This window comes from Coffea eugenioides, chromosome 4, assembly GCF_003713205.1.
Source record: "Coffea eugenioides isolate CCC68of chromosome 4, Ceug_1.0, whole genome shotgun sequence".
Taxonomy (NCBI): Eukaryota; Viridiplantae; Streptophyta; class Magnoliopsida; order Gentianales; family Rubiaceae; genus Coffea; species Coffea eugenioides.
Genome location: NC_040038.1, coordinates 1,760,293 through 2,009,182, shown reverse-complemented (window position 1 = coordinate 2,009,182; position 248,890 = coordinate 1,760,293). Strand labels below are relative to the sequence as shown.

General features: G+C 36.4%; 29 protein-coding genes and 1 pseudogene across 41 annotated transcripts; 12 read left to right on the top strand and 18 right to left on the bottom strand.

Annotated features, from left to right (window-relative positions):
• Window positions 1–446: 446 nt before the first annotated feature.
• On the bottom strand, window positions 447–1,391 carry LOC113768649. Its single transcript, XM_027313090.1, has 2 exons — window positions 954–1,391; window positions 447–831 (listed from the first exon to the last, which is right to left on the bottom strand). The coding sequence occupies exons 1-2, from the start codon at window positions 1,259–1,261 to the stop codon at window positions 528–530; spliced, it is 612 nt and encodes a 203-aa protein (XP_027168891.1). The 5' UTR covers window positions 1,262–1,391; the 3' UTR covers window positions 447–527.
• A 1,984-nt stretch (window positions 1,392–3,375) lies between these two features.
• Window positions 3,376–8,474, bottom strand: LOC113768314 (ribosomal L1 domain-containing protein CG13096-like). 2 transcript variants are annotated; one of them, XM_027312613.1, is made up of 9 exons: window positions 8,251–8,474; window positions 6,925–7,022; window positions 6,050–6,179; window positions 5,789–5,911; window positions 5,592–5,645; window positions 4,658–4,704; window positions 4,336–4,434; window positions 4,087–4,141; window positions 3,376–3,958 (listed from the first exon to the last, which is right to left on the bottom strand). In XM_027312613.1, the coding sequence occupies exons 2-9, from the start codon at window positions 6,991–6,993 to the stop codon at window positions 3,942–3,944; spliced, it is 594 nt and encodes a 197-aa protein (XP_027168414.1). In that variant the 5' UTR covers window positions 6,994–7,022; window positions 8,251–8,474; the 3' UTR covers window positions 3,376–3,941. The 2 variants fall into 2 exon arrangements, with proteins under 2 accessions (XP_027168414.1, XP_027168415.1); XM_027312614.1 differs by having other exon boundaries at window positions 6,925–7,018.
• A 1,607-nt stretch (window positions 8,475–10,081) lies between these two features.
• LOC113767764 (acid phosphatase 1-like) lies at window positions 10,082–12,074 on the bottom strand. The gene is made up of 3 exons (XM_027311948.1): window positions 11,489–12,074; window positions 10,788–10,997; window positions 10,082–10,498 (listed from the first exon to the last, which is right to left on the bottom strand). Exons 1-3 carry the CDS (start codon window positions 11,935–11,937, stop codon window positions 10,324–10,326), a joined length of 834 nt encoding a protein of 277 aa, XP_027167749.1. The 5' UTR covers window positions 11,938–12,074; the 3' UTR covers window positions 10,082–10,323.
• Window positions 12,075–17,389: 5,315 nt separating this feature from the next.
• LOC113768461 (DNA repair protein RadA) lies at window positions 17,390–26,729 on the top strand. 2 transcript variants are annotated; one of them, XM_027312823.1, is made up of 15 exons: window positions 17,390–18,218; window positions 18,912–18,967; window positions 19,286–19,344; window positions 19,483–19,554; window positions 20,085–20,168; window positions 20,347–20,454; window positions 20,803–20,865; window positions 21,756–21,836; window positions 22,525–22,590; window positions 22,797–22,952; window positions 23,900–23,977; window positions 24,858–24,896; window positions 25,361–25,443; window positions 25,858–25,930; window positions 26,291–26,729. In XM_027312823.1, the coding sequence occupies exons 1-15, from the start codon at window positions 17,464–17,466 to the stop codon at window positions 26,471–26,473; spliced, it is 1,956 nt and encodes a 651-aa protein (XP_027168624.1). In that variant the 5' UTR covers window positions 17,390–17,463; the 3' UTR covers window positions 26,474–26,729. The 2 variants fall into 2 exon arrangements, with proteins under 2 accessions (XP_027168624.1, XP_027168625.1); XM_027312824.1 differs by lacking the exons at window positions 24,858–24,896; window positions 25,361–25,443; window positions 25,858–25,930; window positions 26,291–26,729 and adding an exon at window positions 24,077–24,205.
• An 807-nt stretch (window positions 26,730–27,536) lies between these two features.
• Window positions 27,537–31,071, top strand: LOC113768142 (protein CHUP1, chloroplastic). 2 transcript variants are annotated; one of them, XM_027312390.1, is made up of 5 exons: window positions 27,537–27,797; window positions 27,938–28,161; window positions 28,258–28,379; window positions 28,955–29,710; window positions 29,798–31,071. In XM_027312390.1, exons 2-5 carry the CDS (start codon window positions 28,011–28,013, stop codon window positions 30,722–30,724), a joined length of 1,956 nt encoding a protein of 651 aa, XP_027168191.1. In that variant the 5' UTR covers window positions 27,537–27,797; window positions 27,938–28,010; the 3' UTR covers window positions 30,725–31,071. The 2 variants fall into 2 exon arrangements, with proteins under 2 accessions (XP_027168191.1, XP_027168190.1); XM_027312389.1 differs by having other exon boundaries at window positions 27,898–28,161.
• A 2,039-nt stretch (window positions 31,072–33,110) lies between these two features.
• LOC113768859 (polyadenylate-binding protein 6-like) lies at window positions 33,111–38,001 on the top strand. The gene is made up of 8 exons (XM_027313366.1): window positions 33,111–33,356; window positions 34,471–34,780; window positions 35,650–35,906; window positions 36,003–36,299; window positions 36,376–36,653; window positions 36,779–36,841; window positions 37,120–37,482; window positions 37,752–38,001. Exons 1-8 carry the CDS (start codon window positions 33,125–33,127, stop codon window positions 37,860–37,862), a joined length of 1,911 nt encoding a protein of 636 aa, XP_027169167.1. The 5' UTR covers window positions 33,111–33,124; the 3' UTR covers window positions 37,863–38,001.
• A 456-nt stretch (window positions 38,002–38,457) lies between these two features.
• Window positions 38,458–44,545, bottom strand: LOC113767859. Its single transcript, XM_027312062.1, has 11 exons — window positions 44,257–44,545; window positions 43,733–43,863; window positions 43,330–43,563; window positions 42,951–43,206; window positions 42,409–42,600; window positions 42,145–42,233; window positions 40,021–40,288; window positions 39,670–39,800; window positions 39,303–39,536; window positions 38,953–39,211; window positions 38,458–38,866 (listed from the first exon to the last, which is right to left on the bottom strand). Exons 1-11 carry the CDS (start codon window positions 44,507–44,509, stop codon window positions 38,670–38,672), a joined length of 2,244 nt encoding a protein of 747 aa, XP_027167863.1. The 5' UTR covers window positions 44,510–44,545; the 3' UTR covers window positions 38,458–38,669.
• Window positions 44,546–49,648: 5,103 nt separating this feature from the next.
• Window positions 49,649–52,940, bottom strand: LOC113768335 (inositol oxygenase 1-like). The gene is made up of 11 exons (XM_027312647.1): window positions 52,723–52,940; window positions 52,214–52,319; window positions 51,552–51,633; window positions 51,055–51,259; window positions 50,859–50,918; window positions 50,725–50,777; window positions 50,518–50,640; window positions 50,370–50,439; window positions 50,190–50,268; window positions 49,845–49,926; window positions 49,649–49,708 (listed from the first exon to the last, which is right to left on the bottom strand). The coding sequence occupies exons 1-11, from the start codon at window positions 52,751–52,753 to the stop codon at window positions 49,682–49,684; spliced, it is 918 nt and encodes a 305-aa protein (XP_027168448.1). The 5' UTR covers window positions 52,754–52,940; the 3' UTR covers window positions 49,649–49,681.
• A 4,589-nt stretch (window positions 52,941–57,529) lies between these two features.
• Window positions 57,530–58,456, top strand: LOC113767858. The gene has a single exon (XM_027312061.1). It carries the CDS (start codon window positions 57,530–57,532, stop codon window positions 58,454–58,456), a length of 927 nt encoding a protein of 308 aa, XP_027167862.1.
• A 3,719-nt stretch (window positions 58,457–62,175) lies between these two features.
• On the bottom strand, window positions 62,176–64,531 carry LOC113769500 (transcription factor bHLH87). 4 transcript variants are annotated; one of them, XM_027313959.1, is made up of 2 exons: window positions 63,973–64,531; window positions 62,176–63,878 (listed from the first exon to the last, which is right to left on the bottom strand). In XM_027313959.1, the coding sequence occupies exon 2, from the start codon at window positions 63,768–63,770 to the stop codon at window positions 62,421–62,423; it is 1,350 nt and encodes a 449-aa protein (XP_027169760.1). In that variant the 5' UTR covers window positions 63,771–63,878; window positions 63,973–64,531; the 3' UTR covers window positions 62,176–62,420. The 4 variants fall into 4 exon arrangements, with proteins under 4 accessions (XP_027169760.1, XP_027169761.1, XP_027169759.1 ...); XM_027313960.1 differs by having other exon boundaries at window positions 62,176–63,827; XM_027313958.1 differs by having other exon boundaries at window positions 62,176–64,185; window positions 64,324–64,531.
• Window positions 64,532–68,715: 4,184 nt separating this feature from the next.
• Window positions 68,716–78,456, bottom strand: LOC113767500 (annotated as a pseudogene).
• Window positions 78,457–82,270: 3,814 nt separating this feature from the next.
• LOC113767749 (protein EARLY FLOWERING 3) lies at window positions 82,271–87,411 on the top strand. The gene is made up of 4 exons (XM_027311928.1): window positions 82,271–83,085; window positions 84,251–85,248; window positions 85,875–85,926; window positions 86,062–87,411. Exons 1-4 carry the CDS (start codon window positions 82,861–82,863, stop codon window positions 87,058–87,060), a joined length of 2,274 nt encoding a protein of 757 aa, XP_027167729.1. The 5' UTR covers window positions 82,271–82,860; the 3' UTR covers window positions 87,061–87,411.
• Window positions 86,997–93,012, bottom strand: LOC113767750 (uncharacterized RNA methyltransferase CT0009). The gene is made up of 10 exons (XM_027311929.1): window positions 92,535–93,012; window positions 91,917–92,159; window positions 91,155–91,316; window positions 90,820–90,929; window positions 89,807–89,915; window positions 89,217–89,372; window positions 88,953–89,068; window positions 88,702–88,868; window positions 87,918–88,048; window positions 86,997–87,831 (listed from the first exon to the last, which is right to left on the bottom strand). Exons 1-10 carry the CDS (start codon window positions 92,985–92,987, stop codon window positions 87,721–87,723), a joined length of 1,758 nt encoding a protein of 585 aa, XP_027167730.1. The 5' UTR covers window positions 92,988–93,012; the 3' UTR covers window positions 86,997–87,720.
• Window positions 93,013–96,160: 3,148 nt separating this feature from the next.
• LOC113768176 lies at window positions 96,161–100,091 on the top strand. The gene is made up of 2 exons (XM_027312433.1): window positions 96,161–97,378; window positions 99,186–100,091. The coding sequence occupies exons 1-2, from the start codon at window positions 96,848–96,850 to the stop codon at window positions 99,822–99,824; spliced, it is 1,170 nt and encodes a 389-aa protein (XP_027168234.1). The 5' UTR covers window positions 96,161–96,847; the 3' UTR covers window positions 99,825–100,091.
• A 347-nt stretch (window positions 100,092–100,438) lies between these two features.
• Window positions 100,439–105,175, bottom strand: LOC113767958 (IAA-amino acid hydrolase ILR1-like 4). The gene is made up of 5 exons (XM_027312164.1): window positions 104,559–105,175; window positions 104,279–104,404; window positions 102,701–103,015; window positions 101,936–102,064; window positions 100,439–101,280 (listed from the first exon to the last, which is right to left on the bottom strand). Exons 1-5 carry the CDS (start codon window positions 104,907–104,909, stop codon window positions 100,873–100,875), a joined length of 1,329 nt encoding a protein of 442 aa, XP_027167965.1. The 5' UTR covers window positions 104,910–105,175; the 3' UTR covers window positions 100,439–100,872.
• A 3,497-nt stretch (window positions 105,176–108,672) lies between these two features.
• On the top strand, window positions 108,673–109,858 carry LOC113768129 (jacalin-related lectin 19). The gene is made up of 3 exons (XM_027312374.1): window positions 108,673–108,808; window positions 108,930–109,154; window positions 109,318–109,858. The coding sequence occupies exons 1-3, from the start codon at window positions 108,806–108,808 to the stop codon at window positions 109,696–109,698; spliced, it is 609 nt and encodes a 202-aa protein (XP_027168175.1). The 5' UTR covers window positions 108,673–108,805; the 3' UTR covers window positions 109,699–109,858.
• Window positions 109,859–109,973: 115 nt separating this feature from the next.
• On the bottom strand, window positions 109,974–115,844 carry LOC113768128 (RWD domain-containing protein 1). Its single transcript, XM_027312373.1, has 11 exons — window positions 115,711–115,844; window positions 113,993–114,058; window positions 113,818–113,885; window positions 113,570–113,600; window positions 113,373–113,442; window positions 112,743–112,800; window positions 111,941–112,069; window positions 111,534–111,625; window positions 111,335–111,419; window positions 110,489–110,564; window positions 109,974–110,394 (listed from the first exon to the last, which is right to left on the bottom strand). The coding sequence occupies exons 1-11, from the start codon at window positions 115,715–115,717 to the stop codon at window positions 110,315–110,317; spliced, it is 762 nt and encodes a 253-aa protein (XP_027168174.1). The 5' UTR covers window positions 115,718–115,844; the 3' UTR covers window positions 109,974–110,314.
• A 359-nt stretch (window positions 115,845–116,203) lies between these two features.
• Window positions 116,204–120,975, top strand: LOC113768621 (uncharacterized protein At1g51745-like). The gene is made up of 4 exons (XM_027313056.1): window positions 116,204–116,288; window positions 116,797–117,150; window positions 117,743–118,665; window positions 119,476–120,975. Exons 2-4 carry the CDS (start codon window positions 116,960–116,962, stop codon window positions 120,579–120,581), a joined length of 2,220 nt encoding a protein of 739 aa, XP_027168857.1. The 5' UTR covers window positions 116,204–116,288; window positions 116,797–116,959; the 3' UTR covers window positions 120,582–120,975.
• An 8,445-nt stretch (window positions 120,976–129,420) lies between these two features.
• On the top strand, window positions 129,421–131,545 carry LOC113768100 (60S ribosomal protein L28-1-like). 2 transcript variants are annotated; one of them, XM_027312337.1, is made up of 4 exons: window positions 129,421–129,524; window positions 129,633–129,789; window positions 130,269–130,432; window positions 131,150–131,545. In XM_027312337.1, exons 2-4 carry the CDS (start codon window positions 129,642–129,644, stop codon window positions 131,267–131,269), a joined length of 432 nt encoding a protein of 143 aa, XP_027168138.1. In that variant the 5' UTR covers window positions 129,421–129,524; window positions 129,633–129,641; the 3' UTR covers window positions 131,270–131,545. The 2 variants fall into 2 exon arrangements, with proteins under 2 accessions (XP_027168138.1, XP_027168139.1); XM_027312338.1 differs by having other exon boundaries at window positions 129,427–129,524; window positions 129,628–129,789.
• Window positions 131,546–144,416: 12,871 nt separating this feature from the next.
• On the top strand, window positions 144,417–145,174 carry LOC113768816. Its single transcript, XM_027313313.1, has one exon. It carries the CDS (start codon window positions 144,578–144,580, stop codon window positions 144,854–144,856), a length of 279 nt encoding a protein of 92 aa, XP_027169114.1. The 5' UTR covers window positions 144,417–144,577; the 3' UTR covers window positions 144,857–145,174.
• Window positions 145,175–145,337: 163 nt separating this feature from the next.
• Window positions 145,338–152,282, bottom strand: LOC113768815 (anoctamin-like protein At1g73020). Its single transcript, XM_027313312.1, has 16 exons — window positions 151,306–152,282; window positions 150,792–150,861; window positions 150,550–150,665; window positions 150,041–150,164; window positions 149,865–149,965; window positions 149,630–149,721; window positions 149,446–149,550; window positions 149,067–149,336; window positions 147,477–147,609; window positions 147,281–147,394; window positions 147,121–147,191; window positions 146,910–147,031; window positions 146,362–146,444; window positions 146,163–146,270; window positions 145,868–146,026; window positions 145,338–145,786 (listed from the first exon to the last, which is right to left on the bottom strand). Exons 1-16 carry the CDS (start codon window positions 151,501–151,503, stop codon window positions 145,658–145,660), a joined length of 1,995 nt encoding a protein of 664 aa, XP_027169113.1. The 5' UTR covers window positions 151,504–152,282; the 3' UTR covers window positions 145,338–145,657.
• Window positions 152,283–154,011: 1,729 nt separating this feature from the next.
• LOC113767597 (ESCRT-related protein CHMP1B) lies at window positions 154,012–155,141 on the top strand. Its single transcript, XM_027311746.1, has one exon. It carries the CDS (start codon window positions 154,218–154,220, stop codon window positions 154,827–154,829), a length of 612 nt encoding a protein of 203 aa, XP_027167547.1. The 5' UTR covers window positions 154,012–154,217; the 3' UTR covers window positions 154,830–155,141.
• Window positions 155,142–156,319: 1,178 nt separating this feature from the next.
• LOC113768742 (NADP-specific glutamate dehydrogenase) lies at window positions 156,320–165,825 on the bottom strand. 4 transcript variants are annotated; one of them, XM_027313207.1, is made up of 17 exons: window positions 165,573–165,825; window positions 165,393–165,471; window positions 164,203–164,798; window positions 163,358–163,487; window positions 163,059–163,260; window positions 162,417–162,503; window positions 162,267–162,326; window positions 162,086–162,172; window positions 161,311–161,382; window positions 161,155–161,210; window positions 160,321–160,406; window positions 159,177–159,267; window positions 158,939–159,096; window positions 158,705–158,796; window positions 158,345–158,419; window positions 157,293–157,398; window positions 156,320–156,859 (listed from the first exon to the last, which is right to left on the bottom strand). In XM_027313207.1, exons 3-16 carry the CDS (start codon window positions 164,756–164,758, stop codon window positions 157,321–157,323), a joined length of 1,830 nt encoding a protein of 609 aa, XP_027169008.1. In that variant the 5' UTR covers window positions 164,759–164,798; window positions 165,393–165,471; window positions 165,573–165,825; the 3' UTR covers window positions 156,320–156,859; window positions 157,293–157,320. The 4 variants fall into 4 exon arrangements, with proteins under 4 accessions (XP_027169008.1, XP_027169005.1, XP_027169007.1 ...); XM_027313204.1 differs by having other exon boundaries at window positions 157,325–157,398; XM_027313206.1 differs by lacking the exon at window positions 165,393–165,471 and having other exon boundaries at window positions 157,325–157,398; window positions 164,203–164,802.
• A 1,891-nt stretch (window positions 165,826–167,716) lies between these two features.
• Window positions 167,717–170,424, bottom strand: LOC113768180 (40S ribosomal protein S15a-5-like). The gene is made up of 3 exons (XM_027312437.1): window positions 170,108–170,424; window positions 169,222–169,382; window positions 167,717–168,188 (listed from the first exon to the last, which is right to left on the bottom strand). The coding sequence occupies exons 1-3, from the start codon at window positions 170,235–170,237 to the stop codon at window positions 168,090–168,092; spliced, it is 390 nt and encodes a 129-aa protein (XP_027168238.1). The 5' UTR covers window positions 170,238–170,424; the 3' UTR covers window positions 167,717–168,089.
• A 950-nt stretch (window positions 170,425–171,374) lies between these two features.
• On the bottom strand, window positions 171,375–183,232 carry LOC113767380 (dentin sialophosphoprotein). The gene is made up of 12 exons (XM_027311448.1): window positions 182,752–183,232; window positions 179,629–179,855; window positions 179,460–179,527; window positions 177,949–178,008; window positions 177,421–177,770; window positions 177,144–177,212; window positions 176,979–177,067; window positions 173,470–175,656; window positions 173,286–173,363; window positions 173,057–173,168; window positions 172,157–172,207; window positions 171,375–172,047 (listed from the first exon to the last, which is right to left on the bottom strand). The coding sequence occupies exons 1-12, from the start codon at window positions 183,157–183,159 to the stop codon at window positions 171,997–171,999; spliced, it is 3,750 nt and encodes a 1,249-aa protein (XP_027167249.1). The 5' UTR covers window positions 183,160–183,232; the 3' UTR covers window positions 171,375–171,996.
• Window positions 183,233–185,762: 2,530 nt separating this feature from the next.
• Window positions 185,763–193,706, top strand: LOC113767690 (ubiquitin carboxyl-terminal hydrolase 6-like). The gene is made up of 18 exons (XM_027311864.1): window positions 185,763–185,912; window positions 187,007–187,152; window positions 187,367–187,402; window positions 187,498–187,605; window positions 187,773–187,873; window positions 187,984–188,110; window positions 189,263–189,322; window positions 189,575–189,642; window positions 189,871–189,921; window positions 190,682–190,790; window positions 191,723–191,811; window positions 191,972–192,041; window positions 192,155–192,235; window positions 192,372–192,464; window positions 192,592–192,640; window positions 193,117–193,224; window positions 193,300–193,374; window positions 193,454–193,706. The coding sequence occupies exons 1-18, from the start codon at window positions 185,897–185,899 to the stop codon at window positions 193,507–193,509; spliced, it is 1,443 nt and encodes a 480-aa protein (XP_027167665.1). The 5' UTR covers window positions 185,763–185,896; the 3' UTR covers window positions 193,510–193,706.
• Window positions 193,707–194,335: 629 nt separating this feature from the next.
• On the bottom strand, window positions 194,336–195,925 carry LOC113767301 (probable pectate lyase 16). Its single transcript, XM_027311346.1, has 4 exons — window positions 195,662–195,925; window positions 194,891–195,246; window positions 194,655–194,790; window positions 194,336–194,563 (listed from the first exon to the last, which is right to left on the bottom strand). Exons 1-4 carry the CDS (start codon window positions 195,908–195,910, stop codon window positions 194,336–194,338), a joined length of 969 nt encoding a protein of 322 aa, XP_027167147.1. The 5' UTR covers window positions 195,911–195,925.
• Window positions 195,926–202,764: 6,839 nt separating this feature from the next.
• LOC113768254 (dof zinc finger protein DOF3.1-like) lies at window positions 202,765–204,393 on the bottom strand. 2 transcript variants are annotated; one of them, XM_027312530.1, is made up of 2 exons: window positions 203,890–204,393; window positions 202,765–203,816 (listed from the first exon to the last, which is right to left on the bottom strand). In XM_027312530.1, the coding sequence occupies exon 2, from the start codon at window positions 203,811–203,813 to the stop codon at window positions 203,085–203,087; it is 729 nt and encodes a 242-aa protein (XP_027168331.1). In that variant the 5' UTR covers window positions 203,814–203,816; window positions 203,890–204,393; the 3' UTR covers window positions 202,765–203,084. The 2 variants fall into 2 exon arrangements, with proteins under 2 accessions (XP_027168331.1, XP_027168332.1); XM_027312531.1 differs by having other exon boundaries at window positions 203,905–204,393.
• Window positions 204,394–209,741: 5,348 nt separating this feature from the next.
• Window positions 209,742–210,864, bottom strand: LOC113769456 (NADH-quinone oxidoreductase subunit B-like). The gene is made up of 2 exons (XM_027313902.1): window positions 210,434–210,864; window positions 209,742–210,279 (listed from the first exon to the last, which is right to left on the bottom strand). The coding sequence occupies exons 1-2, from the start codon at window positions 210,820–210,822 to the stop codon at window positions 210,045–210,047; spliced, it is 624 nt and encodes a 207-aa protein (XP_027169703.1). The 5' UTR covers window positions 210,823–210,864; the 3' UTR covers window positions 209,742–210,044.
• An 11,349-nt stretch (window positions 210,865–222,213) lies between these two features.
• On the bottom strand, window positions 222,214–231,391 carry LOC113768002 (serine/threonine protein phosphatase 2A 55 kDa regulatory subunit B beta isoform-like). Of its 2 annotated transcripts, none has more exons than XM_027312212.1 (14): window positions 230,868–231,391; window positions 228,307–228,410; window positions 228,086–228,184; window positions 227,634–227,753; window positions 226,861–227,070; window positions 226,385–226,476; window positions 225,581–225,699; window positions 224,572–224,695; window positions 224,237–224,360; window positions 223,638–223,706; window positions 223,451–223,542; window positions 223,279–223,356; window positions 223,108–223,178; window positions 222,214–222,997 (listed from the first exon to the last, which is right to left on the bottom strand). In XM_027312212.1, the coding sequence occupies exons 1-14, from the start codon at window positions 230,986–230,988 to the stop codon at window positions 222,861–222,863; spliced, it is 1,560 nt and encodes a 519-aa protein (XP_027168013.1). In that variant the 5' UTR covers window positions 230,989–231,391; the 3' UTR covers window positions 222,214–222,860. The 2 variants fall into 2 exon arrangements, with proteins under 2 accessions (XP_027168013.1, XP_027168014.1); XM_027312213.1 differs by having other exon boundaries at window positions 226,864–227,070.
• Between the last annotated feature and the right edge of the window lie 17,499 nt (window positions 231,392–248,890).

Sequence of the window (248,890 nt, the reverse complement as noted above, 5' to 3'; positions counted from 1 at the left end):
AACAGCCATTTTATATGTACGTGGTGGTGTTAATGAATTTTGGTTTTTAGGCCAAAAAAAACCAAATGAACATGAGAAATGGGAGATCGGTAGTATTTAGTATGCATAAAATAATTATGACTGACATTTCACATACTTCTCCCACATGAACATGAACAAATAATTTTCGGTTTACAGAAAATAATAAAGAAAAAAAGACCTCCATGTTGTGTTTTATGATGGTTTGCGAATATCTCTGAAACAGTTTCACAAGCTTTTACTATATGAAAAATATGCAAGCACCAGGCAGAAAAGCATCTTTGTTGGAAAATAATTGGGAGTTGAAACGATCTAAAGTAAAAAGGGAACTGACTTAACGAAACAAAAACAGGCTAGGATGTACTCTGTGAATAGCTAATTAATGAAAATTCGTAGTACACAACATTTCTCTCTTAATATCCTTGTAATTTTAGTAGTAGTTTTATTCTAATTTTTCCTACCAAAAACTCAAAGCTTTACGCTTTTCTATTGGAAAAAAAAAAAATTGTTCACATCCCATCACCCAAGCTCTTTTTCAAAGGTTTCTGTGGAAGCCTGCAGCTGCCATTAATGAAACCTCCCCTTCTACTCGGAAAAGATGATGAAAGTGAGCCCCTCGGTGTTTTCTTGGAAATAATGGGCTTAGGAAGAGTGAATGTTCTGTAGGCATCCAAGCCACCTTCAAAATTCTTGCTTCCCTTGTGTTTCCTTCTACAAGGAGCCTCTTTCTTTGCCAAATCTTCTATGCTTGTAACCCTTGCCAAACACGTAAAAGACTCAGATTTCCCTCGGTAAAAGTTAGATAGTCCCCTCCTGTTATGAGAAGAGAAAAAATACTTTAGCTCAATTCAAGAAACTGCAAATCTATCCACAAAAAAAAAAAAAAGATAAGATAAGAAGACAAATAGTTTTTTAATTTTATCATAACAGCTTACTTGATAGGCAATTGTTCCATGAGCTCGGACAAGTCATATAAAGCTCCACTAGAATTTGAGGATGAGGAATGTGTAGCTGATGACGATGCATCATCCCTTGTATCGTTCGAGGAACACGATCCATCTGAAATAGTCGAAGCTTCAATGACGGAGGATGCTAATGATGATGATGATGATGATGCAGCGTCAACATTAATCCAGCAATTCTCATGATCTTCATCGATTATCCAGGGATCTTCATTCTTCAAATGACCATTATTATATTGAGACCATAGATCTTGAAGCTTTTGATTTTTCCCTTCTCCCATACTTGAAATGAACAAGAACGAATATACAACCACAAAGAGAAACAAGGCGAAGAAAAGAAACTCCTACAAATCCTTCAACTTTCAATCAATTTGGAAAAGTATATTTTGGGACCAACCTATGGAATCATCATGCTCACACTACATATATATATATATATATACACACACACACACACATAACTTTTATGGATTAGTTTAGTAGTCCATACAGAATTCATCATGACAGCTTGGAAGATAGAATTTTGGTGATATGAGGATAGGATAAAGACACATCCAAAAGAACGAGAGTTGACATGTGAAGCTTATTTTTGGTTTGGTTGTTAGATAAACTACAAGTCATGTATCCCAGAGTCCTACAACTTGGTTGGGAATATTCCTCTTTTTTTTTTTTTTTTTGGTTTCCAAGTGTTTCTTGATGGATAGACTCGAGCGTGTCTGGATTACACGTTATTTTCATCTTATTTGAACATACTATTGATTTACTTGCATCATCGACACATTTTCAATTATCTTTTTATCTCATATATATTATATAAAAAATATGCTACAATATTTTTTTTCACAAAATTATCTCAAATAATTTACTAACCAAACACACTCTATAATTTGTTGGGAAGCATGCACTCAAAAGTTAGCATATCCTATGTGCATTTAGTGAACATACAAAATAACAAATAATTAATATACAACTACTATATAAATGTTGCCACTAGATTTTAGGTCCAACTACTTAAAAAGATAATAATAATGTATCTAACTATTATATGTCGGGTACAAAACTTTCTACTTACGCTTTTTAAAAAATAAAAAGAGGAATAAGTAGGGTGGAATGGAAGTTGATGAAATTTGCGGTGAAGTTATTGGACCGCTTTCTATGTTAATATAATCAATAGTAAACATGATGGATTACCAGAAGGATTTCGCTATCGTTGCCTTATCTGCAGATTCGACATTATCTTCTCGTATATACGACGGTTTCAAAATGATATGAATCCTTGACTTGTAGAATTGTGTCTTGTCGTCGAAAGCGGATAAGCTCTGCTTCTAGTTCTACGTACGAAACCCCATCCACTCCATTTCCCTAGCTAGCCCCCCCAACACCAGCACCAACACCAATCCCCAAAAAGAACACTACTACTAATCTTCTTCTATGAATAAATTATCATAGGTAGTACGTAGTAGCAGTAGTGGTCTTGCACAGTACAAGTAATTGTTCGTTCGAGAAGCCTGCAGGGACGAAAAGTATTATTATTATGATCATGAAATACTATGGTGCAAAATTAATATTCCGAAGTCGAATACAAAGGACCTTTGACCGGAAGACTTTGGAATATTTTCTGGCATACCAACCAGGAGAAAAAACCAACCTCTTCCTCTGTTTCTGTTAAATTCTTGTGCCTGCCTTAACTATTAGTATTAGTCGATTCAACTTTTTCTTCCTTTGATGGCGTCAACAGATTTCTCTCAGTTTATCATTTTAAAGAAAAGACAGCACACAGCTTGTGGTAATGTATATCCACCTTGATAAGGCTTGGCAAATCAAACAGGTGGATTATCAATAATTTATGTATCTAACATGTGGATTATCAAAAAAAAAAACAGGTACAAGGTAATCAAATCTTGGATGGGGCTTGTGGAAAGTGCAAGCATGCATGCCTGTTGTTCAACTTCATATGATGAAACGTCCAGTTTCTTTTCTTGCGGCTTTAAAACTCATCCTTTTACCCACTAACATGAACATAAATCAAAGAATATTCCATCATCCAAGTTTCCTAGTTTGGGGACAGTCGGCGTTTAGAGTTTAGACCTTGGAAGTTACAAATTCATGGCGGCTGAAACATATTTAGTAGTATGTTATTTCTGGTCTTTTTCATCTTATCAAATAATAATCATAATGTTTGGACAGAAAAATCGCGAGCTACGCAGTGATGACATTTTGAATTTTCATTTGACCATCTGAATAATTGACTTTCATTGCAGGATAAAGAAGGAAACAACACCCCCAAAATAATAATCATAATAATAATAATAATAATACAGGCAGCCTTAGGGGGCCTATTTTCTACGTAGTAAAATTGGTTACCGTCGGTAAGGGGTAGGATCAGAATTATGAATATTTAAGAGATAAATAGTTCATGCCTTCACATTACAATTTTCTATTATTTTCTTCATCGATACAATAGATTTTATACTATAACTATTCTTACTCCACACTAAGGGAAAGGAAACACCTAAAGAGGTGGGGAATCCAGTGAATCACCACCTATCTAGACGGGTGTTGCAGAAAAGTCTGGATATTAGAATGTAAGCCAAGGAATCAAATCCCTTGACTTACACCCATGTAGAGGTTTAAAATTCTCTTTCGTTACCGATTATTACAACTTTCGATTTCAACATGCAATTTTATGCTATAACACCAAAAAAAGGTAAAAAAAAAAATGAAGCAAAGCTCCAGCTGTCACTCCCCGTTCCCAGAACTTGCAACCACAAGAAAACCATTATCTTCTATGGTATAAACTGTCACCACCACAAAATGGAAACGTCGAATCTTGACAGAGTAAAATCCATTTTGTGAATCTCCAAGAGCCTCTGATTCTGGCTTTATGCAAAATGGTAAAAGGATGTTTCTTTGTTGGTGCCAACTAAAGGAGTCCAGATAGCACGTTTACGAATACATCATCTAAAGTTCTGGTTCATCTGCGACGCAACGCAACGGATTCAGTAGCATTAGCTTTCGTAATTAAACCGCAACCATAAACCTCTATTGTTGGTATACAATAGTGGAAGTGAAAAAAGAAAGATCATGACAAAGACAAAGTCCGTACCATCATTATCGTCACCCATGTTAAAGTCGTCTTCATCATCATCAAAATCAATGTTCTGCAACAATTTTTTCAGTTTTAGCGCATCTACACCGAATATAAGCTTTATATGATATTTGCAATGGATAGGTGAAGTCAAAGCATGAGGTCTAGAACGATTTGCATTGCCAACAGTTGATCCCTCCCCACATCTTCCGGCAGGGCCCTTATTGAACCTGAGACAGAAATACAGTCTCAAATTGTTACAAATACCTGATTATAATCACCATCATCACTATACTCCTCTTCATCCTCTTCAAGGTTTTCATCTCCTTCCTCCTCTTCATCCTCCTTCCCATTTAATTCTTGTACCTATTGCGTTCAAGGTGAATAGAAACAGAATAATCGGGACAACCAACTAGGACAAGTGAAGAAAATGAGTAGAAAAATGTGTTCATCTGCTCAAGAATGCTTCTCACTTCTATTGTGCTACTGAATAAAGAAATTGCTTTCTTTTGTTTCTGCTATTCGGTGTTTGAAACAGCTCTACCAAAAGAGAGAAAGCAGTGCTCAATACAAACAGTAGCATTCTTACCTGATGCTTCTGCTCAAGCTTTTCAAAGACATCCAACTTCTGCATGTCTGCCACATGAAAATCACTGTCAGTATGGAACAAAAAGTTAAGACTCTACAAAAGCCAAACAAATGAGCAGCTTTACAGCAAATTTAAAGTCCTTGAAGCGTCACTGTGGTGTTTAACAATCTAGCACAATCTGCTTCATGGGAAACAAGGTTTCAATATTTCCCAAATTCTGGTTTTGTCCCCAAGTTTAAACAGAAAAAATTATCCTAGGAATCAATTACTGGTTCCCAGACCAAACCAGTAAAAGTAAACAAGTAGTATAATATAAGCTTCTTTTTTAGTACATAAATGATTAAGCTTCAAAACCAAGTAAATGAAAATCATTAAGTTGCCAAGCCTACTGATTGAAAATAACTCCAAAAGCACACTGGGTCCAAATCTAATTTGCAATCCTGTGACTATTCAATACTGCCATGAGAGAGACTGAAAACTGTTGCCAAAAGGATGGTAATGAAACTGAAGAAGGAGAACATTCCATTGCTCATGAAGCCAACCAAAAAAGTGGTAGCTCACAGAACTATTTCTCAATTTTTATGGCATAAAATATTTATAGATGAAAAGCCAGAACCACCAAGGAGAAATTCAGAACAAAGAAGCAGTCAACTATCAACTATTTCTCAATTATCAAATTCACCAGGTAAAAATACGAAAACAAATGGCCATCAAGGGATTTCAAATGACAATCCTTAATCATATGAAAAATATAAACCAAAACCATCTCAGAGCCGACCACAGCTAAATTTAAAAAAAAAATTTTAACATTTGATTGACATAAACAAAATGAAACACTGACAGATCAACTTCATTTAAAAGTTAAAAAGCTTAAAGATTAAAAAAATACATTTAAGCATGATGAAAGAAGCAACAAAGTGTATTCTCATATCACCTGCTTTAGGGTTCCATCTCACTCTTTTGATACCATGCTTCTCCTTCTTCTCATCTTCTCATCCATCAGCACACCAAAAAATAATAAGGTAGAAGGCAAAGGAAAAGGAGAAGGTCGAACAATAAGAAATGATACTTACCGTGAATGATGAGTTTACAACCATTTTTAGATCTCCAGAATTGACAAGAATCACAAACCTTTAGCTAGTTCAGCAGGAACATAATCAGGCTCCATTCTTATGAAGTGGGAGAGTGGCTGCTTTGAACTTGCTTTTTTAGACTTCCTGTCTGCATGCTTTTCTATTTCGATTCTTTGACTTTCTACCAGCACAAGTTCAGGAAGAAACAAGACACTTATATCAATCAGTTGACACAGTTCTAGCATCAGACTTATTTCTTCTCGCATTCTGCTACTCCAAAAACAAAAGTAAGGCAGTGTTCAAGCATATGAGTACTTACTCTTTGCACCTCCACTTTCATCTTCAACATAATAAGGAGAAGAGTTCCAGTATCTCTGAAATTTACTAAACCACACGGCGAAGGATGGATCAACTTTCACACTTTCTGCAGTTCCTAGTTCCTCAATTTCCTACAATTGTGCAATGAAATAACTTAAGCACAACATACAACCCAACTGACAAATACATTAGAGTTATTACAGAAACTAAGTATAAACAGTAACAAGATACTCTCATAGGGAACCCATACAATAGCAGTTCAATAGGGTCAAAACAACCTTTGCCTAACCGCCATTGATTAAACTGAAATTTTACATTACTACCATACAATGGCTATGAAATATCATTCTATGGATGATTTTGATGATTTGCATTTACGGAGTTTAGCTCTAAGTTTTTATTCAAAGAAAAAGGCGACATGAGACCCCTAAGTTCATAGTAGTTGAAAAGATTTAAGACATGTTTGGAAGTTTACAGCATTTGACAAAATCCAAAACTTCCCTTGAAGACCTGAAAATCCAGTTTTTTCTCAATACAACCAAATATGAAAAATCTTCAGGTAATTTAGATTTTGGTTCAACTACTTTGTGAGATAAATGCAAGTATATGTAGAGATTGGTTGATCACCGTTTCTGAAATGCCTTTTTCTTATCTTTCAAATGCTTACAATTCTCTGCCCTACCACAAGACTAAACAGGCTAAATCTATTTTCAATCAGTTCAGATTCGTACCATTAAAAAGAAATTATTCACAACCAAGAAATTGCAAAAGAAAAAAATAACTAGTGCAAGCTTTGACTATTAGGAAGGTGACAAAGCAACTTACAGGAAAGGAAAAGTCACCATAACAAGAGGCAATAAATTTAGTTTTAGTTACCAGAAAGAGATCAAAATTTTCTTGCTTAGCAGCACGAAATCCACCACGTCCTCGCCCTCTGAATGCCATGTAACAAAATGTTCTTCTTTGCTAGCTTCCTAACCAAAGTTAGGCCAAAAAGATTCATCACTGTCTCCAACAAACTGAGTACAAATAGGGAAACATGCAAGGTACTGACCAGTGTTGTTTTAACTTTTCTAAAATGCAACAGGTGGACCAACATGGTTAATCATAACTACCAATAGCAAAATCTAGTTTACCACAGCTTAATTAGAAAAATAAAAAACAATGACTGATAAAAGCAGTACTCCAATATATACAACTGCAGAAGACAAAGTTCATCTAAACCACCAATGGAGTCCCATTTTCTTTCAAAGTTCCACCCAAAGACTGAAACCCTTTCCAACTAAAAGTCAAAAGTGTATTCGAGTCACATATTCAATACTCAGCATGTACCTAACCCACTATTTACTGCAGAAATAAGTACAAAGAAGAATGCGTAAAATCAGGGGTTCGACCTTTTTTTCTCTGCAATCTTTGTTTATCAATTAAAATAGATGAAGAAGCAAGACATAATCTACTTTATCTATAAACCCCCATATATACTCCAGTAAAAGAGAAAATTTTGATGACAACTTACCCGTTACTGCTTAATTGTAGCCTTGAATAAACATATGGAGCTCCTTGATTATTAAGTTTTTCTACTACAGGAGCCTGGCTGTGCCTTGCACAGCCTAGGCCCACCTAAAATCTTAACTAAACTATATGAGAATAACATTTCTCCTGGAAAATTAACAACAATGTTGGGCCGAACTGAGCATATTTTCCCATTCTTTTTTATCATATAGGTCGACATTCTTCTTTCAGGTTCCTGTCACACGCATGCTGCTGATTTAGTGGGCAGAACCATATGAACATAAACCCCTATTTTTACCCTAACCATTTCAAAAGACATTATTATTTCCTACCTACTGCTCGAGCTCACTTATTATTGTAGTATCATCAGTTTTAATCCACGTACATGCTGATATATGATCCCTGATTTACTTCAAAACTTAACTACACATCGTCATGCAACGCTTCCAAAACCAAATACTAACTCTATTTACAAATAAATGATAATATCAGAACATACATAAAAAAGAAACCATGATAAAAAAAAAAAAGCCAAATGAAATTTTAGTGATTTTCAAGCAGTAAGTTTTAACATAACAGATTAGTGGGGAAAAATATATAACACACAAAGGAAACACTCTAAACCTAAAGAAAAGATGAATTTCACCATGAAACAGGGATAAAAACACAAAATAAAGAAAAGAGGCATACCAGAGAAAAAAGCCAATATCAACAGCAAAGAAACAGGCCTCCTCTGTAGTCTTCTTAAGCTAAATGAACCATCATGATTCTTGGAAATAAACAAAGAAGCAAAGTTCAGACGTAACCTTGATGTCTAGGATGATCAAGGACTTAGGATTGAGGACGTCCAATGAATGAAGAAGAGTGAAAGCTGTTGTCTGAATATATTCAGCGGACTAAAACTAGATGTGGCTTTTCACCCTTGTGTGTGTGCGTGTGTGTGTGTGTGTGAAAGAAGGCGCCATACAATACATGGGCTGAATTCGCATGTGAGACTCTCAGTTTTTCAAAGCCTGATCCGATCCTAGGGCTGGCTGTCCATTAGCCGACTCCAACGAAATCATCCAAATCTGTTTGCGGTTTTGGGCCCAAAAGAATCAGGCCCATAAGATTGTCTAGTATAGCATGCCCTTTTTTTTTACTTTAATTTACTTTAAAAAAAAAAAAAGGGTCATGAGAGGTGGGAGGCTGGAACTATTTCTATTTCCTGTTTTAATAAAGAAGTCAATCCATCCACTAGAAGATTATTGGCAAAGCTATTTTTGGCTGTTCCATCAAGCAAGAGTTACTTAGAATGGGTGGCAATGAACTCGAAATTCCTACTGGAATATTTATTTGAAAGGTAGAAAGAAAGTTAGTAAAAAAAAAAAATACGTACAAGTATTTTGTATTTTTGTTATTGATCATTTCTACCATTTCTACCATTTCTACTCAATGTTTGGATAAGAGTTTATTTGGATGATTTATTTGAGATATTTACCGTAGCACTTTTTGTGATGTGATGTATGTGAGATAAAAAGGTGATTGGGAAGATAAAAAGGTGATTGGGATTTGTGAAAACAAATTAAACAAACCAAATTTGGCTTGTCCAAACAAACAGTTGAATTGTTTCTATAAGGATTATTATGATCCCATTTCAGAAAACTGGAATCCCCTTTCTACAAGGCAAATTTTGGATACTATTATGTTTTTTTCTTTTAGGCTAGTTTGATACTCTTATGTTAGTTTTGACTAATAATTGATTACTAAAGTAGACTCCATCAATTTCAACTATCAATTTCAAATGGTTGGTAAACAAATCTTCTTGCAGATATATGCAGTGCAGGGTGCATGCGCAAATAATTGGTGGTGTTCTTTATAGGGTTGATTACAGTAGGCATGAAAAGTCCAAATTACTCATCATTTTGCTTTCTTTTATTATTTCCATACTGCCCCAATCTTCAATTATTCTATATGTTAGATTGCCAAATCTTCTAAGAGATTTATAAACAATAATTCACCTTTTGGAAGTTTGACGATGCTATACGAATACCACATATCGTCAAACGAATGTATACCACCTAGTAATAAGTTTCCGGAAAAATAACAAGATTAATTGTCTACCTCATGAAGGAAACACTATACAAAATAAAAATTATGCAGTACCTCCCATCACTTGCCGCTAGCTAATACGTGGCTTCTCAAAAATTCAAATGGATGTATAGTGTACTTGTCTATCCCAATAGTAATTCAATTCTCATCGATATCTCATGATCTAGTTGGATCGTTCATCAGATAGATCAGTGTAAAAGTAGGAGTAGGAATGGTGAAGTGTAAAAAATGCCGATTTAGGGAGAGAGAGAGCAGCGTCTCCCTCATTCATCTCATGTTAAATGCCGATTTCAGCTGAATGATGTATGTTTTCTTTTAATTCAATGATGATTTTGGCTCAAGGTTTTTTTTTTTAAGCATGGCATTTGCTCAAGCCAAAATCCCGCTCCGATGAAGAAGAGACAAAGATAAAATAGAGCGAGAAGAGAACTAGTAAAAGAAAGGACTTTTTTATTTAGGAATAGTCTAAGAAAGTTGTCAAGGAGATTGCACAGTACAGAGATAATTAAGGGGAGAGGATGCTGGTTGCTGCCGACATAGACCTCATTACTCATTAGATAGACTTTGAGCTGAAGTGACACAACTCCAAAATCGCGCGATGAGCTGGTTGGTGCACCGTGCACAACACAACTTATTAATTCGTGAAAAAATCAGAAAGATTTTCCGTTTTTCTCAACCGATGAAATACATCGGATCCGGTACTTTGAAGGTCCTGTCGCCAACATTTGTCCCCAGCAAATCGCTCCACTGATCTCCAATGTTCCCAACAATTCTGTACCCTGCTTCCACTAGCTCCGTTCTCTTGTTGGATTTGTACACCACTGCTGAACCCGTGTCATTCTCTCCCCTACAAAATTAATTAAATAAATTAATTTTCTTTCTTAACTAGTAGTACTCTTATATAATATGATGCATAGTATATCACTTTTGCAACTTAAAAAAGGCTCGTATGCAAAATTGTATATATTAACGGTGGAAACGTATACACTGTCAGTGTACAGAAGATTAATCCATTAAATAAATTGTATCTGTATCTGTGAAAACAATATAAAATCCTAATGAAAAAGAATTCTTACTTAATTCAAATGCAAGCAATTAATTATCAGGTTCAATAAGAGAGGGGGGCACGTCTTTACTTTAGTATAAGCTTTTCCCATTTGCGATAACCGACATTCTTGAGATTGGAAATCCTCACTTCTCTGTATACTTCTTTTGTTCCTGATATGAAGACGGGCTTGATCCCCAAAGACAGCAGTGTCTTGTACAAACGAAGAACTCCAGGCACTGCAGGTGCTACTCCCTCAGCCACCCAAGCATTAAACTTTGTATCGTTGTATGGTATTGCCCTGAAAAGAGATCCAAAAAATAAAACATCCATACTCATCAGACTAGTATTTACAATTCAGAACGTCAAATCCTCAATGCTTTAATCTTAGTAATGCCCATTTCCACTATAAGCTACAGGATCTTGGCACCTCCACTATTAATGTCCCTAGCGGTGGTTTTTGAGTCATACACTTTTTAAAAAAAAAAAAACCAAAAAAGGGTCTAGTGCATGACATAGACCTTTTTTGTCTAGAACGCGGCAGATTCCTTATTATACTTCTGTAATGTTGACTTGCAGAATTGGGGTGATAATGGAAATGGATCGGCCGTCTTTAAGTCGCTGTCAGAAATATATGAAACACCTTGACAAGAGATACGATGAGGGTAGCATTTCATGAGAGAAAGTAACCTTCATAGTATATTCATATAAAGTTTTATGCAGTTAATGACAGTGCAAAAACACGTCCGTAGGATTGCGGATTGATGGTCATAAGATCCTATGTTTTCTTACCCAAATTGAACATCGGAACGTGCATAGTACGGAGCATTGGAGAGAGAAGTCTCGTCTATGTCGAAGACCCAAATTTCCTTGCCATCACCAGCAAGAGTGAGGTTTTTAGCATATGCAATAGCAATATCAGCCACAGCATCGCAATCCTCACGATATTGCTTGCCCAGCATGTAATGACCTACATAGTTTTCGCAGGATTCAGGAACCAACTTCCAATTACGCAGGTTGTAGGTTTCCACGGCCAGGCGCCAGCTTAGGCAGTTGATTTGTGGGACGTTATGGCCAGCAGCTCCAGATTTTGGCCTGAGAAGATGGATTGGACTGGTTATGCATTCTGCATGGGAGGTTTGGTCATCAGTTAGGAGACGAAGGGGGTTCCGGAAACATGTTGCATGAGAAGTTGCTGCTAGAGCAACAAGGAGAAAAAGCACTGCCGAAATATTTTTCATCTTCTTCTTTTGTTTCTAGGGTGCCTGGTCCTGGAGGGGAAGCTCAGAAATGATGGGATATTTATACAAGATCAGGTTGGTTATGCAGAGGCAAGTCTACAGCCCAGTGCAAGCCGGAGCAGGAGTGGATGAGCCTCGGGTGGTGACCATTTTACTAGTCTCAGAATACTGATATGACGGATATATTAGTAATTTCAGTGGTCCAGATTGTGAATATATAATTAAAACGTTGTCGCACGTTGTGAAATACGAAATAAAGCAACGGGGGTCCGCATCTCTCTCTCTCTCTCGTTCTTTTAGTCGTTTCTTTGTTGATTAAAGGGCAAAATACACTTTAACCCCATAATTTAGCAATTTTTCACATAATTCTCCCAATAGTTTCAAAAGTTATATATAATTCCCTCATAGTTTAAATTAAAGTGTCAAAATGACAAAAAATGATCATTTGTAACAGAACCTATAAAAATATCAAAATTTATCCTTACTTAAAAACTAAAATAGCTAAAGTGACCCAGATATATAAACATAATATGCATGATTCTCCAATCCTGTATAGTTTTATATTTTATCATATAACCTTTTTTTAGTTTTCAAAATATATACGTAACCATCCGGTGGTTAATAAATAATTTTCAATTTTATATATCAGTACTTTTGATATTTTAGTTGACTACTTTATGAAATGTAAATTTCTCATTTTGACACTTTAATCCAAATTACGAGAACATTATGTATAGCTTTTAAAATCATATAAAAATTATATGATAAAGCGTTAAATTATGGGAGTAAAGTGTATTTTGCCCTTGATTAAACGCTAGTGCGTGCAGATTCCTACTGGCAGCAACGATTAATTTCTTCATTTGGGAATTGAATGACCGTTGAGTGGTTTAGAAGTACTTAATGGTAGCATAAGGCCAGGGTTAGTTTCGAATGTTTGACGTCAAACTTGTGCGTGCTTTTGCTAGTTTGCGCGTGGTTAGACAACTAATTTGGAATATGTTAAAGATTTTTTGAGAAAGTGAAATAAATTTCTAAACAATATTGACCAAAAAGTTCTTCTCAGAAGCTTAAAAACATATTACTAAAAACTAAATTGCATGTTGGCATAAAAAAAAATTCACATAGATCAGAAGCTGCTTATTTGATATATACAAACATATGCAGAAAAGAAAAGAATAAAAGCACAAACAAAAGGCTCGCTAGTCACTTATACAACAAACTCAAAAGGCTTTTCCCTTCACCTTCGCACACCCCTTCAAAAGGCAATGCATAGTGGTGCTTCAAGCGATTAAAGACAACAAAACCAAAGTAAATGAAACCTTTAAAATTGCAACTACTATATTATGCTAAGGTGGAACTTTCTATTTTTTTTAAAGTAAATCGTATATATACTGATAGTGTTTATATTATCACAATTGGATACATAACACAACGAGGAATATTTTAAGATATTTTCTTGGGAATAAAATGAGAAACTAGAAAGGAAAGAGGAAAACCCAAAATTAAAAGAATTGAAAGACTAAAAAAATATATTTTAGGAAAGTGATTTGAATTTTTTTTTTTAATCATTTAAGGAGAAGATAGATATCTGCAATTTCTCTTTTTTAATTTCAATCATTAAGGTGAAGATTTTTGTGGGAAAGAGAAAATGAAATAAAAGAAAGGAAAACAAGGTAAATGAAAATTCAAAATAATGCAAGGGTAATTTTGTCCTAAATGGGGTTAAGTGAGCAAAATTAAAGGTTAGGGGGTAAACTGAGAAATAGGGTATTCTTTAAGGGGATAAAATGTGATTAACTCATTATAATATGCCGGACAAGTCACAGGTGCATTTCATGATGTGGTCGCAGTAAAAGTAACAGTAAATTTACCATAAACAAAGAAAAGAAAGAACTATTGGCTCCCATGACCACAGATGAGGAAGATGGAGATTCATTATTGATTTCTGTCCACCGTAATTTGTCGACGTCTTGAACATTGGTTATAATGCGCTAATGGAGCAACCGGTCGACAACCACGACGCCTGGACAACAGCAAATTATTCACATAGTCACTGAATTTTTTGAATAATTAAGATTTGATCACTCAATTATTAATAATATATTTTTATCCATTAAAATATCAAATTTACAAATTTAGGATCATTTCGTTTGATTTCACTATTAACTCTATAAGATCTAAAGATCTGCACGATTTACGAGACGTATCATTAATCTAAAGATCTGCATGATTTATGAGACATATTAGATCTGCACGATTTACGAGACATATCATTAATCTAAAGATCTGCACGATTTATGAGACATATTAGATCTGCACGATTTATGAGACATATCATTAATCGAAAGATCACGATTTATGAGACATATCATTAATAGTTAGATCTGATAGAGTTAATAGTGAAATTAGACGAATGGATCCAAAATTTATACTTTTAATAATTCAGTGGCTAAAATGTAACTTATTCATACTTTATCTATAACTTTATTAAATTAATTTTTATATATATTAACGAAGTGTATACACAATAATAGTGGGATAAGACGGAAAAAATTATTTATTCAGCTAGTTCTTATAATACTGAGTTTGTACCGTCTGCATGCATCGTGGCGTCAATTTTGCCATTTACTACAATTTTGCATTATTGAAATTTGAAACCATCTCTTTCCCCCATGATTCGTATCTATTCTCTGAAAGCTCCATAAACATCGTGAATCGCGATCCTCCAGCTCATCCCACTTCATTAGGACAAAAAACTAAGGCCTACACTTGAATAGACCCAACTGGTGCCACAACGGCCTATTGAGGCTAATTCATTACCCGAGAAATATAAAGGCTGTGATTTTAAGAAAGTAAGGAAGTTATTTTCCTTCTTCAGTGTAAGTTATTTGTGGCCTGTTTGGAACCTAATTTTTTGGGAGTTTATCTAAAACTTTACTGTAATGCACGGTAGAAGTTTTTGAAAAAATTTTGTAGAAATTTTTTGTAAGGAGAAAAATTTTGTAGAAGTTTTTATAGAGTTAAAAACTTTTTTTTCTTTTTTTTTCTCTTTCTCTTTCTCTTTCTTCTTCTTCTTCTTCTTCCCCCTTCCCCGTTACCTCTGCCTCCAGCAGTGCCACCTCCCGCCACCCCCTCTGCCCGCCTTCCCCCTCCCCCCGCCATCCCCTCACCCCGCCTCCCCCTGCTTTCCGCCATCCCCTCTTCCCCCGCCACCCCCTCACCTCGCTTCCTTCTGCCCTTCCTCTGCCACCCCCTCCCCTGCAACTTCCAAACAGGCCCACCTTTCCCCTCTACCCCGCCACCCTCACTGCCCCGCCACCCCTCGCCACCTTTCCCCTCCCCCGTCACCCCCTTGGCCTCTTCCCCCTCCCCTATTCCCCTTCCCGTTTACCACCCCCCAATCCCGCCACCCGTCAATTTTTTTTTTTGGGCAAATCCCCCCTTTCCCTCTGTCCTTCCCTTTGCCCGCCACCCTCCCTCGGTGCGATCTGGTCTCGCGACCAGATCGGCCAGAGGGGAAGGGGAAGGGGGGTGGGGAAGAAGGGGGGGAGACGCAGAGAGAAAAAAAAAACTTGCCGGGGAAGAGGGAGAAAGGAAAAAAAAAATCGGCACCGGAAAAGGTGATCGGCGCTGGAACCGGCGGCGGAGGTGGTGGCCGGTGACGGAGCAGTTGACGGAGGTAGTGGTGGGGGAGGAAGAAGAAGAAAAGGGGAAGGGAGTTTTTTTTTGTGTTTTGGATATTTTAAGTGTGTAGGTTAAAAAACTTTAATAAGTTTTTTGGGTTCCTGTAGCACAAGTTATTAAAAAACTAGTATAATAAAAACTTGGTAAAAACTTGGACTTCCAAACAAGCCCAAAGATTCCGACAAATATCACCACCATCTACAATTGCCAGGATGGGCCAAACCCACATTGTTGGAGCTGGGGAAACCCATATTTGCCAAATATTAAACAGAAAAAAAAGAGTTTGCCTTGGCAACCAAAATGACATAAGTAAAAAGAAAAAAAAAAAGGTAATCTGCTGCTGCTCTTCGTTTATTGAATGAAGTTAGCAAAATCCTTAGCCGCTTCATCTGCGGTACTTATTGCATGGGCTGCTGTTTTGAGACTTGACATCATCCAAACCACACCAAGGTTATTTGATTTTTTTGTTTTTTTTTTTGATAATTTTGTGGGCTGGGCTTTAAAAGAATCATATCAACCAAGAATGAGCCCACTTTACCTGAAACAGCGACGTCCAGGCGCATTTTATTCGGGTTTTCTTCACGCCCATTCAGGCCGTCCGTTGAAAGATGCGTCCTTTCACGCCTTTTAGGTGAAAACCTAAAAGGCGTACTCCTTTGAGCTGGTGGCCTCATTCAGTGCCAGTATTCCGTTTTCTCTCAATCTGGCGGAAATTACTAGGCCTTTGGATTAGCTGTTTTTTTGAGATGTTTTTGAAATATTTTATTATAACAATGTATATGAAAAACTTTTACTATAGATATTTTTTTGTGATGTTTTCGACGAGATTTTTGAAATATATTTTTGGGTAACTTTAAAAAATAAAATATTTTTATGGGATCTTTTAAAAATTAATACTAGCACCCACAATCACCGCCGCCACCGTCCCTACCCACCACCACCACCCCCTTCCTCTTCCTCCTCCTCCCTCTCCTTTCCTCTTCCTCCTCTCTCTTTCTCCTCTACCTAGCCCCTGCCCTTCCTTCCCTCTCGATCTGGTCTTGACAAGATCGAGGCCTCTGGTATCCAAATCGCGACCCGAAAACTGTGACCCTTTTGTTGCAACTAGAGGCCTCGATCTAAGGATGGGGGAAAGGAGAGGGAAGGAGGAAGGAGTAGGAGGAGGAAGAGGGAGGGGGCGGTGGTGGTGGTGATAGGTGAAAAATGTTGTAAAATTTATTTATTAATTTTTGTGTATATTTGTGAATTATTTTTGATATAATGTATGAATCATATGTTTTTTAAGTTATTTTTTATTTATGCATTATTATAATATTATATTTTAAAAATAGTTCAATCCAAACGGAACCACAACATTTGGCAGGGTGACTTGGTAAAACAATCATGTGCTATTCAAATGGAGAAGAGCTTATTTTTTAACTATAGATGTTATGGGGGTGTGATTAGCATTGCAAAGTGGATTAATTACACTGTATACACTAATATAGGCATAAGTCCCTGTCTTATATGTAAGGATTAAAGCTTAAAATTCAAATTGATATTCTTTAAAAAAATTAAATTAATATTAATTGTCATGCATTTATATTTATTTGCACTTAGCAGTGTCATTGCAGATTATCTTGAGCAATTGAGAGATGACATGTGGAGTTTGGAGATATGACATTTTTGTTTTAAGAGCCATTTGATAAATTGGAAAATCCATTTTTGATGTTAGTGGTCAGTCCGTCAAAATTCAGGAACACTTGCTTATTCGAAATTCCCGGGGCTTGTCTTCTCTCCTCCCATCCACCAAAACCCTGCACCTCTTAAACCCCTTCCCCTAATCTTTCATTTCCAGAATACATGCAAGTTGCAGACATGCGAGCACTCAGAAAAGTCTTCTCCAGCAGAAATCACCTCTGCAATCTATCATCCCGCAAATCCTCTTCACATTCCTCTTTTGTTTCTTTCAAACCTCTCCAAAACCCTGCACTTTCCCGCCAATTCCACTCCTCGCTCCGCCTCAAATCCTCCGATGAACCCATCTCCAGCATCGATGCTTCGACTGCCTGGACTGCCGGTTCAAATTTCTCGTCTAATGACTTCCCTTCAACCTCAAATACTCCGTATAATGATCCTAATGTGGAGGCGTTTTACGACCCCGTGTCCGGCCGTGTGAGGACAAGGACAACGAGAGTATTTAGTAGTAGTGCCCTCGAGAAAAATTCCGAGTCGGGTAGCGAAAGTGAAAGTTATGGGAAGAATGGTGGTAATTTATCGAGTTGCGACTTCCAGGATGCTGGGGGAACTAGGGTTTATGGGGAGATTATAGGGACTGGTGGTAAGAAGAAAGGGAAGAGTAAAACTGTTTGGGTGTGCTCCGAGTGTGGGTATTCATCTGGGCAGTGGTGGGGTTACTGTCAGTCGTGCCAGAAGGCAGGTACCATGAAGCAGTTTTCTCCAGGAGTAGAGAGTAACGGTACAGGGAAAGTTAGCGGATTTGAATTCTCGGAGAATGTGGCGCGGGCGTGGCTACCACAAAATTCTGCTGATACAGTGCCTATTAGGTTGGTCGATGTGAATAGGGGGGTCAGCCCATTGGATTGGCGAATTCCTTTGTAAGTCGGGGTGATTATTTATGTTGCATTGTAATTGTATGATCTACTCTTGTAGTGATTTGGTTGATTCTTGTGGCTGCCTTTTTTTGTTGTGCTCGTAGAATAAAACTTGACTGAAGAATGATTAGGATTGCGGCAGTGAGCTTTGCATGGAATTATGGTTCCTTTGAATTTAATCATATGGTGGATAAGCTTTGATTAGCAATCAAAGAATATCTAGGAATCCTTGATCACGTGAGTTGCAATACTAACATTTTGAAGGGTGCTGGAAATAGTAATTTCTTGCAAAGTGAGCTTGAATTGTGCTAGAGAACTATGTTTTGGTAGCACCATCAGTGCTAGATGACAAATTACAGGTCATAAATGAATGATTAAATTTTATGTTGCTTGTATATTCTACACTCTTGCTGCTGGAATTTGTATCTCTGAAAATTGCAGATTAAAAATGCTTACACAACCTATAACCTTAGCTTCTGCATTACATAATGGTGATCGAAAAGTCCATATGATCTGGTTACTCTATCATGGACCACATGAAGTCAATTATGGTATTAGCTGCATTAAATTGTCTGAGAGAGATGAATCCTCATAAATATGTGGCTGGAAAATGTGATCTACAATATTGTTTCGGCTTCTCCTTTTTGTTATTTTTTTCCCTCTCAACAACTGTTACTCATCATGACAAATATTTAGGTCTGGATTGTTTGGAGCTGAAGTTGGAAGGGTTCTTGGTGGAGGTCTTGTGCCAGGTTTGCTGCCTTTGTATTTCTTTCTTATTTGGTTGATTGCTTGTCTCTTTTGAATCCATAAAGAGTCTTTCTTGTCCCAATTTTCCTTGTTAACAGGTACTTCTATAATTTTGGTGTCAAATGGATGTGTTAGCATCATCATTGGTGCAATTTGAACTAGTTCCATTAGTTTAGGTTTCTTGCCCTCAGTCAGACAGGATTTTACTTTCCAAATACTTGTTGATTGTTGAACTGTTGATATTCCATTACCTCTACAAGTCAAGACACATTTTTTAATTGAAGCTTTCAAACTTTTGCACTGACATTTTCCCGTTTCAGGTTCTTTAGTTTTAGTTGGGGGTGATCCTGGTGTTGGGAAGAGCACACTTTTGTTACAGGTACGGAATTTCTTTAAGAGTTGGTTATGCATAGATGATGAATTCATGTTTTTAATTGATCCTCTGGAATTTGTTCACTGCTGTTTTCTGCTTGCTTGTAATCTTTGCTGACATTGAAGTTTATTTTGTCAATTGAAGACTGCTGCGATAATTGCAGAAGGGCATGCAATGGGTGGAACAGCTCCAGTTGTTTATGTGTCTGGTGAAGAGGTTAGTGTTTTTTCCATCTGGTAGGTTTGTATTTGATTGCATACTGCAGAGCAATGTCATGCTGGCATGACTGCTTGTATTCCAGTTAGAAATTTGGGAGTTCTATTATCGATCTTTTGGTTAATGAAATAAACAGAGATACTAGTTATTCTTGTCTTTTCTTCTTTTCATTTTCAAATCAGTAAGAAAGATTTCTTTCTTTTGGGTTTTTTTGATAAACATTCAGGCATTCTAAATGAACTGTATAGATTTGAAACTAACAAGTTCTCTGGCAAAAGGATTTTAATCTCTTTCCTGTCAAATAATTTGTGTTTACTTTGGAGTGCGGAGAAACGCATTGTTTATTATCTCAATTTTCTGATAGGCTACAAGTCTAGTTCTTTTCTTGTACATTTTGGTATTCATTTTGTTATATTTCATCAAAATGCACATATCAGCATGGTGATTTAGCTAATCCTTCTTCTTCTACCTTTTCTTTTTCTACTTTTTTCATAAACTCACTGCTGATTTTAAATTTCTATTCACGGCAGAGCATTGAGCAAATTGGCAACAGAGCTGATCGTATGAAAATTGGGGCAACAGAACTTTTCTTATACTCAAGTACAGATATCAAGGTGCATTCTTCTTGGATATCTTATTTGCTGCCAGTCATTTTGCACCTGTCTTTATGTAGGTTTCATTCAAGAAAAAATCTTGTGATTTACCTGTTGTTAATCATTGATTTGGCCTTTCTAAATGTTGAATTTTATTACCACCTGTCATATTAAGCCCTTCTTCTTCCCCTTCTTTCAGGACATTTTGGACAAGGCTCGACCTCTCTCCCCTCGCGCTTTAGTTATTGATTCTATTCAGACAGTTTATCTACAAGGAGTGACTGGAAGTGCGGGAAGCATCAGTCAGGTTCAGTACTGTCTGGATGCTTTAGTTAGTCATGTCAAGTAGTAATGAACTGTTCATATGCAGTTCAAATATTTTGGATGGAATTAACTATAAAGGTATCTGAAATCCAAACTTTCTTTTCTATATTCAAAGTAAAAGTTGTCATTATAGATTGACTTTTGATTTGGATGTTGGTTCTACTTTATAATGGAAATATATGGAACATTTGTTCTTTCTTGTTATCCCTGCGTTCCTTATTTTTCATGTTTCAGTTATTAATTTTCTTTAATGGCACCCTGGAGGAGCGGGGTGGCAAAGCCTTAGCTGATTCATCTGTTATGTTTGCTGATAAAATGTTATTTATGGCAGGTAAGAGAGTGCACTTCCGCTTTGCTACGTTTTGCTAAGACAACAAATGTCCCTGTTCTTTTGGTGAGTACGTGTTAGGAAAAATACTACTAAGAGAGCACCATAGCTGATGGTATCCATAATGTTATTCTTTGTTATTCAAATTAAAAAAATCTAGATTAGTGCCTCTTTTTGTCTTTTTCATTTTGTTTTTGATCTTGCAACTTTAGAGATGTGGTTGCACTTCTTTTGTGTTGTATTGCCTTCTGCAGTGCAATTTCTCTATCATCTCTTACTCTTTCATTTGGGATTTGTTTTGTAAATATTAACTTGTTGATGTAGTGCAGTTGAAATTAGAAAATGCCCATCAATTTCCCATTCAGTCTTTTTTTGGTATGGCTCTAATTGTAAAAGTTATCTTGGTCACCATGTAATTCATAAATTAAATTGAGGCAAAAATCTTTTCATTCTTTTTGTTTTTTCAAAATTAATTTTTAAATGATTCATATTGCTAAATGGTGTTTGTTTTGAATAATCATTTTTGTGATATTAGTCCAAAACTTGTAATGCATCTTTGGAATGTTTTGTATTCCAGCACTTCGACTGGCATCTAGAAGTTTGTCCAAGATGTTTTTTTGCTATCAATGAGAACTTCTCAATACATGAGCAAGCAAAACAATGTATGTTCTACGATACTGTGCTTAATCTTTAGGATTAACATTGGATATTCCTTGTCTGAAACAGAGCCTGTGAACATACCGGAATGATTCTTTTGTTGACCATATTAAGAATCGGTGGCTTTGGTTTGATAGGTTGTGATGGTCCCTTGTAAAAATTTTGCCTTACCTGCATGAGCATTGTTTTGCTTTTATATAGCTAAAACAAAATCTGTATACCATAAGTAGTAGTTCTTTTTTGAGAAATTTTCACTTTGATATGGATAATAGTCTGTCATTGTCTTCTTAATCTTTCAGGCTGGACATGTGACTAAATCTGGTGACATAGCTGGACCTCGTGTCTTGGAACATATTGTTGATGTTGTACTGTATATGGAAGTAGGTACACTTTAGCATTCTCTTTCTCGGTTATTGAGTCTTGCTTATAGTTATTGTCAGTCTTGCTTATATGTGCTGGTTTCCTAGTCAACATCTTTTGCTCATTGGAAGTGACTAATAAATATTTTTTTTCCAGATAAAAGATTTCATTTTATCTGATGGTCGAAAGTTGTTTTTATTCCTAGAATGTGTGATTTAATTCTATATTTGTAGCCAAATTAAAGTATGACTGAAAGAGGAGCTGACCCATGTCTTTATTCAATGTTGGAAATTCTCTTGATGGTCTTGATGATTGAAAAATGATTTTTCGACTAAATTAGGTAATGAATTCTGCTGCTGTTAATTGCAAGTATTTTGTTCTTTGTAAAAGTATGCATAGATTAAGGAACTTGTGCATGGTTGGGAGATCTATGTCGTCATGTGCATTTGCTTGCATATTTCTTTTGTTTGAAAATGGATCTGTGTCCGTAAATACTTTTTGGTAAAAACAGCAAGTTTCTGTCTGGTTTTATAAAGGTTTTAGTTGCTCTTGCTCCAGTGATCTTTCTTCATTTTTTACTAGCCCCTTGTCTTTTTCTTTTTTCCCATTTCCTGACTATTATTTTGTGCATCTCCTGCCTTTTGCTTGGAAGTAATTAGCAGTTCTTTTTCCATGTGACTTCTGCTTAACAATGAATAACAATTTCAGGGGGAGAAATTTTCATCTCATCGATTGCTTCGATCTGTGAAGAATCGTTTTGGAACCACAGATGAGGTGACTAATGGTTTCATTATTGATCTACATTTACTAATGAATAATCATCACTATATGAATTTTTCTCAACTACCTTGCCAATTATCTCCTTTTCTTTTATATACTAATAATCAATATTAAAATTGTTCTTGTAGAATCTTGTAACTTTTACCTGGAAAATGTTTGTCATTTATTTTGGCTTAAACACTATTTATTTCTGCTGTCAGCTTGGAGTTTTCGAAATGTCACACTCAGGATTACAGGCTGTTTCAAACCCCAGTGAGATGTTTCTAAGTGAGGAGTACTCAGATTCGGAGATTCTAGCAGGGTTGGCTGTTGCTGTAATTATGGATGGTTCACGCGCTTTTCTCATTGAAATTCAGGTACTCTGTAATCTTCTTTTAGTCTAGTTAATGTTGATTTTTTACTTAGGCATCATATACCCCTGAATCTTAAACTCTTTTTCCCCCAAACGAGCATTATAGTTCTATCATCTTATTGGTCTCAATCTATATATATGGTTTGTGATTGTAAGGATAAGTATTCACCCTGCTAACTGCAACGGAACTTGTTGGGTTGTCACTTCACTTCAGTTGCCTGATAACTGAAACTGCTAAAATAGACATAAATGGGAATTATTTATGAGCCTTTGTTTGCCAAAATGGCCATGACTATTAGGTGGTCTATTATAGCCGATAATTTGTTCTGAGTTGTACTTTTACTAGTTCTCTTGCTAAAATTAGTTTGAAGTAATTGTCATCTCACCAATTAACAGAGAGGAATATAGTTCTATGTTACATAATAAAGCTTAAGCACCCTTGTCGCTGAATCAATTCCCATCAGCCATTCACATTCCTTGGTTATCCTTGTATAAATGTGGAATGTATGCTTAATCCACTTGAATGAACATGAGCCTTTTTTCTCTCCAACACTTAGTCTCCAAAATAAGTACCCCTCTCAATCTCCTCGGTGATTTTCCCTGAAAAAACCACTCCCACTTTCAACCCCTTTATCTTAATTCAAGCACAAGAAAAGTTGTAGGGCTTCATATTAGATTAGATATTGTTAGAAGTTTGTCATCTGTCACCAAAATGCAATTCAATGTTGAAGATGTTATATAAAATGTTACCTTGTTTATGGAATACATACTCAAGAGATTGGTTCACATCCCTTATAAGCCTCTGTGTCATACCTTAGATACACATTTGCCTTCATCATTTCTGAGTTTAAGAAAATGCACATTGTAGAGCCCTCCTTTGAGAGGGGCAAGAAACTTTATGGTCATTTAGAACTTCTGTCACCGTTCTCTCATGATTATTTCATTTTGCAGGCATTATGCATAGCTGGCTCTCCAATTGCAAGACAAGTGAATGGTGTTCAAGCGAGCAGAGCCGACATGATCATTTCAGTGAGTTATTCTTTTGTTGCCTTGAGCTTGCATTTTTGAGGAGGATCTGATGTTTGGAGTTCACGTTTGAACATGGGGTTTATAGAGTTATTCTTGCAGATATATAACTGAAACTGTTATTAGAATATTCTCGTGGTTGAAAACGTCCCGAGGCAATGTCTTTTCCTGCATGGTGCAACTTTCTCATCACTGAACTTTTTTGGTCCTTGATGGTTCTCATACTTTATTGGTGACAGGTGCTTGAAGAATTTTGAGCTTTCTTAGTTTTACAGTTCATTCAGCAGTAGCTTCATATCCATGAAATTTGACTACCATCATCATTTTGCCATCAAAACACTTGTATTCCTTTTGTGAGGATCGAGAAAGATGGTTTTATACATCAGTGTTTAGATTGCGAGGAGTATGCATAAGCTTCAAATAATACTCCCTCCGCTCCACTATTATTGTCATAGTTCACCTTTTTCCATGTCCCAAAATTTGAGTCCCACTGCAATTTTTTCTTTAACATTCCATATGTACCCTCAAAAGAGATATTGATAAAATAAAAATCAAGTATGATGGAACTCACAAAAGCAATAAATAGGCATCCAAATAATCGGTGCATGGGGGGCAGCAGAAGTTTTGGTGGCCATAAATAGGTGCGTGTTTGCCAACAGCCTGAAAATGGCTTTCAATTTGTATGGACCCACGGAATCTTTTTACAACAAGGTAGACAGCAATTAAGCTTTGGTATTGGTCAAAGGGGGCACAGTTGGAAAAAGATGTCTCACATTGAAATTGATGTCTCCCATTGAAATCTACCAGGAATACTCTTTATATCAATTTTATCTTCGTGTGCTGAAGCAAGGAAATGAGCTGACCCTTACCTATTGTATTGTAGGTTCTTATGAAGCAAGCTGGACTGAAGCTACAAGAGAATGTAATTGTCACCCTTTTGTTTATTAATTTCAACAAATGAATATCTTGAAGGCTGTTGCAGTTTCTTATTTCTGATAGAAAAGAACATTGTGACAAGTAAGTGTAGATGATTATGTGGACAATGAAATAAAATGTGCCCTCAAAACATTTTTCTTCATTGTTAGATGAATATTAGCTTAAACAAAAACAACTGGGCATTCATAATATGATCATATCTTCTTAAGAATAAGTTATTTTCTGTGAAGCATGTAGAAATTCTCATGATTGAAAGATTTAATCTGTATTGTGGTCATTCATCTTTTTGGAATTGGACAATGTCCTGATAAATGGCCTAAGATGTTTGTCAATGACCTTAATCGATAGCTCATAGTTTGTACATTTGGTTGTTTATCAATTTTTCAAAATTGTGTATGTTAGTCTGCTGACTTTTTGCAAGAGATCCTGAACTTGTTTACTTTGTTGTAGGGCATTTTTCTTAATGTTGTTAGTGGTGTTAGCTTGTCTGAGACTGCTGGAGATCTTTCAGTAGCGGCTGCAATTTGCAGCAGGTATGCCTTTAATTTTGTTGATCTCTAATACGTATTGCTCTAGCTATGTTTGATCCTATTTGCTGTTAAAGGAATGGTGGTGCACAGTTTATGTCCCATCATTTTGTTGCACAAGTCATCATAGTCTATTCTGTTACTGAAGTTGTGACGCTATGTGGGTCTAGGTTGAGCAAATCTTGTTAGGTTGAGTCTCAATTAGATGGCCTTGGAATCATGGAATTTTTTTTTGGTTTTGTTGGGGGTGGGGGGAGAGAAATGGTTCTTTGCTGCTTCTACAATGTTGAGTGATTGACTTAACGCATACTTGGTTCTGGAATGATTTCTGTGTTCCCTCTTGCCATGTGGTACTGCTTCTCCCATCTTGTATAATGTGATGTAAAGGTTTGCTCAATTAAGCTTCTTATGCCCTTCCAGTTTCTTGGAGTTTCCCATTCCCCGTGGTGTAGCATTCATTGGAGAAATTGGCCTTGGTGGGGAACTTCGTATGGTATGTATACTGATGTGACTCTAATTTCTAAGTTATGATCTTTCTTTTCCTGTAGTGTATGAAAAATAGCCTTTTGTTGCTGTTTGGGTGATGATTTTAAAACTCTGATGAGTTAGTAAAACCAGTATTTGAGTGGTCAAATGGTACAAGCAATTGTGCCTATTTCTGATAAGTTTAACTATTGAATAATGCATTTTGGTCTGCTTCTTTAGGTGACACTTTTTTTTACTAGTTGTAACCTATGCTTCAGTTGAAAGCAAAAGTATTCTATTTGTGCTGTCTGTCTATTGAGTCCTTATTGATGGTGTCTTGCCCATCTGTTCAGTTGAAACATCAGACGTGTGCTCTTGGTAACTGCAGGTACCAGGAATGGAGAAAAGGGCATCTACACTGGCAAAGCTGGGTTACAAGAAGTGTGTTGTCCCGGAATTGGCTGAGAAATTTTTGTCGACCTTGGATCTCGAGGGAATGCAGATATTGGCTTGTAGGGATCTAAAGGAGATGATTAACACGGTATTTTCGAAAAGGTTGAGACAGAGCTAGAGGAAAATTCTGTACGCATAATTTGTAAATCGGGTTTATGTTGTTGGCGCAGAGCAAGAACCCGCTTTCCATTGGGAACTGTGCTGCTGCATTAATCTGATGCTTCTGATGTTTATTGTATATAGTAGTAAAAGCGTATTGATGACTGACTGATGGTGGAGTTGAAACTTGAAAGTAGGTGGTGGTTTGGTTGGTTCATGAGAAAAGATTTGCTTTTATTTCAGAATGATGTGGAAGTTCTGCTTCTTCATCCGTCCACGCGTTTGTTTGTTGTTCTCAGCTTTGTAGTTTGTACCTAACTACTGCGTCCGTCCTTGGGCTTCTGATCTTTAAAGAAAAAACTATTTAATTTGGTGTCTTGTGTGGAAATGTTTCCTTCTTCAAGAAAAAGATGATTGATGTAAAAGTAAAAGGGTTCCGTAAAGCTAATACCTTCTGTAACAATTAACATGGAATAATTCGATCCGGAGCGGAGCTTCCTGGAAGATTGGAGAAGAAAGGGACCAGACCTCGGGAGCGTTCAAGGAGAGAGAGGCTAATAGCCAGCCACTAGTCAGTCAGTCTTTAGGACTTGACAAAGCTAATCCAATACCAACGGTAATCATTATTGCTCCCCTTAACCACATTTACATCTACTTTTCTTTTTTTATTTCTCAAAAAATGAAGAAAGGAAGCATTATATTTCTTCTGCGTTTATGATAGACTAAAAGCAAAATATTTTGGAATAAAAAATCCAATATCATCATGTACCCCCTTCTCCTCTTGATAGTTGATACCCTCTCTCCCTCCATATTTACATGCAAGGTAAATATACATAAAATAATTAAACCCGCCCAAGCTTTTTCAATCTTACTCCTGCATTCAATATAATACTGTAGTTAGTTATAACAATAATAATTTAGTACTAACTTTTTTGCAAAGGGAAATAGTACTGAATTCGACGTAAGACAAAAACTCCACTCCAGGCGTGGCCGGTTTCTTAGTCAATGGGTCAAAATCAATATCCAATATCCAATTACAAAAAAAAGTAGGCTGCATGTTACACGCCACGCCGAGCCAGAAACAGGTCACATATGGAAGAGAAGAGACAAAAATCAAAGCCACATAGTTCAACGAGGAACCCTCCAACATAGGAAAGTGTAGGAAACTCCACCCAACAGGCCAACTCGACAATCCCCATCAAAAATAAACTTAGAATTACTACTCTGCAAGTCCAATTTTCTAAGTTGATTCTCTCTTTTTTTCCCCTGTTGCTTTGATTCCTTTTTGGATGGTGGCCTCCCAAGACTTCATCAATCAAGAGTTCTTTCCTTCTTCTTCATCAGTAAGTCCCCCTGACCATCTTCCCTGTCTCTTTCCTGGAAGCGTTTATTCATTAGTTTCTGATTGTATGTTTCCGTATTGATGATATGTTTTATGAAAAGGGTCGTGTGAAATCGTCTTCAATTTGTTTGGGTGGTTTAGATGGATGATGAAGAAGAAGGGGACGCATGAACCGGTAAATTACTGAGGATCAAAGCTGGTTTTTGTGTTATATATGATGACGAGGGAGAAGAGGGATATAAGGCCTGTACTCTTCAAACTTGGGGTGGCTCTGGCTTTCTCTGTTGGCAGCATTCTCTTTTCTATTTTGAGAACCAAAACGGTTAAGCCCTCTGGATCCCCACCTTCACAGCCTTCTCATCCAGGTTTAGCCCTCTTTTCCTTGTTGCACTTCTGTTTTGTTAATTTCTCTCTTGCTTTGTGTTCTTGAATCAATATGATGGATGTGTGGTTGAATCCAGAACATCCGAATCAGGTTGACTCTGTTGAGGAAAGGATTGAGCTGAAGAATGACGAGGATGATCATGTCTTGCTTAGAGCAACCAGTTCTTGTAATTTTGCCTTAGCTTCTTCTGAGAGAGATGTAAGATGACTGGACTTTTGTTTTAAATTTCTGGGTCCTTTTTCTTTGTTCCTAATTCTCCTTTATGGTAATTGACTGGATTTAGAAACAGTTATTTGTCAACCTCATGAAGATAGTACTATAGTTGTGGTCTGCTTTTTGTTTTTTGCCCCAATAACGATTTGAATGAGGTTGAATAGATTGTTGTGATTAAGAGTTGTGGCATGAGATGGAATTTAATGTGTTTTATCACGGAAGCTGTGATATTATCCTCTGTAAATGTTATATTTAAGATTCTGCTATATTTGATAACCAGTGTATCTCTAAGTCAAGGATTTGAGAGATATGATCTTGATAGGGTAATTTTGATTGTCAGTTTATTACAAACAGAATGTGTGATTTTAAGTACGCATAAGTTTATGTCATATGATTGCCAGATAGAGATACAAGTCCTCAATCTTTCCCTTTGTGGTTTTATGTCCGGGAGAGACAGCATTTCCTTCAGTGTTATGGAGCTGGTGATTTAGAAGAGTGTATTTAGGCTTTAACTATTAAAAGCAGTTAGTGGTAACTTTTGTTTGCACTTTATGCTGCAGGAGCCATCGTTGTTGTCAAAAACCTCTAGTGGTAATTTATCCAGTAACTGTTCTCCTTGCAAGAGATCTAATGGGGATAAAGACGTGTACCTCTTGCCAGAATTCAATGATCTCGTCATGGAATTTGATTTGGCTGCCATGAAGGCTACCTTTTCTCCCCACAAGGATGTAGAAATGCTAACAAATAGTTGTGTTCAAAAGCTGGACCATGAGCAAGAACTTAACAGCCTGAGGAACATGGTTAAAACTCTCAAAGAGAGGGAGAGATCACTTGAGATTCAACTGCTGGAGTATTACGGCCTTAAGGAGCAAGAGACTGCTGTCATGGAGCTCCATAACCGACTCAAGATAAACAATATGGAGGCCAAGCTTTTCAATCTTAAAATCGAGTCCTTGCAGGCAGATAAGAGGAGGCTTGAGGAACAAGTGGCTGATTATGCAAGAGTTGTGTCGGAACTCGAAGCTGCAAAAACAAAGATAAAGCTACTCAAGAAGAAACTAAGATCTGAAGCTCAGCACAACAGAGAACACATCCTAGCGTTGCAAGAAAGAGTTGTAAAGCTACAGGACCAGGAAAAGAAGGCTCTTTGTACGGACCCAGACCTCCAGTTGAAACTTCAACAACTGAAGGATTACGAGGAGGAGGCAGAGGAACTAAGGAAGTCTAATCACATTCTGCGGCAAGAAAATTCTGCGTTAGCTCAAAAGTTGGAATATGTGCAGACCCTCGCTGTTTCTGTTTTGGATGGCGAAAAGGTTATTTGTCTTCTTCCAGCTCTTCTACCTTCCCTGTTACTTCTTAGTGCATTTTCATTTATGTGTATCTACTTTCTCATGCAACAGGTGGAAGCATTGAAGAGTGAAAGTAACCGCTTAAGACAAGAAAATGAAGATAAGGCTAGGGAAATTGAGCAACTCCAAGCAGCTCGTTGCTCTGATATTGAAGAACTAGTCTATCTCAGATGGATAAATGCTTGCTTACGCTATGAGCTGAGAAACTACCAGCCTGACCCTGATAAAACTGTTGCTAGGGATCTAAGCAAATCCTTAAGTCCCAAGTCCGAGGAGAAAGCCAAGCAGCTAATACTTGAATATGCAAGGAAAGAAGGCACGGGTGAGAAAGGGATAAGTATAGCAGATTTTGATTCTGACCGGTGGTCATCCTCCCAAGCTTCCTATCTTACAGAATCTGGTGAAAATGATGATCTTTCTGTTGAATGTTCATCAACCAACAAGACAAACACTTCAAGCAAAACAAAAATATTTGGTAAGCTTATGCAACTGCTAAGGGGAAAGGGGAGTAGCCATCTTAGACGGAGTTCATCACTAGAGTCAGCTCCATCCATGGAGTATATGGCGGGTAAGAGTTCTAGTATTTCTCCAGTGTGCAATGCTGGGGTTTCACCAGGGACAGCTTCTGGTGATGATGGCCTCAATGCCAGATCAAGAACTTCATCGCAGAGCTCATCTAGACTTTCTCTGGATCTCCAAAGATTTCCGTATCTTCAAGGATCAAAGAGTGGTAAAGGAGAAGAAAGCAGCAACTTAGAATGTATCCAGAGAAATAGCAGTGATGGATCATCCTGTGTTTATAGAGTGATGAATCCTATTTCAGAAGACGTTACTAATTTAAGCAAAGAAAATCAATATCAACATCAACAAAGTTCTACAGATGCTAAGAAATCTGAATTGTTAAAATATGCTGACGCTTTGAAGGGCTCCAGGCGGAAACCAACCGTCAGGAAGAGATCGGTATCATGTACGCTTTGAAAGGCTCTCAACCGAAACAGGTTTTGGAGGAGGCCAGCATGATTTAGTCTCTATTGAAATGTAAACAGAAGCTTGTAGATGAAAGTAATTTTTGGAGCATAGCCTTGTTCTGCATCCCATTTTGCCACCTTAATTCTCCTACTTTTCTTGCCTTCGGCCTTGTATTACATGGGTAATGAAGTGGGCTATCCAATATGGTCCATGAGTTGCCGCAGCCCTGTATATTTGATGTAGGATTTCTAGTCACTGTAACAAGTTCCCTGTGTACATATGGAACTAGAATGAAAACTTTTGTGCAGCTAAAGAAATATAGTCAAGAATTTGCCTTTCCTAGTATTTTTTTTTTTAATCGTTCCATGGATCTATCTATGTTATTTCCGGTATTTGTTAGGGAGAAATGCAAGCATTCTGGAGTTAGATGGTTGCTATCTGGTTAGTCTCATCCTGATTGAAGTTTGGAGGCGATGCAAAATAATACTAGCAACTTGTGCCTCTTTCCACGGACGCAGGAACTAGGACATGAAAGTGTGGTTGTGAATTAGGCCAAACTAGAAGAAACTTGCATTTCACGTACGACTCTTCTGAGGATCCTAATTACATATTTCGTTTTTTATCCAGAATTGAAGTGTGGCATTATTAATCCCTCAGAAATTCGTCAAAACATTCATACACTGTCCTTTTTATTCTTTTGAACCATTAGTAAAAACTACTGCTATCATCTTACATATACCTCATAGTAGGGCTACTAGAAATTCAAATTGCTCACTAGCAACTCAGTCAATGGATCGAAATTGAACTCGAGTCGAGCTCGAGCAGTTCGTTTGTGAATTTGAGTTGAGTACGAGTCTTAGAGAAAGATGCTCGAGTGCTCAACAAATTTATTCGTGTAATTAAGTTTTTTAATTAAAAATAATATGTGTGAAATTACACTAATAAATATGAAAGTTGCAAAAATTATCATTGAAAAATTGAGCTCGATCTCGACATGACTCGCAAAGGTTCTTGACCTTGGGCATGGTATTGCCTGCATTGGACTCGACTCGAACAGAAGTAACAACAGTAAGGTTAGCCGAACACGAATAGTAGCAACTCCAAATTACTTTCATGAGTGCTATACTAAGGGAGCACATGAAAATCAAATATAAATACATATTACAAAGAAAGTTAATTCAAACTAGAGGCACAAGTTCTTGTTGGTATAAAAGCATTTATGCAGGATCAGTGATAGTATAAAAACAAAAAAAGGACTAAAAAATACGATATGATCATCTTTTTAGCTTTTGTTTGCCGTATAAATTGTAGCATGTCATTCGGTGTAAAATTTTTTTGAAAAAAAAATATTAAGTGTAATGTCGAAAGCGGGATCTCTGCATCCGTCTTGCTCATGGGTCACGTGATCAGTCAGACCTGCTCAACAACTGGAGAGACTGCTGCATTCGGCCGAACGACCAGGGCAAGACGCCGCCGTTTAGATCTGTTTTGACGCGGAACGACCTTCCAGGTGTAAATCTGCGTGGGCGAGTAGGCCAGTTGAGTACACATCACCCGCGTATCTTCCGTACACAAAAATGCCCGTACGGACCAGAATCTTGACAGTTACAACTGACTTTCTCTCCCTCTCCCTCGCTTTTTTCTCTCTCCAGTCTCCACTCCACACAGTCCGTTACGTACAAAAAAATTTGCTTCTACATCCAACTTGACTTGATAAAAATGGAGATTGATCAAAATCATACCCTTTTCAATTTTAAATTTGTACTTTTCATGCATTATTAGCTAGCTCGTATTATTAAAATTGAAACTGTCATAACGCGTCCATTGTTAAAACTTATTTAATTGATTCAACTAGTAAGAACAGATTACTTTTTCAAAAAAAAATTATATTTCGTTGTGGACATAAGAGCTGTGTTTTATGAACAATTTGTAAGAATCTTAGTAAAACGATCTATGATTTCAAAAGCATTCTCTGATTTATAGTGGCGATCAAAGTCGAATTCATCTAAATTTTTTATTTTTATTATAAAAAAATTAAACAAGATAATTGCAAAATGAACATTTGATCCCAAAGGGAAATGATAATAAAAGTGGAATGGAATTGCATGGTCCCCGGGAGAATCAAACCGAACCGGTATATTTTCGAACGGGTTACAAGAAATTAATTAACGGAACTTAAAAGCCAGATTGGTTTCCACCCGGCTCTAGTCACCGCCTTAACCCAGTCCCAGAACCTGTGCCTCGACTCTCTCTGTCCTCTTGTTCTCTCAGTTCAAACATTTTCAGCATTGGATTCTCTCTCTTTAAATCTCAACTTCCGTTTTAAGTACTACAAGCGGTAGTAAATGCTTCTTTCTCTCTCTGAACAATCTGGGAGGGAGGGCTTTTTCTTCACAATCAACAACAACAATGGCGACAGCAGCAGCCGTGTCCATGGACCATGCACCACCACCAGGGCCGTCTACTACGCTGCAAAGAGCATCTCTCTACGTCGGAGATCTCCATCCGGACGTGATCGAGGCGGATTTGATACAAGTTTTTCGGACGATGGGCGCATTGGACTCAGTTCGAGTTTGCAGAGACAGAGTGTCTCGCAAGTCTCTTTGCTACGCCTACGTCAATTTCCTCAACACTTCGGATGGTAATTTCCTCATTTCAGCTTGATAAACTTTCCATCATTTTTTCATTCCTTTTTTCTTTGCTTTGCTTCTCTTGGTTCAGTATTTTTTTTTTCGTTTCTTATTTGTTACGTCTTCATGCTGACCAATTTCTTGATCAAATGGAAACTATTATTGTTTTTTCTTTTTTCTTTTAAGGTAATCAAATGGAAACTTAATGGATGAATTTGAGTTCCGATAAAGTTGTATGATGTTTGCTCTGCTATATCTCCGTTTCTCCATTTTTCCCCCTCCCCCTTTGGTGTCGGAAAATGGGTTTCCCGGTTTGATTCTTGTAAATATGGGGGAAGAATTGTGAATGTCCCTAATTTTTTTAGTCGTGCAGGGCTTTGAGTAACTCATTTATTCGCTCTGTCTAGTTTTTTTTTTTAAAAAAAATTTGGGGGATGATTTCTTGAAGAACTTGGAGTTTTATTTAGTAATGATGTTTTCCCCTGCAATTGTCTTCTTTATTAATGACGTCATTATTCTTATTATTATATTTTTTTGGGTGGGGGAGGTGGGTTGGGATTTGTAATATGCATTTAGGTTTATTCTGGTTACTTCACAGTGGCTTTCGAGGATTATTTATGGGATACTACTATTTGTGGATGGGGAACAGTTTTGAACTGGTTTCCTAAATGGTTATGGACGTGATTCTGTTGGCTTCAATTTCCAGTACTTTATGTTGTGATGCTGTTCTTATTTTTCGTATATAGCTTGTAGGGTGGTTTTTGTGACTTTGTTCTGCTTCCTTGAAACACATATTTATTGCTTTCCACTTGTACTGTGGAAAAGAAAAGAGACTTATGGGAATATTGCAACTGGGAGATTATAACTTCGATGTTCTTCCGTGATTTGATTTCTTGATGACTGAGCATCTGTTAATCTTCAAGCCTTTTCAGTTTCTTAGCATGGCAATTCCTCCCTAGTCCCTACTTTGGGGATTTTGTATCTTTGAGGTTTCTCTGTATGTTTGCTGAGGGACAGAGTACATGTGGTTTCTTGAGTTCCATTTAATTTGTGTCATCTGTAGCTCTTTACTTGATCATTTTCAGAGCATTGCCTATTATGACAGCTCATTTTCTGTTTAATCAGCATCTAGAGCTCTGGCCAGCCTTAACCATAGAAAATTGAGGGGAAAAAGTATGAGGATCATGTGGTGTCAGAGGGATCCTCTTGCAAGAAAGAATGGGGTAGCTAATCTGTATGTGAAGAATCTTGATCCTTCAGTTAACAATGCTCACTTGGAAGGGTTGTTTGGCAAATATGGGACAATACTTTCTTGCAAAGTTGCCGAGGAAAATGGGAAGAGTAAAGGCTTTGGGTTTGTTCAGTTTGACTCTGAGGATGCAGCCACAACTGCTCTTAATGCTCTCAATGACACCATGTTTGAAGGGAAGAAATTGTAAGTGGTTTTTTTGTTTTGCTTCACTCTTGTTCATTTCACTGCAGCTACTCATTTTACCATGTGGCACCCTTTTCCCCTTTATTGAATGTTTTCCTTCAAGCTGCTGAATCACTATTTTTCCCCTTTCCCCCTTGTTCCCCACCCCCCTTCTCTCTTTCTCTGTGGTGGGCTCAGCTTGAGGGAGAACTATGGTTCACTCAACTGTCAGGTGTGTGTCTGACTAGATGCAAATGCACAGAGCATGTTGCATATGAAGCGGATACTATGACCAGAGGATATCTTTGTCATGAATATCTTAGTTTTATAACTCTGTATTACCTCGGATATTTGACAAATTAGATATGATTCTGCTGTGGTTATTAACTTCTAATGTCAACTAATTTTGACTTCGAACCTAATGGAATGCTGCAGTGACTGAGAATTAATAAACACAGCCATGGTGTTTATGTAGATGCATGAAATGTTTGGGAGAGTTTCAAATGAACCGATGAATAAATACTTTATGATATGAAGACATGTCCTCTGCTGCTTTGTCCTTTATCTGCTTGACATATGCTCTTCAACAAATCAAGGAGAATTTTAGATCCTGCCATCAACACATTCCTTAATTAAAACTAGAATTTGAGCAAATGCTACACATGTTATACCTAATAATTACTTAATTCAGTAGAATTAGATCCATAGAGTTTCTTTTAGCCCCAGTTTTGTTTTTCTAGATATATGTTCTCTTCAAAGTTTGTCTCTACATCATTCAGTACTTGAATGGCTTTCACAAAAGCTCCCCCGCAGATACATTCTTTCAGCTTATGATTGCATTGGAATTATCATTATCACATTAAGGATTTAATTCTTTGTTCTTGCTTCAGATGTGTATGCAAATTTATTAGGAAGAGTGAGAGAAATGATGCTTCTGAGAAAACATTCGCAAATTTATATTTCAAAAATCTTGATGAGAATGTTACCGTGGATTTCCTCAAAGAAAAGTTTTCAGAACATGGGACAGTCTGCAACATTGTGATTATGAAGGATGATGAGGGGAAGTCAAGAGGTTTTGGATTTGTGAAATTCAGTTTGCATGAAGAGGCTAAGAAGGCAGTCGAATGCCTCAATGGTGCTCTTCTTGGTAAATTTCCAACATCTTCTCCTAGTGCCTTAGTTGTTGTTCTTACTGTTGCAAAGTTGAGAGATTTTTTGACTGTGAAATGCTTATAATGCTCAGGTTCCAAGAATCTGTACGTGGGAAGGGCTCAAAAGAAAGCAGAGAGGGAACAGATCTTGAAGCAAGCACATGAGTTTATGCTCGACAATAATTATGCAAAGTCCAAGGCTTCAAACCTCTTTGTGAAGAATCTCAGTTTATCATTTGATGACCTGGAACTGGAAGAACTTTTCAGTGATTATGGCAAAGTTACTTCAGCCAAGGTGATGTATAATGAAGATGGTGCCAGCAGAGGATTTGGTTTTGTATGTTTTTCTTGTCCAGAAGAAGCAAAGAGGGCTTTGGAATCACTAAATGGTAAAGATTCTCCCGTTTCTATTGCCTTTCTCCATGTATAGCTAAGATTTCTGATGTCTGCTTTGGCTTTTGATAGGAACTACTGTCCGAGGTATGGTTCTGTATGTGGCCTTGGCTCACCGTAGAAAAGAACATCCTACGCAGTTGCAGAGCATCGACACTAAACAGTCATTCCAAACTCCTCACTGGAACATCCATGTCCCTCAATATTATCCTTTATATTACAATGTCCCTCCAGTTCCCATCCCACACTTCCGCCCTTTCCAGCCAAGGCTGTACCAAGCCTTCTGCAGATCTCTCAGCGGATTTTTCCCCTTTGACGACCAAAGACTTCAGGGAAAGTTCTGTACCCATGTAAGTAAATTTGACCGTTTAGTTCTCTCCTTAAGAAAATTCCACTGTTAATTTTCTGCATTGTTGTTAGCCTCTCTTTGCTACCTTTCCAAATTTGCTCCCCATTTCTAATTCTTGAAAAGCAGTTGCAGGTTCCACTTCAACAGTCGCAGCAGGAGCCCATCAAAGGCATGGCTCACCAGTATCATGTAAGTTTCTTATCCTTAGCTTTATCTTCTTTGCTTGTACAAAAGAACGATTTTACTCTGACTCAAAGGACGTTGATGGATACAGTCAGTGCACTATTGCTTAACTAAATAAAGTAAATCCGGTAATTTGACTTAGGTTTTTCTTGTTTTGCAAACTTTTATTTTCTCATACATCAGAACAACTTTTTTGGTTCCTTCAGTAGTGCAAAAATTTTCTTGGTTATTTAAAGATTTCAGAATGGCCTTTATACTCAGTTCACCTTGTATTTGCTTTGCAGCCTAAAAAGTTTAGTACTGCTTATGGTTCAACGCAACCCCTGAATATTGGTTCTGTGAAGCAGCAAAAACCATCAAGTAAACTGGGAAATAAAACTGTCTATGGTCCTCTTGAGACTTCTACGACAGGGCCAGGATCTGTAAATTCTCCTATTATTGATTCTAAACATGACCCAGAATTTGGTGCTTTGAAGCAGAAGAAACCCTCATGTAAACTGGGAAAGAAGAGTACCTGTGCTGACAATGGAACTTCTGCCAGAGGATTTGGATCTGGATCTGTAAGTTCTGCTGCTAGAACATCATCACAATGGGTATACAAGAAAAACTGTAGGACAATGCTACAACCTTTGGACAAGAATAGTCAGGTATCTGGATTTGAAAAAGAAAATTTCCCTCAGAAATTCATTTAATGCAGATCTTCTATCCACGACAATTTGGATAAATCGCTTAGGTTGTCTTGGCAAATATGCAACTCGAAAGCCAGCTTTCTTCCCCTTTCTGCTTATCTATTCTTTTGCTATCCCCACTGAAAAACTTGCGTAAATGATTGGCAATGTAAGTTTCAGAATGAGGATGTATCATTTTGCTATTTGGTAGTTGCTATTTCAGTGATGCTTCTTCTTTTTCTCATCAGCCTGGACATACTGCTGAGAAACCCGAAGTATTTGTGAATACGAATGTGCAGGAGCTACCAGAGTCCCAAAATCCAAATGATGAAGGCAAATTCTGGGAGCGTCTCACATAGCAACACCAGTATTCTGCCAGCTGCTCAGAGCTAAACTGACCGATGTTGGTGTTAAAACATTTCTAGCATCAGATAACTCTACTCTTTCTAGTGAAGAATTGTGTATATCCTAAGGACTGCAGCACTGGTTGTGCGAGCTTGGAGTCTTCATTGAAACTCATTGTTACGTATTATCATACTCTCAAAATGATTCTTGTTTTGCTTTACATAAACTTTCCCTTACTACAACCAACTCATTGACGGATAATTTTGGAGCTGATCTTCTGATTTTTGACTTTCAGTGGCCGTTCTTATTTTGTAAATTCTAATGCACATTTCTATATTTTACTAAGGTCTTGAGATGTTGAGACCAATAATTCTTGACCAGTGTGCCTTGATTTCGTTTTTCACAAACCAAGGACCAACCAAATATGTCTTTTATTTTTTTTGCCGAACACGATAGATTCTATTCTACACCCACTACTTTATACTAAGGGGAAGGGGGACCTAAAAAGGTCAAGAGAAATCCAGAAAGAACTGAACCACCGATCCAGGAAAGCAAAATGTTCCGGTACAAGTGTCTTGTATCTCCGGATAACAACCATATCAGGAAGGCTTTATCAAAATTAAGGCACGTACTTGGAATATAGAGACGTTATTGAAGTACAGCAGAATCCATTGGCAATCGGAATACAGAAAAAGTGGGAAAAAAAATTTTATGATAGGCCTAGCTCTTACAGATGCACCCTTTTTTCTTTCTGTTTTTTTTCCCCGTCCTTTTTCTTTGGTAGAGTTCGCAAATGCACCTAGTGAAAGAAAAGTTGGAACTCATCCTATCAGGCTGATGCCTTGTAAGAGTACTGAATCGGCAAGAAGCTGATTAGCTGCCTCAGAAGGATGTACCCCATCCCAAAATACATATTGGGTTGCGTTGCTACAGCTTCGTGATGATCTTGAACGGCACAAGAATACAGTTTTCCCAACTGTCCCTGTTCTGCAACAACTTCTGGTTGCTTCTTTAAAACCTGTAAAAAGGAATAATGTGAAAATTGAATCATGAAAATGGCGCCTAATTCAGGTCTTCTCTGCAGAAACTTTGAAGGTTGAATACCATAATCTGAAGGAGATTTGACAGCGTCGTAGAGGGGCTTGAAAATGTCGAAGACAGCTAATTTGAGGTCCGGAAGCCGCTTCTGAAGCTGGATTGCGGTGGAGTTGAGCTTTTGATTGAATCCTTGGGCATCAGTGTTGAGATGAGCAACGCATCCACTCTGGCGGGTGGACCCAAATAAAGTTCTGGCTGCTGGGAGGCAACCCAGTGGCGGTAGTGAAGTCACTCCAATTCTCCTGGCTCCTAACCCATACAATTCCTGTTTTTTCAACCAGAACAACTTTGGATTTAACATCCCATTATTTTATTTTCTTTGGGCAAAAAGTAAAAATTGCAAGTAGAGCAATTACCTTGACGAAGTTGGAGAGTATGCCGACCAGGTAGGAAGAGTACTGAGCAGGGGTGTAGACTTTGTTAAGTGCAGGATGGAAGTAATAATTTTGTAAAAAGTCACCGCTACCAGTGCCCAAAATATACAGAGCATCCCCGATGATCGATGCTGCTTTTTTGGTGCCTGCTGATTTTTCTAGCTTGCTTTTATACTCCTTGAAATATTGGAATTGCCGCCGCAATGATATAGCTTGCTGGACCAAAATACAGATGGAAAAAGGAAAAAAAAAATGTAAATTGACTGAAACAAGATTGGCTTTGCCCTTTATTGGTCCAAAAGATGTTTCTCTGCTGCATAGCCTGCGTATTAAACGGGTTAAATCTTACATTTATGGAGGCAGTTTTTTCATCGTAGCCAGATCCAGCAGAACCAAAGTTGGCTCCAATGAGAAGGCTCTTCCCTGATGCATGGGGGCTAAGATATGCTGGCGGATAGAGAGTAAAGCCCAGAGTATCAGCTGGAAAAAAAATTAAAGAATTGAGAATAATCACTATTTACAGGTCGCAAATTGAGTTCAAAAATGTTGCTGACTAATGTTATGCCTGAATAAATCCGAAAGTCCTTGAAAAATAAACCCTGTCGTGTTAGAAATACAAACATTTAAAGCTGTAATCTATTTATAGGCCATTCAACACAAGGACCTGATGTACGAGTTGGATTCTTGAACTGTAACTTGCCTGTAAAATCAGTAACTAGCTTTCCGTTGCAGAACCTTCCAGTGGCTTGATGACTAGCAAAATCCCTCCCATAAGGTGCAAAATTGGCTTTGAAAAAGGTTGATAGGTGGTTGTTATTCCCGACATCCACGTCCGAGTCGCCAAAAATTATCAGTGCGGGAACAAGGGGTTGGGCAACTACAATCATGGCGGAGGCCAATGATGCAAATATGAAAGCTAATGCTTCTTTTGTTTTGACGCCCATTTTCTTGAAAAGGTTTGTCTTGAACTAGAAGGCTTCATCTAATTGTGCAGGTCGACAATTGAGACCAAATAAGAGGAGAAAAGAGAGGGTGCCCCAGTTCACTTAATGCTGCTGCATTGAGGAGGGAAGATGAGAGGTTGGGCAGCACTGAATGGTGCCTAAGAATTGACATATATACATATATAGAGAGAGAGAGATATCTACATATGGATTTAATGTCTTCGCTAATGAATGAAAATTGTGTGTATGATGTAAGAAAAATAAAATTTGAAATTTTTTTTTGAAATTCTTGACATCCAAACACACCCACTGACTTGAATGGACATAAGTGCAACAGTACCTACCATTTTTGAAGTTGCAATCCTTCTTTAATTTTGAAAAGGTACTTTTACCTCTTCTTATCGTGGTTTGACGTTTTATCACATGATCCTCTTATAATTTAAAAATCTATACATAATTTTTCATGATTTGGGTTAAAGTGTCACCATTAATTTTTTCATTACAATTAATTGGCAAAATTAAAAAGTCAAAATTAAATTGATAAACTTGCTCTTTCTCTATTTTTCTTTCTTTTTTTTTTCTTTTGGGAAGAACAGGGATGATTTTACAAAATATATTTAGGCCTGCTAAATCTGCAAATACAAAAAGGAAGAAAGAAAAATAAAAAAATAAAAAAGAAATAGAAAATACCACTAGACATTTGGAGTCACTAAGGTTGTGTTTGGATTGTATTTTTCGTGATTTTTCATGGAAAAATTACTGTAGCGATTTGATGTATGTGAGGGAAAAAGGTAATAGGGAAATGTGATCACGGAAAGCGACGTAATTTTTCGACGGAAACCAGCAATCCAAACAAGGCGTAAAATTTTGGTTTAAAAATGTATAATTATATTTGCAACCATTACGGATTTGGTTTAAAACCTCCAATGATATTTGCAGTCATTAGAGATTTTCTTATTTATCTATTTTTAATTCTCTTTATTCTTTTTTGCATTTGGAAAAAAGTAGTGAAGGGTGAATTTGTCAATTTTTTAGTTTGTCATGAGGGATTTATATATAGGTTTTTAAATTATAGGGGAGTTATATAATAAAATACCAAATGAGGAGGGTAAAAGGTAATTTAGTCTTTTGAAAATTCTCCAACATTGCAGGTTTCTTTCCTTGGACTGCTGCGGCCAAGAAAGAGTATCAGACAGAGTCAAAATGTAACAGTACTGGACAATAAACATTACCACCCAACTGCTCTAATCAAATGCAGCCAAGATCATTTTGGTGGTGTGAAATTGCACCCTTGCAATAATACAGAAGGCACTATCGATGGAGGTCATTTGGACCATGGCCTTGGTAAAGTTGGTATGATCGAATTCGTTTGGGTTATGCATGTTTGTCAAACTCTAGTGGAGTAGTGGTGATCAGAGAATTGCATGAAAAGGTGTTTCAGCACCCAAGACTTCAAACTTATCTTTAATGTTTCATTTGTTAACAGGGAATCGAAGGAACTTTTTCACTCTTATGGAGAAGTTATGTCAGCCCTGTGATGAATAACGAAGATGTACTTGTTAGCAAAGTATTTGGTTTTTGCAACTTCATTTCTTTCGCATCATTTATCAAAGCTTCATCCGCCGGTGTAAGAGAATCAATTATACTGTTAACCAATCTACTCTTGTTAGTTTGTCATTACCTTGTCTTTGCTACAAATCTTTCCACGGTTGTTCCCCATTTTTCAATTTCTTGAAAAGCTGCTGCACGGACTTCCACTTTTTTTTTTTTTTTTTTTTGTAAGTGTGAGGTTTCGAACTTGGACTTCTTACTTACACTTTCTCCCCTCTTACCATCCAATTCATCCCTCCCCTTTCACGTACTTCCACTTAAACAGTCACAGAAGGAGTTAATCGAGGACATGGCATGCCGCTTATGATGAAAATTTCTTTATCTTTGTAAGTTTTTGCCATGACTACTGTTTTTATAGCTGCACAAAACAACATGCATACACTTGAAATATAGCAGAATCCTTTGTTGTACACACAGATAAATGGAGGGAAAAAAAAAACTGTTACAAGCTTGTTACCTTTTTGAAATGCAAATATATATATATATATGTATATATATATTCAACGTAGGTGGAAAACTTGGATTTCATCAGCCTATGAGGCTGATGCCTTGAGCGATCAACCCATCGGCAAGAATCTGATTCGCAGCCTGAGATGGATGTACGCTGTCCCAAAACACATATTGGGTTGCGTTGCTACAGGTTCCTGGTGACTTCGGATTGCACAAGAATATCGTTGTCTCAACTGTCCCTGTTCCGCAGCAACCTCTGGTTGCTTCTTTGAAACCTACGAAAGAACAATCAAAAGTACAAAACTTATTAATTGAGGAATTCTTTTCTTTTTTCCCCTGCAGTGAAGAAAGTTGATGGACCATCTCTAGTTGACTCTGTCCAGTGAAGTTATTGTGATTGATTCTTATATCTTTTGGCATAAACTCGGACAATTTTGGTGATATAAATTGGGACAATTTTGGTGTAATCATGAATTAGTTGTACGAGTGCACGAAATTTTTGTTTACTCCAAAATTGTACCCCTTTTACACCGACTATTGGAAGAATTGCAGAACCAGGCATAACTGGACAGAAATTCAACCGGAGAGGCCTCGGATCCGAAAGTTGTTTTATGGGTTCACATACCATAATTGGAAGGGGATTTGACCACGTCGTACAGGGGATTGAAAATGTCGAAGACGGCTAGCTTGAGGTCTGGAAACTGTTTCTGGAGCTGGGCTGCGGCGGAGTTGATCTTCTTATTGAATTGTTGGGCATCGGTGTTGAGATTAGCAACGCACCCAGGCTGGTGAAATCCAAATAAAGTTCTGGCTGCTGGAAGACACCCCAGTGGCGGCAATGAAGTCACTCCAATTCTCCTGGCTCCTAACCCATACAAATTCTTTTTTTTTTTTTTTTTTTTGAAGAGTTAATTAAGACTGAAACCAGAAGTTGAATGACAAGACCAAAGCTTTTTTTTTTTTTTTACAGAATAATGTTGAAAACAAGAATATCAAGTATGTACCTTCACGAAGTTTGAGAATATGCCAACAAGGTAGGAAGAATACTGATCGGGGGTGTAGACTTTGTTCAGCAAGGGATTGAAGTAATAATTTTGTAAGAAGTCACTGCTACCAGCACCCAAAATATATAGTGCACCCCCGGTGATGGATGCTGCTTGACTGGTGCCTGCTACTTGTTCTAGCTTGCTTCTATACTCTTTGAAATACTGCAATTGCTGGGACAGTGGTATAGCATGCTGTACCAAAACATACAGGTATGGAGAAAAAATTTTAGTGTCAAATGACTGGAAACATACCACTTGGCTTTGCCATGCATCATTAAAATTATTTAATTTTCCTGCATGTTATGCAGGTTGTTGGACCCAGATGCAGTAATGACTGGGTGGTGCATTAGATAGCTCGTACGTTTAAGTAGGCTGTTTTGTCATCATATCCAGATGCAGCAGAAGCAAAGTTGGCTCCAATGAGAAGGTTCTTCCCCGATGCCTGAGGGCTAAGATATGCTGGCGGATAAGTTGTAAACCCCAAAGTATCGGCTGCCAAGAGAAACAGGATGGAGAATAATCAGTACGAATACCATATTAATTCTAGTACTGTTACAGAAAATTATATTGCAGGAGACCTTAAAAATGATACTTATACCACACGTGCATCAAAGTTTCTACAGCCTAAGCACTTGGTAATCATATTTACTTATAGACCAGCACTAAGGGTACAAACGAATCTAATTAAACTGAACATTTCAGTATTCAAACTTGTTTAATTATTTTAACGAGCAACTCGAACGAGCTTATGAATATTGTCCAACATAAAATATTGTTTAAGTTTGACTTGACCAGTTGTCGAACCAAACTCAAACAAGCTCTTGATTCGATACATAAAAAACTTTCCAAATTAACGTTGGAATTGGATTCTTGAACTATACTTGCCTGTAATATCAGTAGCAAGCTTTCCATTGCAGAACCTTCCGGTGGGTTGGTGGTTAATAAAATCCCTTCCATAAGGTGGATAATTAGCTTTGAAAAGGGTGAGAAGGTAGTTGTTATTTCCGACATCCACAGCCGAATCTCCAAATGTGATCAAAGCCGGAACAAGGGGTTGGGCATTTGCGCTGATGGCAAAGGCCAATATTGCCAAAGATGCAAAAAGAAAAGCCATGGCTTCTTTCTTCTTGATGTCCATTTTCTTGAGAAGCTATCAGCTTTAAACTCCAAGATTTCAGCTAATTTTGGAGGTGAACAATAAAAGCTAGAAGTATTTAAGGTGAAGAGGAAAAGGATGGCCAATTCAAATTAAATGTTGCATTGAAGAAGGGAAGATGAAAGTTGAGTGGGTTTTAATGGTGCCTGCGAAGTGGTTGCGGCATTATTTAGCGCATTCATGGCATGCATGATACCGGTGTCCCCTAACGAACTTTCATTTCAGCTCATATCATATCTGCATAGATATTTCCCCTTGTGCCTCTCGTTTTCTATAATTTACTGGTGATGCAGTTCCTTTGAATGGCAAAAAGAAAAAAGAAGGACGTTGACTTGTCATCACCATAACTCTCCCATGTTACCAATCTGGTGCTAGAATAAAGACTTGGCATTAAAACTAGGTTGCCTCCTCCTCCTCCTCCTCCTTCTTCCTACCACCTCTTCCCCTCCTTCCCCCTCCCCCCCAACACACCAACAACACAAACATAATTCAAGGCACAGAATAGAAGGCCAGTACTTTCGTTTACACATCTAGTAAGGTGAATCAGAACCTGACCCAAAATTGAACGTCCCATAAATTGTTTCTGTTGATTTGAGAGCAGCAGCAATTATGATATTTTCCTTGATCGGGGATTATTGACAAAGGGGCAGTCAGAAAGTAGTTGGGTGGAGTGGCGGGGTTTCTTCCTTGGGTTGCGGCCACAAGAGAGCAGCATGGTGACAGTTGATATGTATCACAAAACAAAACAAGTTCCTCACAAATCCGAATTCCGCAATGGACGATTTATAAGGACTCCTGTGCAAGTCATGGATAATTTGTAAGAACTCGCGTAAGTTATCTATGATTCCAAAGATATGCCTAGGTGATCGAAATCGAAATCGAACTCTTTCAAATTTTTTCACACACAAAAAAAAAAAGAGGTAAAATCACTGCATGCTCTTAAGCATCTAAAAGTCGACAAGATCAGCAGCTACCATGCAAAGTCACCTATCTCCTTCTGGGTTCTGGCGGTCCAAATACCCAAAACTAGGCGTACCAGACAGCGTTCAGATAATACGATACAAGTACCTTTTATCCTAATCTCTTCCACTGAAAAAGGGAGTCGATCCTCTTGATCACCTGAAGAGATTTTCAGGTAGATAGACATGATTATTAGGTAAGGATTGAGCTGCCGAACATTAAAACCTTCTATCTGCCCAACTAGTCCTATTGGGTTGTCCTTTAACCTTATAATTCCCTGCTGCTGTACTCATTAAAATCTAAAACGCTGGTGTTGTCTTGTGCTTTTCATCAATTTATTATGTGCTACAGATTTTTTTTTTTTTTTTTGGTGAAATGACGTCAATTTGGGTTCCTTTGGATTTGCACAAGTGTTTAGTAGGTTCTTGGGCGTGGTTTGAGTCTTAGAGGAATTGTAGATTGGCAATGCTTTAGTTCCTCCGTCTCGAAGACCAGCTGGATGCGATTCATAATAACTACCTGTCTCTCAATCGTCTGTCCAGACATTCCTTTCTCGGAAATGTCAGATTCAGACCTTAATCTTTCTTCTTTTAAACAATCGGTAATTGATACTCCCTCCCTTTTTTTATAACTGTCGTTTAAGGAATTTGCTCCTAAGTAGTACTTTTATCTGTCGTTTTACTATCCCTATGCAGCATTTATTATTTTTTCACATTTTTACCCTTTTATCTCTCTTACTCCTAGTAATTATTGCTTCTATCTGCCCTTCCATATTCTTTCTTCTTTTCTCACCGTATGTTGAACCCCTTTGTTCTTCTTACTCCTAGTATGTTGAACCATTTAATACAGTGAGAGAAAACATGGGTGAATGGAATAATTAATGAGGGTATAAAAGGAAAGTGGTGTATAGATTTAAGCAATGAAAACTTTTCTTAATTGACGTGCAATTCCTTAAACGCCAGTTATAAAAAAAGGGAGGGAGTATATTTCCATGCAGAAATCGATGCATGATGTAATATTACAATTACTATAAGAATAAGACTATTTTATTGCAAACATTAAACAAGAATAAGGAGCCTCTTTGAGGGTTTTTTCCTTCCTTTTTTAAGGCCAAGAGCTTTAGTATCACTCTCAACCTGCAAAATGTCAAAAAAAATTTTAAAAAAATAAATAACTTAGAAGGTACTCTTAGGGACTTTTTTTTTTTGGTTGGAACAAGGCCAATGTTGATATCTTGGATTAAGATTTGCACGATTGCCAGAATAGTAGAGTATCAAAATAACTAAATAATTTAGTACTACAAAAACTGCGATTAAGAAGATTGATGAATCAGATGAAGCTGTCTTAATGTAAGAATACACCGATAAAAGCGCGGAAGATACACCGAACATTTCAATGAAATGTTATTACAGAAAAATTTTTAAGTCTTTCGTGAACACATTTCTCAATCATCTATTTACCTCAAATGCATCAAATCAAATCGGTACAGCATATTTTACTGCAAAAACTCTTAAAAATAGCAAAACAAACGGGGCCTTAATTTCTTGAGTTTAAAGTAACAATAAACGAGGTTGACATTTTCCAAACAATACAGCAGCTAGAATTTTTATTATGTTGGTCTTGGTCGTGACTACTTCACTTGTAACATAATGGAGATTCATTAATATTGAGTGCCAAAATTAGCTCATGGCGTCAAACCCGATTACAGAAGGTCAAAAAGAAAGAAGTGTTGAAATTGAAGGGCTGTGAGAGTTATAATCTTCATGGAGCTTTATTTCCTGATTCAGTAACAAAACAGGCGCAATAGCAACACTCCGGTGGCGGTAGTTTTCTTTGGCAACATAAACATGGAGGACAATGTGGCTTCTGCATGAGCTCTGCTTCAACCAAAACATGTTGAAAAAGAAAAAGTAATAATCATGCATAATTATTAAGTAGAGCCTTTTGTAGACAACCGATACTTATACTAATATACAATTTGCAACTTGAAAAAAAAAGAAAAAGAAAAAGAAAATTATGGGATTCACTTTACCTCGATGAGTTAATCCAGTAATTCCAGCTGCAAGGGCTGGCGGTATGGTTGATGAAAGAATTAGGATTGCAAAGATAACAGATGCAACCACCACCAGAGACTCTTGGGAGGAGTTGGCTGTCATTTGCCCTAGATCACTAACTGATGAAAAAATAATAATAATAATAATAATAATAAAAGTCTGTCCTAGTGAAAATTGGTGTATTTAGTCTCCTGATCAAGGATTTTATGGATCGCAATTAACAAGCTTGTATTGGCATATATATATATATATATATATATATATATATAGGTGGTTCTAGTAATGGTCTTCAAAGACAGAGAGAGAGAGAGAGAGAGGGAGCTTCTGGTAAAGGGTCAGCTAATTTCCGTAGAATTGGGCCTTTTGACTGACCCGGGCAGCTCAATTTTCCAGAGCCAGTAGTGGGTTCCAAGTTCAAAGTCTCCTTCAGTTCAGGCGTTTACTCCCGGGCCGGGTCATTGCTAGTGCTCGTGGTGTCCATTTGTCACTGCTGGAAACGACTGCTAATGTTTTTGGACAAACTTTTTGACCATTAAGAAGGTGGATACTTTAATTAATGCAACTGCAACCATACAAAAAAGACTGCAATTGAAGTCATCCACTTTAAATCAACGACTGGTAGAGTAGTCCGCGACCGAGTTCTAAAATTTTACTTAAGCGTAGATAAAATGATCAAATTTTATTATTTACATTTTAAAATTTAAATTTTTTTAAAATTATAATCAGCGGGTACGTGGGCATCTGTCTGGATCGATGATGGTTCAGTTCTCCCGATTTATTCTTAAATCTCGTCAGATCCTTCCTTTCTCTAATATAAAGCAGTGTAGATCTATCGTGTCCGATTAAAAAAAAAAAAAAGAAGTCGTCCACCAAGGCAGTGGACAGTAATTTATACACAGTAATGGGACTAAGTTAATCATTCACCAAATTGTTTTCTTACGATTAGTGGAAACTGTAACGTGAATAACAGGATAAATGTTACTGTTGGAAGTTGGATGGCAATCCGCAATCGATTGAACATTTGCTACTAAGATTTGACCAAACCTGTAGGAATATTTAATAAAGCTACTTAGTTATCACTAAAAATATATATATAAAAAAAATTTGATAGAACTCGTAATAGTAATAGGGCAAAACAATAACATGTAGAGATTATACCAATGGAAAAAGAATTAAAAAAAAAAAAGAGGATAGATTATACTAAATTTGGGACTACCTATGCAAAAGAGAAAGAGTATATGAGATGGTGGTTGCATTAATAAATACAAGAAAAGGAGAATAAAACAAAGTTTAATTAGAAGTCCTAATGCCTATATAATTAGAGTATAATTTTATTTTAATTTGCATCTCATCTCATCCTAAAACCCCTTAATATCACTATTTTAAAAAAAATTAGGGGAATATAATGAGTTAAAATGAAAACATTGAGAACCAAAAGCACAAATTTGAAATTGTTGACTAATGAGAATTTGATCTTGACCGTTTGACATTGTTGAATTTGTTTGGATTGCATTTTCCGTCATTTTTAATGGAAAAATTACTGTAGCGATTTGATATATGTGAGGGAAAAAAGGTGATAGGGAAATGTGATCACGGAAAACGACAATATTTTCCGACGGAAACAAACAATCCAAGCATGGCTTTTTCGAAATTTATTTTAGACAAAATATTGCGAACCAAAAGCTAAATATTGAGACCCGAGACACCAATTCTTCCTAAGATGCGTTAACGCTACGAATTTGCTTCTTTTTCTAAAGACGTCCCGCCATGTGTTGCGGTTGCAGCAAAAATCTAACGTTGAATAATTTGAATATAGAGTTGTGTAAATGTGAAATATCTTAATTGTCAACAATCTTGTGTACCAAAGGAAATTTTGCTACTGAGTCTCGATGATTATTATGTTCGGGCAACTTGTGCTGGAATTTGACATTTGTTACCCATTCTAATGCACTTCTTGACGTGAATCCGGCGGAAAGTTGGAATTCAAACAAGCATTCGAAAACATAACGTAACAAATAGGGAAATGAAAACTTAATTAAGTTTTACACACTAATTAAACTCCGGACATCCGTGTTACACAAGTCTGTCTTATTCTCCTCGATTCTACTTTTTTTTTTCAACTCATCTAATTTTTGACTCTTCACCATCGTAGCTTCGCCGGGAAATACTGCAAGAAAACCGCCGCCATTGTTATAATTAGTGGCATACAAGTTAAATCACATGGTGAGTAGCGTGTGTGATTTAATGAAATGGGCATGGTTAGGGAAAAACACTTTTGAGCTGTAATTGTGAAATAAAGTCACCTTGTCGATGAGAGAGAGGTAATAAGGCTTGACTTTTTCCACGTCAATTCTGACCTTGCTCTTGCTATAGAGATCATATTTACTGTGAAAAATAGGACTTGCAATTTAGGGGAATCAGGCAAGCATTACTATAAAATAAAGGATTAATTTTTCCTATATTGACAGTGTATACACTGTCACTAGCGTTGGATGAATGACAATTATGCAAAAATTTTGTGTCATGAATCCAACGGTGATAGTGTATGCAATGTTAGTGTATATAAGATTTACTCTAAAATAAATGCTTTTTTTTTTCTCTATGTTTTCAGAATATGTAATACTGCTTTAAATAACTGTTTCTATTACTTGAATATTTGAAGCCACTTGAGATTCTGCTCATCTTCCTCGTTCATCAAGTGCTTGTATGCTCCTGACCTGTGTAATGCTGGGATTGCAAGAAATAAGCTTTAAATTCTACATCCATATATCCATGATCCATTTCGAGGACCAAAACAAATACTAGGTTAGTTTTCCTCCCTGACGTACCATAAAAGGAATGGAATCTGATGATAAAAAGGCCAGCAGATGGCAGTGTTGTCTTGTTCCCTCTGGCCACCTAATTTATTTCACACAACATCCAAAATAAAAACATTTACCAGGATTGTGCAGAATAATTAGAGAGAAAAATATTTACCAGATACATGTAGTCATCATGGCCCCAAGACATCAGCACGTTGTCCAGTCCACAACCTTCAGAATAAACTCCACATTTGGTGTTGTACGCAGGATTAGCGTAGTCAGGATTTTCCTCGAAGTACTGCACCAAGCACATAAACTCAGATTTAAGACAACTAAAATTAGAAGAAATACTACTGTTTTCAATACTGTTAAGACAAAGTACCCTGTGGTGGACAATTGATTCGTCAAAAGCGCACCCAACTGGGAATGTGTCACCTACCAAATATTTAATCAGTCAGCATTTCCCTAATCGAATGTTTTCGAGAAGGTTCAATAAAGAGTCGATTTTTCACTCACCTACAACGGCCCACTGAGGGAGCTCTCCAAAGCTCGGAAGATTAAGAACCTTCCCAAGATCTGAAACACAATTGGAGCCTAGTTAATTATCATTAGTCATTACTGCTACTACTACTGTCTTGATTCAGCAATTCTTTCTTTTCCCCTTTCTTTTGTGGTTTGTGGGTTGTTCGAGAAATGGTCAATGAGGTCGTACCATGGATCAGGGCGGTCAAGTGTAGCCAATCTTCATTAGGATAATCTTTTCTGACGGCTTCAGCAGTCTGCAATAAGTGCTCGATTTGAGGTTCATCCAAATCAGGATCACTTTCATCAACCACTTCATTGAGAAGTTCACAGCATTCCCATATGCTCATTTCCACCTTGTCCAACTTCCCATACCCTTCTCTCATCTTCTTTACCTGCAGTTGATCGAGTTAATAAACTAACTAATGGGTTGTGTCTTAACTAAACTAGATATCTTAGTGTTCACCCCAAGAAATAATTGAATAAAAGAATGAATCCATATTAAAGCTTAATTGTTGCCATTGCAGTTAAAAATTAGAAATTTACAGAAATAAAAATTCAGAGACCCCAAAAAACTAAGAGTCTCTCCAGGCTAGAAAATGGTAACGTTGTTTGGAGAGCAAAAGGAAATAAAAAATGGTATAGGCCGGAACTTAAAAAGCAAAAAATATTTGACACATTACTTACAAAATCATATGTTTGGTAAATATGATTGGTCCTGTAGAAATTCTCAACCCCTTGTTGCCTTGCACTTTCAGCATCATAATCCCTGTTTCAGAAGGGAGTAATATTGATTTGGTGAGGAGTTGGTTTAGAGACAAAAAAAAAAAAAAAAAAGTAAATTGAGATTAGCAATTGTCATAGAGTTCCATAATTATGGGCTTGTGGGTATAGGACTTGTTCCATGAACGTGTTTCTTTGATATAGGCCCGAGAACCTCGCAAGTTCAACAATTGGGCTGGATTTCTGCCTTTTGTTTCCACTTTCCTTAAAACGTATGTGTCAGGGCATATATCAAAAAATCATCCTCTTGTGATATGAGATTAGGATCTTAATTGCTCCGGTGCGATAATTAATCATATAACTCCTCCGAGCATTACAAGTAAATTTCACCTGCATTGGGTTGAGTTTCAGCTGCATGTGGGTAAAAATCAAATTTCTCCTTTTTTTTTTTTTACTTTTCCCCTGGCTCTGATTTCGTGTTAGAAAAATTGAAGGCATGGTACCAACTTCATTTACGAATTTCTAAAGGTCGAATTAGATGATTGCATCGTTTTCTATGGGTTTTGGTCTGTTTTGTTAAACTAATAAACAGTAAAAATGATCAATCAAAGCAAAGAGAGATTGACCTAAAATTTTGGCCAAAAGCATTGGCCTGAGGCACAGAAAAGCCCCCGTCCAATACCAATTCCCTTTCATTCTTTTGGATCCCCTTTTCCTCTACCTCATTAATTCCTGTTTTCACGAAACGAGGCAGACAATCAGGCAAAAAGGAGAATTATGAAATAAAAAAAAATTCTAATAATTCGTACAAAGTGAATTTTTCCAATTTCCTGACCCCCCCCCCCCCAACAAAAGTGAAAAAAAAGAAAAAGAAAAAGACAAGGACTCAAAAATCAAGGGCAAATCAATGAAAGCTTCGGTCAGCCCTCAAATTCACTCTCGAAGATGATGGATAATAAAGGGGGAAAAAAAAGAATTTGAAACCGTGCAAAATATCTAAAATACTAACGACAATGAAAATTGAGAATTATGTAACTTTGATTTGACGAATAAAAATATCCTAAAAACTGAGAGCCAAAAAAAAAAAAAAATTTATTTCAATTTTTTTTAAAAAAAAAAAAAAGAGGAAATTTACCAAACTCTGGCTGTTCAACGAGGATAGTCATCCTGAATCAAATCCTACCGATGCAGAAATTCTTAAACTAAGATGAGAAAATAAAAAGCGGCGTGAAGGGAGAAAAAAAAAAGGGAGTTGGGGGATGGGAACAGGAAATGAGGCCGTGTAGAATGGAGGTTTTGGGAAAGGGGAGTATTTATAACGGCCGGAGAGTCCTTGCCTGAGATTTCAGGTCCTCCGAGCCCTTACCTGAAAAATCTCATTCTCCTCAGTCCTTAACTTTTATATTAGTGTATTATTTTTTTAGAAAAGTTTTCAGTAGTCTTTCATTATCCAGTATTCTTATCCTTTTGCAAGCGCTTATTACTTAAATATAATTTGCGGTAGACGTCGAAGACAGGAATTATAGAGAGAGAAAGCTGATGATCGTTTCTTTCTTTGTCTCTCTACATCTATCTGCTCACGCGATGCTCTGTTATAGGGCTGTGCAGTGCAGGTGGCCGGGCCTTGTTGCCCGCAGTGAATTGGCGATTGAATTTCAATCCCACCTAACAACGGCAGCAGTGGATTCGGTCGCTGGCTGTTCTTTTCGGATACTTTTTATTTTTTTACAGGTGGTGGGGTCCATCCTGACTCAGCTTCGAGTAGGAAACCACATCCCTTGGGGCCCCGCTGCAGTAGAGTCCAGTGAAAGACTACGACGAACGACCGACCCTACCGTTAATTGGACTACCGACTGTCCGTAACAGTCCTGTGACATCACACGGGTCCGGTGGCCGGGGGGCAGGTAGGTGGTGATGCTGATATTTCAATTCTTTCCACTTTTTTTTTTTTTGAGTAATTGGATTCACAAAAATTTACCACTTTACATTGTTATTTTTAGGGAATTTTATAGAAAAATATACTGTAGTGATTTGATGTATGTAAAATAAAAAAGTGATTGAAAAATATAAAAAAAAAAAATTTTGGTGAAAAATTACATTCCAAAGAAGACTATAGTAGGTTTAGTCATAGTTGTGAGCTCCCGATCATGTTATTCCAAATCTTTTTATGATCTAAATTTATAAATTTGATCTCGATTTTATGTAAAAACACCAATCCTTATGAAATTATGAATTTAAGTCTATATGCATAGATTAGCATTCTATACATTGACCGTGTATATTTTGTCACCGTTAAATGCATGATAATTAAACTGAATTTAAATTTTAAATTAAAATATGGTGTACATGTCATAGGTGTGTAACTGTGATGTCGTAGTCATTACATATAAGATAAACGGACAATACACTAAGATATGTTTGGATAATTAGGAGTTCAAAATTTTAAACTTCACTTAGATTGATATCTTCATTCTTTTTAATTTTTAGCCCAAAAGCAAAATCTATTTTGGAGTGACTCTCATGTTATTAGCAGATAATATGCATTTTAGTTGAAGAAACTTATTTTTCTAGCTAACATTACATTTTCTCTGTTTATTTTGATACGTTTTGGCAGATTTATGAGCTTATAATAAATAAAATGGTTTAGCTAACGGACGCTCATTAATTCAAAAGCATTAATTTAGAAAAGTGTCTAAAATGCAATGCATGAGGATGCATTAATTGTGACTTTGTGTTTTAACATGATAAGTTATGTATAATTTAACTATGGACATTGATTAAAAGAATTTAAAATGTAATATTATATTTTTACACTTGGGGAAGGATCTTATGATTATACACAATTCGATCCTGTAACCTCCCCAACGATCCAGTGTAGAATCTAAATGTTAAAAACCTTGTTGGATTAGGTTCACTCATAAACTCGCTCTGTGACTCCATTGTTATATTTAATGGGTTTTCTTATGGATAAATTTTCCTAGTAACACCATAAATGGCTTTTAGATATTTTTCTCATAGATGGCTTTTAATCACATTTCGAAAGATCCATTGCAAATTTTTTTTGTTTTAATAATTGAGAACTAAAATAATAAGAAAATGCATCATAAAGGAAAATTTGTATACGAGAAGTCAATTACTTGAACAGATGCCTCAAATCATATGGATATGAAGACATCCGGTCCCACGCTGCATGCAATAAATGCAATCAAAATCGTGGAACCTCACCATTCCATGCAAATTAGAAAACCAAAAACTACTCAGGCAACAGTGAGGCATATTATTATGCCTTTCGCATCAAACCAGAAATAAAAAACAAAAGAAACTACAATTTTTAAAAAAAAGAAGAAATAGTACAAGTAATTTGGATTATAGCTTTCTAAAGAAAATTTGTTATATTTTTCGTGAATGTATTTTTTAATCACTCTTTTATTTTTTGTACATTAAATCGCTATTAAATATTTTTTTAATAAAAATTCAAACGGGATTTTAATGTTTTTCTTTACACCGTTATCAAGTTTTATACATTGAGCACAGCTGACCAGTACTAGTGTTCAATCAAAACACGCCCTTAATAAGCTTCGTCTACTTTTTTTTTTTTGGTTGATTCTCACCAAAATTGGAAAAAAAAAAAAAGTTTTTGTTACTGGTTCAGCCGCCCAACGGCGGAGGCTTGTAAATTAGCCGTGACTCGTGAGATGCTTGCTTGCTGGCCGGCCGCCCGTCCGTAGTTGTTTAGTCACCATATCAACGTCACAGTTGCCGAAGGTCAAGTCAGCGACACGAGCATCCCAAGAGGTTTCCACCGACGACCACCGGCGTGCCACGTCTCCTACCACCAGGCATCAACTTCCCAGCTGTGCCCTTTTGTAATTTGCGATGACATCAGTTTATGTAACGTCGGTGAACCAAAAGGACACATTGCATGGTCCCCATCATCATGGAAACAAGAATCCAATTTTTTTTTTCTTTTCTCTGTTTTCAGAAAAAAATACATAGAAGATGAAAACTTTCGCTATTTTCTGTCAACTCTCCTCTGCATCCTCCTCATAAGTCCCCTGTTACGTTTCATACTTTTGAGTAGTCTTTAACATCTAACTAATGGAATCCTCAGTGCCATTTTTTCAGTGACAATTCAGTATCACTTCTATATTTATGCCAAGTATCATTTTTATTTAATTTATCATGTATTGTATATTTAAATTTTTTCTACCGTCACGTAATAAGTGAGATTGATACTAGATTTGACACCTAGTAGTGGCATAGAGGATCCCAAGTGCAGCGGCAGAGCCATAAAAGTAAGATGTTCAGGCAATGCGAATAATTGTTATATGTGTTAAATTCCCATACTGATTGATCCCTTTCAAGCTAGACACACGAGTTGCAGTCAAGAACAATGTGGCCCGTGTAAACTGCGTTCCTACATGTATAGGCTACCTTGCGCTGAAAATTTAGGCCCAATAACTAAATTTATACGGCCCGTTTAAGGCCCAAATTTGATATCCAGTCACACCACAAAAATTTTTGAAGCCTTTTGACGATTCCAGATTCGTATCCAACTACGAGTCGGGGTTTTTTTTTTTGGCTTTCTAATTTAGGATTTATATTCAGTTTACCATATGCCCGACCTTTTTGCTTTTTGAGTACTAACATTAAGTTAGAACAAGCTCACAACTTACGAGCTGAGAAGGCCATTGAGGCCTCAGAAATTGAAAGTTTTAAATTCATCTCTTTCGCTCTTTTAAAATTGTAAGTGAAAGATATCGAATTCAGATTTCTCGTTTACAATCTCTATCCTTACAATATCTAATTCATCTTGTCCTCTAACCCTTTTGTTTCTCAAATATCATCATTCTCCTTTTTTTTTTTTTTTTTTTTTGTCGAAAATAATTCACAACTATTGAGATTTGGACTCAGTCCGTAAAATCAACCATCATTAGTTAGTCGCTCGATTTTTACAAAGTAAACATACGTGTATGTTTATATGCAAATGCATGAATCCCAATTTTTTCAAGCATCGGCTAATCGATAACAGGATGGATTAGGTGGTGCATAACTACAATGCAAAGGCAAATCACAAAAATTAGCCGTTAATAAGCTGCCTACAACAGATGAGACTGGGAATGAAAAGAAACGCAAAGTGTGATCAGTGTTTTAACCTTAATATAACCTAAACATAAAGGCCAACAAAGTACGTAAATGATATATATATATAAAAAAATATATAGAACAGTTAATGATGATAGAGATCATCATTTCCCTGAGAGAAATAGTGCAAAACCTTCTGACATTTAATTGTGTTTCATTTTTCGTCGTACAAAAAAAGCAAGTTAAACATATATTTGTCCACTCTGGAGCAAGTGCACATCTTCTGATTAATTGCCGGATGTAGCATACTTTCTAATATTGGACCCTTCCTTTGCGGGAACTCTTAACCCATGGCCGCAAACAGGAGAATTTTCCTCCGCCAACAAAACTTTCTTGTCCGAACTTCCACTTCCAATTTGCCCAACCATTCTGACATCAATTGTTTCTCCTGGAAATCAATTCCCATTTAGCATTCACGTTTTTCTTTTCTTCGAATCTGTCCCATTTTCTGTCATGTGGGACATTTCCGTTCTTCAATAATCATCAGGATTATGAGTCTCGAAACGAGAATACTGCCTCCTATATCCCGATTAGTTCAATAGTTCTTCTAGTAATCCCTGAAAAATTAATTGCCACTAGTTATTTGATTTAACTCCCTGACCAGGCCGTCCGTGGCCGTCCTTTTTCTTGTGATGCACAAATTAAGCACTAGCAACGCGGCCGAGAAGTTCTTGATTATTGGATGAGTGGACGAACATCATCATATTCATGTAGTTTTTGGCGATCATGTCCATTTGTTCTCCTTCCATGTTGGAGTTTATTCAATTTTTGTGTTGAAAGGCGGGAAGTTCGAATAAATGGCTTACCGGATCAGCTCCAGGTCCCAGTCATGGTCCGTTTCCCAGCCTTCTTTCGCTCAGAGGATAACAGAAGACCCCGTGACGACAAAAAATGCTCAGAGCACGGTCACCTGCGTTTATCAGACTCATATCGGTGGTTACTGGAGAAATGTCACAGTTTTGTGGAGCAAGAATCTGATGAACCATTCCCTGAGCATAACCGTAGATAGCGTAGAGACTGATTATCATCAAACGTGCAAGATTGACCTTAAGCCGTGGCATTTTTGGGCCAAAAAGGGGTACAAAACCTTCGAGGTTGATGGAAACCAACTAGATGCGTATTGGGATCTGCGATCGGCTAAATTTTCTGGGAGCCCAGAACCATGTACAGATTTCTACGTAGCTCTAGTTGCGGATGAAGAGGTGGTGTTATTAATAGGGGATTACAAGAAAAAGGCCTACAAGCGGACGAAGTCAAGGCCTGCATTGGTTGATGCTGTCCTGTTCTTCAAGAAAGAACATGTTTTCGGCAAGAAGTCTTTTTCTACTAGAGCCAAATTTGATCACAGGAAAAAAGATCATGACATTGTGGTGGAAAGTTCGACATCAGGGCCTAGAGATCCTGAAATGTGGATCAGCATCGATGGGATTGTTCTGATTCACATCAGGAATCTGCAGTGGAAATTCAGGGGTAACCAAACTGTTTTAGTTAACAAGCAACCGATCCAAGTGTTCTGGGATGTGCATTCTTGGTTATTCTGCAGCCCTGGAACGAGCCATGGTTTGTTCATCTTCAAGCCAGGGGTACCAGAGGCAGAAAGCGACAAAGACAGCAATTGCACCGGCGATAGCGATTGCAGCGCTGATAGCCGCTATTATTCCACCCAAAGCCATTCCAAAAGTTCACCCTTCTGCCTCTTCCTCTATGCATGGAAGATCGAGTGAGATTCATTGAAGACAATCTTTTAACGTCTTTCGCGGGCTGAAGTGGCGCCAACCTGCACAGGCAAGTTGAAAGATTATCCAGTATAGGATCAAAATCAGACGTCGTTACCAGGGTATATTTGTTCAGTTTAATTAATCCCAGAGTAATTTGGTTGTTGAATTTTGAGATCAAAACTTTTAAAAACTACTGCAGCAATAGGCTTGCATTGCCAAATACTGGAATCAGCAATCAGGATTATGATGACAGCTTTGATCATATAATAGTCATTTGCGTCATCAAATTCCAATCCCAGAGAATAGTTCCTTCCATAAGTTTGACCGTCATTGGTCCAATTTAAAAACTCTCTTAGTTTTGACTTGCTCGATTAACATTTTTCTCCAGTGAGGAGGGCTGCAGGATTGGTTGACAAATGTTTCATTCGATTGTCATGTATTCTAAAAACATCTTCCTTTTTCTTTTTCTTTTCTTTTTTAAACCTTTTTGGTTAGGAGAAAATGCATTTCTTTTGTCTGTCATTTGTGTTAACTTCTTATGTCTTTATATTACCAACATTATGTGACGTATTACTTCAGCTAATTTAGTTATGCTTACCATTTTTTTTTTTTTATCATACAAGGAGGGTTATGCATCCCTTCAAATGATATAATATATATATATATCATCCTTATTAAACGTTTGATCAGAAATATTTGATTTGTCATTGAGGTATTATTCAATAACAGGAAAAAAAAAACTAACTATTTGGATAGTGGATTATTACGTTATCAACACATTTTTCAACTCCTCTTTTTTTTTTATCTCACGTACATCATTGCATCAAAAAAATGCTACATAATTTTTTAAAAAAGATTATCCCAAATAATCTACTATTCAAATACATCCATATCGAACTATGATAACAATCTCGATTGTTTTGGATTGCATGCCTGAAATACACACACACTCACACACATATATATATATATATATATATATTGGTACTTGAAATTTCTGACACAAAATCCTCCTATTTTATCTTGTGTTAAAACATTCATATCTTTATCTTCCAAGGTACCTCAAGAAGATTTGTTATTCTTCCTTACATATTCACCTTGTAATATTTCCTTGATCTAGTGGCTAACATTGAAATCCCACAACTTAGAGATCCTACGTTCAAATCTTCCCTATCGTTCTTTTGTTAGAAATTTAAAAAGAAAAAGAAAAAGAAAAAACCTTGTACTATTGACCGTAGAACCAAACGGCCGGTCAGATCTGCGTTCTCTCTAGCGGGCCTCGAGTGCTTTTGGACTACTGAACCTGTCCTGAATCGACAGTTACCTTGCATGAGCCTTAACCCATTTTCTATTACAAGCGGACATCTATTGTATCAAGTTTGTCGTCTATCGGAACGGACGTTTGTAGAACTGGGCCTGTCCACGGATTCCAAATTGAGGTACTCTACATACATTTACCTTACTTAACTACACTCTTTGTGAAGTTCGATTCATCCTATTCTTATTGTTTTGGATCTGTGAAGGTTGTCGCTGGGATGTTCCTCTAATCCAATCCAAGAACGGACGGGAGGGAACAGTATATTTTTTTTTTTTAAAAAAATATACGCTTGAAACTTATTTTCCATTCATCAAAAGATCAAATCAGGTTTGAAGTGTAAAGTAAAATTTTTTTATATATACTACTACGGCAATAAAATATTTTAAAAATATCTCCAAAAACAGTTTATCCAAACGGAAATATTCAGCTAAATTCAACATGATGACACCCCTAGTTTTTAGTGGTTCCCCTGTGTTCTTTTACACAATTTCTTATGTTTGGATTAAAACCTGATTTGACTTTTTCGCAAATTAGGAAAGAGTCCCCAAACACATCACGTACGAAATTTTTGTCTGCAAACTCTCATATCAAATTCCAATAACGTAGACAATTTTAACTCACCTTTTTTTTTTTCCATAAAAGAAGAAGAAAACGACGAAGAAATCAGATCATTCCTTTTCCATATCACGTTCCACCACCCGAGGGATCCAGGCCAAACATATACTATTAGACAAAAGAAGAGAAAAAAAAAGTCATGCTAATTCCAAATGCTAGCATAGCGTTTTACTCAACCATCAAAATCTGGTTTCTTTGTAGCTTTCGGTAGTATTATTAATAGTTCTTTCACTGACATTGTAAAATTCAATTTTCGTACGTACGTCATGAATTAAATATAATAATGTCAGTCAGTATATATAAGATTTATTGTTATTAATATTAGCAACTTCTTCTTCTTTTTTTCGATTCTAATGTTGAATGAGGTTACGTCAGAGATAGGAGTGGACGAGTTTTCATTGAATGGTAGACATGTAACAGAAGATGAAGTCGGGCTTGAAGCTGTAGGAGGATTGGTGATGCTAATTTTGGAGTGGTGATGCTAAAAAGGATAGGAATGTGAGATGTGTCAAGTACTTGACAAATTTGTAGACCAACCAAAAGTCAAATCTTAGTCGTGTGAAAGCCAAACCTACCGTTCATAAACTAAAACAGCCACAAACACGTACCGACTTGGTATGCCACCCCCGCAACTATATATTGGGTTGATTCCTTTGGGATTTTTTTTTTTTTTTTTTATAAAAAAAAAATGCAGTCAAATTGAAAGAAAAAAAACAAGCAAGACCTAAAGTACGTTCCTACCTAAATTCCAAGCATCAGATCTACTTTCTTCCCTCAACAGAATTTCCTATTTTTAGCAAACAATCCTGACAATATACTACTACTACTACTACTAGTATTTTACGCATCAACTATGTATGTGAAATGAAACAAACCTCAAGGAAAAGGGCTGCGATAAGCACTTATACCTACTTTTTCTCCAAATCTTTTTTGTCCTTAGTTCAGCCTAAGTCATTGTTCAAATAGCCATTCCGTTGAGTCAAAGTCCTCTGTGCCCATTGATTAAAAGAGAGAGAGAGAGAGAGGGAGAGAGGACCGTCGTTCTATAAAACCAAGAACTTGACAAATTCCTATTCCCTGCGTGCCTTGGAAGGCATACTTGTTGAAGTCAAAAAAGTTTCAGAATTTTATCGTGGTTAATAAAGTACTACATATTGATGCACATGTAATTAGGTTTATATTGAACTTAGTTAAGCAGAAAGGCCAAGGGAGAGGAATATATAACATGTGCATGGCAATAAGCTTGAGGGTGAAAATCAAGGGGCACGCCTTGGATTGAATCTAGGAGACAGGACCACTGACTGATATCAAGGGAATGTCTAGTGCATTGATCAAGTAACCAGCTACTGTTTATTTAAAAAAAAAATGTCCAAAGATAAATATGCTTCAAATTACAGTTGCAAATTAGATGATGTTTTTCTTTTCTTTTCTTTTTTCGAAAAAGAAAATGGAGCTCAGCATAGAGAGCATAGAGTCGTGATCACTTTTTGCCAAGATCTTTAATCATAAGGGTTATAATTACTGAGACTTTTGCCATTGACAACTCGTCTCAAAGTTAAATTCCCCAGCCTTTGTTCTTGCTTCTACTAACTATTAATTTAGTATTTTCGCCCTCTCAATGTCATGAGTTAAAGCATAGCCTAAAAGTACGCTTTGGCTGGCTGAGTAGAAAAAGTTGTAGTAGTACGAAAGTGTAAATAAGCTTGGACCCCCTTTTGGCTCTTGAACGGTGGGCGTCATAATGACTGTGATAATTAGGAGATGGTACATTGATTAATGATGCTTAATCGTGGAATAAGCAATGATGAGAAGATGATAAAAATCCAGGATTCTAAACCAATACATATGGATTTATCATTATCGTTCAATGATGATTAGCATGATTATGTGACAAATGTCAAGGTCCTTTACCAAAATCCCATCCCCTCCCAAATAGTAATAGAATAAAACTCTATGCCTGATATGTGGTTCATACAATTCCTTTTATTTTTTTTGGGGGTATTTTGGAGGTGGGGTTAGGTTGAACAACAAATTGTCTCAGATTTTTGGATGGTTGACAATATTAGGGTTGTGGAGGGGAAAATTTGATGTCACTACTGGAAATGAGTGGTTGAATGGAATTGAAGGATAATTCAGCAGCGACTCCTCGTTCTTTTGTCCTAAGGCTTCCAATGCTTTAACTTGCGACCTGAGGAACTTGAGATAGTTTGCAGCCTCATCAAGCATGGATGCAGTATCCATCTTGCTACCGCCCGGGACCAGCCTCTGCAAAACCCTAATTCTTTCGCTTATCCTTTCTCTTCTTTGCCTTGCAGCTACAGTTTGCGGATCAGTTGAAATTCTGACATTCTTTCTCTTAGGCTTCTCCATGACCTCCATGCCAAAATTCACTGGCCTAAAAGCGGCCGCTCTATAAATCATTTCCTTCATCTGGGCAATGGCCTCTGAATCAGGCTCCCCTCCTGCAGACGTTATTGACGAGCTAGGCTGCTGAAAGCTGATGTTTGATGAAGTTGGACGCTTTTCTGATCTGGGCTTTTTGGGTTTTGGCTCGTTTTCTGATATCAGCTGGAAACTGTTGGAACTATCTGAGCGGACAAGATTTTGGAGTAGGGTTTCACTGCTTCTCTTGGTAGCATGTCTAGGTAATTGACTGGCATGTTGGCCGGATGAAGTAGTTTTTGAAGCTGTTTCGTCCAGCTCTTTTATGCGGTTGTGATTATTGCTATATTTTGCGTTGGAGCTATCGCAGGCAGACTCACCAGATGAAACACCATTCACAGCTCGAAAGTTCCATAAGGTTTTGCAGTCAGAGAAGATCATGGAAATGTCTGCATCATCTTCGACTGATGTGGTGTCTGTGTTACTGTTGGACCCTGATAGCAGGCAATCAAGCGATTCCGTGGAGCCTGTAGCTGTTGCTATTAAACCAGCCTTAGCTTCCTGGAGGCAGGTGTTGATGATTGATTTGTTTGATGTGCCATAATCGAAGAATAGGCCATTCAACTGGTTGATGAAGTCGGTCCTATTAGGAATTGGAGAAGATATTTCAGCTACTGATGATTTTCTAGGCACTTCATCGTCATCAGCTAATTTTGTAGCCTCTTGTTGCAGAGAAAAGTTCCAGCTCGAAAGAACCTGTATGGGCGGATTAAAAGCCGGTGCTGAATGCTGAAAACTCTGACTTCCTCTGCACGTCTTGATATTTGGTGAACCGGTTCTCTGGAGCAACTGAATCGTATTAAAAATATCTTCTGGGATATCTACTTTACCTCCAAGAAATGCGTAGCCACTTGAATTGGGCACCATCAAGCTTTCTTGTGGATTCTCCCATGAAGCTGATTTGTTCTCAGGTACTTCTGCTCCATCCCAGTTGAAACCATCCATATTAATGATGCAACTTGTAGCCGTTGCAGAGAAAATGACAAGAAGGCTCTTGAATAGCTGACAGAAAATTAAGATCCGAATTCAAGCACAAAATTGACACTTATCCACCTATATATTATAGCATGTATTTAGTGCATTTATTGCCTCAATTAAACCAAGTCAAAGGGCTGGTATTTGATCAGTAGAAACTAGAAAAGCCTACCAATCAGTAAGTACTCTAGATCCAGCTGCTTATGCTTGTGTCCTCGGGAGAATGTTTAGTGTGAAGAACAACCGATCGACTGAAGAAATCGTGCGAGTTGAGCCTTAGTTAGAGAACCAAAGAGCTGACGCGGGAATGGCTTCAGATGCGTGTCATCTTGTGTACAATCCTGTAACAGTGCTAACAACCATAATCAATGCTGTACCTTGAAAACTGCAATCATCAACCAAAAGATCATCATCAACGTCAGTTTTATGCTAACAAATTTGGTCGAACTTTACAGCTAGATAACATGGGCAATTTAAGGTTAAAAGAAAAAAAAAACTCGTTCAAATGAAAGAAGTCATATACTGCAATAGTTGGTTAACTGTGGAGGATGTTACTGAAATTAAGAGGATGTTATAGGCTTATACTACTGCTATTATACCTTGAACAGCGAAGAAGGACCGATATTCTTCACTCTTGAACGAAAATATGATGGTTGCTGGTTTGAGGGGTTATATAGGAATTAGAAAGAAAGGATTGATTGAGCAAGCAGTGGTGTGTACTGTGTAGTTGAATATATATATATATATATATATATGTATATATATGATGAAAGGGGAAGCTTTGCACAAATATTCTAACATAGTTTTTACAGTTGACAGGAGATCGATGTAATGGTCTTGGAAAGATAATTAAGCTTTTGGTTAGTTAGGTGGGGCTGCAAGAGAGTATTTTTCGCGGATGGGGAGCATGAGATTTCAGAAGAAAGCAATTTTGGATGTTATTTCAAATTATATATTATTGCTTACCTTCCCTGTGGAGAACTCTGAAGTCTGACTTCCTTTTGGCTCATTCTGCTTCATGCGTACTGTAAAGTTGTGTAATAAAAAAAAAAAAGTTGCTACCCTGTGGGTAAGCTTGCTATCCTTCTCAAACACTTCCATCAATCATATTCTTAATCATAGCCGTTTCGTGTTTTTAACCGTTTTACTTTTTACCTCAGTGCCTTTTGATGCTAAAAGTTTTTAACCTTTTCTTTCTTTTTTTTTTTAATTTTATGGTGGTAATACTTAATTCTTTTTATTCAAGGCAAAGAAATTTGCTCCTTTTTTTTATTATTATAATAATAAGATGTATGCAAAGACTTGTTCATTTGTTTCTAAGTCGAAATTGCTTGGATTACAACCATAGCTGGAAATGCATTAGGTAACCCACCCGAATGGATGACACAAACTGCTTGCCCTTGTCTGTTCTTGATACCAGAGCTGAAACTTCATTCACTGTATATACTCGCCAACGCTGTATTAGACGCAGTCTTCAGGGCCACGCTTGATTAGCTGGCCTGAGTAGAAATATCAGCTTGGATTGAAACTTGGGATGTTTCCTTTTTTAATTTATGGACTAGTATATGCTAAAAAAAAGACCAGATGTAGAACATATATAATCTTTGACAGATCTGAAGAAATATTTCTTAGGATTTTCGTATCATGATCGCCTTCAAGATGAAAATATAGAACAAGTACTAGTGGGTTCGTGGGCGGAGGGGAGGATAAACAAAATTAAAACTTGGTGGAAGGCTATGCAAGCAAAATAGTCAGAAGAACTCAGAAGAGAAGATAGGACTTAGGGGGGAGGAGCAGGCACCGCTCGCTCCTAGGATTTTGTCTTTTCACATCTCATAAACTCCACAAATCCTCCATTTTCTAGAGACTAGTTCTCACTGCATGCCCCTCTCTATCTGCCTCTGTCTCTGTCTCTGTCTCTGTCGAGAGAGAGAGAGCATCTGGACTGTGAAGGCATCGCCCCACATGCCCCCCATCAATACAGCTCAATGGATGGGTTGCCATAGCAATTGCTTATTTTGTCACTTCTTTAAGAACATTTCTGTGTGTGTCAACGCTCATTTTTTTTTCCATCACTTTCAAATGTTTGTCCTTAAACTAGATCCATTTTGACACTCCAATCAGTCATATTTGTATCATTCAACATATACATACACCCATTTGGCACTTAACATTGAGCTACAAAATCATAGTATAGAACAAAGAGGTTTGGTTGGTAACTTCCACTTGAGCAGCAAACTTGATCATGCACACGTAGGTGCGTGGGTGGGAAGAGGGGGTGGGGGGACGACATATATATATATATGTATTAAATTCTGGCTGCTCAGGATTGTTATCTGATTCAGCTAAAGAGCACGGTAAGCCTGATCTTCACCAATTGATTTTTCCTCATCTTAACTAATAATTTTTACGCGAGAATTACAACTCTTGAAACACATTTTTGTTTTGTTGTTTTGAGTTGGCATAGTTTGGTTTTCAATCAAATGGCAATAAAGTGAGTCGAATACGTGAAGGGAGAATGCAATGTGATTAACATGAGACAGGCTTTCCTTCAGTGGTTACATTTGGTGGAACACAAAAAAAGCTGGAGAAGTATTGATTCGAAAGAGAAGACTTAAATTGGTTTGGGATAGGTGATTTTACCACGGTTGTTATATTTTTAACATGACGTGATAGTGGTGTGCACTCATTTAATTTTATTATACTCATGAAGAATTTTATTAGTAATTTTATTATACTCATGAAGAATTTTATTAGTATACGTCACTTTTTCGCTATACAAGTACAATCGCATATATAAGTATACACCAAATCATAATATTATATATATATATATATATATACACACACAATAGCCACACTAACTTCAATAAATACAGACTGTCTCAACCAACTATTTCTAGAGTAGTTGGCCACCAAGAGATAGGCTTTCCTTCAACATGAGAAGCTGGGGAATAATTGATTCGAAAGAGAAGACTTAAGTTGGTTTGGGATAGGTAAAATTAGATTTTAGTACGGTTGTTATATTTTTAACATAACGTGATAGTGGTATAAACTTATTTAATTTTATTATACTCATGAAGAATTTTATTTGTATACATCACTTTTTCGCTATACAAGTACAATTGCAAATGTAAGTATACACCAAATCATAAAAATAAAAATAAAAAACAGCCACAACAACTGCAGTAAATATAGACTGCCTCAATCCCATTTAAACAAAGTAAGATTTTTATTTTTTCTTTTTCCCTTTTATTTTTTAATACTTTTAGATAGGGAAAAGTTCTTCCAAAGCTTCTCAGGATTAAATTGGGCTGTACCAGTGGACTTCATTTGGACCTATCCAATTGGTGCCATTTGGTTTGGCCCACAGTAAAGGTGGTCCATCTTATTATGTCCAAATCAAACAATAAATGCCTTCTACTCGCGTTATTTCTGGTAACGGGCCGTGAGTTGTCGGCTCTCAAAACCAGGATTCCCACGTTTTATTCCGCCAGTTCGACCAACGGCTCGGCTAACATCATGGGCCCCACAAAAACTTCGCCAGGTTCCTCTGCATATGGGTGATGGCGGACCGCGGGGCCCAGATTGCTATGATGGAGGCCACACGTGAACCCAATGCTCCAGATCATACGTGGAATACCACTATTGGCAACTCAAGCGATTGGATGAGCTGCACTCACATGGGAAAATCAAGAAACAGTGGTGGAGGAGTGGGTCCAGGAGATCCGACTAAAACTCATCCGAACCACCAATCAAATTCCGAATCATTGTCTGTTTCTAGTTTCTACCATCTTCTTACTAGAATGTTATCATCACTAGTTTTTTTTTTTTTTTTTTAAAGGAAAAAATCATTACTAGTCATATAATTGGCATGGGACTTGCTATTCTTTTAAGTACGAAATCTTAAACTTAACCTTAGACTTACAATGCTTTCAGTCTTACCATCCAACTCAACTCTCCTCTAAGTTTCAATTGATTTGAGACTTGCTAATCGATACACGCAAAAAAAAGTATTTTTGTCAAAAAATCCAAGCAATACTTCATGATGTCCTGATACCATGTACATCAGCAAATACAACTACAATCCCTAAAAAATTGACGTTGGATCATGCCCAATCTATTTTTAACAAAAAAAAAAGAGAGTAAAATTTAAGAAGCGGATACGAAGAAGAAAAATCCAAAATCTCAAATTTTTTAAGGCACACTGTTAGTATTGAGTTTAGAATGCAAATAGTAGATTGCAAAAGTTAATGAAAAGCGAGAGACTAAGATTCCTTTTGATAAAATTGAATCTGAATTCTGAAGTCTGAATTCTGAAATCTGAATACTGAAACAATTAATTTATTGAATTTTAAGCACTGAAAAAAATATATGAATATCTGAATTTTAATGCTAAACCTATTTATGCTGTTTGATAAATATTTATAACTGAATGCTTAATAAGTTTAATTTGACAATTTTGCCCTTATATCATTTCATTTAAAAAAGAAATAGAATCTATGATTTAATTAGTTTAAAATTGTTAGATATGAATATGACAATATTTATTTTTAAATCAAATTAATATAAAAGATGAAATATATTATATGAGGAATATGGAGAAGATGTGAAAATCATTAAAAAGGGAGAAAAGAGAAACTAAAAATCGTTAGCTAAAAAATATTATGTTATTTAATTAGATAAGAATTTTGAACATAATTAACAAATAAGGGTAGATTTGGTAGATAAGATAAAATAGTTGAAATAATTCTATTGATTCTTATCAGAATTAAGCATTCAGTTAAGATTCTTATGCTGAAAAAAATACACATAGGTTCAGCACTGCTTAACAAGTTCAGCAAATAAATTTTCATTTATCAAATACTCAAAACATCTGAACGTCTGAAAAAATTCAGATTCAGCACTTTTTTATGTTATCAAACAGACCCTAATCCCTTAAAAAGTGGCAACTGCCCACTGGATTTAATGGACATGTTAGAGCCTACTGCTAGCTAGCTGCCTTAATTGACCTGTGACAGCTTCATCAAACTACTAGAACTGAAGTGAAAGATGGGCATGTCGGTACTACTAATACTGCTAATACTCCTAAATGTCATTTTGTTGTTGTCATGGCAACTATCAGAGTATTTAGTGCCAATACTGACAACTTCAGTTCATAATCCCGAGTGCTCGTTCAGCGTCTGGATGCATGTACAGCAAAATTTGTCACATCCAATGGATGCTGGAACCTCGGCCCCCAACATGAGAGAAATGCCAAAATTCCTGGTTGGATCTGTTATCCCTTTCACAATGCCCCGTCACTATCATGACATTTTCTAGAATTTGGGTCAGTCCAGTCAGGAGATCCTAGAATTCCCGGCTAAAGGTGATCAAATTGGCCCAAAAGAAGGCGTAACATATTAGTCATAAACTACATGGACACTGCGAGCATGATACCGTGACATGATGGTGCCCATTCATAAGCATCCTCAAACATTTCCTCCCTGGATACAAAAACAATCATGACATCTTCAAGGATGCATCATTACTAAACCCAAACCTCGAAGCAATACTGGGCTCCCCAGGAGAGCAACATAATGTAAAAGACAACCAAACCCATTTCAACTTCTAATTGTCCAAGTCAATCAAAATATTGCTGACCACACAAATTAATCCATTGCACCGCCAATCAACCACAGGTTCACAACAATACCAGGATCAGAATTTTAAGTGACCTTCGAACCATTTTCTGGCAAGAAACTTTTAATAGAAATTCTGCATTAGGACCAATTGCTTTCCACAGATCAGAAGGAAGACATTTCAAATTAAGCAATTAGTCAGATGTCAGCTTCTGCATGTACAAAATCAGATTTGACTTCCCAACATTCTCCCCCTCAACATGGCTTCTGCTTTGCGCACCTGCTTTACAGGTCCCATGATAATGACCTAGAGTAAGCCAAGAGATAGGTATCAGCACCATTAGAATGTACAATTGTAGAGTATATTGTTTCTCTAACTTTGATTCACTTCTCAGGAAGAAGAAACAAAGATTACTTCTCGAAGATCCAGGGAAAACAAAGAATATCAAGAGCTCAAGTACGAGCCTCAGGCTTGCCATCAGCAAACCAGTCCTAAGGAAAGAGTTATAGTATCCCCAATTATAACAGTGATAATGATAGGGTCTCCATTGGGTATTACCTTTTTCTTTAGTAAAATTGAGGCTAAAAGAAAAGAAAAGACATGAAAAGGGAAAAAAAAAAGACACATTAAAAGAATTTATGTAGATGAAAGATTCAATCCCAAGTTCATTGATTCAAGAAACAAAGCACTTGACAATGTCAAATAAATAAAATTAAACTTGCCTTCTCTACTGGCCCTTTAGCCCCTTCAATCAAGATTTCAGCACTGCAGAGGAGACATTGCATAATGACTTGAAGTGAAATTATATGCTCATGAGAGAGAGAGAGTTTACTTGCAGGATTCTTTGATATACAAGATTGAAGATCCTTTTCTACCAATAATTCGTCCCATTTTTTCAGCTGGGATGGTGAGCACTGACAATATCTCCTGCTCTGGAGCATTTCCCTCACTGAAGAAGTCTGGTAGAGGAAAACACATCTTATAATCCTGTCCATCAAATCCATGATTCACGCAGCGCCTAACCTCTTCTAGCAATTAAGCACACGAAACAAGTCTCTCAACACAACTAGAAAATGAACTACACAACAGAGGAATGAGATATACATACCAATTCCTATATCTGAATGTCCTAAATGTAGTCCAAAGTTCTACATATGCTTGCTCCTCAGGTATTACTGCAAAGAGATCTTGGGCTATTTTGTCATGAATGCAGGAATTGGGTTCCACACAAGCTTCAGTATTTTCCTTTACAGTGCCTTTAATTTGTAATGAGAGAGAGTCAAGCTTTAAGTCGATAGTATACAAACAGGCTGTGTCTCATATCTTGCAATCAACTAGGCGGCTCTATTACGTGGTTGTTCTGAACTACCAGATATCACATAGAGTTGCCTTCAACTTCAAATACCTGCGTTGTTAGAGCATCCTCATCTGGACAGCAAGTAGGCACATCTCTTCAAACAAATGAATCTGATAGAAATTTAGGTCTCTGTCCGCTTGGAAAATTTTTGATTGGGTAAAATACACGGAACCCTTTTATAGTTTGGCCGAAAGTGAGGAAGCCCCCATGTGATTCAAAAACCCCCAGAAAACCCCCTTATGCTTTAAACTAAACTGGAACATGGATAAAAACCATCCCTAGAAATGTCTATTCTACCCTCCTTTTTTTTAAAAAAAAATTCCTCTTGTGTTTTATTTTTCTTTTTGAAACAGTAAACATTTTTGTGGATTTACTAAAAGTAAAGATGTCATAATAAGATTTTTCTTCAAACTATATGTGGATTTATTAAAAACTTTGTGGGTCAAAATATAATTTATCAAAATTTGTCTTCTCAATGGATCAAATTGGGTTTGATCACCTGGAGGTGTGGTGGCGATGCTGCAATGCCGCATCGCCAAGTACCATTGTTGGCCAGAATTTGGGGAAATTTACATCCCAAATTTTGATTTCTACATAGATCACAATTCTTGTATTTGATATAATCAAAAAAATAGCCATGGAGTGGTAGATTAGGCTATGAACAGTGATGAAATTTGCCAAAATCTATTTCCACAGCTCCATCACCACTTTCCTTTAGTTAACACCAATTTACATGTAGCATATCCCAGGTACTTGCTAGAATATAGATCTAACTTTAATAGGATTTCAATCATACAACAAAGTCACAAAATCTATGGTCATAGTTGGCATCACTTAACAATCAACGAACACAGTGGATGGCAACGACCATGACAATCATGACCAAGATAACAACAATAATGGAGATGGGGAGGAGGCAGCAATAGTTGTGGTGGTGGATGAAGACACAGGTGGGGGTGATGGTGTTTGATGGAGAAGAATCAAAGAATCAAAAGGAAGAAGAAAGAAAGAAAAGAGAGAAAGAGGATAGCTTCATGGTTGTCATAATTTTTTTTTTGGGGGGGAAGGGGGGGTGGGGTAGCAGTAGTCGTGGGTGGGGGAAAATAGTCGGTCTGGAGAAGGAAACCCAGGAAGGAGAAGAAAAGAAAAAAGAAAAAGAAAGGAAAAAGAAAAAAAAAAAGAAGGAAAGACAAAAGAAAAAAGAATCACGAAGTTACCAAAATTGCCTTTACAAGGTTATTTGGTACTTGCATATTAGGTGAGTGCACCTGGTATCTCCAGTAACATGGATGGTTCCATCCATGTTCTAGTTTAGTTTAAAGCATAAGGGGGTTTTCTAGAGGTTTTTGAAACACATGAAGGCTTCCTGACTTTTGGCCAACCCACAAGGGGGTTACCCTTTCTAATTTCATGGTGTCAACAGAGTTTTTCTTTGGCCTATAGGACCTAAAGTAACTTTTAAGCACCTAAATGCTGCTGTTTTAACCTCCAAGGTTAAAATTTTAGACATGGTAGCGTACTGTGTTCTACCAGTATCAATGGCAGTAGATGACTGCACTGAAGAGGAACCTCAGTGCAGGACAAGTAAGAATACCTGGAATTGATGGGAGGGGTGGCCAATCTGCCTGTTCATTGTCATTAACACAATAACAACGACAATGGAGAGCTCCACGGACAGCAAGTCTCCATAGGGACACTTCACTCAGTTTTTCCATTATCTTGTGGTGTATGTAAAGGAGAAAACGGACATCATCTGCTGCTGCCCGAATCATCAGCTCAGACAAGGGTCTATAAGTCCAAAATGTCGGATCCTGAGATGAAGAATTTCAGATGCATATAATTGTAAGAAGAAGAGATCCTGACACAAATAAACTCGGATGTATATCATTGTAAGAAGACGAGATGCCCAATGCTATTGAACAAGTATCACCAAACAGTATGAAACTTGAGGAGTGAAAGGTTTGCCTTTCACATTCTTGAGCATTGCATATGTTTGGGGCTTCAGATCTCATCAGAACTGAATTCCTTAATGCACTATGAATCTTTTATTTTTCTTCTGTTTTATGTTCTTTCTTGTGCAGCTGGCATATATACTTGTACAACACTCCCGAATCAGTTTTCAGAGTAAATATTGTACGTGCAACCTCATTGAAATTATTCGCAAAGAGACTCATAACATTTCCTTATAAAAATATCAGACATCTTAAGGCTTCTTAGCATCTTCCTAAAATAAGCTAAACCAAATATATTGAGGAAAAAACCATTCTAGCAGGCTTGTGTTTGCTTTTAGCTACAGGAAAAGCTAATAATAACTGTTTCCCAAAGCACTTCTAGAGATGTTTTCTAGTGTTTTTCATAGCCGGCACATTACTTTTCAAGATCTTCAGGTTGAATACACCCTTTGAACTTTTCAAATCGCTTTTTCAGTAATGACATTTTCTTAAGCAGCTAAGAGGAAAACAAACTTGTAAAGCGGACTGAATAAGAAGACAAAGAACATGCCCTAGGACTTCAGCATAAAGTTCTCAAGTGAATGAAAATAAGTAGATCAATGAACTATCTGACTTTATCCATTTATCAACTTGATTTTCATTTGAACCTTGTAATTACAAATCTCATTGTTTGAAATTCAAGTAAGAAACTCTCTTCATTTCACAAAGGTATGTAGCTAAGAATTATAAGACTACATTTCAAAGGAAAGGATCTCTAAGACTGAATTAAACAAAGCTCCTGCATTCTTAGCCTTCACTACCATGATTTCTGTGCATTGCATGTTCCACTCTAAACCAATAGCTAGTATCTGAATCCATTTTACGAATAAGATTGCAGACACAGCTTCATTTGATGAATTGAAGGAGCAGTTCAATTATCAAAACTATATCTGATCTTCAAGAAAATTCATGTGCGCATATTTACTTCCAGGCAAGCAATGCAAATACATACATTGGGTCATTTACACGAACACTGCTGGTATTGTTCTAAATATAATATATATATATTATTTATTTATTTATTTGAGTTCCATAATTAGACAAATCGATCTCTTAATGAAACCACATATCTAGTCCCTCCACTATAGTTCTTCTTCCCTAATTCCCACTCTCAACTCCCTCAATCACAAAAAACCCTCAGTTCTTTCCTCAAGCTCCCAGACTTAATACCAACAACCTGAGCCTAAATTCCTTTGCCCTACTTAATACCCGTATATACCCAAAACAATTGTTAGGGAAAGCATCTGAAATTTCACTTCATCATGAAAGAAAGGTCAACCACAAGGCCCATGACTAAGAACTCATAATTGGTTTCAAAAGTGATTTGTTTGTACATGTCCGGATTTCGATTTGGAAGTTGATTCTGTGGTATCAATTTTAAAGTAGACTTTTACAACATCGCTTTCTTTGTTGTGGCAAATCAACCCCAATATTTTTTTAAAAAAAATTTTGAATAAAACCCACAATATTTTTTGTAAATAACCTGACATACATGCTTGTGTATGTGGTGGGTTGTGCTTGTCAGGAATCAGAAAGAGCCAATAGACATTTCATACAAAGCCAGGTCAGCTAGGCTGAGAGTTTTGTAGTCGAAGCTGACCTCTCTCAGAAGTGCGCAAACTTCTTTCTTCTCAAAATAGGATATACCTGAAATATGTGAGGAGGGAATTAGTGATGGAAGTCTGATATCAACTACTAAGCTAAATATATCTTTTCAAATCAAGAAAGAAAACTAAATTTTGATTAAAAATCTGGAAAAAAAGCTTAGTTGCAGATGCTATGCCATAAGAAAAACAAAGAAATGAATCAAATGGTAATACAAGAGTCTTGATCCATATATGCACACTTCTTGTTCAACAGAATAGTAGCATGAGACAGCTGTAAAGTATTTTCTGCAACAGCATAACAAGTTATTCTTACAAAGTTACCCCCAGAAATACACTATATCAACAATAATATGAGATACTAACTAAGACCTCGTAAGTATTTGGTGTAACGCCATAACTTAAAACCGAGATCACCAAACTTGATGAAGAATATATTCAGAGTTCAACAGTTGCTCTACTATTGGTCATGAACCCCATGAAAGTGTAGATATGCTCCCTCATCAATGGGGCAAATGAGAAAAAAAGTTACAAACAAACAAATTATTCTCCCTCGAAATGTTCTTGCGTCGTAGTATCAGAAGCTTATCTGGATTGAGAAGTTCATTTCAACGCTAGCACCCAGACATTCACCACCTTCCCCTTTTTCTTCCCCTTTCCTCATGTTGAGACCCCCGGGGGTGGGCGGGGTGGGGTGGGGACAAGAATACCAGATGTTGGCTGCATATAGGAACTATTAACAGATAATGTAGCTTTCGTAGTGGGATAAGAACAAGAATACCACCAATCAGGCATAGGTACATGAACTCTACCCTAACCATTCGAAAGGAATTAAACTTCTTAGAAAACAAGGATGTCATACCACAATAGCGTCGATCTGCAATGAGGCGCATAAATGAGATGTTTTCACATGATGATCTTTTCTGTCCGTGCTGTTCCTCTATCAGAGAATACGCCAGCTGCAAAACCACATTAAAGATGAACTGATTCAAAAATATTTCACAAGATGCTTCCTCCATAGAAGAACACCTCCAAAACAAATGGTATTGATATAAAGGACAGAAACCTTGAATTCCTAATAGACATAAATTTCATACTCAATATGCACTTTAAAGAGGGAGAAAAGAGAACATAATTTAAATGGCAGAATGTTGATGAATTCCTCCATCAGCTGACTGAAAGAATTTTAACAACAAAAAATGCGGCAAGTGCAGCACTTAATACACATTTATAGAAGTATAAAACAACCATAACAATTCTCTACTGAAGTTTATCATTGCTGGTTAACATTGACCTGTTAAGAAAAAATCTTAGCATAGCATCCCAAAGAGGTCTTCTTTTTACGATATGTTAATTGAACTCAGAAAGTTTAGCTGTAAAAGCTTTGAATAGAACATTGATAATAAAATTCTTTGACTGTTTTGATTATGAGATGCCTGAGTACATAATTACTCGAGGCTTAAAGCATAAATTCTGAATAAAAAGGGTGTCCGATGCATTGGTAACAACAGAAGAGTAGGCCAAAATCCAGCTAAAAGAAAATTAGATTTGATTAGGTTTCAAATCAACAAATGCAACTGGCAGCACTAGATTGACATCTGAAGTTTTTGACAGAATTTCTCATCTGATAAAGCATTGGATACTAAGAAGTAAAAACTTTTATTGCTTTTCTTGACATAGTGAATCAACAACAAGCCAAGATTCCAGTCAATGTCTGTTCCTTAATGACTTATTTCTCTTGGTTTACCAGTTAGGAAAGAATATTCCCCTTCATGCTAAATCTGAACAAGGATTGCAGCACAACTTAGCAAGAGATAGTTTGGTCTATGGATGCATAAAACTCACCTGGGTATCCACAACATTGTGCAATTTGATATCAAACTGGAAGTATAACACCTGCAACGGTACAGATGTTTGAAGAAATGAAGGGAAGAATATGGAATGGCTGGTAAATTAAAGCACCTCATAAACTATCAGGCTCAATAAAAGACCTCACTGTCCCGTTTGCAGTCATGAATAACCTTTGTGATGTAAGGAGACTCGAGGGCCGGTTTTCAAGCATCCATAAGCTTCCTTCCGCCCTGAATAGCATCAACCAAATAAATGGCATCTGGGAAAGCAAGCTGTCAAGATCAAAGGATGTACTTCAATAAAAGTGAGTCTACTGATGTAATACAATTTTGGATCTTAACAACAAAACCGAGCAATGTAGGGAAATATTAAGTAAACATCCCACTCTTATAGCAGGGTTAGTACCAGAAGTTACCCAACAATACATATAAAGTAAGGGAACTTAACGTTACTGCATACATTGAACACAAAAACACGATTAAACATCGTAATTGAAGTTCGACCATAACTTATGTGAAGAGAATCTTAAAGCAGAGGAACCAGCTCTTATTCAACAGCATAAGATATGGTAACAGGTAATTAATGTGTTCCTGATATTGGATAGTATTGTTTCTCATTTGCATTACAAATATGTAGCAACTCTACAGGATATGTTCCTCCTAAAGTATTAGTGCAAGACTATTGATACCATTTTGGAATGAAGATAAGTAAGTTTTTCTACCAAACACGCATTTCCTCAACTAAATTAGTAAGTTGGCGTCAAAGCACCTATTTACTATCAAGCATTAGACACTCTTAGATGAGCATATCTCATCTTTTATTCAACTGCACTCTTTAGCCTTTACACTTTTAACCATGAGGAATAACAGGTGCAGCGCAACTGAATCAAATGTTTGCTAAATAAACCAAACACCACAATCTTTGCAGAAAAGGAGTTGTAATAAATTTCTAAGTTGTTCAAGTGAAAGAAAATTAGAAGCAGAGTATACCTGCATCATGCAAAGAGTTCCATGTCGGCAGAGGTCAACACCCTCGCAATCAAATCCGATGACCAATTGACTTTTAGGAGATGGATGGAGAAATTCAGTTGGAAGCCGAGATTCATGGGTTAGTATATGAATTGGCACCGAGAACAGAATGAAATCATTATCTGCGTAATTGTTACCTGCAATATAAGCATACTATTTACATTGAGATTGCAGCAACAGCTAAGAAGTCATTCGAGCTTCAAATAACAACCTAAATGACTGACAAACAAACTTCACGAGAGCCAAAAAAAAAAAAAAAAAACATCGAATGAGAAGTAAAGGAATGAAAGGTACTGCAAATGATCGAGCCTTTTTTGGGGTACTAATAAGTAACTATCAAAGAAACGCAAAAACTAGTAGAACCAGCATAGAGTTTGAAATTGGAAAATACAAGTCAAGAAATACAGAAAGAACCATAAACAGCAAAGAAATCATGGTTAAGACAGCTCATAAAACCTTGAGAGCTACGGCCGGCCCAAATGGTAAAGCCAACCGTCCGGGTAATATTGCATTGCAGCAGTCCATTCCCCTCCCCGTTAGAGAGAGAGAGAGTCTAAAATTCTAAACACAAAAAGGTGAAAGCTAGTCCCATAATCACTCTTAGCTAAAACAGGGCCATGAGAAGCAAAACCCATCAGTTAAAAACCAGAACGATTCAATTAAGAAACAAATAGCCACACCAGAAACAACTCTAGCTAGGACTAAGCTAATTGCTTAAAAAACCAACACAGCTCAGGCACAAGTTTGGGAGTTGAAATAAATGTTAAGCTGGAAAAGAAAATTAAAGAGAGAGAGAGAGAGAGAGAGATTAAAATAAAGACTACAAATACAGGGACCTGGGTCAGAAGGAAAAGGGATGTAGGTCTCAAGAGAACCAGCTGCAAAAGCCATGTGATCACAGCAGCCGTCCGCCTGAACACACAAAAAAGGGGGGGGGGGGTAAAACAAAAGAAGAAGAAGAAGAAATTAGCTAGCGAAAACAGGGAGTAAGCTCGAGGACAAAATGGAAATCACAGCGGGGTAATCCTTGAGAGGATAGGAGAAGAGAATGGCAATGTGAACGAAAGAAGAATTTAAGTAAGTAGTAGTAATTAGTTTGTGTATTAATTCACCCCATTTCCTATCCCATATCGCCGCATTAAAATCCTGACAATCACATCAGACGACACCGAAGCCTTAGTTGGGCTGAGGCCACCTGTGCTGTAAAGATTAGAGAATGCTGGGTGCCTTTGCCCGGCCTCGCCTTACGGCTTGCAGTGAAGCAGATTCGCGTGAGCGGGAACCTCCCTCTCCCACACACTCTCTCCCGCCTTCTCTCTGACTCTCCCCGGATGTTGTCGGGTCGGGTCCCATGTTAAATTCGGAGACTGGGAGAAGTCCAAAACACGGGGATCTAGATTAAAAAAAAACGACACATTAATTTGCTCATTCCGTCCAGTTTAAACTTTAAAGCCATCAGCGGCGTGGTTGAATCTAGCCCACTAATGTTTGATTATTGGACTGTATTCTTTAATCGTTGCTAACCCACTACAAAAAAATATCCGTCATGAGACTTCAAGTTCAACCCACGGATGATCCAACTCCAAATTGTCAAATGGTAAAAACCAAAAAGGTTAATGTTGGATCTCAACCTCCTGGCTAGGCTAAGGGTGGAATTTCTCGACATGACTTGAACCTAACACAAAATTAGTAGGTATGAATTTACTATTTATTTATGGGTTTGGGTCAAATTCATGTCAGACTCGAATGACTTGCTAAGCAAATATGTCAAATTCAAGTCAACACGGGTTGACCCAATTAATATGTAATTTTATAATAAATTATAGGCATAAAATAAATAAAAAGAAAACTAACTAAGGCTATAAATTAGTATTACGAGAATGGAATCATGAATATTATGCAAAAATAATGTATTTTATTTGTGAAAGTGTAGTAGTTTTGTTTTTGTTCATGATTTGTTTTTGTACAAAAAGAAAAATAAAAAAATTATTACAAGATTGGGCTGCAATTTTCCATATTCTTATGAAAAACCACCGTACTACCAAAGTGAGAAAGTAAAAAAAAAAAAAAAAAAAACAGTTAAGCAAACGAGTTTTTTCAGATTGGATTCGGATGACCCGTGAAATTAAGTAGTCGCGTTCGGGTCAAGAAATTTGATCCATTTAAATTTTTGGGTCTGATTTGGATTGACGTGTTGGCTCTCACCAGCTGTAGGTCCAAGAGCACAAATTTTACAACACGGGCACGATTAAGAAAGCTTGCCAAATTCCCCATGTTCCGGCGTACGCTAAGATTAAGTCATTAAGCAAAGCCCAAATTTACATTGCATGTTATTTAATGCAGAGCCCAAGGTCTAAATAACCATCTGTTCTTAAGCCCACGTGTTTGAGAAACATCTCTGACGGGTTAAGAAAATGTCTCCAAAACCAAACTCGGTTGGTAAGTAAGGAGAAGTAAGGACATTAATTTAAGTCATCTTGTCTTGAGGTCCTTAACTCTCAAAGTTGGAGTGCCTGTGCAAGTTGTGTTGTACTTAGTGCAGCGCAGGGTATCCAATCAAAACTTGCGCGCTTCAGCCGCCAGCTTATTTCATATAATACTTCCTTAAATTTGGTTTGCAAAGAAACAATATATTTAGACTAATAAATAATAACAATAATGTAGCATGTGAAAAATATAATTTATTAAACTTTTAGAGCTATGAGTAACTTTTAGACCCAAGACACTCTTGGAAAAGCTTTTGAATTTCTAGTGGCACAATTCTGCTTAAACTTCCAAAATTTCACCTGATACCCCCCTTTTTTTTTTGAAAAATCGTTCAAAATATCCCTCACATTTTGTAAAATGACTTTTTTCATCTCTTACTTTTAAAAGTGTACTTTTACGTCCCTTACAAATTTACATTGGTCAAATTTGGTCCCTATCTAGGTTTTCGACTAGTTTTTTGTCAGAATTCATCACATACCTTGCATGTGATCATTTATTAGGGGCAAAATTGTCAAATCAAAATTTACATAATCCATCTATAGTCCCTTATATTTCACAAAATGAATTATTTCGTCCCTTACATTTCACAAAATGAATTTTTTTATCTCTCATTGACCATGTGTATGAATATATTTTTTTTAATTCATATATATATATCTATTTAATTTCATCTAAACAGTACAAATAATATGTAATATATCTCTATTTGATTTCACCTAAACAGATCGATATATATGGGTTTAAATCTAATAATTTTATTTTAAACATATATATATATATATATGTGTGTGTGTGTGTGTGTGATTTCATCACATGAATCTATTCAATATTTGTAGTCTTTCCTATTTTAGTAATAATTCATTCATTGAGTTGTTTAATAAGAGTATCTAATTAATAGGTGTTAATTCGAATTCTATAGTCATGTTAACAAATTGCAGTTTAAATGTGAAATTTTTATTTGCAACTTTTAAGACCAACAGTTGAATTTTTTGCCTTATAATTATTTTAAAATCTGAAAGTGTCAATTACTTACTTCTTTTTGTCATATTTTTCCTTTGTTTATTTTTTCTGTCTAAATTTAATTCGATATAAATACTTGATAATATTTAGAATTAAATGTCTTCTTTGTTGTCAATTTTCAAGTAAAATGAATGAACATGAGTGAAAAACTAACAATTTTTTTTTAAACTCCTGTGTATATCTATTTTAATTTCACATGAACTGTACCGTTCAGAAGAAATCAAATAGAGATATATTACATGCTATTCGTATTGTTCAGGTGAGATCAAACAGATATATACATTAGTTTAAAAAAAAAAGTTATTCATACACATGAATAATGAGGGATAAAAAAATTCATTTTGTAAAATGTGAGGGATGAAACAATTCATTTTGTGAAATGTGAGAGACTATGGATTGGATGATATAAATTTTGATGTGACAATTTTGCCCTTAAAAAATGATCACGTGCAAGGCACATGGTGGATTCGGACAAAAAATTAGTCGGAAACCTAGATAAGGACCAAATTTGATCAATGTGAATTTGTAAGGGACGTAAAAATACATTTTTAAAAATGAGGGACGAAAAAAGTTATATTGCAAAATGTGAGGGACGTTTTGAATGATTTTCCCTTTTTTTTTGAGGTATAAGTGTAAAAGTTTGAACTCGAAATGTCTTGCTTACATTTTTTTATTCGAATCATCCAATTCATCCCTCTTTCCAATCTGATACTTCTATTTTAGTGATATTACAAATCCATGATTTTATAACACTAGGTGACACGAGGGATTCTGAGTCTCACAAATTGAATTGTTATTTGGTTCAAATTGATTGTATAAATTCTTATAGCATTTGTCCTCGTGCTGTAAACTGACAAAATGTTTGACGTAAAATTTGAGTTTATAACTCATATAACTAAAAGTCAATTATACTGAAATTATACAAGTTTATACCTATTAGTTAGATTTACACAATTGGTTAGAACTAGTATTTGTGGGGTTCCAAGTCTCACTGGAAGACAGGTTGACAGGGAAATGCCAAGCCTTTAGGCAAAAATATGTTTTTCAAGAAAAAATTGGTGCAGGACTGCAAGCAGTTAAGTGTAGAAATTAAGGGAAAAACTTAGGGGCACTTCTCAAGTTTATCAGCGGATGTTTTTGGTAATAAGAAAAACGCCCAAACTCACAAAACGTAGGACTGGTAAGTGAGCTGATGTACGTAAAGCAGCGAGGCAAGTGTTTCGGCAAGTGTTGCCGGACGGAACAGCGATGCATATGCATGGGAATTGGGATGAGAGAGACAGAGGGGGACTGAGTCACAGTCAACTGTCAATGCTCAGTTAAGGTTTCTCGATGGCTTGACAAATAACAACGCCATCTTTTCCCTCTATCTCGCTGTCGGACCTACGTTCCCCACCCCTTTCTTTCGCTATTTTCATTCTCTCTCTCTCTTTCTTACGCTTTTTTTTTTTTTTTCTGTCCTTGATGATGATGATGATGCAATCTTTTCAGATTCTGAGGCCACCCTTTTCTCTTGCTGAATCTATCTATCTTTCTTGACCACCTGTACTTCTTCGTCTCTTACCCCCGCCCTCTACTTTCTCTCTTTACCTCACGATATTTTCTAGACCATTGAATGAACCAATGTACTAGTAGTACTGGCACTTACATTTGCAGCGTTGCCCTTGATTTAAAAGATCTGGTTTGACACACTTTACTGAGGCATCCTCACTTTCGGACTGCCAAGCATTTCTGTTCCACTTAAACATTTGACACATTTTCACGTGCTATTTTGCTTTGCCTTTCACTTCTTTGCTGGCAAGATTTTTATTTTACCAAGTGCAAGCTGGGGTATTCTTGTTACGAGCTTTGATTTTTTTTTTTTTTTGGGTATCCTTTCCAATTAGTTTCATATTCATGTTTTCATTCTTGTTACTTTTGTTTTGATCAAAATAAGTGTTCTTTTGAGATGGGCTAATGAGGGAGTGGATTTTTTAATTTCTTTTTGACAAATTTGGATTCTTTTAAGTAGGAAACTTCCGATGAGCATGAGATCATGTTCTGAGTTTGATAGATGGGTGTATATTGCGTGCTGGAAAAATAGAAAAAACGAGGAGGAAAATGAGAGGTGGGAAAGATGAAAAGAAGCAGATGGATCCTCTATTTCCAAGGCTACATATTAATGACGCAGAGGGAATAGGACCCAGAGCACCTCCGAGAAACAAGATGGCTCTCTGTGAACAAGTTAATGCACCTTCTCAGAGGTTTTCCTCTGGATCGATGTCACTGAGGACGCTTTCTTCCCGCACTAGAACCAACTCGGATGCTTCTCCATTGCTGAATCATGTGAGTTGAGACTTCAAAACAGGCATTTTTTCTCCTCTTGAGTTTGAATTCTCAATTTCAATGTCAACGCTTTAAAGCTCATAGTGGTAATTTGGGTTGTAATGGAGTCTATGCCATATGAATTGAAATTTCTTGCCCCTGAATCACATTAATTATAGACCATGCAATACACTTTTTCTTGGTTTTTAGCATAATTTCCAATAACTTTAGCATTTCCAGCTATATATGGAAACGTTGTCCTGCTCTTTTCTGTATTCTTGATTTCATTATCCGAGAAGTTATTCATATCTTCCCTCAATGTGTTTGTAGTAGTTATCGTGTTGAGACTTGTGAGTAAAACAAATCATCTGCTATGTGGTATGTAGTATGTGCAGCATCGGCTGTTTGCAAAAATGAAGTACTTTATCATTAAACATGAATAAATATTGATGTTTTAATTTGGATTCCATACATAGGGAAGTATTTTAGAAATCGAATTGTTCTTTATTTCCTCTTCCCTTCTTTTCTCAACCTTCTCTCCTTCATTCTCCCTTTACCAAAGTCTCTCCACTCTTTTCCCTCCTGCATATCTGGCCTGGTCGTCTCCTCTCCCCCACCCATGCCCATGTTGGTGGAGTTGCAAGAGAAGGTCGGTTTCGGCTTACGTGGAGTTGAAGGAGGGGATGATGGTAGTCGTGGTCAGCTGCCCATCTTTGCTCCTCAAACCTGTGCAGTATGTTTGGAGGGAAGTTTAATCAGTGTAATATTTGGTTTGATCTTTATAATTCTGGAAGTAGAACCCGATGGACCTTATGCTGTTATTAAAAGGAGCGAGTCATTATATCTGCTTGAGCCTGAAATTATCAACAGCTATTACATTTGTAACCTAATCCATTGTTATGCCATTAGAAGTAATCGAGTTGAGTAATATGTTAAATCAAATATACCATCTCCGAGTCACCTACTGGATTCCTACTGAAGAGAGACAAAATGTAATTTTTTTTTTTTTTGGGTATAAAATATATTTGCAAAAACATGTTGTTTGTAACCCTGCATACATCATTTTTAGATACTAAATTCATCAAGGAGTGCGTTTGAAGAATTATTTGTAATTAGTATGGCTTGCAGAATAACAGTCCTAATAAAAATATTTCCCTCTTCCTCAAATTGTTCACACCTGTTGTAGGTTTCATTGTTCTGCAGCTCGCCTAAGTGTTCGCATATGGCTGAGGGACTTAAGTCTAATTCTTCTGCTGGGATGAGTTTAAACACAAAATATTCTGAACTCCAGATACTGAGTTCTGGCAATTTTCAATCATTTAGTGCTAGAAAGCCTTTGAAAATGACAGCTGAGTATACATTGTTTAGGCCATGCGACTTCTTCAACTCCATTACCTCTTTCGCTAAGAAGGATGGGAATAAGGATGACATTAGAATTCCCTATTCTGACCAAAGAGAGAAGACTTTCAATTGTAGCAGTGTTGGATTTAAGATGCAGAAAGAGAGAGTCAGTTCTTCAAGTTTGGGCTTTTCAGGGAAACCTGAATCTACTTTCGAAAGACAAGAGATGGAGATGGGGAGAAATGATGCCAAGTCGAGGGAACATCCAAGAAATCAAGCTGAAGTTAGCTTTAAAGTATCTGAGGTGAGTGATGGCAATTTTGAAAAACTTCCTGATCAATTCACAGAAGAGAATATTTTGGTAGATACAGCACCAAGTGTTGTAGCAGTATATGGAACTTGTGGGTCTGGTAGAAGAGCAGTTGTACCTATAAACCATGCAAAGACAAATGACTTGGTTAATGATATAAGCACGTCGCATATTACCTGTGCTCAAGCACATCAAGAGTGCAGAAATTTGCCGATAGGCACTGATATAGATGACAATATCTCAAAGAATCGTGAAAGGCACTCAAGGAAGAGAAGTTTTTCGTCGCAGGAATCTCTATCATGTTCCAGTCCACCAACTGCAGAAAATAACAGAATTCCAAAGAGGCTTGAATCTGTCAATGAGCGTCCTAAAGGTAATCATTGTGCATCACGTGTAGGAAATGATGCAAGACATATTGGCATCTCAGACAACTCGGTGATGGATTCTAAATCAGGTTTACATGTATCTCCTGATGATGTGGTGGGAATGATAGGTCCAAAGTTTTTCTGGAGTGCTAGAAGAACCATTGCTCAGTAAGTAGCGTTGAATCTTCTTCTTAGCTACTGCTCGAGAACTTCAAATGCAGAAATTCTGTCATTTTAGGAGAAGACAACACCTCGTCTGCATGATTCTGGATATCTTGTTGCTTTCATTATTGACATGTCCATGTTCGTATGGCATTCCTTCCTTTATTTATCTCATAATATTCATCCAATATGCTTCGGCCTTCAGGAATTCATTCTCAAGTTTGTGCTATAAGAACTCTGTGAGTTGAAACCTGCGATGATGTCTTTTGAAGCATGCAAAAGCTTATTATGTATTTTAGTGGTTCTCCATTCCCTTCAACTGTGCAACTCTGTGTTCCAATGTTAAAAAACTGAAGATTTTGCAAATAAATCTTTTAAAAAGTCTCTGGACTACCAGTCTGAACATTTTTTTTTTCCGAGCAGCTTTTTCCTTTGTGAAACCATCTATGGTTATGTTCTATATACTAATTTTGCTGTTCATCTTTGGCATAAATAATTTTTTTTAAAAAATTTAGAGACACCCCTACTACCTTTTTTCTTCTCTCTCCGCACTTCCCTTACCAATCCCTTTCTATTAGAAGCTCTTGCACCTTTTTTAACATTAGCCTAATTACATTTTATGATATTTTCAGTCAACAAAGGATCTTTGCACTGCAAATATTCGAGTTACATAGACTGATAAAGGTGAGCTGGTCTTTGCTACTTCTACCTAGTTGAGATGCTACGTAATTAAGTATGCACACAAGAAAGCATTCGTTGTGGATCTTTATGAAACCGTGGGAAAGGATATGCTAGAATAACTATTTAGTTGATATCCAGGTACAAAGATTGATAGCTGGATCACCAGAAATGTTTTTTGAAGACAGTGTCATCTTCACCAAGCCTTCCATCGACCGCTCTCCAGAAAAGAAGTTCCAGCTGCAGAATTTTCCAGAACTACCATCTCTATTTCTTAAACCAAAAGTAGATGCTCTAAATCCCAAACCCTGTTTGGACTATGTAGCAGAGGAAGCACATGGAAAGCTGCCTCCTCCAGCCTATGAAACTGAGAATCGATATGATACTCCAAAGTCCCCTCTCAAACCATATTCAGGAGTAACACCAATGACTTTTGCAATTGAAGCCAAATTTGGACCTTGGTGTTTCCCCGCACCCCCGGGGAACCAGTGGTTAATTCCTGTCAAGTCACCTTCCGAAGGACTTGTTTACAAGCCCTATGCAGGACCTTGCCCGCCAACTCTTGGTTGCATTGCACCAATTTATGGTGGTTGTGGCACCATGTGCTTAACTAGAATGGACGCAGAGCATGTCAATTGTACAGCCTACGGTATCGCAACTTCACTTGGTCGCTCCTGCTGCTTTCAACCACATGCTCTGCCAGTGATGAACACAGAAAATTCAAGTTCAGCCGCCAAGCAGACAAGCCCTTTTGTCACAGCCCGCTCTAGTAGGCCAGATAACCATCGTGTAGCAACTTATGACATCAACTACATTATTCCATATCGAAGCTTAGATGCCATTACGAGCCACAGAACTGGGATCATGACTGATTCTACTAGAATCATGCAGGTTTCGAAAAGCTGCAGTGATTTTCCGGGCAGTACTGCTAGCAATCTTGATGAGAGGGTCCAAGCAGATGAGCTGTCTCTTTTCCCCATGACACCTACAGTTCAAAGGTCAAAACACCCCATCCAGAATAACAATAATGAGCAACAAATACAAGTGATCAAGGTCGTGCCTTACAATCCCAAGTCTGCATCTGAATCTGCAGCTCGCATTTTCCAGTCCATCCAGGAAGAAAAGAAACAGCAGGAGTAGTTCATAAATTAAATTTAAACCACCAATTGTCAGAGTAACGTTGCAAAGATTGTGTCCCTAAAAGAATGCAAAGGATTTTGGTTTGTTAATCCCCATATAAAATCCAAGGTTATAAACTGTACATATACACTTATGCAAGAACCACTTGGATTTTTTTCCATATCTTGCTTCCTTCACTTTTAATAGGCTCACATTCCCTTCCCTATTTAGGCATTACATCCAACTTCAAAGACTGCTTGTATACTTGTTCTTTTGCTTCTTTTGTTTGTTAGCGGTTGTGTTAAAACCCTGAAAGAATGCAATTGATGCTTCGTTTATCAATCCAGGCTTCAGACCCTAAATTACAGTACAGATACACTTAATTTTTTGCTTCCTTTTCTACCAACAGGATCTCAAATTTGTTCTCCTTCTGTAGAATTGCGTCCAACCTCACGTCTGTTACTAGCAGATGGAAATGAAGCGTTGACAGGAATTCTGTTTCACACCTTGAAAGCTTCAGTGGAACTTCTTTTCAGGACAAAGAGATCATATTCTCCAAGACCTCTGGAACCTCTGCAGTGATTAACTACGAGGCAAGCTAAACCTCAGAAAGAGCAGTACCAAAAGACAGAAAAAGCTTGCTCCAGATGTAGCAGTGGAATAATGTAATTTACAACGTGATTAATCATCAAGTTCCAGCAAGCAAACACATTCAACATGAGGAGTGTGCGGAAACATGTCCACTGGCTGTATGCTACTTAATTTGTAGACACCTCTTATATTTTGATCTGGCTGGTAAAAAATAAAAAAATAAAAGTTTCAAAACGCCTCAAAAGATGGAAACAGTTTTTACAACTTCAACAATAAGCATTACTTACCAAACCATGACAAAGATAATTGAGGTCACGAGCACATGTTGCTGGATTGCATGACACATAAATAATTCGCTTTGCCTTCAGCTTGAGCAAAAATCTAATCAATTTAATATGCATGCCCGGACGATTGGGGTCTGCAAGTTTTACTCAACACACGTGAGAAGCAGTCTGGCTTACTACGCCAGGAAGAGGTGAAGAAGCTGCTTTAATTTTAGAAGAATCACAACAATCAATTGGCTAGCTAGCGTGTGGTAAATCTCATTTCTTGCTGAGATCAATGGATCAGTATTATCACTTTGTTTGCAGACTTAAGAAGCCTCTAAATTGCTCAATTAACTTTGTTTCAGAGCATCTTCAATGGCATGTTGAAAATCTTAGTTAGCTAAGCAAAATCCAGCAAAGTTGAATTGCAGATGCTTAAAGAGAATAAGTGGATAAAACTTCATCAGTGTGTCCTCATTTGGTCTGCTCTGCATTTTCTCCTGATTAGTTACTTACTTTGCTCACCAATACCATAAGAAATCAAGTCTTGATAGCTGGAAAATTTTGAAAAGCAAAAAATGAAAACAATGAACTGAAAAGGAGAAGAAAGAGTCATTTGAAGGTCACTCTCAGGCACCGCTCAGTCCAGTCAACCTTACAAAACGTTTTCCTATTTTCACTTGATTTTGTTTACCCATTTACTTAAAACTCAAGCCCAGCAGTTCATTCCAATATCAACTCATAATTATATTTTTACCTCTTTGAAGCATAGGTAGCAAGTAAAACATGCATGCTATAAAAGTACCTGTAATAACAATGTCAGGCTTGGGAAAATCATTTCCAAATTGCTCATCAATTTTATTTAGATCCCCCTCAATAAAAGTTGCATTGTATATGCCATTTAGTTCGGCATTCCGACGTGCATCTGAGACAGCCTGAGGGACTACTTCGTAACCATAAACACACCTTACCCTGACCAAATGGAATCAGAATCAGTAGTGGGGACAGTCAGATAGTAAACATCAGAGTTCTCCATAGAAGGACAAATGATTTTACCTTCTTGCAAGTGTAAGTCCAATGGTTCCTGTCCCACAAAAAAGGTCAAGGACAATTTCTGAGCCATCTCCTCTGAGACAGGCGCAATCCTCGATTAGTTTGTATAATACCTCTGCCTGATATATTCAGCACTTGTAATCATGAGAACTTATAAGGACAAATAGAAAGGAGATTGGGGTTTGACGAGCAAAAAAAAGCTTGTAATATTTTTAATTTTTTCCCTGGGTAAGCAAACAATGGACATTGTTCCTTGCCGAAGCATACCTGGTATGTATTTGTCTGAAAGAAAGAATTTGCAGAAATCTGAAATACAAGCCCTCTTAAAACCTCTGTTATAGTAGATTTGCCATAAAGTGTGTATTCCACCTCCCCCACAGATGTGTTGCCTATGGAAGTATTTACATTGTTCACAATGCTTGCCTGTAAATCAACAGAATAATAACCAGATGGATACATCCCAACAATACAAGATAAATATTCAGAGGATTCTAACTCTGTTATGTAGTTAAGTAAAGATTTTACCCAACAACATATGCACATGTGCTTGCATGTATGGCAGAAGCCTAACTGTTGCTAATCTAATTGCAAAACCAAATCTCACAAATCAGCACACCATAGGAACATCAACATCTCTTTTCTTTTTTTTTGAGGGGTTGGGGTGTTAGGAAAGGGGGGAATAGGAGGGCAGCAAAGAATTCATCACTGGAAGATCTACTGTTTTGCATTATCTCCAGTCCAGTAAAATAAACTCTGAACATTAACTTGTACCACTATCTGTTTAAGAAGTCACTATTGAAAGTTTTTCCGCAAAACTATAAGTATCAAGAGGACAATTGAATCTTATTTAAACTAACCACTTCAGGTATTGTCACAGTTTTCTCCACAATTGAGTTCAACAACTCTGGCTTGTATGAAGAGGTGACAAAATTCACCATCAGCTCAGGAAGGCCAGTTTCCACATTCCTGAATGAAAAAGATTCAACAGCTTAGTCTTTTCAATAGCAGTAGTGAATTTGGCACCACATTCAGAGAAAAGAAATTTGAAGTTCATAGCGCGATGCAGATGCCAGAACATGATCTTCATGAAGACTAGGGAAAGCAACACAAATGGACAACATGATGAAGAAACACCGATCTTTCTCTCTCAGAACATTGTAAACTTGAAGAACAATATTTTGCTGCTGCTTCCAATGCAGGCATAACATGTTTATAAACTTGAACATCCAATTGACCAAAACTGAAAACTGAAGATTTCAAACAATTAGTAGACAGATTCCTTCTATTTCAAATTTACCCTCGGCTACGAGTTCACAATTGCAAACCTCTTTCAAAGTTCCTTTTGTCTTCTGGACTGAAACCTTCACAGATAAATGTAGTTGCATAAACGTGCCGAAGTTCCTTTTGTCTTTTCTATTGCGGCTCCTACTTTAATGGATAGGCATTTCCAATATTTTAAGAGAGGGCGGCTCTGGCAAAATTATGTTCTAATTTTTGACACATTAAAAGACTTTGGGACAGCCAAAAGGTGAAGTATGACATTAACGATGGGTTGCAGGGAGTCTAAGTCTCAACATCTCCTCATCATAATAATCAGATAACTCTGTGGCTCTAATTTTTCATGTCTAAGTTCTAGTTACTTCTGAAAATTGATCAAGTCTATGCTTTCTTTTCATGATGTTGCATCATATTCTCCCACCACCTACATGCAAGACCAACTTCTTGAAGTTTTACTCCAAAATTCAAGTGATTTTTGCAAATTCACTAGTCTCTCTAATGTTGCAAGCCGAAATATGTGAAATTCAACCCAGTCAAATGCTAAAACAAAAAATTAAACATCAGCGAACAAGAATGGCATAGGCATGAGTACCTTCCAGTTCTCAACATTAGATGCTTCAGAAAACCAGTATGAGAGTGGACGTCATAAGGTGAAAGGCCCGATCCTGGATCCCTCCAAATAGCTTGCACAGCTGCAAGAACCTATGATGAGAAATTCAAATTAAGTCAAAACAAACTAGCAAATCCAGGTTTACTTGAGAAAGTAGAACCCTCCACAACATGATAAGTTTTGTTTTTCGAGACAGATAAACATAAAAAATACTGTGATAAAACTTCAAAGGAAAAACAACGGTATACTTGAAGCCTATAAAATGTTTCTACCAGCAAGAAACTGCCACCAAAAAAATCAATCGACAAACAACCTACCTTATTTGCTGCTTCACTCTGCAATAAACACTTGTGCACATTCAATATCTTATCAAAAAAGCCGGGAGCATGAAGTCCCATAGCATAGCTGTGGGAGTCACCATATCCTTCTTCCAGCAACTTTGGGGGTAACCAAGGCTTGGGCCCAAATGAAAACTCCATCTGCAAAATCAACCACAAGGAGAAGGAAAAACAATCGCTCAAACAATCATTTCATCATTATCCTTTAAGGACTACCATAATACATGTAGACAGTTCCAAAGTTTATGAATTCTGGCAGCAGATAAGATAATTGCACTTAAACAGCAAAGAAGGCAAAATTGCTGGCATTTGTTATTGACATGCTTTCAGATTGGAAATAAACATAAATATAAAAGAGATCATCAGAGGGATCAGAAATGCGACAACGATGAAAACCCATGCAAAATCCTTTTTACAATTGTCTACGTGTTTATGTTTTCTAATAATAATAGATGTTCTTGGGCACAGTTTCCGAGGTAAAAATATTAAGCCAATTCTTCAATCAGAAGCCAAAATTAAGCATGCAATATGTCCTTAGCTAGAGAAATAAACAAGATAAAATGGTCTTCTTGACATGTAAATGCATTTAACCATATATAACACAATGAGAGTTTAAATGCTAGCAAGATTTATCTTGCCATGGAAATTTTGAATGAATGGAAGACAAATTGAAATTTCACACACAGCTTCAGAATGCAATAGAACAATAATTGTCCAAACCACAGTGAGCTGAATAGAGACCTTGTTTCTGTAATGAAATTGGATATCACAGGGTACAATGGGCTTCATTATGCTATTGAATTCAGGGTCTTTATCGGTAAACTTGCCAACATGTACCACCAATTCACGAACTTGCCGCTCCTTTGCCCTTATCTGGGCTTCATACAACAAATTCTGCGTCTTACAACCTCCACAGTATGCAGCATATTCACATGGAGCTTCCACATAGTCCAAGTGAGGTGTTATTGTCTTCAATTTGGTAACCTGAACTCCTTGAAAACAGAAACCAGGTAATTAATTGCCCCAAAAACGTTATCAACTCATACTTGTCAATTGGAAAAAAAAAAAAACAAGCTTCCGGGGGAAGAAGGGCGTGGGGGGGAACTACAGCAATGAGATTATCCTAATTTGAGGAATTATATCCACGATTTACACGTGAAACTCGTCACTAATTCTTCAAAAGTCAAGCAAATAAATCAAAAACTTTTCTTCGTAAAAAGCAAATTCATTTCTTTCACTAAACGAAATCAACGAAGGAGGATTCTAAATTTTTTCAATGAACGTATGAAACAAAATTAAATTAGAAAGGGAAAAATATTCAATTTGAATTTCAGATAAAGGAAATGTAAATGAAAGAACCTCAGCATAATTATCTTTTTTCCTAGTAACACGCCCGATGAACCGTTCGCCTGGAAGCGCACGGTCACACATTACAACAAAACCTGTGTCGGCAACTTTGCACACGCCTTTTCCTTTAAAAGCTAGGTTTTCACAAACCAGCTCCAATGTCTGCCCCCGCTTCGGAAAATAAGAAGCTTTCTTATCATTGTCAGTCTTATTTTTTGCATCGACATTCTCCTTGGCCGTATTTATGCTACCATTACTAGTTTTCTTAGCTGTTTTAATGGGAGGGGTGCTGAATTGAATCTCTTCAGAGTCTTCATTTGGAGAGACTGATGAAGAAGAGGGCAGTGAAGCGACTGTGGAGAGATAGGACGACGGAAGATTAAATATTCTTTCGTGACGGAAGTTTTGACGCCACGGAAAACAGTTCAGGTGTCGGAGTCCGCCGATTGAAGGCAGCGCCGCCATCTTGCTGGACCAGCGGCTCCTGAGAATTGGGCAGAAAAGTAGGCGGCAAAAATGTCACGTAGTAAGAGAATTAACGATGTGAGGATGGAGTGGGGTATGGTGGAGATTTTACTTTGCTTCGAGGATAATATTGTCATAGCACAAAAATAGAAAAATGTAGAAATACAACAACTTCCCATTCATTTGTAAGTTAAATTTCAGGAAAAGATATGTAAATTGTAGAAAATGTAATTTTAACCATAAATAAATAAATTTGTTTGACTGAGAAACGTATGAATGCTACTAGCATCATTTACTAATAGCACAAGTGATCCGGATACTAAATATACTTTTTTGATCGAGAATTAAAAAGAATAATATTTATTGATCGAACTTCAAACTTGGCATTATCAACCCATTCTCTTAATTTATAAGATACGGACAAAATCACACTACTACTATTTTAGTAATCTAAACATAATTCTACAATCATCAAATTTATAAGTGTGAATAGTAAATATACATATAAGTTGGTAAGTGTAGGAGTTTATCAAACTATATGATTGGAAAAGTTTATTTCAAAGCATAGGGAAAGAAAAAAAATATGACATAGTTTTTCTTAATTCTTTTGTTTTAACCACAGAATCAAGTCCCTGCAATTTCTTTTTGCTTTTTGACAGCAGTATTTCTCAAGTCTTCAAATTTAAGAAATGGTGTGCTGCAATTAGTCGAATGCAAAGTGCATATTTGGTGGAAGAGTAAAATGCAGTTTTAGTGCTCAAACTTTGATCTTAGAGTGATTCTAGTGTCTGAGTTTCGACAAAAATAAATTCGGTATCCAATGTTACAATATTTGAACACATTTAATATACTTGGTGAATTTTTTAAAATTTCTATATAAAAAAAAAAAATCACGTGTTATCACATGTGCAACAATGAAGTTGTAAAAAAATTCCAAAAAAATTGTAAAGTAATCTGCCAACCGAGGCGCGAGTTTAATAAATAATACAGCGTGGACATTAACCTAAGAAAAATTCCCAATTGAGCTAATAATTATACCCACACAAAATTCCCTTCTCCGCTCCATATCCCCCCGGCAAACAAGCACAAAGAAAAAAAGAGCAAAACTTTGAGACTCTTTTTTTAATCCAACCTTTGTAGATTCAACCACGAAATCATAAGAAAAATTAGTGAAACTTAATTTCGCATGAAGAGGTGGTAGCAAGAATTTGAAATTTCTTCAATTAGATATAAACATGTTAGGAATTTGAAAAAAAAAAAAAACAATAAAAGGAACTAAGTGTGCTTAAATATTGTAACATTGGGTACCATGTTTGTTTTGATCCAAAGTTTGAATATCAGAATCGCTAAAGGGTCAAAGTTTAAGTGTCCAAACTGCATTTTACTCTCTTGCCAAAAAAAAAAAAAAAACAGAGTACGTTATGTGAATGTCGATAAGGGCAGTACATTAAGAAAGTTGCATTTTTAATTTTTTTTCCGCCTACTTAAAGCAAACAATTAGGTTATTCTAGGTTGACCACGATCCAGACGCTTTGTCCAACCTTGTAAATAATTTAATAACCTAAGACTAGAATTTGTAGTGCACTGGACCATTAGTTATTTAATTAACGCTTTTATCTTATTAAGAATCATGTCGATGTCAATGACGTCATAGTATAATTGTTAATAAAAAAAAATTGAGCTTTACAAATTAAAGAGATTGGATGTGATTATCATTTAGTAAACTGTATGCTAACAACTATTTCACTGTCTATGTGTTGGTTGTAATGTTAATGAGCTATTAGTTAATTGCAATCTTATACAAAAAAAATGCTTTGTTCATAAATTACAAGTTTTCTCTTTTTATTTGTTGTTTTAAAATTATTGTGGAAAATTTACTACTTCTTTTCAAATTAAAATTGTTACTTTTAAGAACTCATCCCAAAAAAAAAAAAAAAAAAAAAAGCCACTATAGATAGGTATAAACTGCTAGCTTATCGTGATTAGAAGTAATGTTTAAGCAAAAGTGACTCAGCTCCATTTGTTTTGTCAACTTTATGCACCAAACTCAAATATTTGAGAACATTTATTACTCCACAAAATTCAGGCTAACTTAGCCCTATGCGTAGCATATCCAACTTCTAAGGCACACTCGAAGAGACTTAAATCATAAGGCAAGAAACCATTTAGCCCTTAATGTAAACCAAACATAATGATTAGTTTCCCTAAGGAGACTGCTGTTTTGGTAAGAAGGTGGCGGTGGCATTTGCAATAATTGTGAGGTATTTAATGGTCATTTCAGTCTTAATCTATATTTATGCCTTAAATTTGTGCATATAAAGGGAAAAAAATATCAAGTAGGCTAATAATCTGGTCTTAAAGTTTTTAAACTATACATTTCAAAAAATTTTCTTACGACAGGGTAGCAGTAAGTTACAGTAAAGTTTTAGACAAACACAAAAAAAACTCATTTATCAAATGAGACCCTAATATCCGAAAAATTATCCCAAATAATCTCTTTTTTTTTTTTTTTGGAACGCCAAATAGAGCATAATAACTTCCTAAGTAATCATGAATGTAGGAGTTATTTCAAGCTCCACAAAGTAGGTGACTTAATTCTAAAATATTTTCGATTTTTTTTTGATAGCATATAATTAATTTCCTTCCATGAAAGCTACATTAGTAACGGAAAATACATTGAACATGTCGTCATGGAAATATTTGAATTTCTTATTTTGAATAAAGAAAGGAACATGTGTTTCAATTATCAATTTGCTTCCAATACATTTGTCTGCCTAGCATTTAAAAAAACTCGTTCTAATAATCGGTACATGCAAACCTCAAGAGGTCTCAATATAACATGAGAAGTATCAAAGGGCCTAGCTACAATTAAACAAAACAAAGATCTAATTCCTAGCACCAAAGGAAGCCCAAAAAGGAAAAATGAAAAGAAATTTGGCCACAATGGTGATTGCAATTGCATTTGTCTGTCTCTTCCACTCTCTTTTTCCACATCCATCATCATATGCACAGCTTGATTAGCGCATTTGCAATTTGAGGTGCAGCACAAAGTACAAACACCCCATGACCGATCATGAATAATAAAAAATAATACAGGCAGCATAATTTGGTAAAGGCCAGGAGTACGTCTTGTAAAGTTATAAGCCCCTCAACCCAACTAGTAGTATCAAAGATGCTTGTTCAAACACTACTGTTCTCACGTATTACAATTCTGGCCCGAAAATTAAGCTCCAAAGCAAAAAAAGTGTGAAAACAAGAATCAGTTGAATCTTTCGCTCTCAGACGTCTTTAATTCTTTCTTTCTTTCATCAATAAATTGATTCCTTAAACCGTTCCCATCTCCTTGTCCGTCCTCTTAACACATTCAACAAACAACTCACATGATCCCAATAAACAAATGAAAAGACACACGTCAAGATTCTCATTTATTTTTTCCTCAGCGCATGATATTTGTCGTTCCAATCTCAGCAACAAAATCTGCTGCGAAATCTGACAACTTTATTTGTTGCTGTACCGTTTGAAAGTTTTTTTTGGGCAAAACAGTTAGCTCGAGGGCTGTCTCCTATTTGAGATGGAAAAGTCCCAGTTCTCCTGTTTGCGGTTGAGATTTCTCCATTAAGAGGAAAGGGAATGCCCCATGAGGTGACAGAGAAAAAGAAAAAGAGGAACTGATTTCATTGTTCTATTCCTCTTTTAAGGTGTTTATGTCCGGACCCAATTTTTTCATTTGGCAGGTGCTATTGTCAATTGGAAGAAACGAAATCTGATTCTGGGAAAGCTCTGGATTTTCAAGAACAGATTTTTAGAGGTAATATACAGTTAAAGGGGAGGTTGGAATTGTTTGAGAAGCGAATTTAAAGATGCAATCTAGAGTTGGTAGTCACGGGACATTGGAGGAAGGGGGGAAGGACCCTATTATGAAATTAGCAAATCCAGCTAGGCCTTTACAGTTAAGGTTACTTCAGTTCCTATTGTTGTTTTTAGGTGTAGGTATTGTGTTTTCATTTTTTAGTATGTACATGATCCGGTATACTGGAGGGCCGCAGAATGTAGTTGCTATGTCTGAGCCAATAATTCTGCCGTGCGTACCAGAACCAAGTAGCTTAGAGAGTTGGGTTAAGACTCCGTTGAGCTTATCGCATAAAATGAATGACTCGGAGCTGTTTTGGAGGGCATCTTTTGTTCCTCGAATTAATACCTACCCATTCAAGAGAGTTCCTAAAATTGCATTCATGTTCTTGACAAGAGGACCATTGCCAATGGCCCCATTGTGGGAGAAGTTTTTCAATGGAAATGAAGGGCTTTACTCTATCTACATTCACTCGTTGCCGTTGTATCAACCAGATTTTCCACCTTCATCAGTTTTCTTTGGGAAACAAATTCCTAGTCAGGTATGGTCGTATTCACTTTCTTCTCTTCTTCATGCCATTACACGGAAACCATTGATATATCATGTTTCTTGGTTAGCTGCTTGAGCAGTTGGTTAAGCTGGCTGGTTGACCCGTTGTATTTCTTTACTGGATTGCACTAGAACTTTTACATGACTCAGTATAGAAAGCCTTTCTGTCTTTCATATGATGCTAAAAATGGATAGCAGGTTCTTTTTGTCTGTTATTCATAGAAAAGTTAAATTTTTTTTTGTTTTACCTTACTTTGGGTAATGTCCTGGACTAATGAAGTCTCAATTTTGGACTGTACTCATCTTTTCTTCGCCAGTTTGAGGGTAGATATTTAGTTCATTTACTTTGGGTAATGTCTTTAGCCAATTGTTTTCTGGCCGGTTATCTCAACTTTCAATCCAATGATGGTTTTTTCCCCCTTGCGACATTTTGCATGCTGAATAATTTAGATATCCTGACTGAATCACCCATGATGGTTGGCCTGTTAAACGAAGTTTTGCATGATAAAATTTTGGTTTCTTGTGACTTTTACGCAATTATGAAAACTTTGGTTCTGCTGCCTGTGCCATGCCTGCAATTAATGGTAATAGTGAGTTACTATGTCGTATTGCTGTTGTTATTGGCATTTAGAGCTGTCATTGTTCTTCTTGTTGTTGTTGTCTTTAAGTCTGCTTACATTAACTTTTCTGTTGTGTTATTGTCAGCATTCCTATGAGGATTTTGACTTAAATGTATAAGGTTGCAGTCTAATAGTCCATTTCTGTATAGAGTTAGTCCTACAATTTTGGCTGCATATTCCTGATTGTGCAATTTATCAGTAAAGTCTAGATGCAAGTTTCCAACTCTCTCACAGGAAAGGAAAATGGAATAGAGGTGAATAAACTGAACAACAGTCTTGTAGGGTTTGCAAGTTGGTTAATCATGGCTTGTGTTTTTTTTTTTTTTTTGGGATATACTATAAGCTTGCGCGTTGCACTTTTGAACATGGTTGCATATTGGTGGATATACAGGAGATTCTCCTTTATGAAACGGGAAGCAGGCCATTCGGCAATTAGCAATTTTAGTGGTCCTTTATAGTGTCTAATTGCTTGCATACATATGAAATTCTCTTTTAAATGGAAAAGTAACCTAAGTGATACCAGAAATACTGGCGGAGGCTCATACCATGGATGCTGAAACCTTGATATGCCTGGAACAGATAGTGAAAATGCTGTAGCTTGTGGATGCAATTTGAGGCTGTTGGAAAGAATTAGGTGCTTGGACAGTTTTACTAAGCACCCTTTCTTTTTTTTAAGACATATCAGAGTTTGTTAGTGTTATTCATTAGTTTACGACCAGAAACTATATTCATCTTGTATTTCCGTTAATTTACTTAGAGGCTCATTAGAGTGATTTTTTGGATAGGAGATAATCATAGTTGGTGTTATTTTATCACGTCTTCTGCTCATGTACACGTCTTTCCTCTGAAGGGTTCACCGGGGTCAGATGAGCCATTTTGATGCCAATCATCTAATTGAAGAAGTAGATATATATGCATTGTAATAAAGTTTCTTCCAAACAAAACATGTTAGTTATTGAAATAAACACATGGCAGGATTGATGGATTGGGCAGTTGGCACCTGCTTTTGGCTTTCCAAGAGGTTTTTCCAACTGCATATGTTTGTCGTGCTGTCTTTATGCTTTACACTTTTATTGTATGTTACACACTTCTTACATATTAAATCTTAAATAATTTGCACTGTTTCCTGCCATATGACTTTTAATGTGGGGCTGTAGATAAAGTGTTTTTTTTGTGCAGATGGTTGAATGGGGAACAATGAGTATGTGTGATGCTGAAAGACGACTTCTTGCTAATGCCTTGCTTGACATATCAAATGAGTGGTTTGTCCTCCTGTCTGAAGCCTGCATTCCTCTTTATAACTTCAGCATTGTTTATCGCTATATATCAAGATCTAGGTTCAGCTTTATGGGTGTATTTGATGAAGATAGCCCTTTTGGGAGAGGCCGATACAATGCGAATATGGCACCGGAGGTCAACATCACCGAATGGCGTAAAGGATCCCAGTGGTTTGAAATAAACAGAAAGCTAGCTGTTGACATTGTTCAAGATAATATCTATTACCCCAAGTTTGAACGATTTTGCAGACCCGCATGTTACGTGGACGAACACTATTTCCCAACCATGCTGAGTATCCAATCTCCTCAGCTCTTGGCAAACAGGAGTCTGACTTGGGTGGACTGGTCCAGAGGTGGTGCTCACCCTGCTACATTTGGGAAGGCTGATATTACAGACAAGTTCTTCAAGAGAATTTTTGATGGTAAGACGTGTATCTACAATAATCAGCCATCTACTCTGTGTTTCCTGTTTGCAAGAAAGTTTGCTCCTAGTGCTTTGGATGTTTTGTTAGAACATTCATCTGAATTTTTTGGATTTTGATGAAGAAGCTCTAGTAAGCTTCAGTTTTGGGTCACTATTGGAGGCTTGAAATGTAATTATCTATTCCATGTCAGGTTCACAGGCAAAAACACATAGATTATCATTTTGAATATAGAGATTACAGAAGTATGATAGCATATATCTTCAGTAATACAACATTCTGAGGTCCTTTGGATGTAACGATATTGTATCATATTTGTATGAAATGCGATCATGATGGCCTTCTTGGAGGTGGGCAACGTGGAATATGACTTGGGTTTCACGGGATATTGATATCTGCTGTTAGCTACCTGCCTTCCCCAAGCTTTGCTTGTTTTCTATTTATTTACTTGCTCATTTTGGGTCCTTTTACATCTCTTGGACCTATATTCAGTTTGTCCAACTGTCAAATATCAGTTGTCTACATTAGGATCAATCTTATATACGTGTCAGTGTATACATTATCAAATTTTATCGTCATAGGCATGCTTAAATGCAGCGAAGCGTTTATCTAAAAGGAATGGAGGGAGTTGATATGCATAGGCAGAAGAGTGAAGATTTCGTGGCAGGTCTTGGGAGGTAAACGGATGATTTTACTCCATCATCATCTTACTGAAACAAATCATAGATTCCCCTGCTTTCAGACTTCCAAGATTATAATGACAAATAAGGTTAAGAGGTTTTTGTGTCCATTGTTCAAGAAAAATTCTAACAAAAGCATTATGATCCTCTAGAAGTTTGGAGAGACTATATTACATCTCTGTGTTTATTTCAAGGAATTGAAAGAACACTACTATGGCTAGACCTTTGACGACTAAACAGCATACTAAGGATTATACCATTCTACTCTGCTGACGCGGAAAGCCTCTTTGCTAATGCCTTTTTCACCCAAAGAGAAAGCAGAAAAGTTGGAGAAGAAAAAGAAGGCTGGCTGGAAACTGGAATGCGCTCGGATTGAAATTTTATCAATTGTTTTCACTTTCGGAAAGCAAAATTGACCAATGCATACAGTATTTACAGATAGGCATCGTTTTGAACCGTTGATAAAAAAATGATGACTTTTGAAGGCTTATAGTTCATCACGAAGCTTCTGATTCAGCAATGGAGTCTCAGCATTGCTTTCAAGAAGAAACCTAATAGCCAAAGATGCATGAAGAGCAGCACCCAAAGGAAGCGCATCTTCATTGATCTTAAAAAATGGTGAGTGCACTGATGCAGGCTTCGTATTTTTTTCATCCTTTACTCCAATAAAAATGAAGTAACCAGGTATAACCTCTTGGAAAAATGAGAAGTCCTCAGATCCCATCAATGGTTGCATCTCCTTGACATTGGCTGTGCCAACCATATCACTAGCAACTTTTAGGAAGTGATTGTGCAAGTCTTTATTATTAACGGTCGGAGGGAAGAAAGGCTTCTCAGTGGAAAGAAAGTTTACAGTAGCGTTGCACCTCTGGACAGCAGCTTGCCCAACAATGACCTGCAAGAGGAAGTAGATTCAGTGTCTAATTAAAGTAAAACAGAAATCAAACAACAAAAATGTTGGTAATTAATGATTGAATGACACTGCAGCCATGATACGGCAAAGGAACAATAATGCAAATCGTGACTTGCACATGCAATAAAACGTGTAAGCATCCTCCTCTTCCCTCTTTGGGTAAGTAAACGAAGTAGATATGCTTGATATAGAAATCTCTTTTATCAGGCTAACCTTGACACAAGAAGCAGCCACTTTTGCCATAAATGGGCCAATGTTGGGAAGCAGAAAACAAGTTCATTTTGGAGAAAAAATTTCTGTAAAAAGAGCTATCTCCAAAAACAACTAAAACATGTTCTTGGTACTTTTTCGCCCACAGGTTGGGATCTAATGAAACACAGAATACGGCTCAAAGTTTCTCCATGATAACATGACAAAATGAGCCAGTATACAGAGAAAAGCCTCTAATTTCCCCTTCCCATGCAACAACAGCTACAGCAACAGCCATAGCCACAAGCATTCTATAAGCCAATTTATGCAATCTTTTCTGAAAGCTGACCGAGGATGATGAAACTGATGATTAATGAGTCTAATTTAAAGTAATTACGCATATCATGAATTAGCTACCAAACAACATCAGCTAAAGTCCACATAGTACCTCCTCAATCCGCTGTCTGAGCTGCATCAAGCTCTCCTTAGAGAAGGCTCGAAAAGTGCCACCAATAGTTACTGAATCAGGTATGACATTAAATGCCCCACCTCCTTGGAATTTGCCCACCGTAACTACCTGCACGTGTGGATTTATGTTCCAGATCTTTAATTGGTAACTATTGACATTTCAGTACAAGTCACTATTTCCTTCAAAAGATAAATACGACATCATCTCGCTATTAAGTCAAGGAGAAGATTTCCTTTAAAAAAAGGTGCATTAAGTTACACAGTTGGTGCTAAAATATCCTACTTTTTGTATGATTGCAACTACGACTTCACAGAACATCTCCACTGCAAATTTAGATACAAAAGGAAAGCACAGGGAATACTTGAGAAATGACAATGTTTGAAGTAAACTTATGAAATTTTTGTAGACTAACTTTTTGTCAAAAGCTGTCCAGCACAACCAACTAAATACACAATCATAATTCACTGGACATAGTCCACCTTTGAGTAACATATTTTCAATAAAATCAAGATCCTGCTCCTAAAAGTAAAAGAGGTAAATCTGTTTCATTATGATGTGCAGGACATGGATGTCTCAGCTCATGGTATAATCAAAAGGGCGTATGGTGCTGAAGTTAAAGATTATGACATCACAGGAAGACTTCAAGGTATGAGGACCTAATCACGATGACACATTCATTCTGTAAAGAACCTGGATACACCTATATGTGGGCGTGCGCAATCGGGGGGAGAGAGAGAGAGGTACCTGAGAGTCAAGAGGATCAGCTTCTCGGGAAACTAAATGTTGTAAACTCACAATCACATTGGATGCTGCTACTATTGGATCTATAGAGTGCTGAGGAATCGCAGCATGACCACCTTTTCCACTTATTACAGCTTCAAAAAAGCCACTTCCAGCCAACAAAGAACCAGGTCTGCTTTCCACTTCACCCACAGGCAAGTCAGGTTTGACATGGAGACCAAAGATGGCTTTGACATTTTCTATCACCCCTGCATCTATCATTTTCTTTGCCCCTCCACCTCCTTCTTCAGCTGGTTGGAAGACAAGAACAACTGTTCCCTGTCAAATACCAGGAAATTTTGGACAATTTCAACTCTTGGAAAAGGAGAAGCAAGAAAACGTTATTATCAGGCATTTTGTAAGCAACAGATTATCTGTAATGCTTTCCTAAACATACTACTATACTGGAATGGAGAGATTTCTATGACTGATATTGTTGCACTAGTCTGGAGGAAACTGAAACAGATCCACACATGTTTGAGGCTTTTTAGTCTTACAATTTGAACACTATCCCTCCATCCACTAATAAGTAAGATGATGCTAAATGATAGTGAAGCAACCTATGGAATATGGAAGGAGCAGTATAGTCCTAAGCGTGAGACGCACTAAGACTGAGATAACCAAACACTTTTAGACTCTTCATGAATTTGTTGTTAATACTAAAAGTTCAAGCCAGTGAGTCTCAGCATAGTTACATTAGGAATCTTATTAGTGAAGCTGTACAACAGAAAGTGCTAAAACTAATCCTTGAGCTTTCTATGCAAAACACTGAACTAGTCATTCAACTTTAGCAGAATGATCCGGACAAAGTACCTTAAATACCATCAATGATTCTGTGCTAAATCAAAAAGCATGAGAAGAACTAGTCAATGGTACAATGGCAAACAATCAATTTAACAGCAATATGTCCTGGAAATGTACATGTCCAACTTCAAAAGTCTCCCTAGCAGTTGGATATTGAAAAATGGCAGCATCTCAAGCAAGCAGAATCCTCAAATCTGTGCATTGCCAACAATCTCCCTAGAGGCACAATCTCCTATCATATGTATGTTTAAACCCTTTTGCCTCACAGAAGCTTCTCTAACAGTCAGAACAGTAACTCATGTCCTTATCAAATTGAAACAGAAAATGCTCCATTCTCGATATGTAATTTTGCATATTATAATAACCTGGAATGATACTGATGGTATCATCTTTTCTCTTTTGCAGGATGATAACTTCCTGAGTAATCTCCATTACAGCCTAAGGATATTCCAAACCATGTTCCCTATCCAACTAACCTTCTCTTAATTCACCCCACCCACCCCAGTGAGTCAGCAGACAAACAGCACCTGGGAGGGAAAGAGAAATGGAGCCCTCGTTGTTTCAATGATACATTGTCCAATGACTTTGATAGTAACTGACACTCAAGTAAGTTGTTGTAAAGAGGTCGAGCACGTAATAAATCAACATATGGAAGGAACAAATAGCAATAAGTAATTGCAATTACCAACAGCAAAAACAAAACTGTAAAAACTGCACAAAAAGATGAAATAATCAAACCTTCAAAATTTCGCGATGCTCTTGTAGAATCTTTGCAGCACCGAGTAGCATTGCAACGTGTGCATCATGTCCACAAGCGTGCATCTTCCCAGGATTTTTGCTCTTGTGCTCCCACTCCAGCATTTCCTATGAAATATCAAAAATCATATCCTTCTCTCTTGCTTCAATTTAGACCAAAATCCATACCGAAAAAAAAAAAAATGCTACAAGCCATGGTATCCAATAAAAAGTCAACAGTTATTTTTAGATGGCAAGAAAAGTGGCAAAGATTGAGCAAAACCTGCATGGCAAGTGCATCCATATCAGCCCTTAAGGCAACAAAAGGAGGCTCTCCTGAACCAACAAATCCAACCACACCAGTAACAGCAACAGGATACTTATAAGGAATCCCCATCTTATCCAATTCTTCTCTTACAAGCTTACTAGTCTCAAATTCTTCATAGCCCAGCTCAGGATTCTCATGAATCCTTCTCCTAATACCAACCATCCAATCAAAGACCTCAGCTTTCTTGGCAAAATTGAGAAAACTTACTGGAATCTCTGAAATCTCCTTTGAACTCAAACAACCAATGGGATTTGGTGGAATCACTAGAAGAGAATATATCAAGAAAACCCATCTGGAAACACCCATAACACTGTTTTATATATTTTCCCTTTTTTCCCGTCGAAATGAAGCTAGGAGTAGAAATGTTGGGATAGAGTTGGTGGAAGATAATAAAGGCGTGGAGTAGAATTAATTAATAAGTTTACAGCGCTTGAGACTATTGCCGTATCGCGGAGGCTTGTCGACGTAGATGCGTCTTTGACTCTCCTAAATTCCGGTACCGTTGCAATTGCGGCTGTCGCGGTAGTCACCACTTTCGCGTTGTTAATTGAAATTGTCACGTGTTTTTCATGGCCGGCGTGGGCTGACATGTGGTTGAGACCTTGGAATCTGCAATTGTTTTGGACATCGATGTAATATGGGCTAGTCCTGTTGTTACCACTACGGGGGCCAATTTGCAACCCGAGTACGATTCGATATGGACTAATGCAGTTGCAGGGCCCACTAGGTTACGTGTGATTAACTCGATCCGAATTGAACAATCTATTGTATTAAGGGATAATTTCAGAAACCTCCCCTGAGGTTTCTGACACTTTCACTGACATCCCCTGAGGTTCTCAAAATTTCACTTACCTCCCTTGATAAAAAATTGGGCCCCTTTTCTGACGTCATCAGGGCCAAAATTACAGATATATCCCAAGTAGTTGGGGTTAATTACTACCGTTTATGTTTAAGTTACATAATGAATTTTCTTATTCTTTACGTACCTATTCTTGTCATGCAAGATTACACGCCTGACTTCAAATTACGTACTTTGCAAGAAAATGTCTGTGGAGTCATTTGTTACAAGACAAGAAGTTCAATCAAATAAGAACAATTTATGTACACAGGTGGGATTGGGAATTCAAGCTTGTCCTTTTTGGTATTTAGGATAATGTTTTTATATGAACTCAAGGAAGATGGATAGCCTATTTTGCAAGGTTATTAGGTAATTTACCTTTGTGGAATTCTTGATATCAAGCCATTTGATTGCTAATGTGGACAGGTGGCTTAAGCGCGTAATAAGTGCCATGGATTCGAAGTTCGGCTGAAATATCACATATCGAACGAAGTCTTTATTAGAAACCTAATTAGAAACCTATTAGAGTTCAGTGAGCTCTCGTACTAAGCTCCACCGCCAACCCTCCATTTCGAAAAAAAAAGACAAAAGCAAAACAAAAGCAAACACACGAAGCGCAGAATAACGTTGAAACCCGCAAGCGGGATTATGTGTTTTTTCTATTTCAAGGTTAGCTCGCATGCGGGTTAATGTTATATTTGAGCGCGAGAAGAAAAAATTGGTAATTAGGCTCTTTGGGCATTATAAGTAAATATTTAAATTAATGGCAGTTTTATTACACCAATATTATTGTATTATCATTATTATGATTATTGTATTATTTCTTATGCAAATATAACATTTAATTATTTAAATTTGATTTTATTTTTACAATTTATAAAATTTTTATCACTTATATAATATTTTTAAAACCCTAATACATCTAAATTTGATTTTATTTTTCAAATTTATAAGATTTTTATTTAAAAAAATGGGATACGGATAAGATATCCGGTTGGTTCGATTTGCATAGGTGCATATGAGAATATCCGAATACTCCTGAAACCCGCAAGCGGGATTCTGTGTTTTTTCTATTTCAAGGTTAGCTCGCATGCGGGTTAATGTTATATTTGAGCGCGAGAAAAAAAAATTGGTAATTAGGCTCTTTGGGCATTATAAGTAAATATTTAAATTAATGGCAGTTTTATTACACCAATATTATTGTATTATCATTATTATGATTATTGTATTATTTCTTATGCAAATATAACATTTAATTATCCAAGCAGTTTGATTTTATTTTTACAATTTATAAAATTTTTATCACTTATATAATATTTTTAAAACCCTAATACATCTAAATTTGAATCTAATTTTCTACAAGTCATACTTATAAATGCGAAATCTAACAAAAAAGTTAAATACAATTTTTGCAAGTCAAATTTAACAAATGCGAGCTATTTGCAAAATTTTAAATATTTGCAACATTTTTTAAAACAAAAATTAGAAGCTTTCTGCAAATAATTCCCTACCTCTCAAAAAATACCAAAATAAAAAAGATAAGAGCTCGCATTTGCTTCCTAGAAATAATTCCCTAGCTCTTAAAAAAGGAAAAAAAAAAATTGAGAAGAGCTCGCATTCGTGGAATGCGAGCTCAATAACCAGAGCTCGCATTCCACGAATGCGAGCTCTTGTAAGCTCGCATTTGTGAAATTCACAAATGCGAAGACCCCCCTGACGGAAATTAAACCCAAAATCACCCCTTTTGTAGAATTTTTTTAAAATTCATCACAAAGTTGGAAATTTCTCAATAGAAATACAACTTGTCTGGATTCCTTTCACTCTCTGATATCATTACGGTTGCTTTGCGATTACAGCGGCAAAACCTGTTTTTAATGGAGAAAGATGTAGGTGAATTCCATGATTCTCCCCTATGGCTTGAAGAGGCCATGGTTGCAGCTAAAACTTTTTACTCAGAGCTCTAATTGTAGCACAGCAAATGCACTTGTTATCACTCCAAATTAGTAGCAAAGAATGTTAATAGCTTGAAACCTCAGAGGTAGTTAAGTTGCTTTGCTTTATATGCTATTGCTACTGAAACAGCAAACCTTCTGGCCGTTGCAATTTGCAGCTAGCCGTTGCAAAATCTGCCAAATAACTGTTGCATGGCACATCTGGTGCATGCAATTTTTTGTATTGCACTTACCCCCCCTCAACTTTACTAATTAGTCCAAATCATTTATTCTTCTTTGAATCTTCTACTAATAGAACTTCTGCAAAGGGTAGCTATGGAATAAAAATACCTTCTCACACATGAAAATAATATTTTAATCTGATTTGGACTGGATTGTTACCACAAAATCAAAAGCAAGGGAGGTAAGTGAAATTTTGAGAACCTCAGGGGATGTCAGTGAAAGTGTCAGAAACCTCAGGGGAGGTTTCTGAAATTATCCCTTGTATTAAATTAGACAAAATTGATGTGATCTGATCTCAAGCGTGATTCACTCGATCCGATTTGAACAATTTATTATTAAATTAAAAAAATTGATTTGATCTGATTTGAACCATGAAAAACACGCTGCTACTAGATGCTGATATGATATGATTTGAATTGTGAAAAATATTTAACACTTTTTAAAAGAGTCGGTTTCGATTATAGATGTAGTGTTTGATTAATTAATTGACTTTTCTAGTTCAATTCTTGTGGTTTGGGCTTCACTATCAGAAGGTGGATTAAAACGAGAGATGAACAAATGAAGAAAGTGGCTTTGGGCTAGCAAAAATTTTTTTTTTTTACATCATAAACACTTAGCTATGGTTTTATAAACACCATAAGTCAGAAATCAGGACCCGAAAGCCAAGTAGTCGGTCCAAAGAGATTGCACAAAGCCTAGCTAATTATATGAGGAAATGTGTATAATGTCTGTCCAACACAATACCTAGCTAATTAAGTTAACATTTCGCATTGAGTAAAGAGAAATCCATGCATTGCATTTTCTTCATTATTCTGCGTCCCTTTTACGCTTTAAAGATCATTCAAGGATAAGTTGTGCTGGTATTCAACTCAAAAAGGGGCAAATTTCAGCCGTTAAATTTCGGTACAAAGAGAACAAAAAAAAAAAAAAAGGAAAATTCCTGGATAGGGGTAGTGCTACAAAGTTCAAATGGTATCAGATGCTATACCAAAAAAAAAAAAAAATGTGGTCACTCACCCCTTCCTTTGTCCCCTTCCCTGTATTAGTTCATATTCCGATTCTGCAGCATTTTTTGCTCTATCAGCATCCTTTCACAGCCTATATTTATAGGTCTTTTGTATTCTTCAGGTACACATGATCGATCATTGGCATCATCAATTAACCCCTCGCATTTTCCTGGTTCAGCCAACATGGTATGAGTTCCTCTCAAGTATTCCTGGTCTTTTTCGTACTGAATTGTTTCCTCCCTAATTAGTTCAATTTTATCGTTCTTGTCTGTTACTTCTAAAATTGGCATTTATTTGATCATGAAAGGAAGGTGAGAGCAATCAGAGTGGCGAGAAGAAGAAGAGAATAGCAGTTGGACCATGGGGAGGAAATGGTGGAAGCCCATGGGATGATGGCAGTTACAATGGTGTCAGAGAAATTACACTAGTTCATGCCCGCTGCATAGACTCCATGCGTGTGGTCTATGATAAGAACGGGAAGCCCTTTGTTGGAGAAAAGCATGGAGGCGTTGGAGGTAGCAAAACCTCCGAGGTAAGAAGCTTTTTCTTTTTTTTTTTTCAAGCAAAAATTTTTATCACATGGGTTTGATTTATGAAGATCAGAGTCTAACGTCAAAGTCATGTTTCATTCGGATTGGTAAAAATGACTGATAGGAGGCTTGATTGTTTCTTTTGTTCTTGATTCACGGTGGTAGATCAAGCTACAGTTTCCAGACGAGTTCCTGACTAGTGTAAGCGGTTTTATCGCTCCCGTGGTTCATGGTGGCAGTCCTGTGATCCGGGCACTCACGTTTAAGAGCAGTAAAAGAACCTTCGGGCCATATGGGGTTGAAGAAGGAGCGCCATTTTCCCTTCCGATTGAAGGAGGTCAAATTGTTGGCTTCAAAGGAAGGAGCGGCTGGTACTTGGACTCGCTGGGCTGTCATTTATCTCGGGTTCAAACGACAAGAGTGCTTCAGAAGGTGCAGCAGAGGTTCAAGAGACTTACAAGCTCTGTATCTTTGGCCCCTAAAGAGAGCGAGGATGCTGGCTTTAAAGCCACAAAAGCCACCGCTCAAGGAGGATCTTACTATTAATCCATAGAAGACCTGCAACCTTCCTTCCTTGCTTTTAGGTATCTGTATTTAACTGCAAAGGATTGGATGGAAGGAAATAGACTTGCTATCATTTGTGTTGTGTCCCTCCATGTATAGGCAGATAAAGAGATGTTTTAGGTAAAATCTTAATTTACCCATAGCATATATCTAATCAAATCCAAGGCCTTTTACTTGCTATAAAAAGGATTAGCGTCCAATTTTAACGGGAAGAAGAACCAATTGCAACTTCCTCTTGCGGAGACAAATAGTGGAAATGCTTACAAACTGAAAAGCTGCCAAGGGACATGATTAACTTAAATCACTGCCTTAAACTTAGACCATACCAGTATTCAGGGCAAAGTCTGCTCGAATTTCTGAAATTTGTGGTGTTTTTGTGTGGGGGATTTTTGTTGTTGTGTGGGGGGGGGGGGACTTGTTCCTGTAGCTTCAATACTATGCATTTCCTCTGGTCGAGGCCCAAAACTGGTTAGTCTGTTGCTCACATTGGTATTGCGACTATTACAACATCACATAACGGGCTTAAATTTGATATATAAACTTGCTATGGGAATAAGAGTTGAAAAAAAAAAAAACCTTAATTCTACCCTCCGTCCTTCTAATTGGCTCTCCTTGAAGAATGAGAGGATGCATCTGATTTCTCTGCCAGATAATGCTCCAACATATCTTCTTCATCATCTGCCATCCACAAAGGGGGCAGTTAAGTCCCAATTGAAAAAGGAGAAAAGAGGAGGGGGGAAAAAATACCAAGTGCTGTTAAAGCAAGGCTCACCTTCAAAATCGTCATCATCAAGGTCAATATCTTCCTCATCCTCATCAGATTCTTCATCAATTGAAGCTGCACCTTTCTGCAGGGAGGATAAAGAACACATAATTGACATTTTCAAGTAAATCTTCAAACTATTACATTTGCCAGAGTTGCAGCATATAGGACAACTGACTAACTGTGCCAAATAAATTTTGAAACGGATCCACGCACCACTTCTTAACACCCAACTCACAGCATATCACAGTGGGAATCTATATCATTATTGTGAGAAAACAAGTTCCACTGCTTATTTAATTGATGGCTCTTGGTTCATCATTATGAGAAGTTCTTGGGCTCTGCCTATGTCAGAACCTATAAGGATCTCTCTCAGGGCTAAGCTCTACAATTCCATGGTTACCGCTTCCAGCATAGACTTGAAACACAGAAAGAATGGAAGAAAATCAATTGTTGCATGTATAAGCAGTGACAGTTACTTAGCACTATTGGAACTCAACCTGGACAGAATCTTCTACTGCAATTGCAATTCCTCTTTCAACTCAACATTATGAATCTTTGATCAACTATGTCTCAAGAGATATTCAATTATTGCAACCAACAGTGAAAACTTTCATGCTATTGCAATTGCCATTTCCTCTTTCAATTCAATGATATGCATCTAAATAAAAGGTCTTAATAGATACTGGCAAATATGATGGAAAATGGTAAATTGCACGAGTCTACCCAAACTGGAGAAAGAATTTCCCTTGACTTGGTAAAGAACTATAATAAAGGCAAATAAGATTAGGTGGGCCTAAGTTCAGACTAGGACAATTGATTAAGCAGATAAAATAGATTGAAGAATAGGACTACCGCAGAAGCTCTTCCACTTTCAAACCATTGTCTACCCGCAAGCTTCTTTTCCTTGGGTGCTGTAAGCGCTGAATCAGGCATAAGCCTAAAGTTTGATGCAAACCATCCATTAGGATGAAGAAAACAAAGGTAACAAGATGACCTTCGTTTAGCCAAGTCCTTTATTTGAAAAGCTATTGAAACATGCACTTGAACTCACTTGGCTCTTTCTAGCGCTAATTCTGCTTCAAATCTTTCCCTCCAAGCCAAAAATGTCTCAATCGTGACTGGCTCTCCATGAGGCACGATTATCTGAATGGTGGTAAAGACCCATTAAAAAATTAGGTGAAAAGATATTGTCAATTATAATAAATATTGTTGATTCAGTACCAAGAGAAATACAAACTAAAAGGTGCTAATTCCCAATTGAATACTCAAGGTAAGGCTCTTGCTCCATGCTTATGAATTCTTGGAAAATAAAGATCTATTTACTTGCCAGTTAATTAGGGAAGGAACCATATTAACAGCCTTAATCTATGGAGATTTGAGAAACACAAGAATGAACCTGCACCTATAAAAGAAGCTGAATACACTGTATTACAAATAAAAAAGAAAAAACAATAATACCTCGTCTTTTGCCACCTCATCTTCGTCGGCATTCTCAGCATCGCCATCTTGAGCAAATCTTTCAGATAGCCACTCCTTGGCTGAAGTAACCAATGTGTAGATCATGGCCATTCCAAGATTCTCAGAAGCCTGAACCATAGGCATCCATAAAATAAGTTTAGGAGTACGACAACTTTATTGTACAAAACAAGAAAGAGAACTTTAGCATACCCACTTAGGAAAGAACACAGCTTTGTCCATTAAGGGCTACATATCAGGTTTGTACGCATGTGTGAGAGAGAGAGAGAGAGAGAGAGAGCTCCTGAAGTTAATTACACCATTAACACTAGCATTTCCATGCCTTCTCACAGTTGCAGTGGAAACAGCATCACCTTAACTCATCTAAATAATATTAGAATCCACCTATCTACACTTTCTAAGGCTTTAAATAACATATATTTTATGACAGTACTGTATATCACCAACCACAACTTGTCTTGTCAAATGATGAACTTAAATTTTTGGACAGGCAGCCAACATTAACGGCAGAGTTTGTGCAGCTATTCTACGTGAGATATGCTTGAGGTACTTCACCCTTCTGGAATTCTAAGGCTTTTTAACTCCTTTACAGGTTTTGTTTCTTATAAAACATCTTTAAATTACACAAGCCGCTCCTTTTTTAGACAGAAAACTGAACTCTTGTATTCTGTTCATCTGTTGCTTATAAAGACAAAACAAATAAATTGACATAATGAAACAGAAAGAAAAGTTGATAATGCTTATATCCAAAGACAATAAAACATGTTTGGTCACTAAAATTTACCTCTTGTTCAAGTTTTTCCTTTAGAGCTGTGAGATCTCCTGCTTGAATTCCTCTTAAACTGAAAAAGAAAAATCAAGGTTTTAAGGATGCCTGATTTTGCTACATTCTGAAACACAATTATCCTGCAGTTCCTTATTTCCAAATGCAGTTAAATGATTAATATTCCTCATTATTTATGACAAAATCTGCCATAACAGCCTGTTGCAAGCAGCAAACATCCATAAGCAGCTAAACTACAGATTTCTGGCAACTGTTAATATGCAGTATATACTAGAGCATATAAATGATGAGAACCAAATCAAGTCCTTCAACATAACTTCATGGTTGTGAATAACAAAATATGTTCTCAATGCTTGGTTACCAATGTCCCAGATACATTTGAATGGTTATTTGTAAACATTCAACTGACACAGGACATGCATTATAGTAGTTGACTGAAGTCTAAAATGCTGTTCGGGTGGCCATTTCTATGGAAAATATCGAACTAAGTGAAGTCAAAAGTTCAGGCACTTGATTCAGAAGTTTAAATAAGAAATCACAAGCCATTAGCCAATGGGAAAATAGAAGAGTAAGAGAAGTATATTACAAGACTTCTGTCATGTGATGAAGGAAAAAATGATTTAGCCATACTTTTTCACACTCAAAAGCGGAGGTTCATCAGGATATTTTTCTGTGTGTGAGAAAATTAAAGCCAGCCGAACTGCAATAACAACATGGCAACAGTTGCTGTTATCAGGAAAATGTATACATGAATGCACAATAACCAGCACATAGCTCTAACAGAAAAAATTTTAAAAAAAAAAAAGAAATTTGTTAAGTTCATAAACCTGAAGGACTTGAGTCGTCTGCCTCCTCATCCTGGACCAGAAGAAAACAAGGCCATGAGTAACATTTTCTGTAACCCACAAGATACAGAACTCCTCCTATTTTGCCAAGACCATACGCAAGATATATGACAGATTATCAACTAGGGTTAATTTTTTTTTAACCTCTACGTACAAATGACAGATTCTAATACACAAAAAGCAAAATCTTTCTATACTGATACGAAAATAACATTAAGGATCACATATACCTGAGGAGATAGAGTGATTTGAAAGCACCGACTTGAAGTGTTTAACCCACTTTCACTTGAGTGAATTTCTGGTACAATGAATGACTAGAATCAACTACATGATAGGGTTTAGGATGTGAAAACAATGTAGAAGAAAAAGATTATGGGGGATTCAGAACGCATAGTTCGCACGGACCTCTAAAGTCATCCATAAGTATGGCTTCCAGCGCTTCAATTTCCATATCCTGCTCCTGCACATAATCTGTACGAAATGTTTAGTAAGATGATTCCCAATGATGAAGAAATATCTTCTACCCCAAAACAAATAGAAACTTGAAAACTGAGATGTAACAAGATCACAACATATTGAAATAGAAATGCTTTTGAGTCACGTTTATACATATTATTGCAAATCTTCATGTAAGCAACTGAACAAATATTTGCAATATAAAGATTAACACCAGTTTGCAAGAATGCAGGTTCGTATTTTTGTTAGAAGACAGTGATTTACTCAAGTGTAAATATCCAATATTGACTGCAGGGACTGTCAGATTGCCAGTGTTCCTATAGCATATGAACATAATGGAATGAGTGTGTATAAATGAGCATTTATATTTGTGTATGGTGGTAGTAGTGAGTATATAGACATCTATCTTATTTGTGTAACAGAAATTGGCTAAAACCATCCGTATAGGTACCTGAATATGCATAACGAATTCATTCAGCCTTCTTTTACAATTGTGATCATAGTCTCAACCAACTTCCATAGTTGTTCTCAAACTGTCTACCAAATAACTGAAGACATAAAGCCTAGATTTTTTAAATAACTCAGATTAGACTACTCGAGCCCTAAGATCTAACCTTTTATAGATGTTCAAAAGATTCAAAAAAAAATGCAGGCAAAGCAAGCCCATGTGTCGACGAGGGAGAAGTTTATCGATTTTGTGCACAGTAGGTTATCTCGTTGTTTAACGAATTCATTCAGCCTTCTGTTACAATTGTGATGATAGTCTCAACCAACTTCCATAGTTGTTCTCAAACTGTCTACCAAATAACTGAAGACATAACACCTAGCTTTTTCAAATAACTCAGATTAGACTGCTAAAGAGCCCTAAGATCAAACCTTTTATAGATGTTCTAAAGATCCAAAATAATGCAGGCAAAGCAAGCCCACGTGTCCAGGAGGGAGAGGTTTATTGATTTTGTGCACAGTAGGTTATCCCATTATTTAACGGTCAGTACATTCGACAATAAGATGGAAAATTGTCGATAAGCGAAGACAGTGATCTTATTTCATTTACATCAAACAATGTCACGTTAACTGCCTTGTGTCTGGATCAACAGATTCTTTCAGAATCCCCAATAATTAGTTATTCCATCAAGAGATCATCAGTGCTGGACTTTCCTAAGTCGTAAGCACCTTGGATTTTCACATTTCCTCCTGCAGATATTTGTTGAACTTAAGCATGTTCCCACTCAAAGAAAAGAAAATAAAAGAAAGCCACTTTACTCCCCGGTCTGCTTCACTATTATCATCGCTTGTCCATTCTACCATTGTATAATTTAATAGAATTTTGAAAAATATTAACGGAGAAAATTTTCTACAAAAATAGTAAAATATACATATGAAAAAGGATTGACAATATCCAGCAGAAGCTACATATCACTGAATCATGGCATAATCAAACAGAATCAAAATGACCACAAATTCATTTTGCACTTCAGTATCTGCAAATTCATAGACATCCAAAACAACCTCAGCAAGAATTCCTTCCCACCCACAAAAGAAAAGCCAAATTTAATAGCCAAATAAAAACCAATCGCAAAGCAAAAAATTTTGTTACAGCAACTATGAAATAGCTTAATTTCAAGATCAATGTGAAATAACGATTAGATTTTTATCAAGGAAATTACCAGTCATGGCTGCTCTCCTTTGGTAGCCTTTCTGATAATGCGATGGAAAAAGTTGCAGAACCCCACCAGCTATCGAGCTACTAATGCCGAAGAGTGAAGACCTAAAGAGCTAAATGAAGCGCCCCGCTGTACAACTTGTGGTTTCACGTGCATACGCTCACAGGATTCTTAACATACGAATATATCCAATAAATCAATCACAACCGTTGATCACATCAACAGCAGACGTGTAAATCATCCACTGATCATGCTTTTACCACGATAAAAAAGCAGGGGGTTAGTCTAGTGACTATAGATATCAAAAAGGGGCCCGCAATTTCGCAGGTGGGACAGGTGTAGAAACCTTAGCGTACTACCTGTCGTTCCTAATTTTTCCTCCTTTTTTTCCTTCCCCTTCTTCTTCTGTTTCTTTCTCTCCTCCCTTCTCACCGCACTTGAAAATTAAATAAATTATTCATAATAATCCACAAAATCCTACACACACTCTTCTCTCTTTCTTTTGGTTCTCTCTCTCTCTCTCTCCGGGGCTCTTCTCTTCTCTTCTCTCTCTGGCTGTCTTGGCAAAAAGATACCAAAAGGTACGTCCGATCCATTTTCGAAACAGAACCCACTCTCCCCTCTACTTCATTCTTCATCATCAGCTATTTACACACGCTCCACTTTCTTTTTCCTTTTCTCCTTTTCTCTGCCTCTGTTTTGTACTGTTTCTGAAACTGAAAGCCAATAGCTTTGGTGTCAAAATCTTTTCTTGTGCAAAGGAAGTACGTTTGGAAGATTTAAAGAATATAAAAAACGAAAAGCCAATGGAAATTTCGTTTCTTTTTCTGAAATGAGGAAGTTTTCTGAAAAGGAAGGAAAAAGGGTATAGGAAAAATTTGTTTCTTATGGTAATTTTCATTGGGTTTTGTCATTTTCCAGATCTATCTTTCGCCCCATAAACCCTTAAATGTTGGTTCCTCCAGCATTCTTTCCATTTTTGTGGTTTCTGATCTGATTTTTTTTTGGCTGGAACTATTGCGAGTTTTGAATTGCATGTGGGATTTTGGATTTTCTGACTGTTTAAATGGTTCCCAATTTTTTTTAAAGGTGAAAAAGAGGTGCATTTTCATGGTGGTGGAAGGTTTCTGATGTTCTTGGAGGTTTAAGTGGGCCTAAAATATGGTAGGTTGAGATTGGTTTTGGGTTTTTCCTCTTTGCTATATTGGTTTTTTTTTTGTCCCTTTTCCTGCTGTTTTCTGCGTTGTGAGAAATGGGGAGTGATGATGAGGCTAGCAACAAGGGCATTGATGCGTCGGTGGGAGGGTTGGTTTGGGTTCGCAGGCGAAACGGGTCGTGGTGGCCGGGTCGGATACTTGGTCCCGAAGAGCTGCCTGAGAGCTGTTTGGTTTCTCCAAAATCAGGGACTCCTGTTAAGCTGCTTGGGAGAGAGGATGCCAGTGTGTAAGTACTTGCCTTTCTTTTTCTCTGGGGTCTGGTTTTATATTTTAATTCTGATCTTAATTCTTTGATATTATTGTTTTTCAAAATGTTTTATAGGTTTTACCCTTTTTCTTGTTGCTCTATGTTTTATGTTTTTCTTTGAATCCTTGTTTTCAATTTTCCTTTACTTTGTAAGTTATGTCAGATGTATTGTTTCTTGTTTCACATGGCATTTCACACCTGCTAACATTGAGGAGTCTGCCCATACACATGGTAGATGTGTTGTCCGTTTTGGAATGTGATTGTTAGAGCGATAAGGTTGTGTGAATAACTACATTCTTGTGCTTTTGAATGTTCTGTTAAGTTTCAATGATATTTAAAGTTGCTTTAATTCTCGAGGAAAAAATCATTACGTGTTGCTATTTGTGATAGGTTTTTTTTTTCGGAGCCCATTGCTGATGTTTCTTTGTCTTTTCTTTTCTTCTTATTGTTTTTAATATTAGTCCACTCGTCCTCGTGTAAGTTGAAATTAAACATTATTTTTGTGGTTTTGGACTTGGAAGCCATAGTTGATATGCTTGGAATTTGGTTAAAAGCGTTCGGATTTTTGTAGGGACTGGTATAACTTGGAAAAATCAAAACGTGTGAAAGCTTTTCGCTGTGGGGAGTATGATGATTGTATTGAGAAAGCAAAGGCAGCAGCTAATTCTTCTAAGAAGGTTGTGAAGTATGCTCGAAGAGAAGATGCCATTCTTCACGCTCTTGAACTTGAAAATGCTCGCCTAGGGAAAGATCACCCAGATTTCTGCTCAACAATGGATAAAAAAGACGAGGATCCTCAGGATTTTGGGAAGTCACCTAATTCTTTACATAGTCAAGAAGATACTGAAGATTCGGAGGATCAAATCAGTAGTTCCGAGGATGAATCTGATTCTGAACTGGAGTTATCTCATTCTGGTGTTTCATTTGAGGAGCCTGATCATCCAAATGCTGGAAAAGAGGAATCTGCAGAGGGGAGACAGTGGAGAACGCCAAATGATTCAGAAGATGATGGAACTGAAGGCATTAAGCGTATGAGAGGACTTGAGGATTTGGGCATGAGTGTGGTGTCATCATTGAAAAGGAAGAGATCTCAGGTAGCACATGTTCATGAGTTCCTTAAAAGAAAAAATCGTCGCCGGCCATTGACCAAGGTTTTGGAAAGTACTGTGATGGTTTCGGTACCTGTCTTGTGTGAACAACTTGGTAGTCCAACTAGATCATATCTCCCTGGAGTATCTGACAGCAAAGTTTCTGGAATAGAATCTAATGAGTCAAAGAGAAGTTTTTCAATTGCTAACAACAACTCTGATAGTACTGGAGTTTCATGTGAGAATGGAGCATCATTTAATGCATCTGAACATGCTTATGATGCTTCCCTCATGAAATGTAAACAGAAGGAAAATGAAATTTCCAGCATCTTAGGTTACCATGAAAATGGTTCTTCTGACAGTTTATTTGATGTGCCTCTCATGGCAGAAGAAAAGCACTCCGCAGGTATGTTTTATCACAAAATTATTTATACACAGTTGACATTAAATGCTTTAAGCATATCTGCCTTAGACCTCCTTTTCCAGGCTGAAGGATGAGTGGTGTGAAGTATGTATATTTTATTTGAAGTGTTCTTGGTTGAGCAAGGTGGGTGGTAACTTTTTGTTAGTGCTAATAGTTTAGGTTGGTTTTATTTTGGATTATTCATAAACATGTGGAGAATCACAGTAGAAAATCTTGTGTATGATCATGCTCTGCTTCTTGATGAGTGCCCTGACTTATGCTGCTGAATACTCATCCTATAAAGAAAAGAAAAAAGATTACAATTCTAAAAGCATTTTTGCCTGTAGCTCCTTCCTCAAAACACATACCTATAAGCTGCTGATTAAATATGTTTGGCGACTGCCAACCTTGATTCTATCACTTATGAAGGTTTAAACATGATACTGGGGTTTCCTTTCTCTCAATTGCTGGTATGTTTTATGGGCTCACGGGAATCTCATTGTTGACACTTGCATTTCTTATTCCTACAAGTGTTGAACCTGAGATCACACGTGTTTGTTCCATTTGGATGAAATTGGGTCGAGTCCTTGTCTAATGCGTCTAAAATTAGTGTTGATTCACCGGGATCTTTTTACTATGACTCTGGTGTTTTCATGGCTTGGTCTTTTTCGCTTAGCTTTGATTGATATTCTGAAATTTTCCATCTCTGAAGTGATTTATGAGTGCATTGCAAATTTTCATTGTTAGTGAACTCCGGAAATGATATATTATGACATCTACTGAATTTTTTATTTGTCCTGTCAATGTCATCAGTGATATCTTGTGCATCTCAAAAGCCTCAAATTGGTGCTGGAGCACAGTCTAGCCAATGCAGTCAAGTTGAAACTATGTCTTTGGGAAATGACGAGCTTAATGAGTCTGGTTCTACAAGTTCAGGAACAGGTGACATGAATACCCTCAACCAGATGATAGAGAAAGGTGCTTCAGAGTGGCAGTTAAAGGGGAAGAGGAACTCTAGACACACAAGCAAAATTAGAAGGCAAGATTCAAGATACACGGATGCAGATGAGGAATCTGATGTATATTTGACAGCTATGGATCAGGATGTGCTCTCTCTGGGTTCTGGGCGAAAAGCTGATTGCAGTTCTATTGGTGGGTGCCTTGCCTTGAATAGCACCTACAGGCTAAAGTCCAGAACGGTTACTGATATTCAACTAGATGACTTTGGAGGTTGGAGCAGTTCTCACAATGAATGTCATGTTAGGGATCTAACAGCTGAGTTACCTCAGAGGTCTCTACCCTTCCGTCTATCCCGATTTGTCTTAAATCCAAAGTACAACCAATCTGATTTTTCTCTGAGACACCACATCACAGATTCTTCCTTGTACGATGTTAACGTGGAAGTGAAAGCCAGCTACCGACCTCATCATGTTCCATACATCTCTCTCATGAGCAAATTGAATGGCCGGCCAATTATAGGCCACCCTCTTACTGTAGATGTCTTGGAGGATGGCTCCTGTGATCAACTAGTGAGCAGCTCTGAATGCCATAGCAGCAGCTATGAGTTGGACGATGATCCAGCTGAAGACACTTATCCCTTGCGTAGTTTTGATATGGTTTATGAAAGAAGGCCTAATTCAGGTGGAAGGACAAACAAGCATCAAGCATTGCAACCGCGTGTTTCACCCGCAAAATCACCGAAGGCAAAGAAAAATGGGCTTTTGTTGAAAAAGATCCGCAAATTGTCTTCACTCACCGGACATAAGCACTGTGATGTTGACAAAAAACCGGTGATGGAGAAGCTCAAGGGCCCTGCCGTGGCTTGTGTTCCATTGAAAGTAGTGTTCAGCAGGATTAATGCTGCTTTGAACAGCTCAATGCGATCTACGCATCGTCTTCTTCCACCAAGCAATGGGTGAAGAAATTTGTTAGATCATAATGTTGCAGTAGCTGGAAAGGTTACGTTCTGGTTTTATAGGAATTTTGAGGTAGGTAGGGGTCTTACTCTCTCAGTATATTCTCAACTTCCGGCACTGTACATCCTCCCTGAAACTAGAAAATCCTGCTTGTATAATAATGCCAAAAATTTGCAGTGTGGTAGGCCTTGTAGGGTTGGAGTTAAGGTATTCTGGTATTGGGCTGCTTTTTTGCGGTGTACATAAGAGTGTAACATTAGTTGGGGTATAAAGATTGTGATCTGATATATGGTCTTTTAATGATCTTATGTCAGATCTAATTCATAAGTTTAGACTGATTTACAGGGATAATGACCGCAGTGTCAGAGAAGATCACTGGCATTGACGAAAATAGCAATTCATTTGCAGCTCATGTTTTCTTGTTCTTTGTCCCCGGCCTCCAAACTTCTTGTTTATTATACTCCTTGATGATTGCAATTAGTTGAACAGCTCGTGTGTGTTTATGGTGAAACTAGGAGGGGATCACCGCGCATTTGCGCGGTGTGAAATTAATAGGTAGTATGCCCAGCGTCAAGCCCATTGTAATAGTTTTTGTTAAAACAAAATAGATAATCCATAATTAGGAGTAATGACTAAAATAAGTTACAAAACTATATTGGCCGAATATGTTGAGTCAAGGCCAAGTATATTAATAAAGAATACAGTTTAAAAAAAACTTCTATAAATTATTACAAGTTGTATGCATAATTGGATACTAAGTGTTTACTAACTATGGTTCAAGCTTGCATTTCTCAATCTCTTTACAATGCCGAATATCGTTCAAGAGTTTATTTGTCTTCCTCTTCCCAGAGCTTATTCGAATAATCTCCTACTGCCATGTTTTTATCCTGCACAAGAGGTAATGCAATTTTATGTTTAAGCCATATGAATTTTATGTATCATTAAGGACATAATCTGGACAGAGTAATAAATGAACTACTCTGATGGAACTAAAAGGAATATAATATTACAGTATAAATTGAGTTAGCATTGGCCCAGCAGGAAGCAAATAAAAACTACTTTCTCCGCTATAAAATATGCAATTTGCTGGTAGCTATGCATGATATGCGCATGCAATGGTGATAACGTTCTTTATAGCCATGGCCTTGTATGTGTCAAAATCAACTGTAAATTAAGCTCTTGTATGTTGAAACCAAAACTTTACACATTAGACAAAATTAAGAATAACACCATGTAAAAATAGGAACGAAATATGTTATAAGTTTTGAAGCCCAAAATATTGAAATTTGAGAAATAAAAATGAAAGAACTAATATTTCCATGGGAAACAAATACAAAAAAGAAATTATTGATTAAATAAAAAGGCCAATCGATCTCACAATTATTGATCACTATACCAGGGAAAGATAAATGATAACAAATAGTAAAATAGTTCATATCCACACTGTTTGTGGTTGGAAAACCATACCTTGCTTCTTGATAAGAATTCATGAGAAATGTCTTGTAGTAGCCAACCAACTCAAGCAGTTCATCAAATTTTTCACTTTTCTTCCCAAAATTTCAAAAGCAAATTCAGTAAGTACTATATGATTGATAGCAATAAGTGATTATTCAAAAAACAACGCGTGAAGGAAATGCAAAGAGATTTAGAAATTTGAGGGATCAAAGCAAATGATCCTAAGAGGGTTCAGCACATGCAGTCCTCAACCAAAAGATGTTGAATTTAGGCAAAGACTTGCTATTCATCAAGAATGACAGTAATTCCTATACATTATTTGGAAACAAGCACAATCAAGTCATCCATGTGGTTTCCATCATTTAATAGAAAGGCAATGAGCGGACAGGATGACTTGGAATTCAAGAAAAAATGAAGTTAACAGGAATACCTAAAACAAGAAAAAATGTAAACCACTGACCAACTTGATATGAACTATTTAAACTATCAATGAAATAGCAAGTTGAAGTTCCCATGGATTACATCATCTTCATTAAGAAAAGGCATAAGATCATTACAAGCAATCTTGGACCAATCAGTAAAGTCAAGATCAACTGAAAGCTTCTAATGCAGAAATTATTAATACAATTCCATAAGGCTTCCACAAATATGCCTTTTTGAAATAGAAACAGGGCTGCAATGTAACAATTCTTAGATCTCGATTAAATTGGGAAATTTGTATTATAGGTCCAATTAAAAACAAAAGCAAAAATTTTTTTGGTCGAATAAATTGGGGAATTTGTATCAGTTAAGTTTCTTTAGAAAAAAGTAACAAGTAACCGAGGATAGCATAAGATGCATAAGGTGAATAAGTACCTATTTAACTCAAATTCTGAACTACATCAATTCAAAAGAAAACCATGACTTGCGTTCCGAATCCAAAGCTAGTTCGAGGGTCTTGTAAAGGGTTTGACTTGGCATCTGGACTGCTATATCCTTCAATTTTAGTTTGTAAAGAACCACATTGATCATCTTCCAGTAGCTCAAAGACAATAGTGCCAGGCTAATTGTGATATTTCCATCACCACATGCCTCGACTAATTTTTTCACCATAAGGTGTCAGTTTAGATTCTTTATCCACTTCTTCACCTTGAAATCCATACACAGCCTCCAATGACTTACCCAAAATCCATCAATAGTTGTGCAAAGAATAAACTGCTAAATAAATTTGGAAAAAAAAAGAAAGCAAAGAGAGAACAAAAACACTGAAACGATAACTCCTGCACATACCTTGAAGGCTGAAATAAGAAAAGTAGGCTCCTTATTTCGTTCTTCCTTTATCTAACAAAACTTTAGTGTAAATAAGCGTCGGCCAGATAAAGAATATAATTAAAACAACCTCATGGTAATAACATGAAAATGATTCAGAGAAAATTATTGAACTTATTCTTCATATTCTTCAACATTATTAACAGTTGCAAATGAAATATACAACCTACCATTTTTTCCTTGCTTTTTTTTACATTAAAATAAAGGTCTATAGTTACATGAAGCAAGATGATATGTAGATTAATATCACAAGTTTTCCTCTCCTTTCTGAGTAAGACCCTTTTGATTTCATAGCCCTTTCAAGAATTCAATATTTTCATTTAATGGTTCACAAACCCTACATGATTTGAAATTTAACTACTTCAACCATTAACAGCCTAGAATTTAACCCCAAGCATTGAATAAATTGCGTAGATAGCGTGCCTAGCAAAGCAAACATGACATTCTAGTCGTTAATCAAACAATTTTGATCCAAATCCAAGGGAAAAAGTTGAGCTATAAAAAGTTGTCCAAAAAGTGCATTAGCTGGCTGCAAAAAGAAAAAAAATGACAAAATCATTACCAACTAACTAAGAGAGTTTAACAGAAACAGTCAACCCACACCCTCTTAATTTGAATTTTTTACTTATAAAGAGTTATTGGCAATATCAACTGGAAAACAAAAATTTCTATGAACATGAAAAAAGAGGAAAGAAATTAAACCATTTCATCTAAGGAAATAATCACAAGTTTCAATGCAAAAAAGTGAAAGCATAAAATATTGGATCTTAAGTAAGGATAATTACTGAATGGAGTTGCTTAAAAAGACCTGACAATCTCATAATCATGACTTACACTGGAATTTTAGGAAATACTTCAATAAGAGGCAGACTGTCCTCTCCATAGTCCATTTCTTGAACATCTATGAAAGCGGTGTAAGGACAGGAGAAGATTATAGTTGACTTTTGGTAAAAAGAAAGAAAAAATAGAAAAACAGAGATCCTAAAAGTATTTACTTGAGCAAAGAATTTCCAAACATTCATACTTGGTATCAAATCCCTATTCCTCAACCCGTAACAAACATATAAAACTTATTAGAGAATAAAATAAAATTTAATCAAGAGAAAAAAAGTATACATAGAACAAGAGTGGAGAAGCTAGTCAGAGAGAAAGAAAGAAAGATAAGAACAGAAGAGACTTTTCAAATAGAAGCTTTGAGTTGGAGGGGATTGAGATATGGAAAATTATCTGATGGGAATTGATTAGTCTTGTCAATATTGAGCCAAACCCCTCTATTGCAGATACAGGATTTGAGGGAATGCCTCTGGTTTTGTAACTCCTAGTACTTTAACTCGCCAGCAAAGAGGAAAACAATAACTTTTTTGCACAGAAAGGAGATGGGAAAAAAAATTTTTTTTGACACAAAAGATAGGAGAGAGATGGCTCTGAGGTCTTTCTGTCAATTTTTCTCATAAAAAATCTGAGGTAAGATGACTCCAGAACACCTCTCCAAAAATAGTTGGATGTGTCAAAGAAGTGATTGTATTCTCAAATTCTAGGAAGAATTGTATGCCATTTATCTCAAAGTAGAGGCATCTTGTCCTCATATTTGAACATCTAAATGTGTTATATTTAGTACAAATTATCCATCCAGTTAAAACAAATTAGGAGTTCTACCAAATTTTCTTAAAAAGTAACATGCCCTTCCTTTAAGTTCTTTCCTGCATAAAAAACTTCAACATAAATTGAAGGTCTCCATCACATTCACCTTTTTGAACCTATCAATTGGAATACCATCTTCATGTTTCTCACAAAATTTTCTGTTTAGGCTTACCTCAATTAAGTTCATTTTTACCAAGTAAAAAAACTATCATAAGGTTCAGTTTTCCAGACTTAATCTTACTGAAATGTTACAAATCTAAGAGAACATCATGTGTTGTAAATATAGACTTAAGTCAACCAAAACTGATTTTCCTAATAAGAATTTCCAAGCTATTAAACATCGTAGTCTATGATTCAAGAGGCAAAACTACAATTATGTAGCAATTTAATTCTTTTTTTGATCAAGGAATTGAAAATTTAAGGTGTTTATTAAAACAGCAACTTACTCATTATTTCAAGCTGGTGCTTAGAATGTAATATTTGAGAATCCTCGTCTTGGACAAACCTTTAACCACCTACAAATAGGAAAACCATTTAGATTGCCATTGTAACAAAAAAATATATTGCTGAAGATACTCAGTTTAATTACCACTTAAGGTTCATAAAACGAATATTCAAAAGGTTTTACCAAGAAACAATTTATGTACTAAAACAAAAAATTTCAACACAAAGCAATAAAAAAGAATAGCATCACCCGATTTTTTGTAACTCATGGCCAATGACCAATATGACCTGGAAGTTCCTGATTCTCAGAGAAGAAATTTATTAATTCTTCAAATGTTGAAAACCCTAAGAAGAAAAAGGAATCGGAAGAACTGGAGCAAATAGAAAGATATTTTGAAGATGAAGAAATCTATTTTAAACAAGTGAATCTTTTTGCTTACCATATGGATTGCTTTTCTGATCAGGAGATCAACAAAACACCTGCATGAAAGACACCAAAAAAACAGACTAAAAAGAAAACTCGAATGAGGTTTGAAAAGAGCAAAGGCCAAAGAAAAGTATACCATCATTTGAGCTCTGAAAAAAGCAATTTAAAGTAAAATTAAATTAGAATGATAAAACAAAGCTTACGATTTTCCCATTCAGCAGTTGTCTTTTACGGGTGGCCATTTTCCTTCCTGTTGCAGAAGAAATCCAAGAAAGGCAAAAGCGGAAAGAAAAATGGAACAATAAAACACTAAGTAGGTAAAAAAAATAAAGTAAATAAATACTCTACAAGCCAGCTAATCATCAATTATTCACCATCTCCAACCATATTAAAAGTTTTTTGTTCAAACTAAAAATAAAAATTTAATGATAAAACTGAAATGAAACAAAGACATTAATCAAGGAAAGAAAGGAGAAGAAAAATACCATATCTGTATTCTACAAATTCATATAGACAGTGGAGATGAAATATTAACCTTTCACTTCCTCGTCGTTTCAGAAAAGGACCAAAAAAAAAGAAGGGGGAAGAATTGATTGTTTTTAGCCAAGGAAATATCAGGCAAAATGGCAGAAAAATAGAAAAAATCAGCTATAACTACTTGAGGTATGGAAAGAGGGAGATGACAAAGGGAGGAGAGGAAGATTACCAGTCCCTTTGCAGTCTTGAGCCCACCGTCCATCAACTCAATCAGAAGGGAAAAAAGCTGGACCCCCCCCCCCCCAATTGAGAACTTTAAAACAAAGAGCCTCTCTAAGAAGAAGAGAGAGGCTGGAAGATGAAGAAAACCATCTTACTCATTATGTTGTTCTCAGAGAGAGGCTGAAAGATGAAGAAGAAGAGAGAGAGTTGTTCAAAGAGGTTTAGAGAGTGACGGTCGATGAACAAAGAGGGAAAGAGGAGACTTTTGATGCATCGAGCCCAACCCCCTGTCAAATCCCACCAAAAAAAGCTGTTACAGAGAGAGAAGGTCTACCCATTTGACTACCACCAATAAAAAGCCGGGAAAAGAAAAAAAATCAAAGGCACATGGGACCAGATTTTAGCGGAACACTTCCCCCGGCAAACAACAAACAATGAAACAAAAGGATTGACGCACGGGAAACAAAAGGAAGCACGCGAGGCGCACGGGAATGACGACCAAACTCCAGCCAATTAAACGGAGACACATCAGCACAACAACCATCATCCTCAGAAAACCCATTCGCGCTTTTACTATATAGGTTGATGATAGGCACTTGACTCTTAAAATTGTTTCAACAGGAACTTCCCTCTTTTTCAGAGCTCTAGACTTTTGTGTGATAGTCTTTGTGAAGAGGCACGTCATATCAAGAAGATGTGAAATAAGCTTCCTTCTTGTGGGTAGCTAGCTTTCCAAGCACAAATAAAGAAAAAGGTGGTCAAGTAAGAATTTCACAGAGTGGGATAAAGTTGTCATCTTTCTAATTTTTTTCGCCCCAAAACGAAAAAAATAGATAGCAGTATAATTAGCAATGAGGAAATGAAGGTTAGGGGGTGGAGGTGGGGCAGCAGGCGGGGTTGTTGGTAGGGATGGCAATGGGGGCAGGTGCCCGCGGGAGGCTAATGGGGCGGGGGGAATTCCCCCCCCCGACTTAGAAACGGGGCGGTACACTCCCCCGCCCCCGCCATCCGCTTTAAAAAAATAAATATATAATATATATAATATATAATTTAATTAGTTACAAATTATGATAATGATATTATTAGTTATATGTATTATATGATGTCTATTAATATATATAATATAATTGATATTATTAATTATACTAATAATTATATATGTGTACTAATACAAATTATTAATTGGTTATACTAAATTTACTAATGCATTTATACTAAATCCCTAATTACACTTAATACAATAACATTTTTTTCTTAAAAAAAGCACAAGCACAATAATGAATTAGTGATTATATTTGTGTCAAAAGTGAAAACTTGACTACTTTAGTTATATTTATTTCATCATGTTGGATTGTATTCAAATAATTTTTGTTTGATTATTTTTATAAGTTTCAATTGTAAAATTATAATAAATAATAATTTGATGATGTGTTGATATTTTAGTACTTGATTATTTGTTAAAATTTAATCATGATAAAATTATATAACAAATTTTTATTAGCTCCGCAGGAGCACCCGCGGGGGAAGCGGGGCAAGGCGGAGACGGAGCGGGGGACGGGGGATGGGGCGGGGGCGGGGGGAGTTTCCCCCATCCCCCGCTCCACCCTCGCCCCATTGCCATCCCTAGTTGTTGGGCTAGGCTATCGTTGATAACTAGTTCCCTCTTTTATGTTTATTTCCTAATTTCCAAACATTCCGGTGGCAATTTCGACTTTTCAAGTGCTTGGTTAAGCCAGTTTGATAGAGGTTACTACAAAGGGGGTCATATTATTTGGTCAAATCAAAAGGTTTATTCAATAATGTGGTCAAATAAAAATTGTGTCCAGTAACAAATGATTTAAATCAAAATTTTGAAACTCTCGAGTATTTGAAATTATTCCTCAAGTAACAAATACTACAAGATTCTTTTAAAGCCATTGCATCAATGTGGTTCTCTTCATCCAGTTAGATAGTAGCATAGTTTTTTTTTTTTTCAAAACTTATAGAGAATGTCAAAGTTGATGTATTAAGGACAATTAAAAAAAAAAAGTTTCAAATAGGGGGGAAAAAGTAGAGGTGGCAATCGGGTCGAAATCGGGTTGAGATCCGAGCAAAACCCGATGATCCGAACTGACTCGCAAACCCGATGATCCGAACTGACTCGCAAACCCGAAACGGGTCAGGTATCCTGACCCGAACCCGAAAATTTCGAGTTGTCAAGTCGACTCGAAACTTAATTTTAATTTATTAATTTATCACTGTAATTTCTATTAAAATCAATTTCGCACAAGACTAATTATATAATCAAGTAATAAATATTTAAATAAATAATCTCAAACCAAATCTAAAATAAATTAAAACATTGTAAAAGTGTTTTATCCCAAACCAAATATAAAATAAATTAAAACAGTATCAAAATAAAAAATAATATAATACATTATTTATCCAAATATGATAATTTCAACTTCACACAAGTTAAATAAATTCATTTAGGATTAAGTGATTAATGCCTTTGGAAAAAAGAATAACTTAGTTTAGTTAGATAAAATAATTTTATATTTATTAAATTATTTTTAATTCATAAACGGGTTATCAGGTCATATCGGGTCACCCATACGGGTTGACCCGAATTCAACCCGTTTTCTTTTTGGGTTCATCCGGTTCGACCTAATTCTGATTCAAACCTGCGAAATCTCAACTCACATCCATTAATTTCGTATTAGATTCGTGTTGTGTTTTATGGTCGTATCGAAAATTGTCGCCCTAGAAAAAAAATAAAAGGATTTAACCATTAATAAATAGCAAATGGCATGGGCAATTTCGTCAAGCAGCATTATGTTATTCAGCTGCCTCGATCAGCTGGCCCGCTAGGGTTTTAAACCCACTATATAAGCAAATTTAACACTGTCACCCCTGAACTTCCAACTCTTCACCTTGAAGCCGTCGCAGCAAAACCCTAGAAAACTCTACAGCCTCGTTTTCCCTGTTTTCCGGTAAATTAAATCTCCTTCATGTATTGCCTTTGTCCTTAAATCTATTAATTCGATTCCTGATAATTCGATTTTATTTATTTGTTTTTGGGTGAATTGGGTTAAGTTTAGGGTGAGGAAATGGCGACAGTACCGGGGCAGCTGATATGGGAGATCGTGAAGAAGAACAACTCCTTTTTGGTTAAGGAGTTTGGCAACGGCACCGCTAGCGTCAAGTTTACCAAGGAGCCCAACAATCTTTGCAACCTCCACTCTTACAAGCATTCTGGTTCATCTCGTTGATCTGATTCCTTTTTTCCCCTTTGTTATATAATTGTGCTTTTATGCTCTGTTTGGTAGAATTGAACGTTTTTAGATCTGGGTTCTAGTTGGTTTGCCTTGGAAATGGGGAAAATATAGAGTAGTTGACATGTATTCTTACATATGTAGTGTTTGTAAGGCAAGTATAAACAAGAAAAAAATTTTAAGGCCTTTTATTTATTTTTGCATTTATTTGGATTTTCAAGAATAGTTAGGAATACAGAGAAGTCATGTTACATGAACGTGCATCTTTTGGATTTTTAAAGCAAATGCTTTAATAATTTCTTTGGCCCTTACATTTGGCTTGTTAGTGTAGTTCAGTGTTATGTGTTTTATCTGTAGTTTGCTTCAGCCTGTGTTTGTTTTCTTTGGTTGGTTTGTGTCGCAGTACTGCGATTGCTGGAGTGTGTTATAAGTGATTTTTATGGGTTTTTTTATTGTTTCCAGGATTGGCAAACAAGAAGACAGTGACCATTCATCCAGGGGGCAAAGATCAGTCTGTGTTGCTTGCTACAACAAAGACCAAGAAACAGAACAAGCCCGCAGCTTTGTCTAACAAGTCTGTCATGAAGAAGGAGTTCCGTAGAATGGCCAAGGCTGTGACAAACCAGGTAATGCACAAATAGAAAGCCAAGTTTTATTAGCATGGGTAGCTGATTGATATAAATATGAGTACTCTGCCTATAGCTTCAATTCATATTTTGCACACTTTTATCTGCATTTCTTACTTTTGGGATTTGGACTGTTGTTTTCTGATTCCAAAAGGATCAATTCCGAATGGGCGACATGGTCTTGCCTTCTTTCCGTAGCCTGAGATTTCTGCTTGCTCATATTTGCTGTCAACACGTGAACCTTTCTTGGCAATGGTATTAGATTGGGTTGTGAATGTGTTATTTTGCTTTTCAAAATAAACAACTTTTTTATACTATTTCGGTGAAATTTTAATGATTCTGTCTTTGGTTTGTTATATTTCTAGTTGTAAATAGATTTCCTTTAGTGTCTTCGGGGACATAATCTGGCTGGACTATGTCTCCTGACTGAAATGGATAAAACAGGCTATAGTACTCAATGTGACACTTCGTGTTGTTCTACCACCAAATCATGACTTCAACCAATTGATCTACCAATTCTTTGATTCAATCTTTGAAGAAGCATTTGTGCATCATGATAATGGATCTTCTATGTACTTATCCTATTCTTCAGTTAAATTAGGATGTTGGAGCCCTAGTCTGAAAACTTGGAGATAAACTGGCTACAAAATGTCTTTGTATTTGATTTGTTGCGACTTTTTTTGTCAAGTTTGTTGATGCATTTGTCGCTCAACATAGGTGGCAGATAACTATTACAGGCCTGATCTGAAGAAGGCTGCTCTTGCAAGGTTGAGTGTTGTTCACAGGAGCCTCAAGGTTGCCAGGTCCGGCGTTAAGAAGAGGAATAGACAAGCATAAGGCATAGAAATGTCATTTTCAAAGTGTAGCAGTGAAGAGCTGTGTTTTGCTCGTTTTTCATTTTGGATTTTGGTTTTAATACTTGGCTGCTTTTTGGGTTCTAGAGTCTCTAAAATTTTTGTTTCCGACCTTTCTATATTTTTCTTCTTGAGCTATGGATGAAAATAGTTATGAACCCATGTTGGTTGCGTAGTTTATGGAGCAGATATTTGTTTCTGTACCAGTTTCATCAATCACCACTTAAAACGACGACCTTTTTCTAGGGAATTGATGATATATATTCTTGCGACTGGAAGAGAGACGAGGATAAGTACTTTGCAATAGTGAGTTGAGATTAAATCGTGAAAATTTTTTCATAGTTGATATTGATATGGGCAAAAAACGAGGCTTCAACCTTAGCGTTGTCGTTTTGGCAACTTAGAGCTAGAAATCACAGGTGCTGCAATGAATTGTGTAATGTTGTGGTTTGTTGTACGATTTTTTGTCTTGGTATTCTGATAAATTCAAGAAAAGTTCGGACTCCAACTATTTTAACACAATTCTCAACAATTTTCATCAAGGGTATTCATGGAAAGCAAGAAGTTTCAGAGGTATTACAATTCTAAAGGCTACTGCTAAGAAGTAAAATTGATGAGAGACTGACTTGGTAAGAAGAAAAAGTCTTGACAAAAAAGTTGCCATTGTGAACCGCCATTTAAGGTTATATTTCTTGGCGTGACATTAAAAATGGAGATCACAACATGTACCTAATCCACGGTTCTTGACTTGCAAAACAGGATTTGTATGTTGTGTCCGAAATTTCCTTCCATAATACATGCTACTCCGACCAAGAAAATTCTGAAATACAAGTGCCTAGAAACAGAAACAATCTTGTACTTCATTGGTTTCATCATGAGATGCCTGAGTCAAAAAGTCCCAGCGGATTTGTTTAGTCATTAGCGTAGATTACATTTTGCAGCGCGCGATGTTCAATTCAAGACTCAAGAGAATCGCGTTGACATTTTATAATTAGCATAAACGTAACTCTAACCAACGCTCTCTCTGGTTATATATATATATATATATATATATATATCTACCAACTAGATAAGAGAACAATTGAAGTTCTCCATTGAATGCCAAGTGTCACTATATTGTTAGAGAAAGGAGTTTGTTTTCTGGTTTTTTTCTACCAAAAAGTGAGAAATGTCTATTTCAGGCATGGTCTTCAAATTCAAAGTCTTAATAGTTCCTTACTATTTAGGGGCTAATTGGTAACAATGGTTTAATTATTTGCATTTGTTCCTTTTGTTTGGTTTTTAATTGATGTGAAAGGTCAATTGAATCCTTTTATGAAAACTAGCTCATTAAATAGTTGCTAACTATTTAAGGTTATTTTTGTATATTTGAAAATATTTCTTTTATAATTTTCTGATCAAGTGCAAGTAATTGTAAACTATTTGTGGGCCCTTTTATCACATGGGCTGTTTTGAATTAGATTATATGATTAATTATATAATTATATAAATTAATAGAGTTATGCCCGTTAGAAGTAATGTGATTGCCCGTTAGTATATGACTGATGACTGATGATGAAGTTAGTCAACACCATCTTAATGGTCTTATTAGTCATTGAACTTCCTTCTTCTTGATTTAGCCAGAATTCCCTTCTCCTTCTTTTCTGTCGAATAGCCTTTTTCTTTCTCTCGATTGAATAGGTCGCTATACTATATCGGCCTGCAAAACTTTCAGTTTCTCACCAATTCCTTCAACCACTAAATTGTCCTTCAATTTGATTGCAACCCAGAAAATCCTCCACAAGCACGTGAAGTTTTGTCCTGCCCCAAAAATTAGGTCAGTAAAATTTCTTTTCCCCAAAATCTACGACCCTGCAAAATCTTCGATTTTCTGTCAATTCCTCGAGCAACTAATTGTACTTCCTTTCGATTGCCTCTTAAAAAGTCGCCGAATTCGCGTCAATTCTTCTTTTGCCCCAAAAAACAGCTCACTGAAATCTCTTTTTCCCCAAAATCAGCTCATTTTAGGGATGACTGCTCTACCGACTTATGCTATGATACAGCTTTCAAAATCTACTATTCCCAGCCCTATATATACTTTTGTTTCTCAGTTTTGCCGGTCTTCAGCAGACGAGCGAAGAAAATCTAGGTATTTTCTATTCTGTGTCTTTTTATTTCGACCTGCAATTTTTTAGTTTGATGAATGTTCTTACCTTCTGTTTATTTATTGCCTTTCATTAATTAAAGACTGCCATGTCTTTTATATTATGCATAAAAGAATAATTATGATGCTAATTTTTCGATTAGCCTACGTTTACTTTTTCCTCTGTTTTTATATTAATTTCAAATGGTGCCGGACTTTTGCCAACATTCAGGCGAGCAAAGAAAATATAGGTATGTTTCTATTTTCTTGCCTTCTGATTTGAACTGCAATTTTTTTCCCACTGTTGTTGCCTCTGTTTATTGCTTTCTCTTAATTATAAGAAATGCGATGTGTTTGATGTTATGCTATGATGGTTTACTTTTCCCTCTGTTTTTAATTTCAAATGTTGCATGATGTTGTTAGCTGTTTATCTATTCAATAATTACATCATTTAGTATCATTGTACTTCGGGTTATTAAGGTTGTCATTTTATATATATTAGTTAGTTTTAGCTATTCTAGGATGCTTTGATTCTGTCATTTTGTGTGCCTTTGGTTTAGTATCTTGCTTTGTTTATAGTAAAATTAGATTTTGATGTTCTGTGTTTCAAAATGAAGAAAAAAAGAAAATTTAGTACATGTTTTAGATTGATAGATGAGATGTTTGATGATTCCCTTGATCTAACAATGTTGGAAAGAAACAAAAAGACAAACTTAAATATGCTGACTGAGCATATGAAGTTTACTCTTGATTCTTCTGTTTCTCAACCATATTCTCCTTTTGTAATCAACTGTGAGAATGACATCCGTGAAAAGCACTCTGTTGAAACATGTGCTTCACAAAATCACATCGATAGGAATGCAATTTTGCCAAATGACTGCAGAGGTAAAAATGTTTACTTTCCTCCAAAAAATACTGGAGAAGTTCATTATACCTCTGATTCTACTGACAAGCATTGTTTGCCTACAATGAATTCATCTTTAATCAACCTCTGTGATGTTGAACCTGCTGGTTCGTCACAAGTGAACTGCAATGAGGAACCATTTGTTATAGAAAATCAGTTTCAGAGTGAACAAGTTGCAAACGTTAAAGGAAAAATTAGTTATTCTGAAATATCAAATCTAGATATGGAACTAGCTAATTATATTCCTCCCCTTTCTGTGAATAGGCATATACCTATAATAGGTAGTACATCTGTTATATCTTATGATAGAGTCCTCTTGAATATTCTGAAATATATCATGAAGAGGTGATAAATAAGAAAGAATATAGGAGACAGGCCTACTTTAGATGGAAACAGAAAAAATTGAGAGGAAAATCTAGATCAATTGGTTCTTATGATAAGAGCCCTCTTGAATATTCTGAAATATATCATGGAGAGGTAATAAATAAGAAAGAATATAGGAGACTGGCCTACTTTAGATGGAAAAACAAAAGATTGAGAGCAAAATCTAAATCTATTGCTTCTACAAATATAATTGAAAATCGAACAAGCATCACGATTGTGAATGAGTGTTCTTCAGTTGTTGATGTTCAGCGTACTTCTCGATCTCGTTCGAAACATCGCAGATCATCTCTGAAAAAAACTCAGCCAGGTCTATAGTTAATACTTTTAAGTTTTCTAATATCTGTTTTTAAACTAGCATTAAAATCAATTGAATGATTTGACTACTAAGTGCTCTAAAATAATTATATTTTAGGAAGAGGGTGCAAAACAGGAAGAGCTTTGTTGGATATAATTCCTGACAAAGCTGATATCCTACCACGCCAACTAGATTGTCCTCATTGTGGAGCGAAGAAGTTTTTTTCTAAGACAGCATATTTTTGTTGCCAAGATGGTGAAGTTGTTCTAGCTCAAAATAAAATTCCAGATATCTTTAAGGAGCTATTGACTTCATCTTCACAAGAGGCACAATCTTTTAGAACTCTTATTAGAACGTATAATAATCATTTTGGATTCACTTCCTTCGGTGTTAAAGCTGATCTGACTCTCTCAAAAAGGAATAAAGGAATTTACACTTTTAGAATTCAAGGACAAATATACCATTTTCTGAATGATTTCAATTCAAGCAATGGTCATAGTAATAATTTACAGTTATATTTCAATGATTTTGAAGCTGAAGTAAGCAATCGATTAGCAGCTTGTCCTAGATTATCTGAAAGTGTAATTAGAAAAATTATGCAAGTTCTTGAGTGTAATCCATATGCAAAATTTTTTAGAAATTTGAGAGAGCTACCTAATTTAGATAACTACTACATTGTGTTAAAAACTCTGCCCGGTGTTGATAAAAGAGTTTATAATCGACCAACAACTTCACAAGTTGCTGGTTTGTGGGTTGAGGGGCAAGAAAATGGAGAAACCGGCAGGCGTGATATTAGAGTTCATACCCATAGTGGTGCTTCAAAAAATATACAGTACTATTATGGATGTTATGATCCACTCCAATATCCAATACTTTTTCCTTTTGGTGATCTTGGCTGGCACCAAGGAATACCAAAGAAAGGAGCAAAAGTATATGGAAGAAAGAGGAAAAAAAAACAACCTGTAGCAGATTTGATTTCCCCTGCAAATGCTGCTACAGCAAAACAATTAATCCAAAATGAAGAATATGGTTAGTATAATAACTATATACCATGATCTTTCATTTTACATATTTAATATTTATGATTAGACATTTAATAATGTACTATTATTATTTGCACAGCAATGGAAAGCATACATGAAGATCCAAATTTTGTGTCCCTTCGAGAATATTATTGTTATAAACTTCAGATTAGGGACAATGAGGAATCTTGGTTATTACATTTTGCTCGACTTCTATAACAATATATTGTTGATCAATATGTGAAGCTTGAGACACAAAGACTTGACTTCTATAGATTACAATAAGAGGAAATTAGGAGAGAGTTCTTGAAAGGCATAATAGATGCTTTAGGATCAGGTGAGAGTCAAGCATGTAATGTTGGCCAGCATATCATATTACCACCATCCTTTATTGGAGGGCCAAGAAATATGAGACGTAAATACATGGATGCAATGACATTAGTACAAAAGTATGGTAAACCAGATATATTTCTGACCATGACTTGCAATCCTAATTGGCCAGAAATAAAAGAACAGTTAATAGACAAAGAAGAGGCACAAAACAGACCAGATTTGCTTGCTAGAGTATTTCATGCTAAGTTAGAGCAGCTTAAAGATGAACTATTGAAAAAATGCATCTTTGGTGAAGTGGCAGCTTACACTTATGTCATTGAATACCAAAAACGTGGACTGCCGCATGCACATTTCTTGCTAATTTTAAAGTCAAAATTCAAGATGTATACCCCTGAAGAATATGATAAAATTGTCTGTGCCGAGATACCAAATAAAGAGAAAAATGAACATCTATATAATTTGGTCATTAAACATATGCTTCATGGACCATGTGGTTCACTTGATCCAACAAATGTATGCATGAGAAAAAATGGAACTTGCAAGAATAATTTTCCTAAAAATTTCTGTGAGGAAACTATCCAAACTCTTAATGCATATCTTGAATATCGAAGGAGAGATGGTGGAATTCAAATTAAGATTAAATCAGCTCTTTTAGATAACAGATGGGTTGTACCATACAATCCATATCTTTTGGCTAAATTTGATTGCCATCTTAATGTTGAAATATGCTCTACAATTAAGGCAGTCAAATACATTTATAAGTATATCTATAAAGGTCATGATAGAACTAGCTTCTCTGTAGTAAATAATAAATTTGATTCAGAAATTGATGAAATTAAACAATATGTATCAGCTAGGTGGGTTTCTCCACCTGAGGCAGCATGGAGAATTTTTAGATTCTGTATGAGTGAAATAAAGCCACCTATTATTCATTTACAATTACATTTGGAGAATTATCAGCCAATGAGTTTCAAAAAAACGGCTAATCTTCACAATGTTGTCAATAACTATCATTTGAAGAAAACAATGCTCACTGAATTTTTTTACATGAATAGGACAGATAAAGCAGCTCAGGATCTAAATTGTACTTATGTAGAATTTTCTGATCATTTTGTTTGGTTACCTAAGCAAAAATACTGGAAATTGAGAGAAAGAGGTGAATCAATAGGTCGAATAATGACTGCTCATCCTTCTGAAGGAGAACGATACTACTTGAGATTACTCTTATCAAAGGTTCGATGTCCAATTTCATTTGATGACCTAAGAACCTGTAATGGAGTTCAAGTAGAAACGTTCCAAGAAGCAGCATTAATTCGAGGCTTGTTACAAAATGATAACAGCCAAGAAATTTGTTTACAAGAAGCCTCACTTTTTCATATGCCCTACGAAATGAGGAGACTCTTTGCAACAGTTTTGGTTTATTCTTGCCCTAATGACCCAAAGGCATTGTGGCAAAATTTTGAATCTTCTATGTCAGAAGATTTTGCCAAATGTTCAGCAATGACATCTGCACAAGTGAAAAGAAATGTCTTGCAACAAATTGATGGATTTTTGCAATCGATGGGAAAAAGTATACATTCGTATAATTTGATTCCCATTGGATTCTCTTATGAAAATATAGAGAATGAAACTCGAGAATTAAGAGCAGAAAGAAACATTATCATTTCAGAAATTGACTTAAATGCAATTGAGCTACTCAATGAAAAACAGAAAAAAGCATTTGTAGTCATATCTGAGAGAATTTACTCAGATAGACCTGATGTTTTTTTCATTGACGGCCCAGGTGGTACTGGAAAAACATTTCTGTATAGAGCTTTGTTAGCTGATGTTAGATCTAAAGGCTATCTTGCTCTTGCTACAGCTACATCAGGAATTGCAGCTTCCATTTTACCAAGTGGAAGGACTGCACATTCCAGATTTAAAATTTCAATAGATATCTTTGATGGTGCAACATGTCGGGTCAGTAAACAAACTTCTTTAGCTGCAATGATCAAAGAAGCAAAACTCATAATCTGGGATGAAGCACCAATGGCTAAAAATGCAGCAATTGAAGCTTTAGATGATCTCTTTAAGAGATTTAATGAATTCAGAAGAAATATTTGGCGGAAAGGTAGTTGTACTTGGTGGAGATTTTAGACAAACATTGCCAGTTGTTAGAAAGGGAACAAAAACTGAAATGATAAATGCATGTTTGATAAATTCTCCATTATGGCACAAATTAGAGAAATTGCAATTAACAGAGAACATGAGAGCAAAATTAGATCCTTCATTCACGCAGTTTCTTTTAAAAATTGGAGATGGAACACAAGAAACAGATGAGAATGACATAGTAAAACTTCCATCTTCAATTATAGTTAACTATAATAATGAGACTGATGCAATTGAAAAGCTAATCAATATTGTGTATCCTGAATTTAAAGATCCTTCAAAGAAACTGCATTGCTCACAAAATAAAGCAATTCTAACTACAAAGAATAACTTTGTAGATGAAATAAATGATCAATTGATCAAAAAATTTCCAGGAGATTTGACTGAGTACCTAAGCTATGATGAAACACTGAATGAAAATCATCAATCTGAATATATTGATCTTCTGAATACTCTTACACCTAGCAATTTACCTCCACATAGGTTATTGTTAAAATTCAATGCCCCAATAATTCTTTTAAGAAATCTTGATCCTACTGAGGGATTATGCAATGGAACTAGACTGATAATAAAGAGTTTGAGCAAGAATGTTATTTGTGCTAAAATTGCAGTTGGTGATTTTTGTGGCAAAGAAGTTTTTATACATAGAATTTCCTTGCAGCCACCAAGTGATGAACAATATCCAGTTCCATATAAGAGAACACAATTTCCAATTCGTTTGTGCTTTGCAATGACAATAAATAAAGCACAAGGCCAAACTTTAGATTTTGTTGGTATTTATTTGAAAGAACCTGTGTTTTCACATGGCCAATTATATGTTGCACTTTCAAGAGCCAAAACAGCTTCGGCTGTAAAAGTACTTATTAGGCCAGCTTATTTTGATGAATCATGCACTGATCATACTAAAAATATAGTATATAAAGAAGTTCTTGAAGCTTCCCAGATTACATTATCAGGTTTTAATATTCATGGCCTGTTTTGTTTTCAATTTTATTATTTTGTTTAATTCACTATCTAATTTCTCTACGAATACAGGCCATCATGCCTAGACATATATCTTCAGTACTAGACATTCAGAAAGGAGCAGAAAAGTGGACTGTTCTAGCCCAAGTTGTTCACAGAGGCCACGGTCAATTAACTCGTGAAGTTCCACCTAGGCGAATTATGCGCTTTCTGCTCACAGATTCTGAGGTCAGCAAGTACTTTCCTATTTCTCTGCTCATTAATTAAATTCATAGATGAGAATATTTCAGATTCTGTATACGAACATTTCATAATTTGCCTCTTCATTACCACATGTTTTGTACTTTCTGAAGCTGAGAATAGGGATGATTAGTACCACTTTTGACATAGTAATCAGTGAATTTAGAGCTCTGATATCTTACTTATATCAGCCTGCTCCTGAAGGGAATCTTGCTGTTCATTAAGTTTTTCTATCCAACTAGCAAGTAGGCTTTGTTGGTCCAGAAGAAAAAGAAGAATGTTCTCAATCTGTGACACCAAAAAAAAAAGAGTGAATGAGAAGTCAATTTTCAAACTTATACCAAAAAATTTTACCTTATACTGAAGTTATTCTTGCATTACAAACCTTTGTTATGAGTATATCACAAACATATACATATGGAATTCCAGTTTACCCTGTTACATTATTGCTTATTACATCTCACAAAAGACACACACACTAAAGAGATAATGGAATTGTAAAAGCTTAAGGGGAGAAAAAATGAATATTTCTGCTGGTCATCAAGACAGGCTGTAGTAGACAGCATGTGGGAGTGTAATATGTTAATTCTCTAAATTTACACAGGACTAATGAACTGCAACAATTGACATACTTATGGCAGTTAACCTTTTCATCTATACAAACCATAGTTTCATCTACTGATATCAGAACTATAGTTTCATTACAAGTGAATACTCGCCTAACTATTAAAGTATTCATTCCTATAATTTTAATTTCTGTGTCATAAATATGATGTTAGCCATCAACATGATAGTTATAGTTATAACTCATAATATATATAAAACTAACTTTTCCTAATCCTAATCAGGGAACAAAAGTTTGTCTGCTGATTACATTTGCTTAAGAAAAAACCCTTAGTATTCATGTAAGTTTCTAATATAAAACATGCCTGCCTTCCTCTTATGAGTTTAAAGCAAACACATTATTGTAGTTGCTGGAAAAGACCAAAGCCTGGTCAATGATCATAATTTCTTGGTGAATTGTTTTGTTTCTCTCCCTATTGAATAGATAGGTTATGTCTTCATCTGCAAATGATCTGCAGGTAGTTGAACATGAATGACTTTGAATCAATAAGATTGGTGTTGTTGAATCTTTGTTCTATAGCACTTGCTATAGTGTTCAATATATTATGTTGCTCTATCTGCATATCCACAAATACAACTTATAAGCCAGGGATCCATTTCATTTGGAGGATGACCATCATCATAGTCATACAAATGAAATTCCATAAGAATGATAATAAAAATCCAATTAGTGTTAAATAGTTCTATAAGAATAAAAATAAAAATTCAGAATTATGCTTGAAGCTTGAAGAGATTATTTATGAACATCTCTGAAAGGGGTCGGATAATGCAGTACCAGTAATTCCACAACAGCATAAAATCAGAAGATTGACTTGGGATCTTGCCATTCATGATTTGTTTCTCAACTGTTTCAATAACCTTCTGCTTACTTTGTGCATGAAATAGGTAATTAATTCTTATCTGAGTTTAGATGATATTTGTTACAACCAAAGTTACTGGGAACTAACTTAGTGAGCATACATACTATCATAGCACAGCTATAGCTTCATTGTCAGTGTAATACATACAAAACTGACTTTTTGTAATCCTAATCAGGGAACAAAAGTTTCTGTTGTCACCTATGAACAACACATCAAAGTCTTCAGTAAATTTCTCCAGTCTTATCAAAGGTATTATGTTTCCAATGCCATTGTCGTTCCTGCTGACCCAACATACAGAGTTGGGACCTATGAATGCTCCTGGATTTTGAACTACAAGACTTTGATTGAAAACTATGTTGAACCTGTGCCACCTATGTTGCCTTGCATATTTGAGCTGACAAACTTCTCTGATCTGCACAAATATGCTGATTCAGATAATCTTTGCAGTAATTTTTCTTACATTATTTTGCTCTTTACTTCACAATCATTTGATATTTTATTGATTCCTTACATTCATATCAATACTTTTATTTCAGATATCAGAGGCTTTGTGATTCAGGCATTACCAGTAAAACAGACAGATCCAGATTCTTCTTCTAGAGACATTATAGTAGTCAATGAAGAGTAAATCAAATCTGAAAACTACCTTCTTATTAAGTCATTTTAGATTAATGATAGTAGTTACAGCTTTTTGTTATACCTGACAGGAAGAAACTGATGCTTATGACTCTCTGGAATGAATTTGAATATGATGAAGAGAGCAAAATAGCAGACATGATTAGCACTGCCCCTCTAATCATAGTTCTACGTGTTAAAGTGACCACATTCAATAGTAAATTTTTCATTATGCATTATGATTTCTTTACTGTGTGTCTTTTAAGTACTTGATGTGTTCTACTACTAAAACATTTCATCATTTTTACAGTTTTGTCATTCACTACTAGGTACTCATCTGGAATTCTGATAAATCCTCCACTCCCAGATGACCTGTCTTTCAGGGAATGGTAAGTATAGTTTTCTTTTTAGTTTTTTCCATAAATTATCAAGTTATTTTACTGATAAATTTTTTATTTGTGTTTTAAACATAATCATTCAGGTTCAGCTTGAACAAGGAAGAAATCAGGAATTTGCTTAATGCTAAAACATACAATGATGCAAGCTGTTTACTTCCTCCTCCAAATGAAGAAGATATCAAAGCAATCAGTAATTTTCAGGCATCATTTCCAGTTGTAAGTGCCATATTATTATTCTAAAATTTTGCTTAAATATAACTATTTTGTGTCTAATTCACATTCAAATACCATTCATGGTTGCCTGCCTCAGCAAAAGGCAGCTTGGGTGCAAGGAACTGTCAAACTTGCATATGGATTCACCAAATATTGGACTACAGCTTGTGCGAATTGTCACAAAATTGTGAATGCTGACATTGACTGGATCATCCACTGTCCTTCATGCAAACAGCAAAGTGAAGTTGAACTCAGGTTAGATCATTAACTTATGCTTCTAAATTAAACATTATTCGCATTTCTTACCATATATTAATCTTAATTCCTCCACTCAATTAAAGGGCTCGCATTCCAATTATTATAACTGATGCTTCGAGCTCAATACATTGCATTATATCTGGAGAAGATGCTGAAAAATTGATTGAGTTCACTCCATTGCAGCTTAAGCAAGCACAAGAAGATGTAAGTATGAATTTTCTGTCTTATATTCAGCCATAAATACAAATATACATAGAAAGGAATTCACTGAACCTAACTAAAAAAATTTTCTGGTGCAGGGCTTTCAAATAGATACTGAACTTAATGATGCCTTGAAAAAGTACACAGTGGTCTGTTTTCTGAAATCCTATGAGACTCCTTTCCAAGGTCAACTGCAGAGAAAGAATACTGTCATTAAGGCTTATACTGCAGCTGAACTATCACACCGTCCCCTTCCACTGGAACTTCCAGAAAACACTCAAGTTTCTTCTGCACTTGGCAGCTCATCAGCAAGGCATGCAGAAACATCATCAAAGGATCAATTGTTCACACCAAGCACAAAATTGGTACTTGAAGAAATTGCTGGAGCCAGTTCTTACAAAGACAGCCAGACATCTGCAACCAGTGGAGCAAAAAGAAGCCTTGAGTTTCCAGAAGATTTACCAGCAGACACACATGCTAAACAACCAACAAAGGCTCCTGAAGAGTTTGCCAAAGAACCTGCAAAACCGTATGGTCCACCTGCAAATATCAAAGACAGTCCAGCCAAGAAAGCTAAAGCAAAGGAAGACTGATATGGCCTATTTCTGTACTTTTGTTAAATCTTTTGTTCATTGCCTTCATCCTTGCCTCCATTGCTGAGACAATATCTTTTGAATTATATTATGATCCATTATTCTTTTGACTTAAAAAGTAATGGATCATAATATACCTATTAATAGTTTAACCACCAATGCTGTACTTCAATAGGCAATGAAGTTTATTTAAGCCTCCTAATATGTAATTGTGGCTAGCACCCAAGTATCTATTCTACTAAGACATGAATGATTGAGTTTATGTAATGTATTATTGTGATTTGCATAGTATTTACCTCTTTAGCCTATATATACATTATGATCTTTTAGGAAATTATCCTCATTGTTACAGATTTACTTAGTCATACCAGTGGGTAGGCCGCTGCATAGCGCGGCCAGACCCATGCTAGTATATATATAGATGAGAAGATAGACTGGTTATCTATCAATTCTCGACAATAAAACCCGAAGGTAAAGCCGTAAAGGTTACTCTAGATAATTGTTTCCCAGTTCTGTTTTTCCGCTTTACTCAAAAAAAAAGAAAATTTTAAAATTTATAGTCATTAACTTCTTTTCATCCCTCGCTTTTAGATTTACTAATTCGTAAGTTTAAAAGGAAAAGCAAGAACTGAATTCAAAATCGATCACTTTTCAATACCGGCATTGCACAAATAATATGGTAAATGAATATAGTATTATTAGTCTATGCGTTCAAAATCAAAGAAACGATTTTTATGTGTATTGGAGGTCAGGTGTGATTCCCCTTCATGGTTTATTTATTTTTTGTTGATAATAAATCAAGGGTGTTGTACTTCCCTGTGTATGGGGTTTCGACAAAAAAGAAAAAAACTAAAAAAACGAATTATACTATTCTTTAAAACGTGGAGTAGAATTAACTGATATCAACAGGCTGGAAACCGAGTTAACAAAGACTACGTCTATTTGCTGAAAAGTCTTGCAAGTTAATTCGTTGCCACACGCACCAGATCAGGCATCACCCAACAATAGCATACAGCCTTAGATTTTGATGCCGCTGGCAGCAGTCTATATAAACAGACAGTAAAAACATGCTTTGAGAAAAGAGACGTACTTGAACCATTCCATTCCCAGTAGCAGGAATGGAAGAGGATTCTATTGGAGGAGCAGCTACTCCCCCTAAAGAAGCTGTTGCTGCTGGTAAGGTCGAAGAAGGCGTGATCAAGAACAGTCAAAATGCTGCAAAGCATGGACGCTATGATCGCTGCTTCTCCTTCGTAGAGATTTCCATTGATCCTGGGGTGAAATCGTTGAAACAATTGGATTCCAAGAAATTCAAAGAAGATATCAAGAAATGGGCTAAAAGGGTTGCTGCTTATGCCCGCCAGTTCAGTGATCGCTTTGGAAGCTCTCGCCGTTAATCCTGCTCTTACTTTCATAAATTTGCAAGGATGACAAATCTATTCCTTTCTTTAAAGGTGTCGGAAGTTGGATCGATGCTTCGGAAGCTGGTGATGAATGAAAAGTTGAACGTGTTCAGGTTACGCCTTTTCGGCAGAATCATGATAAAAGTAAATATCTGACAAACGAATAAGCAACTGCCTGTTCCAGGGAGGGTTGGGGGAACAGAAAGGGTACAGAAAAACTAAACTTATTTCAATTCGTAGACTACATATCTTTAATAAATCTCATAGTTGTTTTCAGTTTCCTTCACTTGTTTAAACATGATTGTTGATTAAGAGATGCAACATTGATTTTGCACAATACGATCCCACGCAATGACAAAGCGTTTTCCGTCCGGTTGAATTGTATATGACATCACAAGGACAAGATAAAATATGCCCATTTGATCAAGTTTCCAGCTGAGAGTAATTAGAGGCAACTTGTTTCTTCCAAGCCATATTACCTGCCAACAAACGCCATACATTCCCGAATTGGCCAAATCTGAACTTGGAAAAAATAATAGGTGAAAAGACAGTTCTATGATTTCTCCTTGTACTGCAATGATCTTTAAACAAGGAAGGCACAAATACTGTCAAATTCTCAATCGCCAAAGAATGCAGTGATTGCAGTCATTCAAGGCTTTCTAGATACCACAAACATTAACACTACAAGTATTAACATTAACAAGCATAGCAGTACTTTTGTTTCGCCTTAAGCGGGTACCCTCTGTAATCAAGTTGGGAAGAGAAAACACACCGCAACATTGCCGAGTTTCTTTGTTACTCATTCTTAACCAGTTCTTTAAACGTTTTCTGACCACCAGATATAGTCCTCAAAAGCTCCCTAGAGCACATGTCTTGTGCGTGAGTGGCATTCTTCATGCGATTGGCTCTGACCCAAGCAGGCTCCTGCAAGAGGTGCAGGGATGCAAGTATATCAGACGTCTACGCTCCTTGTAACTATAGATGGACAAGAAGAGTTGATTTTACCTCAGGAACAATATGGGAGAATAAGAATTTAATCAGCAAAAGAGCATGTTCCATGAGAAGAATAGCAGCAAGTCCAGGGGATATATTCCATTTCCCTTCCCGATCATATAGGCATACTAGTAGTACACAGTTGGTACATATGGACATCACTATTAGAAACTGAAACAGAATAGTCCCCATATTAGCATACAGAACTTTTAGTACATATGCATTATGAACAATGCACTCCTTGACAAGGAAAAGAAAGATGGAAGGAGCAAAGAGCAAAGAAAGGAAAAGAAATTCAATCCAATACCTGAAATATATTGAGCCAAGCTCCAATAGTTGCATCACAACGAGGAATGGGTCTTCTCAACATTACCAGCAACTTAAGTGCATCTGTTCTTATTTCTGTTATATTGTTCTACATATGGCAGCCATACTTCTTGTAAGTAAAATGCGAATTAAGGAAAATTCCAGATTCCCTTTGGAAGACCAACAAAAGATATATTTACCAATGTAGCAAAAGTGAATGCAAGGGGGAATGCACAGGCAAACATCATAATCATTCCAAACTGCAACGCCAATTCCAGAAAATCTGCCAACAGTTTAAATTGTACTCATGATTAGCCGAAGGAAAGAGAAATCAAGAAACTTCAGAAAATATCTAAACTGAACTAAAACTAAGAATTGAAGTCTTATCTACATCACCAATTGACTCAAAATGTGTGCGAAAAGCCAGAGAATGAGGGAAGTGGAAAAGAAAACAATTACTTTTTCCAAATTATTAAGTTACAACATGTTGTATTCAGTATGAGAAATTAATGTTGCAAATTTAAGCAAGCGGTCTAGTTTTCTTACTAAGACCAAAGGATTGCAAAGTTTAGAAGAGAAAAATAACAACATTTTTCACATCTGACAAAGAAGATATCTTGAGAATAATTGAAGGGATGGGAAGAAAATAATTGGTTAGCCTTGAGAACATCAGATATCTTTTAATTTTCATGCATCATAGATCTGAATTTTAAGGATCCTACTTAGTGAAGCCAAAGATTGACATTACCATCAAATAATCCATCTTCAAGTTCCTCACTGATACTTGCAGAATAAGCAGGTTTAAGATACTCCTTCTCCACTCTGGGAAACTTTCCTGCAAATGATCCTCTTTCGCCTTTTCTCTTAGTTCTTTGTGAGAAAGTCATGTATTAGAATTATGTCAGAAATAAGAAATGGAGATTTGAATCGCTGATGATGAGGAAGGAAAGAGCCATTACCGAACAGCTCGATACTTTTTAAAGCTATATTTCAAATAGGGTATTGAATTTTCTAACAGATTCTCCAGAACCTGGAACATATTTTCAAGTATACTCAGGAAAGAAGGTTAAGAAGAAGAAACCAAATAGACAATGAAAAGTACGAATTGAATTCTCCAACCTCAGAGAAGATAAGACGTTGAATCAAAACTTGCCGAAGCGTCATTATATTGCGATGCAGTAGAGTATGGTAGAAAAGTCCCACATATGATTGCATAAAGTAAAGGCCAAATACCTGCCAAAAGTTTCAAAACTTTTCATTATTTTCTTCACAATATTGCTTAACTTGTTAGGCTGTAAAGATCTGAGTGAACTACCTTGTAGACCAAGCTGTCAGCTCTATATTCTATATTATTACTGATTTCACGATTAACAAGATCCACTGCCATCTTGCCACCAATTCGGGTGAAATACTGAATGGCCAAGAGGTACACCACCGTTAGACCAAACCTGGAAAGAGGGAAAAAGTGCAAGAAGCAATTACTTTTCCTTAAAGTTCTTGTTTAGAAGATGTAAATCATGAATGATTAGCTGCGTAACGGAGCACCGGTTTGATGGTCCATGCAGGCAGCTCCTTAAACTAACAATGAACTGAAAAGAAAAGTTTTGACATAAATAAAGCATTGAGCGTTTTTCAATATCATATAAAAATTTATATTTGGAATAGGTGACCCATCAGAAGGACTTCTAATCAACATAGCTTTTTAAGATGATTCCACAAAATATGAAATACCAATGCTTGTTCCTTAGCAACTAAGAACTGGGAAAAGAAATTAACGAGTCAACTACTGAAAGTAAATGCACTTCAATTGTTGGCCAAACATATGCAGAAATGGTTGGGAGCATTCATCACTGTCAACAACAAAAAAGAGATATTTCCAATAGTATGGGATGAGAAGTGCACTAAATGGACAGCCTCCTCATGGATTGATAGGTGATGCTATCATCTATATTAGCCAAGTGAACTGTAGTATGGGTGTGTTTGTACAGTTTGTAAGTTCTTTCTTCAGAATTATTCAAAAGAGGACTATCGAAGTTATGACCAGGAAAGAAAATTTCAACTAATCAAAGAAACAAATGTATGAATAAACATCTGGAAGCTTAAAAAGGGACTAGTGCTAAAGGCACATGCAATGTGTGTGCAATTCAGAAATGCATTTTCTGCGAATTAATTTGACATAAAATTTTCGTTACTAAAGCAAGCTGTGGCATTTTAACCTTTTTTCCCATCAAATGATGGTTATTTTGGTAGTTACAATGCTTATAGGCAGTTATTTTATCAAGATGTGTTAAAAATAGCTACAGGTAGTTATCTCAGCCACTCATGTGTAGGTAGTAAAGTAACAAGTGATTTTCACGAGGACAAAGTTGGAAGTCTATAAAGTGACAAAAAGTATTTACCCCAATCCCCCACCTCTCCCTTTGTATGCAGTATAGATAATGATGAAGTTTATGTAGCAGCTGGGCATCATAAGTGATTGGTTTACTTTCTCAGATATCTTATCTAAGTTAAGCATGATCAGCTTCCACCTAGCATAAAACTGTACCTGTTTTTACAAAATTGCTCCAAAATAAGGTAAACACTTCTAGGATCATCAGTGAAATAACAATACACAGATTCTTACTATCATCCATAAACTACTTAGTTTCAAGGAACGGACAAATAAGTCCATACATCAGTCAACTGTCAACCTCTTGCATTGTCGACAAATCAATATACAGGGATTTGCAAACTCTGAGGAGCATAAACAAATGGATACATTGAAAATTACCCTAACAAATGTCAAAACTATACTATAGTATAGGACATTAACGGATCATACCTTCTGTCTAAAATAAAAGCAGGATTGCAGGAGGATGGAGAAGAAGTGATTAAGCGAAACTAAGTTGGGCGAACATTTACTTACTTTAGCAGGTCGGATGTAACAACCTCATAAAGGTGAGCATAAGCCAACTCAAAAGGAAGTTGAAGACATATGATGCTCAATATAACAACAAAATCATTTCGATATCTCATGAACCTTCGTAACCATTCCTCTCTTTGATATACTTCTTTTTCTATAATTTTGTCTGAGCCCTGTTTTTTCATGAGCTCTGAAGGGTATTGGAACAAACTCCACTCCAAATCAAAAGCTTTATGTTCACGACCTGCTCCAGGTGCCTGATTTACCTGCCACCTACATTAACCAGATGGTAAATTACCACATTAACAGATCAACATAAGAAATCAAACAAAGTACAATGATTAGGTGTTTTGCATAGAAAGCAACTGATTTGAAAGAATACCTGGACAAGAGGGCCGAGTTTTTACGTTTCCAAAATTGGAAAAATAGTACAGCCCACATTACAAGGCTTACAAAGAAGACTGGGAGAACAAATAACTGCAACGATCTGAAAAATAAAACAAAGAAACAAGAAATCACAACCAGGAAAAGTCACTATCATGCATGACGACAATTAATCAACCTACCCAAAATCAATCAAGTGCAGAATAAGTCCAAATGCAGCAGGAAACAAAAGCCAGCGCGTGTACATTCCAAGGAAAGCAAAATAGGTGGCAATCTGTAGTATGCAAGTTACCAACCATTAAATGGAATAGTGTCAGCGAGCTATTTTGAGAATACATTGACCAAAAAAAGAAAATATACAGCTGTCATGGTTTTTATTTACTAGTAAAGTTGGAATAAGAACAATATCCAGTCAACCTTCATCCCATAGTATGAACATATCTCATCAATTGGTTGCTTGGTGAAGTCCCACCAGTTCAGAGCCCAAATTTTCAGAAGCTGCTTCCGCATCACATCATCTGTGAGAAACATAAATACTATTTTGAATGACCTCTGGAGAGACATATGTTTGTGATGCATAAGAGACACCCTACCATGCAGCGGGAAGACTTCTTTGACAATGCCTTCCAATTCAAGCTTCCTCAGTACAGATTCTCCCATCTCCCAGTATACTTCCTTGTTATCAAACTTCAACATGATGGAGTTGTCCACATTCACCTGTCACAGTGAACTTTCTCTTAAAATTGCCATGTTAAAGAAAACTGGAATATGGTAAATGTTTCAGAGAGTAAGAAGGAACTCCAACAGGCTTATTGGTGCATTCACTGTGGGCATGTAAGAACTTCCAAAACTGTATTATCTTGTGTGACAGCTCTAGAGGTCATTAACAGAGAAACAAAAATGAATAACTCAAATAAGGAACTCAAAGATTAGATGTGGACTTTTGACCCATAACTAGTGAAAGACAGAGAAAGTTCTCTGGACTATGAATGGGATGACCATAATTTGACAAGTTCCGATACCTATAAAAGAATAGGAAATTTTGATAATGCAATCAAATAGCGTTTGGGGATACTGCAAAAACAGAAGGTTTAGTACTCACAGTCCCATACAACATGTGATGATAGCAGAGGAGACGCTCATGCCAACTGAATAAGGAACCATCTGGTTGCCTTTTGAAAGCATCAATCTCATCCCATTCAAACTGCAAATCTACTCCTGAAATGTACGTTAGGTTCTCAATTTAAGTAGGTTTACTTTACTCTTCTCGTAATCCAGAACGAAAAATACAGACAGACAGACACAGAGAGACAGAGGTGTAAACTAGAATTGAGCAATTATCACCAATGTAAGTTCGTTTCTTCAATTGCAACTCAGCTGCGGCCTTCCCGAGAATTGCTAAAGGTGCTGCCAACTAAAAAGGACAGAACTGTAACTATGCGATGATGGGAAAATTAAAATTACACCATATTGCTGCTTGAATGAAAAACCAATGTCTACAATGGATGGACCAAAAAGTATAATGCATCTGAAAGTGTTTAGATTGAAAACCAGTTATCTAATGCTTGATAATTGCTGTGGACTGTAGTTTTGGTTTAATACGCAAGACGCCATTAGAAGGGCACCCATTTAAGTAACATTTGAAAAAATTTTAAACTAATCTGGGACGGCAATGTAGCTGATTAAGAGAATGAACACCTCAACAGCCGTGTCGTTCTCGCACTTCAATATAAACCATCGATTGTAAGGATTTTGAAAACTAATGCAACAAAATTGATTCACTAAAGGGTCCAATAAGGAAATTGCAACAAAAACTTCAAGCACAACTAGGCGTTAAAAGACGAAGACTTCAACATACCTTAAGAATTTCGTTTTGTAGGCCAACAACTCTCTCGACAATTAAGCCCATCTTCCTGAATTCAGCAGCAAGAACGTCAACACAATTCTCATTATCAATTTCTTGCTTCTCGTCCCTCTTCGGTACCACAACCCCTATCTCAAAAACCGGCTGTTCTTCCTCAAAAACTGTTTGTTCTTCTAATGCATGGCCCTTCATGATTCAGACCTCCTCACCTATCAGCTCAGCCTCAAGAGTCAAACCCCTCTAAAAACCCGAAGGAAATAAAACCAAGAAAACTTATAAACAGCAACCAACAACAGATAAGAAGGCCTATTTATTCGGAACCCATAGAAGCTAACAAAAAATAAATTAAACTCTCCTTTCTAAATAACCAAATGGGTCCGTTTGAATGAAACAAAGATATAAAGCTGCAATCGTTAAATTTTGCTATCCTGCACAATTTCTGCTCTTGCTCGAATAGCAGTGCCTCTGTGTGTGTCTCTGTGTGTGAAAGAGAGAGAGAGAGAGGGTGGTGAGCAAAGACAGAGACAGATGTCTTGGTGAAACGGAAAATGAGGGAGAGGTGTACTAGTAATGGACACAGCAGCAGCAAGAAGGAAGCGGGGACACGTGGAGATGGAACGAAGGGGGGCTGTGAAAATTATTTTCATGCTTGGTAAGCTAGCCAGAAAGGAATCATTTTTAGGCACAACTGCCAAAGCAAAAAAAGATTTCCATGATGAAACGGGAAATCCAGAATTGTTTGAATTCACTTGTTTCGACCTCCAACATCTTTTTCAACCTGAAATTCTATGAAACGCAATATGGGAGTCGCAGGGGTATCAGTATATCATGAATCAGAACTCAGAAGTGGCCATGCTTTCATTGCTGGAATGAATTTTAATTCGTGGTTTGATCGACATAGAGGGGAGAAAGGAATAATTTGAGTCGGCATTGGTGCCATGTTCTGAAATCTCTGAATTCTGTAACGCTATGAGCGGTGCACGGGTCTCGTTTGTTTTGCAGACTAGCTCTAGCAGGGTCCAGAGAGCCATCCCAATCTGTGAGCAAGTTAACGTCTTCTTCTGCTATCGTATATAACAGGCGAATGTGCACCAAATAAGTCTATTCTTTCATTCATTTAAGCCATGTTTCACGCGGTATTTTCTATAGAAAAGAGCCATGATAATAGGGGGTGTTCAAATGACGCATCATACGATTTGGAAGATTGATCTGGAAAAACAAATTTCTATAGGGCCTTATTGAAACACTCGTAATTTGGAAGATCAAATTCTAGGTTTTCTAGAGAAAATGATTGAGCTCTTTCTTGGTGCTCTAAGGTTGGTTACACCTTCTTATATCTTGAAGAAACAAAATGACAAATCATCGTATTCTCTCCACGGTGAAAGCGTTACAAGGACACAAAGGCATAAACGAGAAGGGTTTGACTTGCTCCTTGATCGAGGTCTCATGTGCTAACTTTTCAATAGGAGTGTCATTAATTTAAAAAAGTGTAGGGATGCTATAAATGTGATTTATGCATTGATATGATAAATTTGGTGTACGGATGCTATAATTCAATTCAGCACTTAAATTTAATAAATTCAAATCTTAATATATTTAGAATGTTTGATAACCAAAACTAGAACATCCGAATTCATTAAGCGTCACTAAGTTTCTTAGGCAAACTTATTCTAAAAAATAAGTGCTGAATTATTCACCTATCACTTAATATGATATAAAGACTCAAATGCATCATATTTAACACTTAACAATTCAATAATTTAATGAATTAACATTTCAGATTTCAAATTTCAATTTTATAAAATGCACCCTAAGTATACTAACCAATAAGAATTTGTTCTTATCAAGAAATCTACTCGTCTGGAAACACCATCAAAGTTATCAAGAAATATACTTATTTGGAAGCACCATCAAAGTTTCTGGTCAATCTTTATAGCGATTGCCAAATCAGCCAAAATTTAGAAACCACCACGAGACCAGATGGATGCGCAATGCATCCGTATAAATTTTTTAAGCAGACCCACATATCGTGGCCCAAAGGCTGATGGTTGATTCCTTGAAAATTCTCCCTTTGGTGATATTTGAAATTTAGTGCTCACAACTGTTGTAAATGTATTCCCCTCTCTAAAAAGATTTCAAATATACATAATAATTATCTTATATATATGTACACACACATACAAACTACAAAGACTTGGTCCAAAAAATTCCCCATTTCTCCTTCACAAATAAACTAATATTTCAATTTCCTTAATATTGAAGGAACAAGACCAAAAGGAGACTAGACCACTAATGGGCCATTAATTCAAGTGTCAAGGAGCTGGATCTCCCTTAAACAACGTTTGGGAGTTCACATTTTGTGAATGGAGAGACAAGTTGGATTAGTCTAGTCGGGGTCCACAGTGTCTGTGGGAAACCAGGAATTATACCCAAAAAAATAAAGAGAGAGAGAGAGAGATTGAACCGAAATTTGAGCAACAAATTCAAAATAGCTAACACGGGTTACACCAGAAAACACGCAGTGGACATAGCAAATAAGAAAGTTAGTCCACTTCACTGCTTCTGCGAGTCCAACCACAGCAAAACCCAACGGGCCGACTCCTCCTCCAGTCCAGGCTCCAACCCACTAGGTTGCATCAGGAAATCTGATTGGACAAATCTCCGCTCATCTGATTTTCTGACGACCACAGCAGATCACAACCCTACTTGCGCGTGGACAATTTTTCTTAATTTCTAGGAAATGTCCTCCGCCCTTTCCTTCCCTAATCGGTCTTCGGAACCCTAACTTCATAAATACATAGAAAAACTCGATCCTGTTTCCTCAATTACTAAATCAAATTTCTTCACCATTTTCTTCTAGATCTCGACCTTTAGGCTTTAGTTATTACCAAAAAAAAAATTTTTTAATGGGGAACACCGAGAAATTGATGAATCAAATCATGGAGCTCAAATTCACGGCGAAGAGCCTTCAGCGCCAGGCGAGAAAGTGCGAAAAAGACGAGAAATCTGAGAAATTGAAGGTTAAGAAAGCCATCGAGAAAGGAAACATGGACGGCGCGAGAATCTACGCTGAGAACGCTATCCGCAAGCGCAGCGAGCAGATGAATTACCTCCGTCTGGCCTCTCGGCTTGACGCCGTGGTCGCTCGCCTCGATACCCAGGCCAAGATGACCACGATCAATAAATCTATGGGGAATATTGTCAAATCTCTCGAGTCGAGTCTTAATACCGGGAATCTCCAGAAGATGTCGGAGACCATGGACCAATTCGAGAGGCAGTTTGTGAATATGGAAGTCCAGGCAGAGTTTATGGAGAATTCTATGGCCGGAAGTACGTCGTTGTCGACGCCCGAAGGTGAAGTCAACAGCTTGATGCAACAGGTGGCGGATGATTATGGACTTGAGGTCTCCGTTGGGCTGCCGCAGCCAGCTGCGCACGCCATACCGACGAAGACTACCGAGAAGGTCGATGAGGACGATCTCTCCAGGCGTCTCGCCGAGCTCAAGGCTCGTGGGTGAAAGAAAACTACTACTGGATGGTTAAGAAATTAATAAGAATTTGTTGGGGAAATTTGTTAATTAGGCTATGCCATGTCAGTGATAATGTTATGTGTGGAGCATTTGTGAAATTGCTGCCATATTTCCCGTGTGTAGATTTAACTAGCACTGCAACTGTTATTTCAGTATGGTGGTTGACTTTTCATGAGTAGTGGTTTGTAAATTTGGTACCTTTGCGCATCGTCCGCTATATACTTCTGTTTACTGCTGATGATAATCTCTTTGGAGGAACTGCAACTTTATATGACAGGGCTCTTTTGTAGCTTTGACGAAGCTGCCTTTGTTCCTTGCTAGTCAGACTTTCATTCATGTGCATAACTGATGGTCTATAATTGTGGTTCTTCTGCACTTGTTGCTGTTGTCTTTTGTATCTGTCCATGTTTGCGGAGTTGATGTTGAGTGGCCTGGACTGCATGCTGAAGTTCCCGGTGGTGTTAATTGGAATCTGCTAGCGCTAAAAATCTCAATGTGGCATTCAAACTTGTCGTGTATTGCGATTTTTTGTGTGTTGTTTGTCTGAAGTTTTCCTGGTTTAACTTTCCTTGTCTGGGTCTGGACTTTAGATTGATGTGCTTGAAATCTGCTTGGCCTCATAGACATCTGTGTTGGCACCAGGAGGGATATTAAATCCCTTCTGGTGGCTCGCTCACCAAAGGCAAGTTGGTCTCTAGAAAATATGCCTACTTCAAGGGTACATAGAAGAAGGGGGATGCAGAGTGGGGATGAAGGGATTTGGAGACTTCCTGTCAATGGGAGCTGGAAGGATTGGTTCTGCAGCTTGCTTAGTGCATAACCTGCAGAATCAATCTTCACATTGAGATCAGTTGGTTTCTTCTAGTTTTGCATGATAGAAATCTTGTTGAGAGGGACTCCATCGAGGATTCTAGAATTCTTCTATCAGAGGGGGAATAGAATAGGATTAGCTAGCTATCAAAGCAATCCAAAGCATATTTTTTTCATATCTCCTGTAACTCAAGTATGGTTTCTAATAGAATTTATTTGAATTTAGATGCGAACGTCTATGGAGAACCGAGATCAAAGGACAACAGCTTTTGAGCTAAATGCGGGTTCTGTTCTTTTTGTCATTTTTGGTAGTAATTAGCCCTTCTAGCTCCTTTGCAAGTTATTTGGTAGTAATTAATCTTTCTAGCTCTCTGGAAAAGGAAATCATCCCAACAATTGAAGCGAATTACTATCCCATCCCATTACATTGCACTCAAGCGACTTCAACGCCATCAAGCATAAGAAGGGAGAAAAAAAATAATCATAATAAACAAAAAACAGAAAAGGGGACTCCACAAGTGGAAAAGAAAATTATCCCAACAATAGGAGCGAATTACCATCCCATCACCATCATACAGCATTCAAGTGACTATTAACTTCATCAAGCATAAGAAGAATGGGGGAAAAATAATCATCATAATAATAAACAAAAAAGAGATAAGGGGACCTAACAACAATCATGTCTTGTATCAAATACAGAAAATTTTGCACCAAACTTAACCAGTTTTGTAGAAACAAGAACTTGGTCCATGTCCTTGACCATATTTCATTTACAGGCTAATATTCAGGACTAATAACCACATAATTTACAAGTTCGAAACAATCATATAAACATCAAGAAAACCCCAAAATCGTTGTCCCTTTTTTAACTAAATCACACGCCTACTTAAAACTACACGTCCCCAACCTAAAACTACCTTCACGTACATCTATTTTACAAATAGATCTCCACTCTTTTGAGCATAATACCATATATGGCATTAAAAAATCTGAAAGGATACGTAACACTGCTGAAGCATCAACAAAGTTCCCTGTTAATTCGTGCTGAACGATGTAAATCTCAAGCTCATTTTGAGATAGAACCAAGGAAGAAACCATCTCAAAGAGTATGCAATTAGGCTGCTTAATCCTTCTATACACACCCTTGATCTGCCATGCTGTTGGCAATTGTTAGAAAAGCAGATATGACCGCACCATGCCCCAATGTCCTGAAAAACACAGCAACACAGATGAAAAGCCATAAGAGCAATTATGGAAGCAACTCATGTCAAAATTACTGAGACTTTTCCTTTCCAATTTCCAAAGAAAAAAGAAGCAAACTATCTACTTTTCTTCGCTAAAGTTCCATACAAACGAAAATGAAATGCGCCTCCATTTTCACTCTGCTCTTCTGGTCATCATCATTTTTTCTTTTCATTTGTTCACTCCCAAACTTCCAAATGAATGCTAAAAGTTGTCCCTTGACCCAAGACATTCCATCACCATCTCTGTACTGTGACATAGGGAAACACATCTGTCTCCTGTCCACTATGCCTGCCCTCCTCCCCCACTGCCCAAACCAAAGGAGAAAAAAAAGAGGTACACAGGCAGAAGTATACAACTGTCATATTGGCATAAATACATCAGACTAAAGAAATATACACATTATTCCACTGTTTGGGATTAAGCATTACTCTGGACTCTCTTTCTGATAACCAAAGTCAGATGCTGCTTTCAAGACTCTTTGGTACGTCTGTTTCATCGCTTCCTGCCATTACATTTGAAAGAAAATTCGGAATCATCTTAGACCAATGAAGAGTTTCAAATCACAAAAACTAATCTTAGGCAACTTCATAAAAGAGAAAAGATAAACCTTCTTTTCCCAAGTCAACCAACAACATGAAAAAGTAATCAAGAAGTTTGACAAAAATAATCTTAATCAGCATGCAGATAGAGAGAGAGAGATGTTGAGAATCTTATGAGTGATAATGATTAAGGAAAGCATCTTATTGAATTTCATATATTCTATACAGCATTACCATCTCACATTTGAAGCAGAAAGAATAACAGGACTAGCAGGGTAGATAACTGAATCCAAGAAGCGTGTCCCAAGATTTGCTTCATTTCATGGTCGGCCAGTCAAAGCAAGGCATGATCAGTATAGGTTAAAGGAACAGTGGTTTCATCGGTAGCTTGCATATTACTCTAAAGATACCTAAATTATAAACCACCTTTACTCAAATATCATTGAACGTTTGAAGTTTGGCTCCATATTGTAACTCGATTACACAATTTCATAAGTTTGAGTAAAAACTCAAAAAATAAGTTGGTGCTAAAACAGGAGTTGATGTTGGAACTCCCTGCATCTTACTTTTGTTGGTGGAGAAGTAGAAACTGAAGGATTCCAAGGTATTAACAACTTACCACACTAAAGGAGAATGTTCGGTTTAGAGCTTGAATTCAGATATTAACCAGTCATGTTATAACATGTACTTCAACAAGACAATCGTGACTAACAAACTCAGCTGTTTTAAAATTCAGGAGATTATGCCATGATTAATTGCTTTGTCAGGGTGTTAGACAGCATTTCAAAGTTGTTGCATTTGATTAGATAAGAAAAAGAAGGGGTCACGTAGCATGGAAAAACCAACAAATATTGTAATTACCCATTATCAACAGAGATCCATGTTGAGAATAAACATGGAGATCCTTACTTGCAGTTTAGACTCAAATTCTTCAGGTGACCAGTTCAAGTTACACTCTTTCAATTCCAGTTCACCCGCCACAACCTGAAAATCCAAGCAACAGTAGCATCAGCATTGATGCAAGAAAATGACGGCCCGTGATGAAAGTAGAATGACGTATTATAAAAATTTCCTCTCATGAACAGGCTATTTATAAGATGGCAAAACACATATCAAGCATGGCTCAGAAGAGGTAAACCAGGTAACTGACAGTCTATAATGAAAGCAAAATGACATGGTATAAAAAAATTCATCTCGTGAACCGGCTACTCCTAAGATGGCAAAACAACTGTCAATCAAAGCTCAGAAGAGGAAAATCAGGTATGCTACCCCGCCAACACCAGTAGCCATGGAAGGAGCAACTAGGACATTCGCTTTCCTGAGAACATCAACTGCCTCAGGAGTGCAGGGCATGTTTGAACCTAAAAAATGTTTAAAATGTAGTCAACAACACTAATAAGCAACTCATAACGACTGTGAGAGCAACAATTGAGATTCAAAACAACACGGTCAAATAAAACTTGGACAAAGGTAGTACAAAGTAGTTGAGAGAATTTATGCTACCTTCTATAACTATACGACAGCCTGAATTTACCAAGTTAATGGCATCAGATTGATCCAGTTCATTCTGGGAAGCACAAGGAAATGCAACATCACACCTTTCATTCCAAGGCTTTGCTTGGTCATAGAATTTTGAGCGAGCATAAGTTTTTGAGTAGTCTCTGCAAAATGTTACATAAGGGTTGAATACAGAAAGAATGTTGAATACTTGTCCAAGAAATTCCTAATAAAGAATACAAACCTCAAACTTCTGTGCTGTGCTTTAATATCTCTTAAAAAGGATATTTTCATGAAGTCAAATCCATCTTCATCCACCAAATAACCCTTAGAATCTGTATTATTTTTATGCAGAAGGACAGTGTTTTAATAAACTCTTAGCTATGCAGGATCTACTCAACGTAAGGAACAAATTGCAATGCAGTGATGCCAATGAAATGCTTACATAGAATGAAAGATTGACATGATAAATGCATATCCATATATGGTTAGCAACAAAGCAGACTTTCTCTGAATGCAAGTCATTGACAGAAAACACTACATGCATAAAGTATTTGGCTCATAGCCAGAAGATTGAATTTTTTTTTTTTTTTTTTTGGGTATTGAATGAGATGGTTGCTTAACTAGTTGTACATATTGTGTGCAAAATATTACCTTGATAAATTCCCCCCCACAGTGAACCCTAAGAATATAAAACCCTTGAAATCTCTTTTAATATTCCTCAATCCCATGAGAATTTGAACTTTACTTTGCAGCTATGTGCTACCAACTTCTATGATTATGATAAAAATTTCAGGATGAGCCAAAATTATGAATCTGCAAGTGTGAACATGTAGTCATCCGAAACATTGAATGAGTGGCAAGGCCATGAAGATACAGCTAAGTATCCTATTTCAACGCAGGTGAAAATCATAGAAAGCTTCATGGTCTTTCCACCTTTTCTATCCTTTTGGGTGTTTTCAGTAGCATGGTAAAAATATTAAGTTCTAGAACATTGGATATTTCTATTACATTTTCTTCAAATGCAATTAAATTCCAAGACAAGCTGGAGACTCAACAAGGCTAGAAATTCAGAAATTTACACTACTGACAACTACCCAAAGAACATGGCAAAGATAAAGACTGGTATCAAAAGGTTCAAGGCCTAAGATTGAAAGCTACAGGAAGAAAATATTGACTGAACAGCAAACAAATCTAGAATTAGATGAATATTCTGACACCAGGAGTTGTCTTAGCTAACTTTTTTTATCCATGCAAAGCACTAAAGTGCAAGTAGAATGCACTAAACAATTCCTACGGTGCAGACAAAAATTCTTTTGTACGAGATGCTCAATAGAACTGTTGAATTAGCTGAGAACAAAAAAGAAAAGCTAGCATGTGAAACTTACCTGATACCGTGATTGGAAGAGCACCATAAGCTATAAGCTTCTCCAGAACATGCATTGCAATTTTCCCAGAACCACTAACTACACACCTGGACTTAAGAAGGAAAAAGACAAACAAAAAACAACAAAATTATCATCTTAACCACAGAAAATTTTGGTAGCAATGTCTTCAACTTGGACATTTACCCCTTAAAAGCACTTTAATGTGAAATAACAAGAAATTCAAGGATTCCACAAGCATATTTCCCAGGTAAAACAACCAATCCATTGGTTATTTCTCAAATTGGTATAATATTAATTGATCTTTTTCCTGTAAACGAGATTCTTTCTACTATATTCCAAAGATATACTGCATTAAGCAAAAACATTTGTCATCATTGCATTAGAATAATTAAAGCCTCTCAATGCCAGTTGGAAGCACCTCCAGAGCTAAAACCATCATTATTTCTCACCAAATCTTGGTGATTCAGAAAAATTCAGATCAACAGATATGCAAGAGAATAATACTAGCAAGAGTCTTAAAACTTATAACAGTAAAACAAATAGTAAGTCTAACAAGGAAAAAATTGTAATTAACGAGTGGTGGCATCACAAGGGGCTGAAACTGACTATGACAAACACACTTAAAACGACATTCCTAGAAGAAAAGAGAAACACTGGCCAACCTAATTACCAATAAGTGTGATAACTTACATTGTTAAAAGTAAGAAATAAGGTGCAATTAAAACCAAAGAAAGTGAACTGCTCTGTAAAAGTAAAATTCTTAAACTTTGAACAATAACTAAAATATGTACAGCCAGCTAGCATCAGTCGCTTCAAAGACGTCAAGCAACAAACCTTAATCCTTTGAGTTCTTTATTCATGTCCGCCAGGATAAGTTGTGCAAAAAAAACCTGCAAAACAAAAGAATAACTAGTTGGATCTACGGGCATTTGCATTCAGTTCCCATGTAAAACCGCCAACAGAAACAGAATGTAAAGGTAAACTACTCACCAATCCATAGCCAGTAGCCTCTGTTCTCAGGCTAGATCCAGACCAGTTCACCCTGGGCCCTGTAAAACTCCCCTGCATAAGGAAAATAACAAACTGTTAACGACCATCATAACTATTATGAGGCAAAACATATGATCAACCTCATTGACATCAGAAAACGAGAAATAAAAAACTCCATATAATGTTCCTCATGAAACCAGAAACAATCTTCTGAAAATCAACTCAGTTAAGAGGTCCATGCTATTATACCAAATAACAAATTGCATTCATACCAAGCAGAACACCAAACAAGGTTACAAAACCTAGTGCAACTCTCACCTCTACGCCATGTTTGCAATTATGCAATATTTGAAATCAATGGAAAGTAATGACCTAATGAAAGAAAGTTCAAGACCTTTCCTTTCCCAAAAGAAAAGATTCACATCTTTTAAGGACAGAAACTTTAATAAATAAATAGAATAAGAGCAAGAAACGAGTTTGTACTGACCCAGAAAGGCAAACAAATAAGAAAAAGGGATATTGATATATTCACATATTCTGTGCCATCTTCCCCTAACATATCAACTGATAGGCCATTTACCACTCTTTGCATCAAATCAAAATTTTTGTTTCTGAGTGTCAAATCACCATTAAGTCACAAAGAACGAAGTGTTGTAAGAAATCAATTCTGATGAAAAATCCAATTTTCTTTTATCATGATATGAATGCACATTACTATAAATTTGAGCAATGCAGAACAGGAGAGCAATTAGTCTCATCAGATAAAGAACCTTACCTGAGAGTGACCAGCCAGGCGTCGATATTGTCCATAAAGATAACCCATTTCACGGGTACCAACACCCATCTCCTCTGATGGAAGATCCTATCACAAGAAAACAAATCAAATGGAATGAATGACTCAGAAAAAGGAAATGAACAAATGGAAACTCATATAGAAGAATAATTGCTAAAATTACCTTGTCAGGACCCAAATAGCGGTACAACTCATTCATAAAACTCTGACAGAATCTCATGATCTGGAAGATTGAGTTCAGAAAAAGGAATGCATAAGAGATCAAAACTTGATAATAGTTTATCATAAACGACACAGTAAATGAAAAGGATACCTCACTGTCAGTTTTCCCACTCGGATCAAAATCAGTTCCACCAGAAGAGCCTCCAAGCCGGTATGGAGACAGAGCATTCTTCAAAGTCTACACAGAGTAAGCAAGCAATCACCATTGTGTAAATAAGTTCAAACTGCAGCAAATAATCATGAACAAAAACTCCAACACTTTGCCAACAAAATCATAGCATAATAAATCTCAAACTGTAGTTTATCAAGTATTATGGTTTTTGGCTGCATAATGTTGGCATAATGTATAATGCACACACACATATGCTTCTAAGAAGCCACTTTAGGTGTAACTACACAAAATCATTTGTTGAAGCAAGTTTATAACACCAAAGCCATAAGTTTCAACAAAAGATATTTAAAAGGGTAAAAAACTTCTAATGGCGGCAAATCAAATGGCCAGAGGGTAAAAAAAAATAGTTAGGATTGTCAAATCTTGGCAATTAGACTCCAAAACAAGAAAGAATCCCATAACTTCTGTAAGTTTGCTCCAACAAATATATGGTTTCATCTTTCTGTTCGAGCAATGTTCACAAGTAACAAAAAAATGATAAAGCTCCAATCCAACATTGACATCCTGAGAATTAGAAAACTTCCAAACAATCCCATGTTAGGTAAGACAAAGCAGAAGTACCTGTTCAAAACTAAGAAACTTAGCAATGCCCAAGTTCATAGACGGATGAAACCGGAGACCACCCCTACATGGACCCAGAGTCTGGTTAAAGTGAACTCGAAATCCACGGTTGACATGCGTCTCACCCCTATCATCAATCCATGGAACTCGAAAAATGATTGTACGCTCAGGTTCTAACAGCCGCTCCATAGTGTTGACATAACTTCAACATTTCCAAACCACTTAGTAAGGAGTGGCTATAAACTCATAATAGATGTAAAGTTTGTTACAGCAATCACAAACTGACAAATTGAGCTTACTTGGAGTTTTTTGATATTACTCTTTCCAAAGCATGAACAACCTCTTGAACGGACTGTATGAACTCAGGCTCATGAGGATCCCTTTTCAATGCAGCTTCAACAATTGATCCAGCTGTCTTTGACATAAGAGCTTTTTACAGAGTTCAGCCACCACAGAACAGCCAGTAGAAAGAAAATTACAGAGCAAAGAGAATGTCACAAAATTGTCTTATACCAGAAGAAATGCATTGATCAAATTATAACCAAAAGCTTTGAAAAAATTGGTGGTCTGGATAATGTAGTACATATGACTAACAAACCAAGGCTAGACCAGCACTTCTCACAGTTATTGATTCCTCCAAACAATATAAATCACAAGATCTAACAAGAAATAAGTTCCCATGGATATTTGCTCCCACATATTAATGTACACCTAGATCAACAAAACTTTCAACTCCTCAAATCAAGGCACAAACTATAAGTCCAGAAAATAAAGGCCATGCATCATAAAACTAGAAATCAAGCTAATCCTGTCTTACACATCAATGGTTTATGCTGATCAGAAACGTCAGTGATTCCATTATTAATAAAGGAACAGAATCAAGCTTCAACAAATTGGCTATCAAACAAATGGCTCCCACTCTAGACTCTGCATAATATCATAGGTAAACATGCATGTTGAAAAGGTTCAAAGTAGAAATGTTCTGTCAAAAAAACAACTAACAGGATTACATTATCTCCTTCTATCTTCATTCAGCAAATGAAAAGGAAGGATACCAAGCTAGGTGAGGAAAATTAACCCAAAGATAACAAGAAAAAATAAGTTATATTATACAAGTATGTGAAATGTATAAATAAGAACTAACCTTTCACATATATTGGTTTTTCAACAATAATCTTATCCTTGGAGGCCATCTGGAGGCGAAGAGCCTCTTTGTGAAGTAAGCTGTTATTATGCTCCTCTAATGCACTCATTTGCATATTTCTACTGCCTTCATTGCCATACGGATTCCTTCTATGCTTTCGACCATATTCTCGGCAAACAGAACAGAATATTCTTGCTGTCCCATCTTTCAAATCAACATAAGCCCACTTATAAGTGTCAGCCCACTCCTCTCTCCACCTCTTTACAACTTTCTTTTTCCTTTTCACCTGCTGTGTCTTTGTCATGTCCTGATCCTCAGTGGGTGGTTGAGAAGCCACCATCTGCTTATTGTCATGCTCTTCAGCCGAAGATTCTCGTGCTTGAACACCCATAAGAGGATTATGGTCAAACGCAGGATCATCCTCCCCAGGTCCTATTTCCAAATCAATCTCTTCTCCCAGCTCCCTGACCACAAGTTGATGTCTTTGAGCCTGCTGGATCAAGTTCATATCATCCATTGCAGAACTCATTCCAACCCCACCAGCTGGGAGCAACATTCAGCATGACAACTTTACCCTACTCGTTTGAAATACCTTTCTGTCTACAACAAAATTTGATCAGTCACCTTGCTAAAATAGTTTCAATAAGGGTAGTACTATATAATCATCACAGCATAAGTTCCTTTTCTCTGTTCTTTAGGGAAAAAGAAACACATGTATATCATTGGAATCTCATGAGATGATAAATAAACAAACTTTGTTAACGCCCCTCACGTTTTCCGACTATAATCAATAATAAATAAATGATTACTGTTTATCATCAATGGTCTAGTTCTTTTTTTAATGAAAATTAGCATTAACTTCCCCCCAGACATATCCAGTCCAAGTCCGAACAAGTTATCAACAAAATTAACCAGTTCAAATGCATTCCATCTAAAACTTTGCAAATTTAGAAAATTCCTGCAACTGTTGAGAAATGCATTGAAGAATTGTCAAGCAACGAGTACAAGACCTTTTATATTTTGTTGTTATGGAACAACCACAAGTTGAGATAACAAATTAATAGCAAAAACAGAAAAATACTCAAAAGAAATACATATATACTACAATAAATTATAAATTTTCCTAAGGTGTCACACGAGAAAAACACAGGCGCCAGGTTGAGCATTTAATCTCCAAATTGAAGACTTACGCAGCAGAATACAAACTTAGAAGCATTAGAAAATCGGACAGCAGTTCCCAAGATTCAATTTTTTTCACCAATGATGACCCTAATTGACAAAACATGCTTATTAGGAACTAATTAGTTGATAAAAAGGAAAAGGGATAAAATCCCAACTCGCAATTCAGTCTGAAGAAGCTCATCATATACCTGTAATTGAAAGTCCCAGCTCCTCTTTGCCTTCTCTGCCGTCTAAAAAGTACGTGAACATATATACATATGAATGAATAGGAAAAACGAAGAATTAGCAGCGCCTATTTTTTTTTGGTCTCGCCTAAAAGGGTTGGATTCTTCAAGACTTAAAAACCGCAATTTGATTTGTAGAAGAAATTTAGTTAAATGAACAAGATGGGGAGCGGAACACTGCAAAAAATGGCGTCTTCGCGAGCAAAGGTTTACACGTTTTTTCAGACTTCAGACTGTTTATGTCGAGGCTTTTTTTTTCTTTTTTAAATAAAACGGGATTAATTCCTGGGCCTGTAGAGCGGGGAATTGGCCTGTTGCATATGATTTTCATGTTCCATACGACGGCCCACTTTAGTATGGGCACCCTTTATCAACGCATGCTTTCCAATATTTGGAGAAAATTACTTAAAGCGGAGCTCATGTGCGAAAAAGCCACTGCAAACGATGCATGCAAACATCAAAATCCCCTAAAATCATATTTGTCGACCAAGATAGTTTGCTTATTATTTAAATTTGGAAAATAATATACCTTAAGCGACATAGAAAACTATTACTGATTGATTAAAACTATTTCTTATTTAAATTTAAAAAAATCGTACTCTAAGCCGCAGAGGATTTATACGATAGATATAAATTAAATGGTGATTCATTTTTTTTATTTTAGAAATTCTCATAAAAATATCTTGATTTTGAACCTTTTTTTTTTTTTTTTGTAAGTAAACTCTTTAGATTATTTGGCCATAATTGCAAGGTGGTTCGCTCAACTTTCAAATCCTCTCATTTCCCTCTTTTTATTATGAGGTTTGGCGTTTCCTTTTAATCTGAAAACAGATTAGTAAAACTATTGCTGATTGAAACGCGTAGCTTTTGAGCGTTGGCATAAACAAATGCCAATTCAAGTAGGTGACTGAAGTAATAAAAAATAATACTCATCTCCCATATATGTAATGCTGTGCCAGCATGGCATCATGGTAAATTAATTTTGTTAATTCTTGCCCTTTTTCGTCGTTTCAGTCTTCTGACACCTTCTTCTATGTCGGACCAAGGGCAGAACAGTCAACGGAGAAATCGTTCGGACCGATTTTGTGCATTTGGCACATGATATAAGTCATTTTGTACAACGTATGATTATAGAACAAAATTTTGTGAGTCACGCATATGTTATGAAAAATGATGTATAAAATGAAATCTGAATCTTATATATTTTTTTGGCCAAATCTTGGCCATCAACCTTTCGGATCCAACAACCTTTCCATCTTCTAGTTGTGATGTTAGGATGTTTTTGTTTTGCTATGAAGTCTTCTTTTCCAAAAATAAATTAAAAAAAAAGTACACATGAAGATAAAGGCACATGGAAAGGAGTTATCTCTTGTTAAGCTTTGTTAACTCATGTAAAGGTTGGCTTAATTTATTCAAATTAATTTTTCCACGTCTAGAACCGAATTGACAAAACTTGGTAAGTTAAACATTTGTTGCGTTGATATTAAATAAAAGTTTGTGTATCAATGTCAATGAGCACGCGTAAAAACACCTAAATTGTACTTAAATTATCATATAAATACATTTATGACATTTCGTGAACCATAACACTTTCTTGAAATTCATCACACTTCTTCTAAAAAACTAATATCTAAACTCCTTTTTATCGAGTGTCCAATTAGTACCCATTAGCCAAACCGATTAAATAGTTTCAAACCAAGAACCACCAGAATTCAAGTAGGATTATAGTTACCATCTTCCTTCAATCAGCTTTTATCTAAAAGATGCAAGGAAAAAAGAAAAGACTTGCTAAAACGGGTTACTTTTCAGTTTTCACCTACTATCACAGGCTAGCAAAGGTACCAACTACCAAGAGAAAAGCATAGAGCTTTAAGGACGCTAGAGCACAAGACTAACCCTGATCAAATCGGCGTCACTCGTTATAGGGGAGCCTATTCAATTATCGCGTAGCACTGATCGGTGGTCAAACAAGAACAGCAATAAGAGTAAAGCTCGTACCAGCAGCGAAAACTAACCCGCGGCCACCCATAACTAGTTTGTCGACAAGGTAACATATAGGGAGGGTATCTGCAGAATTTGGCTTTCTTTTAGCCAATAATAACAGATCATGGGAACAGACGAACCATCAGCATATCTGAACATATGACCAACATAGATCAATCCCACCATGCTTCTCATGTATCAAAATACATTTACTATACACATGGACTCCAAGGACAAAAAGCAGAAAATTGGGCCAATCTCATCACCTAAAAGTTACAGTTGGAAACTAAGAGGTTTGGTTATAGCACTAATACATGGAAGAGCTGAGTTCAAGTTGAGTTTTCGTTAGCTTCCACAGCTAACCAGTAACCACCACCACCGCCTCCGCCACCCCCACCCCCAACGAAAAAAAAAGAAAAAAAAAAAAAGAGGATGAGAGAATGATATTGGAAAATATAATTGCTCTCCTAAACTCCAATCTTCCATTCAACAGACCATTCAGTAAAAATAACCAAGGACTTGACCACCGACATTCTGTCGAATTGCCTCTTCATGATCCATAACACCATTTGGCGTGCTAATCACAACATAGCCCCACTGCATCAAGAAAAGAAAGATCAAATCAACAACTTTTGCCAACAGTTTGGACTTGGAATATGAAGAGAATGAGGACCAACATGGCAAGAAAACATTCAACAAGTCCAATTCTGTACCATGACCAAAGATCTCACTGGTAATCATTCCGAAATCTGTAATACCAATATCGAACATAACGACAAATTCTACATCCAGATGACAAGCATCCCTCACATTTTATTTACCTCACAACTAGAAATTTATGATTCAGTTTTCCAAATACAGAGGGAAAACATATTCTCTAGTGGTTAGTCTATTCTTTAAGAGTTTTTGGAAACAGACAAGAACAGTTGACCGTCACAAGAAAGAATTGGCGTCAAATAAAATTGCAGCTGATACATAGTTATATATAAATGTTATTCCATTATCACCACCAGAAGTAGCAAACTACCGTATTGTGCTGCGTTACAAAGGTAGCAGCAGCCTCAAGGCGCCCATTAATCCAAACACACCAATCATGTCAATTTCTAGATTCAGGTAGGTCCAGTTATCAACTTTCCTCTTATACTGAGAGGATTCAGTCACGTCTTACCCAACATCACATGTTTATCTTCCAATGAAACCATCTCAAACAATCAAAGCTTCAAAGCCAAAGCAGAAGTTAAAAAATTTACACCAACATGATCTGAAAAACAAAGCGATATCCACAGCTGCACCAGGATGCCCATATTTTAGGAGCTTGAAATAGTTCTATAAATGAAACATGTAAATAGCATCAAACTTCAACAAGAAGGCATCAATTGGCTATAGACCACTATTCCAGACTTTGAGAACCACAAAAGATAAAGTGCTCGTGTAGGACACCAACTACCATAGAAGTTCTCTAACATGAAGACCAGCAAAGATATCAGTACTAAGTTTACTTACTCAGCATCCATGTACAATTGAAAAAATCAAAGCCCAGAAAAGGTCTCATGTTTTCAAGATGGATGACTCTAAACAAGTAAAAGGCATGATAAACAAACAGCTAAACATAAAAGGAACCTGGGCACACCTGATGTGTTGGAAGTTGACGTTTGGTATAACTCTGAATGTTGTGTGCATTGATGTCTTGCCTATAAGTGAGAGCACGACAATCATTAATCCTTCCGTGCAGCTGAACAGTTATCTTACCAACTCTGTGGGGATCATGTACTTGGAAATCCTTGACATAGCCTGAAAAAGAAATGGAGGAGTCAACAGCACTTAGGAAGAGATCACCAACCACTCATTTGTGGCAGATGAACTATAAATTCAATAGATTTTATACCACAACTCTTGCATAAAGGCTGAAATGCAAAATGTTCCATCGCATTTCTCAGTCAACGTATGATGTATTACATAATTCAAACTCAATCCGAATCAACGATTTTACTTGGGGAAAAGCACAGCACCGATACATTATTAAGAAAGATCCAACAACACTATCCATTCAGTTCCGATTAGTTAATGCATCCTCTCAATCCTATTGCTAGTTTAAGATCTTATATTTTTTCGAACAAAAGGGTTACTGTTCCCGTCTAAACCATCCAACTGAAGGCACATAGCAAAAGATGATTACAAACCCATTTACTCATTCATTCTTAACCACTAATCCTGAATTACTACCTCACTACCACCAAGCTTTCAAAGTTCTGATTTTTATTTTTCCTGCGTAAAATAAAATCAAGCATTCTCCAAAATTTCGCGTTCACCACAGCTCAAACACAAGGTTAATAAGTTCTCCAAATTCGAGTCATCCTCGCCTTTTCCCCAATCCCGAACCAGAGAAAAAGAAATGAAAGAAGCCCAATTAAAATCACAATCAACATCAAGATGGGCAGCTAAAAATCAAAATTTTGAATTGGGACAGAATCAGGAAAAAATCGAGGCAAATCAGAAGTAAATTGTAGGAAGCTAACCTCGATATTTCATGATTTGAAGAAAGGAAGCCATGCAACTGGAGATGGGCTGAAGCTGAGCTGAAGCGAAGCCTCTCTTCTCGGCATTTACAATTGTCCTCAACGCATCGTTCAAAATTCTTCTCCCCATTTTCGAGTTTGTTAAATCTCACTCCCTCTTCTTCTATCTATCTATCTCTAGCACCCAAAAAAAAAAAAAAAATGTCACTACTGCTTAGGAACTGTAAAACCCCACCACCAGGAAAGCTTCCTTCCGTCTTCGAAACCCTTCCATTTCAGCGACAAAGGTTAGGGCCTACACTAGATTGTCCATGGAGAGCAGGACCTGACACTGCGACTGGGCTTTCACAAGCTTAAAGCGGACAGTGGGCCTCAACGTTTTGTTAAAATGCAAGATAGGTTCATGCATTGTTGTGCACATTACCAAAAAAACCTTACCACATTAAAATAAAATCATAAAGAAAAAAATATTAATTTATTGGTGATTATTTGAAATTTTACTAGGCTTATAAATTGGAGTGTATTTTTTTTTTTATTTTCTGAACATGGATGAAGATATTGATGATTTTTTGCAATTTTATTCTAATTTTAGTTGATAAAAGTGGGGGAGATGATTAACACCAGTTGTTTAAACATAGAATATAAAAGATAAGATATGTTCATATGATGCAAGAGAAAAATTAGGATAATAAATAATGAAAGAATTTTTTAACACTAAACTCAAGACTCGTGCATTATATTATATATATATATACAAGAAGAAGATCGCGTGAAAGGTATCCAATAAGTTTTTGGATGCAATCATTTTATTACTATTACATTAAAAAGAAGGTCTGTACACTTATTTATCCGAGCCTTGTAGTAGTTTTATTATGTGAATCAATCACCCTCGCAAGTGTTTCCAATGCAAGAATTTATCCGAGCCTTAATAGTTCTACAAGAATTTAAAAGTCTTGTAGAACTAAACCCTAAACCCTAACGTAAGTACAACAACAATATTTTATCTCTATTTTTAAGAATATAAAAAATCTCTTGTGAAATTCATGTACGTATCTAATTAAACTTTTGATCCATGGCTATGAGATAGGAAAACGTACATGACAGAATCTTTTTGGTAGCTCGTTGGCATGATACAGCTAACAACCAACTGGCAATCAAAGGAGCAGAGAGTAGTTAGTCAGCTCCCCTCTCAATAGATTAGATTAGATTAGATTAGATAGGTTCATCTCCCTTCTCTTCTCCTACTATAGGACCAATTATAACAGTATTGTACTGAAAAATACAGCTAACGAGGATAAAGATTTAAAAGCTAATTACGCTACAAGAATTTCACCTTCAACAAGCATGGCTAAAGGTGTCAAAAAAAAAAAAAAAAAAAAGAGATAGAAACTGTACAGGTCAGGTGAAGGAGGGTTCTAGCTAATCTGCGGCAAAAAGTTGCCAAACAGGTCACAAAAATTGTCACCAAAAGGACGAAGAAATAAATAGTCCACAAAATTTTTACCGAAAAGAAAATTCCATATGACACCTGTACACATCCAAACTCTAAATAATCTACATTCACCCTTTCCTTGGGGTGTCAAAATCCTGTGAAATGCATCTTGCATTATGGTACCGGTGAGCCAAGTCAGATCAGGATTAATCACCACAGCCTCATGGCCATCAATGTTGTGACCCTGCAACTCCATCTTCACCTCTATTGGCTGCTATTAAATGAATCTCTTTGCTTCTCTAGAATAATATCACGAAGCAACTCCGAGCCAGATGCACTCTTATATGTATTATCAACACAAGCTCCAGCCACGAAAAGCAGGTCTACCAATGTTGAAGCCACCTCAAATAAATGGAAGGAACAGAATTTCCAAAATGCAGCCTTACAAACTAGACTGTTAATCCTTCAAGTATGGAGCAGCGAATTCATGAATCATTTTCTTCAAATGCTGCATGGAAGAACAACAGAAGAAACTCATTGGAAAACAAGATCAACGAGATAAAAGAACTAAGTAGAGGCAACACACCAGAATTTAAAAAGTTTGGTCAAAGAATCACCTGTAATTCTTCATGCAGCACGAGGAATATTTTCTTCAACCGTTTGAATCTCTGTGATTGTTATCCATACAAGTGACAGTCAGTAAGCTTCTCAACAAACATTGGTCCAACTTCATGATAGTTAAAAAGTTAAGAAAGCATATAAAATTAGTCATGCACATGATAAAGAGAAATGGAGAGACCAAAACAACAATGATACCACAAGCTAATTTATCTTCTTGACTAACAATATGTTTTCACAAATTCTGATAATAATCAATGAGAATAAAATCACAAAAATGATTTCTGCAGATGAATCATCAAAACAAGTTTTTGCTTTGGTCTGGCATACACAGATATTACAAGTAGTACTATCAAAACAAGTCCAAACATTTTTGTTTTATAACATTTCTGGAAATGTTTGCAGAACCATCCTAGATATTGCCTAATTCTTTATAAACCATAAATTAATCATTGTTTCTTTTTTTAACCTGGGGGAAGGAGGAAGCAGTATAGGAAATAACATCGAAAACTATTAAAACAACACTTTTAGACATAACAAAGGAAAAGAAATTTATCAAAATTTCAAGCAACAAACGCAGTTTCTGACTTGCTGACACTTCACCTCAGAAGAAAATATCTATGCATCCAACTAGAGGGTCATGCAAACTTCAGTTCTGCAGGCCTTTAAGGCCAAAGGCCAGTTCAGCATTTGACTCCCTAATTATTATTTTAGAAAGGACCCAGGCAGGGTTAGTCATAAATGCTGAAGTCTATCGGAATTTTAAAAACTCTTATCTTGTCAAAGTTTGAAGTTCTCAGGAGTGCTAGTTCTATCATGAAAATACATTGGCAACACAAAGACACACAGCTTTCCAACAAGCAGAAACCACCAGATGAGGAAGGCAACAACAAAAGTACCTCTCCACAATGCCGATAAGATTCCTTTATTTGCCGCTCAACATCATGATATCTGTCCATATCCTTGTCTTTTGAAGCCTCAAGATCCCTTCCATATTTAAGGAACTCTTCCCTGGACATATAAATAACAATGTGGATAAAAAAAACTAAACTTTCCAGACCAACAACAAGAACTTAACTGGAAATTATCTAGTTTAAACCACTAATGTAAGTAATTGGTTGAAATTACCTGTAGGACTCTACGGTCTTGTTCAATGAAATGTAGATACCATACTTCTCCTGAAACTCCTCCACATATTCTTTATACCTAAAAGAGGGATAAGCACAACAGGATTCACAATGTCAAATTTCAAGCAAACTGATACTCAACTGAAAAACAACTTCTATCAATGCTAGAAAACAGCAGTACTCACTGAAAGCCATCTTTTATTGGTTCCTTAAGCTCTGGTTCATCTTTTTCATACTTGGAATATGGACAACTATTCTCATCTGAAGAAGATTCTCTCCTCTTTTGACACCCATCACTGCTCCCTGTTAGAGAAGTATCCTTTTGCTTATCATTTAAATCAGGGATTGTACTGGATTTTTGCCTTCTCTTTTCCTTTCTGGAAGGAGGCACAGCCCCCTGCTTTGCATCATGCTCTTGTGACACAGAAGCTAATCCTTTACTTGGAATGTTTCCCTGAACTTCTGGGGTAGCATCTAGGCTTCTTCCAACCTCACCTTGTCTATTTTTGCCACTCAACTCCACCACTCCATTGTGCTGGGTTCCAGCATCAGCATAATCAACTCTGGGTTGGTGCCTCTGTTGAGATTGTACAACTCTCTGATTAGGTCTCAAAAGATCTTCAGCAGAGTTTTCATGGACCCCCCTATTTGATATGCCTTCTGAACTGCCCAAGAATGGAATATTGGTATGTACAGGAGAAGATTTCCTAGAGTCAGCATTCATCTTACTGCCTACTTTTGCTTTACTTGAATCTAAGTTCCCATTTTCTGAACTTAATGATTTGTTCTCTAATTGTTTAAAGGAGCTTTTTCTATCTAGTTGCTTTCTGAATCCTGGCGTTTCCTCAGGCAATGGTTCACGAAGTTCACCCAGCTCCAAGTCTGAGAGCTCTCTTTGAAGTGCATTTGGTCGTCCATTTACAACAGATCTGTCCCTTGCACTTATGTTTTCATCCTTCAGAGGATACCCCGGATTGGAGTTCAAAATTGATCCAAAATCCTTCACACTTCCAGATGCTTCATGTTTTCTATGGCGGGAGTCAAAAGTAGCTGTATACTTTTCTCCCAAATCTTCCTTGGAGACTTTACCTGGTCCCTTATAACTAATAGAACCATAGTTGTCTTGCATTTCCCTGTTAGGTTTATCTTTCTGAACTGGAACACCTTCAGTCATTGGATGCAATCTCTCAGGGTGCTTAATGCTGCGGCCTAAGTGCTCGGAATGTTTACCCGGCCTCTCTACTGAAGCAGAAGGTTTTGCACGTGCACTGGAATCAGCAGATCTTTGAATCGGCTGTACAGAATCTGAAGTCGATTTCCCTAAACTTGTATGAATGTGGCTTTTTTGTGATCCAAAGCCACTATTAGTATCTCTCTTAATTTTGTCAGCCATCTGATTATTGTGCCCCTTATGAAGTTCTTCAAAAGACCTATCAGGAGATGAATTTTGATAACTGTTCTCAAAGGCAGTGGTCCTAGATGGAGAGACTTTTGTTTGATGTGAGTTCCCAGGCTTAAATCTCTTACTGCGGTCAGGCTTATTTTCAACATCCTTTTCATCTGAAACCCTCTTGTATTTACCCCTGGATGCCTTCTCAGAACTATCAGACTGCCCATGGTTAAATCTGTCTCTGGACATATTACCTGTTTCTTTATGTATCTTCACCATATGGTCTTCTCTTTCTTGATCCTCATGATGATTGTACAAGGAAGGTGTGGTCTGCTCAACCGGTTTTTGACCTTCTTTATTAGGAACTGAAATGCTAGCAGCAGCCATACCCACAGCAGGTTGATTGTCAGGCATATCTTTCTCTATCTCGATTACATCAGAAACATGACCATCTTGCTTCTCATCACTGCCCATATGATCAGGCTCAACATCTGAAGTCCTCCACAGAAGTGGGGATCTAGAAGACACAAGCCCAGAAGCTTGCAATTTATACTTTGCCTGTTTGTCATCGTCACTTGTCATGATGTCCACATCCTCATCGGATGCCTCCTTGCTGTTGGTAGAGGCATCACTTTCACTGTCACTGCTACTTCCCGTCCCACTTCCCGCTGGGCTTCTACTTCGGCTCCTACTACTGTCACTTCCACTATCACTGCTGTCACTTTCACTATCACTATCACTTCCACTATCACTGGAGCTACCTATAGGCCCTTCACTATTATCAGAGACTTTTTTGTCCCCAAAAAGATATGAATGATGTAATACACCTTTTTCTTGTGATATATGTGCTGCTTCATTCTTAAAATCCAATTCAGCCTGTTCATCCATTTCATTGGCATCAGATCTCAAGGGAAAGCTTGTGTCTGGAGCAGCTTGTCGGTCATCTTGGGCAGGTGATTGATGGTAACTATCTTCAGGGGAACTGAAGAGGAAATGCAACAGGAGGTAAGAACTGTGAAAGCATTTCTAATTCTAGAGATATATGCACCATACAAATTGAGAAGAATTCTGAAATTAGGAAGCATTCCAAGATAGCATGACCTTACTAGCCATTAAACTGGGACTTGAAACATCAGTTGACGAAGAGTTATCACAGTGGCATGAGATAAGCAGAGAGTAGCAGTATCAAATTCACATTCAAGGCTGATTTGAAAATATTCTATCAATAAATAGTTACAGAAATGCTAGCAAACAAATTCATGCTTTCCTTTTTTTATTTAATAATACAGGCCTATGATCAATGCATGTGGCGGCAAGGAATTGGTTTGGGGGTTGGGGAAGGAAAGAAATGTTGAGCCAGGACAAGGATTCATATATATTATTGGGAGGTTACCAATATGAATAAAGGTCACAATCATACTTGTACATAAGCTCCCAAGCTTGAAGTGCACTGAAGAGCCATAAATAAGAAGTGCACCCGTTCTTAGTGGTGTGCATTATAGACCAAAGCATAGAGTATCATTCACGTTGTTACACATTATTTCTTTTAGAGGTAAACTTATACCTATCAAACACAAACTTAGCGGTCAACCACAGATATACTTCACTCTTCTAATATTAGTACATTAAAGGACAAATGAATCCTTTGAAGGTTTATGAAGACGAAAAAGTCTTGCCTTTGATAAACAATTCAACCAATTCCTGACCACTTCAAATTGAAAGGCCTTCTCCTATTTAACCCTTTGTAACCATAATCTTTCCCCAAGAAAAATACTAGAAGTCTTATATCAGTAGTCTAGAAAAAACAAATTTATACAGCAAATACTTGTCATGGTTTAACGTTTTCTGAAATAGTCTTGGTAACGTTTAACGTTCTTGTTAGTCTCTTGAGAATTGAACTTATAATATTTCCATACATCTAATGTAGCATACAAGTTCCAAATAGTTATCAACAGACATTTTCTGAAACAATTGTGTGCTTAGAGAAAATAGAAGATAATTGCTTAAGCACAATTTCAATTATAAAGAAAATCCTTCCAAAGAATACAGGGCAAAAGAGGGAAAAAATGGCTTATGAAGGTGCTTAGGCCTTATTTCAAGGTTTAGTCACAAAAAGTACAACTCCCTAGTTCTAAAATGTTGGTTATAATTTTCTCCTAAATATCCTTGATGGGTGAGAATAAATTGGCTGAGTTCTGATTTTGAATAGTACATTTGCTGGTCTTGTAATACATGCATTCTACATAGGAATAAGAGAGATTTATAAATTCAAGAGAAAAAAGATATAACAAATTTAGCAGGTACCTTTGATTACCAGATGAAGCTTTCTTGAAGCCTTCTATTTCAACTCCTGGTTTTAAGAAATATCTGCCTGAATCTTGAAATGTGGCAATCTGGTGAAATATAAACAACAATAAGGGATCTGCCTTAATCTCATCTATAATCTTATCAGGATTTTCAACAACTTACTTTTTTCAGAATGGGCTCAATCTGTCTCACTGAATTTGGAATTGTATCTCCAATGGCTTTCTCTAAGGCCTAATGAATCATAAGTAATCATACAAATCAAAACAGTACATCATCTACAGCATCCAGTAAAATAAGCTGTTTCTACTGCAGATAGGCTTACAACAGTGAAGTAAATTGTAAAGGATAACTTGAATGAATTACCTAGATTCAATATCAAAAGGAAAAGGAAAGCATTACTGAAACCAGACAACACAAGTGAAGCTGATTTGCAGATTACCTTAAGGCTCATTCCCTTTGAAGGACTTTCCCTAAGAAGAGAAATCAGCATACTACGCAGATCAGAGGGTTGAGCCCCTTTTATTCCCTTCTGCGCTGGTTTCCCCCTGCCAGCACTAGTAATCACCTTGCCAGTAGCATCATTGTCAGAGCTAACAGTTCTACTCGTTGCTTGAAGAGACCCGAAATCTTCAACATTTCCATGTCCCTTCGTAATATTGCCACTTCCAAATGGAGATCCTGGAGCACCTGATTGCTCAGGTGGAGAGGATGGAGGTGAAGCTGGGCGCCTGCTCTTTAAAGGTGGTGTTGTAGTCAAACCAGATTTATGAACAGATTTTGGGGGCCCTCCTATAGCAATAAATGGAAGATCAATATAGCAGAGCAGAAAATGAAAAGAATACAAAATAATCTTTATAATGAATCTGATGACAGCCTAGGTTGCCTTAGTGCTTTGCACGATTACAAAAACTCATACTAAAGAAAGCAAATTAACAGATGAAGTTATGGATTTCAATCTTCCAATTACCTGGAGGTGGCTCAGCATTCCGCTTCTTGAAAGGAGCTCCTTTTGTTCTCCAAGGATTACCTGGAAGGAACGATGAAAATATTTGTGTACGTGTCATAAATTCACATACGTAACAAAGGATAGGATCCACATTTAAAACAACATTGCTGAAATGAACAGAACATCCTTCTTTTGGGCCCACTTCATGAGCACATTCTAAAATAAATCCCAACACCAAAGGCAGTTTTTGTGGTAAAGAAAACAGTTGAAAACTTCCACCTTGAGATAAAATCCCTTTCCCCAAGGCCAGTCCCAAATTTACATTTCCAAAATTAAATACAGAATCCTGGATCTGGGTTGGATTGCTCCTTGATTCCAATGTTATAAAATGTGAACACAGATGTAAGAAGTTGCTTTGGCCGTATTGATTAAAATGATAACTTCGTAAATCCACATGACCTTCGAGATTTTATCGAGTTCACTGGACAATTACCCTTTTCTCCAGCAAAGCTAATAATACAAAAGGTATCAAAGTCAACATTCTTTATTGGACTTCTAAATGTACATAACTCCAATACTGCATTGGGAACCAAATAAACATGAACCTCTACAATTGAAAAAAAAAATTATATCAGAAAACATGCTATTCACATGTTCATTTTTTTTAATTATGCGCTTGCAATATGGATACTTCCACCATGTTCCTTTACATGTATCTCACACAAAATGCTGTAAATTTCATTGCTTTTCTCCTAAAACCTTGTTGTATAATGTACAGAGTAAAACAGGCACAAGCACAATGGCATAGTTTCTCTGTATCTTCAGCTTCCACTTGTTCCTAAGCTTCCAATAGATACTGGAATAATAGGATACTAATTCTCATTTACTTTAAAAGGAAAGCAAAATTAAACAAAGTCCAAAATGAAACAAGTGTATCTTTGAAGATTTTATCAGACAAAGCAAGCATCAATAAAATTGCTCCATTAACAAATAAAACAGCCTCAAACATCATAGAAACAATGATGTGCAACACCTATCTCCTCCCATCCAAAATGCAGTTTCGGGCGGCCTTGTGCACAGTTTAGATCTGGCTTTCACATTTTAATGAGATAACCAATTGCCCCTGCCTGTTATTTTAGAAGTACTGATTTGAACGAGAAAATGAACAACTTCAAGTAGTTATACTTGCCAGAAACTGGAAGGCAAGGAAATGCTGAATGATTAGCTACTATTTTTTCATTTTTCTTCAAGCAGTACACAAAGCATGTCAACATTTCATAGCAACAAATGTGAAAGATCCTTCAGTCACAAACACAGACTCAAGAATGCTATTACCTCACACAGTCCAAATCTTCAAGGCAGCTAATGTCAATGGCAACGAAGGCAAACAATATATGTATGGGTACATACTTTATAAAAATTTTAACAGTAGATAGGCCAAAAGGATAGCACACCCCAATTTTATCCTACAGTGGATTTTTCAAAACCAATGGTCTTACAGGTATAGCATAAAGCATGAACAGAATACGTACTCTCAGCAGCAGCTAGTGCCTTCATTTGACTTTTCATAGAAGGATTTCCATGGTCTAGAACAATTGCTCTGCCATCACAAAATAACAGAAAGGAGGAGAAGAGAAAACATTAATAAAAAAGATCACATACGCTATGTAAACAAATTCTTCAAACACAAAAACAACATACTTGCGCGATTTAAGTTTCCGTTCGGCTTCCTCTGAAAGCTTTTTAACATGATTTTTAGTTGATTCATCCAAAACCCGCTGCACATTAAGCTTTCGCCAAGCACCCCCTGATTCTACAAGTAAGCCATTACCATCTTCACCACTTTGGCGCTCCTCGTATATGTCACAAAGTTCTCCTGTCTCTCGCGACCATGTAAATCTGAAGTCCTTACCACCCACATTTATAACCTATGGAGGAAAAGGACTACTCCAATCAACAATGGATACGAGTCGAAACAATATGCAAAATCAATTTTTATGGCACATCCAACATACTCTTATGCTGATATGACTCGTAAATAAGAAAAACAAAGGACAAGTCAAAAGACAATTTTCTTATATGGAAAGACCAGTACCACTAGATTGATTGAGAAGTGGGCAAATAATAAATACAACTTTTGGAAATGGAAATATCATAATCACAAATTTGGTCACATATGCTGTTGCAGAGGTAGATTGATAAACGACAATATTTCAGAAATGAAAAGGCCATTATGACCTGCTTGATCAGTTACAATTTGGTTAGAGGTAGGACAAGAAATAATTACTTTGCATATTTGAATCAATTAATGATTGCAGATCTATATGCAGGACTTCACATTTGTTGGCCTAATTGTATTCTGATTGCAGATTTATATGCACGACCTTACAGTTGTCAGCCAAATTTTATTCTTAGGCAAATAGACGAGAAAAGCATAAATAGAAATTTTTGGTGTGCCTTGAAGAATGCAACTTAGCATCCAAGTGCACAGTAAGGAGCACTATTGAAAAAGAAGGGGAAAAATAAAAAGAAGAAGAAGAATCAACTGTGCCGCACTGAATGCTTGAGCTTCTAATGTATGTCATAGTGCCAATGGACCCAAAATCATGCACAACAGGAGAAAATGATAGACCACGCATTATTTTTATTACTTTACTGGACAAATTCACGCTTGCCTGCTGCAATGATCATCTGAGTCATTGAGATCAAGTCACATTTACTGGCAAGAGAAATAGTTAAACGTGGAAAGCTCAGAAGTTTACTAAGTCGAAACCATTTTGTCCAATCACACTGTTCCCACATAAGAAAGGACTTCCCAGATTGTCATGAATCAACAAATATAAATGAAGAGAAACAGTTAATTGGAGAACATAAAAGATAGAGATAGCCCATGGAAAGCATTTCATTTAGGTAGTCTACATAAATCTCAATCTTTAATCTCTTCTTCAATTTCAGGAAGGTCTTAGGCCCCAAGCATTTCCACTCCTTATATCTTTTAATTGGAGACAAAAGCAAGGAATGCTACTAGAGCAAAGAAAAAGCGTCTCATTTCTTTTGAATCATGTATAGGACCCAACGCCTATTGCACGGGCACCCAACATTAAGGTGCAATTACTGAATTGTATGTCTCATTTGAGCTGCATATGGTATATTAGTGTCTTACTCTAATTCAAGCGTAAAAAAGGAAAGACCCAAGACCATGTCATTGCGCCAGCGTCGCTCAAGCTCATGGAATTCTCTTAATAAAAGCTTTATAACCTTATTGACAATGAGCATGCATGCTATTATACAATATCTCCCTTTATGAAAAAAGAAATTGGAGAATTTATGAAAAAAGGAATTGGTATAATATCTCCCTCCCCTTCTTTCTTTTTCATAAATTCTCCAATTCCTTTTTTCATTTTTTATTTTTATCAGAAGCTTAACATCATTCTCCTATATCATTTTTAGCGTTTTTTATTTTCATCTTGCTTTTGACACTCTCATTCTGAATAACCGAAAGGCTGCTTAAGTTGAGTAACTTTTGCAATGTGTTACCACATGCATACTGAATGTGATGTCTAGAATATTGAAATGGCTGAAAGGTTTCATGCTTTTGCTAGAAATGATGCAACGATAAAATGCACTTATCCCAAATGCATGGAATACACTGAACACACTAATTGTCATTGTAAGAATTGGTGATTCCATTCTGGAATCTAACTCATAAAATCATGCACAACTTAAATTTTGCTCCAGCAATGGTCTTCACCCACTTTATGGCAACACATTCAGCCTCTGCATCTGTATGTGACATACTCCTCTTGCTCTTAAACGAGAACCCTAGTTATAAGCAATATGATGCTACAGTGTTTCTACCGAAGGTAATCTTCTCATTTTACATTAACTTATTACAACGTAATTCCATGTAGATGACAGAGTGGTTTTTTGTGTGGGAAGTATCATCCCTATTTACGGTAATACTCATCAATTTGAACATTCTAACGTCATTGTTTTGTCTGTCCTGAAAGTTAATTATGCAATTGGAATCTAACTTGAGTATCTTGTGAAGTTATTTTCCATCTTGCTCAGCATACAACCAGCCAAAGGAGATACCTCTTGAGAACATTGACAAAACTAAAATTTCATGACCCAGTTTCATTCCACCATCTTCTTCCTTTTCTTCACCATTCATTTCTACCCCCTCCCATCAAGCTTTACCATCTCCAACTAAATATGTATCCAATGAATCTAAAAACACGACATTTGCAATCAAAGACTACACGCATTCTTTAATTTTGACTTTCTCTTATCCTTCCAAAAATTATGGATTTCACAGGAACGACAATCCTCCCTTGAAGTATAATCCATTAAAACAGAAAAGGCAATTAAAGAGTTAAAAGGCATCACTAACTTCAAGTAATGCTTACGATAATCAATTATCTCCACAGCTTCATATATCTTTTGGTTGATGAAATGGGAATATAGGTAATGTGCTCTTCCCCCCCCCCCCCCCAACCCCCCAAAAAAAAAACAAAAACAAAAAACACCTCCCAGCAGGGAACTTAACGCTCAGGTCGACCCAGCAGATTTCATATTTACATGAAGTCAAAATGCAGACCATATAAAGCCAGTAAAACCCTTGCTCTCAAAGACACCAGAAAAAGCATACATTAACTTAAAAATGAAAATGCAGCAAAGTAAGACCCATAACGCAATCCCAAACACCTAAAAGCCATCAAATTTCCCTCAAAAAATAACTATACAGAGCAAACATAAAGCAATACTAATGATAAAGCTGACACCCCAGCACGAAAAGCACCAGAATTGAATGATGGAACTCACATTTCCCGCAGGATTATTAGCATTGGCATCAAATTTGATCCGTGCCACGCTCCCTTGAGATTCCACTCGCTTGATCTCCTCAACTAAGTCCGGCGCCAGCCGAATAATCATAGCGAAATTCAAAGGGTTCCCAGTGACAAGGCTGAACGACTCCTCCGCAGACGCAGACGCAGACGACGACGAGGCAGCACCAGCAGCAGCTCCGGCCGAGGCAGAAGCAGTCCGGTTGCGGGGGCCAGCTCCAGCTCCCGCGCCGCCCATGGAGAGCCGCCCACCTGGGGCAGCTGCGGAGGGTGGGCGGTGAAGAGGTGGGGGATGGAAAGTGGAGTGAATATTACGCTTGGCCCCGGCGCCACCGCCTCGGCCACCTCCGCCGCCTCGGCCGAGCTTTCCGGAGCCCCCATACATTATTCTTGGGTTCGAATTTAGTCTTCTGGGTGATGGAGATTATTTCTCAGCTGCAATTAACTTAAATTTAATTAAGGACGAGACAAATTGGAGCGAGTGAATTGAACATGGCGGTGGAGGGAGGGGTAGCCGATGTAAAAAAAATTTCGTTTAATTCTTTTTGGTTTTCTTTGCTTTCTCCCTCTAATTATCCCTGCCTTCCCTATAATTTTTAGCCGTCGCCTACTAAATTACTAATGAAGTAAGTACTTAGTGTGTTTACCGATTAAATTGTTACTAATATATCCATACTGGGAAACAAATCGGGTTTATGAAGAAATCAACCATATTTTAATGTTCACATGCCCGTTTTCAAACAACATGATGAAAGTAAACCGAAATACGCAAGTTGTAAGCCAATCTGCTCTGGAGAACTCGTCGTCTTCTGTGAGCGAGTATTCGAGTTTGGTGGGAGCGCTTTTGGATTATTGAACATTGACCTTCAAGGTTCCTGGCCAAGACATTTACTGGTTTACATACTAAATCTCTTGTGGAAATTTTGAGGAGGAATACATCGAAATAACAGAGGTAAGTTTTGTGAAATTCCATAGATAAAAAAAGAGTGTATATAACTTGGAAGTTGCATAGATAAAAAAAGAAGAAATATAGAAGTTGGAAATTGCATTTATTTCATTTTTAGATCGATATGATATTCATGCGTAGTTACTTAATACTCATGCTCCATTACTATTCCATTACTATTTCAGATTGATTTATGATGCAATGAAAATAAAGATAGTAAAATTATATAGATATGATCTCCCTTTTTTCTAATACATAGCACATATAGGAGGCTTTTCTACGTTCCAACTAATTTCATCATAAATGTTTTGTGCTTCCTAATTTTCTTTATTGCTAGCTTCTTCATTTTTTTTTTTGTGTTTTGTAATGATTGGTATGCGCTTTTTAAATCGACGTGATATTCATGTGCAGTTACTTGATATTCATACCCCGTTACTATTCCACATTGACTTATGATGCAATGAAAATAAAAATAGTACAAATACATAGATATGATCTCCATTTTCTGAATACTTAGTACGCAAATGAGGCTTTTCTACATTCCAACTAAATATATAAATGTTTTGTGCTTCCTAATTTTCTTAATTGCTAGTATTTTTTTTTTGGTAATGATTAGCATGCACTTTTTTAGATTGACATGATATTCATGCATAGTCACTTGATATTCAAGCTCTATTATTATTTTAGATTGACTTATGACGCAATAAAAATAAAGATAGTAAAAATATTTAGATATGATCTCCCTTTTTTTAATACATAGTATGCATAGGAGGTTTTTCTACATTTCAACTAATTTCATAAATGTTCATTGCTTTCTGATTTTCTTAATTGCTAGTTTTTTTTTTTTTGTAATGACTAGCATGCACCTTTTAATTTGACATGATATTCATGTGTAGTTACTTGATGTTCGCGCTCCATTACTATTTCATTACTATTTTAGATTGATTTATGATGCGACGAAAATAAAGATAGTAAAAATATATAGATATGATTTCCTTTTCTTTTCAAGTACATAGCATGCATAGGAGGTTTTTCTACATTCCAACTAATTTCATAAATGTTTTGTGCTTCCTAATTTTCTTAATTGCTAGCCGTTTTTTTTTTTTTTTTTGGTAATGACCAGCATGCACTTTTTGTCATAGACTAGTCTTTCCTTGGCAAGTCTCATGTAAGCCAAAACAATAGATAGACCAACACATACGCAGTTGAAAAATGATTACAGTATAATTAACAAAAAGTAATTTATTGTATTTGCAAAATTATCTTATACGCATGTCAAGATAGAGCTAACATAATCTAAAGGGGGAAAAATATATAGTATCACTATATGTTTGCTTATTAATTTTCTATAGTTATGTTATTTCTATGTCATTTGAACTTATAAGTATTGGAATCGATTTTGTTTATTTTTATTTTTTTACCTTTTACCCTTCCCCGCACATTTTCTATCTCCAACTATCTGTTGTTTGTCAGATCAAAGATTCTAAATCCTAAATCTAACAACGGAAAAATTAAAATCAATTATTAAATCTAAAAGATATGCTTATACCAGCCAATCAAACAAGCATATTTATAAAAGGTGTTCCCCCTAGGTCATGGTTAATACACCAACAATACCACATCCCAAATGAAACATTCTAAGTAGTTAAAATCCATGTTGGTAACATATTTAGTTAAAAAGGATTCTACTTGCACTAGTTGCAACCAATACAATTTCCATTTTTGTTGTCATTAAGAAAAAAAGAAAGCAATGTATGCCTTATGATATACTAACACAACAACCAAAGAAAGAAAAAATCTGAACAATAAACTCTTCAAGAAATGTAAAAAACTAGTTAAATGGAGATAATAAAAAGTGGAAAGGAAAACTCATTTGAAAAGCCAAACCTACTACTTGAGGGTGGGCTTGACGAACGATTCCGAATCCGAATTTAATTCTAACATGCGAACCAAACGCCGCCTTAGTTTCAATTTTATAACCCCAGATGCTGAAACGATGTCGTATGTTGCAGTACATGCCGATTAACTAAACCTTCTTGTGCTACACTTTCTGTGTGCACACGACACAACCAGTTCTCTCCGCTCTTGCACTCCCCCTGCAAGTAAACCCAAACCCGATTACCCGACAGCGTGGAAGAACACAGGAATCCAATCAAAGCCAAAATCCTAAGCTCCGATGTCGACGTTGACAGGTCAGAATCTTCTCCTCGTTGTTTATCCTATCAATTTCTCCCTCTCAACTAAGAGCGGATTTGAACATGATGGATTTCCTTTTTTTTTTTTTGGCTAATAAAAAGTATATGAGGCTATTTTTTGAGCTTATATTTCGATTCCATGGGTTTTGATTGAGAGAATCAAATTAAACATCTTCGCCGTGACTGCCGCCTCGGCTATCTGGGATGCTCTGCGGCTCTGCGCATCTTTATCATCTTTACCTCACTTTTTATAGCAGAATTAGTTTTAATGGTGAGCCATTGATTATACAGCTTGGAACTTGCGATTTTCACTACTTAACTGCTTAATTAGTTTAATACGAGGTTTTTCATTTTGGATTACAGGGTAAGCTACCGATTATAACTTATAGGATTAGTCTTCCTTATGATGCTTAGGGAAAATTTTAGGTCAGTGCAACTCGGTTGCTTGATGTAACCTCTGTTTAAATTCACATGTAACAAATCCAATGGCTGCATAAGGTTTGAATGGGTAACAGAACTGTTTAAGTTACTTTGCACTGGTTGAGTTTAGTGTCCTCAGCTGTGTTTTTTATGTGAGAGCTGGAGTAAGAAATGTAAGAGGTAGCTTGGTCTAAGGGCATACGAAAGCCAATGTTACAGTTTGATACATGATTGAAGAATTTTGTAGTCATTAAAAAAAAAAACCTTGGGTTACAAGTTCAATTGAGCATTATCTTACCCCACACTGCTAATATACTTAGATTGGTCCAAAAGGATGATATGAATAAAAGCAATGAATTTAAGAAGACATATTTGCCAAAATGATTTCAATCAGGTGACTTGATTAGTGTTTTGGCACCTTTTGAGTTATGGAAGATGCCTTGAGAAAAGGGAAAAGGGAGCTAGTGGCAAATGGTTTCCTGAAGGAAGCTTGGTCTCAGGAAAATCTCTGTGTTTTGTATCATTGGTACACTTATATGCAAGTGATAATTATTTAAAGGGCCAAACATTACATTGTCATTTATTGCAAGGAAATTGATGCTCATGCACCAAGTAAACAATCTTCTTAATTGAAGTTTTGTTTGTTACTTATGGTTGCATAATTTTTGCAGTAAGTGTAAAGTGGCAGAAGAAAGTATTTCCTGCTGTGGAAATCGACACCACTCAGTCCCCGTATGTCTTCAAATGCCAATTGTATGACCTAACTGGAGTACCACCTGAAAGGCAAAAGATTATGGTAAAAGGTGGTTTACTGAAGGTAATGAAATAGATTTGTAGAATGGAAGTGAACCGATTATGAATGCACCACTTGATTGTATCTTATAAGATTTGAAACTAAAATAGAGAGATACATAAGAAAATTATTTTTGTCCTAAACAAAAAAGAAAGTGATGCACATGGTTTTGTGATTCGTTTAGCTTACCCTATTGCGCTAATTTTTTTTTTTCTTTTCCTGTTTGGTGATAATCTAGGATGACGCAGATTGGCCAAAAGTAGGAGTAAAGGAGGTAAAAGTAGCTTATTGGTTTACTTTTTACCCTCTTTTCCTGAGCCTTAGTGATGGTTCACCTGATTAATGTTTTTCTGCTTGTTTTTGGTCTAGGGCCAAAGATTAATGATGATGGGGACTGCCGATGAGATAATCAAGGCTCCAGAAAAAGGTCCTCTTTTTGCTGAGGACATGCCAGAAGAAGCTCAAGTTGTCAATATGGTTAGGTTTCTAACCCTTTTAACTAGTTAATCTTATAGATGCCACTTACTTTTGCACAATTTATTATGCAAATTGGAAAAGAGAAGTGAAAATGAGCTCTTAGTTTGCCACTAGGTAGTAACTGTTTCTGATTTGTACTATCACAAATTATGTGGCTCTTGCTTCAGGGTCATTCTGCTGGCTTATTTAATCTTGGAAACACCTGCTACATGAACTCCACAGTGCAGTGCTTGCATTCAGTTCCGGAGTTAAAGTCTGCTTTAACTAAGTCAGTTCTCTTAATTTCTTGAATTAACTTTTTATAGAGTGGTTCTAGATATATACGCTGCAATTCTTCTATTGCTAATGTATTGTTCTTACCGCATTCTTTCTGGTTAGTTATCCACCATCTGGTGCTGGCAACAACGTGGACCAGTCTTCTCATCAGTTGACAGTTGCTACACGAGATTTATTTATTGAGCTTGATAAGAATGCTAAACCAGTTGCTCCGATGCAATTTTGGATGGTATGACTGCTTGTGTCGCTGACTGATTGTTAATGTCATACTTCCTTTTTGGATTTTCCCAAACTTTTGGCAGCTGTCATGCATATTAAACAAAGTTTTTTGCTTCTTTTCCATCTTGTGGGCTTCTACTTTTCCATATATTTTCTCTGATAAAGGGGCCTACTCTTTGTCTATAATATTCTAACCATGCAATCAATGTGCTTGACAAGCATGCTTTGTGAATTCTGGAAATGGTGGCAGACACTTGTTACTAGTGGATGTTAAGAGTTAAGCTGGTAAAAATTTGTGTGCCGCAATTGTTGAGAAGTTCCAATGTCTTAAAGTATGGATAAAACTGGACACAACTACCAAAACCATCTATATCTTCCTACTCTGTCTAAATATTTGGAGTTCCCAAAAGTGCTGAAGAAATTCTGATAGATGGAGTGTATCATTGGTTCTGCGTTATTTAGATTTGAGTGTGAAAATTTTTATGAGCAGTGGTGAGGTGGAAATGATTGTGTTTGCTTCTGCAAGAGAAGATGTAGAAAGCTCCTTTAAATACCAGAGACCAGTGGCTTCTGTATTAAATTTAAAAGGAAATGTCACTTTCTGGCGTCAGTGAAAGCATTTGGCTTGTTTTTAAATAAGATGATCTTTTGGTATTTCATGTCTGATTTCCCTAATGCAACAGTGTTCTCCCAAAATTAAATTTAATAATTCACTGAGTCAAAAAGATTGTAGACCCTGTACTACCCTTTAGTTTCATTATCTTAAACCTGGAGTCTTTTTATTTGAAATTTAGCAATCACTTGCAATTTTAGTATTCTGTAGACATTGTGCTTCTCTTTTAAGATTAGAAGTGCCTCTGGCATCGTTTTTGTCCCCAGAGAAAGGAAGAATAATTTTTTTCTCAAATCTTGTGTATATAAGAACTCAACTTGGTGATTTTTTTCCTTTGCCTAAAACGAATACTTGTCGGTAAATAATGGACTTTACAAAGAAGAGGACATTGATTCTGATATGAATTTTCAAAACTAGCTAGATGGAACCTCCTTTATTCAGTGCACTTGATCGTAATTCATTTATGTGGAAGCAACAATTAGTTGAAGAATACATCCTTGTCAGCATCCTTATGTCTATGTAGTGTGCTTAATTAAACTTTCTTCACAGGTATTGCGGAAGAAGTATCCTCAATTTGGCCAGCTGAACAATGGAGCCTTCATGCAGCAGGTTCTCCTGCATTCCATCATACTGATCTTTTTAATTATCCAATACATTTATTTATTGCATGAAGAGTGTACCTGGCATCTTTTTCTTTTGGGGATGGGTAGGGTAGGAGTGATCTGTGGGGAGCTTTGGGACTAGAATTTCCGACCTCTAAGTGGGTAACTTCCTTGAAGATGTTGGTCAGTGTCAAAGCATTTCTACTTCTTAGGTGATTGTGATGCTGTATCGCTGATTGTTATCTTTAAATGATGACAGGATGCTGAAGAATGCTGGACACAACTTCTATACACACTTTCTCAGTCTCTCAAATCATCAAGTTCTAGGTAGGTCACTTATTTTGCTAAAGTTAAAATTTCTTCACTTTTGCTGGGTTGCTGAAATTCTATTTTTTAGTTGAAACCTTTTATTTGCTAACTCTCTTGTTTCACCCCACCCTGTATATTCACTTTTGAGGATGTATTTAGATTGAAACTCCCAAACACACTTCTATGATTTCTTATAGCAAGCTGGCTTTCCTCCATTTTCATTCATTTTGATCATGTTACTTGCAGTGAAGAGCCGGATACTGTGAAGGCACTCTTTGGTATCGAGTTTGTAAGCAGGTATATTGATTGGTATTTGTTGCAACCTATTTTTGTCTTGCCTTTGTGAGGAACATAAATTACCTTTAGATTCTGATTTTGTTGTACTTTTGGTTATCATTTTGCTGTATATTCAGCTTTAAATTGTTGAAGTTTCTTTTATGATTTTGGTTTTGTCTATTTTGACATCATTCTGCAATATGCAACCTTTTCTCTGTTGGCCTTACGATTTCCTGCTGGAGTGGTTATGTTCTTCTCTCTTCATGAATTGCCTTCTGCTGAGTAAGGGTTTGATCAGTTCTGTCCTGCCCAGCCACATGAAAGAACCACACATACTACCCTTCCTCTTACCTACCACTGGCTTGCAACATGTTTGTTTGAGATATATTCTCTTGTTTGGTGGGTCTTACATTTTTATCGAGAGACTACTGAGTGATGGTTTAATCCTTTTATAGTTAATCCAGCGATTTGGCTCTTTTGTTTCTCTATCAAAACATATATCAAGAATTACTGGTCAAAAACTGCAGGGCATTGATTTAGGTGGACAAATTGTTGGCCATTGTTTCTGACCTGTCAGTGAAAAAAACAGAGGGAGTAAGTGTTTGGGGAACTAAGTTTAGATCTGGATAAGGAGAATTTTCTTCTTTATTCTGTTTTCTGCATTGTTATCATTTGCTATCTACTGTACACACAATTCAATATTCTACATGTATCTGTCTAGCTTTGAGGAGTTCCTCGTAAGATGTTATTTATTTGATCTTTTGCACGGCTATGAATCCAGGGTTCATTGCACAGAAAGTGGCGAAGAAAGTACAGAGAGAGAGTCAGTTTATTCACTTAAATGCCACATTTCACAAGAGGTGAACCATTTGCATGAGGGCTTAAAACGTGTAAGTTTTATTTGTTAAGAATTTTGAGTCTATGATTCTGTTGAAGAATCTACTCTTATTTCTTTTTTAATCCTCCTCCTTCAGCTACTTTTGTTTTTCTTTTTATTTTTTATTTTTGTTGGGGGGGGGGGGGGGGAGGGCAGAAACAATAATTGTAGACAAATAGGAAAGAACAAACACCAATTTGTAACTGGAATAGTGATCAGAAGCATAAACTCAATGACTGGATATTTGTAATTAGACTCCTGTAGTTTTACTAACTTCCAAAATGCAGTATTTTGAAGTGTGTTTAACTTTCAGAAACTTGCTTTTCTGATTTGATTTCCCTCCTCAACCTGTTGGTCCTCTTTGTTTTCTTTTTTGTCCTTTGAACCAGTGGTTCAATGCTGGACATTAAAAAAAAAAAAAAGAACTGGACATGACTTTGCAACATAAGATTTACTTTTTCAACTTTTTCTGGGGAAATTGAAAAATTGTAGAGATAAGATTGATAATGTATTTAAGGATAGATAAGCTAGTAAATAGGTTTAGCATCAAATTGAAGTAATAGCCAAGAATGTAGTCACTGATTTTCTCATCTCATTGCAGTCCAGACTGGAATAAAAGGGGCTCATACTGTCAAAAAAGGAAAATTTGTTATCCAATTATGCTTCTTTTAATTTTTTAATTTTTCTCATTTAGAAGATATATTTCTATTTTTTATTCTGACTTATTGAGGTACAACGTGCTGACTCTGTATCCTTTTACATTTACCTGAATGACTCAGAGACATCATCTCTAGCAGCCGTTTGTATGCTGCTCAACTGCTTTGCACACAGCTGTATACATATGTCTAACAAATTTTACCTTTTTAACTGAAAGTGTGAAAAACTTTTTTCCCATTTATAGAGTTTTGGGTAAATCCATTTATTTTGATTGATTTATTCATTCAGGGTTTGAAATCAGAACTGGAAAAGGCTTCTCCTGCTTTGGGACGCAGTGCAATTTATGTAAAAGACTCACGCATTAATGACTTGCCGAGGTATGTATTTGATGTATTGGCCCTTAGTTTTTCTTGCAGGGTTGTTATTTCCATGAATGTTGTTCTTCCCAGAGATCTGTTTACCATGTTCCTATGGTATTAGATTTACTTGTATTTTCTTCTCTCTTCTTTGTACTTAGACAGTCATTTTCCTGCACAGGTATTTGACTGTTCAATTTGTACGTTTTTTCTGGAAGAGGGAATCAAATCAGAAGGCAAAAATCTTGCGGGTAATTTTTTCCCTTTTAATCGTCCTTTGTTTTTCTGCCTAGGCAAAGATTGTGGTGAATTATCAATCTTTATTATGACTTCTATTTAGCTTACAAAGTCACCCAATCTGCAGAAGGTGGACTATCCATTGGAGTTAGATGTTCTTGATTTGTGTTCAGATGATTTAAGGAAGAGATTGGAAACTCCTCGTCAAGTACATTCTTTGCCCCCCTTTATGGATGGTTTATAACCTGTTTTCTTTTGCAATATAATTTCCCACCCCTCTTTCTTTCCCCTTATAAATAAAGCCAATATTTGTTCAGAAAATTATTCTGGTTATCAACTTTTAGATTCTTCGAGACGAGGAAGGTAGAAAACTTGGTCTGAAGGTTGATCAGAAGAGCTCTGGTTCAGACACTGATGTCAAGATGACCGACAATGAGGTTAGCATGTGAAATCCATATAAGCAAACCACTAACTGGTGCTTTCTTTCATCTGCAAGATTCTCCAACGATTGGATACACATCTACATAATTATGCTTGATACAACACGTTATTTTATATACTCAGGAATCAGCAAATGGTAACGGTGGAACATCTAAAGATTCATCTCTGGAAGGTAAAAGTGAAATCTTTGGTCCTTTTAGGTAGTTGTTGAGTTATTCAGTTTTAGTAGAACTTGGTTACCTTCATTAAGTAAATAACTACTTCTTGTCTGGATCACAGTTAAGTAAAATGCCTTAATCCATTTGTTTATGGTTTGCTTCAAGGTGATCGAGATGGGAAATAACATTTTAATGCCTAATCATATATTTCATTTAATGATTATTTTTGTTCGGTGTTCTGTGTACTTTTTATAAATGTGTGTGATGATAAGTATAGTGTTAATACATGCCCATAACTAGGGTGGGGAAAGTGTGTAAAACCAAATTTTGAGGTAATATATTGGATTGATAAAATAAAAGTGCCCTGCACTGAATGGTTATTGTAGGCTATACCCCATACGTCATGGTGAAAATTCATGAAATAGATATTACGTGATATGTTACTTTCTTACCTTGAGCTCACTTGAGTCCCTTTTGGGTGACCTTTCAGGCAAAGAAGTGCATTTAACTGGAATTTATGACCTGGTTGCGGTGTTGACGCACAAAGGTAGAAGTGCTGACTCGGGGCATTATGTTGCATGGGCGAAGCAAGAAAATGGTGAGTCCTCGTATCTTGTTTGATTGCATGTTTATCGGGTTCATTAGTTTGTAAACTTTGTTAGCTTGATTGCAGGGAAATGGATCCAGTTTGATGATGATAATCCGATTCCCCAACGCGAGGAAGATATCACAAGGCTTTCAGGAGGGGGTAAGGATTGCCTTTAGCAATTAAACGGCTTGTATTGGTAGTTGAAATTATCTAAAATTTTCTTTTTTTTTTTTCACAGGTGACTGGCATATGGCTTATATTTGCATGTACAAGGCCCGACTTGTCGCAATGTAATTTTGATTGTTGTTGGATGGGATCATGTCATTACAAGAAGTATGATAAACATCTTCATATCTTCCATTGTGTTATTTTTTTTGTCAATATCAATGAGTCATGTTCAATCTGTACGCTAAATCCTTTGTGCTTTTTCTGTGATGAACTTATTATGTGACATTTCCAGATAATGGTTATCCTTTTTATTCTCGCTTTTACTTTTGGCTCCTTTGAAATTTTCCAAAGCCTATTTTTGCCACTTTTGCATTTAGGTAAACTTTTGGCAGAACCGGAGTAAGACATAATCTGGTCAATTCCAACCCAGCAAGATTGATGGTCTGCGGGGTGTTGGTTAATTCAGGCTTAGCAAAATTTCATACAACTGAATTTAAAAACCCTAGTCAGAAATAGAGGGCAATTTTCAGGCTGAAAATGGCAATCCAAACATATATTTTCTTTAGGTCCTGTGATTCCCGAATTTTTTTTCTTCTGTTTTTCTAGAAAAAGGAAAAAGGTTACTATCATGTCAATCAATTATCTTGGAGCCAAACGTAATGGTATTGATTGATCAGTGAAATGTGTATGCTCAAAGAGCGGAAAAGCAGTTAATTGTATTTACAAGCATATATATATATATATATGTCCTTTATTTTCTGGTCATCCAAGGTTATGGTGCTGGCTTGTGTCTAGTTAAATACTACCATGCCATAACATGCATAAAACAGAAAGAAAAGAAAGGAAAAAAACGAAAAAGGGGGAAGAAGATCATATAAAAGATGAACAACGAATAGATGTTCGAGGCTGCTGCTTTTTCACATTGGCGTCCTTCATCAGGTTGAGCCTTGTTTCAACATCTGGATACCCTTGGACACTTCAAGGCACCAGCAGATTTGGTCAATGCCCTCACTTCTCTTGCTGCTTCTATTGGAAAAATCTGCTCCGCGCTATAGTTTGGCCTCACGGCAACACCGCCACCACTTCTTGATTGGCTGAAAGAGGCGCCATTTTCAAAAACATCTTCCACAGATAAGAAGTTCCATGACATGCCATTTCCGTTGTGCTGCCTCCATGTCACCTGTCGATGTTCATATCCAGATTGTTAAGTCTTGAGAGTTTCATACACCATGGAGCACGAAATGGATGAAAAAGACTTCATCGATACATACCTCTTTATTCCCATCTTTTGGGGCAATGAAGAGATTTGCTTGGCTCTTTATCGTAGGATCCATGCTTCCTCCAATAGCGTATGCTCCCCAACCCAGGTAAAGATTGTTAACAACGTGGGCATATCCGAATCGAACTCTGACACAGACAAAACCCCCAATTACACAAAATGGAGGATAACATGATAAGAGTCTTCTTTATGTGTATATATCATAGTTCTAACAAGAGAATTTTGTACCTTGGCATTCTTTGTTGGCAGCGAGGACCAAAATGATTGAAGGCTACGGTAACTTTCATGTCCTTGTCTCGTCGGAAGCCATCGTCATGTCCCAAAAGCATGACCTTATTCTGGGATCTAAACCAATTGTTTGAGATGGTAACACCTGTTGAGCCTCGCGTAACATCAATTAATCCATCAGGGCAGTCGTAAAGCGTATTGTGATCAATCCATATCTTAGAACTCGATAGCATTCTGATAGCATCTCCATCAACGGGTCCCAAATGTACAATCTTGGCGTCTGGACCTAGAACAGGTCCTGCTGGTTGAGCAACGCAATTGTGGATGCGGAGACCGTGTATGATGACATTGTTCGCCTGTTTCACCAAATTTTTAAGTCAAAAAATTTTTTTCGTCAAGACAAAGATGTATAACAACTTCAAAGAATAATAATGCATATACTATCGACTGGCGCTAAAGGTATAAAAGGATAGAAATGAATCATGAACCCATTTAATTAATTTGGCATAATTATTTCGATTGAATAGGATTTCCCATAACATTTTCATGATAATCGTCATATACTAGAATTTTACTACGTACATCAATTATAGCTGCCTGATAAAGGCTGTTTGGCAAAACTTCCTAGTCTTGGCCTGTGCTCTGTAAAATTTTTAAGAGATAAAGTTGACCAGCAAGCATCTGTAGGTGCATGTAAGACACACCGTGAACTAAACTACAGACCAATCGACTGGCGAAATCAACCAAGAAAAAAGAACGCAAGTTCATTACCCTTTGCAACACTAGGCAAGCACCACCAGAAATGTGTACATTAACACCTCGTCCATCAATGGCAGTGAAGCTGCTGACAAGAAGGGGTTTCTGGAGGGTAATATTCATGTCTCTCTTAAACGTAATCCAAACCTTTCCCTTGACATGGGTCATAGCATATCTCAGGGTTCCTGGCTTAGGGTTGAGTGCATCGTCGGATGGATCAGTCACCTTGTAGTTTATGACGTCTCGGCCAATGTTGCTCATCATTTTCCCAGCATAACCAACGGAGCAGGTAGCCAATTGGTGCCTGTGGCTGCGCCAGTTACGGTCTGTCCTCCAGCATTTGTCGATCACATTCATTTTAGCAGACACATGAGGGCTTGAGGTGATGATGGAAATGGTAGCTATGAGAGCCCAAACAGTGCACCAAGGTGCCGTTCGGATGCCTTGAATGCCCATGTTCATTTGTTCTTCGTTTTTGCAAACATACAACCGAGTTTCCTATTTGGAGAAAGAAAGATGAATATATTTAGGGTTTTGCATGGGAAAGTAAATTGAAGGGCCACGTATTTATACATGCAAGGTTTATTAATTGGAAGTTGTACATTAGTTTGTAGTGTGTGGTGAGCGGGAGTTTTTGATATGGATGTAAAATGAATGGAAATTGGAGCAGGTATTGCTGTGTTGTACTCCTAGATCAGTTTCATCCCCCATTTTTTCTTTTGGAAAAAAGCTATTTTCAGCTAGTTGAACTAGTCTAGAAAGGTAGACAAGACAGATCAAACACCGTTACTTGATCTGTCTTTTACAGAGATTGAGAGAGAGAGATAGAAACGGTAGTTAAAAAACGCCACAAATTTCTCAACCATTACCGCGTAGCATGGCTTCGATACTACTATTTACGATTCTGTGCTGGCTACTAATGGAGTAATGGGAGAGGAGTAATGGTTAGGTTACAATTCCGACTTAAATGTGGTATGAGTTTATAGTTGAGGTTTGTCTCATATGGTCATATAGCCAGTGACAGTTGTTTGGAGTTTTCAAAGCAACATTCAAGGATACCGGCTGGGGGTTTAAACCTCCGCAATATACATTATCGCTAATTTACGTTTTTATACCCCATTATTTTCTTTCTTTCTTTCTGTTTTTGGGAGCTTTATCCTGTTAAATCATGATTTGGACTAAAGAAATAGAAATAAGTTTAAGTCAAGTATCTAGAATTGTCCAACTTATCAATAGTAAAGATGATGATCTCTCTGCTATTGGCCCAATCATTGAAGAGTTACGGGAAGCTTTGCATGATCCTCGTTTGATTGATGTAAATTGGGAGTGTGTTTGGACGGGAGATTATTTGCTCAAATATATTTGCTTATATCATCATTATAATTTTCAATACGCTTTTTTATCTTCTTAATTATCTTTTTATCTCACATACATCACATCACAAAAAGTGCTACAGTAAAAATATCTCAAATAGTTCTTGAACTAGCGCATTTTACTAAAAATTTTCACTCTATTGAACTCTTCTCCTACATTTGTTGAGCAGAGAGATCCAATTAAATCGAATCACAGGGTAGGGTACTACAACCAACTGCATGCGCTGCTGCTGCTTGTTGAATAATTTGTCTTAATGTTTCATTTTCAAGCCATGCATGATTAGTGCAAGGCCTGAGGAAGGAGTGAATGGGTAATCAACAGCAGCAAAACATTATTAGTTAAAAACACAATGATGATAATGAATGGTTATTATGGGAGTGAATCATTAATCATTTTCATGGTCCACGGGTGGCTGCCGTCCCTGGACCTTCATCATCACACATCACTCCGTCACCCAACTTCCTCTTCTACTTCTATAGTCTTCTCTCCTGCGGTTGTAATCAAATGCTCCTTGCCGTTTCATGGAATCCAAGAATGAGCCAGGTTTTTCACGCGTGGGTAGGGAAAGTGGCTCACGAGTTCCAAGTAGTGAGTGGATCTTTTTATGTCGGCCAAATCAAATGGTGTTCCTCTTCTTATTACTCCCTCCGTCCCACTTTGACAGTTTTGGTCCTTTTTTCACACAGTTTAATAAAAAGTAGTTAACTTTGTTGGAACAATCAATTTAGGTAGCTATTTTTCTAAAATACCTTCACATTAATTAGAATATAACTTTATGGAAACTTGAATTGATGGTAAAAAAAGAATCAACTCTCCTTAAATGGAATAGGTTTATAGTAACAACAACTTACATTGAATAAGGGTATTTTAGAAAAATTAAAATACAACTACATTCTTCAATTGGAAAGTGGACTACAATTTAGGACATACGAAAATAGAAAACAGGACTATTAAAGTGGGACGAAAGGAGTATTATTATTTGTTTTAAGTCACGTGTAATGGTGAACACAAATTGAACAAATGAAAACAGATATTCAAATAACATCTAAAAACATAACAAAATTTATTATTTATTGAAAATTTTGTGCTCAATTCTCAACCCTACCATCCAATTTTGAAATTATTTATCTCCCATCATGAACTGTTATCTCAATCCCTCAAACCCTAAAAATAGAAATCCCTATTAAGAGGTTCATGATCAGAATCTGTGTGCAAAATCTGTATTGTATATTCTTTTAGTCAGACATACATGGACCAAAATCAACTTTCCGTTAAAAAAGGAAGAAAAAATAAAATCATTTTAACTTTTTCATCTCTCAAGTCAATTTATAGTACTACAACAAAAGTATTCATTTCTTCTACTCCTCTCTCCGTTGACTGTTGGTTGCACCCGAAAATGGGGCAAATTCCGATTGCAATTACAGTACACCTTTTGCATTGCATGCAGGTCAACAACTGAGGCAATTAATTGACTTTGTAACAATATGTCCAGTACTGTACTGACACAATTAGCAGCATTTATTACAGCCAAGACCTTTGGTAAGCCTCTTTGCACATTGTCAACGTACACCTCTCCACACTTTCTCTAGTGCATTTGATTTTGGCGGTGAAGGCTTTTCTTCTCTTTTTTTTTTTTTGAGTCTTTTTGAGAAGGTATAATAATATGAGTAAATCTTATATGTACTGACGGTGTATACATTATCACAGTTAAATATACGACACATATGCAGAATTTATGTTTTAAATTCAAATTCGTATCATATGTTATGCATTTAATGATAAAAGTGTGTATACTATCAGTGTATAGAAGATTAATACTAATAAGATTCAAGCATTCCGACTAACAAATACTAACAGCTTGTACTTTATGGCAACTCAGGGAAGGAGAGGTTGTAGGAGGGCAAGTAACGACAAAAGAAAAAGATCAAAATGGAAATATTGGCATGGATAAGAGAGAGATGCTTGTGGGCCACATTTACCCACTGCCACGTTGACGTGAATGTCCTGTGTCCTCTTGAGGCTTTCAAAGGCCCACCCCAAGGGGGTTCTTTGCGATGCAATTCTAAAACCTGATCGTGAACGTGGTCCACCTAAATACACATCATGGCTTGTGGGCCTTTATGGCCCGAGTTAAGATTTTTCCATAATTCGACAAGTAGCCAATGGTAGTAATTGCAACAAACCATTTGCACCGATCCTATTCCATTGATCTCCCTGAGACAACCTCAATAGACTTTTCTCAGCCCCAAAAAAAAAAAAAGAAAGAAAAAAAATTGGCTGAGTTAATTTTCTCTAGGATAAAAGAGGGGGAATTTTTTTTTTCCTTAAATCATAGTCAAGTTTTTTTAAAAAATTTTTTGTTTCTAGTAGCAAAGGGTGATATTTAAGAAATAGAAAGAGGAGAGATTTGAACTCAGTAACCTTTAATTTTTTAAATCTCAACACTAAACCATAACCAAATTCTTAGCCTAGTCAACTAAATTATTTGAGATATTTTTACTGTAACACTTTTTGTGATGTGATGTATGTGAGATAAAAAAGTAATTGAGAAGATAAAAAGATGTATTGGAAATTGTAATGATGATGTAAGTAAATAAATTTTGACAAATAATCATCAATCCAAACAAACCCAGTGATTTGAAAATCAGATCGGACTCATTATTGTTTCTACCGATTGAATTGTGAATTGACCATTAAATCAGTTCGATCCACTAATAAAATCCAAAAATTAATTGAACTAACCAAACTTGATCGAGAACTAGTTTGCTAATCATAATCGAATAAAAATTCAACTTTTGAATCGGTTAACCCAAATTTTTATTTTATTTTATTTATTTTAAAGTTATCCAATTTCCATAATAAATAAAAATAAAAGAATAAAAAAAGAGAAACATTTGAGCAAAGTTAAACCGATTGAACCCAATTCAACCAATTGAACCAGATTGAATCGTGAATCGAAAATCCATCCGATTCATATAACTATCCCGAGTTTAAAAACTCCCTATAGTAATTAAATCCAACCCAAAACTCAACTCGAGGTGACCGAATCACCGAGTCACCGGTTCAAATGCGGATTGAGCAATTCAACAGCAAGTTGTATAATAATTATATTATATCACATAATAATATATTTTAAATTTTAAAAATAATAAAACTTTTAAGTTAATGATTCAACCAACAATTTTTCTCAATTCACCGGTTGAACCATCAAATCATCATTGACTGGTCAACAAATTTACTTAATTAATTTAATTAGCAACCCACACCGATCCTCTGACCAAATTGGTCAGGCCGGAATTTATAACTATGCTTCTACCATCCTATTTGCAGCAAAGGATTCATTAGCTCCAAAAATTAAATACAAAGCCTTCATTCTTATCCTCTTGTTACCAAACAAATCCGAAATAAAAAAAAAAAAAAACCCACCTAATTATGAGTCATAAAGCAAGCTGTAGCACAATGATGTTAAGCCATCATCACTGGCTACCGTAGCTCGTAAAATGCTCTGATGGCCTAAGCAAACGGATAAAACGTTGAGCCTAAGAATAATGAATAGGAGTATATCGTGCCGGCAATCCATCATTCTTATTGGGTAAATTTGTTTCATCACTCTTCCTCCAATTCGCGCTTGAAAATGTCACAACTCATCTCGCCTTTTAGTGCTTTAATTGGTCAGAGATTCGATCGGAGCCTTAATAAATAGTAACATATAACTAGTGAGATCAATAGACAGACAAATCTTTTATACACTAATAAGCTATCAATACAAAAACATATACATCCAACGATAATAATATATACACACAATCAATGTATACAAGATTAACTCTTCCCTGCATCCTCAGGTTAGTAAGAATGCTGATGGTAATTAATACTCCCGGCAGAATAAGATTCTCAAGGACATACATATATATATATACACTCTCATCTGGTGTTTCCGTAAAGCTAAAAGAAGTCACGATTTTTATACCCTAATAATCTATCAATACAAGAACATATACATCTAACGATAATAATATATACACAATCAATCGATGTATACAAGATTAACATTTCCCTACCTCCCCAAGTTAGTTAGAATGCTGATGGTCATTAATCCTCCCAATAGAATGAGATTCTCGACAACATATATATATATATATATATATACACGCGTCTGGTGTTTGCATAAAGCTAAAAGAAGTAACGAACTAACATTCGATGGTTTCGTTAATTGTCTACTTTTTATTTGATTTAATCGATTGAACACATGACCGAGCAAAAATTGAATTTTAAATTTAAATTCAATAAGCTGTTATGCATTTAATGACGATGGTATATACACTAACAGATTAATCCTTTAAGAAATGACAAAATCCACTTTTCTGCGTTAGCTAATTTGCCACATGCACACAATTCGAAAGTATATATATGTTCTGGAAGTAAACCAGAGTTGAGCAATCCAAACAAACCGGTCAAAGTAAATTAGCTACAATTTTTTTTTTTTAAAAAAAAAGAAGCAACAAGGATATGTGAGACTAATAAATAACTATAAACGAGAAAAGTTCAACTTTGTCGACCAATTTGAAGACACCCCAAGCGGACTTGAACTCATTCATGAACTACTTGGGATATTTAATATCAATTTTCTACCCACACCATCACATTATCCTAATGTCAACTAGTCTAAGCTACTAAGCAAAACTATGGAAAAACACTAATAACAAAGTCTGCTACTCCTATTAACGGTTGCCACGAATACTGCCCATTATCTAGTGGACGAAATTATCCTAACATTTTCAAAAGTTTCTCTAGTCTTATTTTGATTCACAAAATACATCTAGATGTGTCGTCTGATATGTCACTGGCATTACTCCACTTGCTATTATTTCATTATTTGTAAGAGTAGGTGCGTTTGATAAAATCGAAATCTAAATTTATTAAATTTTTAAACTGTTAAATATTAAATCTAATATATTTGAATGCAAATCACATTCAGTGATAAGGGAAGAATTTATCACTTAATTTTAAGAGCAAATTTTGTCTAAAAAAATTCAATGTCACTTAATTAATTTAGATGTTCAATTTTTATTATCAGACGATATGAATATGTTAAAATCTCAATCTATTAAGTTTAAGTACCGAATTAAATTATCAAACAAGGCCTGATCAGTCAAGAGAAGCAAAACCAAACCGTAATTTCATTCTCCTCCACTGTCAAAATAGTACTATAATACAATACAGTGGCCAAATGACAGTAACATTATGACACTTATATTAATTGTTTTACAACAATAATGTCAATTTTTGCCTTTTAAAACATTACATCATCTACAAACTTGTTCTTACTTGTCAGGACGTAAAAAAAAGACCATTAAACGAGTTTTGCAGCATCCATTTGCTTACGTAAATAGTATGCATGTTTAACCAATTAATTGAACTAAAAAGAAAGAGGAAAGAAAGTATGGAATTCATGCACAACGCATCATAACGCCAATTATAGCTATAAATTATTTGCTTATACCGCAAAAACACATTTTCAACACACTTTTTACTTCCCCTGCATTACGTCGCGAAGAGTATTACAGTAATTATTTCAACTAATATTTCCAATAATCACCTATCTAAATCTCATCCACATACCAAATCAAACATCACAGTAAGAAAGAGTTTTGAAATATGTAATTCTCCTTCCATATGTACCAAAACACAAGATACAATAATATAATATTAGCTACAGAGTATAGAGCCCAAATAATAGGGGGTAAAAATTAATTGTACTACTACTATATAATGACGGAGTTATGCCCCTATTACAGCACTAGTGGGGGTTTTTTTTTTTTTTTTGTGGGGGGGTGGGGGGTCCTTGTTTCCAATTTTGGGTGTCTAGGCATTGATCGGTCACGCCCACCTTCCCCTTTAGCCTTGATTACACTCTCAACAAGGGGATTCTATCCATGCTCTTGGAATTATCAAAATTAGTAAGACTACTAAATATGGCAAAGAGTAGATAGCAGACTAGAAGTACATACCCTCTATCTCTCAACAATTAATTTCCTCCTTTTTGTGGGGCAATTTTAGTGTTTTACTGAAAACTGGAACCTGGAGTGTAAATGGCAAGATCAGGCCAACCACTGCTCCCATTCCAGCAGCTAGAATCTCCATTACCCTGATTACTTAAAAACCCCTCCTCAGAATTACTCCCATTTTGCAAACCCGCATGTGGATCACCATGATGGTGACCCGGACCCCCCGGACCTTGATTCGGGCCATGATCACCAAACCCGCAGAGCTGCAAATTTGATGCATTTGGATTCAACCCCTCCAGAAAATTCCCAAATTGCCCCCCATTTGAAGACAAGAGGGAGCTAAAGCTCCCATTCCCACCCACATCAAGAATCATCCTGCGGTCCTGATCAAAACCGGGTTGAAGTGCCTGCGGAGCAAGCCCATAAGGCTCTGTTTTTGGCAGTGTCTGAGGAGTGGTAGAAGGAGGTGGTGATGATGACGAGACTGCAGCGGCTGAGGAAGGGGAGGTAGACGGGGCAGCTGAGGTGGCTGAGGAAGAGCGTTTGGTAGTTGATGAGCTGCGTTTAGTGTTCTTCCGGGAGCCACCACCGACAGGGATGTTTCTGAGAGCACCGCCTTTAGTCCAATATCTTCTGCAGTTCTTGCAAAAGTGGCGGGGCTGAGAGAGATTGTAGTTGTTGTAATAGCAGAATTTTGTGTTCGCAGAGTCACATCTCGGGCATTTCAGGTGTTCTTGCTCTGGAAATTGCGGTTTCATTTGTGAATATATCGACGGGTCTTGCATTTTCTGCTTAGAAATAATAAATCTTAGTATGAAAACTGTTCAACTCTGAGCTAATTTTGAAGTTTGAGAAGCTGACCACAATCGAGAAAACCTTGATTACAGAGATCAAAGATTAGATCTTTATAACAGCAAGCGGACAAAGAGGTCGAATTTTGGGATCAAAGTGTGGTTCTTGGTTGATTTTGTGAACTGGGTTCTCCTTTGTTTTTTTTTTTTTTGGGTTGCCTGAAAAGAAGGGAAAAGGATTGGGATTTGGTCTATGTGTGGTAGGATTGAAGTTGATTGAACGTTTACGAATTACGGTTTATGTGAGGTGTTGGCCTTTTGGGCTTGGGAAGTGGCGAAAAAAGCAAGAAAGGAGAGGAGCACCACTAAAACTATGACAAAAAAGGTCAGATTTTGTTCCGCGTCCAAAGCCCCAAGGCAGAAGCTTTAGGCATCATATAAAATTGTAATCTCGAAGCAGAGATAGAGAGAGAGCTAATCCCTCAACAAGAGATTGAATCCGGAGATGGTACTGGAGGTGGGACTCTGGCAAAATAGATGAAAATTGAAGAAGAAGCGATATAAGACGGATAGAAAGAAGACAAGAAGAGATATTTGGGGGGGGGGGGGGGTATTGAATTGGTTGATGTAAATGAAGTATGGAAGTCCGCGTGAAAGTGACGACCGGACAACAGCGATCGCATCATATAGTGAGAGAATACCAGTACTACTGTACTAGTAATAGTAGTAGCAGTAGAAAGAGGAGGAGAGGAGATTTTTGTCTAACATATTCGGCTCACGATGCAAGGTAGTTGAATGCACACTTGTGTATAGTGAAGTCCCACAGTGTAGCCACTCACCCCATCCACGGCCTCTCTCGTCATCAAACACTGAATTGTTTGAGTCAGTCAAATACTACTACTACTAGGATACGAGTCGAAGCTTTGGATTGGCCAAAGGCTAAAGCCAACTTTTACATGTAGAGCGTCACTGCAGTGAAGCAATGAACAACTAACTCTACTTTATCCTATAATAAACGTGGGTCCTGTTTGGATTATCCTGCAATAAACTTGTGTCCTATTTGGATTGTAATTAGCTGAATTTTTTTTAAAAAAAATATATATTATAGTGATTTGATATACATAACGTGCAAAAGTGATTAAAAAATATGTTTATGAAAGAAATTTTTTGTTCGAATTCCCTCAAAAAAAATCCTTTTAAATTCTATTCCTTACATAGACCTCACTCTAAACTCTCTCTCTCTCTCTCTCTCTCTATATATATATATATATATATGATTTTGGGGTGGAAATCGATTTAGATTGCAATTTTTTGAGTTTTTGTTAAAAAATTTATTATAACAATGTAATGTATGTGATATAGAAATATGATTGAAGCGTGTGTCAAAAAAAGATTTTCATTGTTTATTAAGAAATCACAATTGAAACAAGCTTTTTGGGGGTAATTTTGCATTGTTAAGATCACTTTAGTTAATACCACCGTAATCTGCGGAAGTTTCAAGCGTCTATTTTAATGATTATTGGTTTATTTTAGTGATTATTATTGCTCTTAACCACTGAAATATATTTTATTTTTTCTTATAATTGTAAAAAAAATGATATTTAAATTTGAATTGAGTTTATGTGACATGCATCTAAAGAATAAAATGTCCATGCTGTTACAATATATAAAATTGAGACGCACAATATCTTTTTTCGGGAAAACGGTAGAAACACACAATTAAATTAGAAACAGAATATCAGTCGAAATTCTTTTTTAACATTTTTCGTCGAGACAGTTCCGCAGTTCGATTGAGTGTCTGCCAATGTTCACTGCTTTATCCTAGTGACAGTGCTCTAGCCATAATCATTTCGATTCTTCTAAAGAATCATAGCCGGTCTTGGAGTTTAGTTAGTCAAGGCAATTAAATTATTGTAATCGAACAAAGCAAAGGTTTGTATAAAGAATCTGATCACCATCATTCATTCAGGCCTCTTGCTAATTAACCAAAGAAAACCGGACATCGACTTGTTATTTTGTGAAGTCTCGTGAGAAGTTGTCGCCAATTTTTTCTGTCTTTCGACCTAATTTCTCATTTAACTTTATGCATGATATTTGATTAAACCATTATTATATCTAGAAAAGACAATCACCAACTTTTGTTAGTTCTTTATAATTGTTGAACAAAGAAGGCACTAATTTTGTAAACTCATATCTAAATCCAACCCCGTAGGGTTTCCTATCCCACATCGAATTGGGGGTTGAGTTTCTGGGTAGATAAGTCCCCTGTACGTCTTCAAAAGTTACCGGCTTTTGAAGATTGTTCGGGGATCTAGGTTTATTTAATTCAAAAGTCTGAGTTTCTCAGCTTTAGACAAAAAAGACAGGAAACTCTTTCTCGGGGAGTCTGGGGGGTCTTTACTTTTTAGCAGTGGGGCACCCTGTGGGGTTTCCTATCCCACATCGAATTGGGGGGGTTGGGTTTCTGGGTAGATAAGTCCCCTGGACGTCTTTAAAAGTTGCCGGCTTTTGAAGATTGTTCGGGGATCTAGGTTTATTTAACTCAATAGTCTGAGTTTCTCAGCTTTAGACAAAAAAAAAAATCTAAATCCAAAACTTTTCAAGCCTTTTTTTTTTTTTTTTTTTTTTTTACTTTTCAAACTTATTTTAGAGGTCCAGAGACCGCAGGGAATGGAGAATTTCTTGGGAGTACGTAATTCTATTTTGACCAAAAAAATACTAACTACTATTGTGGGCGCATGACCAATATATCCACATTTTTTTATTATATTTTTTTCCCTCAAGCAACTGTTGTAACATGTTTACAAGCGAGTTTATTTCGCATTTGTTATAATTTATTATGGATGAAGTTTCTGTATACTGATAGTGTATATACTATTATTATTATCATTGAATATATGATAATTAATTAAAATTTAAATTATATATCTAATTATGATAGCATGTATATAAGATTAATAAATTTATTATTATGTCATTATCAGAGAGCTGCTTTGGTGATATATATGATGTTAATCATATGATGTAAATACAACGCTACAAAATCCTATGCGTATTATAGCAAGTCGTGAGCAACAGATTTTGCCAAGTGATTAATTTTCTTATCTGGTCAACTCTTGCGCGTTAAAAGAATTAAGGAATGTCTTAGTCACAAGAGATACGATGACATGACCTGTTAACGCCCTATTATCCTTTCTAAAAAAAGTAGAAGTTTGCCAGAAATCATGCAATTAAGGGTCCTTTGCTTGACTAAAAGCTTTTAGTGATACTGATGACTACCAGTTTTTTTTTTAAAAAAAAAAAAAAATTCAAAGTGATCATCATGTGCCACTGCGCTCTAATCACGTTCTTAATTACACTAGTAATTATTGTTCAGAAGCCGCCATTTTCCCTAGCCGAGCCATCCCCCACCCCCAGCCGCCAAGCCAATTGGGAGCTTGCGTGCGAACGAAGCAGTACTGAGCAATGCAGGCAGGAGGGACGCATCATTAGGATTGATGAGGCTGATCGTTGCCGTTAATCGTTTTCTGGGGGGAGTGTTATGGCCGTCCACTTGTGCAGTACCCATGGGTAATCGTAGCTTTGGGTCTCCGTCACCTCAGAGCCAATCTCACCCGCAACACGTGGCAGAACCCTATCATAGTGTAATCACTATCTGGGAAGACCTTGGAGTGACAGCTAGAGGTTCAATGTGAAAGCCAGACAGGCAGAACCAATCAACCAATGGACTGCTGATGATATATTTTTTTATTTTTTGTTTTCACTTGGGTGCATGAATAGTAGTAGTATACTCAGGATCCGACCTGAAGGGTACAGTATAATTTTTACTAGGCGAAACTAGCGGTGACCGCGAGTTGAGTTGCTCGCAAGTAATTTGGTTAAAAGATTGGTTCGAACTCAATTTGACTCGATTCAAGTTCAAACTCAAGTTATTTGATGAGGCTGATGAGACGAGTTCGAATACTATAAATATATTATACGAGTGTTGAACGAATTTAATCGAGTAGCATGTATATATAAAAAATTTATATTTTTATCAATTGTAAAATTACTAATTTGGATTAGTGTTTTAGCAAATTTATGTAAAACTTAATTTACTTAATAAATTTGTGACAGAAAAAAAAGTAAATTCTCAAATTCAAGATCTTTAAAAACAATGAAAGTTTAAAATAGGAAAACCTTGAAAATTCAAGAATGTTGAGTTCAACCTTCTGAGTTCGAGCTTGAAATTGAGTACTCGAACTTGTTTGGGCTTGAACAGAACTTCAAGTCGAATTCGAGTTGAGCCACCATTTTGTCGAGTTGAGATCGAAATTCGTTTTGAATGCTTGTTCAAACTCGAACTTGAGTACCTTAGGATAACATTGAGTTTGATCTCAAGTATAGAATTATTGAAATTCGACTCAACTCGAATACACCTCTAGTTGAAACGGTAAAATAAATTGGTAAAAATATTGACTTTAGTAAATTTCTATAACCTTACATACAAAATTTTTAAAAAATTCTATAAGGATCAATTTTTCTTACAATGACAATGTATATACTGTACTGTCAACGTTGGATGAATAATAATTATATAAATTTAAAATTTAAAATTCAATTTTTACATATATATTATGGATTCAAAAACCCTCAACTTAAAAAAGGGGAGGGGGGAGGTTTGGGAAGGGGGTTTGAAATGCTTAAACATGCAATTAGCGAGAAAAGTTCCCTTCCGGCTAAGTGGTTATAGTTAAGAATAGTATCATAGAAGCGATGATTTTAGTTAAGACTAATCATACGTTTCTTTTCAAGGAAGAATAGTATCATATTGTATTTGAGCAAAAAAACAAAAGGACTCGAGAACTCATTTTAATGATTTTGAGTTATTTTTTGTTTGACAGAACAATTTTTTTTTGCAAAAAAAGAGAGAAATATTATTTGCATTCCTATTTTTATTAGTCACATTTCTACCGTTATTTTAATCATATAATTTTTATTTGTTAGATCATATAATAAAATAAATGATAGAAGTGCAAAATAACATTTCTTAATTTAAAAAGGGACAGCAAAATCATTACTAACCAAAATAAAGAAATAAAAGACGGGGGCACGATAAAAGGTTGAGTTGAGCATCATTTTTAGCTCAGAAAAACGCTAATGAATTAGCGTATGACACCTGCTACTATATCAGGGGTCTTAAAATTGGGAGTGCAGATATTGGATTATGATTAGGGACCCAAGAAGTAATTGAGGACACCCCCAATGACAGAAAGAGCGATTGACAGAAATTGAAGCTGTCGTATCCACTTCTTTCCTGTCGCGTCGTGTGCGAACCCGCGTGCAACGCGGCTCCCTCTGCTGCGCCTTGCTTCTTCCACCCGACTCATATTTCACTCACTTCTGCCGTCTTCTTCCCCCCGCCCCGCACTTTACAATAGGAATAATACTTGTCAGTTTTTGACCCAAATCGAATCCCAGATTAGACTTAGAAGCACTACTACTGTCCATTAATTAATTACACGAGACATTTTTAGTAGTGGTGGTAGTTGGCATTGCACATCAATTTTTGTCCAGTTTAATTGATTATTCATTTACCACCTTCGACTAATAATTCTAGCAACTTTCGGACCCAAACGCACGAAATTCATCCAGGAACAATTTGCTGCTGCTGTCTCTGACATCGAAGGCAGCACTCGAGCAGCATTATTGTGAGTTTGGGCCAAAACCTTCTCTTACGTACACATTCGCACCAAGTTGCATACTGCCATCCGCCAAGCAACTTGTTAAATGCATTCCATGTTGGATTTCAAAGACCTAACAAACAATTCAGTTGAACTTGTTTGTCGTTAATTGAGCATCAAATTCCACGCCATTAAGCGAGCATCAAATTCTATACCATGATATGAAGCTTATACTCCCTGCAATAGAAAAGATCGTCAATATGCCTATATTCACTCCCTGCATTTTAGATGCTTCTAATCTAGTTGTTACATGACATCATCTGAATTTTCACAAAATTAATAGTAGACGAAACCTCTCTCTTCAAGACTGCTCCATAGAAGATAATGGCCCGCTACAAGTTTCAGGACACAGCCGAAAACCACACGAATATTTTACATTAAACATCAAAGCAAAATAGCTAAGATCGGTGGTGGTTCTATTCCACAGGATTCAAAAACCCTGACAGGTTTTTGGTCCTGGACAATCATGGAAGAGTGATTCTCCATCTTTACGAATTACTCACTACTCGGTCCACCAATGAAGGAAATCTTTCCTCCGATTAATTTTCTTCTGGAGCTGCAGAATCCCATACAGTAAAGCTTCGGCAGTTGGGGGGCACCCGGGCACGTATATGTCGACCGGCACAATTCTATCACATCCCCTCACCACCGAGTAGGAATAGTGATAGTATCCCCCACCGTTTGCACAGCTCCCCATTGATATCACCCACCTTGGCTCAGGCATCTGATCATACACCCTACAATATATATATATAGATATTGAACGTTGTTTTTAGGAAAATCAACAAAATAAGAATCAAAACTCAAAAGTGATAATTTAATTACTACTCAATTCATCTTTTCACTATTCTCTCTTGCTAGCAAACAATTTAAGGATGATGGAAAATTTACCTGCGGAGCGCTGGAGCCATCTTATTGGTAAGAGTACCAGCGACGATCATGCAGTCAGATTGTCTTGGGCTGGGCCTGAAAATAATCCCAAAGCGATCCAGATCGTACCTGGAAGCCCCAGTGTGCATCATCTCAACGGCACAGCAAGCAAGCCCAAAGGTCATGGGCCAAATGGACCCACGACGAGCCCAATTCATCAAGTCATCAACTTTGGAGATCGCATACTCGGCTGCCCTGGCGGTGGCTGGCGGTTGTGCACCTCCGTATCTTGTCGGAGAAGAAGAAGAAGAAGACGACAGTAAAGTGACCGCCGAGTGGATTGGCGCTGCTTTAAGAGCTGAAGAAGTTAAAGGCAGCTGCGTCGAAACAACTCTCGCTGCAATTGCCATATTCGTTTCTGTTGATTATTGGTGAAAACTTTTCCTTTTTTAAGTATTTGTAGCTATGGAGGAGAGACTATGAAAACTTTTCTGTTAATTTTGGTCTGATATTTTGAGAATTTTTTTTATGACATTACATCTCCATATCTGGTAACGTAAATAATATAGGCAGCCGACCGACTCATGATCGTGGGACTGTGTCACTCACTAGGAGAGTAGGAGGAGTTTCTGGACCTGTTTTAAGGCGGTGATCGAGTGTTTTATCTGCACACGTAATATTATTATTATTATTATTTTGTAGGAGCACGCGTATTATTGTAGTATTAGTATCTTAAAGAGGTTTTGGGAGAGTCGATTGATATGACGGAAGAGACCCAAGAAAATGTTATACTACGTGGAGGAATTTAAACCACTATTAATGAAGAAAAACAATAGGCCAATATGTGCGATTTTTGATGCTTAATAAATGGACTTTGATACTGAAAACTAGGGCTGCAAACTGGCTCGCGAGCCGACTCAAATTCGAGTTCAAAATAATTAAGTTTGTTAGCTCACGAGCCAATTTACAAGCTCGAGTATATGTATATATTTTTTATATTTTTATTTTAATAGTTAAATTACATATATATTTTTATTATTTTATTATTTATTAAGAAAAAAATATTATATTATTTATTTTTTTTAAAAATAAAATAAATATTTTTATTTTTTCAAGTTCTACCTCGAATTCGAGTTTCAAAATTGTCAGCTCATCGAGTTCGAACTCAAGCTCTAATTCGTTGAGTTCAAACTCGATAAAACTAAATCAAGACTCGACTCAATTAGATCAAAACTTGATTCGGTTCGATTCGTTTGCAATCCTATGAAAAACAAACTCCTATTACTTTAAGGTTTAACAATGCACGAATTGTTTCCTTGGAGTGAGATAAAAAAAATAATTAACCACGATTTATATATATATATATATATTTAGTAAGTATATAAGTAGGGATGGCAACGGGGCGCCCACCGCCCCGTTGCCTATTAGTTCCCCCCGTCCCCCGCCCCGCCTTGCCCCGCTTCCCCCGTGGGGTTAATAAAATTTTATTATAATTAAATTTTAATAAATAATCAAGTATTAAAATATCAACACATCACGAAATTATTTTTCATTGTAATTTTACAATTGAAACTCATAAAAACAATCAAACAGAAGTTATTTGAATACAATCCAATATGATGAAATAAATATAACTAAAATAGTCAAGTTTTCACTTTTAGTACAAATGCAATCACTAATTCTTTATTGTGTTTGTGCTTTTTTTTGAGAAAAAAGTGTTATTCTATTAAGTGTAATTAGAAATTTAGTATAAATGTATTAGTAAATTTAGTATAACTAATTAATAAATTCTATTAGTAGACATGCATAATTATTCATATAATTGATAATATCAATTATATTACATAAACTAATATACATTATATAATACATCTAACTAATAATTATCATAAGTTTATAACTAATTAACTTACATATTATATATATTTATATATATATATTTTTTGTTTTGCGGGTGGCGGGGCGGGGGTATACTCCCCCCGCCCCCCGCCCCGTTTCTAAGCGGGGGGAAATAATTCCCCCCCACCCCCGCCCCCGCCCCGAGAGTCCCCCGCGGGCACCTGTCCCCATTGTCATCCCTATATATAAGTATAACCCAATCGTTCATTTCCTTATGTTTGAAAAATATATCATCATAACGGCTGTGGGAGCATGCAGCTTATTGCCAAGTAACTTTGGTCATGGATTGTAGCTGAAGTCAAACATGAATAATTGAGCGACTAGAAACTTGAATCACACAAAACAAATCAATCTTTAATCCCTTTCAAACTACACACACAAAAAAATGCTATCAATCATGTCGTGTTACAGTGGTTAGACTCTGCAATGAAACACATAAAGCAACAATGTCCACGCCGCAACCGCAACGTATTTGTAAGGAGGATGGGAGAAGAGAGTCCGAGTACTTGTCGTTCCTGTATCAAATCCAAAGATACAAAAACACACATCCACTTTTAAATGCTATCTTAAAAGAAGCTGTTTTACCAATTTAATACTCCTACAAACACCAATTTGCCTTTTTTAAAAGGCAGCATTACAAGACTAAATAGGGAACATGACGAACAATATTAGTAAAAAAAAAGGCAAATTATCCAATTGGCCCTTGAACTCTTTGTCTAAGTAAAAATAAGCCCCTCATCTATTTTTTGCTGACTTTAAGCCCTCGAACTTGTAAAATTGGGAACCCGTGACCCTTTTAGCCAGTTTCTCCGGTTTTGCAACCGGAGAACCAATTCACACGAACGCCAGTGTGCTTCTTCAAAGGGCATTTTTGTCCGCATATTCTAAGCAAAAAGGGCTCACATAGTCCACCTTTCTGATTTGATTTCCCTCACCTCCCTTACTCTTCCCTGCGCAACCCTCACGCAATCCCATGGCCGCCTCTGTCGCCACCGCCGCCGCGGCTTCCCAAAAGCTTTCTCCTCTTACAACCCCTCCTCTTGACAAACCCTTCTGCTATTTCTTCTCAAAAACCCTCCTAAAACCCTGCCACCCCGTCACCCACACCCGCAAAGTCCACTGGACCAGTGTCTCGGCTGCTTCCAAGAATCCTTTTGCTAGTTCATCGGCAGCCGGCCGGCCTCACAACAACTCTCTCATTGACTCGCAATTTTGACTTCGACGGATTCCAAAGCCCACAAACTCCCAAGATGCTGCTTCACTCGCACTTTTTTGGCTTTTTTTTTTGGTCCTCCGTCGTGGCCTTAACTTCACAAAAGAAATGCTCTGCCGCCTAGTTTTTCCACTTCCAATTTCTCCCTCGCGAAAATTACAATCTCTTTTTACTTATAATAATAATGCTCATTTGCGTGGCAGCCTGCCTGCTGTTCTTCCGACGGGACCAATTCCAACCATTAGTCGCAGCACTTCTTTTGTCGACCTGCGTAGTAGCAGCAGCAGCAGCAGTTCAGAATGATATATGTGTGTGCCCTTTGCTATTATTTTGTAAACATCCATCACAGTATAGTAAAGAAGTATCCAAAATTCAACCGCAACAAATACTCCACTGCGGGAGGTTGGACCCCTTTGTCTGATGTCTCATCCGGAGCCTAAGTCTTGCATCTTTGAGCATATTTATTTTTTTTACCCAATTCAGTAGTTGTTGGGAAGTCCGTTTACGAGTCTAGGCAGGCATTTGGGGAAATTTTGGCCACTGTATTCCCCGTTGATTTCTAAGCCAGTGGAGGGAAGGAGGAGGAGTTGTGCCCTTTTTGCTTAGAATATGCGGACAAAAATGCCCTTTGAAGAAGCACACTAGCGTTCGTGTGAATTGGTCCTCAGGTCACAAAACCGGAGAAACTGGCTAAAAGGGCCACGGGTTCCCAATTTTACAAGTTCGAGGGCTTAAAGTCAGCAAAAAATAGATGAGGGGCTTATTTTTACCTAGACAAAGAGTTCAAGGGCCAATTGGATAATTTGCCCAAAAAAAAAACATCATAAACACAACTTTCAACTGCTTTTTTTTTTTTAATCTCACGTACATCACATTACAAAAAGTAATGCAGTATTATTTCAAATAATCTCTTATTCAAACATACCTGTTCACTTTTGTATGAAAAATGATTACCATAACATATAGCTCCGTTAGATTATTTCTTTTGTATTTGGTGCTAAGAAAATAGTCTACTTCCACGCCAAGAAGTCACACCTTCTTCTCAATAGAAAGAAAAATATTTAGTAGAAGATTATTTTGACTTTTTTTTTAAAAAAAAATAATGTTGTAACACCTTTTGTAACGTAATGTATATAACATTTTAAAATAGTTTAATTTTTTTTTTTTTATAAAAAAATGTATTTTATGCAAAAAAAAAAAAAAAAAATCACACAACTGGCTACACAATCAAACTCATTAATAACTCTTTATCTCTCAAATCATAATTTTGTATAAGAATCTTTTCAAGTTCCATACATGAGATGAATCTTACAATATTTCTAAGTAAAAATACCCAAGTAATGCAGTGCATAGGACTCACGAAAAATGTTTAAGCATAAGTAAAAAGAAGGTAGAAAATGGATCAAAAACCACATATTAGCCAAAGTCCTTAGATGCATGCAGTGCAGAATTTATCACATGAAACCAAACTTGTTATTAGCTATTAGCTTTTTCTACAAAAGCTACAATATTACATTTGGTAAATAGAAACTCATCCAACAAAAGAAGCATATCCCGTTGTTGGACACTTGGACAATCATTGGAAGTAATTCCAATCATAAAACGAGTAAACAACTATCTATCTTACTGCCTGCTAAGTAGAAGCAACAAACAATGCCGGCAAAAAAATAAAATTGAAGTACAGGCGACTCCCTGTTTTAGATTCCAAAGTTCCGGCTAAAGCTCCAATGCAAGAAAACAGCAAGCAACGACAAACCCCACTATTTAAAAAAAAAAAAAAAATTTTTACCAACGGACAAACTCAGAAACTATTTTCATAATGATATCACGTAATGCACCGTTAGATCAAAGTCCGGGCACAATCAGACGGAGCCGATAAAGCCAGCAAAAACTCCACCCCCATAGAATTAATATTTATCTCGAAAATTTAATGCACCAAAAGACCAAAAACCTAGCTCCATTACCTCCTTTTACATTGACTATCCAGGGCTTAAACAGGTATCCAAGGGCAATAATGGAATAACATGCACGGGCCACAAAAGCCACTAAAAAGACAAAAAAGTCCACCTATAGGAGAATTGCTTCTCTAGCCTACCCACTTTACTAAAAGGGGACCAAACATGCAATTTTGCTAATTTATGGGGCCACCTGAAGAAGAAGAAAAAGGCCTACCAAAATCTCTAAATTCCTTTGAGTCCCTAATATGAAGTAAGATAACAGCTTTTGACTAGTAAATGCTGATCTTAAACAAGTCCACGATCATAATGGAAAAAAAAAATTAAACAGTTGGAAGGTAACTTGACATATTTCCAAACTCAGAAACTAATAACAAACGGTACATATACAGTTCCCATATTTCCACTTAACCCAATCTAATAATCACAGCTGATTTCCAATTACTAAATCACCAAACTAGTACAATTTACTACTAATTACCGTGCAATTAGCTAACTATCTGGCAAAAAATTAATACGCCTTTCACCCAATGGCACAGCTCTTGGAAATTGGATGAATGTGCAAACATATTGGTAGTAGTAGTTGCCTAATTGTATGGCGACTTAATACAAACCCACATAAGTAATTATGCAGGAGTGATCACATCACATAGAATATGAGCAACGAAAAAACTAATTGAATCAAATCGGCCAATAAATAATCAAGTGTCTTACGGATCATATGTGGTGGCCAATAATACTAATATATATTTAAAAAAAAAAAAAAAGATACCGAGGAATGTACTTTCTATTAGTCTGATATAGTTTGTCTTTCAGCTCTTGATAATCCTGTCAAAATTTGATATAGCAACCCATTTAGTATTAGATTTATAATTGTATCTTGAGTTCAAGTGGAGTTACAGGCCAAACACTACGTACAGCAGTGCCGGATCCATTTGATCTTCCTTTGTCATACCCAGATTAACAAAGTCATGTTGGTGATGTCTTTTTTTTTTGGATGGAAAACTGTGAAGAAGCACCTTGCAGCAAGACTTAATCAAGGGATCGTTCGCAAGGCTTCAAGTCCCTGATAGGCATCCATCGGATGGAGATTTACCTCTTAGTACACATGGTATTTAGTTTCATTTTTCATGATAGCGGATATATAGTTGTATCATTCTCTTGGATTAAAGATAAAGAAGTTGTGTTACGTTGAAACTCGAAAGAGATAGGAGTCGAAGGCTCTCTTTTTTGCATGTTGATGAAGCATTTCAAGAATCAAGTGTCCCGTGTATCATACATGTCATGACCAAGAATGTGAATTGCAAATGGCTATGAAGGTACTTAATTTCTAGTTTCTACTGGCTAGTGATAATATGTCTTTCCCTTCTTGATATTCTAGTTAAAGTTTGATAGCTACTGATTGGATAAATTCTGCTGACATTGAGAATTCTCTTTGTTTTGTGATTCAGGACATTAACTAACTACAGCACAGCGGTTTTTCCATAGCTTTTTTTTAATATATATTAAAAATAAACGTAATATATAGCAGCATGGACCAAAGTACTTGGAAATTATGTCTGTGTGGAAATTAAATCAAGGCCAACGTACAAGTCATTTGGTGATGGCGGCTTTGATGGAAAGCTCGGGAGAAGCACCTGTCGACGAGAAACAATGGAGTGTTCATGAGCCTTCAAGACCTTGGCATGCGTTGCATGAAGATTTACTCGTGAGTATTAGTGCACACAGCCAGCATTTAGATAATTTCTTTCTCCATTTTCTGCTTCAGGGTTTTCAATTTTGATATATCTATTCACTTGCAAAAAGCTGATTATCCGGATCCTTATATATTAATTTTCTCCAATTATTGTAGATAAAAATATTCTGCTACGTTGAAAGAGAGGACTTGAAGGCTCTCCTTTCCGTATCAAAATCATTTAGAAAAGCGGTAATAGTTTAATCGCACTTTACTTTAATTTCGAGCAAATCTTGTAGCATCCCAAGTGCTTATCATTTCCAATCTCCATTGGCAGGCTCTAATTGCAAAGGATACACACTTTGCATATATCACCCCAGACAGAACAATTGTCCGTCCAATCTGGGTTGAAAATGCTCCTAAAGCATTGAAGATTCTCAGATCTAGTTCTAGTTTCGATGATAAGAAGCCCACCATTGTTAAGACCTTATGGTGATGCAACTTAATCCACCCAAGATCTCCTTCTTCGATCTTCTTCTTAATTCAGAGCCTAAGTTAGTAGATTTAGCTAGCAAGATCATACTTGGTAATCGAGATTTGTACATGACATGCATGTAAGATTTGATGATGGACGTACTAATGCAAGCCAATCTAGGCATTTATGTCATCCGATCCCCAAAAGGATCATAACTTAAACAAACTCGATCCTTGACGATGGTTAATTTGCCCGGCTGCAGCCTCAAACTCAACTTCCCCAAGTGGTCAGTGCACCGATTCCCTTCCCGCCCCATATGTCTAATTCTACATTCATCTCAAGGTTTTTGTAACTATTCCTTCACTAGCTTAACCAATGAATCTTTCATGATTATCATGCCACTAGAATCTTTCATGATTAGCTTCCAACTCAGTTTGAGAATCCGTTTCCAGTACCACCCTAGCGGATTGCAGAGCCCTGGCTCGTTTCAACCCATAAGCCACTGTCCACAGCTGTTCTGGAAAAATTGCTCCATTCTTCAGATGATTTTGCTTCTTCTTGGAGATCGAGAGAATGAAGAATATTATGCTGCGGCCTCTAACAAGGTCCTAGCTAGAAGTCATCTCAGAAGTTCCATATATTGTGTTCATGAACTAGCTTATAAATGCTTTACGACTCCAACCAAAAAAAAAAAAAGAAAGAAAAGAAAAAAGGTTCATGTATGCTTAAATCTCAAACAAATTTATCGTTGCATGTCTTGGGTAAGGAAAAAAAAAATGAAAAATAACAAATCCTGCCCAACGGAAACCCCCAAAAGAAAACAAAAAGGTAAAAAACAGAAGGAAAGGTTAAAGTGATAGCGATTTCCATTAAATAACGTACCCTTCCTAATCATCTTCTATTGCAATTATAGTCACTTTATAATGTCTAAAAATTTACTCTCTAGGTCCAGAAGTCATAATTTTCAACATTTCTCTCATTGATTAATTCACAAATGAAAATTTATCTAAGCCTGGGCATGCACCTTTTATCACCCTAAATAAATTAAGGATATTTGTAATAAGATGCTCTCAGGACATTCATTAGTACATGTATATTACACCATGTGAATATACATATTTAATGCACTCCCTTCATTTACATTTTTTTTTTAAAAATTAGTTTCACTTTTGTTAAGAAAATAATTCCAACCTCTCTTAACGTGTGCTTAATTATGAGGAACCTGTTAGTGAAATCCATAACTTAAAAATAAATTTAACATTCCAAGAAAGAGATTATGTCCATTTACTGTGCAAACACAAGTCACACCGCACCAATATTATAGAGGTAGGCATGGACAAGTAGGTTTGTATGAAAACGATTATCCTTTAACAATGGCTACATATCTTAGGATCAGTCAGATAATTTAGCCCATAAACTTTGAACTTCAAAAAGTTTGGCCGTTCCCTTGTTTTTTTTTTTCTCCCTTTTGTTCTTGGAATTTTTTCCCTTTTGCTGCCAAATTAACCTGACATCAGAAGATGAAATAAAGGAGGAATTAACACAGAAACAAAACAAAAGATGGATCATACACGTACAAATTTATTCAGGAATGTCTCCAGAGTATGCTTTTGACATTCTTTTTCCAAACATGTCAGCAAACTGTTGGGCTTTTGAATTCTTCGAATTACTCAGTCAGCATGCATGTATTCAGCAAACTCCAAGCAAAAATGAATCCCTATACAATCAAGAACAAATTAGGAGTGGCTTCCTTTTGACTTAATTAGGCCTCCATTGACAGCCATAGATAGGTCATCATCGAGTCTTCGTCATGTGCAAAATCAACCAGCCAATTGCACCAACCAGCTTTTCTTCCCACAAATAATAATGCTGCTTCCTCTTCTGGCGGTACTAGCTAGTACTTCTAATGATGCAGCAAGTAACCCTGCTAGAGAAGATGTGTAATCAAATTGCATGACGCACAGAACCTTTGTTGGTGGTGCAAGGATTTTCTCGAATGAACAACGAAACCGAAGCTGGAGTGCTCAAGTCAGGGATCCCAATGTTTTTGGCTCAAGAGGTAAAGAGAATTTGGCACCATGTACTCCAGGAGGAGTGGAAATGGTACGACCGTGGCTTCTCTGCCACTTCGATCAAGGGTGAATGGACTAGTGAAGAAGACCTGTAAACATCATAGACTTTCCTGTCTCCTGTACTTTTCTTAGCTCTTTTCCTTCCCTTCCCCCAAAAATTAATCCCGCGGATAATCTTTCTACACAATTAGTTTTCACAGATGAGCTTTCCGTGTGAATCTTTATCTCGTTTCTTAACCTATAAGTTTGTACTGATAACCTTTTTTAGTTAGTCATCTTCTGATTTTTTTTTTTAATTTTATTTTGGTCCTATGCAATATGTAATAAACTGAAATTGCTGAAAAAATGGTCTCTAGAACCAGTTAACAGTGTCAATAAAGGTGGCATCATCATTTGCATCCAGATATTAAGTTTCTTTTTGTCTTCCATGATTCACAACATTTAGTGCATCTCTTTCATGGTTTTCGTAACTCACTTGTTACCTTTTCACTCATCTGATAGTTTATTTGATTTCTAAAGCAATCGGTGGCATCTCCAAAATTCTACAAGGAAAAATCCCGACGACATTAGATTAGCAAATCAGGATTATGATTGCGGGAGTGTAGTATTCCTTAATTTCTGGATATTACATCCATTGCAAAATGGCAATTGTCCTGAAAAAAACTGGACAGGCTTGTCAGTCGTGGTATGATCTCTTCCATCATTTCGTCCGTACATCAAGGTCTTAACTTTAATTTATTTATGTCTCACGGTTTTTTATGAATTCACTTTGATCATGCTTGCCTTTTTTTTTATTTTGCGCTAAATCTTCTCAAATTTTCCATTAAGGAAAAAGAAGTATTTGTTTCCTTTTTCTCTATCTCTTCTTTCCACTGTGTAAGATATGCCGATCGATAAGGATCGGGATTGATGATTTTTCCATTCACAGAAAGAATGGAGCTACTAAGATTCAATCACTTTTTAATTGATCATGCAATAAAAGTTTTCATTCGTACATCATATACTAACGTAGCACTGAAGGTTTTGTTTGAATTATTTTAGTGTCTAATTTATACCGTATGCTACTCCTACATCAGTACAAAATCCATCATACCTGAAACTTTGTTAATATGTACGTGTGTGGACTTGGATTTCTTTCTTTAATTTGTTGCTGCAGAAGAACAATGTGAGTGAAAAAGAAATTGAAGCCCATATGAAGTTTGGCAACAGTTGGACACAAATAGCCTAGCTGATCCCAGGAAAAAGTGCCAAATATCACTGGAATGCCACCAAAAGAAGAGCGCAAAGCCTAAGGAAAACCAAGAAGAAACCACAAGGCGGCCAGGAAAATGGGAAGAATAGATCAGAAATAATGGTAGTTGCTCCCATACTCATTCCTTCTTCAACATCACCACCACCATTACACTAACCAACACAAGTGATCATCCCAACTCCATGAATACGGTGGTGATGATGGATCGGCTGGAAGCATAAAAGAGGTGGGCTTGATGGAGAAGGTCTCAAATCCCATCTCAGTCGTCAGTTCTATCTATCTTGCTGAAATGCGTCCACGCTTTTAAGGATCGACCTTATGATTTATGACTTTGGCTTAGTGAAGTAAGTTTAAATTCTAGTATTAAGTATTGGTGTGTCTCGTTTCAGCTACAACCTTACGCTTTGTTTAATTTGTTAGTGGAGATAGGTTTTATCACCCATGTCCTTGCTTAATTAGTTCCAAGTAGCTTCGGTTCGCATTTATTTAACTTTGTTAATGTTGAATATGCTTTTCCATGTATCAATCATTTTCCTTTCAAATTAAAAGAAAAAAGATTCACCGTTAATACACGGTTTTTTTTTTTTAAAAAAAATTTGGACAGTTCGTATGCCAAAACTATCATCCCAAATTACTATGATGCTGCATGCTGTCAATGAAAGTATACCAATTATATGTATTTATACACCATTATACACTTCCTTCTCAATGATGAAAATTAACATGGGGTATCCGCCCGAAATGAGAGGCTCTTTTTGGAAGAGAAAGATGAAAATTAACATGGGGGATCCGCCCAATATGAGAGGCTCTTTTTGGAGGAGAAAGTATCTCCACCAACTGCGGTTGCGTACCGTCATCGCTGTACTAGTGGTTCAGTTTCATTCGAGTCAATATGCATGGTTTTTTTGATCGATGAACTTTGGTCGTGAAGTATTTTCTTTTTGTCTCAGAACTACTGGGCAAAGCCTTGGGCCTGCCCAACCTACATTTTACAGGTAATCGGAGACTGCTACGTTCTCAAGCCAAGGCCTTTTACGAACTATACCAGATAAACAGACCTTGGGCTCAAACCCATAAACACCCTCCCCGACCCCACACCATTGGGAAGGAAACCAGCACATCCATCGGCCTTGCTCCCGTAGGGATGACAGGAAGGACACATAATAAACAGACTTGCTATGGAATAAGAACCAATTTCTCATCAAGTCACCAGCAAGAATGTCTGGCAGTCATTAGCAGCCAACCATCAACCCCAAGGCAGCAGCAAAAATGCAAATGGGTAAATACTACAATTTGGTTGTTACAATCTCTTACACAAGATGCATGTAAAAATACAAATGACCAAAAAAGCCAGAATACCTTGAATTTCTTTTACAAAAAAATAGTTAACTAGTTAATGGCTGGCAAAAGCAAAGCTAAAACGGTCCTACAAAAAATAATGCTATAAAATCGAAAATATTCTTAAGGCCCTGCAAGTTAGCAGCAGCTCCTTCCCAGCAAGATTTTGAGTAAAAACTACATATACCTTAAAACTAGTAGCATATAGGACATCCTTTAGTTTTTACTTGTAGGAGAGCTACAATCACAAATTTTCCTTACTTCGACCCAACACAAGAAGAACAGAACTGCATCTTTTCCTTTGGAGAGAAAGGGAAACAATTTAAAGTATAGGGTGAAGCAGAAAATGGGTAGACGAAGATGAAAGAAAGGTAGCTGGTTTCCCAGAGACAATGACAAGTCGCTATTCTTTGATCCTACAATTTCCTGTTCTGTTCCCCAACATTAGAAGCATGTGCTAAGGTTATGATGCATTTGGAGGTAGAGTCGAGTCCAATAGGCCTTCTTGAAGAGCAACCCAAAAATGTCAACTATGCAATGATCAACACAATCCCCTCGCTGCCAACTTTTCACGCATAATACATGTACAAGCTGTTGGCAGCTGCACAAGCAACTGAGTTTTCCACTGGATGCCATGCCAGGTGGAGCAGCTTCGTTGTAAAATCAAACGAGTTCCCATTTGCATCAACTCCTGGACTTTCTGCTCCTGAAATTAATATCCCAGATTTTTTCATGAATATATCCAAGTGCACAAGCACCAAATACACCAAATGATTCGGTAACTAACACGATATGCTTTTCAATAAAAGCAATTACCTCTTCTCACAACACGGGTAATACTGCTGCTCAGGGATCTTGAAGGCCTTGAAGGAGTCTGGACTTGTCTCCTAAACAAATTGATACCAATTTATTTTGTCGTCGACATCACAAATACAAATTCAACTTTAATCAGCTGTTAAAACTTTTCATAAATTGCAGCAAAATTACCTCATTGGGTTTTTGCTTGCTTCAAGAGTAGCTGCTTCAGTACTACCCGTCGCACAACCGAAAACACGGAAGAGATTGCTGGAACACATACATATAGGCAATCAGATTTTATAAATCATGCAATTACTTAATTTACTAAGAACTAACAAAAGGAGGAGAGTTCACTACATGCCTGTAAGAACCAGTTGCTACACGCAGACCGTCACCGCTCAGGCAACACTCAAACTTATCAAAGATGGAATCATTTTCATATAAGTCACACAGCTGGATATTGATGATTGTAGATTAATCAGTTCCGAAATGCAACAATAGTGTCAAAATTTTCTGATAAAGAAGCTAGACAAACTCGGGTAAATCACCTTTGGTCTTAGATACTCATGAACCTGGAAGGTTGCAACAGGACCAGAATCCATATTAATGTCCCATAGCTGAACAAAAAATGTAAAATATCAGTCAGAAGCCAAATTTAAAACAGCCCTACACTTTTCATTAGTGTTTCTTGTGCCTGTAAAACAACCAAATTCATTCTAGTTTCCCTAGGGATAACGGATAGAGAGAGCCTGGAATTTCATATATTGCAAGGAAATATGAAAGCAAAGAAGTTTTCTTAAGCAAATTATGTATAAACCAGCACATTAGGCTTGCAAACGCCAAGCAAAAAGTGTATACTAGCATCATGCATTTCCCAAAAGATAAAACTGCACTCAGCAAGATCTAAACGTCAAATGACCCAAAAAGTTCTACTTCGTCAGTCTCCACTCCAGTAATCTAAGGATCTGACAATACAAATTTATGTACCAAGGACACAGAAAATCATATATGTAGAAGCCATAATCCTGTTCTCAAAATTGGACATAGAGTGGGATCAGGACATTAACATGAAAAGCATGCATCTGTACAGTAATATGTATAATCTTGTTTAAAGCCAAAAGGAGGGGATAAAGCCCAAAAACCAAACCTTAAGGGTCATGTAATCACGACTAAGAATATATCTACCATCCTTTGCAAATTTAATATCTGAAATTGAAGCTATTATCTCAGTGAAAAATGATCTTGAACCAGGTGCCTCCTGTTCCTCAAACCTGTGTACAAAAGGAATATCTTGAGGTCCACCGGGCATTCAGCATCAACACAATTATATCTAAAAATTTAAATAAACAATGCTTTTTTTTTTCTTAATGAGAGAGAATTGATTCACAAATTGCCAGCCAACTTTTAAATTCATATTTTCTGAAACATTTTTAACTTTCATGTGAAATAGCTGAAGACAAACATGCAATCTTTAGCACTTACAATTTAGAATGTGAATCACACAAAGCTGACTGCCGCAAATCAATCAGACGAATTGATCCCTTTGAACTACTATATGCTAACATGTTACAGTGGGTAGGGTGAAACTCTGCTGAAGTTATGACCTCTGCAAGAAAACATAGATCATGCCTACACCAAAATGTTGTCGACAAGAAAATACATGCATAAATGAGGAATGCAAAAGTGAATACGAGTGAGTAATCAAATCCAAAGATAATAAACACATTTTTTATTTTCAAAATCATCTACTCTTTGCTTCATATTTTAGCATACAAGATCAATTTTCTTTAAAAAAAGGAAGCATCATTAAGACTTAAATTTTAGTTTTGTCAGGAAAAGATTACCGTACATACACCTGCAATTGAACATCACATTCCAATGAACAAATATGGAAATAAACAAGAATTTGCTCTATATTTTATACATATATACAAAAGGATGTATTTGATTCTAGTAACTGAAATTTTACCATAATAATGAGAACAAACTAAAAACCAAACATAACTGATGCTTGCTTTTACAACAGGAATTATCATGGATTCGGAGAGAGAAGAATCATTCTGTGACGGGTCCTCTAATTGATATTTCCCATAACATTTTCAGTTACAAAAGAACCTCAATTTATCTCCATAAACAAGTAAATAAATAAATGAAGATTGTGCAAGCCATTATGTAAAAAATTGCATTTCTGACCTGAAGCTGATCAAATAATACAAGGAATAATGGTTTGTGCAAATATACTGAAGTAGAGACTTCTCAAACAAATGGCATCTCAAGTGAGAGTTTCTAACACTGCTGAAAAAACACTCAAATGACAGCACAAGAATAGCACGAAAATGTAAAATGATCCTTTTAAGTAAGTAGCATCATCTTAATCAGTTATAATAATTATTTCTTCAAAAAAAGCAAAGGTGCAAAAAGATATATAATTAACATGGAAAACTGGCCTATTGTATGAGACTAGTACTCAAATCAAAATGCAAAAACTTACCAGTTAGATCCTCCATATTTGCTGGCTTAACATCAACTATATTGAAACTTTGGTTACTAATTTCCAAGTTCCAAAGGTTTATTCGTAAGTCATCAGCTGATATAAATGTTTCACCATCACTGAGAGAGAGAGAGGTTTCAGAAACAGGCTAACTACATATAAAAGCAGAGAAAATTTTCAAGCAATCAAATAGCAGAATGCAAGAGGAACTACTACTGATTGTAGCAGCAACTGGAATAGTGTCAACTTCTTAAAAGCTCATTCACAATGTGTCACAAGCAAATTAAAAACACTATCTGTAAACAATTAAATGTCATGAAGTATTAATTACAGAATCTACAACAACACAAGTCAATTGTCATTGCTCCTTTTTTGCCAAAAAGGTTGTTTCCAGAATATTTAGCGAGACCATATAACGTCCAGCATAACTGTTCCATCTAAAAGTTTATCAGCATCATTTTCAATTAGTACTTTAGATCCTTCATCCATCTAAATTCTTAGTCCTTGCATGTGTTATTCTGCAAGTATCCCAGCCAATATAAGCTCCCCACCCTCCTCCCCCCTCAGAAAAGAAATAGAAAAAGCAGAAAACGAGGACCAGGAGTCCAATCAAAGAGAAATTGAAGAGAGAAGTTTGCACAAAACAAAAATTGTAAAAGCTCTTGCTCTGTTGTAATTTTAGCGAGAACATCATTAGCCAAGAGATATCATCAATCCTTAATCGGAGTGCTTCAACATCATTACATAACAAGAGTCAAATAAGTGTCAAGAGAGTCATAAAAATAACAAATAGCAAATACTTACCTGTTATTTGAAATTGAATTAATGTGATAGTCATGAGCATGAGCATAAACCCTTCTGCATCTTGCAACAAGACTGGTTTCAGTGCTTGTAACCTGCATTATACAATCAAAAAATAATTAAGTCGGAAAATACAAATGTGATCAAGAAAACTAATGCCACCTATGCAAAAGCTGAAAGTAGCATTTAAGAGTCGGATAATGTCTTTCTTCATGTTCCACTACCCTAGATACAAGCACTTCCTAATTGTGATAGCTTTTTCGGAAGATTGAGTCAAAGTCTAGTTCAAATTGCAATGGTGCTTGTGTCAGTATAATATGTTGGATAAGCGACAAAATAAAAGTTTATATCAGGAAATGTCAACTTGGGTGAAGCAAAGTGGCCTGCTTTAAGGATGTAATTTGAACTAGTACACAACCATATTGTCCAAGAAATAATGTAAAATCTCGCAAAAGCTGTAAGCTGTGAAGAAGTACAACTACCACGGGCAAACGCAGCGATGGAATGCCCCCAGGTGGAAATGTCATGTCATTGTTCAAGCAACTATATGATCTATCGGGGTAGGCTCCATTTGCAAGACATGGCTTAGGACTGGATGAAACAGTAGAACTAGAAGCACTACCATTTCCAACAACCTTAGATGGATCAATATTCATCTCAGAAATTTTCTTGACTTTCTTCTCTTGGACCTGTTTTATTTCAAAAATGGAAACGAACTTAGCAAATTTTTTTGCTATCAAAATTCAAAAGATCACAAACAATGTGTTGATCCAAAACTTCCAAATGTATTGAACCAAAAAGGATGTAAAGCACACTCTTCATAGGCCCTCTACAATCATGACAGAAAGTTTGACAATAGATAAACTTTTAGTGCCCAAAAGACACATTGAAGCATGATATAATGATTGACTACTCAAGAAATAACAAAGCACACTGTTTACTCGCAAGAGGAGAGATTTTAATATTGCACTAACACAGCTTTACGGAGTACTTCATACCAGAGCCAGAGGTCATAAAGGATGCACAATCAGTAGCAAGAAAGAGAATCCTTCAACATCATGCAAAGCCAAAATACGCATAGTACAGGAGCATATAGTCCAGCAGATAAATATTAAAGAAAAAAAAAAAGATGCTCCGTGCACATGAAAGGGCTCATAGTTTCATTAAAATGTCAAATCAGATAGGACAGGAACAGATTGCTAGTTGCCATAATTATTGATATATCCAATAATAGTGGATCTAGGTGATTTACCTTCCAAAACTTGATTGTTTTATCATTAGTGGACAGAAGAAAGAGGGCACCATTAGCTGTTTGGCACCACCGAATCTTGTTGATTTTTTCCTCGATCTCCAGACTCTTCAGATAGTCAAACTGAACATAAAAGATGTGAAGACATTAAAGATACAGGAATAGAATTAACCCTTTTTTTCTTTTTTGGGTGCAATTTTAAGCATAGTTGGAGGGTTGCTAGAAGCGGGAGCCTGACATAAAAGTACCCGACAAGCGTACTTAAGAATTTTACCGGGAATATGAAGTCTAAAAATCTCGCCCTAATCATTACATTTCACATATAAATTTCCTTTACCATGCCTTTTGTGTACATTTTAAGACAAATTTAAAAAAATCTCTGACAACATTTGGCCGTTCTTTTATTGTTTAACATTTAGTTAGAGAGATAAAAGAAGGACATAATAAAGGCATACCTCAGGTTCATGACTCTGGAATTCTGTCTTGTAACGGAATTCTGGATGCCGACTCGCTGGATAATCCATCCTTTCTAAGTCTCTTCGACTTCCACCATGCTATGATTGTTGCAAGAGAAAATAATACAATAAGTAAGAATTGTTTGTATGTCTCTACTTTCTTACGCAACAATTACTTGCTCAAATGTACCATAAAAGAAATATGTAGCGCATAAAAATACCTCCTTCATATCTGTCCTCTCAAACAACACCACTCTGCCTCCACGGTCACCGGTAGCAAGATGGTCGCCAGTTTTATCAAACTCAATTGCTGAGATGATGTCAACTGCAAATAAGGACAAGGAAAATATTACAAAACACCGTCCAGCAGTTATCAAATATCAAACTTATCAAGATGATCATGCGACTAATATTATGACATAAACACTAGTTCTTGTCAATAGCCACTTTGCCATGATTCTCAAACTTCAAAACATCATGCAAACAACAATCATGAAACATTATCCTTTCTGAAAAGGACAAATGAATTTAGATGAGAAAGCTAAAGAGCTTTAGTATGTAAAATAAAGAGAATTGAAATCCAGACATAGATCATGTGAACATACCTTTCACCAATCTCTTAATTAAATCTTCATGACTGGCCTAAATTTTTTTCCAAAAGCCCAAATGTACTTACAGTCATGATGCTAGAAAATGCTTTTGCAGTTTTTAATGTGTTAACTCAGGGCATCCACGCCAGTCAACTTAAGGATTAAGACTGGTTTCATCAGTACAAATCACACATGCAAAGCTTCAAGCCTACCCAGCTACAAATGCTCATGGTAAAATCAAGTGAAACATTATATAGCAAATGAAAGCGCCCATTCCTCATACAAATATGATTTTACCCTGCATGACTCCATGATGAAAGTTATACTATCAGACATAGTTCCTTAAGAAACATCAAAGATGAGTTCCCCTCCTGTGTTCTAGCTTTCCCAAAAATGATGCAATAATGCAGGTGAAAGAGCTTCAAAAATTATAAACTCTATTGGCACCTAAGAAGGAAGTAACCAGAAGAAAGGTATGCCAATTCACCATGCACGTGTTGGGAGTTTACAGTCATTCCAACTAAAATCAACTGATAGCTTTTACCATCTGTTTACAGTTCAAATCAAAATGCTGCCACCATCCCCTCCAATAATAACTAGACTTTGGAACCACAAAACGTTACTGATAAATAACAATACTGAGCATGGCTAAAAATGTTTTCCCCTTTAGTCAAGGAAAGCATTTACATGTGGATGGCATGATGTGTATAACCGTAAACCAGCATAGTTCCTCTGCCATGCAGATCTTTGTTAAAGTCTCTAAAGAAAGCCCTAAGTGACAGTTCCATCATCATCCTAAAGACCTGCCCTGGTAGACTTTGAAAATATTTTCAAAAATCTCATCCTTGTTATGCTCACAATAGAACTCAAGCATTCCTATAAATGGGAGAAGTACCTTCATCTAAATGAAGGTTTAAGGTAATTATCCTCCTCTTTAAGGGTTTACTTTTGCAGAGAAGGAAAAGGAATGAGACACCATAAAAAAAATTCTCAAGACATTGACAACGTTCAAATTTCACGTGCCAACAAGTCTTAACTACAAGACATGACACACATGTACTTAGTTTTAACAAAAATGACGCATGGCACGACTCCAGTCATCATGCTTTAAAAACTTCAATGCTGACCAATATTTCCATAGAGTGTGTCGGATAGCAGCCAGCAAGAGAAACGTGTGAACCGCAGCTTACCAATACCATGGGTGGACCAAATTGGCTGTCCACCAATCAATAAATCCAACGACTCTAGAAGATTAGTTTGAAAGGGTGAGGTAAGCCAAATCAGCCTTCTTTTTGCCTTCCCTTCCGTGAAACACAAACCTAAATATACCGTGTTAAGAAATCTTGGCTCATAAACCAACAACACATGTCGTCTTGCGCCTCTTCCTCATTTTTGGCAAAGAGCGTGCTACCTTCTTTGACAATCTTAGGCCATATTCAATGAAGACAAATTGATATTATAGGGAAGCGGCGAGTTATCATATGCCACATCACGGAATCTGAACTGCCTTTTGACCCAAGATTATTGTAGTTTGCGGAAAGGTTTGTCGTCTAACATTCACTACCTTTCCTCCAAGATTTCCAGTACGGCAGAACAAACTGTCCATGACCGTTGGCACGACAATCTGAACGTGTTGTCTATGCATATTCACACAACCTCCTACAAATAACTCCATGCAGACAACTAAAGATCAACGTAATCCAGAAAAACAAGGAAAGCTGACATCCAGGATACTTACCAACTGAACTCACCATTGCTGCTTGCAACTAAAGCCAGTAAAATGAGGTCTTTAATATCAATCCAACAGAAAAACAAGAATAGAAAGTTGGAAAACACTATTCAAACATCTCTAAGAAAATCAAAGATCCAGACTAGTTCAAAAATTACAGCATGCATTCCGGAAAATTTTTTTAAAAAATCCAAACTTACACTAGACTTGATTGACTTAGTTCACACTGTTCATTCCCAATCTTATACAAACAAAAGACATGCAATCCAACTTGAAATAATCCACACTAGACATTCAACAATTGCAGATAAATCAACTAACTTCTCAACAATTGACGATCCAAAAAACAGATTAAAAAACATGTATACAAACCCTAATCACTACACCCAGACTAAATACCCTATGGATCCAAAAAGTGAGAGAGTGAGATAAAGTCCAATAAATTAATTAAATGCAACTGTACCTTCCTGAACTTCTTCGCCCGCCGTGCGTTCACCGAAAACCTGAGAGAATTTCCACTCGAGCGGCGGTGGTGGCCCCGCCGGAGGAGCTGCCGTGACCTCTCCACCATCACCACCGTTCATCTCTTTGGGCCCAATAAAACTACAGAAATCGAACTACACCACCGCCAAATCAAATCACAGCAATCGAAAATTGCGCCAGAGAGAAAATGAACAATCACTTCGTTTAAAAAATTAACAAAACAAAGTTAAAGAAAAAAAGGAACAAAGACGATCGCTTTCTTCTAGGTTTTTAAGGATCGCAGCTTCATGTAAAATGTTGGATGGATTCAGATTCAATCATCCCCGAACTCAAAAATCAACGAATAATACTACATAGAAATCCTCCACGTACAGATTTATTAGAGAAAAAAGGACAGTGAAATATTTTTTTCCCCCCTCTTCTCTTTCTCTCTCTAGAGGAGAAAAATGGGAATTAAAGAGTAGCGAACCGTTCTTTTGCCTAAGGCGGAGCAATACAGTAGTGTTAAGCTCTCTCTATCAATAATAATACACATTCTCTCTCTCCTCCGTTTTATATTTTCTCAAGTCATGCTATACTCACATGGCGGTCATATGATCATCAAGTCCTCGGTTCACCTCATGACAAAATCTGTATTAAGCACAGTATTTTAATGGGATAATTGCAGAAACCTCCCCCTAAGGTTTCTGACTATTTGACTCGTCTCCCTTCAAGTTTTAAAAATTATATTAAACTCCCTTAAAATTTATTATATTGTAACATTTAGATCCAACAAATAATTAAAAAGTGATATCAGGAGAAAGAAGATAATATATGATTTTACCATTGTTCCTTATCTGCTAAATTATTTAATTAATCTAATACAAGCCCAAATACTAAAGAAAAGACTATAATTTACTATTTATCATTAGAGTTTAATTTACATATGACATTAAAAATAGTGTATCATTCTAAATATTTTATTTTAATGTAAGATCCAAATTACACTTCAATTATGAATTCAATCAAAAAATTTTGCAACCAAAATATTACAAGGTGTGAATTTTAATATCATAAAAATCTCAACAATTAATTTTAATGTGTTAACAAGAATATTTATAATGTTAAAGTTTGTTCTATGTAATATTTTAAGAGTAAATCTTATATACACTAACAATGTATACACTATCCCCGTTTGATTAATGACATGTGTGCAAAAGTTGAATTTCAAAATCAAATTTTGCATAGTTGTCTTTTATTCAATGTTGACAGTGTAGTGCCAGTATAGAAAAGATTAATCCATATTTTAATTATATATTTTTTATTATATATTATTGATTATGTTTGACAATGGGTATTTAACTAAAAAGAGTAATTTGGATCTTGTATTAAGTAAAAAAAAATAAAATGATATACTATTTTTTGGATGCTATATATGATTTGATCACTAATGATAAATAACAAATTTTAGTGTATTTCTTTTAATGTATGAGTTGGTATTAAATTAATTAAATAATATAGTAGATGAGTGTATTTCTTTTAATGTATGAGTTGGTATTAAATTAATTAAATAATATAGTAGATGAGAGGCAATGATGGAATCATGTTATCTTCTCTGTTCTAATATCACTTTTTAATTATTAAGTGGATCTAATGTTATAAGTTAATTAACCTCAAGGGAGATTAGTGTAATTTTTGAAACCTATAAGAAATCCAGTGAAATAGTAAAAAACGTGGGGGGGGGGAGATTTCTGAAATTATCCCTATTTTAAATTTTAATCATGTAACAAATTTCATCTCTATATTATTATTATTTTAACATGTAACAAAATCTATCCATTATCAACAAAAAAAAAAAAAAAAAAAAAGCTCTTGAAAATTCTCAAATTGTCATGTCCTGCAACAATATTTATCCGACTAGTTGTCCCAAATGCAGGACGAGTTGTAATTTGATTGAGTTGTACTTAATTGCATTAATTCATTAATATGAGCTATTATGTAATCTTACAATACAAATTCTCATTGCCTATGTCCTACATTAAAATATTGCTATAGAAAGGCTCTTTAACGGACACTGGAACCATGATGTCATTGATTTGGTATTAATTAGAAAATAGGGTTCAAGGGAAAATTTTATATTTTATCGAGTTAAAATATTATGATGAGAATAGGACATCTTTACAATGTATATTGTGAATACTTTGTGTATCATGTGAAGCCACCTTATCGTTCTTTTGTACAAATTTTTTGATCGGAAATTTTTTTTTTTTAAAAAAAACATCAATTTATGTTCTTGATATGCTAATGGAAGTGCTGTACTGCCCCGTTCAAGTATCGGTTAAAAATTAGGAATGAAAAAGAAAATTAGGAAGAAAGAATCGGTTGGAGAAATATTTAGAGCGGTGGGTGATTTGGAAAGGGTGACGGGCGGTTAACATAGCAGGAGATGATTAGGAAATATGTTAAGGGAGTTCTGTAGATTACAGGGGCTTCGTTGAAGAGGAGGAGACCGTGGGGGGTGGTGAGGTGGACGGAAATGACGTAAATGGCCTCGTCTTTTTATCTTTAACTTTTTAGAAAATTTCTTGGAAGCAGATTTTTCATTTTTAATTTTATATTTCGTGGGTTTGAGGGTAAAAGACAAAGGCAAGAGGTTGAAAAGTGGGTTTAGTTAGAGATGACATTATAGATGAGATGAGATGAGATGAGGGAGAGAGAGAGGGGGAGGAGGTGGTTTTTGTCAGGAGCTGCGCGTAGAAACTTATGAAGAAACGCACCGTCGCGAGTTGTCTTTCTGCCACGAGGATTATCAGTCATCACGTAAGAGAGAGCAATCTTGGGCGTCAGTCTTGCGGACCAAAGGAGAACAAATGAGAAATGTTTAATCGGAGAACGGGGTCAGTGAGTCTGATTTTTTGACAACGGAAAATCCAACAATTTTTATTTCGGGGCTGTTAATTAATGTATGTGTCTCCTTGCGTTAATCTCCCAAATTAAAAGAAAAAAAAAAGGGAAGAAAAAAAATTCTCCTAGCTAGCGTGCATATTGGCTCAAGTGTGTGTCTGTTTGTGTTAAGTTGATTATTCTCATTGGTTATAAGTATTTACTTATTAGCAGTTAGTGTTTCTTAAATTCTTGTTTCTTAGGTGCCATTTAAAAAAAAAATAGAAAGCTTGTCACTGCTTGTAATTGAAATATTACAATCACCGCTTGTAAAGACAGCGTAATCTGAGCCTAAGGTCCGTAATATTCACGAGTATATATTAGTCACTACTCATCTTGATAGCTTTTTTCAAGGGTTGAAATTTTGAAAAAATAAAAAGTTAATTAAAATATATATATATATATATACATATACAAATATAAATACAGCATATATATGATAATAATAATTATTAACGTGTATATTCATATGACATGTTAAAAAAAATTTGACACCTATTAGAAAAACTCTTTCGTTAATTTACAAGTACCTACTTTACAACATTTATATATTTCCTATGCCACCAAGCGGCAAATAATTTTCATACGAGGTACTATATTCATTTTGGCTTGAGTCTGCCTGTTTACCCGTCATGATTTTAAACTACTATCATCAAGAATGTTTGAGCCTGTTTTGTTAGTTACATTTCGTCAAAGGTTATCTTTCCAATGATGATTGTAGGAAGCCTCAATCAATATAGGAATCTCTCTTTTTTAGTGGATCAGTTTCTTTTATCCAGGTTTGTACCTTTTTTTTTTTTTTTTTTTGTCGAAATGATAGGAATCCAGGTTTGTACGTGTATAATAAACTGTTTGTAATAAAATGTTACAGACCATAAGGAACATAAGCAAGCGTACAAAAATTACGCATGCATGCATGCTCGATGTCGATGGTTTCCTGGGAAGTTTCAAACACCCAGTGAAGTGCAAACCCTCCAAGTTCAGGCACAACTACATAAGCATTTAATTTCAACCGGCAGTATATATGCAGGTGGTGGTTTCAACTCAACTCAACCCCAGATGCAGCAAATTCAAAAGAATTTAGCGTTGGAGATTAGTTAAACCAAAAGTTCAAAATGAATGATCTCTAGAAATTAGAAAACCATTTCTTTCTGTCTACCCTTGCCAGAGGATAGATACATGGTAGTGAGAAAACCATCATGTTCAGCAGCTTCAAGATTATACGTAGTTAGTGTTTATAATATTTGAACTGGTACGAGTCCTTTTTAGAAGAAAGTGGTTTCAGTTGCCAGCCATCAGAAATATTGCAATCCATGAAGAAATGCTGTAAAATTTGCTGTTTGTCAACATAAGCTGCGAGCATAGTTATCTTCAAGGGAGTTATGGATGATGCTTCTAAGCATAAATAACAGCCACTACAGGATGAACGAAGTTGTGGGGGTAGGTTCGCTTTCCAGACGTTCAGCCAAGGTAAAGCAGGACAATTGTATTGTGTTGTAACAAAGATGAATAGATGTTTTATAGCCAGACCAATCCATTCGGGCAGAATCCCAACCCAAGCTCGGCTGTTTCTCTCACCATGTACTGACAATAGGAGTGCTAAGAACAAACAAAACAAAAGCCGGTGCAAGCATGGTAGAGACCTGTGAAATATTCCGTTGTTCAAGAACATTATCGATTAAAATCAGCAACACAGCTACCAGCCAAGATTCAAGATGAAAAGCCCCTTTATTCCTAAAATACGCACTCCTATATGGATATCTAATTCACTTTTTTTTAGAAAAGATTTTGAGAAAATGTGAAATTTTTATTGATAAGATCAGAAATTTACACTTCAGGGTATGCCCTCACTACATGAATACAAAGCTCTAAAACCGTATATTATGTGAAAACGAATAACCGAGTCAGTATTTCTTAGTATTCAGAGATATGCCCCACTACATTGCAAGCTCACAAGTTTCTCTATTCCTTGGACATTACCACATATTGTACTGTATTAGTGATAGTTTGTATAATTCCTAAAGGTGACACCTGCTTTGCTTGGAACAACAAGGACCAGTCTTCTGAGTTGAAAGTTGAAACCCAGAGGAATTCGCTCCCCCGTGTATGGCCAACCATCTAATCTCTTCTTCCCAACCATAATTGCCCCTATATACCGCACAATTGTCCTGTGCTTCCTGCACGCCCCTTGTAAAACTCTGCAACCAAAAAAAAAAAATGTGCGTTCAAGGGTGGAAAATCCTTGAGGCTCCTAATATGTGGGTTCAAGATGCTGTTCTTTAATAAAGTAGTATCTGGCATCGTGGTTTCTTCCTATATATATTCCTCCGGTGGAGACTGGAGAACATACATAATTTGAATATCTTGAAGTGATGCTCAGCCTAGGAAGCAAGTTGACAAGGTGATTAAAGTGATCTTGCTTGCTTAGAAGAAAGAGTGAAAAGCTATAAGGCAGATACAGCTGCAATGCTCCATATTAAGTTAGAAGCAAAATCCAGAGTAATTAGACACCTTTTTCTTCACTCTTTCGTTTTTCATTTTCAGATACATATAAAACTGAAAATTGTATGAACAATTTGAGTGTCTGTCATTACAGGATGATATAAACCCCTATGAGACTATGACAACTAATTTGAGGGCAGGACATCGCAACAGTTCAGACCCTTGGACAACAGAGCAATTGTAATCATCTTCTTCAAGTCGAACAGAGAGGATTTCAAGAGTCTTTCCAGCACAGGTGCTATTGTCAGGAAGAATACGAGTAAAAATACCATCTAAATTAGAAGAGCTATGCTTTTCCCATTAGGATGATGTGACAGCAAGCAGACACTCATTTAAGTCTTTAAACTTGATGGTGGCCAGTGAACGTTGTATCACAGAGGACCATCCATACCTCCAAGGATCCCGACCACAAAGAGACACAGCATTTGATACCGAAATGGGAAGGCACGAGCCCAACGGTTAAGCCTTGTATCATCATCAGAATTTATATAGCAAAAAGGAACCAAAGCTGAAGGACTTATAACACAACAATTCAGTCCCTTGGCTCAAAATACCACAAAAAGTTTTAACTTAGTTTCAAAATCAAAATTGCTAGTCACAATCACTCCTACATGCTGATTGTTAAAGCATAAATGTTTTGAACAACAAAGTAGTTCATGCAAAATGCAGCCAAATTACTATTAGCAAAATAGGTTAGATGGCAAGTTTAATACCTTCTAATGTCTAGTCCTTAAAACACTCGTGCAAGTGAAGTAAGATCAAGTTCAATGATATCACCAAGATCAAGATAGAAATTATCCTCTAGCATCTGTTGCATATCAGATTCTCCAATACTGTTTCGAATTGTGCCACAGGAACAGTCCAAATCAACCAAATTTGCCCCACTGCTGGTGCTACTGCCAAAAATCCCTGTTACAATTGAAATTTCTTGATTAAATCTTGATCTCTCCATGCTCAAACTTTCCAGTTCAACATTATTTTCTAGAACTTCAGTTTTCGAAATCAATGAAACTTCTTCCGTCACATTCCCCACACGGGTCACCAGAATATTATTGCTGCCCCTTGTACAAACCATTTTTCCAACTGAACCTTCTTGATCAAATACTGATTTCTCTTTTGCAAAAATTTGACATTCACCACTTATTCCATAATGTGTTTCCGTCTCTTGAACTTCAGTTTCTAGAAACAATGATGTGTCAGCAATCAACTCTCCTTCATGCACCGCTACAGTACCCCTCCCACTGGTACAAGCCCTATCTCCAATTGAACTTTCTTGATCAAATCTTGATTTTTCCTTAATCAAAATTCCATATTCATCATTTTCTCCACAATAGACTTCGCTTTTTGCAATTAAAACCCCATCATTGGTCAACACACTACTATTACTTCCCCTGCTACAAACCCTTTTTCCATCTGGGATTTCTTGATTAATCCTTCTTGTTCTCTTACCCAGCTGCTTCCTCGATTCGCCACTTTCTTGAACTTCTTGATAAACGCACCTGATATTTCTTGAATAATCCCACTTTATACGGCAAATTACATAGTCATTATCAACAACTTCTTGCAGCGAAACCCCAGATAAATGGTATTCATGCATGATCCAATTGCCCATAACTTCCATTCCTTTTCCCCTCAAATTCAACGTCTTCTTGAATCCCATAACTTGCCCATGATTGTTCCACACGTTAGTCTTCCCAGTAGCACCATCCCAGGTCCAAGAACCCACGCTCCTGATAGTTTTATTGCTACCAATTTTCACTAGCTTTGTAACAATGTAAAGGACTTTTTCCTCGTAAATCTTCCCAGCAGCAGCATCAACTTTACTTGATATTTGCCATGGATCATCATCATTGAACAGCATCCATGGTGCAGCATACTGGGAATATAAATTTTTTTCAAGAACCACATCATTCCAGGGCTGGAATGACAGGCCTTTCGCCTTCATCTTTAAGTAATATATCAATTCTTGATCCGAAGGACAAAAGCGAAACCCTGGTGGAATCCTAAATTTCTTCACTGTTCTGATTAAATCTCAATAGCCTTCTAATGATTAATCTCACTCTCTTGCTTTCTTCGCTATTTTTCTTGTGTCGGACAAGTTTTATGTCACTCTGTTTCAAATTTTGAATTTAAGGACATCCGTATTTGTGTTTGTTTACACATAAGAGAAGGTGTCCAAAGGATAGACCCTCGAATTAGCCCCCACACACGCATACACTTCCAGCGGTAATATTATCTTAGCCCAGACCCTCGTACCGTCAAAATTATTATCTTAGAGACTTAGACTAGATTCAAGGCAAAGGTGCTCAATCTTAATCATGTTCCGTGACACTTCCTTTTTAATCCCATGTACTTATTTTCAGGTCAATTGGATCCATTAAATCCTTTGCTTTGTGTACATTAGAGCATATGAGGTAAATAGTTTAAGGTTTTTCTAGTGGGTATATTAAATTGATTGGATATTTGTTGACAAATCTAAAATTTACCTAACATATCATGTATATACATATACCAACAATTATTATATTCTCTTGTATTTATACATTTTTCTTAATTAAATTTATATTTTTAAAAATCAAATATCTAAAATATATAATAATGAGCGTCAAATGAACACCCATTAGACAGACCATAGATTAATTATTTTGTCCATATATTTGAAGAAATGTTATTTATACCCTCATTTTTGTTATATCATTTTAATCATATAGTTTTCATTTATTAGATTATATAATAAAATAAATAGTGGAAATGTAAATAACAAAAAATAGAGTGCAACCTACTTTTATTTAAGTTCTTAGTTTCTTGTTGTGAGAGTACTTTTCATCATTAACTTGGGTTGATAAGATAGACTTCTGTAAGTTAATTGCTCGGAACGGGAAAAGGAAGAGCAGCACTCTTCTTTCTTTTGACTTTCATGTAGACTAAGTCGCGCTCTCTCTTTCCCTCTCTCTTGAACCAATCATAGACAATTTTGAATTTCATGCAATAACTCATTATTTCACTAAATAATCAGTTAGAAAAGAAGCTTTTGATGAAATTTAAGTAAAAAAAAAAGGTACAAAATCAAGTACAAGATAAGCAAACAGGGAAATTCCTTCATGCCTTTTTTAAATTGATGATGTGTTTCAGCATATTGAATCCTTGTGAAAGAGGTTATTAAGCATTTTATTATTACCTTTTTCAATAGGTGGGCAAAGAAAATAAAAGATCTTACATTCCATGTTACTATTTGTTGGGAAGAATTTTGTTTCACTAATGTAAAAATCATGTTTGGTCATGATGAATGTATTGCTAGTAGCATTCCCCGGTCCAAAATTTTTATCAAATGCCAGTTCACAAAAATTAACTGAATTATTTTTGAAAACTAATTCATGAAAATTGAATATGCACTTTATTTTTCAAAAAGTAAATCTAAAAATTAAATTTACATTTTATTTTTACATCTACCACACGCCGTGTATTGCTAGAAATGTAGGTACAATTAATTAGTTAATGCCTCAAAATTAGGAATAATTTTAAATAAAAATAAAAAATTGATATGAGGTTTAAAATAGCAAAATATAAATGGTAGAAATTTACAAGGGTTTGATGTTAGGAAATTTTAATTTATATCATCAAATGCATGTGATTAGTGATCATAACCTTAGACACGCTTTAATTTATCAATAACCTGTATCTTGTTGATGACACATCACAAATGCTTCACTAATCTACAATAAAAGAGCCCATTTAAAATTTGAATGTTATTAAAGTAAGAATTATTTAGCTGAAATTCAATTGCGGTACTCAACTGTTAAAAAAAATATTTGGACAGTAATTCGAATGTTAGTCATATAAAAAAAATTAAAGAAAATAATATGAATATTTTAAACCATAATTGAAGGGCTGGCCTCGACGCTGAGTAATCGTTCTAGGCCTTGAGGTTCGATAAAAGCCTAGGCAGGGTCTTCCATTGGGCTTCGGTGGAAGCGATCAAGCGAAGTTAATCCTCCATTGTGGGCTGAGCTTGATGTTTGACCAACAGACTTTTGCCTCTCTGTACAGACTACATCAAATTTAGTAGTCCAAGTCTGGTTCAAGCACTTGGCCAACTGAAAGCTGGCAGAAATAGACAATCCTTTCATGTCCATAATGGCAAACAACTGCAACAAAAAGCAATAATAGGGAAAAAAAAAAATCCAACCAAAAACTAAAACTCAAAATAGCAATGAAGAAAATAATGCGTGATTAGACCTTAGACCTTACAAATCAACCATGTTTGGATTGCTATTTTAAGAAATCTTTGTAGATAATGCACTAGAATAATTTGATATATATGAAATAAAAAGATGGTTGGGAAATACATTCACAAAAAATGTAAAAATTTTTCTACAAAAAACCACAATTCAAACAAGATTCAGGAAGCTCAGTGAGTGATGCATTAATAGGTTTAAGGTCCCATTTGGATCGCCATTTTTAAGATTTTATATAAAAAAATCTTATAATATAAAATAAAAAGGTAATCGAGAAACATGATTATGAAAAACGTAAAAGCTGTGAACATTTGTCTAAAACTGCAGGCTCAGGTGAAAGTCGTTGCCATCTTCTGTGATGAAGACAAAGTTAAGCACCGAGACGTTTTTTCACTTCTGCTTACTCTCTAGTCAATCAATTTCTTTGATGGCTGAGATTAGACCTAATTTCAAATCGGAGCGGGATCTTACTGGCAGTTAATTTCCTGGATGAACCCAATGGATTTTGTCCTAGGGATAAACTATGTTTCGGTCCAACAAAGACTTGTTTCAACCCAAATCAAATTTGGCCATGGCCTTTCGATATCACTGTTTTGTACGAGAAAGGGCTTCACAAAATGGGACTGGTGTTTTAACTACATTCAGATTTACTTGTTCCAGTAGTTTAATAGGAAGCATTGTTTGTTTTTAACCCTTTTCTACGTCAGTTTCCAAAAAAAAAAAAAATCCCTTTTCTACGTTTGCAGTCAAGCCGGATTTAATTGTAAAGCGAACCCTTGAAAAACAACTATCATCAGACAGTACTGGATGGTAAATGTTTAGCAGTCTCAAGGAAAATGGCTTAGTCATTTGGTTGCACAACTAATATACTAATTTTATTTAAATATGCCACTATTATCTTCTTCTTTTTTTTCTTGAAAAGGAAAAAAAAATCAGTAAGAGGTTATTATACATGTTTAATCTTCCTCCATAAAGTATTTGTGTTTGGATTACATTTTCTAAAATTTCTGTAGAAAAATTACTGTAGCTATTTGATGTATGTGAGGAGAAAAGGTATTAGGGAAATGTGATCACGGAAAACGATGCAATTTTCCGGCAAAAAACAGCTATCCAAACAAGGAACTAGTATATCTAGGAACTATATTCACGATTGTTGTTGTATCAATATGTACAAATCGAGGAACCTACTTTCAAAATTATTTATCCTTTTTCAAATCTATTATTACAAAGGTTATGTTTTGCGGGTGTCAAAATTTCCGGCTCTTCCAAACGGCTTAATGGAATAAACATTCATTCTCGGAAGAAATCTTCGATTTTGCGGATTGTAATGGACGACGAAGATGGTTTGTAACTTTGTAGTATGTCTGGTAATGCAGAATATCATGCATAGATCCTAACTTGGCCGCTTTCAACGTCCAGTTCCAAGGCAAAGATCTATTGTTCGTTTAGTTGAATATTTGGAAACATTATGGTCAAAGTTACCTTGGCCTTTAATTGCCTCCACCGTCTGTGGAAGTTACCTTGGTCTCCAATTACTTTGTCGTTTTGGATTATTCTAGTAGCTTTCTTACGTTTCCTTATTGTTTAATTATTGCCTTTATAAGATTTTTAATTACGCTTTTTTTTTTTCCTCCTACGCTTGCAGCTTTAGAAGTAAGCCACCTGTATGATGCATACTAAAAATACCTTAAATTTATTACCATAACTAGTTTTGTACCCGTTCGTTGAACGGGAATTTTTGAAAAATAATAAATTATTTAATCAATTTTCTAAAAATATCGATACGAAATACAAACTTAATGTATATTTTATTATAACCTTTTTTAAGTATATTACTATGTGCACATTGCAATATAAAGTATTCTAATAATATAAATTTAAACATCTAATTTAGTAAATAATAATTCAAAAATGAAAAACATAACATTCAACAATACCATAACATTCAAAAACTTGAAAATAAATAAAAAGTGCAGTAAATAGTATCAAATAATATTCTACTCTTCAGAAACTTGTTTTTGTTTTTCTTCTGTTTGAACATTCTCCTCGATTTGTCCGTGCAAATCAGTATTTATTGATTTTCCATTATCACTGCATGATAGCAAAGCAGGATAACTAAGCATAAAAAAAACAATTTATCGCATTCAAGGTTGTGTATAACAATACGTAAAGATTAAGATTTAAAAAAGTAAAATAGTATATTAAATCTACCTTCTCATGCAAATCTTTTTATGAGGATTCCCTTCCTCTGTGATTTTTGTTGAACCCTGTGATGAATGATTCATATGAATTGTATTGAAATATTGTTGATTAGAATCATCTGTTATACTGATTAATATCTGGGAAGAAAATACTTCAGATTGGTATTGGTTGTCGGTTCCACCAATCGGATAATGATTTATCAAAATTAAAGGCAAAAATATTATGTGAGATATAATATGTGAAATATAAGAGAAATTTATTGCACATTACCTGTGAAAGCATAAAATGCGTTTCCCTCCCGAAATCACAGTGAAACTATCTTGTCACTGTAAATCTATTACTACCTTATTCCATATCGTAATTGTTCAACTTGATTTGGAACACAAAAGATTTCCAATTCCTGCCATGCTAGTACTATGTGTCTGTAATCAACAATTAGTGATGAACCACATTTTCCTCCGTAATGCTGATGTTAACAGAATCAGCTTTTAATTTCATGAGCCAAATTATAATATTCTGCATGATTAAAAGAACAATGAATAGTGAGAAAATGTCTGCAAGTGAATCTGGTTCTTGTCTAGTTACATTCCCATCATCTACTTTTGTCTTCCAAGGTGATGGGGTGTCATTGCAACTGAAAAACAAAAACTCATGAAACTTAAAATGGCATTTTCAAGAATGCGCAACATAATGTTGAACTGACAGCTCATTCTCATGTAAAATGCTGATCTGATGTCCATGAAATTTGCAAAGAGGCCCAATATGTCAAGGAAGCAATGCCAAAACTGAAACTTTTTGCTTGTCAAAGAATCAACCAAAAGCATTTTTCATGGATGAATATGACGATAGAAGTTTAGCTTATGGTAGTATTAATACAGAAACAAAATTCAGTAAATTAAACAAACACAAGTAAAGCTAATTGACCATCATAAAGCTACTGTTGCTGATATATCTAACTCCAGCATAGCTAACTAATCTTAACAAAAACTACCGAGCATACCTACAAATTTTTATAAACATCTACATACCGAAGTACATTGAGAAATGACTGTACACACGATTCAAAGAGAAATTAGACTTTTTACAGATCCCAGTAACAACCATTTTCTCCTTATGAAGATACCAATAAATCATGATTTTTAATCTAAGGAAAAACTTAGTAATAATTGAACAATTTATGCAGGAGAAAATAACGATGAACGCGCAATAATTGAATCAATATCTCTTGACCAAATGATTAAGACAGTTGAAAACTTTCTTGCATATGAATGAATTTTGATGTCTAATTCTAGAAGAGCCAGCCTGTAGAAACTGGAAGGAGTCCAGACGTAGTGTTGACAAATGGTCCAATTAATTGCATGTATATTTTTGTTACAATTATCATCTAATAATTGATTGCACGTTGATTGTTGGTAGGATTAATTAAGTAAACGGTCAGAGTCTTTTAGTTAACTAACGATATCGTTACCACATATAATAGTAGGATATTGGAAGAAAGGCCAATGCAAAATGATTGCACGAATTTTTGAAAATTGGAAAACAGATTAAAGCTCTCTATAATCTTTGGTCTTCACCTTCTATTAAAAGGCAGCAGAGATGCTTCTAAAACTTTATAACATACACATACTTACTCTTCTCTATAGTATAATACTCAATGTTTAAATCATATATACTCAATGTTAATAGAGTGCGCTAAAAAGACTCAACCATGGAAAACCCCAAATCTTTCTTTAATACTACACATTTTTTCCCCTATCTTTTTCTTTCCCAACATGAATATTTAACAGCAGTGTCAGACATAACAAAAAAAAAACATACATACTTTTGAAAAATCAAATTAAAACAGAAAATATGTATTGAAAGAAAATGTACCTGATAATCAAGAGGAGTGGAAATCCAAAATTGATGTTTTAATGTGCCAATCACTTGCATTGGAAATGCCTAACCATGAATTTGATGCTTGAAATTAATATATTAGAGGCTATATGTAGTGTAGACATAAGAAATAAGAATTGATAAGGATATAAAGAGATATTGATAAGAATCCTATAATTACTTTTGGGTAGGAAATAAGAATCCTATAATATTAAGAATTCTTATAGGAAATAAAACCTTACAAATTTTATGCAAGGTACGTTTATTTCTTTGGTTGATGACACTCCATTTTCTTTATGGACTTTTCCAGAAATTTTCAATCAGATGAAGTGCCATTTCTCTTTGTACATCAATTATGCATGGGGACTGTGAGTCTTGTAGAAACTTTCTTAGGCTAATTTTCTTTAATTTCCATGCCTAGATATACGGACAGATTATCTTAAAATAAAAAAGATTCTTATAGGAAATAAAACCCTACAATTTTTATGCAAGGTACGTTTATTTCTTTGGTTGATGACTCTCCATTTTCTTTAGGGACTTTTTCAGAAATTTTCAATCAAATGAAGTGCCATTTCTTTTTGTACATCAATTATGCATGGGGACTATGAGTCTTGTAAAAACTTTCTTCAATTTCCATGTCTAGATATACGGGTAGATTATCTTAAAATAAAAAGGATGTATGATGAAGCTGTAAAAAAAATAAAAAAAAAGGACACTATAAAAAATATATATTATCATTTATTCCTATATATCTAATAGAGGAGATTTATGTCTCTTTTATTTATATCAAATTACTTTTTAGTTCCTTGTTTGGGTAGGAAATAAGAATCATATAATATTAAGAATTCTTATAGGAAATAAGAATTGATATACATCCAAACAAAAAAGTAACAAGCCACGTAGGAAACTTCTTGCCGTCTCATTAAGCTACGTAGGAGAGAGAAAATAGGGAAGAATAAGTATTAGGATACGACTTTATTATATATATATGATATATGTGTTGGCTTCTCAAAAAGCCTTTATTTAACCCACCAAAAAAAATTGTTCTCTGCAAATCTAGGTTTAGGCGACAAGAAAACACTAACCTCCTAAGGTTGTTTTTCTTGCCAGAATTGCCTCCCCACCGCGGACAAAGGTGCTTTAGGTAAAATTTTGAATTAGGACATAATTGCTAGCATTTATTTCCTCATCCATGTGCCTGGACATTCTTCGATTTTTTATTTATCCTTGTTACTTCTTTTTTTTTTTTTTTTGAATTTCAGGGTTATTAGTATCTATTAACACAATGGTGGGGGCAACTCCTAATGCATCAACTGGGTTAGAGATGAGCAGTCCATACGAGGTTGTTATATGCCTTTATTTATATATAATTCTTCTTATTTGATTTAAAAATATTTATGAACCCTTTGTTCAGCCTCAATTTAATAGATAGTTTTGATCACTATGCTTTCATCCATACTAAGTCTCAACGTTACGATGGATTCGTTATTTTTTTTGCCTCTTTGGTTCAATGTGTTAAACGTTAGAGAGATTATATGCTTATATAACGTCAAAGGATTAACTTGAAATATAATCAACCAGTAAAAGATTTAAGACAAGACAAGTGGGATCAATCTTACTTCTGTCAAAGAAGGAGCTTGCAATTGGAAGGTTTAGATTTCGTCCGCTTATTTGTATTGCGATTGGTACCCTTATTTTTTGTATAATGTAATTTCGTTTTGTTGGGGTGAGGGGGTTTTTTGGAAGTTTAGGTGGACTGGCGGGTGTTTATGTCTTTCTGTCATTGATTTTTTTTTAGATTTCTATTCGAACTGCAGTCAGCAAAATCTTAATCATCATTATTGTCCACAAGTTATTTTTACTTAAACAATTTTACTATGGGATTGCACAGCTTATTGTCAGAAAACATCCAAAACTCCACCACCTAGTTGCAATTAGAGCTATTAGACGAATGAGTAGCTTGTGAGCTCAACTCAGCTCACATCATTTAAGTTTGAATTTGGCTCATTCATTTAATTAATTAAGCCAAATTCGCTACACTCAAGTGTCAAATTAGGACTGTTTTCTAAATAAGCCTAGCTAGGCGCAAAAAATTCGTTTAAACTCATCTAGGATCATTTGCACATTTATTTGTTTAAACTTGTCTTGATAGTTTAGGATTTTTTTGTTTAAATATTGGAAATATATAAACTTCGGTGTCCTTTTTTTAATGTGCCAATCATTGTTGCAAGGATCCCCTTGATCCCCATTGATCCCCATTGATCCCCATTGATCCCATTGATCCCCTTAATGTGCCAATCACTGTTGCAAGGATTAGAAATCTCAAAACCCCAAGACCCTGAAAATCCACCATGCTCCATATTATTTGGATTTATGGCTCACCGAAGTACGCCTGAACTAAACAGATGTGCCGGAAAGATTGGAGAGTATCTAGGTGTGTTGAAATCCGTGACGGATGAAACTAAAGAAAGACGGGACATGGAGGAATAGATCATGGCGAGACAATTCTTGCTCCTCGGTTGTGTCCAAGATTGCGACATCATGAAGAAGGTTATCAAGAACTCTGGACGCACTTATGAGGGTCAAGTCATCACCAAAGGAGTTGATGTATTTGAGAAAGCAACTAATGTAGGGCTGAACCCCATAGACATTGATTCTGCGGAGGGTGCACGGTACAAAAGCGCTTTTAAGATTCATCGATATCTTGAGTACGACCCGTCAACCTTCCGCCGGCCGTGATGAGGGTTTCTTCTTGACATTTTCTGACATTTTCTGATGAGAGTTTCTTGACCTTGAGGATTTTGTCAGTGTTGTCTTTTCATTCATGGGTTTGCGTTATACGTAATATTTCACGGATTGCTTTAATTACTTTTTTTCCCTGATTGTTTGTTTACTTCATGGTTACGTTTATGTCTTCTCCGTTGTCAAAGGAGTAAATATTCATATTTCAATTAAATAAAATTAGTGGACAATTCTCTAATTTTTCTGTCTAGTTCTCTTATTCCTTACTCCTAGTACTTCATGATGTGTGAATCGTTCATTCCCTTTTTTTAAAAAATTTTTTGGTAATAAAGCAATATGATTAGAAAATTATCCAAAGTTTACACCCCATAAATTCGTTCCTTTGAGTTGCATCTATCATATACTACTACTTTTACCCACTTCGATGAATGAAGTAGGCTGGGTTTTGGGTACAACGATTTAATTTCCAATAGTGTTCTATTTTGTTGTTTGAGGACATCCGTAGCATTACCATCATCGTCATGCCGATCAACCCCTATATTCCATCCAAAAATATAAATATAAAAAAATAAAAGACCAGCTGCTATCCTATATATGAGAGTAGTGATTTTGACATAATAAAATGAGGGTTTAACTAACGAGTACCCTAATGATACTCATTAAGAGGGATATTAGGTGTTAATTTTTTATCAAATATAAAATTATTTTTTTAAAAAAAATCTAAATACAGAGGTGCATTAAATATGAGAGTGTGCGTTTACATAATAAATTAGGTCATTAGGTGTAATCTAGCCCTATTAACAAATGACACCCTAGGGTACCGATTAGAAAATTTTATCAAATGCTAAAACATTTGTTTTGACACCCTAGGTAGAGATCTCATCATGCATACATTTGTTTTGAATCCAAACATTCATGACCAAGATTTAGTAGTCGCTAAATCTGATTGACTTTTTTTTAATATATATAAATATAAATATCTGAATGAGTTATCTATGCTTCAAGTGAAATTTATCACATGGATGGATATATAACTTCAATAAGTACTGTTGCAAGGATTAGAAATCTCAAAACCCCAAGACCCTGAAAATCCACCATGCTCCATATTATTTGGATTTATGGCTCACCGAAGTACGCCTGAACTAAACAGATGTGCCGGAAAGATTGGAGAGTATCTAGGTGTGTTGAAATCCGTGACAGGTGAAATTAAAGAAACACGGGACATGGAGGAACAGATCATGGCGAGACAATTCTTGCTCCTCGGTTGTGTCCAATATTGCGACATCATGAAGAAGGTTATCAAGAACTCTGGACGCACTTATGAGGGTCAAGTCATCACCAAAGGAGTTGATGTATTTGAGAAAGCAACTAATGTAGGGCTGAACCCCATAGACATTGATTCTGCGGAGGGTGCACGGAACAAAAGCGCTTTTAAGATTCATCGACATCTTGAGTACGACCCGTCAGCTTTCCGCCGGCCTTGATGAGGGTTTCTTCCTGACATTTTCTGACATTTTCTGATGAG

What these genes read in the sequence shown, in the direction of transcription:
- LOC113768176 (XM_027312433.1), top strand. Translation starts at nt 96,848, where the DNA reads ATGCAATCTAGAGTTGGTAGTCACGGGACATTGGAGGAAGGGGGGAAG. An exon ending in GGAAACAAATTCCTAGTCAG is followed by an intron (nt 97,379 to 99,185) that starts GTATGGTCGTAT and finishes TTTTTTGTGCAG; the next exon opens with ATGGTTGAATGGGGAACAAT.
- LOC113768129 (XM_027312374.1), top strand. An exon ending in GAGGTAGCAAAACCTCCGAG is followed by an intron (nt 109,155 to 109,317) that starts GTAAGAAGCTTT and finishes TCACGGTGGTAG; the next exon opens with ATCAAGCTACAGTTTCCAGA.
- LOC113767749 (XM_027311928.1), top strand. Translation starts at nt 82,861, where the DNA reads ATGAGAGGTGGGAAAGATGAAAAGAAGCAGATGGATCCTCTATTTCCA. An exon ending in CTTCTCCATTGCTGAATCAT is followed by an intron (nt 83,086 to 84,250) that starts GTGAGTTGAGAC and finishes CACCTGTTGTAG; the next exon opens with GTTTCATTGTTCTGCAGCTC. An exon ending in GCTAGAAGAACCATTGCTCA is followed by an intron (nt 85,249 to 85,874) that starts GTAAGTAGCGTT and finishes TGATATTTTCAG; the next exon opens with TCAACAAAGGATCTTTGCAC.
- LOC113768815 (XM_027313312.1), bottom strand. Translation starts at nt 151,503, where the DNA reads ATGAAGGGCCATGCATTAGAAGAACAAACAGTTTTTGAGGAAGAACAG. An exon ending in TGAAGATGGATTATTTGATG is followed by an intron (nt 146,445 to 146,909) that starts GTAATGTCAATC and finishes AACTGTTGGCAG; the next exon opens with ATTTTCTGGAATTGGCGTTG. An exon ending in TCTCCCATATTGTTCCTGAG is followed by an intron (nt 145,787 to 145,867) that starts GTAAAATCAACT and finishes CACCTCTTGCAG; the next exon opens with GAGCCTGCTTGGGTCAGAGC.
- LOC113767597 (XM_027311746.1), top strand. Translation starts at nt 154,218, where the DNA reads ATGGGGAACACCGAGAAATTGATGAATCAAATCATGGAGCTCAAATTC.
- LOC113768180 (XM_027312437.1), bottom strand. Translation starts at nt 170,237, where the DNA reads ATGGGGAGAAGAATTTTGAACGATGCGTTGAGGACAATTGTAAATGCC. An exon ending in TCAAATCATGAAATATCGAG is followed by an intron (nt 169,383 to 170,107) that starts GTTAGCTTCCTA and finishes TTTCTTTTTCAG; the next exon opens with GCTATGTCAAGGATTTCCAA. An exon ending in GTCAACTTCCAACACATCAG is followed by an intron (nt 168,189 to 169,221) that starts GTGTGCCCAGGT and finishes TTCTTGATGCAG; the next exon opens with TGGGGCTATGTTGTGATTAG.
- LOC113769456 (XM_027313902.1), bottom strand. Translation starts at nt 210,822, where the DNA reads ATGGCAATTGCAGCGAGAGTTGTTTCGACGCAGCTGCCTTTAACTTCT. An exon ending in ATGGCTCCAGCGCTCCGCAG is followed by an intron (nt 210,280 to 210,433) that starts GTAAATTTTCCA and finishes TATATATTGTAG; the next exon opens with GGTGTATGATCAGATGCCTG.
- LOC113769500 (XM_027313959.1), bottom strand. Translation starts at nt 63,770, where the DNA reads ATGGATGGTTTCAACTGGGATGGAGCAGAAGTACCTGAGAACAAATCA.
- LOC113767690 (XM_027311864.1), top strand. An exon ending in CAAAAGTAGGAGTAAAGGAG is followed by an intron (nt 187,403 to 187,497) that starts GTAAAAGTAGCT and finishes TTTTTGGTCTAG; the next exon opens with GGCCAAAGATTAATGATGAT. An exon ending in TCAAGATGACCGACAATGAG is followed by an intron (nt 192,465 to 192,591) that starts GTTAGCATGTGA and finishes TTATATACTCAG; the next exon opens with GAATCAGCAAATGGTAACGG.
- LOC113767750 (XM_027311929.1), bottom strand. Translation starts at nt 92,987, where the DNA reads ATGGCGGCGCTGCCTTCAATCGGCGGACTCCGACACCTGAACTGTTTT. An exon ending in AATTTCATTACAGAAACAAG is followed by an intron (nt 91,317 to 91,916) that starts GTCTCTATTCAG and finishes TTGATTTTGCAG; the next exon opens with ATGGAGTTTTCATTTGGGCC. An exon ending in ATTATCTTTGTCATGGTTTG is followed by an intron (nt 87,832 to 87,917) that starts GTAAGTAATGCT and finishes ATTTTTTACCAG; the next exon opens with CCAGATCAAAATATAAGAGG.
- LOC113767859 (XM_027312062.1), bottom strand. Translation starts at nt 44,509, where the DNA reads ATGGACATCAAGAAGAAAGAAGCCATGGCTTTTCTTTTTGCATCTTTG. An exon ending in ACAAAACAGCCTACTTAAAC is followed by an intron (nt 43,564 to 43,732) that starts GTACGAGCTATC and finishes GTTTTGGTACAG; the next exon opens with CATGCTATACCACTGTCCCA. An exon ending in TATTCTCAAACTTCGTGAAG is followed by an intron (nt 43,207 to 43,329) that starts GTACATACTTGA and finishes AAAAAAAAAAAG; the next exon opens with AATTTGTATGGGTTAGGAGC.
- LOC113768742 (XM_027313204.1), bottom strand. Translation starts at nt 164,758, where the DNA reads ATGTTGCTCCCAGCTGGTGGGGTTGGAATGAGTTCTGCAATGGATGAT. An exon ending in GTAATATCAAAAAACTCCAA is followed by an intron (nt 163,261 to 163,357) that starts GTAAGCTCAATT and finishes GAAATGTTGAAG; the next exon opens with TTATGTCAACACTATGGAGC. An exon ending in AAAGAACTCAAAGGATTAAG is followed by an intron (nt 160,407 to 161,154) that starts GTTTGTTGCTTG and finishes TCTTAAGTCCAG; the next exon opens with GTGTGTAGTTAGTGGTTCTG.
- LOC113768649 (XM_027313090.1), bottom strand. Translation starts at nt 1,261, where the DNA reads ATGGGAGAAGGGAAAAATCAAAAGCTTCAAGATCTATGGTCTCAATAT. An exon ending in ATGGAACAATTGCCTATCAA is followed by an intron (nt 832 to 953) that starts GTAAGCTGTTAT and finishes TTCTCATAACAG; the next exon opens with GAGGGGACTATCTAACTTTT.
- LOC113768621 (XM_027313056.1), top strand. Translation starts at nt 116,960, where the DNA reads ATGGGGAGTGATGATGAGGCTAGCAACAAGGGCATTGATGCGTCGGTG. An exon ending in GGGAGAGAGGATGCCAGTGT is followed by an intron (nt 117,151 to 117,742) that starts GTAAGTACTTGC and finishes GGATTTTTGTAG; the next exon opens with GGACTGGTATAACTTGGAAA. An exon ending in AGAAGAAAAGCACTCCGCAG is followed by an intron (nt 118,666 to 119,475) that starts GTATGTTTTATC and finishes CAATGTCATCAG; the next exon opens with TGATATCTTGTGCATCTCAA.
- LOC113768859 (XM_027313366.1), top strand. Translation starts at nt 33,125, where the DNA reads ATGGCGACAGCAGCAGCCGTGTCCATGGACCATGCACCACCACCAGGG. An exon ending in CCTCAATGGTGCTCTTCTTG is followed by an intron (nt 35,907 to 36,002) that starts GTAAATTTCCAA and finishes TATAATGCTCAG; the next exon opens with GTTCCAAGAATCTGTACGTG. An exon ending in CTTTGGACAAGAATAGTCAG is followed by an intron (nt 37,483 to 37,751) that starts GTATCTGGATTT and finishes TTTTCTCATCAG; the next exon opens with CCTGGACATACTGCTGAGAA.
- LOC113768335 (XM_027312647.1), bottom strand. Translation starts at nt 52,753, where the DNA reads ATGACTATCCTCGTTGAACAGCCAGAGTTTG. An exon ending in CTTGACCGCCCTGATCCATG is followed by an intron (nt 50,919 to 51,054) that starts GTACGACCTCAT and finishes ATTGTGTTTCAG; the next exon opens with ATCTTGGGAAGGTTCTTAAT. An exon ending in AAGTGGCTTCAAATATTCAA is followed by an intron (nt 49,927 to 50,189) that starts GTAATAGAAACA and finishes TATTTTTCACAG; the next exon opens with TAAATATGATCTCTATAGCA.
- LOC113768128 (XM_027312373.1), bottom strand. An exon ending in ACTTATGGATGACTTTAGAG is followed by an intron (nt 113,886 to 113,992) that starts GTCCGTGCGAAC and finishes TCATTGTACCAG; the next exon opens with AAATTCACTCAAGTGAAAGT. An exon ending in ATGAGGTGGCAAAAGACGAG is followed by an intron (nt 111,626 to 111,940) that starts GTATTATTGTTT and finishes ACCACCATTCAG; the next exon opens with ATAATCGTGCCTCATGGAGA.
- LOC113767764 (XM_027311948.1), bottom strand. Translation starts at nt 11,937, where the DNA reads ATGAAAAATATTTCGGCAGTGCTTTTTCTCCTTGTTGCTCTAGCAGCA. An exon ending in CGTTCCGATGTTCAATTTGG is followed by an intron (nt 10,998 to 11,488) that starts GTAAGAAAACAT and finishes ATCTCTTTTCAG; the next exon opens with GGCAATACCATACAACGATA. An exon ending in TGGGAAAAGCTTATACTAAA is followed by an intron (nt 10,499 to 10,787) that starts GTAAAGACGTGC and finishes TTAATTTTGTAG; the next exon opens with GGGAGAGAATGACACGGGTT.
- LOC113768816 (XM_027313313.1), top strand. Translation starts at nt 144,578, where the DNA reads ATGGAAGAGGATTCTATTGGAGGAGCAGCTACTCCCCCTAAAGAAGCT.
- LOC113767380 (XM_027311448.1), bottom strand. Translation starts at nt 183,159, where the DNA reads ATGTATGGGGGCTCCGGAAAGCTCGGCCGAGGCGGCGGAGGTGGCCGA. An exon ending in TTGAGCCCATTCTGAAAAAA is followed by an intron (nt 177,068 to 177,143) that starts GTAAGTTGTTGA and finishes ATATTTCACCAG; the next exon opens with ATTGCCACATTTCAAGATTC. An exon ending in GCTTCATCTGGTAATCAAAG is followed by an intron (nt 175,657 to 176,978) that starts GTACCTGCTAAA and finishes TTTCCTCTTCAG; the next exon opens with TTCCCCTGAAGATAGTTACC.
- LOC113768100 (XM_027312337.1), top strand. Translation starts at nt 129,642, where the DNA reads ATGGCGACAGTACCGGGGCAGCTGATATGGGAGATCGTGAAGAAGAAC. An exon ending in CCACTCTTACAAGCATTCTG is followed by an intron (nt 129,790 to 130,268) that starts GTTCATCTCGTT and finishes TATTGTTTCCAG; the next exon opens with GATTGGCAAACAAGAAGACA. An exon ending in CCAAGGCTGTGACAAACCAG is followed by an intron (nt 130,433 to 131,149) that starts GTAATGCACAAA and finishes CGCTCAACATAG; the next exon opens with GTGGCAGATAACTATTACAG.
- LOC113767958 (XM_027312164.1), bottom strand. Translation starts at nt 104,909, where the DNA reads ATGGGTGTTTCCAGATGGGTTTTCTTGATATATTCTCTTCTAGTGATT. An exon ending in AGCATCGCGAAATTTTGAAG is followed by an intron (nt 103,016 to 104,278) that starts GTTTGATTATTT and finishes GGTATTTGACAG; the next exon opens with GGAACAGTTGTTCTTGTCTT. An exon ending in TCAGACAGCGGATTGAGGAG is followed by an intron (nt 101,281 to 101,935) that starts GTACTATGTGGA and finishes TTCCTCTTGCAG; the next exon opens with GTCATTGTTGGGCAAGCTGC.
- LOC113768314 (XM_027312613.1), bottom strand. Translation starts at nt 6,993, where the DNA reads ATGGCATTCAGAGGGCGAGGACGTGGTGGATTTCGTGCTGCTAAGCAA. An exon ending in TGAAAGTGGAGGTGCAAAGA is followed by an intron (nt 5,912 to 6,049) that starts GTAAGTACTCAT and finishes TTGTGCTGGTAG; the next exon opens with AAAGTCAAAGAATCGAAATA. An exon ending in ATGATGGTGATTATAATCAG is followed by an intron (nt 4,142 to 4,335) that starts GTATTTGTAACA and finishes AAATTGTTGCAG; the next exon opens with AACATTGATTTTGATGATGA.
- LOC113768002 (XM_027312212.1), bottom strand. Translation starts at nt 230,988, where the DNA reads ATGAACGGTGGTGATGGTGGAGAGGTCACGGCAGCTCCTCCGGCGGGG. An exon ending in AAATATGGAGGATCTAACTG is followed by an intron (nt 224,696 to 225,580) that starts GTAAGTTTTTGC and finishes GTTTTCTTGCAG; the next exon opens with AGGTCATAACTTCAGCAGAG. An exon ending in TGTGATTCACATTCTAAATT is followed by an intron (nt 224,361 to 224,571) that starts GTAAGTGCTAAA and finishes TTTTGTACACAG; the next exon opens with GTTTGAGGAACAGGAGGCAC.
- LOC113767858 (XM_027312061.1), top strand. Translation starts at nt 57,530, where the DNA reads ATGGCTTACCGGATCAGCTCCAGGTCCCAGTCATGGTCCGTTTCCCAG.
- LOC113768461 (XM_027312823.1), top strand. Translation starts at nt 17,464, where the DNA reads ATGCAAGTTGCAGACATGCGAGCACTCAGAAAAGTCTTCTCCAGCAGA. An exon ending in AGAGCACACTTTTGTTACAG is followed by an intron (nt 19,345 to 19,482) that starts GTACGGAATTTC and finishes TGTCAATTGAAG; the next exon opens with ACTGCTGCGATAATTGCAGA. An exon ending in GTTTTGGAACCACAGATGAG is followed by an intron (nt 22,591 to 22,796) that starts GTGACTAATGGT and finishes TTCTGCTGTCAG; the next exon opens with CTTGGAGTTTTCGAAATGTC.
- LOC113767301 (XM_027311346.1), bottom strand. Translation starts at nt 195,910, where the DNA reads ATGATGAGCAACATTGGCCGAGACGTCATAAACTACAAGGTGACTGAT. An exon ending in TGCCAACAAAGAATGCCAAG is followed by an intron (nt 194,791 to 194,890) that starts GTACAAAATTCT and finishes TGTCTGTGTCAG; the next exon opens with AGTTCGATTCGGATATGCCC. An exon ending in CAAAAGATGGGAATAAAGAG is followed by an intron (nt 194,564 to 194,654) that starts GTATGTATCGAT and finishes GAACATCGACAG; the next exon opens with GTGACATGGAGGCAGCACAA.
- LOC113768142 (XM_027312390.1), top strand. Translation starts at nt 28,011, where the DNA reads ATGATGACGAGGGAGAAGAGGGATATAAGGCCTGTACTCTTCAAACTT. An exon ending in TTCACAGCCTTCTCATCCAG is followed by an intron (nt 28,162 to 28,257) that starts GTTTAGCCCTCT and finishes GGTTGAATCCAG; the next exon opens with AACATCCGAATCAGGTTGAC. An exon ending in CTGTTTTGGATGGCGAAAAG is followed by an intron (nt 29,711 to 29,797) that starts GTTATTTGTCTT and finishes CTCATGCAACAG; the next exon opens with GTGGAAGCATTGAAGAGTGA.
- LOC113768254 (XM_027312530.1), bottom strand. Translation starts at nt 203,813, where the DNA reads ATGCAAGACCCGTCGATATATTCACAAATGAAACCGCAATTTCCAGAG.